At 32.1% G+C, this 288,358-nt stretch overlaps 2 protein-coding genes and 3 long non-coding RNA genes across 12 annotated transcripts; 3 read left to right on the top strand and 2 right to left on the bottom strand.

Annotated features, from left to right (window-relative positions):
• The first annotated feature begins 5,595 nt into the window (after window positions 1-5,595).
• On the top strand, window positions 5,596-70,077 carry LOC118204246 (uncharacterized). The gene is made up of 2 exons (XM_035376579.2): window positions 5,596-5,878; window positions 61,815-70,077. The coding sequence occupies exon 2, from the start codon at window positions 61,815-61,817 to the stop codon at window positions 62,904-62,906; it is 1,092 nt and encodes a 363-aa protein (XP_035232470.2). The 5' UTR covers window positions 5,596-5,878; the 3' UTR covers window positions 62,907-70,077.
• An 11,016-nt stretch (window positions 70,078-81,093) lies between these two features.
• On the bottom strand, window positions 81,094-214,622 carry LOC118204245 (uncharacterized). Of its 7 annotated transcripts, none has more exons than XM_085811506.1 (25): window positions 214,285-214,622; window positions 212,379-212,501; window positions 208,398-208,486; window positions 202,367-202,457; window positions 173,636-175,848; window positions 150,090-150,265; window positions 145,893-146,037; window positions 138,811-138,872; window positions 138,114-138,678; window positions 131,131-131,595; window positions 128,678-128,768; window positions 127,026-127,164; window positions 126,838-126,925; window positions 126,640-126,701; window positions 119,075-119,154; window positions 115,861-115,990; window positions 110,607-110,679; window positions 103,057-103,130; window positions 102,912-102,971; window positions 101,465-101,585; window positions 101,276-101,368; window positions 96,393-96,444; window positions 94,668-94,817; window positions 92,007-92,094; window positions 81,094-89,281 (listed from the first exon to the last, which is right to left on the bottom strand). In XM_085811506.1, the coding sequence occupies exons 5-25, from the start codon at window positions 175,233-175,235 to the stop codon at window positions 89,225-89,227; spliced, it is 4,371 nt and encodes a 1,456-aa protein (XP_085667632.1). In that variant the 5' UTR covers window positions 175,236-175,848; window positions 202,367-202,457; window positions 208,398-208,486; window positions 212,379-212,501; window positions 214,285-214,622; the 3' UTR covers window positions 81,094-89,224. The 7 variants fall into 7 exon arrangements, 5 of the variants coding, with proteins under 5 accessions (XP_085667632.1, XP_085667631.1, XP_035232468.2 ...); XM_085811505.1 differs by having other exon boundaries at window positions 208,398-208,508; window positions 214,285-214,602; XM_035376577.2 differs by lacking the exon at window positions 202,367-202,457 and having other exon boundaries at window positions 214,285-214,620.
• An 83-nt stretch (window positions 214,623-214,705) lies between these two features.
• On the top strand, window positions 214,706-226,083 carry LOC146998674 (uncharacterized). The gene is made up of 5 exons (XR_015039673.1): window positions 214,706-215,354; window positions 215,452-215,520; window positions 216,880-216,957; window positions 217,195-217,260; window positions 225,909-226,083. It is a non-coding gene; the product is annotated as an uncharacterized LOC146998674 (long non-coding RNA).
• Window positions 226,084-232,212: 6,129 nt separating this feature from the next.
• On the top strand, window positions 232,213-236,724 carry LOC146998673 (uncharacterized). The gene is made up of 2 exons (XR_015039672.1): window positions 232,213-232,378; window positions 234,557-236,724. It is a non-coding gene; the product is annotated as an uncharacterized LOC146998673 (long non-coding RNA).
• On the bottom strand, window positions 236,579-240,201 carry LOC118202830 (uncharacterized). 2 transcript variants are annotated; one of them, XR_015039670.1, is made up of 2 exons: window positions 239,927-240,201; window positions 236,579-238,509 (listed from the first exon to the last, which is right to left on the bottom strand). It is a non-coding gene; the product is annotated as an uncharacterized LOC118202830 (long non-coding RNA). The 2 variants fall into 2 exon arrangements; XR_015039671.1 differs by having other exon boundaries at window positions 239,991-240,201.
• Between the last annotated feature and the right edge of the window lie 48,157 nt (window positions 240,202-288,358).

Genomic DNA, 288,358 nt, shown 5'->3' with positions numbered 1-288,358 from the left:
TATAACATATAAAATATTAACTGTGTAGAGACATTAGATTATTTCGAAGCTGAGAGAGGTGAAAAATGAGCAATGTCTTCGCCTGGACTCGATCCACGGTCCTCTCGAATACGCGCCGAATGTGCTGACCAATAGCCGGAGAAATAGTATCTTATAAATGAAAGCTGATCTATTGGTCACATTTAAATGAGTGTGAAAGAATTAATGAAGTAAATAAATGAAGAAATCTACAGGACTCACATCGGAAGGTGCCCAGCGCTGCGTGGAGCCTCTGAGATGGAGAGGAATTGGAACACTAGAGGCCAGATAATACCTCATCTAGGGTAAAGAGAGATATTTAAACTAGATGAAATATTCGAAAGTATGTTTGATAAATGTAAAAATTTAGCTCAACAAAATTTGAACAGGGAAAAAAAAAGTTAATAAACCAGATTTTCAAGAATGAATTGAAAAAAAGCTAATTTTTCATAAAAGTGTTTTTTTTTCATATTCAAAAATTAAAGAACTGCTAGGTGTTTTAATCTTATAATTAAAATAGAACTTCTAAAGTCTAAGTGCAATTACTTCAGATTACCAGTCTCTAACGGGTGATAAATTAATGTTATTGAATTTATATAATTTAAAAACTGCATCTTAACATTTCAATATTCGAATGATATAAATACTTCAGAAATTCACTCAAAAATATGTACTTTCAAAAATACGCTGTTTTAAATAACTCCGGATACTAAAGCAACTACAAAATTAGATATTTAAAAATAACTAGCGGATATTGTTTAATTCAATCATATTTGAATTTTAAAGCAGCATTAAGCAGTTTTAACTTTGGCAGTTACAGTCGCAGGTAGCGAAAGAAACTGCAGGGAATATTAAATAATAAAAAATCTGATGTGTACACCACATGACTTCCTTGTAGGGAATATTAAATTATACGTATTTTTTCTTGCAATTCATTTAAACTTATTGGATTGAATAAAATCCACAACCACAATAGAATAAATGCATTCTTTAAAATTCACTCTAGTATTTGTTTACCATAGCGACACTCTGGCTCTAGATTCACTTAACAGTATTAATAATTATATAACAGTTAAATTTTATATTTCTTTCATATTATAACTCATAATGCACAAAATTTATATTATTTAAAGAATAGAATTATCTAATCGTTGCCACATGTTCTATAATAAAGCTAGAATGATGTATAAAAAAATTAAGCAAACAAAACAAAAAAGAAACAGTTTTTCACAGACGATTGAGTATTTCTCATTCAATTAATTCAGTTCTCACTTCGCGAGAAGGCAAAAATACATAAAAACTGAAAATATCTATATTAAAAATTACGAAGTAAATCTTAAACACTTATTTCCTCGAAAAAATTCCAGAAAGTATTAAGCATGATTTAAGTCGCAATAATAAATTAGGGCGTTATCTTTGTTGTTGCGAAGCTTAGTCTCTCTAGATTGGCAACAAATCTACAATTCTGCTGTTTCAAATGTAAACAAATGTGTCGACCATGTTATTTAAAACTTAACCGCACTTAAACAGCTTTTAAATTGTTGATAATTGTACAAATATTGCTTCCAGAATTACGAAAGGCATAAAAATCTTAACCGGAAGATAAGAACAACATAATTCAATCATTTTTAAAGCAAAAAATGTACAATTTACAAACATAATAAGAGTAAAGAAACTGAGATTACTGAGCCGGGTAACAGAGTGGATATACTATATATAAATATATTTATATACGTTTGGTGCGGCCGATTGCAACCAAACTACGAGGTGCACATCTACATGTTATAGCAGTCCTATATACAAAATTTCAACGTTCTCAGGCTACTCGTTTTTGGTATGTATGCACATAAAAATACATAAAAACTCAAAATATCTGTATTAAAAATTACTAACTATTAAAAATTAAATTACTAATTATTAAAAACTAAATTATTAAAAATTAAGTAAATCTTCAACACTTATTTCCTCGAAAAAATTCCAAAAAGGATTAAGCATGATTTAATTCGCAATAATAAATGAAGGCGTTAGCTTTGCTGTTGTGACTCTACGTTTCTATAGATTGGCAACAAATCCACCACTCTGCTGTTTCAAATGTAAACAAGCAATGGCCGCCATCAAAAAAATTATTAGGCTTAGCGGCACTTAAACAACTTTTAAATTGTTGATAATTCTAAAAATATTGCATACAGATTTACTAAAGGCATAAAAACCTTAACCGGAACATAAAAAACAACATAAGTCAATCATTTTTAAAGCAAAGAATGTACAATTTACAAACGTATAAGAGTAAAGACACTGAGATCACTGAGCCGATCACTGAGACACTGAGATCACTGAGCGTAACAGAGTGGATATATTTATAAATATATTTATATACGTTTGTGCGGCCGATTGCAACCAAAATACGAGGTGCACATCTACATGTTATAAGAGTCCTATATACAAAATTTCAACGTTCTGAGGCTACTCGTTTTTGAGTTATGCGAGATGCGTACATACATACATACATTCGTAAAGACGCCACGAAAAATTCTCTTCAGAATTCCTTTTAAAGCAGTTTTATAAATTTTTTGGAGGAAAAGAGTCTTTTATTCTGTCCTTACGTACAGATATCACGCAAAAACATCGCTAATTTGCATTCGAAAGCGGTCAAAATGGATATTTTCGTTGAAATAAGCTGCCTGAAACTTTTCGCGATTACAATACTTCCTTTTTACTTTACAAGGAAGTAAAAACATTATGAAAAGTGCTTGAGAAATTAGTGAAATAATATTTGTATTATTTATATTATACTTTATACTATAGCAACGTCAATTGCCCTTTATCAAAAAGGAATTATTAATGGTTTTAATTTTAAAAATTTTAAATCAATATATGAGTCATTTTTTGAATATATCACGCAATAGTTAAATATTATAGGAACTATATATATGCATTATAATTTGGAATAGTTATCTTTAATAAGTGTACAAAAAGGATTAAATTGCATTGTGTGTTGGTTTTAATATACATATATGTATTCTTTTTCCACTTCCTCTTTCAAATGGCCGTAGAATTGAGGTGCTATTTGCCTTATATGAAAAAAATATTCAGCCATGATACTGAAGAATTTAAAACACAGTACACACACACATATATATATACAGTGTTTTAAATTGCAATGAGAAAACATAAACGTAGATGAAACCCTGAATTTCCTGGAATCTGAAGCCGAAGCCTGAAACATTTTTTTTAATTCTTCGGCTATCAGAACTTCAAATAAAAATACGGAACAAAAGGGAGGAAATTCACTTAATAATAAAAGTTTTTAAATAAAAGAAAAATTTGAAATCTGCATCGAATGAATAATTTCTTTTTTAAATTCACCTGCATTTATTAAAAAGCGGCAACTGGAATTTAGTATATGAAGTACATAATTAAATTCTTGAATTTTGGTGTTCATTTTCTAAACATAGTTTAATAAACGTATCAGAGTAACAAATCAAATTTCATTTAAAAGTTTAAAATTCAGTAGCCGGGGTTGAAAGACAGCTGTAGTTACGCTCACTTCGCTGCGTTTATACTACGAGTTGTTAAAAATATCCAAAGTTGATTTATAGATAGTTATCCATGTCCAGAATTATCGAGACGATTAAGAATTTCGAGAAAGCGTAGTGCACTGATTATCGTACTTTCCGGCGAAAAACACGCATACAAACAATACATTTATTACAAAAAATAAGATTGAAATTTACGTATGCGCGTTATGCACGGATATAAAAATGATAGATTCAAAAAAAAAAAAGGAAAAGATAAGTATATAAAAATTAGATTTCTACATATATCCAAATGCTGTTCATTTAAAGAAAAGACATAGCGTATAAACTTAAATATTTTCATTATGAGATAACTTGAAAATTTCGTGACATTCGTATTACATATCTTCACGCACATCATCGAATTCTGTTTCATCTTCACCATCACTGTTACTCTGATGCATAATTAAATAAATAATCTTCCTTTCCATCATCTACTTCCTTTTTAAATAACTTTTGAATTATGTCGGGTTTAATTTCATTCCATGCTTTTATTATCCACTCGCACAGTATTTCTTGACTGGTGTTTTAAATTTTTAAGTGATTTATTGACACATACATCCAAAAGCTGAACTAATAGCCTGAAAGCAGCCTGGAATAATTGTGATGTTTATACTAGACTCCTTTAACAATTTCTTCGGATCATTCGTTAGATGGAATATGAACACTTCCCAATCAAAAAAAAAAAAAAAAAAAAAGACTGGAAACATTTCTTATCCACAGTTTCAAACCCTTTTCGTCTGTCCATCCTTTCTCGAGAATAGGAATGAAAATACCATTTGGGAAATTATATTTCGGGATCCTCCTTCTTTTAAAAATAGCCATGAGTTTTAATTTTGCACCGTCCGCTAAGCAGGAAAGCACTACTTTTTTTTTTACTTATTACGTGCTCCGCCCTTAGGCACTATACGGAAAGGGAGGAGCGTCAATAACGTGATATTTAATAAAAAAAGTAAATAAACAAAATGTTAAAGACCGGACTTAAACAGAAAAAATGTATTCCAACCTTTAACGCTGCATCGGGAATTCTAAATGTATACTGCTATGCTGCTTTTAAAATTTCTGCAATTTTGCTGTTAAATAGTGTATGGCATAAGTGCGAAGAAAATTATGCTTGAAAATTATGCTTTATTATTAATAATAAAGCTAAAAAGACAAAAAAAATGGGTTAGTAAGATTGAGTGTAACGGCATACTCAAAAACTGCGAAGTCAGCAAAGAACCTAAAGAACCATAACAAGCTCTTTTGTGAAACCATTAAAATCTGAAACCATTCAGATATTTTTTTACATTGTTAAATAAATGCACAAGTTTTCAGGTGACATTAATTTGTGATAAAATATCATAGCAGTTTGTTTTCCTACTGCTTTGTTTCCACTTTGTTACGAGATTAGATTCCCACCACTGACCGAGTGGTAAAGTCTCTGAACACTGCTATTTCGGTTCGAGGTTCGAATAGCGACGAATCTGGCTCTATGGGTGTTTTCGTGGTTCTTCTCGTGTATAATGTGTATATGAGCCAGTTTTCCTTAGAAAGTCCTCCATTAAGGCATTTTCCCCTTTAGGAAGATAGCCCTCGAGTGCTGTGCTGTAATTACAAAAACACTATGTTACTGGTTTTGCCAGTTTCAACAATTCATTTTAAATGTAAGATTTTGTGGCTTTAACTTCTAGAGAATTATTTTTTAAACTAATACGTATATTATTTGCTTAGATTAAAATTATTTCGGGATTTAAACTGAAGAAACTGAAGATCAGCTTGCAACTTTGCCTTATAATTTTTATTTCTAAAACGTTAATATTAAATTCTCCGATATTGTAATCTGAAAATTTTAAACTGGAAATTGTTTTTTTTTTTTCAGTTTCTATTTGTTTTTATTTTTTGTTTTGCCAAATTGGCGCTAAACTGCCAAACATGGCAGATTGGCCGCATTCCCTGGAGAATTCCACGGCGATTGAAACTTCTCGGATTTGTCATCTCTTAATCTTCTCCAAGACCGACTCGGCGACAGTCGGGATAGCCTCTGATTACTGAGGAAATTTTGACCTCATGTGCACATGACGGAGGATAACTTATCAAGCTCGAAATGTCTTTGTCTCACTTGTTGCTAGGTTAGAGTTGGAAACCTTATCAGCTTTTTTCTGTGCTAATGGAAAACGCAGGAAGGTGTCTTCTAGGAAGAAAAAAAAGATGAAAGTGCCGAATATTTCTCGATATGGATGCTTTTTGCGCATGGATTTTTGGAAATTTATTCTCATTATGGCGATTAAAGAGAATAATACAGCGTAAGTAACTCAAAATAACAATTTGTGACCCCGCGCCATTTATTTGCACATTAAATTACACATATTATGAGGCTTGAAAAAATATTTTGCTGTTGCCAAAATAATTTTGAAGTATTATAGTTCTTTTTAAAAAAAGTCTGCAAGTATGATTATAAATAATTCAGATATTCAGCTTCTCTTAAGGAAATATTATTTTAACCGAAGTTTTGATTGTAAAATACTTTTATTTCTGATGTGCTAAATGAAATTTCTGAAATAATTCTGCAGTTAAAACAAAATTCTCTCCAGTCAGATCTCCGAAATGGTTCAGATTCTAACGATCGCCTAAAAGGATTCAGCAAAAGTTTAACATTGTTTATTAATAAATATTATCGATAGAAATGGCTCACGTGAAATAAAGAATCATTTTATAAGCAAATGAATATGCATTTAGATTAACATGAAAACATTATGTATTTTCTGTATATTTAAAAAGTGAAAAAATATGTAATGCAATTCTATTAAAATATTTAATGTTAATTACATTTTTATTTAAATGAATCAAATTAAAAAGTAAAAAATTATTATTCTTAAGAATTGCATCTATTGTTTTTAAACAGTTTATTTTTTTAATGAATAACAAACAGATTAAATATGAATGAATAATATCTTTTTTTCCTAATGGCAACCTACACGAATGAAAAGAGAAATAACGCAAAATCATGTTTCGAGATTAATAGCTCTAAAATACCAAATGAATTGCAGCTAAAATTAATTTCGAATTTAATAAATTATTGTCAGAGAAACTATTAGTGTTGTTTTTCTAGATGAATGTTTCAGCAGGTTTGCTTAACGTTAAATAAAGACACGAATATTTGCCTAAAAATAAAATTCAGCATTCTTTCACTATTTTAAATTTCTTGTTATGATTGCTTACTGTGTGTCTTAACAAGTCAGTGCTAACAGGCTTTTAAAAATAAGCAGATATTTTAATCTCAAAAAAGTTTTATTCAAATATCGTGAGCTTAGATTTTGTGTACTATGAAACGTAAATGAAAATTTTATATGAAAGCTAATGAGTTGCTGTTGCATCAGATGAAATGCTATTATACCGGAGAGAGAACATTTTTGCAATTATTTAAAATTAAGGTAAAATTTCTGAGAAAATTATTCTGAAAATTCTGCAGTATTACTTGCTTCTCTTATGTTGGGGGTTATGAAAAAGAGGAACAGAATATTTTTTTATTCATGTAGCGCATCCAGGGTTTTAATTCCACCAGAAGAATGTCACCAAACAAAACTAGAATTCTATTAATTTTTTATCTTTTCGCATTAGTATGCTACTCTTTACATCTATTACCTTTAGTAAAGATGAAATGTTTACATGTTTTAACTTTCGATAGCTGAAATGAATTAAAACTACTTTTATCCAGAAATGATATATCGTATTGAAAACTGAAGAATTTATTCCTCAGTTTACTTTCGTTATTATGAGTATTACAATTTATTTTAATTCTAATTTGTAAAACAATTGACGTGAAAACGTTTTATGTATGGCAATATATCAATTATACACGTTTAAAACTGGCCTTGCTCTTAACCCATTGAAGAGTGCATATAAAACTAATGCAATAGTATTAATGAGAATAATACGGAAATACCGTAAGAAGAGTATGAGAATAATATATAAGTAGGTGTAATCTGTGTATATCATCATAAACGTAGTTAGACCTTTATGATGCCCACAAAGATTTGTTGGTAGAATGTTTGCTTTTTGCCTTGGTTATACAGGTGAATGATGCGGAAGACCGCAAAGCATTCCCTTTCCGAGATTCCAGAATATGATATTGTTAATTCGATTTGCCATTTCTGATCACACGAGAATAAAAACCCAAAGGTTAATTATTGAATTAAACGGTAAAAGAAGGCTCAAACAGTTTAAATGAAAGTGTAAAAAGATGTACAGTAGTTGTTCAATGATAACTTATCTCATTAGCTATGATAATCTTAAACAATAGCTAAAAGGTGATTACAGGCATGTAAGTGGAACTGTAGATCAGAAACACAGTTCTTTATCAATAAATATTGTATTATTTCAAAAATTGAGTGAAAGTTTTTATACTACTGCTTTTTACTGCAACAAACTCTTTTTAAGACAACCACACATAGATCGAGCCATATACCATCTTCTGCGGCTTTAAGAAAACATGATTATCGTTAATGCTCAGTATTTATTTGTATTTTTTAGAAATACTGAGCACTTTTACTTGGCAAAAGGGGGGGGGCGCCGTGTTAAAATTCATTGCGTTAAAAGAAAATATTTATTTTATGAATACACCGTTATGATTTATGTAAGATTTAAGTGGAAATGTAGGAAAATGTAGGAGTACTGAAGTGTACAGGATCATTGGAAGCATCCGAAATAAGAAATAAATTTTTTTGGAATAGAAAGCAAATTAAGCTAAATAAATCATTTAACAATCTCAATAATAGCGAAAATAATAGAAAAAATTATAAAAATTAGTTCCGTCACTGCATTATGAATTCTAACATAAGAAATATCTATTTCAGGAAAAATCTAATATCTTTTGAACAATTATCAACATAACTCAAAATGAGAAGTGTTGTTATTGCTATAGTGATTACGCGACTCTTCTTTTCGTTTAAAAATACATTTAGATTATTTCTCTTTGAAGTGTGTACTAATATAATGAATTCTGCCTTGCGTTCAATACATAGTATTTATTAAAAACTTTATGTGGTCACCACCTGACTTTCTTATACGTTCAATTAAATTGTTCACATTTTTTCTGCGCATTATTTAAACCTATTTCCTCGAATTATTCTGACTTAACGAATCGTACCTCAAAGCAAGTTGAAAATGACATAAAATATTGCAAATTTTGAAATTAAATATATTTGACACATTAAAATAGGATGAGTTTTTGTCATACGGGAGTTAAACATCTTACAGTTTTATTTTTTCATAACGAATATAAAACTTTCCCAAATATAAGTATAGGAATCGAGAGATCGCATTTAAATGTTAGATTTTGTTATTTAGCGAAAATTAATATATATATATATATATTAATTTTCGCTAAATAACGGGGGAGGGGAACCTTTTTATTTCCAGCCCGCGGAACTATGTATCGGAAATTCTAAAGTTATGCTCATTTTAAAATTATTTTGCGACATTGTTGTTGAACTGAATTTAATGTTTAAGTGCAAAGAACATGATATTTAATAAATAAAGGTAACACACAAAATGAAAAAAGATAATTAAACATGGACGTGTTTTGTGAATTTCTTGTATTTGAAAACTATGGCTTTTAAACTGTTATTAAACTTCCCGCTTTTTTTCGCCCGATTTTGAACTATTTATTTTAGTTCTAAGATTATGATTTTAAATCGTGTTTTTTAATGAATTAAGTTAAATCAACGTCAAATTAAAAATATATATATATTTTTAATTTGACGTTGCCAAAACAGAATGTTTTCGTTATTTAAAAAACTTTTGTAATTGGAAGTATTATGATTAAGAACAGCTCTTGAGAAAATAAAGGCCAGGTAAGGACTTTTAAGCCAGATAAAGGGAGTGGGTATACATATATATATGATATGTATATGCTCTCTCTCTCTATATATATATATCTATATATATGTTTAGTATTGCCGACTGCAATAAAAAAGGCAGGTGCACAACTAGATATTATAGCAGCGCCTTATACAAAATTTCAATGTTCTACAGCTAATCGTTTTTAGGTTAGGCGAATTATATGCATTCGTACGTACATACAGACGTCGCGAAAAAAATCTCTTTTGAATCCATTTTTTACAATCCATTTTGGAAAAAAAGAGACACCTTTATTATGTTCGTACCTGCAGACGTAACGAAAAAAGAAACCCCTTACAAATGAATTCGGGAGTGGATATTTCCGTTGAAATATGATACTCGAAAGTTTTCGCAATTACAATACTTCCTTTACTCTGTATAAGGAAGTACTTCTTTTTTACTTCTTTTAATTCGTACAAGGAAGGAAAAAAAAACAGTTTGGTAACACTAAAAGATGGATTTTAATTTTTAAGGGTTAATTTTAATAAAAAAATTAGACTTTTTACTTCTGGTTTATTTTATACATGGTTTGAAACAGACAGCGAAAACAGAAGACTGTGTGGTCATGCTATAAAAATGATTCTTTTGTGCGTTTGATTAATACTGGAATTTATTTTTATATTTTTGGCAATATCTTTTATCTGATATGTTCTTCTTTACGACGAAATTGAATTTTTTCGGAGGGAAATGTACTATTGGGATCGATAAAATGTAAAATTGTAAATTTTGAAGAAGCAACTGGCAATAAAATGGGATTTCTTATTTTACGAATCCCTCTTCGTAACGAAAAACATTTATTACTCCAATACGCATTGCATCTTAATGCAATACCTTATTCTAGTATACCAGCCGTGTTTAGACCATGACGTCGCATTTTGGTCTTTCACACGTAAGGCATTTTCTTTGCTTCTGCGAGTATTCGGGGTGAAAGTATAAAAAATTTTGCCTTTTGAGATTTAAAAAAAAAATTTCTCTCTTTATTAAAATTTTCACACAGATCTTTGTGGAGAAGAAAGAACAGTCGTTCAAAGATCGAGACTGTAGGAAATAATAATTCGTGCGTTATTATTTAAAATTTTCGGGTTTACTCTATTGGGTGTCAAATCCAAAAGTAATTATTGTTGCATCTGAACATAATCCAAATACGAAATCTTAATGTTGGAGCTTCACTGTGACGTCACTTCAAGTATACTTCGCAGGCGCTTCACAAGCACGCTTCATCGTGATTGCTGTTTAACGTAGATCTTGAATGGAAAGGCTGAAATGGAGATCCATCTTAATTACTGCTCAATGAGTTGAGGAAACAAGGAGATAAAAAAAACCTGATTTGGTAAAGTGTGAAGTGGGATAAACCGTTTACTGTGACAGCGCAGCGAAACAAACATGGAAAGTATAAAAAATTATCACTATGTATTAACGTATTAAATAATTTTTATATTTCCACTTTAAAGATTTCTGCGTTTAATTTTTAAATTGTTTCATTGTTGCAAACGTGTTCCTGTATTACTTAATAATAGTTATTTTCTCATTTTCTAATCAGATAGGGTCAAATAGATTAAACCCAAAATGTTATTTGCATATTTAACAAATATTTTTCGCATCAGTATTAAATATTTAAATTAGAATTGGGCTAATTTTAACACAAACTGTTACCTTATTTGTATGGAAAACTGATACTAGATCTTCTTGTATTGCTAAGTTTAAGCAGTAGATCAAATAAGCTCGCTGAAGATACAATTCAGCAAAACCGTTTTCAGTATAATTTCCTTTTAAATTGAGGCTAACACAAAGAATTCCTTTTTGTGATAAAAAAGAAAATATTTATTAAATTTTGTCTGCTTGTAGTTGGGTAGATAAGAACGAAAAATACAAATAGCTCGCTTTATGTTTATTTCCCGGCAAAAGCGTTGGCTGAAGGTAGTTTTCTCAAAACGTGTGACGTGAATGCACACCATTTTTTATTGAATTTTCCTCCATAGGATCGTTGCTCCTCTTAATTCTTTATCTTAATCAATTACCTAACCGACAAATCAAATATTAAATTTCAACGTAGGTGGGTATAATTGGTTTATGAAAACAGTATCGTCAGCATCTAAGATTAGCATTTTTAAATCTTTTCACTCAGATTCTTACGTACATGTTACATTAAGAAATTACATGTACATTAAGGAATTTTTACTATTTCGCATTTTGTTTACATTATAATTTATTTGATCTTAAAAATTTTCCCTTTTAAGCAAATTTCCTAGCTGGGTTGATAAATCTGCTGAATGCTAATAGTCTGTCGAGGGTTCAGTTTTTCGCGAAAGAGATAGGTTGTATAGGGTTTTCATGCTTTTACTCAAGTATAATGTGAACGAACACACTACAGTATTTCTTCGAACGGCGTTTTTCTTAAAAAGGTATGGACGAAAGCATATTTTCTTAGAAAGATACTTCACGCGTGGTTTACCAAAAATCGGTTAATCAACCAACTAATCTGCAAGCTTTATAGTAAAATACATTAGTAGTTCGAGAAAGTAAAAGTAAGAAAATTCACATTATAATTTTTATTGAAATATGGTGTCTGCATATTTATATTGAATACAAGAAACAAAATTATTTCAAGACTTTCTAACTTTCTTTTACTCAGAACAACAATTTATTAGCACAAAAGACACGTTATTCTCGAATGGGATTATAGTCTCGAAACGGCATTTTGAATTGAATCACTGTAAACGAGGTATCACTTTTCAAATTGTTTCCACCAAATTTTATCCTCCAGCATTATATCTAAAGAAACTAAATAATAGAAATCTGCATGAATGTATGCATGATGTATCTCGCATTGTGAAAAAACGACGGTACCTAGAGCCATCCAAATTTAAATAACGTAGCCCTCCACCCAAAAATGAGCACCTGGAAGTCTGAATTTTGAATTTCGAATTCGTTTTATAACCTATATGATATTTTGTAAAACTTTAAAGAATTTTTTATTAACAAACTCAACAATTTCAAAGCGAGCAGTGGCAGCACATTACGGAATTAAAAAATTTTATTCAAGCACCGAGACTGTCTATCGGAAATTCCAAAGATATGTTGTTTTTGATTTTGCTGTTGGATCGAATTTTATGTGGCGTAAGCGCCAAGAACGTGACATTTAATAAATAATGTAAATTTACAAAACGTTAATAATAAAAAACAAAATAAAAGTTCTGTAAAGTTATTTTAGTAAGAAAACGGATATACGGAAAATATACGGAAACGGATATATGATGAACTGAGAATGACTGAAAAGAACAGAAAAATGTATACCAACACTTAACGCTTCATCGGGAATTTTAAACTTATAATTTTGCTGTTGAATTGTAAATGGCGCAAGTGCAAAGAAAATTATGCTTAGTAATAAAGCAAAAAAGAAAAAAAAAAAAAAAAAAAGAGAGAGAGAGAGAGTGTAAAAGCAGATTGATAGCCTGCGAGCTCAGAGAAAGCATGATAAAAACTTAACAAGCCCTTTTGAGGGACCGTTAAAATCTGAAACCTTTCAGATTTTTATTTCCACCAGGATACGGATATATAACAGAATACCGAAAAATGTATTATAATTTTATGTTCTAAAATAGAAGAAAATAGAAGGAATGGGCGACTCCGACAGCAACAAAATGTCCGATTATTTTACAGTCATTATTTATTGTAATCGTTTATTTAAGATTTATATGCATTCTTTACTGCGAACAAGATCCTGTGATTTAAAAGGATTGGTATTAACTTTAGTAACTATTGGAAGGTGGGGCAATCTGTTGATGCAGGGGCGGATGATGATAATTTAACCGAATCGGGAAAATTCGTTGGTATTGAAAATATCTAAATTTGAAAATGCATATAAATGTAAACCTATGTTTAAAAAATAGCTAATTGAATTTAGATTTTCTTTTTACAATAATATTCAAGTGCAAAATAATTCGAACATATATTAAACAAAAATGAAAACTAAATTATATAACATATGAAACGAAGAAAATATGATCGCAATATGTTCTACATATTCATAGGGAAAAACATCGTCGAAACAAACAAAAAAAAATCGAAACCTGATGCTGAACATTCATTTAAATATCAAGTGTACAAACTATTTTATTTAAATGACGGCAATAAATGTTAAAATGATACATATGGAATTTTTAATGATGAAAATTACAATACACGACTTTAATTGGAGTTTTAAGAGTTGTTTATTAATACAAACGCATGACTCACTTGTTAAGTTTTAAATATTAACAGAGCGTAATAGAACATTAAATATATTATATTCTTATAACGAAATCATAATATTGAAACTTTTAAATACGTTTCAAATATAAAAAATTCATAAACATTATTAAAAATAAAGCAGAAAATAAAACTGCTGTGTTATAACAATTTTTAGATGAAGCCCACTTACTTGGACAAAGTAATTAACGGTGCCTCATTTTTATTAGGTTTAATTGGTTTTTACATGATCATCAACCCCTATAAATCTAAACGAGGCTGTAGCTATTTCTTACAACTGTTTATCGTGAAATATTTAAGCGAAATTTTAATGCAATTCGTAAAAAAAAATATAACATATAAATTGAACAAAAATGTAAAATTAATAAAATATTCTGCAAATAAAACTTTTTTAAAGCTATTTGTTTAATATGTTTGTTCACAATTTGAATGTTATCTGACTTTAGATATCTATATTATACTTTATGGAGGGCACTAGCCATTTTTAGGCTTTCGCTATTACTAAGGCATAAAGCGGTAGTCATTTTATTATGGAGACACCTAATAGGCGACCACCGTTACCTCCTAAGAAGGTAACGGTGGCTCCCGTAACCCTTATACTGTGTGAGCGGCATCTGTATTATATAAACTTACCGAAATACAAGCCACAAATATAAATTCCATGTTTTAAATACAGTCATTTTCCTTTTAATTTATTCTACTTTAATAAATAAAACAATGGCTGAATATAATGCATACTATTATTTTGATTTAAAATGTTATTGCAATGAATTATTACTACTTTGGTTGGCTTAATTGATTATCGCGAAGCAAATAAAAGCTATCTACCTGAAGGGAGAAAGGAATACATTGAGAATTTTTAAAAGGAAACTGCCTCTTATCAATGATACTCTTTTGGTAACGATGGATATCACACGCTCTGGAATTTTAGCTTGACGAAAACAACCTTCGTTGCAGCTGCTAGTGAAATTAATTTTTTATTCTGAAGAAAGCTACCTTCACAAAGTGTCCATAACTTTACGTTGAAATACTCTTATGAAGGTTTTTGTCTTGTTGAACAGTGGCTTATTTTCGTAAAGGTTTCGGCATTTTTATAATGGGATACAATTTTGAAAGCGGTGCGGGAGACAAAAAATGAAAATTGCTTGCTTTAACGCTGTGGAGTAAACAATTAGATGAAACAATGGTGAATCTGAGATGAGCTAACAAGGATGACATTAAATCAATGAGTTTAAGATGCTTACCTTTCGTTTAACTGTCGATTGATTATGCTCTTTCGTTTTGAGTGTCACGTATTTTTAGTTTAAACTACATGATTTCAATAGTTATAATTTTAACAGCTATAACAATTACAGTTCATCAGTTTCTTTTAAGCCGTTGGTACCAGGTCCCAAGGCAGCGTTACGGCCAAAAACGCTTCGAGTCCAGTTTCCGGAATTTCCAATGTCCCCAATCGATCTTCTGGAGATGTATTGGCGCGATAGCAAGATCCATTACAATATCTTGCTGTTAAAGACTTCGATTTTTGAACGATTGCGTAGCTTATGAGTCATAGGGGACTGTGTTAAACCTTTCAGGCTGCTGTTGTCACTATGATAGCATTTATTATATAAATTACAATGCATTGTTCAATCATAATTCTCAACCTGCTCTGACAAATTATACAGCAATTACATCCTGAGGAGAAATACATATAATAATCTTTTCTTCAAAAGCATGTAAAATAGGATTTATGAACGCCTCTATCAGAGTAACAGATAGTAGTAGTAATGTATTAACGTTAAAAAATTGTCTTAATTTTCAGGCATTTCTTTATTATTTATATTATTATTTTGCGTCTAAACAAAGCAAAATAGTCAATAATTTTCTCAAGAGCGACTTGATTCGTTAGTTCATACTTTATAGATATAACAGAGTTTTTTTTTATTTATTTATTTCATCGAGTGAAGATCTCGACTAATAATTTACATTTTAACTTCGCTGAAGTTTTTTTCACCTGTAGCTAAACCTACTAGAATTAAGGAAATCGTTAACACAACTTCCAAATTATGGTGCGATTGAATTAGGATGCATTCAAGAAATTACGTTTAAATGATCTCATTGACGAAAGTTACTGAAAATGCATGAATTTTAAAAAGCAGCATTTCTGATCAAATTTCTGTAGCATTTATATCATTTATATATTTAAATGCCTTGGTAGTGAATAATGTATATTTAAGTTACTACGTGGTTTTTCTAAATTTCAAAATACAAAGATATAAATTTTTTATTAATATAAGCCGGAAGATTACAGTAATGAATTTAGCTTTTCATGTGTCCATTTTAATTTTAGCATGGAACTACTGTGAAAACAGTATCTTTCTGAAAATTTTATTTTTCAGCAATTAATTCTTAATCGAATTTTTTTAACTTTATTTTTTGTTCTTCGTTTAATATTTGTATGCTTTTTGGGTTTTTCGGAGCATGAGAAGTAAAGTTCAATTATACCCGCTACAGATTCGAACCGCGGACCTTCTGATTATTAGCTGTATATGCTAACTACTTTTACCAAACGAGTATGCACGAAGGGAGGAGATAATTCCTTATATGGTCATCGTCATCTAATAAAACTAAATTTTAAAATGATCATTTTGAGATAATTCCTTATATGTTCATCTAACAATTTTAAAACTATAATTTTTTTCCATCTTAGAAGACGGAAAGATAGAAATTAATTGGTCTATTAAATATGCAGCGTTATTTACTATGTGTTCCTTGCAGCTAACTATCGATATTTTCTTGCGAAGTATTAAATTCTACACAGATAACAACTGATGAAAATCAGAAACTGCACCTTTATACTGTGATCAGGCTTATATTATTCAAAGAAAAGTCTTATTTTTGTAAAAATGTGACGTGAAGGAGGGTCATTGAAATTCATGGAACCTTCTCTTTTCTTCGTTCTTTACAGGAATTTCAAATAATTGTTCTTGCCTATTTGAATTTAAATTTTAAAACATCTGCTCTACTATCTGCTATATTTTCAGTTAATTATTTTGTGAAATTATTTATTTGTTAGGTGTGGAGTTGTATGAATTAGTATGCTTCCCAAATAATATAGAAAAACTATAAAACTTAATTTTTCTGAGCTTTATTAAATGTCTTTCCTTTCATTAATATCACATAAGTTTATTTGCTACCATCAATGGATATTCGACTGTTATGATGATTTAAAAAAGTACTTTAATTTGAGTATTTTTCATCATAAAATTAATAAAAAAAATGTATCTTGGTATAATGTTTTCTTATAAAATTAACGAAAAATTATTGTTAAATTAATTTTATAATGCAAATTGAAATACAGAAATTAAGAATGAAATTTTAAAACTTTGCATATTTATATATACAAGAGTTCACAAAATAGATCATTTTTAAGCTTTTATGCAGGTATAAATTGATTAAGTGAAATAAAACATTAAAAGTGTGCATTCAAGCATCACCCTGACAAATTTTTAGTTACTTTTAAATGATTACAGTTTTAATAAATTTTGAGGTTGTACAAAAAAGAATTCAATATTTTTATGTTACATAATTTTACGGTTCAAAATATTATTTCTTTACAGTTTTTTTTAAATGTTTTTTACAGTAGAAATCTAAATAACTTATGCTTAAAATACTAACTAAAATTTATTCCAATAATTCATCTCTTTAATTAAATTTCTGTTCCTTGCAGATGATATATTACTTTCTAATAATAAATTATATATATAGTGACTACAAAAGTCTTTGTCGGGTTCTTAATTTTGAAACGATTGTGCGAAGACATATACTTCCAGCAACAAAAATGTTGTAAATAATGCAAATATTCATGTTTGGACATTTAAATTTGGGTATAAAATTTAAAGAAATGAATATTATAAAGACTTTTAATGTATTTCTCTGTTTCCTATACTAATATTTAGTAAGATTTTGTCTCGTTATATAAAATGGAATATTAATATTTATATCACGACGTTTTATATCACAAAAACGTGTGAATTCAATATGACAAATATTGTCCAAGATATGATATAAAACACGGAGATACACAAGAGCCGTATATAAAATGAAGAGCGAAATATTTGTATTTGTACACAGCTAAATATAAAATATTAGTTTAGAAAATGTTTTCTGATTTTAAGAGATCAAGTAAAGTTCATTTCTGTGTAGATTAGTCTAAAAAAGTTGATCAATATAATCTTTTTCAAAATGGAGGTACTATAAAATTTTATAGAATTCGTGTTATAGAAAATACTGACAGGCATATGTTGGTGCTTCGTCAACTCATAATTTTATTTATATTACATAAAAATAAAAAAGTCTTCCTTTTGCTAATCTTTTTTATACTATATTTTTTTACTAAAATCTACTAATACGTCTTTATAGAAGAAGTCAGTTAAATAATGGTCTTTAATAGTTACCAATATAGATTTCAAATTCTGTGAATTGTTATATGTAGTATTCATTTTCATTACTTTTCAGAATTTGAATGCGTAAGTTCTTTTTTTACTTTTTCAGTAAAAAGTTAGTAATTAGTGCAAAAATATGAAATGTAACAGTAAAAATATTACTAACGTCTTGTGCTCATAAATCCTGATACAAAAATTCACCTAAATTTTTGTAGTAAAAAAAAACGCATGTCTGCGATCTCATTATAAAGCGACGATTTGTGTAGGCGTTTTATTTTTTACCGCGATATTTTTTACGACGACGGTTTAAAAAATTCCGAAATTTTTGCACCGTTTTTTTTTATCACGAAGTTTTATACACAGTATTTTAGAACTACAAATATTTCATCTTACTTTCTACTTTCTCACTCTATTTTGTACCAGAATATTTTCCTCTTGCGTTTTTTTCTCCACAACGTTTTCGTCTGCGATATTTTAGGCGGACATATTCTGAAGTACTTTAAGAATGTTTTGTCAACAAGAAATAAATCGTAAATTTGCCGCTATTGCTGCTACGTTTTTATGTACAAAGTTCCGTAAACATGCATCTGATATTTTACCTTTTAAAAATATAACCTAGCACCACTTCTACTTCTCCTATTGAAATTATTGCTCTCCATTGGAAGTTGATGCATAGTTGTTAACGATGACAGTTTAATCACGAAGAATTTGATACAATCGTGACACGTTAAAAAACGTTTTATTTCTCAGTAATAAAAAAAAACATTTTTATTATGGACAAACACTTTTGATGATATACAGATTAATTAGCGCAGTATGTGCGGCTGTTTTTGAAAAGTACATTAGCATTTTTAGTATCTGCAGGAACAAAATGCAAGTGATTTGACAACAGAGAAACGAAAGTATGAATGCGATGTGTCCAAGATGAAAATTTGATCAGAATGATTTAGTTTCAGTTAAACTTTCCTCCTACTGCTAATTTTAAATTTCTGTTCCAAAATTTTTTAATTATTATTAGCTCATGTTTATATTTGAATTTCGGATTTCAAAGGCTATTAACTCATTGAAATAATTTAGATGTCCTATTGAGGTGTTGATAGCATAATTAGTGATGGCAATCGTCACTTAAAAAGAAATCTTGAATTTAAGATCGCAAGAGACCTGTGAATTTTTAATATTCTTTTTGCAATGAATTAACATCAGTAAATTAATGCAATGATTTAATGTCTCCTCACAATAAATTAATGTAATATTCTCCTTTCAATGAATTAATTTTTTATCCTTATTGCAATGAATGTATCCTTCCAATGAATTACACATTGTAATGAACGCAATCTGTGTGCCCGTTCGGGATTACATTTGCAACTTTTTTACATCTTCGTAGCAACTAATTTTGACGTCGTAATATAATGAATGCAGCAGTAGCTAACGTCATGTTGACAACAGAGAATTAAGAAAGCGAATGAGACGTATAGGTAGAGAAGGAACATAGAAAGATACTGTGGGAAAGGTATAAAATGGTATTAGGATCAGCTGTTATTTACGCAACGATATAAATGTTAACAAAATAACTAATTTTCCAAGAAGTCAACTTGTTGTTTGGCAACAGCAATGAAACCAGTGCTTGGAAATAACGGCAAACGAAATGGTAAATATTCATATAATGACCCTATCCCCCTTGAATAACATGAAAACTGCTCTGAATTGGCCGTTCGAAAGTGGTATACCTCACGCCGGATGAAATGGTAAAAGCTATTTGATTTGGCCGAGACACTAATTTTCTTTGCAAAGTGAAATATTAGGGAAAGTTGTTCTGTTCCTGCTTTTTTAGTAATAAACAATTTTCAAAATTCAAATTTTATAATTTGCCTGGATTACAAATAGGAGAAATTGTTGAATTAAAAATAATCGTCGCTAAAACGCATTAAGTATTTTCATTTGAAATTAACCCCAAACTGAAGTTTTTGTTATTTTTGATGTGCAATTCTTGCATCTATTGCAGTTAGTTTCTCTAGATTTGAAAGAAACTAAGAGTTTTTAAATATGTTATTTTTCTTCTATATTTACTTAACACAAAATTAAGAAAAATGAAAATAAATGCTTTTATATAAATATTGTTTTTAAAGTAATGCAAACGCTTTGTGTTCTTGAAATATTCTGAAATATGATAATGGGGTAAAGTGTAAAGCATTCCTTTTTAAACTGTTAGAACTCATCATTCAGTTCTCAAATAAAGGAATTTTTGTTATATGCAAAGTATTTCAGCGTTATTAAAAACTAATAGTAAGTAATTAAATTTAAAACAAAAGAGGTTTCAGATTTTATGTTACGCCAAAGGGGCGTTATTTTTTTTAACATTTTGTATGTTACCTTTATTTAATATCATGCTCTGTGCACTTAAATCATTAAATTCAATTCAACAGAAACATCAAAAAAAAAAAAAAAAAAAAAAAACCTGGCGCATAAAATATCCGCGCTTAAAAGATGCACGCGATGTTAATGTTAATGGGACGCTTTTGAAATCGTTGAGTTTGTTAATCAAAATTCATTAAAGTATTATAAAATAGGAAACAGATAATACATTGAGAATATATTATCTGTCTATATTATAAAATAGGAAACAGATAAATTCCAAATTTGTTCGCAATGTTATTCAAAATCTGATGTCTTTAGGTGCCACTGTTTTTTCACATTGCGAGAAACATATTCGTCAAGATTCTTCATTACCTAACTTCTTTAAGTGTAATGCAGATCTGTAATATTTGGTGGTAACAATTTGAAAAGTAATGCAGACTTTTTATAGTGAATTAACGCAAAATGACAAAACGAAATTAATAGATCTGAGTTAACGCTGCTTTGGACTGAAAAGAGACATGTATTTATCTTCCTTTCTACTTGGCCCGTTTGACGAAATTTAACTTGCGTTTCTTATGCCTCGAAAGGGCGACTTAGGCTATATGTGAGATTTATATAGAACACTGTTTAATTTATCTGTAAGTTTTTCACCAAATTTTGCAAAATTTAATATTTGGACATAATTTAAATCTTAGAATTTAAATATGGAAAAACTTCGTTATATCATTTCAGAAAAAGTCCGATTTTGTCTCAACTACCGATGTTAAAACAGTGTTGTATATAAATCTAATTTCTATCCTAAGTCGTGCTTTCGAGACATGTAAAACACGAATTAAATTTCGTCAATCGGGCTAGTAGAACGAGTGATATGGAACTGTCCCATTTTTTCCTTGCGCAGAAAGTATTCGATTTCCATCTTGCTACTCGTTTTGTTACATTGCATCAGTTATTCTCAACAAGACTGCGGTGCATCACGAAATTTTTGAAATGAAATATATATGCGATTCAGAAAAGCTCTACAAAAATACCTGTCACATGCTACACTTTCACCTGAAAGGCACAATTTATCTCCTCTTTTTTTTTTAGCCCAAATGAGCGTGTCAGCCCAGAAGGGCTATTAGTCTCAAAATGGCATTTTGTGTGCAATCACTATAAACAGCTGTATGACTTTTCAAATTATTGCCACCAAATATTATCGTGCTGTATTATATTTAAACAAAATAAATTGTCAAGAATCTATATGAATGCATGTATGTTCCTTGCGTTGTGATAAAAAGACGGTACCTAGAGTCATAAAGTCTTCCACCTAAACTTGGGCACCTATATACCCGAATTTAGAATTTGTTTTATTCTCTGTTTTATATTTTATAACACTTTAACGAATTTTTTATAAAAAAACTCGGCAATATCAAAGTGAGCAGCGGCAACACTGTGGGGAATAAATAATTTTTACTTCCAGCGCGCTAGACTGTCTATCGGAAGTTTTAAAGATATGCTGTTTTTTTTAACATTTTTAGCTCAATGTGGCGTTAGCCTGAGTGCCTTCGAAACGTGCATGTGTCTGTGGATGAAACGTACGCCCATTTGAGTGTAATATAAAATCTGAAAGAGTTTTTTTAAATTTTGTCTTACTTTCTTTTTTATTGTGCCAAATTTTATAATTGTCAACTGTGTTTTAATTGTTTTCATAAAACGATTTATTTAGAGGCAAAATGGTGCAGTTTATCAACATTATGTGTAACGATGCTTAGTTTTTCGCTTTACAATAAATTGATTCCAGATGACTGAAAACTGTAAACTTATTTTTATTATCTTTTCCTGTGATATTTCTGAAACATAAACCATTAAAATATGCAAGAATGTAATGCGCTGCTTCAAGCGCTACTAAATGCATTTGTTAAGTTTTTAACATGCTTCAAAGAATTAGAAGCGTGATTCTGTTACGGTGACATACTGTGTGATACATAGTGAGCATTTCTTTTTCCACCATTTAAAAAGCAAACAAGAAAGTTGTTCGAAGTCATTATGAAATATGGAGATATATGATACGACTACTGTTTGAATCCTTGATGTCTTAACACAGATCTTTACGCCTTAAGTGAATGAGTGAAATTAATCAATGAGAATCAGTGCGATGTGAAAGAATTTCTCCCTCTTCTCGCGCTATAGTAAACCTTATGTTTTCAGAGTGACGACACTAATACTATTAAAGCAGAAATATTGTATTACAATTGTGTTTTCCTGCATTAAATTCTACAGTGTGTTGCCTTCAATTTTACAATGCGCTATGTATTTAGGTGTCTTAAAAGAGAACGGCGTTATAAAACTTTTCTTGGTCATTGATCCATGCTTGTATTTTAAGAATAAATTTATGCAAGGTTGGTCCGGAGATTTCAACAGTTGAGATCATACGACACATTTTAGTAAAAATATACGTAATTTACTTTTTTAAATGTTTTATAAAGAAATTTACAAAAATACCCGGCGTTTTAAGGAGAGTGAATAGGCTGCATTTAAAGGAATCTTCGGTAAATGCTGATTTTCCTCTTAATTTGGTTCAAGAAAACCTGCGCAAAATTTTACCGAGCTCGAATGAAACTCTGGACATCATCTGAAACTCTAGTGTAAAAACCAACAGGGCATCTTCTAATGGTTCAGTAAGAACTGATACTTACTTTGCTATCTATTTTTTTTTGTGTGTGTGGGGGGGGGAGGAATGAACTTTCAGAAAACTATCCGTTTGGGGGATTTCTTCACCCTTTTCAAAATATTCGCGAAATATTGTTAGGCAGAGCACTTAGATTTTGCTTTAGAGATTCTACTCTGCTGTACGAAGCTCCACACCGTTATAAAGCGTAAACGAACTCAGCGCCATCTAGCGGTTTTAGTGTGAACTGATAGCGGGAACGAAAAAACACTGACGTAAATTTATGATGGGTGACGTGTTTTCGAAATTAAAGCGTGAGCGCAACGCTCTGTTGTAAATGACCCGAGTGTAGATCCCGTTGGGTGGTTTTTCGAAATATTGTTGAGGCAGTAACCTTCTTCTTGTTTTGAAGGTCAGGTATGCAAAAGTTTTATCAAGAGTGGAATAAAACTGTAGGTATGTGTGAATTATATACAAACAAACAGACACTCTTCTTATATATATATATATATATATATATATATATATATACATATATATAGATAGATAGATGACTTAACTGAGCCCATCTAGTGTAAATTCATCGGCTCAGTTAATAATTTATAATGATGGAAATGATGCTTTTAAATTGCATAGTTTGTTCATTGATAAGAGAATAAATTTAAAAGAAAAATATCTTACGCTTTGTTGAACAACAAAACACTGTCGCGTGGCAGATAAAAATATTTTAATTCCGAAAGTTGCAACACTTTGCTCTTAAATCGTTGATTTGTTTATTAAAACCGAAAGTTGCTGAAGATTCTGCAATTTTTCAAACCGAAGTGCGTTTTCTTCTAATTTTGTTATTGCTGATAAGAAGTGACCTTAATCGAAGCAAATAATTAAATACGGCCTTTTCTGCTCACTGTAATTCTAGCATGTAATTGAATAATTTTTATTTCAGTGCAGTGCTAAGAATAGAGAACCCAGAAGTTCATTTTCATCATATTACGCTCTTTTTTAAAGAAGATAAAAAATTGCTAGACAGACTGCTTGTAAAATTTGTGAATAAAATGAATAATTAAAGTCAAACAAAATCCAAAGAAACAAATAAAAAATTAGTGAATTAAGTTGAATTAATAAGAACTAGTTTAATAATAAAGTAAAATATCAAAGGGTTCAACTGAAACTGCAATTTCAATGGAACCCCTATTGGTCCCATTTGAATTGAGTCCCCTAATGCCAATCGCCCTTTAATGGGGGGGGAATATATAAGGTATTTCTTCCCGCTTTCTTAGCATGCCTTCGTGGTGTAACGGTCAGCACACTTGGCGCGTATTCGAGAGGTCCCTGGTTCGAGCCCCATCGAAGGAATTGCTCATTTTTTATGTCTCCTGCTTCGAAATAACCTAATGCCTCAACATGCATACTTACCTGTATTTTCTTGCGTATAAAATACGAAGGCTGTTTACACAGTTTTAGAATGCTTTTGATGGAAAAAAATAAACACATCTGGAATGTTCGAAATAATTACAATTAATAATTAGTAAGAACTAACATTTTAAATATTAATCATCGTCTAATGTAGTTAAATGTGGTTTGGGCTAAAAATAGTGCATATAAAAACTTTTGGTTTGTTTACTTAATTAGTTATGTCAAGGCACGTGTGATCTACTTGGTTCAATGGAAGAGATGTCTTCAAAGATGATTTTCTAAGGCTTGATTCCTATTCATGTTATATGCGAGGAAAATCATAAAATAGTTAGTTTATAGTCAAATCATAAAACAGTAGCTAGATTGGCCGGGATTCATAAATGAATCGAATCATCAGTGTTCAGCCAAAGCAAGGTTAGGATCGAATGGATTATTTTAGCCATTTTGAAACAGAAATAATTTTAATCTGCACTAGGAAGTACTGTTTTAATATTTATATTTAAGGATCGAGACGAAATATTTTATATCGGGAAGTGGCAACACATTTTTTTTAATCATTGAGTTTGTGTCATAGATTTGAAAGCTAAATATCTTGCGCTTTATCGAGTGCCAACACGTTAATTTTAAATCTTCGTATTTCCTGATTAAATTTCAAATATAAATGTAGAATTGCAACATATATCTTCTTAATTGCCGCATTTGTAATTAAAAATGCATTTAATTCACACAAAATATGAAATAAATCGAAAGCAAATTCGAAATTATGCAACTGGCTTCGAAGTGCACATATTTGGGTGGAGCCCTACGTGCGTTCAAAATTTGGTGGCTCTAGGTGATACAGCATTTGAGCAATGCAAGAAACAGATTCTTCAACTCTATATTATTAAATGGTGAATAAATTTAACTTCCGTTTTCCATGTCCCAAAGCATGACTTAGAATATAAAAAATTGGCTCTCAGAATTTTAGAAGGTATTTTCTCCCTCCTTCCAATATGCTTTTGTGGTGTAACGATAGCACACTCGATGCGTATTCGAGAGGTCCAGGTTCGAGTCCCAGTAAGGGCATTGCTCCTTTTTCACGTCTCCTACTTCAAAATAATCTAATGACTGAATAATAGGAGCTCCTGAGTGTTAATTAATAAAAAAAGGAATATTAATGTATATGTATATATACATTAATATTCCTTTTTTTATTAAATTGACTTGATTCATTTTTTCACAATTCGAAATTTAAATTCAATCCAAACAAAATTCGCAGCTATTTTCTGATTTGTTTTTGAAATTTGCATTATTTAGTAATTTTTATAATTTTTTCGGAGAACGTTTTGAATTATAACCATAAAAGTTTTGAAATTTTGCATATTTGTTATAAGCGTTAATAACGCCAAATGTGCTTTACGTACTTTGTTAAAAATTAATTGAAATTAATTGACGATGAACCTTTTTACCACTCGTGCGCAATGAAAAAGAGAAAGTAAAATAGGCTTAATTAAGAATTTCGTTAAGTGAATTATTCTTGGCGCAAACTAGAAAAAGCGCGCCAAGATATATTTTTTAATTTCTCGGTAAGTTTCTCATCAAATTTTACAAAATTTAATATTTGGGCATAATCTGAATCGTACAATCGAAATATTTAATAAAAAGTAAACTATTTCAGAAGAGGTCCGATTTTTGTGTTAAAATACCTAAGTTAGAGCAATGGGAGATATATAATATATATCTAATATGTATCCTAAGTCGCGCTTTCGAGAAATGAAATTCGCAAGTTGAATGTCATCAGTCGGCCGAATAGAACGGGAGATACAGAAGTCCCCCCCTTTTATTTTATCCCAAAGGGGGCAGCCCAGAAGGGCTATTAACTTCGTTTTGGCATTTTCCGTTGATTCACTTTTCAAACTGCTGCCACCGAATACTAAAGCCCTGTGTTATATTTAAAGAAATTAAATAATGAAGAATATGTATAAATGTATGTATGTTTCTCGCATTGGGATAAAACAACGGTGACTAGAGCCATCTAATTTTGAATAAAGTACGTCTCTTTCCGAATATGGGCATCTGGAAGCCCAAATTTTGAATTTGTTTTATTATCAATTTTATATTTTGTAAAGCATTTATGAGCTTTTGATTAAGAGATTCAACACTATCAAAGAGAGCAATGGAAACGGGGAAAAAAAAAAGGTTTTTATCTCCAGCGCGAGAGACTGTGTATCGGAAATTCTAAAGATTGCTCTTTTAAATATTTTGCGATATTGCTGTTGAACTGGATTTTATGGTTTAAGTGAGAAGAACATGATATTTAATAAGTAAAGGTAACACACAAATCGTTAAAAAAACCCTGTGGACATTTTCAGATTTTATAATTTTTACTTTTTGTTTTTATTATTATTTTTTTATGCAAAGTGTACGTATGTAAGTCTCGTGTTTGTTTTCTTTCTCCCTGACTACTGTGAATCCGTGGGTGAGTATTAGGAGAACCCCCTGAAAAGTGACAGATATTGATTCCTGACGATGTCGTGGTTGATTTTTGAGTTTTTTCACTCGAGTACGGTATGATTTTTCATTGAGAACACATTTTTACGATATGATTTTTCACTGGAAACAGGCGGAAATCACTAAGAAAAATAATAACGTTTTCTCAAGTGTCAGTGAAATGGGAAAGTGCTCAAATGGTTGGATAGCTTTTTAATTTTCTCCTACATATATTTTTAGCAAAATAATAAAATGTGTGCTTAAATTTACATTATTTAAACCATTAGTGCCGTTTTAAAGTGTAGAACTTATGAAGGATGCGTTTGAGTGTTTCAGACATTTAGCCTTGTAGAGACAATAGGTTATTTCGAAGCCATGACGTGAAAAATGAGCAATGCCCTCGCCGGGACTCTATCCACGCACCTCTCGAATACGCGCTGAGCGTGCTGACCGTTACACTACGAAGGCATGTTAAGAAGGCGGAAGAAATACCTTATATACTTCCTCTTTTAAAGAGCGATTGGATATTAAAGGACCCAATCGCCAAATCCTACGATGGAGAATCATCATCCACCACCCTTTTAGTTCGGACGCCACTGTAGAGACATTAGGTTATTTCGAAGCAGCAGACATGAAAATGCCCTCGGCGGGACTCGAACCACAGACCTCTCGAATACGCGCTGAGTGTGCTGATCATTACACCACGAAGGCATGCTAAGAAGGCGTGAGAAATACCTTATAGCCTCTTTAATGAAACTTTGCTTGATGTAGTATATATGCAGAAATATCGTTTCCACAAATATTGTATCCGAAACTCCCAGTCAATGTTCCCTGAGATGCCGTGTGTTTGAAAATAAAACGGTACTATGTCTAAATGTAGGATAATTAAATTTTATTTCTGTTTTAATTAGTTATTTATAAGTAATTTATTACCTTTGTATTTTTTTAATTAATGGCGGTTTTAAAAGTGCACAAGGAAAAAAAATAGAGAGAAAAATTTTGTGGAGGAGGGTAAGGGGTCACGCTTATTTTTTTATTTACTTTTTATGAATGATTTGACTAAAACATTACTTAAAGCTTTCTTGAATGAAGATGACAATTTATTTATACACATTTTATCGATAATTAACTAAAAAGGAAACAAACTGTTTTATTACACACTTCATATTTCACTAATCTGTTCTTTGAGACTTAGCTTTTTTGAATAATGATGACAAACAAAGTTTGGAGGAGAAGCTAATTAAAAATCTGCGCTAATATCTTGAGGAATGTAGACACATCCGAGCAAATAAAACGCTTGTAAAAACAGCACTGGTTTCAGTCATAATTCCTAGACTGTGACCACGAAGAGAAAATCTGCTGATTAAAGAATTTCTTTTAATTACATCATCCTAGTGGAAACACGAAAAGTCCAAAAGCAGCACAGCTCACTCAAGATGACGACTGTTAACCATTTTAGAATTCGTCTTAGTCATACCGGAAAGTAGATTTTATTATTTCTAACAAAGCACACAAGTAAGAGTGGCCTACTTTTAATTATGACAAAATACAAAAGCATTAGCGAACTGCCTTTAATTATGACAAAGCACACGCGAGGCTTATCTGCATTCCACATCGCATGAAGCGTGTTGTGAGTTACACGAATATGGTCGGTTTTTTTACTTCCAAGTTATAATAACTAAAAATGTAGGAAATCTGACCATGTTACTAATTAAGAGAAACAAAATATTATTTGTAAGATATTTAGTGCTTTATTTTTTAGTCCGCTTTTCTGAGATGGGCCTTGAAATCGATAGCGTCGTAGAACCGAAGAAAGAGATTTTATGATGTTGGAAATGTAAAATAAATCTGCAGTTTTTCATAATTCTATTTTTAAATATTAAGATTGAGAATCAATCATAGTTAATATTGACTTGTGGTCACTGAAATATGTAATATACTTTTAAGATTTTATAGAATTCAGATTTCAGCAAAGTGCTGTATTATTTTGTTGTTTCCATCTGCGCATTATTTAGAGATTTATCGAATCTAATTGAATATTATTAATTTTTAATAAATCAGAAAATTTATTCCTTTCATTTCTGACTTACTAAAGATTCAAATCATCAATAATATACGTATCTGAGACGTATATCTATCTCGTATCTGAGAGATTTAACTATTTAGCTAATTTATTTAACGATTAGTATTTACAGCTAACCCACATATACATATATGAATTATTTTATACATATATGAATTATACTCTCCATCAAAATTGGGGTTAGAACTGAGCTAACTCACAGTGTCAAGTTGCTCATGGCTGTTGCCAACGGCAGGCGCAATTTAGCGCTCCTTGCCACGAGGAATTTCGCGGGCTTGGGCTGACTACGTCGGACAAGTAAGCATAGGCAACAACAACAACAATCAATCCAGGGAATATAAAAATCTAATATTTTTAACCAAATATGTTCGGCCGCTTTCTGACGTATTTTCTTCACCAAAAATAATTACTATGTCCATTAATAATCTTTGTGCCATAGACACGTATACTGCTATTAAAGTTTGCAATTTGTTTTACTGCTAAGCAATTTATAATTCTAATAATAAAGTTAAAATTCTCACAAGTTTTGGAATCATGGATTATAACAGCTCTTCCAAAAATTGCTTTGTTTTGAAATATCTTGTAATGATTATGTTAATTTTATTAACAGTTAAATTTTGAGTTAAACTTCCTTTCCGATCGCTTCTTAATTTCAACTTAACCACTTGCGTTCAGAACGTAGTTTTAGAATCACGTTTAGATGCAAATCGAGGAAGAACAGTATTTAACCGCGAAGTTCTATTGTCTTAGTCAGAGAGTACCTCTCTCTTAAGCCATTATTACGCTCGGCCGTAATTTAGGCCCTTCATAGCTTCGCAGTCAATTAGCGTTAAGGGGCCAACTCCGTTAGAATCTTGATAGCTTCGGCTGTACCGTTTTAGTTAAGATTAGTTAAGTTTAAATTCTTAGTTCCGTAAGTTCAAGCCCGAGTGTCGGCTTTATTGTAAACTCCAAGACAGAGTTCTGTTAAACTTTAGTTGGAATAATAAAGATTTATTTCACCCTTCTCACTTGTTGTTTTCTACCTCACGAACTCAAGTGATTATTCGCTTACTTGTTCTTAAGATTCTTCACATTCAACTGTAACTTAGAAGTACACAGTACAGAATCTTTACAACCTGCTTTGAAAATCGAAATGTCACTTCTGCGTCAAAACTATTTCAGATATGTTATGAGTTTACGTGACAGTCGACAGCGTTAACTTCTTTTATATTAATTTTTAATTTTGCTTAGATAATAGATTGCAAAGCTTCCACGTGGCAATATACACTCTGGGTTAGAAATATTGCTACGTGTTTAGTCGGCATTGTATGAAGATAGTACTATTATGACTACGGAAGTGACATATATCCTATGAACAGTCAAATCTTCAAATTGCAGGAAGCAGTATGCAGCAATAAAAGTCAGATATATATTATTGTATTCCCATAAACTGGTCACTGCTTCTAACACTCTCACAACCCTTGCCGATGTTACGGTAACAGTGCTACTACAAATTCGTTTGAGATTTTTCTTTTTCTGAATGTTTCATGTTATAAGCAATCGTTTTCACCAACAATGTTTCAAGACAATCACGTTTCTCTAGTATCTGTCCTCGCACTGGAATTTGCTGTTGCATATTCAGCCCTGACCTCGGACACGGTAATTTATTTGAAATGGAAAAACAAATTACTATACCAATTCACCATTTCCGTCTAAAATATACAGTAACAGTCTACATTTACTTCAGTCGATGTAGCCATGTTTTATTCGTCTATGATGTACACAGATTCTGTGTCTGGAAAGCTGTGATTTTTTCCGTTTAATAAGAATGAATAGTTACAACTTCGAGGGAAATTTTATCTTCCAATGTGATCTTTCAAATTATGCAGCAATGAGGAATTATATTACAGTAGTACTCCATAACTTAAGCTTATAATCCTGATTTCTTCAGACTGACGGTTGAATTTTGAGGAATGCCAAAAAGGACCAGGTTTAGCAGTTGATTTCTTTAATATAATCACATTATGTTGAAATATAATCATCCTCTGTTAAAAGTTTGCAAATAATCCTCCTTCTTGATTAACAACTGTTGGATACCTTATGACCCATCAATCTGTCTTATAGGTCGCGACTGCCTTTAAAAACAACTTTTTATACTTAGAGACACTACCAGTTTTACAGGCTTTCAGTCACATGGCTTATGATGATAATAATTTCAGGCTTGCCATCCAGACAGTATAGTGTTTAAGGGAGCCTATTGCGGTACCGAAGGGCCCGAGATAGAATCCGGGAGAAGATATGGATGTTTGTAAATGTATACTGTCTGTGCGACATGGGGGTGCTCTAAACATGCAGCGAGTCGAAAGGCCTCTCGAGAGGTTAATGGTATAGGCAGAGGGGTGCGAGAACCTCAGACCAAACCCCTGTGGTGCTCTCCATCAAAATTGGGGCCAGAACTGAGCTAAGTCGTACTGTCACCCCTATGGTGCTCAGCGACAGGAGCAATGGCTTATACGTATCCGAGCTTCACAAACCATGGAACTGTTTCTTTCTTAAAGTCTGTAACTTAGAAATATGAAATATGAAAAAAACATGAAATTTTTTTTTTTTTTTGATGACAGAGAAATAGTGATTAAGATTTACTTACTGCGATCATTTCCTGTTTATTAGAGGGTATGACAGAGAAGACGCCCGCGGTTGACTCAAAATCATTGTTAATCCGAAAGCTGTTGGAACAAACACGGGAAAGACGTACAATCCGTATTATAATTAACGGGATAATGCTATAACAATTTACTTGTATTTTCAAATAGCTTAGTTGGAAGAAATGTTCACTTGCTTTCATAAGTTCTTTAGTATTCAGAACAAAAAGAACGCGCTGTAAATAATAAGAATAAATAAATAATAAGAATAATATAATAAATATAATAATAATAATATAATAAATAAAAGAATAAAAGAATAAATAAATAATAAGAATAAAGAAGAATAAATATCATTAGAAATGGAGAAACTAAGTAATGATTATGATATCATCTGCTACCACATAAAGGTATTTAAGAAGATATTCACATATACAAAGAACATATTCTTTGATATTTACATATATAAAGAACATATTCGTTTTACATTTTTCATATACAGTTTTGTTTATGTTGATGTTTGTGATAATCAGTTTCACATTCTTCCTCAATAAACAATTTAACGTTTTTTCATACAGGGGACGGTTAATCCGCCTACGGTTAATCGAAAGATGATTGTAATATCAAAAACTGATATGTACCTATATTTTCATTTTCTTTTTTATATAATGTATTTTTCATTTGATATGGCCACAGGGCAGCCTTTTTGATACCATTTTGATACAAAAAAGAAACAAGAAACTAGAACGATCAAACCACAGTACTGCTTTCGTTATTTAGGAAATAAATCAAAACTTTCCTGTTATAACAATGATGTCCGTTATAATAAAATTACTTTGGCCTCACATTTAGAAAATACACAAGGAAACATCAAAGAAGGCATCTTTTCTTTTAGTCAAATAAATATCCTTCGTGTGCCTTGCCTCTTGCATTCATTAAACAAACTAGCAAAGTCTTTGATAAAATTGAAAACTTTGTTTAAGGAAAAAAAACTGCATCAAACTGATACGTCTCTATTGTTCCATTATGCACTACAGCTAGGACAGATTTCGGGGATAATTATGCTTATACGGAATTCCATAATTCATAGATTTCGTTGAAACATTGGATAGGTTAAGACACAATAACACGCCGAATAACGCTAATTTAAAATATAACGCTGGTTTTTGTTGTTTGACTTCTAAATTAGTATTGGATAGGTTATTTCTTAAGACTGCAGACAAATATCTTCGAGACGCAGAATAATATAATTGTTATAGAAATTTTGTAATGTATCTGATGATTTCAGTTAGGAACCTAAGGTCACTCTGGAATTTAAAAGGCCGCTAATTTCCTGTTTCTAGAATTACTGTAGGTAAGGAGTTTTTGTATCGCCTTACGATGCCATTCTTTATTTCCGCATTAAAAGCCTAAACGTTTGGAGCCTGCTGTATCAAAAGTGCAAGTTTTTTTTTAGTTTACACTTACAAGCTTTAGGAAGTTTTTTTTTTTTTAAATTATAACCTTTGCCTTTAGTTAAGTTTTATAGATTTTTGCTTACAGGTTTGATGTTTTCTAATGTGATTCCGCTTTTTACCTTCAGAGTTTTTTTCGTATTTCAAGCATTCACATTAATTTGTCCATTATCGTTTTTACTTGCAATTTTTTTTTCCCTCAAGAAAGGCGAAGCTTTGCTGGAAACGTAAGATCACAGGAACGAGTCTATTTAACATTGAGATAAAGGGTTATCTCGCTAAGTTGGCGAGATGTCACCAAGCTAGCTATAATTTTGGTGACAAATTTTGCCCTAAATTTAACGAGAAATCGCCAACTTTAGTGACCATTTGGCGACATTTTGGTCCGATCCCTGTATAACTGTAATTTGTACTGCAACTGAATAACTGTAATTGATTCCTGTATGTAATTGTAACCGCATCCGGCTCTTGTATGTATCTTAAACCGTATATGCCTTCCAGTAATATTGAGAAATGGAAGGTACAGAAAATTTCTCGGCGGCTGGAAAAAAGCTGTATGAGACCTGAAAGCGCATTAGTTCACAGCTTGCTTTTGTTCACAGTTGACTCAGCTTGTTTTAGTTCACAGGAGTACTGAGAGATCTCCGAGCGAGCTTTACTCTTTAGAAGTGCTTTGCACAGCTTCGTGTTTAACGTTCTTAGTAGTCTGAAGTGGTTGCTACTTATTGTACTCTGTGGTACTGAAAAGAGCTGTAGGAATACTTTTGTGAAAACTTTGAGAATTGTTAAGTATTTCTTTTGTGAAAATAAATTTTATCAAGCTGTTATCGATTCTGTGTGCATTCTATTCATTACGAACCCGTATGTACGTCACAATATGAAGGAAAGTATTAAAAATGGAAAAGTTGGCTACTCAGTTAAATTTCTAGATTATTTAAAAATCTTAACGCGTAGATTATCAAATGCGAAAAAAATTATAAATATAACAAGTAGAACTACTCGTAGCTTCTTGGGAAAATGTATTCTGAGATTCTTTACTAAAACATATAAGGTATTTCTTCCGCCTTCTTCGCGTGTCTTCGTGGTGTGGCGGTCTGCCCTTTGGGCGCGTATTCCAGAGGTCCGTGGTTCGATTCCCGGCGAAGGCGTTGTTAATTTTTCATCTCTCCGCCCTCAAAATTACCTAATGTCTCTACAAACAGTATTTCAGAATTTTATACTAAGCTTTCCTATTTTTTAAGCCATGATTACGAAATTGCATCGGTGGTGCAAGTTTTCTATTTTCATATACAGTAGATATAATAGAAATCAAAATAATAACTTATTTATTTATCACATGGAAACCTTATCGCTTATAGAATGCTCCGTGGAATTTTGCTCGATTTGTTGAATGTCATGGAGGTAGCTGAATTTTAAAATAAAAAGGATTTCAATTATGAACGAAATCCTGTACCGAAATGTATGAAACTTGGGTCAGCAAATGTGGAAAAAAGGTTTTAAAAATTAGTTTCTGCTATCTCTAGGGGTTTAACTGCAGAGGACTTAAGGTACTGCTAAAAGTTCTTTCGAACTAATAGATCTTTTCATTTTAGTGGACACACTGATAACGTTTAACGCCAAATAATGGAATGTGCTTTCGTTATTGCCGGGAACCGTGAAAATCAATAGAAAAGGGGACGAGAATATCAGTGTTCAATACAACCGGCCTCATTACATGCCCATCACTCGGAAATGTTTTCAACTAATCAAAACAAGATTAAAGATTAAAACAAGATTAAGCTTGAAAGAACGCCCCCCTCCCATATCGATAAAGGAAAATTTACTATGATTCGACATTTTGCTTTCAGGCAAGTTCTACGAGTATCTGTTATTTGCTATACAAAATTATTGGTATCTGGTATTGGAATTGTTCCCGCTTGCTCAGGAATTTCTTTCTTTTGAAAAATCTCCTTCCATTTTGTATAGTTCCATATCGAATTTGGCTCTTAATTTTATCGCTCACATCAGGAGCATTTACGAGTAACGTAAGAGCAATGAGCCTCTTTCTTTTTTTTTTTTTTTTTTTCATTTTGTAATCTCTTTCTCTGTCTACTTCCTTGTACGCAGTAAAGGGAGTATTGTAATCGCGAAAAATTTCGGGCATCACAGTTTAACGAAAATATCCATTTTGACCGCTCTCGAATCCATTTGAACGATATTTTTACTTGACATTTGTACGTAAAAATAGATTAAAGGACTGTTTTTTCCAAAATGGATTGTAAAATGGATTCAGAAGAGACATTTTCTTGGATATCTGTACGTACGTGCGTATGTATTTATCTCGCATAACTCAAGAACGAGCAGATGTAGAACGTTGACATTTTTGTACATGGGGCTGCTCTAACATGTAGTTATGCACCTCCCTGTTTCGTTGAAATCGGCTGCACGAATCGTATGTTTATATTCCAACTCTGTTGCCTGCCTCGGTGAACTTAGTTTTTTTTATTCTTATATATTGGTAAATTGTGCATTATTTGCTTTAAAGTGATTGAATTATGTGGCTTTTATGTTCTGGTTAAGGTTATTACACCTTTAGTTAATCTGCATGCAATAGCTGTAGAATTATGAACAATTTAAAAGTGCCTAACGAGGCCGCCATTTGTTTACATTTGGAACTCTTAGTATAACAGTAAATTAAGTTGGTGCATCGACTTCAGTGTCTTTTAGCTCAATATGACCAAAAGGTACCTTTTAGTTTTGTGCACCGATAATTTTGTTTTTCTCCCCGCTGGCCTATTGTTTGTTTTACCATAGAAAGCCGAATTTTAATTGTAAAAATTTTTTTAAACTGTTTTTAACTGCATTTGTTGTTTTAGGGTTTTCTGTATTTTAAAATTTTTAATGAAGTTGCTTTGAGTTTTTATGTATTTTTGCTTTGCCGCGAGTGAAACTGAATTTATTGAATTAGAAATATATTTCTATTGAAATTTGAGGAAATAAGTTTAAATGAAGTGCAGAAAAAAATGGGTATAATTTAATAGGATGTACAAAGAAGTCATGTTGCATCCACATTCAGCTTTTTTAGTTTTACATTTCATGAACTTTTTGCTGCCTGGTTCCTCTATGGAATTCTTTTAATTTTAAATGCAAACATGTTTCTGTGTAATTCTTGTATTTTCGCCAGCATTAAAGTATCACTTGAATGGGCGTTACATATAACGCCTTAAGTCGAGAACCTTTATGTATGACATGCAAAATAATTGGAAGATTATTATTATTATTTAAATTTATGAATTTCAGGTCTTACAACTTACAGCGAGCAAGTATCTTATCAGAGACTTAAAGTATTGGGAAGTATTTTCAAAATTACTTCTGTCGACAATATTCATTCTTTAGAAAAGAAAAGTGATAAGGTCTTAGGAAAAGAAATATTATTACTGGAATATGTATTCTTGGGAAACATAACTGAACAAATTATGATCAAAAGTCGGAAGATAAAGCACTAACATAAGGTGCATTCAAAACGTACAATGTATGTTAAGGTACTGAAAACAGTGTCTTGACTTGCAGTGCACTTTTTGAATGCACTTTATGTTAATATTTTGCCTTTTCCTTCCGAACCTTGTTTAAATTTCAAGAAGATTAAAAAATTGTAAAGGTTTGTAACAATTTATCAAAAACCAGGAAATGCACAGGATAATTTTTTATTTTTAATAACCGAAAAATGGCTTTCGTGTTAGGTTAGGATTTGGAATTTTTTCCATTTACTTTAAACAGAGATATCATTCTAGAATGTCAGTGATTTAAATTTTACGTTTTGGGAGCAGAGAGCAATACATCGACATATCGTAATCCGTTTTTACTTGAGTTTACTTTGGAACCCATGATTCTGTTTCCACTTTCCTTTGCTTTCTCAAGTAAGCATCATTTTGAACGATGATTTTGTGTAGTTTTACAGTAATATATACGTTTTTCTAGAGCAGGGACTCTCGACCTGGGGCGACCCTGCTAGAATGAATTTCATAGTTTCAATTCAAATGGGGTCAGCCTTTTATTTACCTATTAAGCATTTAATTTTATTTTATGAATATAAAATTTTCTGTTATTCAAGTTTTGGTATTTATTAACATTTTCTGTACTTTTTCTTGTTTAATTTACAGAACATATTAAAAATAATTTAAAATTAGATAAATGTAGTTTTCGAATTCTGGATGGAGAGCGGGGATGGAGAATGATCAGGTAGCAATAGTGAAAGTAGTGCGTGTGGCAGAAACCACTAAGCGTTTCATAAGAAATAAAGGATCTCACAACTGGCTGATCGGGTAAGGACGCTGGATACTGGTAATTCGACATACGCTTGAACCTAAGAGAACGGGCTGGCTACGTAGTAAGTTTTTGTGGCTTTTCTCATGTGTTACATAAATACGAATCAGTTTTCTTTAGAAACTCCTCCACGAAGGCATCTCTCTACTCTTTCAAGAAGTCGTCCTTCTCCATAGGCAGATAATCATTATGTACATCGCCATACACGAATAATCGAACCTAACCTACAAAATGTTGATGTTGAACTTTTAAAATCTTAACGTTTTTCAAATTTTGAGGTCTACCTTTCTGAATGCAAGCACTATCATTTACTAAATTAAAAATCATGTGAATGGACAAAACATGGTTTATAAGCAACACGAATCAAAGTTTGTGTAAAATGCAGAAGATAAGGTTCATGGTCGCAGTATCTTTATTTTGAATAAAAACTATACAATTATCCTGATTTATGTAATCCAAAGCACGCGAATCTTACAAAACGCGGTTATTTGTGACTAAATATGAGTAACAAACCCATTGAGTTACCGATGTCGATACACATGTAGAATGAATGAAAGTCTTATAGATGTCTGTAAGTCCAGACATATCATTTGTAAAAGATTATTTTATGTATAGACTATCAGCTTCGTCGCACGCTGTCTCAAGATTTAGACACGCCTCCAATTTTTCCTGAGACATTTTCATTCAAACGAAACTATTTCACATAATACAGCGTTGATGATTGTGAATGAATGCGAGAGCCTTCATCTCGATCGAAATCGTGGGCATCTACGTAAAAATTATGGTCTTAGAATTTTCATATCCTTACCGTGAACATTTGAATTTCATTGGGGACACCACCATGCGATCTGCATCTTATTTTTCAGTGATTCGTTAGAGGATCTGAATTCAAAGTCTTAGTTAAAATGTATACAAATGCTTTTTTGTAGCAATTTTCTCAAAGAAAAAATAATTTAAATATGTTTTAACATCTAAAGAAGTATGATGTAAGAAGAATTTTAAAAAATAAACCTTACAGTGTAAACATGCAATATTTTTGTGCTTGTCTTACTCAAACAAATGCACTTATAGGAGTATTTTTTATAAATGGAAAAGCAGATTGAAGAAATCAAGGGGGGAATTCTCCGAGGGAATGGCAACACGCAAGATCACTGGGGGACTCTTTCTAGACAATGCTAAGGCTTTTGACCGAGTCTGGCTAGATGCTCTCACCTACAAATTACACGCCGTTGGCTTCCCAGGCTTTTTCATTAAGATTATTAATTCCTACCTAACCGGTAGACACTTCATCGTTCATGTTTCTGGAACAAACTCCACAAGTCATGCCATCCAGGCTGGTGTTCCACAAGAGTCCTTACTTGGACCCACACGTTTTAATATTTACGTGAATGACATACCATTCACACGGGACACAACATTAGATATGTATGCAGACGACACTGCGATCCTAATACAAAGTGCATTCGTAGGTCCAGTCATTCAACGATTACAAAACTACATCCACACATTAGAGACTTGGCTTAAAAAATGGAAAATTCAAGTCAACGTGGATAAAACATTGGCTATTATGTTCATAAAAAAAAGCAAATTAAAGAAAAATATCATCTTCAGTGGCACCCCTATTCCTTGGGCCAAACAGGTCCCTTATCGTGGGGTGATCCTCAACAAAACTTTTACATGGCCCCACACATTACATCTATTATCCAAAAGTTTCGAGTTCGTAAAGCTAAACTATACCTTTAATTGCTTGAAACAGTGTTTTATCAATTGACAACAAGTTACTCATTTATAAGTATGTTCTCCCATTACTATATTAGGCTAGTCCAGTTTGGGCCTATACCAAAAAATGTAATAGGAAAAAATTACAGACTTGCCAAAATTCTGCCAAAATGGCAAAAAGTTAAAGCGGAGTGGTATATCTGCAACTATAAAATTCCTGAAGAATTGAGTATGGAGCAACTACGCTCACATTATTATAAACTTGCTAAAAGCTTTCATGAAAGACAAAGAACAATTAACAACCTGGCGATTAAGATTTGCAAATATGACTACAATGACCTAGAAAATATGGACAGGCCCATGCCCAACTGCATGTATATATTATGTAATATTTATTATAATGCCTTTACGGTTTATGTTAACCTTCTCTTATTGTATCTGCTATGGATTCTTTTTAGTCTTACGTTCAAAGTATTTATATCTTACTTATCGGATTCAAATTACCGGTGTTCGTCTAACCTTGCCATTATCCACACGCTCATCAGCTCGACGACTTCTGGCCTGCATTCATTTGACATTGCTTAACACTTTAATTAGCATTTCCTAACTTCTGGCTTAAATATGAATTCTAAATTATTAATTATTCACTTTAAAAACTTTACTATAAAAAACGAATTATTTTAGATATCTTTTAGGTTATTTCCTCATACCATTCGCAATTCGCAAACTGTTCTACAAGGGGTAGAGCCTTGTCGCTCAGGTACCCTGGTGTACCAAACACCGTTCCACGAAAGAGCGAGAGAAATCAAAACATCGATAAATAAAGTAAGCACAAAGGCAACTAAAATCTGTCAAGAAAATTGAATAAATTGTCAAAGAACAACATCCTTCACCGCATCTAATATAAAATAAAAATTCTTCTAAATAAACAAAAATTTTAAAAATATAATGATATCTAGAAACAGGGAAAAAAGGATTTATGAGGGAAAGCCATAATAAACAAGATAATATTAAGTTATTTAAAAATGGCAAACTCACGAATGCTATCTGCCTAAGAGAAGGGATGTCTTCATTGAGGTCTTTCTGTGTGTGTGGGTGTATGTGTGCGTGATTATGGTAAAGCCTAGAGGGCTATCTGCCTAAGGGGAGGGAGGCCTTCGTGGAGGTCTTTCTGAGGAAAACTGGCTCGTATACACGTTACACATGGGGAAAACCATGAAAACGCCCATACAGCCAGTCCGTTCGCGGGATTCGAACCTCGGACCGAACTACCTGTGTTCAGTGACTTTACTGCTCTGCCGCTGGTGGGCCTTCTGTGGGGAACTGGCTTGTAATCATATGGAAAACACACGAAAATCAACCATGCAAACAATCCGTTCACGGGGCATCGAAACAAACATTGTATAACTACTAGTGTTCATTGGTCTTTTAACCACTCAGCTACTGGTGGACGTATGAAAGGAAAGAGTTAAAATCAATATTTTAATCTGACTACGAAAGAGCTCCATCCTACTAGTAGCAGACAGCGTTTTTTTTTTTTTTTTTTTTTTTTGCTATTTAAATAGGAAACTCATTTGTTTCCCGTACCTTGATGCGAAGGCATTTTAGGAGTATAAATAATTGCAATACTAATATATTTAAATAACAATGAAACTGTCACATGGAATCCTAAAATAAAATGTATTATTTATTAACAACCTTCTTTTCATTGAGAAGCATCAGAATGCTATCAAGATGCATACTAGCTCAGTTTTATCGCATTAAATGTCAAATTGTTGTTTAAAAGCACAGTGCTCACTATCGCATTTATTCCCGCATTTCCCTCATTTTCTACTTATTTCGCATTTTAAAACCCGAAAAGGGAAAATTAAGTGATAACATATGTTACGGAAAACACCGAAATCTGGAGAATGCCGACTTTCACCGGTGAATGTCAACATTCACATGGTCTCTTCGTGTATGACCGAAATATTTTCCAAATACTCTTATTTCTGACTTACACCGGTCAATGTCGACATTCACTATGTACTAATGGTGAATTTTGCACATATAACAATATTATATTTTCTTCTCCGTAATTCAGTCGCGAATAAACGCATTTAAAACTTGAAATAAGAACTTAAGAACATGAGAACCTAAAACACACAATACATTCAAAATGAGAAAGGAAAATGATAGAAGTTAAAAACTTACTTAATTATACAGTACGTTCTAAATGAGAAAATAAAATAACAGTAATAAAAAACTTACTAAATTATGCGATTCAAATCTTATTTATTGCAACAACTTAAACTATTATGGCACTTTATAACCTCTCTTTTCGACTTTCACCAGAGCATATCTGTGATTGTCGACATATACCGGTGAGGGTCCGAATATACCAGAATGTAGTGAAATACTCGGTCTTTCACCGACGTATTTGGTGAATGTTGGTATTCTCCGGTGAAAGTCGACATTCTCTAATTTCGGTCTTTCACGGTAACATATGTAAGTATTAACGAAGGGAAGAACTTAGACGATTAAAATGGGTATATAAATGCATGCATTAAATAAGTTATTGTCTCATTTATTTTATTATATTGTCACTGTTATTCTATATTTTATGATGTCACATAATTTAACACTTCACGAGAAATCTCCAAATTGAGATCCTCAAAAGCTTCTCTTTTATAAAATCGTTGTTGTTGTTAGTAAATTTTACTTAACTTGTCTGATCAGATTTGGCTCTTCTCCAGACAAAATTTTCATGGCATTAATATCTTTATTCGGCACTTGCAATTTAAATTAGACAGTATGAGTCCTCTATGTAAAAACGTTTGAAACTAGATTGACTCACTTCAAATGTCAATAACGTTTTCACAAGCATTGCACTGACTAATATTGAACACCTCATATGAAAACTGCCCGAGGTTCTCGGTCATGAAATCGAAACAAAAAGGCGCAGTTATCGAGATAAGTAAGTGTAAAGTGCATGACCACTGCTCTTTGTAAATCTAATTGGCTTAGATAGGTTCCAGGAAGAGGTGTCCACTCCTTCTTTAAACATACCTCTTACATTAACGTCTTTCAAAATGCGTTCTAAGGACTGAATTTTCTGAAACTTGTCCTTTTTGTGCCCATTCTATTTTAATTTCCATCGAAAAGTTTACTAGTCTAACAATAGTACGGAGTACTGTACTATAATATTGTTCGTTTGCCATCTGACACGCTAGACTGGAACAGAACTACTACTGAATTTAGGTAGTATAAATCTTTTGTTTATGTCCCAGGTGTCCAGTTCGTGACATACTTCTTATCCCTTTCCTTCATCGGAGAAATAGGTAATAACTTTATCTTGGAATATGTGATTTGTATGAACGGACTCCCAGTACATTTGCAAATACCAATCTCAGAAGTATTCGAAAATGTTCATTCTTGTGAGACGTAAATTAAGTGAGCGTACCAAAAGTTTCTGCATCGTGCTAAATATGCTGGGAGTAAAAATATGCAATTAAGTCATGGCTAAAGGTCTCGTCCTTCAACTCGTCGTTACTGAAATTTGAAAAGCGAGTGATGAGGTAAGTGAATTTACACTGGAAGCGCGCAGTTGAAATCATAGGCAAACATACTTGTTACATTTTAGCACTAACTGTTCCTTATAGTATTCAGTTAGCGTAGTACTTAAAATAAAACTGATGTATAATTAAGTAACTGATATATAGATAATTTACTCAATTGTTATCGATTTTTATTTTGGAGATAATAATCTTAGAACATTCACTCTTAATCAAGAATTAAGTAAATTTCTACAGTTTCAAAATGTTTGTCAAATGAATTTTAAGCACCGGTTTTAGGTATTTGAGAACTTGCCTTTAATGCCCGAAAATAGTTACTTGAAAAACACACTAAAAACTTGTTATCTAAATCGGAGATGTCTTAACTGCGGATAATGAAAGTAGTATAATATCAGTTGGATTACTCTGAGTATAATATCAGTTGGATAATATCAGTAGTATAATATCAGTTGGAAACCTGGTAAATATTAAAAAATTAACCCCCGTTATAACTTATCAGTGAATTCATTTCTCTTAAGACAAATGAAAGCAATAATTTGCGTTAGAAGGGCTTGCGAATTTAAAGAGAAATGAACTGAGAAAGAAGTTCATTTTGCTTATTTAAATTATTTTGATAAATTTCATATCAGGAGCGATTTCAAAAAATTTGCTGCTACTTTCAGTATACCTGCAATCTCATGATTTGAAATGTCGTTACCAGATTGATTCAGATTTTTCAGTAATATTCTCATTTCTGTGTTTTAACTGCTAATAACTTCCTACTCATTTAAATCACTTTATTTCTTACAAAAGACTATCAATTTTTAAGATTTTGAACACAATGTTTCAATTACAGCAATTCGTAAAATTCCTGACATACAATCTTTTATTAAACTTTTTGCTTTTACTTATTAATTACTTCCTAACAAAATCTGAAGCATCTTTTTTACTTCCTTGTACGAAGTAAAAAGGAAGTATTGTAATCGCGAAAAATTTCGGTTGCTATCAGCCGCACTAAAAGTATATAAATATATGTATATATATATGTATATGCCCTCTGTTACTCGGCTGAGTGAGCTCAGTTTCTTTATTCTTTATTCTTATATGTTTGTAAATTGTGCATTTTTTACCTTAAAAATGATGGTTTATGATGGAATTATGTTGTTTATGAAAAATGATGGAATTATGTTATTTTTATCTTTCGGTTAAGGTTTTTATGCCTTTAGTTAACTTGCATGTTATAGCTGTAAAATTATCAACAATTTAAAAGTTGTTTAAGTGTAGCTAAGCCTAATCTTTTCCCCATTGTGGCCATGTTTGTTTACATTTGAAACAGCAAAATAGTGGATTTTTTGCCAATCTGGAGAAACTAAGCTTCGCAACAACAAAGTAACGTCTTTTTTATTATTGCGAATTAAATTGTGCTTAATCTATTATGGAATTATCATTTAAGTTATTAATTTATCCCATATATTGATTCAGCATAGCATCTACAACAAATTAAATCAGTTTCTATGCCTTCAGTGTCTTTTTGCCGACTGAGACCAAAAGTAAACTTTCAGTTTTGTGCACCGACCAATCTGTCTTCTTGCCCGCTGCCCGAATTGCTGGTTTTTGCGTAGAAACAGTAATTTTAATTGTAAAAAATTGCTTTTTTAAATTTTTTAACAGTATTTGGTGTTTTATATTTTTCTATGTCTTTAAATTTTTAATGAAGGTATTTTGTGTTTTTATTATTTTGCCTTGCCGCGAAGGGAGAACTGAATTAATTGAATGAGAAATACATCTCTAATTGAAATTCGAGGAAATAAGTGTTCCATATTAGCAGAAAATAATGTCGCCAGTCTGTTTCGGACAGAGGAGAATGTTTACGAGTAGCGAATGTGCATTAAGTAAGCAGCGCTGAATCGTATGCGAAAAACTGTTCATTTTTTATTTGTTTAATTTCTTTTATACATCGTTTTAGATTTTTTATAGTATTTTAATAGAACTTGCGGTAATTCTTCAGATGATATAATTTTGTGCACTCTGAGTTATAAAATGAATGAGATGTAACGCAGTTAAGTGAACCTAGCGCCAGAATATTGCTAATTTTTGAGAAAAGTAATTACTAATCCAGAATTGCAGAAGATTTAAACTTATTTTCAATACCAAATATCCTGAATGCATTCCTAGTTTAGAATACTGATCGAAAAAAATGACGAAAAACTAAAACGAATAGAAAAAAATATATAGTTTACGAGAAAGCTTACAAAATATCACAGAATGGTTAATTGCTTTCATTAACATTTTTAAATGAATCACTAGTTGGATCAAAATGGTTTCAGATTTTTATAATCAATTAAATTTTCGATGTCATAAACTAATAGACTGGAATTAACTTATTATAAACTTTGTTTATGTTATCGCAGAAAATTTGAATAATTTTGTAATAGACTGAGTCTAACGTGAGCTTTAAGTTTCTCCACGTGTGCCATTATTTTGAATGTATCATGATGCCTTTGCTGTCGATATTCTAACAGCGATTTCAAAAACACGCTTTTTGACTTTGTCAAATTAGTTTTGTGGCCTATTCTGCAAATAAGGTGCGAAGTTGAAGAGAAACAAAAGAGATAGAATAGCAAAATTATTAAAAGATACTAAGGTTTCACCAGCAGAAGAATTTCCTTGAAAATGCTAAAATTCTTACTGGCCATGTCGTGGGTTTGTGATCCATATATAGCAAACAAGTCAGTCTCAAAGTTAATTTCAGTCAGTCATTTATGCCGTGTAATTTTTTCCTAAGTCTCATTAAGGCAGCAATTTTCTTTTCAAGAGTGCAGCAGCATATAACTCTTCCATTCTTGTTTAAGCAGGAGCATGCATGTTTATTTTTGTATTAGGTTCAAAGGCTAATGCTTTTTACTATATAAAAATGTTTAATTATATAAAATGTATTTATTTAATGATGATATGCATGTAACACAATAGCTATCGATATTACTTTAATGATCTTATGCACAGAAGGGTATCAGTGAGATTTTCATTGCACCTTTCTGGAATGAAAGAAAGCACGTGAAGCATTGAGGAACTATGTTAAGGAATTTTCCCCTTCCTTACTACGTGCCATCGTGGTGTAATTGCATGCAGGCTTTTAATTTTTAATGTTTCCTGCTTCTATAAATACTTATTGACTTAACTGATGCAAAATCGATGTCTACGAACTTCCTTAAACATTGAAATGAACGTAAACTGTATTTGTTATTAAATATTTTTACGATAGCTTTTCCAGTTTTTTAGCCCAAAGGAGCGTTAACCCAGAAGGGCTATTAATATTGAAACGGCATTTTGCGTTAAATCACTCTTAAAAGTCTGAATCACTTTTCAAAATGTTGCCACCAAGGATTATCGCCCTGCATTATAGTTAAAGACATTAAATAATAAAGAATCTGCATGAATGTATGCATGTTTTTCGCAATGTGAAAAAATGACGGTACCTAGAGCCAGCCATCAAATTTTGAATTACATAATCCTCCACCTCGAACATGGGCACCTGAAAGCCTGAATATCGAATTTATTTTATTATCTATTTCAGATTTTGTAAACCTTTAACGGATTTTTTATTAATAAACTCAACGATTTCAAATCGAGCCATGGCAACACTGTACGGGGGAAAAATTATCTCCAGTTTACCTAGTTTTTAAATATTTTGTGATATTGTTGTTGAATTGAATTTTATGTGATTTAAGTGCGAAGAATATGATGTTTAATAAACAAAGGTAACAAACAAAACGTTAAAAAGTGCCCCTTTGGGCGTAAAAATAAAATCTGAAAGCTTTCAGATTTTTTATTCTATTTCTTACCTGTATATAGCAAAGCACGCGAGAGCTATTAGTAGATTAAACACGAGGGAAAATACTGAGACATCATGCGATTAGCTTGTTCACCGGGATTGGAATCAGGGTTAAACTACCTATATTCAACAGTCTAATTCCCTCATTCAGGTTGGACACTTTTATGATAAAGCTGAGCACTCCGTAATTTTTGTTTCACAATAGAAAGAAACAACAAAATAAAAGAATATCAATTTCTACAGTCAAAAATATTAAGACATTACATTTGGAAGAATTATGAACAAGGTATATGAAACAAAATGTAGAATATAAGGAGGAGGCAAGTATTAGATTTCAACATTTTTATGTATACAACTATATGATAGAAATATGTATACTATATTATATTCCACTTTCTTAGATTTTCGATCTTCTGTTAAAGTATAATATTACATTATCTTATTTTTAAAAGTAAAGTATTTATGCCATTTCCAACTGCAAATACAATTAAATTAATTATTATTTATTTCTTACAAGGAGCCAAATCACGTAAATACGCACAAGTTGTATGATATTTAAGGAATTTTAAATAATAATACTTAGAATAAAAATAATGATAAAATTTTTACATTCTACAGAAAGAATAGCACACAGTAAAACGAATTAATACATATCTTGATTTAAAATACTAATTAGTTTAGAAATCTTAAGTGTTAAGTCTTTTATTTATTAAAAGCTAAGTCCGATAGTGAAACTCATTTAATCCGAGTGTTTCGGAAGGTAAGGCGAATATCAAATCCAAAACCTTTCTTGAAGTTCATATGAAAAACGAAAATTTCATTTCGTGATCACTAATTTTTAAATGACTTGTGTCACCAAAAGAGACAGATGAATCATTTCTGTCACAGGAATAAATGATGAATCATTCCGCAAATATGTTGTTTTGAGTAAAATATATAAGCACTTCGTTTTTTAGTGTTTTGTAAAACATTTCAAGATAGTTCACAAGCAAAGCAGAACTCCATCTGTCCCATATCTTGAAATGCAAAAGCTAAATATTGACCTAGGACTTTTTCAAAAACATGCTTTTCAAATTTCACTTCAAAACGTCATAGGATATTTAGTACGCTAGTGATATTTTCCTATCATCTGAGTGATTCCATGCCTGTGAATATTGGTTAGTGTTTGAAACGCATACTTGTGAACCAAGACATAAAAGCTGTTGCATCTTGTAAGAAAGCGGGCCTCTTTCCTCCCCACCCTTCAACGTGGTTGAAGTTTTTGTCTTCTTACGTTCAGCGCAAAGCTCTTTATAGTTTTGAATGCTTAAATTTCGTGAGAATTTACTTTACTTAAGTTTTAAGAAATATTTATGTAGATTCTCGGGAAAAAAAAATTCGATTGTGGATTTATGTAAGTCTGACTTTTTCTCTTTCTTTTTTTTTTAATTTTAAAATTTGAATTGCATTGCTTTCCATGGTAACCTTTCTTTCTCTTTATTTCTCTGAATGATGATGGCTAGATTTATTGTGATTTTCCGAATTCATTGATAATATATTTGGCTGGATTTATTCATAACACATTTACCAACATTATTGATAATATATTTGGTTATATTTATTGACAATAAATTTACGTATGTCAGATGCAGTAGTAGCCGCGGACCACAGAAAAGAAGCTCACGTACCGCATAATGCTGACAAATAAGTGGTTGGCCGCGAATGATATAAATGTTTAATTTTATTAGATACAAAATTTAGAATTTTATCACTTCTGCAAATTAGAATTTACATTAGAAAAAGTAACATGGATAATTTTATTAAAAATATCTCTAAATGGTCCAATTTTTTTCCTTAAAAAAATTAAAGATATCACCTTTAATTTTTATCCTACGGATTTTTTCCCCTTTCATAAGTGGATTCTGAAAATCTTTTTCTCATTCACATTTTTCCCCCGTATAAATTCAGTATAAAAATATAAGTTTCATGTATTTTTAACAAAAGCATCAAATGATCTAATGTGAGAGGTCTGCCTTTGTTTCGTTTCTGAAATTAAAAAATGGGTCTACTACCAACCGTTCGAACGACATTTAATCGTAAACGCCGTGCATATTTACTTTTATGATGTTCTTAGAAAGTTAAAAAAAAGGAATGTTATTATGCAGATAAAATAATTCTCAGCTTTTTTGCGGGTTATATGATTTATTACGCTTTCCTTAACTGCTATAATATGCCATTTAGTTATTTTTGCCCCACTGGCGGGCACACGGTCTTAATGTTGAGGCCAAAAGCGGTGCGCCTTACTTATGGAGGCATCTAAACAGGTGGGCACCTTTGCCTTCTTTGAAGAGACGGAAAGCTACAACCATTCCTTCTCTGGGATTCGAACCCGGGACCTTTGGTATCGCAGTCGGCTTCCCCAACCACTAAATCGTCTGGGCGACGTATCCCATTTAATTATTAAGTAATATTGTTAATACCTGCTTTCATAGATGGAACGGCTTTCTCCATTTGCATGTAAAAAATAAAATGCTTTACTAAAATTGCTGTCATTATATACAAATATCTGTCCAAATATATCCTATCTAAACACAATGGAATCAGAGAACAAACCATTTTAATACCCTAACGCTTACTATTAAAAAGTGACATAAAAGTTAAGACTCATCATAACTGTTAAATGCTTGAGAAGTTAGAAGTTTCAAAATCAACAATTTTATCTCACTGAGGACGTCCTGTTAACTAAATGTTTCTTTGAAACTCAAGAAAATGAGCTTTTATTAGGTGCATAATATTTTATATCGGTACTGTTTTTCAAATGTATATGTATACTTGACATTCTGATTGATATACAGTGTTCTTAAAACACAGAAGCTATATCTTAGTCTCTTTTTCCAAAATATAGGTCATTATGAAAGTATGGTCATGATACTGAAATAAACAAGTTAAAATTTCACAATCAGCTTCAAAGAATCAATTTTAACAAGCATCGTTGTTTATGTGTTTAAACATAAAGATCAGAAATTTTTTCATTATTGGCAGAAAATAGAGTGAAAAAAAAAATAAAATGGAGAGAAGACAAAACTTCTGATGCAGTATTATAAAAATTATCATCTTTTGGCTCAAAGTTCTTTTCTATATCACTTGCATAACTACTGTGTTTATATAAAAAAAACTTATTCTTTTGAAGAAAACAGGAAATCGCTAAAGTTTTATTAATGTATAATTCAGTGGTAAATTTAATGCAATAAACTAGAATTAATTTGCAATTTAAAGGGAAAAAATTATTGAGAAAGAGAAAATATGTATGCTGGGGAAAATTGCTCTAGTTACCATCGCCAATTTAGCTGAATCTAAAAAAATGTCCAAACTATTATGTATAAGACATTTTCGGAGGGAGGGGGTTGAGGAACGCCATTTTGTAATTCACCGTATTTTTTGCGGCTTGTTACAATCGATTGTGCCTACGTCCTGACTGAGGAATGTGTTAGGAATGTGTTCTTCTAGAGTTCTCCAACAGATGTTTTAAAAGAAATTATCATCTTCCCATTATCGTGTCCTATCGTCGTGTGACTGGTAGCACGTCCGGCTACCAATCGGGAGTTCGAATACGAGCGAAGGTACAGATATCTCTCACATCCTTGCTTTGAAAATTTCAGAATGTCTCTCTACAACGGCATCCGACTAAAATATGGTGGATTATCCTTTTAAATTGGAAAAAATACCAGAACTTTTCGCCTTCCTCACTGCATGCTGTTGTAGTAGCACGTCCGGCAGCAATTGTAAGAACCGCAGTTTGAATACTGGCGAGTATATAGCTGATTTTCCATGCTTTCAAAATACTTAGCAATTCTGTAACTGTCTGAGCTTTATAAAGGGAAAAAAAAGGATTAAGAGAAATTGCAAGCTGATACTGAGGGCCCCCAAAATTTGTCTGAGCTTTGTAGTTCGAAGCAATGTATTATAATGCTAAATAAATTTTGAAGTATATCATTATATATATAATAACCACTAGCGAACACTTAGTACTGATGTTTAGGATTGTCATTCTGATAGAATTTTAATGTATTTTCCATTTCAAGTTTTTGTAGATGCTTTCAGACTTTTATTTGGAATATATATATAAAGGAGCAGGAATTTTGATGGCGTAGAAGTGCTGATCCATAATGACTAGGAATTTGGAGGCGAAGGCAGATTAAATCTTCAGTTTATTTTCATCAACATGTTGCGGCTACACACAAGTCGGCACATTAAATGTGCCTTTTCCAAAATCCTTACATTTTTGATAGATTTGCAGCAAAAAATAAGTAGCAGACAGATTACTCGAGCTAAGGCAAAGCGTAGAAAGCAAGTGCGTAATGTTCAGGATGAAATCTTAAGTCAAACTGAGTTTTGGTTCTTAAAGCATTTTGATTGGATAGTTAATACTGCTGTAAAATTATTATTGGCTGCTTGAGTTTTAGTTTAGTTTACATCACCAGAATTACGTAAGCGTCATATGACATAGATTTTTCTCGAAATGACGCAGTGCAAATAGATGTTGCTATTTTTAGAATAGAGAAGGGAAATTAATTTAAGCTGCTAATTTAATCTTTTACATATTCCTTATTTTTCTTACATATATATATATATATATATATATGTAATATGCTAAGTGCGCAGTCATGAATCCGATACTTTTAACTTCTGGCTGCAGACATGGCTGGGTGGATAAGGCAGGAATAAGACGCTGACAAAACTAATTTCCGCGAATCACCATTTTTATTTTTAGACACATCAAAAATTATTTCTGTGGCAGACAAATTACTTTTGAATCATAGTTGAATACAAATAATTTTTATATACACAGATAAAAAGCTACGACGTCATTTCAGGGAGGGAAGCATAAGCGGAGCAGAGATTTTGCATGGCAGAAATCAGGAAAAAAGGGAAGCATAGTCCAAGTGCCGCTGATATGCCGCGAATATCATACTATTTGTATGACGTGTTCCGGCTCTTTGAAATAATTGCCCTGTGGAGCGCCTTACAGTAGAGTTTTCCTGGTACGTGGTGCTGAGGGCAGCGTAGTGCTCGTGACTCAGTATTTATACTTCGTGGGGGGAGAGAGTATTATAAACTATGATTGGTCAATATCAGTTACTTTTTTCAAGCAAAGTTATGTAATTTGGAATGATCTCGAATTTGGGAGAACAGATGAATTTAGGGGGTGAGCGCCAAATTTAGAATGTTAATTTTGAGGTAGCGAATTATTTTTTTAAGCCGCCATCGTGTTTTGTTATATCTTACATATATATATATATATATATATATATAATATTTTGGCAGTCAGACATAGGAATGACGAAGCTTGGCACAGAATCCGGACATTGTTGTGACTGAGTGTAAAGCGGCATCCAATGACGACACAGAAGGACACATTTATAGCTCCATTTCTTTATTTAGTTCAAATGGCAAATCATTATTCTTTTAGATTAAATTCTCGAAAATTACATATTCATTAGAGATTTATAAATAAGATAAATAAGATTAATTAAATAAGATTAAATTTACTGCGTCCTACTATTCGAACAAAGGGAGACAGATGTGAAGAGCGGCAGCAAAGATCTATTAGAGCAGTCTTTGACGCAAGATGGCGCGAATTCTTCATTTATAGGAGCGGTTACGTAATATGCTCGAATGTTCTCAAAAGTAATAGCCTAGGGCGAAGATCCTGAAATTGCGGAAAGTTAATTAGAGGATGCCTGTTCGCGTAGAGCAAAGCCATCTTATTTTTTATATTTTACATATATACACTGATCCATATTGATTAATATAAAAAATAAATTAGCTTTAAAGAAAAATTAATATGTTAGGGAAAAAATTGGAAATCTGTGTTTCAAAATTTAGTACAAGATCTAAGAAAATCAATTTCGAAAATGCAAGTGTCTGAAAACAAATATGAGTCACTTTGTAGAGACATTAAGTATTCCTTTGGAAGCAGGAGTCATGAAAAATGAGCAACGCCTTTGCCGGGAATCGAACCACGCACCTGTGAAATCTCCGCCTAACGAAGGCATGCCAAGAAGGCGGGATAAGTACCTGATATACTCCTTCATTTAAAGGGCGACTGGGGTTTTTAGGGGACCCAATCACCAAATCCTGGGTGTGGAGAATCATCATCCACCACCCTTTTAGTTCGGGCGCCAGTGTAGAGACATTAGGTATTTTTTGGAAGCAGGAGCAATGAAAATGATCAATGCCATCGTCGGGAATCGAACCACGGACCTCTGTAATACGCACTCAGCGCGCAGCCCACCACACCACGAAGGCATGCCAAGAAGTCGAGAGAGATACCTGATAACTTTATATAGTTTATTTTTTGGGTCCTATTTTTATCTTTTCTTTTATTCAGTATGTAGTTCGGTAGATGCTTTATGATGCCTGCTGCACTTTTTTCTAATATAATTTGTAGAATAATTAATATCAAAACTGGTAGTAATTCAAGTGGTGCATTTATGTGTGATAGATGGTTACCAATATCATTCCATTTTTAGAAATGTCATTCGCTCTGAAAGAAGTTCATTACTACAAAAGTTGAAATTTGGAGGTAAATGATACCGATTACAATTGTTTAATATTTCTAAATAGGGTTAAATATGCAAAAACCGCTGATATATCATCTAGTGATAATGTAATGTCCAGTATATCAGATGCTGCTATAGCTGGATTATGTGCAAATTTCTCTTGCTCGCTTTCGATCTTTTTCTAGCGGCGTAGTTTTAAGAGCATTTCCTCTGATACGGATCTGCTTATTGCATGATGTTCTTAGCATGCAAGGTACCATATTTTAAATTCAAGTGGATAATTGGAAGTAATGTAAATGTATTATTTAGAAGAATATAGCAGAAGAAAAAAAAGAGTTATTAATTGATATACTATAATTACTTACTTGTACTCATTGCAGAAGCACAACAATTACACAATAGAAAAATGCTTTCGAGTGAAGATAGTTCACTCGAAAACATTTCCAATTTATTCAGCTCATTAATACACCTTCAGTGTACTTGTGTTGAATTTTAATCTTTATAAAGTTGGTTAATACAATATATATTTTTGATGTATTGATACAATATATATTTTTGAAGGTGTATTAATACAATATATATTTTTGAAGGTGTATTAATACAATATATATTTTTGGATTTATTTGCATAGGCCTTGTACTAAACACTGAAACACTGACTTCAAATTTTTTAAGTACTCGGTCGAGTAGTCACAACAAGCTATGTCATCTTAACAACGAAAATTAACATGCCATTACAGCATAAAACTTGAAAAAAAATGTGTTTGTGCATGACGGGAAACTAATATTTGGATTTGTACAATGTGAGATCATCTCGATTGGACTTTTGTATTCCATTGCCATGTTGACGGAGTAAATATGGCCTACACCTCTTCCTTTTCCTGTTCTAGGATACCGCAGTCGGTAAATAAACTGCGCCCGTGCATCCTTTACTAAAGCTACGTAGAGCCAAATCTTAAAAGAGAAAGATAGACTTTTGTCTCATTTGGATGCTTTATTTAATTCCCTTTGCCTTTTCGAAAAAATTCTAGCTAATGGTAAGAGAAAAACAAGCGTAATAATTGGATAGTTTTGAAAAAAAAAATCGAGGGAACATATTTGATCCATTGATCAACGTAAAAAATCATACACTAAAACAGTGCAGAAATTTTGGAATACCGTATACCTATGTCTTCCTATACTAAAACGCCTTTGTCTACCTAGGGCTACCTATACTAAGCCTATCATATACTAAAACAGTGCAAAAATCTTAGGATACAGTATACCTGTGGATACATATGTCTGAAAAGAAGAAACTTTAAAATGATAATTGACGTACTTTAAAAGAATGACGACTTATTATGCACACGTAAAGCCACTAATTTAAGTAATGCTCACCAATCTAAAATTCAGCTGTAAGATATGCTCCTCTGTTCGAAAAGTTCAACCAAAATTTTGTCATGTGGTTGCAGTTTTCAATAATTTGATTTGGTTGAACGCTAACGTATTCTTTACAGGTGATAGCAGATCCGGACACCCGGATGGCTTTCAAAAACTAATCGGGTATAGTCCGGGACCCGCTCCATCTAGAGTATAACATGTTTACAACATAAAATACCTAGCATTGCATTACCTGCACGACAGGTGGACATTGCATGGCGACATAGCATAGCTCAGCATAGACATGACACGGCATAGCATTTCGACATGACATAGTATAGAATATAGTCACTGCAGAGCGATAGAACATATTTGCAACATTAAATACACAACGTAAAGTAACTTACACGACAGGTGGACATAGTATAGCAACATAGTTAAGCATAGATAAGACATAGCGGCATAACATATTGAGGTTACAGATTTATAACATGCAATTCTCAGTGTGGCATGACCTATGCGACAGGTGAACATTGCATGGTGACATATCATACCGTAGCGTAGACATAACATGACACAGCATTGCAACACGATATTATATAGTACAGTATAAGGATTACTTATTTACAGCATTAAATACACAACGTAACTTAACTACATGAAAGGTGGATATAGCGTAGCGACATACCATAGTTTCTCATAGACATAACATACATAGTATTGCGACATAACATATTGACGTCACAGATTTACAACATAAAATACTCAGCGTCATATAGCCTATACAGCATACAGAACATAGCCTTGCATATGAAATAGCAAGGAGGCATATATATTGACAAAACATTTTTTATAACAAACAAATAAAAAATAAATAAATAAAAAAATAAACAACATAACATGACCTGTACAGCAGGTGGGCATAGCATAGCGTACACAAAAGTGATTGAACATAGCATAGCATATTGTCATAGCATATACATAATTTTGCATAGCAAAATGTTATATTAAGACATGCAAATCATGTTCAGGAATCAGGAAATTACTCATTCTCGAATTCAAAATATTTTTCGCCATTATTTTGTGCTGTAAAGACTTTCACTTGAGCTGGAGCCACTTATAAGCTGTTCGAAAATGAAACTGGAAGTGTATATGGGTCTACTATTGCTAATGTTATCGTCTTTGCTAAGTGAATAAAAGGGGAGGGGGGAAAGAAAAGAAAAGCAAAATATGGGAAAATTATAGTCTAATCATTGCAGATTTTATTCTAACATCTGAAACAAGCGAATACCTAAATATTTAAATAAATAAATGCATATAAAATAATTTTAAAATATAAAATTTCATAAAAATTGTTAAAAAATAAAAAGAAGAAGAAAAAGAAGCGATTCTGTTCCTGTTGTAAAATGTAGCACGTCAGAAACACCTTTTATCAATTACACTAAAACTGCAAATACGCATAAAAATTATCAGTTGGATATACTGTGAATTAAAAGTATTTAATTTTTATCAATTAGATATACTGTTAAAAACTAGAATAATAGCTTAAATTATTAAGAAGTGTGTTTATTGTTTTTATATCGTTCAGTTTTTTAAACAATAACAGACTGTTTACGTTTGAAAGATAAATTAAAGATCTCATCCTTTATTGATAATAATACGTTGATGAGAACCGGTTTCACGCGACTGCGCGTGAAAGGCATATTGAAGGTCTTAATTTTCGCGCCTTGACAACATTTGCCAGCGGCTGCTTCTAGATTTTTTCCCATTCTTCTGATCTTCAAAAATGCTTTTTGTTACACAGTTGGTCCATGAAGCTTGTGGGTTTGAACTCCATTTGACCGCCTATATACAGAATTACTTCAATAAATATAAACTAAAAATTATTATTATTATTATTATTATTATTTTGAGATTCACGGCAGATCGAAAGAAACTTGCAAAAAAAAAAAAAAAAAAAAAAAACTCACGGTACCACTGTTAATGTGAATACGTAAAACTTAGTTACTAGTCTAAAAGGTCAGCAGAGCAAATGCTAGCAGGCATCAGTGATGCCACTCGTGATGAGAGAAGATAACGTAAAGTAAGAGAAGTAACGTAAAGGTTATGGGGTTCTGACCTTAATATAACAGCTAAGTGTATGGGAACCTCGTGAACAAAAAATAAGAAAAAAACTTCATTATTGCTTAACTAAAGAGATATAGCTGGAGCTATCAAAATTCTAAGTAGTTGGCCCCTAAATATCACAGAGACTGGCGAACCTATCAAGTGGCTGAAATACGGCCGAGCGTAGTACTAGCTTAGAGGGAGCGTAGCCAAATGGCAAACGCGCGCTAGTCAAAATCTCTGGCTCTCTAACGAAGTCAGCGGAACTTCGACTTAAATACCGGTCTTACTCATTTGCATTAACTGCGATTCTAAAAATACATTCTGGTTGGAAATTGTAAGTTGAAATTAGGAGAGATAGGAAAGTAGCTTTAACTAAGGATATGTTAAAAACTTAGGATAAACCTTACAGGTTAACCATATTTGTTTGAAATTAACTGTAATGCACCTGGTGTAATTTGTAGTAATCTCCTGTTACTAATATTACTTGATTATCACAAATATTACGATTATCTGCCTGAAAGCCGTACAATACTGCCAGCTTCGCCCAAGCACTTTATCAATCGTTAAACTGAGTGTCGGCTGGCATATACTTTTATAATTTTTTCAATCTTTTCTCAGTTCATCATATCAGTATTAAATTTTCTTCGTAAGATGGCTAAGAAAAAAAATTTTTTTTTGTCTTTTTATTATTAACTTTTATGTGTTAACTTTATTTATAAAATAACATGCTCATCGCACTTAACGCCACGTAAAATTCAATTCTGCAGCAGAATCGTACAGGATTTAAAAACAGCATATCATTAGAACTCCAGAGACAGTGTAAGAATTGCAATTATTTTGATATTTGCTATAATATTCCATACATATTTTGATACATATACCATACATATTTTGATGTTTGCTAATTTTGATATGTACTTATTTCAATAAAAACTTACCGCCTACTCGCTCAGCCACCTAAAGTAGTTATCATAAAAAAGAAAATGTAATGAGTCCAGCTACTATTATTTCATAAAGTTATTGAATATTTCTAATAAGACATCTCATGATTATATACGTTTATTTAAATCAATCAGATTAAAAAGTAGAAAAAATATTCTTAAGAACTGTGTTGATACATCAGTAACATTCCAGATTATATTTGAAAGTATCTTAGGATTTACTGAATGGCAATACGCTGACGCGTGAAAGATAAAAGTATTTTATTTACCACCGTGGCTACACATTGCATTTATAGAGCCGAGTTTGTTAATTAAAATTGAAAGGTTAATCTTACATTCTTCCGAACGGCGACAGTCTCGCGCGCTGGAGATAAAATTGTTTTTCGAAGTGTTGCCACTGTTCGCTTTGAGTTTCTTAATCAAAAATTCATTAAAGTTTTACAAAATCTGAAATAAATAATAAAACATATTTAAAATTCGGGCTTCATTGGGCTACCATCGCTTTTTCAAAATTCGGGGTTTCATGTATTGCACATTAAATAATTTACAAATTATACGCTAAAACTTTTGCTTATGAACTTAATTTATTCCTGACGCTTATTTGTTATCGGAATTACTCGTAAACCGAAGCAATTTTTCCCGTAGGAATTAAATGTAAAATGAATTAATTCCTAAAATCCAAATGATTTCTTAGAAAAGGGTACTTTGTATATGACCTCTTAATGCAAAACCAGTGGAATTCATTAAATCTAACACATACAAAATATTAACGTATAATATGCAATATTTAACACAATGTTAAACGCATAAAAAATAAAGAAACTTGAATTAAATTTTACCGTATTTCAACGAAGGAGATTTGACAGCCTAAGCAACAAACTATAAAGAAGTCAAATATGCAAAATGCTGCTGCTGTTTAAATGGAAATCCTATTCCGTAAAATTATCAGACAGCTTCTACCTTTCTGGATTTTTTTCTTTACTTTTCTCTTAATACCGCTTTCTTCTAATTGAGAATCGCTGAAACATTAATCCTATTAAAAACTTGTACACTGTGTTTTTTGACTCTGTTTCTGTTTTAAAATGTTCTTAAAGGAAGGCATGGCATTCTCATTACAAATATTTATGACTTACCACCTGAGTGATAATGTTCTATAAACCTAAGCACATGGTTTAACCTAAGCTCAACAAATTTCATGGATCAAATAAATAATGGTCGTTTTCCCGTAGGTCTTATTTATCTGAAGATATTTCCTCCACAATTAACTGCATTTTGGACTAGCACTTGCTGCTGGCTTACTTACTCGTATCCCGAAATATCATTGTCATCCAATACATTTTTTGCTTGGAAAGTTTTTTCGTGACCCACGACGTTCGTTAGCCATGTACCTTTTCCATAAAAATGAATTTTCATATATTAGGATTAAAATAATGCATTTAATATTACTTTGTGTTCAGTGTATGAATCCTTGCATACACTTAACTAAAAAACATCATTATTCCACAGTAGCATGGGTTTCGTAAGAAGCACTCAACTGTACACCAGTTTTATAAGGTCACTGAGCTGATCTCACAAGGCCTCCAAGACTGTCAGACTACAGGTGCCATCTTCCTCGATGTAGATAAAGCCTTTGACCGTGTTTGGCTTGAAGGCCTCATGCACAAAATCATTACTCTGGGCTTCCCAGAGTACATCACAGCCATCACTTATTCCTATCTTAAGGATAGACACTTTATCGTTCGTGTAAACAATTCACTCTCTACTCCACGGGCTATCAAGGCTGGTGTCCCGCAAGGGAGCCTCCTTGGGCCCATTTACTATAATATTTACACGAACGATATCCTACGATCACCACACACCCTGGCTATGTACGCCGATGACACGGCAATTCTCTCAAAAAATGCATCTCCTGGTCCAATTATACAAGCATTCCAAAGAGTCCTGGCTAAACGCCTGGAAAGTAAAGATCAATGTGGATAAATCTGAGGTCGTTTGGTTCACTAAAAGAATTAACATCGATAATGAAGACTGCATCCACATGTATGACATCCCTATTCAGTGGACTAAGCAAGCCCTGTACCTTGGAATTATTTTGGATAGGCAACTCACCTGGACCTCACATATTACACAGATTATAGCCAAGTTCCGTGTCCGTAAACGAACACTTACCTCCTTAATTGACTGGAACTCAGTTCTTTCTATTGACAACAAATTACTTATTTACAAGAAACTTTTGCTTCCCATCCTCTCATATGCCTGTCCTGTTTGGGGATATGCTAGTCTTACTAATGTAAAGAAACTCCTAACACTACAGAATATCTTACTCAGGGCAAGCGGCGAATTGTCGATGGTTCGTTAGAAACTCGGCAATTCACCAAGAGCTTGAAGTACCAACTTTACATGTTTGCTTTGCTAGTCTCGCAGACAAATTTTTCAAAAATATACCAAATGTTAACAATAGCACAATACCAGTGCTAAATTATGATTATAATTCTGACAGCAATCGAAGGACACCAGACTGTATGATTATAATTCTGACAGCATCAAAAGTAAAAGTTATGCATATTCTCACAAAGAGAAGAAAATAAAAAAAATTAATTTTTCGCGGAATTAATTCCGGCCTGTTATATTAAGATTAAATTATAATTTTAGAGACTTGATAATTATATAAATCATGCATATCGTAACAGAATCAAGAATTAATGATCAAGATATCTGAGGACAGGCCGTTTGCTGTCCTCAAATATCTTGATCATTAACTGTCATTCTATTAATTCATATACCTAGTTGTCCCACCCTAATTATATCTATGCACAATCTCATACTGTATTGTTTTTCTGGTCAGCTGCTAATGTTGTATATATTTACCTGTATATAATGTATATATTTTCTTATATTTTCACTATGCATTTTTGTTTACAGTCATTTTATGTTATTTACTTCTAATATGTTAATGCAACACATGAGAGACTCTCAAATTCTGCGAGCTAAGGCATTTCTTTACCACGTCATTTGCTTATCTGCGCACTTACCTTCGCCAAGGCCTGAACCGCAGGTGTGTTTCTGTTGGACTCATTTACGTGCTCACCCGGACTGTGAACTATTCTGAACTTTCATTTTCTTCGATACGACTCATAAACTGTTCGAAGTTACAAAGAATCGAAAGTCGGAAATCATTATGCCGGGATAGCGTCTACGGGCACCCGTAACTGCGAACCGAGTTTGCCTGAGCCGAGGACTAAGAAGAGTGAATATTCCAGCTCAATCCCAAATCTGCTTATAACACTTCGATTTCTTAAAAGCTTAATAATTAATGGATTGCTGTTAACTGGAAGGTATCAGTAACACAAACAGCAGATTAGAATATATGGATATGCGTGCGTTTGTATGCATCATATGCTAAATTCATACAATAAAGTAAGTTAGAAAATTATTCTGAGAGAAATAACCACACGAGGAAGATAAAGTACATCAGTTTCTATAAGTACACAGAAATAGATGTACTTTATCTTCCTCGTGTGATAAAGTACATATGTAAGATAAAAGTACATCTATAAGCACGTAAGATAAAGTACATCTATCAGTACATCAATGCATTTATTTGTATCATGTATTAGATCGTTTGTTTACAAAAATGAAGTGTCTGTCTGTCAGTCAGCAATTTTCTAGTATATTTATTGAGAAAAATCTCTGTATATATACGAAACCACTCAGTACAAAGTCACTTAATATATATGATATAGTGTGTGCCCATATCGTTACAGAATTTCCAAGGATCTGAGTTTTCCATTTTCTTTTTTATGTTTAGGACAAACAAATTTTGGCAAAGAATTTCCGTAAGATTCTGTTACGATATGTTGTCTCTAAAATTAAGATTAAATTATAATTTGACAACAAGTGTCATCTTGTTGGCCGGAATTAATTCCGCGAAAAATTAATTTTTTTATTTTCTTCTCTTTGTGAGAATATGCATAACTTTTACTTGGGTTTAGAAACATATTAACTGATAAAATACATATAAATACTGTAATAATTCGTATTGTCAATAATATGATAAATAAATAATTCGAAGCAAAGCATCAGTTCTTATCTTAACATCAAATACCTTTTGTTATTAAACTAAAAATTCTGTTGTTTGCATCATTAGTATTTTATAATTTGAAGATTATGTTTAGAGTGCTAATGGTCCTCTCCGATATATATGTATATGTGTGTGTGTATCGTCATTTATTAATTTATAATGTTAGTTTACATTTAGTAATTTTAAAATTCTCTTATTCCTCAGATGTTGCCTTTTGAAATGAAGTTCGAGTCTGTCCTGAAAACAGAATGGAAAATTTTTATTTGTTTCCTGCTTATCACGTGGTTCCTTGGCTTAGGATTCTGCATGCCGCCGAACCCTGATGGCGAAAAGAATTTTCAAAACTCAGTCGAAAATTCCTCGACGCTTGAAATGTACAGCATGCCATCTCAAGGAAAGACTTATGTTCAGAATCTTGAAATTGATAATATAAAATTAGATGAGCAACCGTCTCATCTAAACCAGGACATCAATCAAAAGATAATATCTTTTCATTCTGTTAACGGAAATGCAAACAGTTCTACTGGTTGGATACTTCCCGATGGTTATAAAGAAGACTTTGATAGTGATGTGAGTGAGATTTTGTTGCAGAACAATGATATTGATGCTGCTGGAGTACCCAATTCCTTTTTTGTAGGCGACTTACTTATCGTCAAGGGTAAGGAGGTTCTTCTGAAAGATGACGACAGCACTCCTGAGGAGAGTGTGGTCCACATACGTCATCGGACGTCATCGTCAATGAATGGCGCTGAAGTACCATTCATTGATGAAGACTCCCGTAAGCTGGGAAACAGGAACTTAAGCCGGAAGCGACGTCAGAGACCGGATACACGGCAGGGTCATCGTCGCCATCGAAAACGCAAGCGTCGCCATAGGCTCGTTCTGAAGCCTCGCGAAAACAACCGGAACTACTTGACGGATTCCAAAGAGGACCCCAGAGAGCAGCATCGGCTATTGCTCAATTCGGACAGTCCGGGTTACGTAATCAGCAGCGCAAGCGAAGTGAAAAAGGACTGGTGCCGCACTATCCCTTTGAGACAGAAAGTGTCGGAAATGCATTGCCGCTCCAAGAACATCATGAACAATTTCTGCTACGGTCAGTGCAATTCTTTTTTCATCCCTCATGCGGGAAGGACAGGGAATAATAAGGTGGCTTTCCAGTCTTCTGCTTTCTGCAAACCTCATCGCAGGAAATGGGCCAACATTACGCTCAGTTGCCCGAGTAGGAATCCACCGAAAGTTTATAAGACTGTTTTGATAGTGGAATCTTGTCGATGTAGTGAAGAGAATCTTTAACACATTTCAAATTATTGAAAAAAAAAAAAAAAAAAAAAAACATTTCGCAGCATTTCATTAAAGATGACTTTTAAGGCGCATTCAAACATTACATTAAAAGCAACTATTTTATTTAAAATATTTTGAGAATTTTTTTATTTTTTTTATTTTAAAGAGCTTAAATACATTTATTTCTGAAGAATATAATACTTAAGATAACTGAAGAGTATATAACTTAAGATAAACTACAAGAAAATACTCTTAAAAAAAAGAATCATTAGCCTTCTTCGAATATTTCCTTCTACAGCGTATACTCAGTAGTTACTTTTCTTATTAAACACTGTGATTAATAGAAATTTAAAAGGGTCTAGTGTAAAATAAAATAAATGAAATAAATCAATGAAAGATTTTGTCAAGATAAGGCATTTTCTTGTCTGGTTTATACTGAAATTTCTTTGCGACACTTTTCTTAATACGCATTATTACATTTCGTCATCTTATTTCGGTATTCATTTCATATCATTATGGTTGTGGTGTTTCACTTCATATAAGAATAAATAAGATTCTGTTTTGCACCATTACTTTGAAATCATCCTGTATATTTTCATAGTTCTCTCCCTTTTTTTAAAAAATTCTTTGCTATATAAATATAAATAGCTACTTTCGTCAGCTATTTACACTTGAGGTCAGAAAGTAAGTGAAAGATTTTTGTGTTAGAAGTGAACTTGAAACAAACGATATTTCATCTTTTGAAAGAATGTTCATTAATTTGAATTCGAAAAATGGTTGCATGTTAAATTTGGAAAGAAGCAATAACGACATACCAAGGAAGGTGTTTTCTTCAGTGCATCAGAGTGAATGAAAATGATATTATATATGTATACACAGGAAAAAGCAGAGTTCCGCTGTCCCCACTAGACCCTTTTAAAGTACGAAATGATGACTAAGCAGTTTAGAACGTAATCTTTTATTAGCATTATTTTAATCATTTGACATATAAACTAATACATAAAAAATACACTAATGTTGGACTTAAATTTTATTTATTTATTTTTAACTGTTATTCTAGTCACTTTTAAATCCTCAAGTTTTCAAACATATAATACTTTTTTAAAATAATAATTCGAGAATCTAAATAGATGTGTAAACAAATGATGCGAAATGTTGTCTAAGTTTTAAATTTCTGAAGTTCCGATCTGAAATGTTCATTTAGATCTGAAGAATCTATGTTCACATCGGTTTTATAACACTTTGAGTCTTATATAGTTGTTCTGGTAATGTGAACAGCAAATAAGCCTTTTTACATCAACACGAACTTATGACAGATACATTTTTTCTTGTGAAGCTAATAATTTTATAAACTTTGAAGTAACTAATATTCTAAATTTTCCTTGCATTGTTTTGTTCAGTGCATGTTAGTAGTTTGCAAACTTCTATCAGAAATTTCTAAACAATAGCATGCAGAAAAGGAAAGCAAAGTTTTGTTGATGATGAAAAAAGGAAAAAGAACAACTGATTTATTTTTTGTTTGGTTACATGCCATTAAATGGAAGTACAAACTGTTGAATTCTTAAATGTGCTGTGAGTAATGAGATTTTGTAAAGTAATCATTAATTTCGTGCAACAGTTATAATTTTTCCAGTTGAGATATTTATGTAGCTATTATTTTTTAAGTTGTATTATAATCTGAGTAACAGATGCTTATTTAATATTCCAACTTGGGTATCGTCTGTATGCAAACGGAATTTAATGATGTCCACAGTAAATTATTTTACGTATCAGTCAAATTTTAGAAAACTATCTGAAGCGCTGGAAGATTTCAATAATAAAGTGAATTTCACAATTTCTTGCCAAATTAGACTAGATCACGGTAGAATTGCGATCTGATCCTTTAAGCTTAGATTTCAGTTCAGTACATGAAAGAGACTTTTATATTTGAAAGGAAAAGTGAGCTTAATATTATCCTCCTCTTTTTTTAAAAAAGAATTTAAAATTTTTGCAGTGTAAAGACCCACGGCAATTGTAAGCATTTTCGAAAATTTTACAAGAAATGAAGTTAAGCTCAGTGCAGTTTGTAGTTTAAACTTAAAACTTATGCTACACAAATTAAGAATTAATCGTCAGAAATTCAAGACATATGAAATAAAATCATTGATTTATTCGTAAAACGAGCTGAGCTCTAGAAAACAATAGTATCAAACAGTTAAAAAAAATTTGGTATTAATTCACAAAAATGAAAACAAATTAGAGGCATTAACACTTATTTGATAAAAACAAAACTCAGTTATTCAAGGTAGCTGATAATTTTTATAACAGAATTGAAAGAAGAAATTATAACAAGCATTTCCTATATGTGAAATGGCAGTAACTTTCCATTTTGCTATAGCTGGAAATTCTATCTTACACATAGTGAATAGAATATCATCTAATTTCAGTCCTTAATATTCTTTACTTTCCCAATTAATCTTTTTTAATTTATTTTAAAGTTAAAAGGTTCTTTTAGATTCGTGAATTTTTAGAAATAACAATATATGACACATAGCTAAGATTACTTTAGGAATGCAATGACTTTTGTATTTTATTTATAATCTGATTAATATCTACCATCTATTATAATCTTCATTTGTTTAGACGTTTATTCGTTCGTTCTATTCTTCATTTGTTCGTCTATTATAATCTTCATTTGGTATATAAATTGCTGAAATTTCAGTAATATTTTTCTTCATAGAAAACGACAACATGTATAATATTGTAGGGCCGGTACAACTCATGCGATCGGATCAAGCGGCAGAATTTAGATACAGCAAAAATTTATAGAATTTAAAAAATACTGGAAGGAAAAATTTAAGGGTGGTAATTTTTTTTTATTTAAGGGAGGCACTGGGCAACATAATTTAGGACCTGCAAAATTTTAAAAATTAAGAAGGCACTAATTTAGATACCTAGCGCCAAATATTATTTTACAATTAATAATCAGGTAGATATATTTTTAATGCTTATGTAACAATAAAAGCTATTATTATATCAAATAAAAATAACTTAATGCACGTTTTTATTGTAGAACTCTAATAGTTTTGAAGCTGAGTACTATTTCTATCACATGTAGAACAAAAATATCTGCAGTAGAAAGTCTCTATTATCGTAAAAAAATACTTTTTGCGCGTGATTATTATATTCATTTCTTAAGGTTACATGGTTATGTTTACTTGACTGTAATATGGAAAGAAAAGATGGTTATAGAAATCTTTGCAAAGTTCCAATAAAGAAAGTTTATAGTTGAAAACTAAATGCCAATGAGGTTGGTTTTTCATTTTCTCTCCCTAAACTGAGTACATGAGAAAGAAAAATGAAGAGTGCCAAACCAAATTAAATGCCTTAACATTCTTTCGGTTCAAAATCGGGATAATAAATGTAATGTCATACTTCAGATTATTTTGGATGAGTATTTTATCAAGTAGAGACGTGATAAAAATGTTGAAAGAAGAATGAATACTATTTAGTTTAATTATAATCTAGTTATACTAACATTTCTTTCCTTATTTATGACTAATTCTTCTTTTTATAATAAATTGTTCATCTTGTCATCCTCAGTTGATTTGAACATTTATTGTAGCATTGTTCAAATGAAACTGCACTCATGTTGAAGATATCTACCTCTTGGTTCTAGGTAAATATATTGAAAGAAATGGAACTTTTATCTTTGCCGTCATTGTTAAAAGAATTACTTATAATGGCTGTATAAATGGACGTTTCTTAGGAAAAAGAAATCGTGCTAACAATAATGGCTATATAAATGGACGTTTCTTAGGAAAAAGAAATCATGCTAACAAACTAGAAATTTCTCTTTTAAATACAGAAGAGCCGGGAGGACACTTTTAAAATGTAATTAATTTCTGTTTCACGAACATTTCTTGAGGAAATTTATTAGTACGAATGCTATCTTTTATTTTTTGCGAACTTAAGGAAAACAATATTATTTCATTTAGTCTTCTCGCGAAAAGTATTTTTACCATCAGGGACAAAATATTCATTATCTGATGGATTTTAACACATTGAATTGGATATTATTATTACATTTCTAAATTTCAATGAAGCAAAAATCTTCAGCTTCTAAAAAACGTAATATAAAAGTTCTTTTTCTCTTTTCCAATAAACTAATTACTTGGATACATACAAGTAGGTCAACTTGGCCATTGAATCTGGCTGCAAGAAAAGTTTTCCACTTTTCCCTTTGTGTGAAGAAAATGAGCAAGCCAGATTCCCTTAAAAATTCTCCATTAAATTACCTCTTCTTTGAGCATATGCCATAACTACGAGTATCAAACAGATCAACCTTTGTGTGGACGTTTTTACCAATCAGATTTTATAGCAGAAAATCGGTCTCTGAAGAACCGAGAACGGAATGCATGTTTTTACAGGAGATGTAAATACCTACCTACCTAACCTTTGATAAATTGGAAAAAAAAAAAAAAAAAAAATGAGGCCTTAATCTTAACCGAAGGAAATCGAACATCTTTTGGAAAATCAGGGAAGACTTGACAGAGAGTCATAATATATTTAATAATCCTATTATATAATAATTTATTGAAATTAACACTTCCAACCATAAAAAATAAAAGGTTTTTAAATCGTAATTTATTAAATGTCTTTTAGTGTTAAAAAATAAAATAAGATGCGGTTAAAAAACTATTTTCAGAGAGTAAGGAAGTCGCGTGTTCCATCTTATAAGAAGTTTTAGATTTGGACTGAAAACGTGATATATTTAATCTCCGTCTTGTAAAACTTTTTTACCTTTTGCATTCTCCGCCCCCTGTTTAGAGTCTAACCGCATTGATATAAACTATGGCGTGTGTCTTCTCGAAAGCAAAGTCAATAAGATAAAAAAGAAGATCTGTTTTCTTTGAATAGAGCGCTTTGTTCGCATCTACTGAACGTTGATATGGATTTAAGTGCTCAGATAAAGAAAATCGCTTCGGCATCCTTTACTCAGCAGCGTAAGGTTAGCAACAATCTAAAACTCCCAGAATTTTAATAAGGTTAGATAAGTGTTATCAAATTTACATTCTAGTTAAAAGAAGTTTAACGAAGAAACAACTTCATTTTTCGCCTGTGAGTATAGAGTAATGATGTTAATGTAAGAAAAAAAAAAAAAAAAAACACTTTATCTCAAATTTCTTTAGCTATTTCGTTAAACTAACGTTTTAGTTAGTTTACTTTTTTAGTTTAACGTTTTAATTGTAATAATTTTTTTATGAATTTTTATCGACATATAGAAGTGAATCACTTGCCCCACTTGGGAAATAGGTTTATTTGCAATGTACTTCCCAACAAACAATATCGTGAATGGGAAAACAAAAAGAATTGTATGTTTTCTTGGAAAAAAAAATCAAAATTACTCCTCTTTTTTAGTTCAAATTAAACTAAACGTTGTAAGAAAATCTTCATTAAAATTAAGCAGAATTTCATCTATATTAACACTGGAATACTGTTAGATACTGTATACATTTTGTGAGAATCTGATACGGATCTCAATTATTTCGAAGAAAAATATTGTTTATGCTGTAAAAAGCCCTGCTTTTAATGTAAAGATTCTTACATTTAAAATTTAACAAAATTCTGAGGTTAATGGTTTAGAGATATAACATAAATATCACTTTCATCATGAAATTTTTAGAAATTAAATTTAACTATTATAGTTTGATTAAAACAGATAAGTCCATATTTTTCTACACGGTGAAAAAATACTGACTGAAGAGCAAAAACGTTTGAAGCTACTTTAAAATTATTTAGTAAAAAGTACAGAAATAAATGCAACACTTATGCTTCTGAAAAAAGAAAAAATACATGTGGTAACTGTGGCATTAATGTATTCCATAGGCATACGTATGCAGCGAGCAAGGATCTAGTGTACTGAGTATAATTATATTGAAATTTACCCCTGTAAATTAAAAATTTACTATTTCATTATTTTGAACTAAAAGCAGAACCTAAAATATTTATTTCATAGTTTTATGCTAAAAAAATACAAAATATTTGTTTCATTATGATTAAGAGCTACCAAACTAGATAATAGCAGTTGTTGAAAAAATCGGAAAGTTCTGAACTCAGTTAAGAATAATTCAGCAACGGAATTTCAAAAGCAGAATATTTGGGATTTTTTTTCTCTCTTCTTGGTTAAGAAAAAAGTGCTTTTCATTCCCTTCAAATAATAAAAGCGTCTGTCCTTAATGATACAGTTGTTATCTCATCAGATTAGAAACACAATTCAACATACATTTCATTCTTTTCATAACCTTGGGTAAATAGAAATGGCATCAGATCTTTTATGTTCCGTCTGTTATCTGAAATAATGACGTATGATTTTTTGCCAAGTACGGAGGAAACACATGTATATTAAACATTTTTAGTCTGATTTATAGTATCTTTCGTTTTCCGTGCATTCATAAAACACACTGTCATAAAATATTTGCATAAGATGATTGTTTATTCTGTTATCTGAAAGTCAGCAGTATACATAATATTTTTATAAAACACTATAGTTTCAGAAAATGAAAAAAACGAAAGAATGTCTGTTGATGAAATCTTGAAAATTATTCTATCCATTTGAATTTATCATGTACAGTATTATCAGAAAATATCATCATGTATAAGCAAAAAGTATATTTTTGTTCTTTCTTTTAAATTTTAAACTTTCTTTAAAAATATGTGCCTTTTAAAACTAAACAAAACCATTTTTTCCATTCAAAACTGTTCATAATAATATGAATACAGTTGTTGTTTTATGATTAGCGAAAGGGTACTTAATTTGTTATAATATCTTATATGAATATCAATTTCTAATCTTTCAGTACTTAATTTTAATGATGCGTTACTTTATGTTAAGCTTAAGAATTACGTATGTACTTTTATCACATAAGAAAACCAGAATATATTGTGCTTATAAATAAATATCTTGGAAGAGTAAAATAAATGTAGCCAATATTTTTCTTGTTTGCATATTCAAATTGTACTTGTACATAACATTGCTGATTTTGAAGAAAAGTATGAGTTTGTAGAAAATGTTAAGCTGAATTAGAAATGCCTGAATTTATTCCGATTATGAGAATATTTTACATTTGATGTGTATGTAAATGCATTTTGTACATACTTGTATGATATTTTGAATCTAATAAAATATAAATCAAAGAATGTTTACATTAATTTAGAACGTTTTAATTCAAAGTTTTTTGGACTTCCACGCCACTCAGTGGCGCGCAGCACCGGGAAGGAAGGCAAACGTTTTAATTTTTAGAACGTTTTAATTTAAGATTCACATAATAACTTGCATGTTCTCTAAGCATCATTATCGTCAGTGATGCAATTTATATATTCTTGGAACATTTAACTTCGTGGAAAGGGGTGGGAACACAGCTTATAGGTTTTGGTTTTGGAATGATATGTTTCTATAACTTGTGGTCTATAAATTTTAAAACTGTAACGTGTGGATAACAGTGATACAAAGGCAGATTAAAGAAAAGAAAAAACTATGGGAAAAGAAATGCTCTTAGGTTCGCTAATAACTGCTACATTAATTCGCTCTTGTCAATTTCGGCTGTTTTTCCCTGTACTCCTCGCGTAATATTTCCTCCCCAATTTTATATTTTACTTGTTGTATGGGCGAATGTACTGGGATTTTGGATGGTGCACTAACTGGTAGTGATGACAATCAATAGTAGGGCACGCAACTGATTACGAGTGACTGAACTTGGGCCGCATTGACGTTCAGATATTTGACGATTACTAGGTATTGTTCTGCTTCAGCGGGTTCTAATGTTCTTGTGGAAACTATTGGACACAATACATTACATTACATTCTTTGGTCCATATATATCCAGCAGCGCATCCAGACGCCATGGTAATCAAGCCTGTTGGCCATCTGTGTGATGCATCTGGAATCTGATCTCATCTTCAAGCGACTTTATTTCCAGTCATACCTGGTCTGGTTTGATGTTCTTGACTAAATTTCACGCATGATCCTTAATCGACAGCAGTTAGTCCTGAACTTGAGATCCCATACTGTTATTAAGATTCAACCGGCTGTATGATTAAACCACCATATGCAGAGGACTTCGATATGCGCTGTGAAACATGACTGCAACTTGGGGAGTAATATGTTGGAATGAAATCATGTAGTTTCTATACATAATAGGTGAAATCTACACTGGATTTCAGCATGCATGAGCTATGATCGAACAAGTCTAGCTTTACGTACTACCGACGAAATGCATTGTTTCAGGAATACTGGTTCCAAAGTGTAAATCCATCCGCTTGTATTTTTTGTAAGACTGTAATAAATCGGAAACTTTTCTCTTCCTATTATCGGAAATACTGTTAATAGAAAGCTGGTTCTAAAGCTGTATACTGAGCGTTTTATGATTTTGATACATGTCTCTAAACGCGCTTATTTCTCTCAGCTGGTGGTGTTCATAACGTAATAGATCTCCGTTCGTTGTGCTGCAATTATTTAAGCCAGCGTTTCCCAAATGGTCTTAAGTGAAATAAAATTGAAAGCTTTATCCTTCCCTCTCCAAGAAAAAACTCATTTCTGGTACTTTTATAACTGATGGATGAAACAATATTTGGCTCAAAGATTCTGTATTGCAGAGCTTACAGTGTATGTATTAAACTGCTTTTGTAATCATAATACATAACTGTGCATTATATTGCGACTGTATTTAAGATAATAATAAAAGAATAGATACATAACTATTAGAGAAAAACGTGCAATGACTGGCTAATTGACACTCAAATAGTTACAAAATTGGCCGACTTGTTAGACTGAATAACGTTTCGGGCAACGCTACGGGAGCCGCAGCCTTTCATAAAAATGCTTTTGTTCTCGATCCAGTTTTAAGATTTTACTCCAGCAAAACATTTTTTCCATGAAGACCTAAAATATTTTTTCCAATGGCGAGGTGCTCATTGCTCAACTAACTCAAGAAAGAGGGATGATAATGGAATCATATGCAAATTATAATAGTTATATGTTTGATATCCGAATTTGAATCAGGATGACCACTGGTAGTACTTTCGTACTAGATCTAGTACTGTTCATAATTTTTAGTGTTCTAGGATGTTTAACAGTATTTTCTTCTATCCGAGTAACAATAATAAAAATTATATGAGAGAGCTGTGAATTTTTCTGTTTTTAACATTTATCATACCAAATGTAGTAAATTTAATTTATTAATTTATTAATTTTTGTTGAATATCATCTTCTAATTTCAGCGGCAGGAAATGAAATAAAAATGATCAATGGAAACATTTTTGAAATCTTAACATTACAAATAACACCAACGGAAAAAACAAATCCAACCGACAGTGTTCAGTTTTTAGACATAGAAAATGCATTATGTTCAGTTTTTCACCAAGGTTTCAAACAAATAAATTTCAAAGACTCTGCGGAAAAAAAAAAAAAAAAAAAAAAAAAAACTTAGTTTTGTCGAATTAAAACGAGTAAATTGGATAAACAAGAATCTTATTGAAAAAATAATTACGAAGATCTTGATAGAGACATATCTGTTGAGGACAGAGTCCGTCGAAAATAAAACATTGCGTCACAATCATCACAAAAGGAAATGTGGAGAAAATATCATGGTAGGAGAAAAAGCAAGGAAAAACTTCGCGACAAAATTAGCGTCACAGAAAATAACGGGAGACAAAATTTCGCAGTTTGAAAATATTATCACCCAAAATCTGTAAAATAAACCACTGAAGGAAAAAGTCCAAAATTCATAGATTTAAAAAAAAATGAAAAGTGTTGAAGAATTATATTTTTTTTTTTCTATTATACGCAATGCAACGTTAAAGAGTTTCAAAACGTATAATTTACGCGAACATTCTTTCAGCATTCTTAAATCATGAAAGAATATCACTGGCTGACATAAGGGAAAAATTAATTTAGAATTATAATAATTAATTTTCCAATCGATTTCTTAACGAAACCTGAAAAAGACTGGAAAAATCCCAAATTTTAAAACTAAAAAACTCACAGCAGTCAAACTTTTTTATGCTTTTTTTTAAATGACTTTTAAAAAATAAAGTTTCACTAAACATAACTAACTTATGTTTAGTGGAAACTTATGTTTTATTTAAACTTTCACTAAACATAACTTTAAAGATCGGAGAGCGGTATAAGTTTGTAACTTTAATTAAAAAGTGCCACAAAAATGAATAATTTTCTTATTTATTTTTGTAAGATCGTCTATGATCGACGATAACGAAAATAAAAGCAGCATAGGAACTTTTATGAATACGGTATACATAAATTGAATATTAAAAAATATCGGTATGTAAACATGGAAGTTAGATAACTAAAAGTATAAGTTTCATCTTTGAAATACGTTAGCTCAGCACTTTTACACCATCTATGATGTTCATCTATGATGATAAAATAGTAATATAGTAAAATGCACAAGAGAGTGAACAAAAGTAGATAAGTTTTTTTTTTTTAGACCTAGCACTTTTTTTTTTTTTCATAACTTAAGTGTGAAATATTTCTGCTGAATGGTCATTCTATTTAGGAAGACAGTTATTCAACTGTCAATGAGAAAACTAGAAAAACTTTTAACCTCTCCGATATTTTTATCAGTCAGAGAATTTCAATCATCCACTTTGCAAACTGTTTGTTAGAATCGAATTACGCATCCGAAGAATAGGAAATTTCCCAGACTATAACGTGCGAATTTCAAATGTTCGCAAAGGCTTACGCGGCAGCCGCTTTGACAATGATGTACCAAATCTTTTTTTGTTTCTGTGGTCCATTAATTTTTCAAATGTGTTAACCAGAGATAAAAATTGTGACGATGAGATAACTTTGTCTATCAAATTTCATTGGGCTTAGTTTGATTTAACTAGACTACAGCAAAGTATGGAAGGGCTATCTGCATAAGGAGATGAATTCATTCGTGGAGTATTTTCAAAGGGTAATTGGCTCTTATTCTTAAACTCTCATGCAGCCAGCCCATTTATCGACATTTGAACCTTTGTCGAACAATTAATGTTCAGCGATTTTACCGCTCAAGCGCTGGAGAATAATGTCTCGGTGACAGTATAAAATAACATCACAGCATGAATGTTAATAAATGAACTTTATTTTATCAAAAAAAGGTCAATTGCTATACAGGATATATCACAAACTTCAGCTAATGTAGCTCGAATAAAAACATAAATAGTTACTTTTGAGTACAGTATATATTAGACTCTAAGGATAAAAAGGAGGAGAAAATGAAACATTATACTGTTAAGTGGTCCCTGAGGTCGAGAGTAAGATATATCAGTACAACTAACACAAAAGATAAACCGAGTTACATATAAAGCGAGATTGCCCAATAAAAGTAAAAAGACATTTTTTATTTTTGAACATTAGATCCACACATTAAATGCATGCGATTGAAGTAAAATCTCTGCAAACAATTATGAACTAAAGATACAATTGTATTTACAGAATTAACCACTAAATGCAGTTTAATTTATGAAATTGGCAATATACTTTTATACAACACATATATCAGATTTACACACACATTTATAAGACAACTTTTACAATTCATAAAAATCAAATTACAAGATACATTCATTTTTTTTAAACAGCTAATGCATAAAATGCACATATTTTAATATTACAGATTCAATATGAAGTTATAAAAATATTAACTAATTAGGTTAAAAATTTGTGGGTGCATGCAATTTTTAAACTTTTCCTGAAGTTGCATAGACGTCAAAAGCACGATCAGAAATTTTCTCTCGAAACCGGAAGTTTCTTAAAATGGAACTTTGAAAAATAGGCACATATATGCTCGTTTATGAAACACGTTGCTTACAAGAAGTTTGTATCGATATGACGGAGCACATTAAGACAAAACTTGCCCTAACAATTCTTACAAATAATTTTAATAAAATGAAGGATCAATTTTAAGATTATAACATTTCGAAATAAAATAATAAACATAGAAACTTTCTAATTTAATCACTTGATAACAGATATGACAAAAAACATTTACTATTCATGAGGGTGATTTTGCCGACACAATTCATGTATTTTTGTTCACCAATTAAACTGAAAAATTTTAGTAATATCATTATGGTATTTTAAGCAAAGGAAAATTCTATAAATGACAGCAACATCCAGAAAAAAATCAGAACCCAAACTCATACTCTTTATATTATTATAATTAGCAAAACTATAACAGGCTTACTATCAGTTTTCCTTCGTTCATCATCATTATTTTTTTCCAGAATTGAATTACTTTTCATCAGTTCTTTTAAATTACCAAGCTGAAGGCTAAAAAAAAGGGGGGCGGAGTTCATAGATGTGTGTTTTTCCAAATATTTTGTGTTTTGAATAAGCTTCCTGTATATATATTTCAAGATTTATTAATGCACTTTCATTATTTAAATCTCGAGCCGACATAAATAACAACAACAATATAATAATAATTAAAGTAATAAAGGCACGGAAAAGGATGATTAAAAAGATAGACATGAAAAGAAAAAAGACTAATATTTTTAAAAAAGGCAAAATTCAATTTTAATCTGGATGCACTTCAAATGAAACAGCTCATCAAATTTCGAAAGCAGTCTGAAGCTTACCTCTCTTCGTGGAGTTGTTTTTTTATTTATACAAGCATTGCACTTCGATCGTCTTACAAGTATAACGGACATACTGAGCGACCTATTGGAAAAAATCGAATGGCGAAAGTAAAAGAGAAAGTAAAGAAACTATATACACGCATAATATGAAACAAGAAGTGAAAACATTCGTGGAAATGAAAATTACAATTAAAACCATTTAAAAAGTTTGTTGGTAAATATCGATGGCTTCAAGAATATTAGATTTACCAGCTGAACAATATATTTGGACAAATTCAGCACATGAAAAAGTGAAACAAATGAAATAGGTAAGGTTGAAAAATTTATCATTTGCACCTTCGGCCGACATAACATTTGAATTTTTTATAGCGAAATTTCACAGCTAGCTTAGTTTGTTTAATCATTTAAGGCCAAGCAAAAGAGGGCTATTTCTTAAATCGAAGGCTACACTTTGTTTCAGGATTTTTTGAGGAAAATTGTCTGTTATCTCTTTGAACATGGGGAAAACAACGAAAATGCCCCTGTAACCAGCCAGTTCGCTGGAACGAATTAACAGCTTTCAGCGGCTTTATCCCCTGTTTATTTGTCTGTTAGTATGACAATTGTGCGTTAAACTATGCTGATTAATGCTCAAGATTTTAGACATGGTAATAAGGCCTTAAAAGCCTGAGTTTAATTTACTATAAACAAATGGAGTGATAGTGCAGCAGCTTTATCACATCAGCTGAAACCGAAACGAACAGCAACACCAGAAATATTAGCAGGTGCAAAACAAGACCAGAAGTATTAGTGGGTGCAAAACAAGACATCTCTCTACTTTGTCCGTCTGTCTAGAATGTTGTTACTTTGCAATATGTGATTACAATAATGAAGCGGAATGTAGTTAACTATTTAACTACCATACCGTTCATTTAACTAAACCATATCCAATCAAACTTAATCTTTGTAACAACCTTATAGTAGTTAGCATTTTAACAAAAACACCTTATTTATTGAATTTGTCAGTTAATTTCATTTTTAAAGCACTGAATAGATTTGCATGAGCAATGTTAGAAACCAATTTGAATGTTAAGTATTTTACACTTGTTGAATATGATAAATTTGAGACTTTCGTATCAGTTTCGAGTTTCATTAAAAGCATGTATGTCACCAACAGGGAAAGATTCAGGGCCTTTTTACAATTACTTTCTGCCAAGAAATCAATATGAATTCATGCATTAAGAAAAGGAAAAACACAGGAAACTTTACTTAACAATAATATTCTTATAAAAAGGGTTATAATCAAAATACTATTAGTGACATAGGCATTAAAACAAAATGGAACAATATGGTCTTTCAGACATTAGCAGGAATTCTTGGAAAATATTTCTTTTAATTTATATTTTGTAAAGACCTGATGATCTAAAATAGATTTAAAATAGTTGAAGCTAAAATAGCTTATCCTAAAAGTCTTCAAACTAGACATTAGCACTTTTTTTACCACCAGAACAGATCCTTACAGACTCTCACCCTAAAACTTTGAAAATTTGATGTCAGAAATCTATACTTTTTAAAAATCAGCAGCAATCCTCTAAACTTTCAGCACAGTTTCACATTAAAAGATGCCATTTTTTGAAGGTCAAACATGATACTGAAGATCTACATTGTGATTGAAAAAATGGTTTTGAAGGATTTTACATTTAGCCAAAGGAACTGGAAGTTCAAAATTATTAAATTAGACTATTAAATTATCTGTGAAGAAAATCTTTTTGAATAAACTTAATACAAGCAGCTACACATTGCACACAATGTTGAAACTGAAGCAAATTTTTACCACAGAAAAAAAAAAAAAAAAAAAAAAAAAAAAAACTATTGAAAGTACTGTATGATAAACTGAGCTAGAAGATTCTTATTCAGAAATATTTGGTGAAGAGGTGACACAATTCAAGAAAAAGACACCTTGAGCCACACCAGAAGTCACTGACATAATTAAATTTATAACATAGTCTCATAACTTCAATCCTCAAACAACCATATGCACATACCAAGATGCATAACTATTCCATTATGGGAAAAATTACAGTGTCATAAATACGATGTTTCTAAAGTGCTTTGTAGTACAACTCAAATATAGTGGAAGGTGCACATATTTTATTTTATTTATTAGTTTTTTATACATAATTTTTTTCAAATATTTAATGTTAATTTCATTTTTCTTTAACACAACTCATTTTGATAAATAAAGCATGCTGTATTGGCTAATAAATAAACTGTTAAATTTAGTTTGACATTTCATCTTAAATTTGAATTGTAAAAGTATTGCCTCTCCATGGAAAGTAATGAAAAAATGATTGATTCAGCGTTTCAGTAGTATGGATTTTTGAATTACTAATGCACAAATAACATGAAAATCTTAAGTACTTTACTTCTATTTTTAAAAGTTCTATTTTATGTAAATACACTGATACTACTGAAAGCATGAGCAAAACTAGACTGATAGCCTGCTATATCCTATGCAAGGCAAAATATGGCAATAACATGACAAAAATTCCTTTTAGTGAAAGTACAGAAGTACTATTATTAAGATAAAAAGTAGATATTACAGACACTATGAATTTACTTTCTAGGGAGAAAGTTATAAAAATTCAGGGTACAAAATAGCTATGAAAATAAAAGTTCAAATACCCAAATAATTAAATATCATATATAAATTGCACTTTACATTGTGAGCATGCTAAATACTTTGATTGCAAATACATAAACTCTACAAATAAAACAAAAAATAATACAAAATTTCCCTAAGCTCCGTAATTTTACAAGGCAGGATGGTGCATGTTGTGTTTAAAACTAAAATAAAAAATAGCACTGTTTCATTTCTTAAATAAATATTCATCCAAAATAAAGAAGCTTGAGCGCAGTTTCATAAGCTAAAATATTCTATGAATAAATATGAAGAAAATTCGAAAATGGAATCTATTTAACAGTAGAATCTTAATTCAACCAACACTACATAAATTCCACACATATACATACAATGTTCACGAACAGCAGAAAACTTACCAAACGATCAATATAAGAAAAATGAAACTTAACAAAGATAAGGTAATTTATAATTTATTTCGAAACCACAGGAATCTAACAAAAATCAAATTTCATTTATATTACTGCACTTTGAGCCCAAGCTTTTTTTGCACAATTCTTTCAGGAAACATGAGTTTCTAATGGCCCATATGGCAGCACATACTGCAAGATTAAATTTGTCAAAATTAAGCCTTAGGTTAGCCCAAATTTTATAAAAACATTCCATGCATTTTGATAGGTTTTCATAACAGTTTTATTTCTTCTTGAATCAAAAGTTTTCTGTAGTATTTCGTCAAATTTTCAAGTTTAAAAATAACAAACAGCAAAATAGTGCTGCCATCTATTGAGCAAACGGAATATCAATCTAAGGCTAAAATTTGCCTATTTCTTAAATTGATATGCTTTTCTTAAATTTACTAAACTACAGCTTATTACAACACATGCTATAGAAGTGTTAAAAAATGCAAAAAATCAAGGCCATGACAACCCACAGAATTATTATGGTTCACCAATGGCCCATAGAATGTATAAAACATGCAGTCAAATATGCAAAGCACTGGATGCATCAGCAGAGAGTTCTAGATATTGTTCCTACGAAAATAATTTTTACAAATGATTTTTCCCCTCAAATTGCTTAAAAACTTAAACTATTTCATATATATTATGCCTTGAAAAATGAAAATGTATCTGTAATAATTTTAAATTAGAATGAGTTTTATTAAAATAAGCTAGATGAGAAGATTTAATCAAAGAATAGGTATGTAATAATTAATTACTGTGGACAGATGCAATACATTGTTGTGTTTTCAAACAGCATAGGAAAATAATGAATATAAATTAATAAAAAACACACTTTCATAAATTAAGAACATTAAAAACAACAACAGTTGGCTATGCCAACTTGCTAGACAAAAACATTTAACAACTAAAATAAAAAGAACAATATTCCAATAGGGAGAAAAAAAAGTTGGTAGAGCTCATCTGAAGTCTCAAAGAATATGACTACGGTTTAAAACTAATTACAAATCCCTATAAAGGGTGGGAGAATTCTTATAATATTAAATTTAAATATACCTAAATCAAAAATGTAGAGCAGACTTCAGCAAATGTAAAAGATTAATTTCACTGAATGCTCATGGATCAAATTTTTGATAAGATTTTAGATCATTTCTTTCACAAATATGTAAGACACATCAACTAAACCTTAAAACGAAAGCTTTTGTATTACCTATGCTGTCACAATGGACAAAGTTCTAACACTGGAGAAAAAAGTGATAGGAAATTAAATGAGCATATTTATCTACAGTCAAGTTTAAAATGCAGAGAATTAATGCACTTCAACGAAAAGTACTTCACAGTACTTTAACAAAGGTTGTTATGTGCAGCAGTATTGCCCAGCTGCAAGTGACAAAATTAATAAAATTTATTATTATTATTATTATTATTATTATTAACCACAGGTTTCTTGATGCATATATATGTAAGATATAGCAAAATATGATAGCTGTTTCAAAATATAATTGATGACCTCAAAATTTAACATTCTAAATTTGATGATCTACCCCTAAATTCATTTCTTCTCACAGTGTTCCGTTCTTTCCTTTGCTTTTATTATGACATGTATTTTCACATATTTTGAAAACAACATACAAATCCTGAGCTAAATTTTAATGGCATAGAGCTGAAAACCAAAAAAATGATTTTGGTAAATACTGGTCATTAATATTCATCCACACTATTCCCATTAACTTGTATTACATTTCCATTAATTTATTACTACCTGGAAATTTAGAAACATACATAATTTACAAAAAATATATCTAAAACGGCTTTTGAATTTCTTATATGTTTTGAACAAATTATAACTACCATTTTAAAATAACTAAAGTTTATTAGTCCAAAACGTATTCTAAAATATGTTGTGAAATCTGTGACAACAAGCACACATCTTAAATTCTCTCTCACGTTTACAAAAGTCATGAAACTTTAAATAATTTTATCTTTTCTAGTTTGCATGTAATTTACCTATTTTCATTATCATATCTCAATTTTAATTATTTTGTATGCATGCATATATATATATATATATGATATTTTAGATTAGTTCAAAAATTAAATTTTTTATATGTTTGCACATTATTTTAACTTTAAATTTGCTTTTTTATGTATATACGTTTGTTTAAATATATATACTATATATATATATATATAAATAAAGTAAGAAATTTATAACTAATTTTTCGCAAAGACCGAAAATTGAAATTTATAATCACTAATAAATTTCAAATAATCCTATCAATACAACAAAGAATTTCAATTTTTGATCTTTGTGAAAAATTAGTTCTAAATTTCTTACTTTATGTCTTTACTGATAATTTTTCAGCAGCTTAATGCGCAAAAATACTACACATGTTTATATTTTGTTTTTAAAAAATTGTTTTGTAATGATGAAATTACTATATATATATATATATATATATATATATATATATATATATATATATAATGTTGTATGAACTTAAATCCATTTAGTGCGAATACAAGTTATTATTACTTGTGCAATTGCTGCAAAGTTAGTTAATAATAATTTATTTCCTAAACAGTATTGATTAATTGATTATATTATCTCCTAAGTTTAATTAAAGTAGAATTATTTTAAAAGTGTGCATCCATACTGGTAAGTTATATTTTGAAAGATGTTTTGAAGTAATTTGAAAGCAAAACGTTAATAATGTTTTAACGGGGACTGGAGTTAAATCATCACGAAGAATAATATTTCAATTGTAAAAGGAAAATTAAAACATGTAATTATTGTCATTGATCGGAAATTAGTTGACTTTTCAAGGGGAACAAACCAACTCCCGTTCAATGAACAATAATTGATAAAAATGCGTAAATATGAAAGTGTTTCGTCTTTACTCGAGTTATAAGTTAAAGCCAAACCGGCAATTCTAGTCAGGCCAAATATTTCCGCGAATAGTTGCTACTCAAAGAACTTATTCTCATGAAGCATTTTAGTCAATTCAATTTGGAGTAAAAATCAATTACTGTAGAGAAATCCTGTAAAACTCGAGTAACCGTCCCCGACACTATCATCTTTAAGCATTTGAGTACTATATTATTTGTAGAAATTAAACATTGGAAATTGTCATTATGAAATCGAATTCAAAGTAAAGTTGAAATAAACATAGAAGATTATAAAAAAGATAAATAATGCAAACTCTGTAAAAACAAATCAAAGATAACATAAAAATAATATAAAAATAATATAGAAAATAATATAAATAAGATCAGTGAATGTACATGAAGATATAAAGGCCAGAAAGGTATTAAGTAACTTACATTCTTTCTAGTGGGGGAGTTGGCAAAGTGTTCTCTTCGTGTCTGACTCAGAAGTGTAGGGTGTCCGAAAATTCTTAGCGGCAGTAGGGGCTTTGAATAATATCAGTCGGTAAGACTTGTGTGAAGTAATTTATGGTAGTGGGTGGAACTTGGAATTCTTGAGGGATGTATTTTGTGGAGTTCTTATCTGAGAGAGACCGTCTGTTAAGATTTTTTTGAAAATACTAGTGAATGGAAATTAATTAATTTCTGGCTAATTGTCGTGTCGCAATGATTAAGAATTTAAGAAAGGAAAAAGGCATTTTCACTGTCTAAAGGCAGGAAATAGGCCCATTTTTTTAGTAACAGTATAGTAACAGTATATGTCTGAAGACAATTAGCTTTTTACAATATATACAATTGAGTAATTACACTATATACAAATCTTTCAACTGACAGTCATCCAACTTATACCGCCTTCTCAGGTTTAGGAATAAATTATCATATCCCTATCAGTTAAATGATTTAGAGTGAGTATTTAACGTCTGCTCTTTTAAGGCAATGGTTGATAAATTGAAAGGGAATTAGATTATTTTTGAGAATTTTGATAAGGATCAAAATTTCGCGTTGTAAATCTATTGTATCTGTGCATATAGTTTTAATTCGTTGTATTTGATTAATTATAGTATTGTTAATTACTTTTTTGGATATGTTGGAGTTCCAATTTATTAATTTGTTAGTATTGAAATTGAAGTTTCTTGTTTTGTCAAAAAGTAAAATTTTTTTGTAGTTAATGATTTCAAGATCTAGAAAGTCTATGCTATTTTGTGAATTATTAGTTTTATTAAGTTTAAGACAATTCGGATAAATGTCGGAGTTTTCAATTTTACCAAAATTATTAATTGTAATAAGGTCATCAATATATCTGTAGGTGTGTTTGTAGTAATTTAACTCTTGTGGTTGTAGATTTTTTTGGAAGTTAAATTCTTTGACAAATAAAAAGATATTACAGATTGAGGTGCTGGAATGTAAGCCCATTGGCAATCCTCTGACTTGTTTAAAAAGTTGATTTTGAAACTTGATGTAGTTATGAAAAAGTGTGCATTTTAGGTAAGTTTTATATATGATTATAATATAATAAAAATAATATTAAAATTTTAATAAGAATTTCTTGATTATATGTTTTTGCTGACATGTTCTCTTATGAAATCCTACCTACCATTTAAAAGCTTATAGATCACAATCTTGTCATCAGGAAACATGCTTATTTAATACTTTTTTATGGCAGCTCAAGGAAATTGCCTATAATACATCTGAATGTAAAAAATATTGCCTACACTTATATTAATTTAAAAAAAAAGAGCTCTTCTGACAACAGAAACAGCATAAGAAATTTAATATGTGCAACTGTGGTAAAACACCAGTTAGCGTATGAATGCCATTTAAATATAATTAATGTATTTATTTTTAAAATATGATTTCCCAAGAAAAGATGGTATGTAGTTTACACAACATTTTAAAAATCCAGAAATTTCAATCAAGGCAGATATAAAATTCTCAAAGTAAAAAATTTGATTGGGAAGCATCGATAGGGAATACACAACAACAGTTATACTGTTGTAAAATCCACTAGGGGAAAAAAAAAAAAAAAAAAAAAAAAACTATAAGAACTGAAAGTGAAGGAAAAGCTAACGTTTTAACGACTGGTTTCAGAATTCTATTTGTAACATTGAAGTAATTTATTTACTGTTAGGTGGAGAAGCAGCTTGGCAATGGGGCGGGGGTACTACTCACTGAAACAATTTCATGCCAAAGGTGTATTCTCTACCCATCTAATATGACAAACAAATAAGAGGCCTAAAAAAATTGTCGATATAAACAAAAATCTCTTCATATGGGGAAAAAGGAAAACTGGCAGAGTTCTTCCACAATCCTGGATATTTGGAGGGTTATGTCAAGAAACTGGTGAATTCTCTCTCCCTTGGGTTCTGAATTAAGAGGCTACTATACTCATGGCAAAAATCGCGAACCGTATACATGAAGGACTGACGATTATTCAGATTATTGGCAAGCTTATAAAACAGAGGAACCGGAAAAAGCAGGTTAAAGACATTTTTATAACCATAAATTTCATTTTGTGGATAGTAGCTCATAATGAGATATTAATAGCTGCTCATAATGAAATACTGAAAGACTGTGCTCCACTAATTAGCTCAATAAAAATCAACAACACTTTGTTGGTCATCATTAAGAGCTCTAGCTGGCGCTGATGCCATAGTAAAAAAGTTGCAGAAATATGGCAGCCACAAAGTGCACATGAGAAGTAATTATGAGCTTAGTGATTAACCTTGCATCAGTTTAGAGTTTAAAAAAAACGGTGGCTATAATAATAATAATAATAATAATAATAATAATAATAATAATTACCTTATTTTCTTAATTCTAGTCTTCACTTTGAGTTTAGGCAAATTTTAAAAATGCTTTAAATATATGAAACTCCACTCAGTTATACAATTTTAAATAGCAAACTCAGTTATACAATTTTACAAGTTCCTAAAGAAGTATGAATTCTTTCAAGGGCTACTCATAATAATATATGAGAATTTATGTGAGAAATATAATGTTTTCTAACATGATTAGAAATTACGTATGTAGATTAACTAAAAAAATATAAAATGATCACATCATGATTTGCCATTAAAATCTTTAAATATTCTCTTTTTCTCTTGAAATTGAAAATTTATTTAGTGCATACAGGAAATAAAATGAAAATTAAATTGAACAATATAATACAATAAGAAAATGATTAGCAACAATAAAAAATATATATTCATATTAATACCTAAGAAGACAACTTTAGGATCTTAAACATTTTCTATACTTGCCAAATTATCCATTTTTTTAAAGGGGGGGGGGACCATTTTGTAAATGTCAAACACCCTATTACTACCAATAACCAATATTTCATTTAAAAAACGACAACTCTTAAATTAATTCCTTCCCCCTAAATTTTAGAATATTAAGAATTACTGGAGAAAATTGATATAAAGTTATTGTTCTATTACTAAATGTGCAGCAACTTAAATGAAGTGCACTTCTTCATAAGATAATTACTCCTCAATTCGTTTACTTCGGAAAAATAACTTTAAAAAAATGTTTATATTATCAATTACATAACTCATAATGCTTTTAAGCAATATTACAGGATAACTAATTGTCTAACATTTTTTAACTAAATTTCTTAAAATAAAAAAGAAGTATCTAGAACCACTGATTGCTGAAGAGAAATAACATTTCTTAATAACAGCAAAATACCATCTCACATACACATATACACAATCAAATTTATAACCAAAACAGTAGCTATCCTAGTATTTATAAATTCATAAAAAATTCTCTATTATACAAACAGAGAATTGTATAACATAGCAGTTCCTTCAAGTGACTATGTACAATAAACTAAAATGTTCAGTGTAATTAACTCAAAAACATTAATAGTCCCATTAAATAATTTGAATAAAAATATTTTAAAATATTTTCCTTTTATACTAAGAATTTTAAATTAAGAATATCTTATAATAAGTAGTGGGGAAATATAATTTTCAACACACAAAATTTATAAAAACATACAAAATAACTTACATTCGAATAAAACAAAATAATTAAAAAAAGTATATGTTAGTTAAATATACTTATAAATAAAAAAAAAACACTTAAAATATGTACTAAAATAGAATAAATTAAAATGTATATATATTTCTTAAATGTGATAATTTATGCATCGTATAATGTTTTAATCCCGAGTTAATTGCACATGTTTTATATGTAACAGAAAAATGAAATCTGTATAATAATCCACTTCTTTACAACAATATGTGCAAAGATTTTTAGTATCTGACAAGCTTCTCTGTATAATCTCTGGTTCCTTAACTACAATTTTTAAGCTTTGAATTAGATAAAATAAACATTCACAATAAAGATGCATAAAATTATAACTGTGGCAACATATTAACATTAATTTTATATATGCCCTCATATTCATTCACATGATGTTAATATTTAACTGGAACATAAATGTATTCAAGAATTTACTTTACCAAACAAAAACTTTCATTTTCCCTTCTTTCCACTGGTATTAGAACTATGAATGAAATGAGACAAAATTATATATATTAAAAAGAAACCTCTATTTTAATGTTTAGAAAATCTATGTAGAATTAACGAGTCAATTTATTTAACAGTTTAGGTAAAATTTTCACAAATCTCAAATATGATAAAAACGTTTGCACTGAAAGCTTTTATCAACAATAAATTTTAATTTAATAACTATATTTTCACCATTTGTAATACACTGCTTTCCACTCTCTAAAGTTTAAATTGATCAAATCATTAGTGACATTTTCATCGCACAGTGCTTAAAGCACTTTATTTGCAATGCCTAAATATGCTCAGGTTAAACATTTAAAGAATTTAACTTACAATAAAATGAATTGAACAAGCTTGAAATTTCTCAGTTATTCCAAGTGCAAAATAGTGCAGTAGGCACTGCTTAATGTGATCACATTTGTTCACGGCTATTTTGACAACATTTAACTGAATGATAACATTAAACAGCGAGGAAAAATATTCTTCAAAACAGCAACAAAATTTATCTAATTTAATATAACTTGAAAAAAGTAAAGAGGTATTTTCATAGCATTTTACCTAGGATAAGGCAGAGATTCCTTATGAACAGTTCATAAATGTTTCTAAAAATTATTTGGGAGATCTGTATTTCTAAATCTTAATACTCGGAAGGGAATCCTTTACTGAATGAGAATATTGCCAATGTAAAATTTAAAATTAAGCAGAAATGCAACCTTAGTTTGGCATAGATATTTTCTGAGAAAAAAGTCTTCTGCTCCTGAAGAAGGGTACTTTGTGTCTGATTGCCCTTAAAACTTACAGAGTTATCAGAAATCTATGTCAAATTACAGTTTTTTTTCCCTTTATTCTAAATGGTTGATTAAAATCAAAATTAAAACTCTTTGGCAATTTTTCTGTCATTTGAGAGTTTTTATTGCTTATCTTAAAATTATTTAATGACTTTATCTCATGTTTGGTGCATATTCTTCAGTTTAAAAAAATTATTCTATGATATTTTTATCATATTAACTAAATTGATCACAGTAAGCAAGGCGTTTTCCATGTTTCCCATATACAAACGGGTGGGACTTTGGTAATTCAATGACAATATCCAAATGATAACATTAATTGCAATCGCATTAAATGGCATCTACTGCAGTGAATAATTACCTTTGCATTTTTAGTTAAATTAAACGAAACACAGTGGAATAAAACAAAAATGCAAAGTTCAATGTTGAATATTCCATAAGAAGAGAAAATCCCATTTCTGGAAATTATAATTATGGGCAATAATGAAATTATCAAGTGCTCAAGCTAAGAGCTGCTCATTCACAAAACAATGTATTTACGTACTATTAATTATTTCTAAACTAGATGAAGGAAAGAAGTTATTTAAAAGAACTTTTACTTCTCCCATTCTGGCCCAACTTTAGATAAGAGGAAAAAATTATTTCACTGATTTCCTATGTACCTTCAAGCTGCAGACTCTGATCAACTGACAGATATATATTTGGCACTACTACAGCTGCTGGTTATAGTAATTAAACAGAAACATTTTCATTTTTGCAGAACTTCATGACTTAATCATTAACCAAGAAATATTCTGAAATCTCATTTCTAGCATTTATTACTATTTAATTAATATGAAAGTAAGCTATAATATAATTTCATAATTATCAAATTTCATTGAAAATTCATTACAAAGTGTCAAGCTTATAATATTCTTCAACAAAGGAAGACGGGGAAAAATACCTTCTCATCATTTTGTCATAGGATTACTTTTGGAATTTGAAATTTCACATGATTTTGCACCGCAAATGGTATGGTCATTCTTATCAATAAGTATATAAAGCAAGCAGTAGCAGGAAAATAAAATTTTCCATCCAAATACAATAAACACACAAAATTTTAAATTATGGGCAAAATAAAACTTGATACTTCTTAAAGAATAAAGATTACTATAATTTTTAAACAATTTTCTTAACTTTCATTCCAACAACAATTTCAATTAGCTGCTTTAAAAATCAAATCAAATATTCAAAAGAAATCTGCACACATTAAAATTTAATTAAAGTTTTTAATTAAATCTTAAAGTTTTCAAAGAAGAAATACCTTTATATTTCTTAGAAGTGTAGATTTATGTATTCACAAATTTATTGAAATTTTTCTGCAGTTATCATCTAGACACTTGAAAAAAGTGATGAACAATGATAAATAAAAATACTGCATTAGAAAAGATACTTTAAAAAAATTAGAAATTTAAGTGTTTGGGATGCTATTCAATAAGAGCATAAAAAATATTTAAAAAATCATTCCAGAAGTTGTTTAATATTCAATAAAACAAATAATTTCATCAGACAATTTATAAAATTTTGCTTTATATATAAAAATTACTTCTTGCCTAATAAAATATTTTATAAATATTTATTAACAAATAAATTTTATACTTGATTTGAAGAGTAAACTTACAACAAGATTCAGTAAAGAACTGAAAAAATGTAATAACTTTTAAACCGAAAGAGTCAAAATTTCATGGCTTAAAATATATTTTAACTTGGGTGAGAAACTTTTATGTTCAATTAAAAAAAAAATCATTTAACACGATTGTTACTTTGCTACATAAATGTACACATACATATACATTTACAAAACAAACATACAAAAATACCATTATTTTAATGGCTATGCATGAATAAAAAATATTAGCATGATTACAAAAGCATATGCTTTAAAGCATAATGGTAAATACATTTTTGCTGAATTTATTAATTAAAACATTTTAATTGACAATGATTTGGAATCAATGTCATAACAATCAAATCGTTTATTAAATTTTGTATCACTCAATAATAATAATAATATATTCAAATGTAATTCAAGAAACTCAATAAAAGAAATTCATTTAAAATTCTCATTATTTCAATAAAGATATAAAACTTTTGAATTCCAAGAAACACAAAACTCATACAGTACCATATGCACATATACATATTTATATATATGAAAGAGTTTGCAGTCTGTACATTATGAAAGATACATGTTAAAAATTAAATATTTGGCTTAAGAGATTTTAGGAGTTTATAAAAAAAATACTAACGCTCTAGGACAAAGAAAAAGACTGACTTTTGGTTTTACAGAAAAGGATAATAAAAATACAGGCACTTCATGAGGAGATATCTACAGTATGATACAGGAAAAAAAATTCATGTATCTAAAGTTGAATCTTTTAGAATCATTCCTTTCTTAGCAAGCTTTGCTTTCTGTAAAATAAAATAAAAATAAATAATGTTGGATGAATTTATAAAAAAAAGTTCTAATGATCAATTTAATATGCAGATTTAAGTAACAGAAAATACACCTGCATATTGTCATATATTGTGCAATTTTAAACATAAAACATATTACTATTTGAATACTGATTCTACCATTCTTGAAAGCAGAAAAGGTCATATATACAAAAAATATGTTTAAACTTATACTAGAAAAAATAATGAATAAACTATTAATTAAAACATACATAAAAAATTATAATTATAAAATTAGCAACCACAATATTATAAGAAACAACAAGTGAGAAAGAAGAATAATTTTTTAATTGAAGACTACATAAAAAACTATTTCCCCATTACCTGCATCTCTAAGCATCATATTATTAATCATAGTTGATACATGTCACAAATGATAATGACAATACATCTCTAAATCAGTTTCAGCAACTATTAACAATTTTTTCCTTTCTCCATCCTTTAAAATAAAAATATTCAGTATAAAATTAATTACTGTAAATTTTCGCAAATAGGTTCAGCAAAGCATCAAACCAGCTACTGCACAGCACAGTTTTGGTTATTTCACTGAATTCATTAAGATGAACAAGATTTTTTACAAGGTATGATCTGGAGTTAAATTGCTAAATTTAGATTTCTCTTGATAAATTAAAGATATTGAAGAAAGAATATGAATGATATCCTGAATTAGCGAATGAAATGATAGAGGTTACTTTCAGTGCATATAAATTCAAAGGATTTAGACTAAAGTTGAAGAAAATACACAAGACAATAGTTTAGAAAGATTAGTTGTTATTGCTAATGCTCACTTCTTTAACCTATAGTCAGCCCAAGCCCACGAAATTGCTTATGGCAAGTAGCGCGAGTTTATGCCTGCCGTTGGCAACAGCCTTACAGATAACAGTGCGATTTAGCTCTGCTACGCCACCAGGGTCCGACAATCTCCAATTCCTCTTCCCCTTCCAGCAACCTTTTGAGAGGACTTTCGGCTCATCACATATTTAGAGTGCCCCTATGCTGCACGGCTACTACACATTTACAAACATCCATGCCATCTCCAGGATTTGAACCTGGTTCCTACGGCACAGCAGTCAGCGATCCTAGCCACTATACTGGTTGGGTGGCTGAATATGCATTGGCAAAATGTGAGGCTTTTCTTGGAAGTTACTGAAAAACATTTTAATTTTATGAAGAAAGAGGTGATTGATTTTATAATATGGCCACCAAAGTCACCAGACCTAAGACCTATACAACATGCTGAGAAGCTTTAGGTACAGCTACTGTAGTCAACATCCTCCCATGACTCTCAATGCAGTAAATGTTTCAAAGGAGACCGAGATTTTTTTTGTTTTTTTGTTTTTGTTTTTTTTGGCCATTAGTAATGGTATAAGGGCCTGTTATGAGAGATGTAAAGCTATGTAAGTTGGCCATACTTCTCATTAGACCCTTTCTAGTTTAATTTGCATATCTCAAAACATTTGCCCACTATTCATAATTGGATGTCTCCTAATAATGGTCAAATATTTCATTACTATACATCAATTATTTTTTCAGATATCATATGTTCTATGTTTGCAACCTTAATTTTGGACACCAGTGGAATTGTCAGCCCATAGTTAAACATTCCTTATATCAACACTGCAAGAGATGCACAGTTGGTGCAGGATGACATTACGAGGATGCCAGAGTTCATAATCTTACAAAAAAGGTTTCTAACCACATAGAATAACAGTTCTAGCATTAGTCTTATACACATGCTACCCATTTTGAGTAAGAATTTTAATTTGGTCATAACAGAAAATGAGTCAGATTGATTTATTCATTTGTCACTGCAGTTCCAAGGCCTACATCTACGAATTGACAAATTATTCTATTATGGTATTACAGATGGAAATATCACCTTGAGATATTCAGAATATTTATTACCTTAAAAGACTATTTTAAGAACAAAATATTTCTTAAAAAAAGAAGAAAAAATATATTTTTAAAACAAATTTTGGAATGGTCTTTATTATTTTAAGTTGCATTGTTAATTCTTCTGCACCCTGCTCATTGATTACCCCTATCAATTCAATAAATTGTTCATTTGTATTCCAACAGTATAAAAAAAGGCTTGGGGAAATCCATATGCCATATAAAGAATTGAGGCATAATTTCAGACTAATTTAGATAAATAGAATATGTGTAAAACAGAGAACTAATAAAGTTTATTTACGGCCTTTATGAAATTTATTATTAAATTATACATTTTGAATATGAGAGGGAAGGCAAAATAGACTTTTATTTGCAACAAAATAGAAAAGGCCATATGCAAACTTTAAACTCATAAATTCTTTATATGAACTAAGATGAAAGCTTTTTAAAAAAAATCAGTAAACTAAATTCTGTGTCTTTTTGATTTTTACAAGAAAATGAACGCAGCCTGTAGGAAATGCTCTTTAAACAATAATCTCAAATCAAAAGTCAGTTATCTGAGTAGCTAGTTTTCATAATGCAAATAGTTACAGAAATCAAAGTTACATTAATTTTAAATTCAGCAAGCAGCATTTATGCAAGACAAAAACTTCTTATTAGTTATTAGAAATGAAAATGTTATTGAAAATTGATATTAAAATTAAAAAATTTTAAACATGAATACCATGTAAATCAAACAAAAAGTAAAAAATAAGTCTAAACTAACAAATGAGAATGCATAACTTACTAAGCCAAATGGTTTTTCTTTCACTTTCACTATATTAGCTCGTCTTTCTTCTTGTTTTTCTTGAAGCTTTTTCCTTGCAATTTCAAGTCTAAAAAATGAAAGATTGTATATTATAACCTACAGCATAATAACTGCAAGAACTTTGACAACTAAATAATAATAAAGAAATATATATTAATTAATAATCATTGGAGCAACCAATTTGAACAATTCAAGCTCTATGATTCTGCTCAAATCAAAATATAATTTTTAAATTCCTATAATCCTGGCAAGGAAATGACAGAAGCTAATATCCAGGAAATTTTATCAATTATATTTAGAACTAAATAAAATTATTATATATAATATACTATTTTCAATAAATAAAAATGCATCACATACATTACAACTTTAAGTTGATGCTCAAAATTAAGAAGTACTTATTAGACTAAATACATAAAATGGAGAAACATGCTTGAATTAAGAGATGTATGTAACTCATTAAATTGAAACAATATCATAAACTGAAGACTTCCCACAAGGCTTGTAGCAAATAAGGGACAAGTTCATGAAGATGAATTAACAATTTGAATGCATAATAATCCCAATTTGTTCTACACTCATACAAATAAATAATTTAGAAGAATTAACTTTATGATGTCAGGAATATTTCTGGAATTTAAGTTCGAATAATTAATGATAAAAAAATTAACTATGATGGATGTGTACTATTTTTAAGGATATATGGACTAAATATACAGAAAGGGTCTAATAACTATAGGAAAGGAATATTTGGAGTTTCACTGCAATGCTATTCCATAAAAATCTATGGTGGTATAACTCTATGGGCTGCATTTAAATTTGTTAACTTATTCTTCAAACTGAGATTCAAAATACATGTTTATTTCAAACTAAGTTAATGAGTGGTTTTAGATTTTAGTTTAGCCTAATGAGCAAGTCCTTTAAAGACACTTTTTTTTTTTTTTTTTTTTTTTGAGAACCTGTAATTACTGAAAGACTCTGCTGCTTACTACACTCAAAAAGGACTGAGTGAATCTTCAGCTATATAAATTTAGTAAATTTTGGCAGAATATTTATTTGAAACCTATAATTAATAGAATGCAATAGGATAGCTTGCTACAGTACGAGATGAAGAGGAGAAAACTACCAAAGTTGTCTAAATTTCCCTTTTGATATCTGTGTGGCTGTACAGATTTCAAGGTTTCCACTGTTTCAAAATTTCATGCAGTAAAAACCTTAATTATACATTGTTTTACTGCATGACAGTCAAATCAGAATTCAAAGTATATTTAACCCCTTCCTTCTCACTCCCATCAAAATGACGGGGTGAGGTTTCGCCCTCTATTTCTCATGCCCGTAATTTTTCCGGGGTGGAGAGTTCGTATTTGTTATGTGAATCAAGTTCATGGTACATATGGTCACAAATCTTATATACTGGAAAAGGTACAGTTTTTGATGCAAAATATAAAGATCTGCCCCAATCAAGTTGTGATGTCACTTATCAAGTCTCTGCTAAAACAAGGATATTGTCTGATAACAGACAAATTTTATACCTCACCAGAATTGGCAGACATGCTTTTAAAACTTCAAACAAACACTTATGGAATTGCAAAACTAAGCTGAAAAGAAATGCCTCTGGAATCAGTAAAAAAGAGAATCGCAAAAGCTGAAAATGTTACTTTTTGGTGAGGTAAAGTTCTTGCCATGAAGTGGAAAGATAAGAAAGATGTTACCATGCTATCTACAGTTCACACAAATGACATGGTAGATGTACAGTGTCATAAAAAAGTTGTCTAAAAACCTACAATTTTCACAGATTACAATAAAAATATGAGAGCAGTAGATATTGTAGACCAGTATCTTGGAGATTACTCTATTGCTTGGATAAGAAAATATTTTTTCATTTGTTAGACCAAACTATTTTGAACTCGTATTGTATTTACAGAAAAATGGGTGGAAAAAATCCCATTTGATGTTCCATTTATCTTTAGTAGATGAACTTATTGAAATGTGTCAATCATCAGACACCATTTCAAAAAGAGGCTAGCCTAGCTTGGAGGATAATCCAAACCGTTTGATTGAAAGAAATTTTATTAGACAGATACCCCTAACTGATAAGAAATGGCAACCACCAAGAGAATGCAAAGTTTGTTGGTTCCAGAAGAGGTGAAAACAAAGGAAGGAAATACAGGATGTAGGAAGGAAATTCGGAACTACTGTCCAGATTGTGACATTGGCCTTTGCATCTCCTGCTTTGAAATTTATCACACAAGAAAAAATTACTAAGCTTTGTTTATATTATGCAGAAGTTTAATAAAATTCTCTTTTAATATTTAAAACACATATTTCTGAAATTTTCCTGGCTTACTGGAAAACCAACATTCAGTCAAAATAAACCTGGATGTTGGCTTTTCCTAAAAAATTATATTAAAAAAAAATTCAAGCTAAAAAAAATCCAGAAATTGAAAATGAATGCATATATTGTACATACATTTATTTCTATACAATTTTCTTCAATAAAAAATAGGCACTTTTATGACCGTTTTCTTGAAAATTATCTGATTGTTTAGGGGTTAATATGTATTGCAAAAACAATTATATAATGAATTTTACAAAATGAGCTTATTCTTGCACTAAGATAACATGCAGACTAATACTTACTCTTCTTTAGCTTTTCTGTGGATTTCCTTTTTCCAAATATCCTTAAAATCATTACAAAATGGTTTCCAATAGCTGAAAAATTCTTGAGGCCATTCTGATGAATTTGGAGATTTAGCTTTCCAGCTGAAGAACTCCATTGTTTCATTGAACCTGAGATACAGGGAAAAAGATAATTACAGATCATTAACAATTCATTAAAATAAGATTTCTTCCTGTACTGTGCTTATAATAAAATATAATACAAAGTCAAGGACCAGGCTCACCAGAACATCAGTGATTCTGGATTCTTCCGAATATTAGATCATCAGTTCAAATGCAGTAAGATGACATATAGAAATCATAAAATTAAAAATATGCAACAGTAGTTTATGAAATAATAAAGCATTTATGGCCTTAATGGAATCAAAATTTACAAAAGAAGCTTAATATTTTTGTTTGCTTTAAAAAACATTTCTTTCAATGTAAATTGGTTTAAGTTACTTCATTTTCTTTTCATTATATTTTCTCTTTAATTTTATAGATAGACATAATTCCTTATTCAGTTACAAAGCTCCACTACTGAAGTCTTATAATTGCTGTCTACAGAGCCAAATTATTGATCATATAGACAATTTGCAGCCTGGTGCAGTCTCTGCAGCCTAAATTCTGAAAGTTTTGAGTACCTTCTCTAAATTCTAAAGAATTTTCCATTCCTTAATTTTGTTGCTTGGTGCTTTTCTAAATTCTAATAATTTTGCCAAATAAATTCTGGTGCTGCTCTGGAGCTTGTCTGAATAATAAATGAGTTATTTTCAATTCAAATAGCACTAAATGTAATCTTTTCACCTATGAGTATCATTTACAAAACCTATTTTCTTGTATAAGAAAAGAAACTTCTGTCAAAATTCCCGTTATGAACATACACCACTTCACAGTGCAGTTAGCCGAAGTCTGTAACCATTGCTAAGCAAATAAAAGGTCATCAAACGCTTTGGTATTCAATTACTAATATTAAAAAAAAGTTCAGACATCTCTGTGAGAGTCATTTCTTAAATTGCCATGTGCTGATAGTCATGGGGTGATGAAAGCAAAAAATAATAAATTATGATTCCCTGGTTGGCATCAGGACAATTAAGTGTAAAATGATGTTTTGATGTAGAATGTTTCGCTTTGAAATGTGTGCTATGCAAAACGGCGAGAACCATGTTATTTAGATCATAGAAATTTATGCTAATAAATAATAGTTTATTTAATATGAAGGTATTTTATTCAGTGTCGAAGTGAAATTATTTGGATTTAAAATTGTGTAAAGCATACAAAAAAAAAAAAAAAAAAAAGGTGTTGTTGAATTTTGGAAATCCGGAGATCATTTTGGGTATTGGATGTCTCCGTTTTGGAATTTATACTGCATACAATAAAAAAGAAAAAGAAAAATTTTCATAAAAAGCTGATTTTTTTTCTAGAAAATACATGGCTTTATTTATTGTGGATATTAACAATACTAAGGGAAAGAGATAACGTATTGATTTTGAACTAATAATTCAGTATAACAACAACTAAATAGTGTGACTTTGGCCGTTAACTAAAGTCATCAACCAAGTTTTAAAAGTGAAAACCCAATGTTTCTAGTTGACCCATGAGATAAATACTACCTAAATCACACTGCATTAAAATAATATTGTACAAATGCATGTTAGGAAAAAAACAGTTGATAAGAGGATAAGAAGAAAAATTCACTTGGCTTACTTTGCTTTGCATTCATCTACATTCTCTTCTTGTTCTTTATGTTCAGCATAAGCTTTTTTTAAAAAAAAAAAAAAAAAAAAAAAAAAGAAAAGAATAGTTATAAAAATAGTTATAATGAAATCATAATATATTCTGAAATAGAAAATGAATCCGAAAGATACTTTCAAAGCAGCTAGTCTCCAAGAATATCGTCTAAACTGCAGAATCTCTTTGAATTTTCACTTCAATAAAAACATTGCATCTTTGACATTTTAAAAGTATTAATTATTATAATATATAAACTGTTAATAAATGAGTTAAACAAACGTTGTATAATCCTAATTTATTTTGTAAAGTCATAAAATGGGTTTAAATAAATAGGTAATTATCAAATAACTTTGAATATTACACATGCTTTGTGAGTTAAATAACAAACAAATGCATAATAATACAATATAAAATATTATTAATTATGTAAATATTTTGTTATGTAAAATATTTTGTGCAAACAATTTGTAGAAAAAATTCAAGCAGAGAGTCTCTTGACCCATAGAAAACTGCACAGCAATCTTCAGAATGAGAAATTAATGCTATAGGAGGGATGACCTCCTCCATTGAGGGAACGGAGGACTAGAAACAGCATTTTTGAACAAGTCTAGGGCATGCTGTTAGAAGTGCTTAGAACAAAAGGTAGAGGGAGGCTGAATTTTTACCAATCAATGTGGGAAGGAAATTTTGGGCGAAAAATCATGGACATGAAATGGGACTTCCATAGGGGTTTAAAGGTTTCTGTTAAATATAATTACATAGTTAACAAAAATTTATAATTAATATACATATCTTTTTGACCAGCCAGTACAATACAATATCAACACACATTTGCTGGACATGAGCTGATTTTGATTCATTGTTTTTAACCCCTATAAATGATATATATTAAATATGAATATTTTCACACATGCTCAGTATACACTGTGTCACATTTCTTTTTTTCAAAAACAATGTGTCACATTCATGGTAATTTATTATAGAAATGACCCCACATCAATCACAGCGAATAGCAGACAATTTCAATAAGCAAACATTTCATTTTTCAATTGCCTTTCTATTCAACTTGAGTAAAAATTCACTAGTTTCTTGGCATAATAGGTCAAATATCCAGTACTGTGGCAGAATGCTGCCAACTTTCTTTTTCTTCCCATAAAAACAGATTTTCTTTTATGTACACAGTTTCTTCAGAGACATATATTCACTTATTAGGATGTTGGACTAGACACAGAAAATACACCTCTCTCAGAAACCCTTCAGTCAATAGAAGTACTTTTGTAAAGGCTGTGTTGCTTCTCCCACAGCTTAACTGACATTAGTACTTCTGTCCAACCGTACATAAATAGTAACTGCATTCTTATAAACAACATTCTGAAGCCACTGAACCAGTTGTCAAAATGTATTGTTTTCTTTCACTTATAATTTTTCTCTTGTACCTCCAAATGCTTTCACTAATTTGTTGTTTTATATAATGGTCATCTTTGCATATTCAAATGCAACATAAAATAAATCTTTCTCGAAAAGAGATGTAGCATCTTTCTCACTTCTTGGTAAATCAAACTCTTTTTTAAATAAAATACATTTTCATGTGGAATATTGAGAGCCTTTCTTATGATAAGAAAATTATGAGTGATCAAAATTTGTTTACACTGATATGAAGAAAAGAAAATACAATAACACATCGTTTACTCAGAGCTCATCTCATCATCAGCAAACTAAAAATGGTTGTGATTAGGATTATTGGCCACTTGATGATGTTTGAGAAGGAGATTTATCAATATTCTTGGTACCTACAAAATGAAGGCTATATAATTAAAAGAAAGTACTCCATTTTCTGCCAAAGAATTATTAAAAGGAATCTTCTTGAAACTAAAAAATCCATTTTTTAATGATTTTAAGAATAAGCTTTTAATTATTGCTTCAATCAAAAATCAACAATTGTCTCAAAGTACTGTGAAGCGATGAATTGAGAAAATTAGTGAAAATGCAACAGAACATGATAATATAATGGTTACATAATGAGATTAACAGATGTTATAGTTTCCTTTTTTTTATTCAATGAATTGAAGTTGTAGAGACATTAAGTTACTTTTTGGAAGCAGAAATCATGAAAAATATGCAACGCCTTTACTGAGAATCGAACCGCGGACCTCTGGAATACTGGCCCAGTGTGCAAACCACTACACCACGAAGGCGGGAGAAATACCTTATAAAGTACCAAGAGCACAATTGCTAATTTTTATTTGTACGATATTAAGGGATTATACATCTAAAGAATTTTTTACTATGATTTCTTTGAAATAAAGGTCTAGAGGTGTAGACATATTTAACATTTTTAAAACTTTCTTCACTAATTTAAAAGTACCCATTTTTAAATTAGTTTTAACCGCAATAGGTGGAGGAAAAGCAAAGATTGGCCACATAAATAAATTTCTAACTTATAAAAACCATGAAAAATTCACAAGTTTTTTTTAGATATCACTACAGTGTTAGTCAATAGAGGATAAATAAAAAGAAATAATGGACATAGTTATTAAAACTGGTTATATAATTTCAAGGAAGTTCCCTTAAATGTTGTCTTTTCCAGCAACAACTTAATGATGGACAGCCAGAATTATCATTACATACCAATATAAGGTGCACAAATAGAATTAAATTTTGTCAACGATTTCATGATTTATTAACTGAGATAAAGATTTTCTCAATGAGCAAGATCAGAAATGCGAACATTTAAATCATGAAACTTGGCTCAGTGATTTAATTCTTTTAACATATTTTATACTGAAATGAAGTGATTTAATTTTAAAATTGCAAGCAAAAACCAAGACAAAAATTGGAATTATCATTAGCATTCATAGATACAAAACAAAATAATAGAATATGAAAAACAGCAGAATAAATAGAAGATGCTCAATAAAATTTGAATCACTTTCCAAATATGTCTGATCACCCATAAAGACACCAAAATTGCAACTATGATATTGATATTCATAATGATATTTAGTTCTCCTTATTCACTTTATGTTGGTATGTAATAATAATTCTGGATGTCTACAATCAATTTCTGTATGTTGCAGAAATAAAAAAAGTGATTGAAGACTTTGTGAAGAAGTCAGATTTCAGATTTTTCAAAAGGTACTGCACAGTGTCTGTCTTTTTCATTTAAAACACATTTAAATGTAAAACATATTGCTGCAAAAATTTCTGATGCATTGAATATTGGGGGGGGGGAGGTAACACATTAGAAAACAATATTATAACTTACAAGCTTGAGAAAATTTTTTTTAAATATGTCAATCGAGAAAAGTATCCAGGCATCACCAAATGCAGCAAATTTATCTACTTTTGTTTTGGATCTGCATACTTATGTCAATTGCCTTTTTCATATTTAAAGTCCACAAAGACTAAATAAAATTCCTTCCTTACAGATTTCCACACCGACGATTTAACACTACCTTCGGATACTTGACAAATTATGAACATTTGGTATGTAGACATCACATTAAAATGATACACAATACTATGGTGGGAGAATACTCAGTATAGAAAACATACAATGATTAGAAAATGTAGATCCAGACTTTCCATTAATGAGAAGATATTAAAATAACCTGTACTTCTTCTGTAGCTACTTTTTAATTAATAAATATTACTCATAAAATATCATGTTGGTTTAATACTCCCACCCCCAGTATTACTTATTAGTTATACCACATTTAATGTGTTAAATGTTAAGATTTTAGTAGCCAGATCATAACACATTTAAAAAAAAGTTGATCATACATACAGAAGTACTGGCCACCTGTGATTTACAACATAAAGTATAAGACTTTCTTAAAATATGACTTAAATTGGACTGTTACTTAACTGCATCATTCAGATGGGATAGTGATTAGTGATGCTGACAGCTATATCAAAGGGCCCATGTTTGAATCCTGGAGAAGGCATGGCTGTTTGTAAGTGTATAGTGTCTGCATGGCAAAGAGGCACTCAAAAGATACTGCAGGCCAAAGTTCTCTTAAGAGGGGCGGCAGACATCTGACTCTTCACCTACATACCTGTTGCTTTACTGGATATTATGTATTATGAAATGAATGCCATTTATATTCAGAAGCACTGATACTTTATTTGAATTACTAATTTAAAAAAGAAAATGAATCCAATATTGCTGTTTTTTAAAAAAGAAAAAGTCATCTTTTCATTAATACGAAGGTTTTATATCTCCACATAAATTAACAAATCATTTTAATCCATGTTACATTTTTTTTAAGATGAAAAATAGCTAATATTGTTTGATCCAGTGAGCTATAATATCAGTTTATGGTCTGAGTTTAGCATCAATCACAAAAACTATGATTATTTATATTATGACAAAACAGATGAGGTTTACTGCCTAAGAGAAAAGATGCTTTTGTTTAGGGAACTTTTTAAGGAAAACTAGCTCCTATTTATGTTACACATTTGGAAAACCATGAAAACTCTCTGCAGCCACCCTTTTACAAAGATTTGAATGTAGATTGAACAACAATGTTGAACAAATTCGCTGACTAGTCACTGATCGATTGACCTACAATGAAAACTGATTTGCGAACTCACAGAAAATATGCTTAATTTATACAGATATTCAAAGTGTTAAAGGTAAATTGGATAATGCATTAATTTTTTTCTAAATGGTTACAATGAAATTAAATGGGAGTAGCTAGCACTCCACTAGAAAGCAATTATGCCTATAAAGCTTTTTAATTTGTACATTTTTACATATAAATTATCTATGTTTTGTTAGATTCATTTAATTCTAAAAAACATTTTTTTCTAGTGAATATAATATTTTAGAAAAAATTTTGAATCATCTTTACCTTTCTTTAAAAAAGTACCCATTTTATCTTTAAAAGGTTGTTGATGCTCTTCATCAGATGAATTCAAAACTTTTTCAACTTTTGTTTCACAGCCTTCAAAAGACAGAAATATTGATTATTATAGTATACTAAATTTGATAATATACATGAAAAAATTAAAATTACAAAATGTGAATTAATGCAACTTACTTTTAATTTGAGAATATAATTTTTTTAGATCATTTTGAATGTCATCAAAATTTACTAAACTAGCTCGTTCAGCATCACTAGGCTCAGGAACTGGTAATTTACATTTATCTAAAGAACAATCCTGAAAAGTAATTATTTAATGTCTAAAATGCACAGAAGTAGCTCATACAAATTACATTCAAAACTCATATAAAAAATAACATACACAAAGAAGAAGGAATTATGAATTACAGAGTTTACATAACATTTTTAATGAATGATTTATGAATATTTGCAGTTGTGAATAAGTAAGAAAATTTTCCATCACACTACTGATAGCTACCAAGATGCCTATTTAATATGTCTAGTAATAAATATTATTCTAGCATTATAAAATAAGTCATACAGTGGATGGCAATATTTAAGAAAGACTATAAAGTCCTCGAACACAACATTAATTTCTTGTGATAAATTAATTCCAGTATGAAATTTAACGTGCTTCCAATGTAAGTAGTGCACATTTTAAACTTTTAATTTTTTTTCAATAAATGGCAGCATAGGATGCACTTAATAATTAGTGAATTCTATTTCATTCCTCTTTTCTGTTCTCTCAAAAGCATTCATATTATGAGGATTAGTTCCCAGAATGTAATTAGCATGGGCTAAGATACATAAAACCATTGCTTTAACTTTTGTATTATGTGTTAAATAAAGACACAATTAGAACTTTTGGATATATTCTTTTGAAAGTACAAGTGCAAGAAACAGAAAGAATGGAGAGAAAATAGTACATGAACTCTGCTTCAAACGAAAATTTATATCTGCTTATTACCTAACTAAACAAAGAATGATATGTTCATTTCAACTTCTGCTGGAATGATTGGCCACAGCTCTGCCAGCTTTGATGCTCAGAGGGATTTCATAATTTGGATGAAATGCATCAGCATTTATAACTGCATTTTCTTTTGAAATCTTAATTTTAAATTTAGACTTTTGATATTCCAGTTGACAACAAATAAGATGACTGTTTTTAAATTTTAGAGTGGAAATTTTTCCCACAATTTGTCTTTTCTAATCGAAATATACTTCCATATGTTAATTTTTAGCTTTAATTGCATCTCTGGACCAGTCAATTTCCAAAGAAATACAGCAATGACACATAAAAAGGGAAAAAAATCAGTAATTTTAATGTTTTCTTGTTGAATAATCAGCTAAATAAACGAAGAAAGCTATCAGTCCTCAGCACAATTAAAATTTTTGGACTTAAGACCTCAAATAATGATGCACTGTGATTTAAAATGTGTCAATATATCCCATTCATGAGCTGCATTAAGTGAGGTTTTGATATGCAGTCATACCATTGCCTTTAAATGTATATTCACAAATATATCTAGCTTAATATTAAGATATATTACAAACTAATAATATCATATAATATTAAGAAATGTTATATGAGAAAAATATTTACTTTCAGGTACAATTTTATGTAGTTCCTCACGATGTAATGAAGAAGGGTGAGAGAGCTATCCTGAAATAAAAGAAAAATTACAGATTTTAAAGAGATAAACAAGCAAACTAGAGGTTTTGACATAGGTAAAAAAAATTTAACTAACCTTGCTTTTTACATCTTTCAGCTTTGGTAATATTTCTAGTCCAAAGCCATCAGCTTGGCCTCTGTTTCTGTTGCCTGTAATATTTGCATACATAAATGAGAATATACATATATATGTAAGATAAAAATGTATGAATCAAAATTATAGATTAAACTATAAACATTAATTCTTCCTCTCTATTCAAAAATCGTAATAACTTATCTGCATTGTGTCATTCAGATTAATCATGTGATCTTACGTAACCGTTAATACCAGATGCCTCTTGACAACCAATCACTGAATTGTAAACCAAAACTTTTCTCTTCGCGTGCTTCCATCTTTCATAACTACGTACTTCAGCTTTTGCTCACTACTGTGCTAAGATGTAATTTCGCTGGCTTGCTGTCTATCCCAACAATATCAAAAATGTAAATCTTCTGTGGAAAGGCATGACTAGAGTGCCAAGTGATTGTGGCCACAAATATCAATTGGAAATAAAAATGGAATTAAAACTGCCTCGACTGCCAAGTTCTTTAAATACTACGCAATCAAAATTCTTCAATATGAATCTAAGCACAGATCGACACTGCTCCGTCTTTTTCTTTGTGCTCTTATTATGACATATGTATATATATATGTGTGTGTGTAAAATATTAAATATGAAACAAAATTATTAAACTTAATTGCAACCAATTGGAAACAGACCTTTAAATTCATAAATTTTAATTTAACACATCCCTGCTTCAAGGATATACTTTTCACTATTTTGCAGCATGTAATATCATTTTTTCCCTGCAATTTCTCTGCATGGTGAAATCTTTTGTTTTAATCCTGACCAATTGCTGGTCAGGATTAAAACAAAGATTTTTCATGCTCATAAATATGACTGCAGTTATTATGTATCACTTTTTCGCCTGTTTGCTCTGCCAAGGAAAGTCATGTCTGTTCATTTAACTCCTCTTCATATCTAAAATACAAATTGTGTGTAGAAAAATTGTGGGGCATGTTTAGCATCCCTAACGTTGTACCAGTTTAAGCAAAAATGCATCGATGAAGAATTTTTCCTGTTCAAAATAAAAATAATGTTTTCACAGTCAAGCAAACTGTGATTTTTGCTCCAGTCAGATCTATGCAGCAGTTTTTCTCGGCTATATCTAAAAAGTGATTGGTTTCATCTTCTCTAGTAAGCTCTTTGCTAAATTCTATCAATGTACTATGACACTGCAAACCTTTAGAACATTATATATATGTGAAAATCATCGATGACCAATACTGACTTAGAAACCTAGTGAGGTGATGCAATCCCAGCTTAGCACAGTGCACAGCAGTCGAGACAACGACAGATAGCGTCCAGACGTGGAGAAGAGCGAAGGCAAGCAGACGGCTTGTAAATCCTCCAAGAGTTGGTGGAAACAGATGGTTTTCTTCGATGTTTAAGTTCTTTGTAGCCAAACTGATCATATTACCTAAAGCTAGCTGTGGATGTTACGAGTGTGTGAGAAATGTTCATCATTACATGAATCCTGTGTGGACTGAGTATAACTATCATGACATCACCTGCAATATTAATTTTTACTTAACTTACCTTTTATTACTTTTATCTATTTCTTATTAGTAAAATAAAGCATTTAATAATGCAATAGACGTGCTCTATCGTGTGTGTTTTGAAAGTAAACTCTACAAATCTTGGCGACCAAATGTGGCGCGAACTCAACGAACTCCAAATCGAAAGCGTGCGAATAGTATTCTGAACAGTATTGACTGACTGTGAAATTAGTGGACTGTTCTTACAAGTTGTTGGATTTATTAGATTACTGTTTAAGCGTTTGGATTACCAATTGAAGATGATCATCTGTCGGGTGAGTAAAAAACTTTCTTTCCAATATGAAGTTAGTAGAAATTCCAGAATTGGAAGCAGCTTTAAAGAACAGTAAAAGTTCTGAAATCAAAAGTTTGCATAAGCTTATTTTTAATACTGATGGAGATCGAAATAACCGGAAAAGATTACGTGAATTTTCTGGCTTTACATTTAAACCAGATTCTGAAGAATTTAATAAGAAAATAGATACAGTGCAGAATAGTTTTTCTCTGAATGAGTTAATTAAAGTTTGTAATGTACTATGCATAAATTCAGAGGGTTCAAAAACAGAAGTAGTAACCTGAATTGTCCCTTTCCTATGTGATTTATCTGTATTATTTGAAAATATTTTGCATGAAGAAAATAGTGATATTGAAGATGAAACTGTCAACAAAATTTCTGAAGTAATGCTTGATGATAATCAAAGAGACAATCCTGGTTTTAATCAGTCTCAAGTAAATAACAATATGCAGCTTCCAATTCAAGATCATTTTAAACCTCATCTTAGTTTTTCGGATATTGAAAGTATTGTTATTCCTTTTTCTGGTAATGCATATGAAAATTTTGATAAATGGATTGATGAATTTGAAGATGTCATAAATTCTTTGAAATTGAGTGATTTGCATAAATTAGTTTTTGCTAAAAGATCATTAAAAGGTAAAGCAAAACTATTTATTCAGAGTGAACCTAAAGTTAATGACTGGTGTAAGTTAAAGAAGCTTTTGAAATCTGAATTTGGTAAAGCTTTTAATTCAGCTGAAATGCATGAAATGTTATGTAAGCGTAAATTAATGCCTAATGAATCTTTAGATGAGTATTTTTTGAAAATGAAAGAAATGTGTTCGCGAGGTAACATTGAAAATGCTTCACTAATTAAATATGTCATAGATGGTATTCCCAATTCTGTGATGAGGTAAACTATACTATATGGTTGCAAAACAGTATCTGAATTCAAACAAAGGCTAAAAATTTATGATAAAATGAGAATGGACAATGATAAGTGTAAAAATACGAAACTTAAAGTAGACACTCAAGTTAAAGATAGAAGTAAGCTTGCGTCATCAAACCGAAATCAATCTAACGTAAACAAACTCAAATGTTTTAGACGTGAGGAATTTGGGCATAAATCTTCTCAATGTATTAACAAATCAAATGGGATAAAATGTTTTAACTGTAAAAAGTTTGGGCACAAATCGACTGACTGTCAAAACCAGAACCCTGAGAAACAAGCTTCTTTAGCTCGAATTTCTGATAATAATTGAATTATGATGACTGTAGAAATAAATAATCATTTAGTTGATAGCCTTGTTGACACTGGTTCAGATGTTACAATATGCAGTGTAGAGTTACAGAAGCAGATTGGTTCTCCAAGTTTAAATTGTAGCGATATCACATTGTTCGGTATCGAGGCAAAGCAAACGTATCCCATTGGCTTTTTTATTTCTGATATTTTAATTGATGGTTTTTCACTTCATATGAAAATTTATGTGGTCAAATCATTATGTAATCAAATCGTAATAGGTTTGGATGTAATGAATCAGTTAACCTTCTCCTTTACCGAGAATGGCCTTCAAACAATTTCTCATCGGAATAAAAGTAATGTAACCTTGATAACTGTTGAGTCATCTCAAAATGCTAATGTTTGTTGCGTTATGGGAAATTTGAATATTGCTGTGTCATTGAAAAATGTTTACGATCTTTCGCAATCTTTTGGCGTCCCTGTTAATCTAAACAAAAGTCCTGAAAGCGGAAGTAGCTCGAAGTTTAATTACCTTTCACATCTGGTAAATGCTATTTCTGTCAACGAGATTGATTTATCGCATATTTCGAATGTGGAACATAAAGAAAGACTGTATAAATTAATTAATTTGTACCAACCTCGGAAAATTAAGCAATGTGATTTTACGATGCAAATAAATTTATGTGATGAAATTCCTGTCTATCAAAATAGAAGATACATGTTTTTCGCGGAACAAAAAATTGTTGATGAGAAAATTAAGGAATGGTTGAAAGAGGACATAATAAAGTCCAGCAATTCTAATTATTCAGCACCTATTATTCTAATTATTCAGTTTTGTGTAGCAAGCGAGATAATTCTAAAAGATTGTGCATAGACTGTTGGAAATTAAATAAGAAGATTATTAAAGACAAATTTCCACTGCCTTTAATTCCAGAAATACTTGATCATTTAGAACAATCAAAGGTCTTCACGACACTAGATTTGAAAAATGGCTTTTACCATGTAGACATAGATGAAAAGTGCACAAAATACACCACGTTCGTAATACATAATGGTATTTATGAATTTCTTAAAGCTCCTTTTGGTTTATGTATTAGTCCAAATGTTTTCCAAAGGTATATTTATTCACTATTTTGTGACTTGCTAAATGAAGGTGTACTAATTATTTATATGGATGATATAGTCGTACCGGCTAATGATGAAGTTGAATGTTTAGAGAAATTAGAAAGAGTATTCAAAACTGCTTTGGAATACAGATTACAAATAAATTTCAAAAAGTGCCAATTCTTAAAGCAAAAAATTGAATTTTTGGGACAAGTAATTGAAAGCGGAACTATTCGACCATCACCTTCCAAAACTGTTGCTGTTCAAAACTTTCCACAACTGCACTGTAAACAACTACAAAGCTTTTTAGGACTAACGGGATATTTTTGTAAATTCATTCCGCATTATGCTAAAATAGCTAAACCTCTTAGTGAAAAGGTATTGGTTTTAAGTTCGATTCCGAACAACAGGAAGCTTTTTGCAGATTAAAAGAAATTCTCTCTCAAGCACCTTTTCTACACATATTTAGGCACGGATATCAATTAGAACTTCATACTGATGCTAGTAGTCAAGGCTTTGGTGCAGTACTACTCCAATTGTCTGATGATGGTAATTATCACCCAATCCAGTATATGAGTAAGAAGACTTCACCGCAGCAAGAGAAACTCTGTAGTTATGAATTAAAAGCCCTTGCAGTTATAGAAGCTCTTAAGAAGTTTAGAAACCATTTGTTAGGGTCTAAATTCAAAATTGTCACTGATTGTAGTGATTTTTCAGAAAACTTTAGATAAGAAAGATTTAACTCCTAAGATTGCAAGATGGGCAATGTTTATTGAAGAATTCGATTACGAAATTGTACATAATTCAGGAAGCCAAATGAAACATGCTGATGCTCTAAGTAGAAATGCTTTAATTTTAACATCATACACATCCGATGTAACTGAGAAGATTCAGTTAGCACAACAACAGAATGAAGATGAACATGTGAAATTGATCAAGAATTTAGTAGAAAAAGGTGAAGAAAATGGATTCTTCCTGAGAAATAGCATTTTGTACAAATTAGAAGATGGTAAGATCTGCTAGTAGTGCCAGAGTCCTTACAGAATGAAATCATACAGAAGGTACATAAAAAAGGTTACTTTGCTGTAGAGAAAACTGTGAATGCTGTAGAGCAAGAGCTCTATATTCCCAGACTGAAATGCAAGGTTGAAAGAGTAATTGCTAACTGTAAAGAATGTATACTGTACAACAAGAAGCAAGGAAAAGCAGAAGGATTTCTTCATCCTCTACCGAAAGAAAACGTTCCCTTGAGTACGTACCATGTCGACTTTATTGGACCTCTTCCATCTACGAACAAGAGATACCAACACATTTTAACTGTGGTCAATGCTTTTACGAAATTTACTTGGTTCTATCCAGTGAAATCACCAACTACGCAAGAAGTTATTTCAAAATTGAGGCAACAACAGACTGTATTTGGGAATCCAGCCAGAATCATTTCAGATTGAGGTAGTGCCTTTACATTGAAAGAATTTTCAGCTTATTGTATGGAAGAAAGCATAGAACATGTTAAAATTATCAGTTTCTACATGCCAGAACAAGAAAGGGCTTATCTCACTAATTTAAATAAAAACAAAGACCCTACATCTATATGATATATATAAGGGTCTCAGACTTAACATTACTAGCATACATCCAAACATGGAACAGCTGTGCTAGAATCAGCAGGATCAAACAACTCATTATTTTGAGTATCACCATTTAATTTTTAGTTAATAAAATAAAGATTATTCAAATTCTACCCTTGTTATTAAAAACAAGTCTAACTTTTCTTTTATTAACTTAATTGATTAATATCAACATAAAATGAATTGCTTTTTCAAATATAAGCATACTGATAGGCATAAGTGCTAAAAAATTTGGTTATGAAGGGAACAAGAGGTGGTCCGAGAAACATTCTAATTTATGAAAGTGGTCCCCACTAGAAAAATGTTTGAGAAACACTGGTTTAGAGAATGCAGATAACAAAGAAAGAAAATACTGTCAATGAACACAGAAAAAATATTCATTCTTATTTAGCATAAGATACATTTAATTCATTTAAATTTACATCTGATTTAGAAATCTGATCTCATCAAGTATTAAAATCATGCAGCTGCTATTAATGAAAGATTCTGAAAACAAAATCTGAAATTAGATTTAAAATGCTGAAAATTATTAAAATCATGCAGCTGCTATTAATGAAAGATTTTGAAAAAAGTCTGAAATTAGATTAAAAATGCTGAAAAACTTTATTTAGGAAAGAGTTTTTGACCTATCTGATGGTGTAATGTTCACAGTTTTTGTGATGATTAGTTTGACTATTAAACAACAAATTGTGAGAAAAATTTAAAACTAAATAAAAAATATCTACAGCAATTTCTAAAAGATTTCTTGTGGAACATTACACTGTCATATGATTTACATACATGGACAAAATAAAAAAATAAAAATAAAAAAAAAATTGGGTTGATAAAAAGATCAATAATTAATTTCAAGATTTGACACATACTAACCAAACAACAGAGAAAAAACATTAAATAAAACTATGTAAAAATAACAGTTATTGGGGGAAAAGCTATCAGTAAAATTTATACAAATATAATGGTAAATACACAAATGTAATGGTTAAGTCGACATAGTTTTTTTTTTTTTGCTGGCTTTCACATGTTCATCTGACTTAACGCCATGTGATTTTTTCCCTTGGGGCTTTATAAATGATAGCTATATAAATTATGTTTCCGCCATTACCTAATGATTTGCCAGAGTTGAGACACAGAACTGAAGAGGCTATTGCTTCTATTATTTGTTAACCAAATTGTGGGAAGAATTGGACTATAGGTTGGACGTGTGCCATATAACTAAATGTGCACATTTGAACATTTGTATGAAAAACTATATTAGTTTGTTTCTAAATTAATCTGTTATAATATACCATTGCCAATGGGACATTCTTTTATGAACACCTTGTATTATCCTCACAAATAAGTAATTTAAATAGAAAGTGCTTAAAGAAGTTCACAGAAGCAGATTAAAATCAAAAGAGATATGAAATATTTTCTGCATTAGCAAATTAGTGTTAAAGGCTGAAATTTAATTGAAATTTTCAAATAAGCAAAAGTCTGAGATAACTGGATATGTGAATTCTTAGTATTTTTAAAGATGTGTTTTAAATTTATAAAAGATACATGAATTCCGAAACAAAATTATACGATTATCATAAAAGAAAATGTGACTTAACAAGAAGAAACAAAAATAAAATAATTCTGTACCAGTTTATCATTACCGAAACAGCAAATAGTAAAAAGTAATTTGGGAAAAAGCTACCCCACAAAAGACAATTTAATTACGTCATGAAATATCAAACAAAATAAGGAAATGATATCTCACCTCCATTCATATAATTTCCTAAAGCAAGAATAATTCCGAAAACTTTTTGTATTTCAGCATCTGTCATGAGAAACTAAAATTTTGATGACAATAAGTATATGAATATAAATCTTAAATACTGCAAGTAATAAAATGGATGAAAATACTATCTAATAAAATAGATGAAAATACTACAAAGATAACTATACTTTCAATTAAATAATCAAAGAAATAAAATTCAATTTCCTTTACATGTAGTGAAAATTCAAAGAGAAATATTTTAAATATAAAAAGATGTTTATTTAAAAAGAAAAAAGATTTTTTTTTTAGCGTAACATCTCATTAACATCTACCAAATATTCAATCCAACTTTAAAAAAAGGCCTTCCCCCATTTGCTAAAGAAATACAGCTGAATTTACAAAATTTGCAGCTATTACATTTTAAGAAATGCTATACAAAGCTGATAGAAAATGATTGCATATATATACACATAAAATGTAATACTATTTCTCTGATAAATAATTCCATTTATTAGTCATATTAAGATATGAGATTCCATTATAAGAATAATCTTGACATCTTTCACTAAAATAATTTTTTTTAAACTCTAGATGATGAAATTCTCAGTGATAATCTTTATTGGATGTTAAATTACTTTCTTTGCTAAAATTTATTAAATTTATAAATCATTTATTTAATCCCCAAACAATTTGCATTATACTAACAATAAATGGACAATAACTGTTGAGAAATATATCCTACTTTATGTCAGAAATCTATTGGTTTCCAGTAAATATTTAGCAGAATTTGGTCTAAAAAATTAAATTTATTATGCTTGAAAATTAAAATGATGTGACTGTGATTGTTGTATCAAGCACTTTTGCAAAGCCAAAACAAGAGGGGTAGCTATTATATAACCTCTTGCTAAAGCTCAATTTTAGAGTCTTTATGTTTTTCTTAAACACAGTTTTTTTCTTTACAACTGTATTCTATTTATTAAAGCAATGCTTTAGATTACCATTTAATAGTCATCTTAAAGAAATTGTTGTGTTCTCCTTTACTGTATCCAATATACTTAAATTGATAAAGAAACTAAGGTAAATGACAATAGGCTAGATGACTACAGAAGATGGTCAAATACTGTATTTTTTATTTATATTCAAAACAATATTCACAAAGATTGCTGCATTGTAATGAAGGATGAAATTCTAGTCTCACTCTTCTGCCTGTTTGTTGCAGTTTCTTACATGTGTACTATTACACTGAGGAATAATTTGTAACACAATTTCTCTTGAGTTCGATTTTTGAGCTGTTTTAGAGCTAAATAGGCATGCTGATTTCAAAACTGTAGTTAGTTTTCTTCTACCATATCAAGTTTTTTTTCTCTCTACACCTTATGTTAATGTGAACACTCTAGGAATATTTATATATATTTAATATACTGCTTTCCTACTGGCTGGCTAGAGAAAAAGCATTTCTGCAATATTTCTGAAGTGATGATGGATTTGTGTATTGGCATAATCTACATAGTTTAATGAAAGAGATGGTAATTTTAGTCTATAACACAACTCAATAGTGATTGTTCACTGACAGCTCAAAGAGGAGTTTGAAGTATGTACCTCTGCACAATGGAAATTTATTCGGTGCAGTTCGACTAGGCCATTCAGTTTATTTGCGTGAAAAATATGAAGGACATAAAAAGAGTTATTGTTACAATATCACATGTACCAATGGATCCTCTGTGTTGACCTTAAAATGGACTACTTCCTCCTTGGCCAGCAATGCAGATATACCAAGTATTCCTGTTTTTTTGTGTACATGGGACAATAGAACTTGAAAGATGCATTGGGTGCAGTCGAATTGGTTGTCAAGATCAGAGCTGAAAACCTAATGATCCAAATATTCTATATTAGTCATTTGTTGACAAGAAGTACATTATATTTCAACCCCTACATATGAAACAGGGTTTCAGGAAGCAAATTGATAAAGCTTTGCCAACTGAAGGCGACTGTTTCAAGTATCTCATTTTAGCATTTTTTAGTCAAATATAAAAGCCAGTGTGTTTGAAGGTCCACAAATTTGGCAGCTCTTTAAAGATGAACATTTCATCAGAACAATGGCAGAACTTTAAAAGAATGGTTGGTTGGCATTCAAAAACATTGTCAAAAACTTTCTTGGACATACATGGGCATAGAATTATAGCAAAATTGTCCAGCAACTTTTGGGAAGCTTCAAAATGCTTAGTTGCAACATGAGAATCAGACTGCATTTTTTATATAGTCGTCTTGAAAATTTACCCCCAAATCTTGATGCAATCAGTGATGAACAGGGTGAGTTATTCCACCAAGATTTGAAGCTTATGGAGACAGAGTACCAAGGTAGATGGGAAGCACATATGATAGCTGACTATGTTGGAGCATCAAACGAAAATGTCTACAGATAAAACACTCTAGAAAAAGGTATACGTGAAAATATTTACCTTAATATGTATGTCTACTGTTTGGTAAAAAAATTTTCTATTTGTACGAACAAAATTTAATTTGCAGTAACTATATGCAGCCTTTGTATGAATAAACCTGTTCTTTGTGAATAGTATGTTTGGTAAGTTTTCTATTTATTTTCCTTTAAAAAGATACTTTGAATGACCTTTGAGACAAAGAGAAGGTATCATGTAGATTAAAAAGATGAAGTGATAAATAAAACCTGAGGTTATTTTTGGATTCAGAGACCAAAAGTTAGTCAAAAAACAAATGACATATCTAAGACAGTGAAATGGCTAAAGTTATTTAGTATCACTAGCGTTATTCAGCATTGTTCCACATGGCAATTTTTCTAAAATCCCGGAAATTAATCTCCTAAAAATAAAAGACAATCAACTAACCTTGAATTTAGATTTGCTATTGATGGTGAACCCACAAATGGCCAAGCCACAAAACCACTAAACTGTAGTAATTTGACTTAAGCTCAAATTTCAGTGAAAGGGCCAAGTAGATGGCCAAGTGCATGGTCATTACCCATCTGTACAAATACCAGTTTTCCTTAGAAAGTCTTTCATGAAGGTATCCTTCCTCTTAGGCAAATAGCTTTTGAATGCTTTCCTGTTTTTAGTTAAACAAATCATTACTGGTGATGATGTTTTCCTATGAAGATTTCTGAAATGACTTTTCATCAAAAGCTCATGGGCTGGCTGCATGGGCATTTTCGCGGTTTTCTCCATGTGTAATGTGTATACGAGCCAGTTTCCCTTGGAAAGTCCTCCAAGAAGGCATCTCACCCCTTAGGCAGATAGCCCTTGAGGCTTTGTCATAATCACACACACACATCAAAAGCTCAAATATTTATTTGACCTTTAATTCCTAATTTTATTAATTACAAAATAGCAGTTCAAATTTTTTATTTCTCTTTAATATGTTAGAATTTTAAATATAATTTGGGCACAAATATTTGCTATATTTAGATAACCATGAGAAGTTTAATAGTCGTATCAATGCAGATAATGTTTTTCAGTCACTTTTGTTGCAAAGCCAGCAATAATTGCACATTATTTCTTTATCATCTTTATCAGATTTTCCTATGCAGAAGCATCAAGAATGCTTATTTTATTTTTCATCTTCTATACTTTACTAAATCTCAATTTTTAATGTTACATATTAATTTTATTTTAGTATTTTTGTATACAAAAATCTTAATATATAATTGAACGTTTTCCACATTCCAATATCATTAACCAATTTAAGATAGTACATAAAAAAATAAATAGCTACAGGTTCAAATGAGTGCAGATCATATATTTTAGCAGAAAAAAACAATAAGAAAGTTCCAGACTTATTATTCTGAGTCAGAATTGGGATACTTACTGAAGATATTATATTAATAACAAGCCTTTTCAACTTGACTTAATAGGATGTATTGATGAAAATTTAAAAGTTTTGGTTGAGGATCATTAAAAATATCATTCACAGAACATTTTACAAATGCGTACAGTAATACTATGCAAACTAACATACTGAAGAATATTAGAAGAGTGATATTGTCAAATCCACAATATACCCTTGCATCCTAAAGAAAATGGATAGTACAATGAAAGTAGATTTAATCTATTATCATCAGTTGGGGACTTATGGCATTAATCCCTGTAATGGAACAATTGCTGTAATGAGTGTTCATTATACTTATACATTAACTAAAGGGGAAAGGGGGGATGAGATAATTTTTAAGAATTTTATGATGGTATTTCCTAACTGTTAAAAAGGCTACCACATCTAGTCACTAAAACTAGAAACGTAATGGCCACACACACAAATTTTAAATGTTGCAAAAATTTATGTAGTGGCTTAGCAAAGAACACGAATACAATTAGATGTAAAGAAATAAAAGAACTTCAGTGAACTGAAGACAGGTAGACAAAGAACACAATCAGTATACCAAAATATTGATCAACCTGCAGCAAACTGTAATAGTGATATTACGTTTAATACATACCACTTAAAGTAACTTAATTTGTATGTACGTCACATGATAAATAATTTAAATAAGCCACTTAAGGATCTTCATTCTTAGCTGATCTATTGCAGTGAAAAATCTTTACTTAGCTTCATATTCCAATTTGGAATATATATATATAAATAAAAAAATCCCTGTACACATTGTCATTTCAATTTGTAATACATTCATCATTCAAAAATTGTTTATTATAAGTGAATATTTCTCAAGTTTCATAATAATGAAAAACTGTTTCAAAATCATTGTTTCTTCTTATGGAATAAATTCCTAGGAATATACCTTAATGCTAGGATAAAAAAAATTTCACGTGGAGAAATTAGGTAGAACTATCTTTTTATTATGGTTCCTGGCTTTAGTACTCTTTTTCAACAACTTCAAAACTCATTACATTTGCTCAGTATAAACATATAAAAATTTTTCATACTATCCAAAAACTTCTTCTTTAATGTAAATAAATGATGTGCTGAACTAATAAAAAGGTTTCAGGTTAATATATATCCGACAGGTTTGTCATGTCATATTATCCCATATAACATCGTAACTAGCAAATAAAACACAATAAAATTAAAATACAACTGCACTAAAAAGTAGAGGTGTTAAAACTTAAATATAATAGTGAATAGAAACAGCTTAGGCTTCCTCTGTGGTTACTTATGCTTTCATAACATATATACTTCATATAACATATAAGTAACTAACAAATAGCAAAAAAGTTTGAAGAATCAATTTGTATCAAAAATAAAAACATTAAAATAAATTTAAATTACTGACCTCACATGTCATTTTAAGATTATTAAGCCTGTTCTCTATTGACGAGATCGTTTCAGTAAAAGCAGCTTGGAACATAATGCAGGATACACGGTCAGCATATTCAGGAATTTGAGCTAAATCATAAAGAAATCTGTGAACAGAAAAAATAAATGTTTCAGATTTGTTAATTATTGCAAGGAAATTAGTCATCCATTAGATGCATTCATACTTGAGATTTTATTGTAAACACTCAATAAATCAGCAAAATGAAAGAAGTTTACATTGGCGAGAAACAATTTACAAAAATTTATGTAACTTGAATAATTTTGCAGCTAAATACATGCAATTTGCACAAGATCTTTATTTAGTCATGCTTGATGTATCTACAAAATGAAGTATTGCCTATTCCTGGTAATGTAACTAATATAAAAAGTATTACATTAATTTTTCAAGCACCTATAATAACCTCATTTTAATTGCTTTTAATGAAACAAAATCACCAGCAATTTTTTAAAATCTTCTTGATCACTTAATTCATGCTCTATGGACAGAATAGCCATGCTTGAAAGTTTGTCTTGACAAAATGATAAGCTTGTAGCTACTTTAGTGTCTGGAATCATTGAAATAGCATGGGCTTTAAAACTAGATATTTCTCACTGAATTTCTGCATCATTTATAACATTCAAGTATTTAAGTGTTAAGTTATAAGCTGTTGCTACTATATTACACTGGAACCTCAGATCCTGAATGTCTCACACTTCATGAACAAATTATCTGAACAAAATATGCTTCAGATGACGAATGGTGTCATGTGTTACAAACACTTAAGTCAATAAAATATTATTTTCAAAGGTAGTTTTCAGATATCCTCTGCCACATAATTAACACTCAGGGACTTCTGGAAACATCTTTTTAATATTTTTCATTGTTTAACTCCCATTAACAAATCTCGCTAGCAAATGGCTTAAAGAACCTTGAATTTTACCTGGAGAAAAATAATTGTCAGATTGGAGATTGGGTTGCAGAGATTGTAGCACTTTGCACACAGGACATTTCTTTTTTTAAAATGTATTATTATCTATTATCTATGTGTCTAGGCAAAACCATAGGCTAGAAAGTGAAATGAAATTCATGAAATTTAGAGTAAGATGCAAAGTTTTCATGGAAAGATTTCATCCTGATAAAACAGTAGCAAACTATGGTATAAGCATTTTCAATAACAATCACCTTATTATAGAAATATTTTAATGCATGAGCAACAACAAAACACTTTGGACAAATTTTGAGTGAAATAGAGGCCCAGTGAGTCTCAAGCAGAATTGAATGTTGCTTAGAAACAGAAATATGAATAAATTATCTGAACAAAATCAAAGAAAATTACCTGGTATTTGTATGGAAAGGAATTTCACATCCAAACTATAATATTGTTATGGATTTTGTATTTAGTTAGCTATTTTTGATAGAATTGTAATTAAAATTGTTTTATTTCCTGTGTAATGCAGGGCGAGACGAGTTTTAAGACAAAGCGACGCCAAAGAAGTAAAAATAACAGGAGCACGCACATTTAATGAATAGCTATATCATTTATATTTAAATTGAATAACTGTGTATTAGCTTAACAATAATTTTTCTCTTTTGCTTTCCAGAAACCTCGAGAAAATAAAAATTACCAGAATATTCTAGTGCATGATTAAAAACCTGGAGAAAAACATCTCAGTTCAGTTGTTTATTAGTAATTGTTTACTTAGCTGCAGTAAATTTTGTTGAACGGATTAGCTTTCTCTGCACTTTCAGTTGTGTTCTATTTAATCTTTTAGTAGTTTAAAATATAACTACTAATTATATTGTGTGATATTATACAAATATCTCTGAGGAAAAATTTCAGCATTTTGTTTTATTTCTTGTGATAAGAATGAATTTTATTAACTTTTTATTGGACTTGCACATTCAATCTATTACGAACTCATAAGCATGCAACAATATCTAATGCCGTGAGGGTTGATGACAGAATGATGGTTTTTCAATGCACTGATTAATTTGCTCAGGAAAAAGTGGATGTTGCTATTTGAAAATTATGAAATTTTTTTCACTGTAACCATAACTGTGAGAGCTCACTGTAATTGCTGTTTTAATCCATATAATCTTGAGCACGTACCTTCAAACAACAATATCTGAAATTGCATTTCGATTGGTTGAGCAGACAGGCTGCCAGGGGGTCATATATCTGGGAAGATTTTTTTTTAATTTCCAGAACTGTAAACATTCTGTAAAGAATCATTCTCAATTAAAAAAAAATTTTTTCTGAAGTTTTCATTCTTCTATGTATTTTGGGTATGTTTTGAATTTGGGAAAGTTCATTTTAATTTGAAGTAATTTTCATTAAAGATTTTACTTTGATTTTTTGTCATTTTTCTTGCTTTGAGGAGGGTAGGATTGTTTGGGTGAAATTTTAATATTTCAAAAATATATAGGAATAAGTTCATCAGTTAATTCTGGATACAGAAAAGCAAGAATTTTCTCATGGGAGAGGAACTGTACTTAATTTCAATGTACCTGTTCTTGACAATGTTATGTTGGAGTTCACTGAATTCCTCTTCTTTCATATTCTTTTTTACTTTTTTTGCTTTTGGTTTTTCTTGTGATGGTTCATTTCAATTTTATTTTTAAATTTACATCATTATATTCTACATTTGTAGGATCTTTTGAAATTCATTTATTTAAATTTCATTTTTTGGTTTTTGTGAAAAATTAGTTCTAAATTTCTTTATGTTTCTATTGATCAATTTTCTGCAGTACAAGGCACGAAAATTCTTGGGATAATTACATTTTTCATTTATAATAAATTCATATATGTGTGTGTATGTATGTATGTTACAAATTTAAAACTGTTGACAAATGAAGTTGTTATATAGTTAAAGATCTAACATAATACACATTTCTCTATATCTGGTCCATCTGCTCTCTCTCTCTTTTCTTTTTTTTCTTAAATTGATTACAGCAAATCACACAATGTTTGCCACCAAATAGAGAGATATCCTGTAGAAGACTTTATAAGGAAGAGTGGCTTGTATCACCAGTCTGTTCTACTGAATTTTATACTTTTGCTAGGTACAGAAGCTGATATACATAATTTTAACACTAATAATGGATACCTTAATTTTAGAAATAGAAATTCTTGATTAATTATTTTTAACTAATACAAATGTATAATTAATAAGTTAGTAATAAAACTTACTGTTCAGGCTTGTCCAAAGGAATATCATTGTTCTTGTCCAAGTGATCTTTTATTAATTGCAACTCTTCTGCAGTTGGCCTCTAAAAAAGAATGCACAGCACCTGGTAAATATATACAGCTCACATTAAGTCTCAAGAAAAGATCAACTATCTGAAGTCCTGAGAATTGAGCTTTTGACATTAACAAGCATGGGAAAATCAGGTTTTTATATGAAACTGTTACATTGTGCAGTGAAATAACACATGCAATAAATGAAAAACCTACCATAAATAATAAACAAAAAATATATGTTTACAACAATTTCACAGGAACTCCTAGCATGCAGTAAAATACAGTTTTTACAATTACCTGAAGTAATTTGAATACTGTCATTTTATCTATTAACACACTTTTGCTTAATTTTGAAAACAGACAAAATATAAGCATTTAATCATATAACCTGTCTAAACTTCTTGTCACTTTATGTGCATACTAAACATTACACACACACACACACACCAAATAATAAAAAAAAAAAAAAAAAAAAAAAAAAAAAAAAAAAAAAAAGATAAGCCTGTAACCTATCCCTTTACCTGTGAAAAATAATAAATACAGAAGCATTTAGTCATGTAACCTGCCTAAGCCTCTTAACACTGTGTTGCATTACAAAGATTATGAAAAAAGTAAGCCATTTCTATATGTCAATTTGAATTTGATGACACTGACAATATTTAAAATCTAATAAAATTAACTAGAAAGATTTAAAATTGTAATCATTTTAACCAATAAAAATTTAATGCTAATAAATGAATTCCCAATAATGTAATATACAAAATATATTTATATAGTTTTTTTGTTCCGTCCCATCCTATTTTTGTAACATTCATCTCAGAGCGTGCGGCTCCCCCTTAACCAGCAGAACCACTGTAGACCGGACCGTGAGAGCACAGTGGTTGTTCCTTTGGGCTCCTATGCCAACTCTTTGTAATAGTCATCAGCGCTAGCAAGAGCATACAGCTCTGATCCTTAAGGCCCCTGTGCCTTTCTATTGATGAATAAACCTTTATAATTGATTACAGTCCATTATTCTTTAGACGGATCTCACTCTCTAACATTTGGTCCTTAACGACCCGGAGAGCGGATTAAAATGATGTTAGCATATCTTAAAAGACAGAAAGCTTCTTTGAAAACGAAAATCACACAACTAGAAACTTTTGTCCGCAATATCACCTTGGATGCACCACCTTCAGCAGTGGAAATAAATATTAAATTGAATTCCATGAGGAAATCCGCTAAAGACTTAGAAGATCTGCGGAACCAATTTTATCGAGAAGCTAAAGATGAAGAGTTACAAGAAATAGATGAGGATCTTGCAAATATGGACTCAAGAATAGAAAAGAATGAGGTAAGTTTTTTAAACCTCATTTCTTCATTTTTAGAATTGTTAGATGGTACATTAAATGCAGAGAAAGAGGTTAATACGGCAAGGTCGAAATCTGCTGAAATCCCATTGCTGCAAATACCGTTATCAGAATTTTCCGGTTGTTATGAAGATTTTAATGCGTTTAAAATTGCATTTGAAAACCTTATTTCTTATAATCCTCATTTATCAAACTCTCAAAAGGTTTTTTATTATTTGCATGCATCTTTAAAAGACAAAGCAAAGCAAATCGAAACAACAGATGACACGAATCTTTGATGAAAGCACTGGAGGAAAGATACAAAAACAAAAGGATTTTTGTAGATACTCATATTGGTAACATTATGAGTTATCCGAAGTTAAAATGGGAATCAGCAAAAGAATTGCGTGACTTGTTACTGTTTAAAAAAGAATTTGCACGCATTGAAACTACTCAGCTATGAGCACAATAAATTATCAGACATTTTATTAATAAACATACCTCTCCAAAAATTAGACCTTGAATCACGTAAACAATTTGAGATCTCAGCTAATTCAACTGAAGTTCCAGAGTTAGATGACTTCATTTCCTTCTTTAAAAAAGAAGTCAGGTCTTAGAAAGTATCTCTAGAAATATACCGCAAACTAACAAGGTTTTGAACAATTCTCATAATTCCGCAAATTCTTCATTTAATCCTTCTAAAAGTCTTCTAATTAAATCTAACAACGGAAAGGAAGAATGCAGAATATGCTTTTCTAATCACACGATATAAACGTGAAGCATTCAAAAACGCTACTATTAATGAAAGAATTGATCTTGTTAAGAAGCATAAGCTTTGTTCTTATTGTTTACAACCCTTTCACAAGGTAATTGTCTGCAAATGTAAAACCAGCTGCCTCGCTTGCGAAGGTAGGCATCACTCATTACTTCATAATAGTGCCAAGAGAGAACTACCATTAGGACATAAGGCCTTGTCTCCTATGGCTGAACAATGGACCCAGCCGATGAAGACGGTTTCTTCCTCCCCTTCGGAGCGGATGTGGCAGGTGAAAAAAAGGGACAGAGATGCGAGTCTTCTCAGTTTCAAAGTTTCAAAGTTCTCCCAGCCAAAGCTCTTTGATCGTTTCTACTGAAACCAAAACTGTCTTACTAAGTACAGCTGTCATTTACATTCGTGAACGCATTAATCGCTGGAATAACAAAACAATCATAAAATAAAAAACATGCTAAAATATCAAATAAAGAACTCACATCTGAATAGAATTTGGATTTTTTCATTGTCCCCAAAAGTACGGATACCACTTCTTCAAAACCCCTAATGATTTCGAATGATGGTATTCCAAAAAACATACGATTGGCTAATCCTCAATTTTTTAAACCTAAAAAAATAGACCTATTAATAGGTGCTAAGCTATTTTTTGAAATTTTAAAGACGGGAAAAATTCGATCCGAAGCTAACGGATTGCTTTTCTATGAAACAGTTTTCGGATACATAGTTTCAGGTGCATTAGAAACTTAAGGTATCATATCACCAAAGCAATATTGTAGGTATCGTATCACCAAAGCAATATTGTTATCTGACAACAAGTCTAGAGTCATTAAATGAAACGATGAAACAATTTTGGGAGGTGGAAAGCATAGAAGGTAATAAACCCCCGTCTAGTAAGGAAATGCAATTCTGCGAATAACATTATGCAAAAACCCATAGCAGAAAACCGGATGGACGCTACGTAGTAAAGATGCCTGTAAAAGCTGATGATGAAGAAACTTAGAAATTCCTCTTGGAAGTTCTAAGGAAATCACGTCAAAATGCTTGGATCACTTATGGAATCGTTTGGAATATTTATGATTGGATCACTTATGGAATCGTTTGGAATGCCAACCACAAATGACGAAGCTGTATACTGAATTTATGAGCTAAATCACATGATGGAAATTGAAATTGAAACTGAGGCTGCCTATTACTTACCTCACCATGGGGTTTATAAAAAGGAAAAGAGTAGCACTAAACTTCGGGTGGTTTTTAATGCTAACTGTAAAACAACAAATGGATGTTCATTAAATGACATTTTACTAAAGGGTGGCACAATCTAAGATGATTTATTTTCAATTATGCTGCGTTTTAGAAAGCATCTATATGCATTTACTGCAGACATTGAGCATCTTCCTGAACTTTTAGCTAAGCAATGGACACATTTTGTTTCTACACTTACCGAAATCGAGAAGCTTCACATTCCTAGACGGACTATGAACCCAAATACTACAGTTGTGCTCCATGGGTTTGCTGACGCTTCTGAAACAGCATTTGGAGCGGTTCTGTACCTTCAATCAATATCTAGTGAGCAGTGCTCTACTCAACTGTTGTGTATTAAATCTAGAGTGTCACCATTAAAGAAAATCTCTGTACTGAGACTCGAACTGTGTGTGTCTCCTTCTAGCTCAACTGGTAAAGAAGGCTCTCTCTGCACTGAAATTAGATATCAGTGAAGCATTTCTGTGGTCAGACTCAGCAATCGCATTAGCCTGGATTGCCACATCTCCTGATTCACTCAAAACGTTTGCAGGTAATAGAGTAAACAAAATACAAGATCTCACGGAAAACTTAATTTGGAGACATGCTTCCTCAAAGGACAATCTGGTGGATTTAATTTCTAGAGGTCTGATTCCAGAAGAAATAGCATCAAATAACATGTGGTGGCATGGACCATCATTTCTACTTAAGGAAGTGTGTGTATCTATGACTAAGATATTTGTGAGCCCTGCAGATGACCAATATCTAACTGAACTGAAATCTCCTGTGACTACGACTTTAGCTATGTCCACAAGTAATGATATGTTAAATGAACTTATGAACAGGACTAATAACTATAGGAAACTCATTAGAATTTTAAGTTTTATTTTTAGATTTATTTACAATGCCAGAAATTCCAAACATAAACACCAGAGTCCCCTGGATTTAGAAGAACACGACGAGGCTTGAGATACCCTCATTTGAAACTCGCAGGTACAGTATTTTCCTGAAGAGCTCTCGGCTCTAAAAAGAAGTCTACCAGTCTCCAACAAGAGTAAATTAAAATCTTTTAATCCCTTCTTGGATAAGAAAGGTTTAATACGTGTAGGAGGCCGTTAAAGTAGCTCCAACTTGAATTACAATCAAAAATATCCCATCATCCTCCCACCAAATGGTAGATCTACGAAGCTCATAATGGAATACTTTCACAAAGGAGATTTACATGTAGGGCCGCAATCTCTTTTACATAGTGTACATCAACAATTTTGGCCTATCAATGTTCGCAACGTAGCCAGAAAGGTAGTTCATGAATGCCTAACTTACTTTAAAATGCATCCCACTGCAGTGACTCAATTAATGAGTAATCTTCCATCTGAAAGAGTATCACCAAAACTGCCATTTACCTTTGTGGTCCTTTTCAAATAAAATACAAGAGGTAGAGAAAGAGCATTTTGCAAAGGATTTATATTTGTATTTTTGTCCGTTTTGCTACTAAAGCTGTTCATTTCAAATTTCTGACAGACCTTACTTCTGAGTCTTTGACTGCTGGCTTAAAAAGATTTTTTGCCCAACAGGGTAAGAGTTCAGCCATTTTCTCAGACAATGCAATGAATTTTGTAAGTGTGCACTCAGAATTACAACGGTTGGAAAAGTTAGTAAAACAATCAGAATTTGGAGTAGATTATTCTATTTAGATTCAGAAGGCATTGTTTGGAAGTTTCTTCCACCTAGAGCCCCTAACTTTGGAGGGCTTTGGGAGGCAGACGTTAAATCATTTAAACACCCCCACAATATTTAGAAAGCAAGAAGAGTTTCTGACTGTTTCTATTCAAATAGAGGGAATTCTGAATTTACATCCTTTATCTCCATTATCCTCTGAAGTTACAGATTATGAAGTCCTCACTCCTGGGCCATTTTCTGATTGGACACCCATTAAATGCCATGGCAGAACCTGATGTATTGCATCTAAAAGAAAATAGGCTGTCTCATTGGCAAAAAACTACTAAGATGGTTCAGTCAATTTGGAAAAAGTAGCATCGAGACTATCTTTACCATTTGCAGCAGCGCAATAAATGGCAATCTGCCAAGACAAACGTAAACCCTGGTGCCCTTCTTTACTCAAATAATAATAATAGAAGATAATCTGCCTCCTTGAAAATGGGCTACATGTCATATGCAGGAAGTTATAACCGGACATGATGTAGTTATGGTTAGAACTCCTACCGGCACATTTAAAAGATGCACATCCAAAATATGTCTGCTACCTATTGAATAATAATACGTATGTTTATTTGATGAACCTCATTAATGTAGAATCAATTTATATTAGATATTATCAATTTTGTAACTGTATAAATGTTTATGCTACTTCATTCTATTATACCCCAGAATTTACTATGTCGTAATGGATATCCTAATGTTAATAGTATTATGTTATACTTTATTATGTTACAAGTCTTATTTTGCATTGAAATATAAATATTTTAATGTGGGGTGGGATGTTCCGTCCCATCCTATTGTTGTAACATTCATCTCACTAGAGGGCGCTGCCCCCCTTAACCAGCAGAACCTCTGTAGACTGCGAGCAGAGCAGTTATTCCTTTGGGCTCCTACGCCATCGCCTTGTAATAGCCATCAGCGCTAGCAAGAGCATACAGTTCTGAACCTTAAGGCACCTGTGCCTTTCTATTGATGAATAAAACTTTATAATTGATTACAATCCATTATTCTTTTGACAGATCTCACTTTCTAACAGTTTTTGTTAAATGAGATTTCAAAATTTTCAAGTTAAATATTCACCAAAGAATATAAGCATGAAGTAATAAAAGGTTAAAGCAGGGTTTTTAAACTTTTTCTAGTCACGACCCCCTTTTATCACTGAGATTTTTAAGTGACCCCCAGAACCCCATAACATTAACAAAAATTTTGTGGGACCCCCATAAGTATTGTGCAAATCCAATACATGCATGAGTGAAACTGTAAATTTTTTCACTTGTACTGTTATATACTATTGCAGTTTTAGGTCATTAGCTTTAATTTCTAATTTTAAGACATACAACAATGTGAAAATTTAAATTAAGTAACAGATGAAATGGCAACGTAATGTGCAAAGCAAGGAAAATGAATGTTTATATTATAAAAACAATGCATTGCAACGTTTTCGTTTTTTTCTTTGTCTGTATTGTCTTATCTTTATCTATTTTCAGATACATTGTGTAAAAATATTTAGTAATTGTAAAATTATTATGATAAGTTAACAAAATATCAAAACTGCTAAAAGTTTTGGCAAACCTCCTTGGGGGTTGAGACCCACAGTTTACGAAACCCTGGGTTAAAGGAATGTTTGCTGTCAAGTGACCACAGTGCAACATTTTTTTCCGATCTAAGATGCACCTGAGTAAAAAAATTCATGCAAATATCTATAGAGTGGTTGAGCTTTTTTCTTTTAGCTTTAGTGGGTAATAATAATCTATACAGTGTGATTATTATTACCCACTAAATAAGTGAAAATTGGGTGAACAAGGAAGCAGAAATTTCTGTAAGCAAAAATTTACCAAGGTAATGAGATAGACTAAAAAATTGTATGCCAAAGTTTCTGTGCTTATTTTTAGATCATAATGATACATTTTTTACTTGATTGCATTCACTAAATTTGTTGGAATTTTGAAATAAGTCAAGATTTTAATCCCCTTTATGTGCTTCAATAAGAGACAGAATTTTGCTTCTTACTGGAATCATTTGGTTTTTACTCCTAATTTTATAAATTTTGCTATGCAATGCTTAAGAACTTTTTGTTTTCCAAAAATGTTTTTCATATTTTAATGTTTTATTTAGTTATATTCTCACTTCTATAATTTAGGACTGCACTTGGAATTATACTTCATCCACTCAGTAATATTTATCAAACGTTAAGAGAAATAGACTTATATTACATGTTTGAAAGTTTAACCCTCTACTGACGCATAATAACAATCTAATTATTATAATAAATGCCATGTCCATAATTAACTTATATATAAGTTTTGATGCCAAACTAAAATTGTAGGAAGAATCATAATTTGCATTAAATAAACATAAACCCTTTATAAATGCAAACATAATTCAATTTCCATAGTATCAAAATAATCAAAACGTGTAAAATCATTAATTGAATAAGCATATGACACAAAACTTACAATTTCATAAATAGCTTGAAGAGCATCAAGATCTAATGTTGAAGTGTCAAAATTGTAGACAGCTGTTAAAAAAAATTACATTTAAAAGAAGAGCGAGAGAGAAAACGCATGGAAATTTTACAAAAATATTTCACATTTTATTAAAAACAGAAGAAATCCAAACAAATGAAACATTTAAAATTAAAAAAATTCAAATACCATTTTCAACATCAGCTATTTCAATTCTAAGGCTTGAAATTAATATTCCAACATTCTGAGATCTTTTTTGATCTAAAAGTTTAGCGACCTATTAAAGACAAAGATCACGACATGACTATTTTACATCTGAAGTTATTACAGTTTAAGAATGAATAAACTACAATGTAGATAAAATCTATAAACCATACCTGTTTACTTTTATCTTTAGCAGTTTTTAATTTTGATGTTAGTTTCTTTTCTGGAGTTTGACGAGAAAATAATTCAGCAAATTCATCCAAATCAGCAGGAACTGGTTCTTCAAGCTTCTGCCATAAACAATTTTTATTCCTGTGAGAGTCATTTACAAAATTTAAGATTCATATGCTTTAGCTCTCACTTAAAATACAAATTCTTAGCAATATAAAATAATACTGAATAACTGCTTTCTTTCCCAAAGGAAAAAGAATGAACTTTTAAATAAATGAGAAAGAAAAATGATGGAGAAGATGTGCAACAAATGGTAAAAAATACTCAAAAAGTTTATAATAAGTTCATTAATGACATCATAAGACATAAACTGCTCTTCTAAAGTTTTAAAATTTGAGCTGGAAACAATATGCGAATATCATAAGGTCTGCCCAAAAAAGAAATCATAAAGATTCAACTTAATGGAAGCCAACTGATTCCTATGTCTGCAAATCTTGTATAGTCAAAGCTAATACTACAATAGTTGATAAAGTACTCAATCAAAAATTAAAAGACATTACAGATTCAGTGAGGCCAAATCTCACCTTGAGTGAATCTGAAATCATTGACAGTATCCCATTCTTGGTAAAAGGGCAATTTTTATTATAGCAGTTCTTAATAGAATCCAATGAACATTCTTCTTAGAATAGGGAGTCTAAAAATCCTTTTAAAATTGAGAAAGAAAATGAATGCCAAATTGTTATTCAGTTAGGATAAAAATGAACTTTCTTGCCTATCTTAAACAGCAAAATGTCCAGATAATGGATTTATCACTCCAAGCCAATGATTGTTTATTGCAATGATTGTTTATTGCGTCACTATAGTCTAGAACAGCCACTCTGGACATGTGTTAAAAAATTCTTGAAACGAACAAGGGTAGTCATTTAATGTTTGGGTTTCGACAGTTTAGTTTTTCTTTTGGTTATATGGGAAACTATAAAAGCCTGTGTGGGCATGTTTATTCCTTATGCAAAGTTCCCGATGCCTCAAAGACAAAAATTTTATTTTAATCAGATCCGGTGATGTTGGCTGCATTAACAACAACAAAAAAAAAAAAAAAAAAAAAAAAAAAACCACTATTGTATTTGACGGCATATAAGACACACTTTTTTCCTAAATTTGGTCTAAAAAATGTTACTAGCGTCTTATATGTGAAGGACACAGTCTTATATGTGAAGGTAATTGCATTCAATGATTGTTTATTTGGCTTTTACGAAACGTGAGAACTAAAAGAAACCACGCTATTGAAACTTTTTTCCTTGTGTGTGGCCATCTAAATAAGGGTGCGTCTTATATGCCGTCAAATACGGTATTCAAGATAATTCAAAATTAAATTATCCTGTATGCTTTAATTATCAAAAATAAACAATAACAATATAATACCAAATCTATAAAAAGCTATTTTTTCAGGTTTATATAGAACTAAATAATAAAAAACTAACAAATGAAATGTAACAACAAAGCATTCAACAAGGCATAAGTAAATTACAAACTCTTAATAATTAAGTGAAAATTATGCTACTATTATAAGTGAGTGAATAACAGATATTAAACTCAAATGGGGAGATTAGTCATATACTAAAATGAAATAGCAACATAAAATTTTGATGCTTACTCAGAAGCAGCTACAGCTGGTTCCTGAACTTGAATGCGAGTCCAGTAAAGTGGTTTCATGGGCACCTTAGGGCTAACTGGAGGTTTCCGAGCTGCAAAATGAAGCAAATTATTTATGAGCATAAATATGACAGAAAATCACCCTTTTCTTTCTATATAGTTGTGTATTAATTAAAGTCAAATATCAAATCATAAATTATTGCATCCAATTCCTGAATTTGCACTTTGATTAATTATATAAATATATATGAAGTACAATACAACCAATAATAATCAATTATAATGAATTATTAGAACCTAGAAAAGAGGGAATTATTATAAAATTATTAAAAAAACTTGTAAGCAGTGTCCTATTATTATTTATCTGCTTAAAATATGCAGAATATGCTATAGGATTCAAAATCCAATATTCATTTAAAAAGTGTATTGTATTATGAATGCACAAAATTCCCATTTTTAAAACAGCTTACTTATAAGAGTTTAACTGATACAGTTACAATGTAATCCAGGATCAAGGGCCCTATTCCTTAATAAAGCTTCAGAAAGAAAACAATATGAAACATGCCAGTGGAAAATAAGGAAGCTATACTAGAAATCAATTCAGAAGCGCATTTTATGTCTATGAAATATTTAAATTTTATTTTGCTGAAGTGAAACGATTTTAGTCACAGAATATGTGTGGAAATTTCTATGAAATATTTAAGCTTTTTTTGTTAATGTAGAAATTATGCATATTTGCATGGAACTCGAGTTATGCTTCCTCACAGGGAACCTGCATTAACATAAACTACAGCAAACAATAAATTTGAAAGTACATCTAACAGTAGTAAAATTTATAAAGCACATCACTCAGTCATCACTCAGCTTAATTACAGAAGTTTCGATAAATAGGTCAATAGTTAAATTACAGAAAATTTTCAAAAAAATAATCATGCATGTGCTTTGAATACATTTTGCTCCCCCTCCCTTTTCTATGAAATATATAATACAGTTTTTATTGAATAATAGGCAATACAGTTCTTAATGCAAGGTAAATGCATTCAAGAGTACATTTTCTATTTAAATGATATTAAGTAGTACGAGTACACATGCAGCAAAAGCTGCATATTTGTATGTTGAAAGCATTTAGCCATTTTGCCAAATCAGGCTTTTCTTATGAGATTCCTTTTTACTCGCAAACAATGCAGCACTCGTGCACTTTAATATGACATTTTATACATGAGTGCATAAAATCTAGGAAATGGAAACAATAAATGAAGATGTATTGGATACAAAATAAAAACATATCAAGAAATTAACAAAATATTTCAAATACATTTTAAAGCACTTTAAAATGTATAAATTTAAATTTTAAAGCACTAAATTTAAAGAATATATCAGATTCTATTAACTGATATAAAAACTATTTACTTCAATGACATTGGGATAGGCGAACAGCATTCAGGGTGAAGAACTGGACAGTGAGTTGACACAATTTATTTTAATGGTACAAAATGAAGTTTGTGAAGTCAGAATAAACCAAAAGAATTGGAACCCCTACGTTAAGATTACGCTTACTGTAGAAAAATATACTTTAGAATAACTAAATTATGAAGATATTATTGATCAATTTTTTGCAATGAAAATCTAAAAACAAAAACATAAAAGTTAAATTTTTAAAAGCTATTAATAACTATAACTACATATATTTTTATGTATTTTTCACATTAGACCTTTCATTATGCAATTACTACTGTACTTACTAGTATGTATTCTGTATTATTAATAAAAATTTGAAGTGATAGTATTTAAGATTTCCTTTGAAACAACTTCCTTATACAGATAAGGCTCCAATTTAAATTTTGTCCAGGTCCCACTAAAGCTCAATCTAGCACTGGATAGACTTAAGTAATTTTTGAAGCAAAATATTACATATAGATAAGAACCAGTTAGAAAATTTCAAACAATTCCAACTGCTAAAAATGCACAGTTGCAGATGTACAAAAACTAAAATCGTATGTATTTAGTTTTCATAGCTTCCTGAAAAAAAAAAAAAAAAAAAAAAAAAAAAAAAAAACTTAGTACTGCTTTTTTATTCTTGCATTCTCCCCTCCCACAATTTCTCAAATTTCAAAATGAAGCTGACCAACTGTAATAAAAATTGTTTCTCATGTTGCATCCTGCAGATATTTGTAACACTTTCAAAAGACTTCAGGAAATTTCTTTATATTCTGAATTACTTTTTAAAGCTTTCAAGTAACACTTTAAAATTTTGCATTATTACACACTATTGAAATTTTTATAGTAGTAACTGCAAAACTTAAAATATGAAATACTACCACTAAAATATGAAAAAAAAAAAAAAAAGACAGAAATCCTTTCCAAGACTAGACAAATTATCAATTACCGTTATTCCATTTATATAGCAGGCATAATTATAAATTTCTCTGAAATTTAAAAATAAAATATACTTACCTGTTTTATATGCACCATACCATCCACCTGCAGGAGGGGGTGGTAAAGGAGATGGAGATACAGGAACACCACTTGTTGGTAAAGGCCCAGTTAAACCACTTAACGGTAGTCCTGGAGGAGGAGGCGGAGGAGGTGGCGGTGGTGGCTGTGTACCACCAGGAAGAGGTGGAGGAACTGGAATTTCAGTGCCAAAAGAAGGCAGTGGAGGAGGAGGTGGAGGTGGAATTCCTATACCTACAGGTGGTGGTGGTGGAGGAGGAGGCGGAGGAGGAGGGATTCCACTAGTAACAGAAGAGAGTAATGGAGGAGGAGGAGGTAGAGGTGGTATTCCACTCATAGGAGGTAGTGGTGGTGGAGGAGGTATTCCAGCTGTAGAGGAAATTTCACCCATTTGCAGAGGAGGAGGTGGAGGAGGGGGTGGAATTCCACACACTGGTAGTGGAACAAATGGCACAACAGTAGAATCTGAATGAAATAAAAAGCAAAAATATAAATGATTTTTATTTTTTAAATAATACATATTTTTAAACATCTATAAATTAAGCGTACTTATGCAAAATTTGATTATTTGCTTAAAATACAATAAAGATTTTGAGATGCGTTTTTTACATTTAAATTTAGTACTTAGCATTAAAGTGTTTAATAGTTTTGTTTTTAAGTTAATATACTACAGAAATATACAAGTAACTCCTCAAATTCAAAATGTTTTGCAAGTCATGTGTTCAGAAGGGGAAGCGTTAAGTAAACCAATGGATGGACTTATAACGCCATCTCTTGGTGCTATCAAGGAATATTCCTCAACTCACTCCCCACCTGAACTCTGAAAAGAGTTCATCTAACTGAGTTACATACATACAATTACGTACATAAATAAATATTCTATAAAGAAAAAAAAAAAAAAAAAAAAAATTCTAATTAGTCAAAAACTTCAATTACAAAACAGGTTATACACAACATGTATCAATTAATAAATGTTGTAACTAATAAATGAACTAAATTTGTTAAAATATTTTCATGTTAGACAGTACATTTTAAAGTCCCATTACCAGTTATTAATTTGAATGATCGGACTTTAGCATCACATCCAGGAATAGTTTTTATGATTCTGCCAAGTTTCCACAACAGTTTGCTTTTATTGTCTCCTTCACCCAAAACAACATCTCCTACTTTTAGTTCTGGTTGAAGTTTCGGATTCTTCAAGAAATCGTTTTGTTTCTATTGGTTTAGATGTAAAAGACAATAGGTTTCAAACATCAAAATACAGTAAATCGTTTGAATTATCCCATGCCCTACCTAAGACCTTAAATGGGAAATTTTCTCTATTAAAAGCATTAGGACTTTCATTTGGAACAATACCCTGTTTTACTCACAATGCATGTAGCTGTCTTGAGTTACTATGCCATTTGTGAGGCTGCATGCTTGCTTCCTTAAATATCTGGAATGATTCTAGACTCCTAGTTAATGCTTCATTGATCGTTAGTTGGCTACCAATCACATCATCTACATATACGTTCTCATTCAAGAAGTGAACTGTTGTAGGATAGAGTTTATTATATTTTTTCAGATGACGTTTAATGGTAGTGGTTAACAGAAATGGACTACTATTTATTCTGAATAAAACTCTAGTGAACTTATATATGTCAGGAGAAATGGTTTCATCATTAGGGAGTTCAAAGAACAGAAACCTGGTTGCGTTCCGATCCTTTCCATGCATGAGAATCTGTAAAAAGGCTTGTTTTATAACTGCGGTGAAAGCTATTGGATTATACCAAAATTTTAACAATATTTCGAATATTTCAGGGTATAAATTTGGCCCAACATGTAGACAGTTATTTAAAGAAATGGACCCTGGGGCAAGCGATGATGCACAATAACCAATACATAATTTACTTGCAGCTTGATCCTTGTGTAAAACTTTCCTATATGGTAAGTAAAACACAACATCCTTTCCATTTGAAATTTCTGTAATTGGTTTGATAAGATTTTGCTTTAACTTATCTCTTAATACATTCCTATTCCTATATTCGGAAAATAGATTAGGTTTTTTTTTTTTTTTTTTTAAATCGTTTTCGAAGTCGATTAAATCTTTGTTCTGCGATTTCCCTATTATTATTTAGATTTGATGTGTCATGTTTCCAAGGCAACCTAACTTTGTAGCAAGAATTTTCATATATTATATTTGATTCAAAATATTCAATGACTTCATTTTCAGTTGAATCGCAGTTTTCCCTCAATAAGTTTTAAGTTTTCCAAGTCCCAAAATTTTGCCATTTGTTCAGAAATCAAATCTTCCCCTACAACTACGAGGGCATTCCGAAAAGTAAAGATACACTGTACGCCAGAGGAAACGAAACGTTTTGGTGAGCAAGTTGGCAACACAGGTGTTAACCTTGAACCGCTAGCTTTCTCCTCGCGGTCGTTTGGTATTTCAACGTTGATTCTGGTTGGAGTAGGTCGTGTTTAAAATGGCTGCGCCGATTTAGAATCCCGCCAAATGCGAAGTGCGCTCCGTCATAATGTTTTCTTCATGCAAAAGGTCAGAGATCAGCAGATATTCACAAAGAAATTGTTTCTGTTTATGTGAACATTATGAATCGACAAAATGTAACGAAATGGTGTCGTCATTTCTCTGAAGGTAGGACCGATGTTCATGACGAACAAAGAACAGGTCGGCCATCTGTGATCTCTGATGCCCTTCTTCAGAGAACAGAGGAAGCAATTCGTGTGAATAGACATCTCAAATTGAAAGAATTGCATCAGATCATACCGGAAGTGTCAATGATAACTAATTGTAAAGTTGTGACTGTCAAGTTAGGGTACAGGAAATTGTGTGCGCACTGGGTTCAAACAGGTGGCAACCTTCTATGTCTGTGGGATACAAAAGCTTGTGCACCGACTTAACAAATGTTTGGATAACGGGGGTGATTATGTCGAAAAATAATAAATAATCCAGTTAATAAGATGTAACTGACGTTTTCTAAATAAATTTTTTAAGGAAGTTTTGTTAAGGAAATTTTTGTAAGGAATGCAATTTTTTTAAGAAATGCGAGCCATTGTATCTTTACTTTTCGAAATGCCCTCGTACACTGAAAGCTAAAGAGACATCATCATCACCTTTTCGTCCATGTAGGCACCAGCCGAAAATAGTTTTCAGTGCAACAAGGTTTTTGCTTATGTATTTAATGTTTTTGCTGTTTTAACTTTTATTGTGCAAGTCTTTAAACGAATTATGTTATTTACACTATGTGAAAAGGTCGAAACAATTCTTCTTTTTGTTCCTTAGTTTGTGTATCATTTCTCAAAATTGATATACTATCCTTTTTATCACTTGCTGTATTTTTAACTGCTGAACTGGATTTAAAACATATGAAATGTTTACCTTTGCAAATTTTACAAATTTTAGTTTGCTGTTGCCGGCATTCTGAAATTCTGTGTTTAGGTGCAAGGCACAGAAAACAATGCCCTTGCTTCTTCAAAATATCTTTCTTCTCATTAACTGTAAAGCATAAACAGGATTCTGAGTAATAGTTTTGAAAAAAAAAAAAAAAAAATGCAGTTTTGATTTGATGCTGTGTCTGCCATAAATTCATGCATGATGACAGTTTGTTTATGTTTTGGTGTCAGTGGATATCTGTTAATACTTTTCATTTCTGGTTTTGACTTGTGTGGAAAGGATAAGGAATAAATTTTTTCTCGTGATTCTATTTCTAATCGGAAAAAGTCTAGAAATTTGTTTAAATCATATGTTGAAGTATTTTCAGTATTTGTACGATGAAATTCTAAAATTACATCGTTCAGGACAATTTTTATCAAAATTGGAATAAACATGTTGGAATATGTTTCTGGTTTCACACCGAGTGCTAAAAAGTTCCTGATTTGAACATTAATTGTATCATACAGTTTTCGCAATTTTGTCACTTCTTAATAAGGTCATTTTGACTGAATCTATTTTTAAGAATGTCTATAGCAGAGTCATGTTTAGCCTCTGAGACTGAGAGACCTTCTATGGCGAGGCTTTGTTTCCACATAAATAAGTTTTCAAATAATTAAATTTTCCGATCTTCGAAAGTGTAACATTATCATTACCTTGAATGAATTCCAAAAATTCATCCAATCATTATAGTCTCTGGAAAATTTGTGAATTAACAGTTTGGGCAATTTCACATTACCTTCAATCTGTCTTTTGGGTTCAACTTCTATAGATGAATTATTTAAATTGGCGTTGATATTTTGAGTATTGTATTTCTTTAAATAACAGTTAACGTGTTCAGATGGGGAGATGTTAAGTAAACCAATAGATGGACTTCTAACACCATCTCTTGGTGATATCAAGGAATATTCCTCAACATTTTTGCATTCTTTAAAAATTTCCTGCAAGTACTTCATACAGTACTAACAAGCTAACTAAGCAAAACTTGCTAAAATTAATTTCAGATCTGGTTCTACACACAGCAACACACACAGCTGCCTAGAATGACAATTTACTGAAAGCATCAGAAGCATCATCTAAATCCTTCTCAAGTTCAAAAGTGAGATACAACAAATCAGTAATGGATTAAACTTGCCTGAATACAATTCTTATTACAGCCCTAAGTTAATCCAATTCATTCATAGGCAAAAAAATATTATTACTGGAAGAATATGTAGAGAGTACTCTTCTGCATTACTCAAATGAAACCTTCAGTCTATTAGATTTTCCAGTAATTGGTGTACTGTCTCAAATAAACCTGACCTCCTCTCCAAACTCTCATTTAAAATTTTCTCAAGGTAATGAAATATCCAATTAACTAATTGTACACATAACGTATTTGACGGCATATAAGACGCATCCTTATTTAGAAGGCCACACACAAGGAAAAAAGTTTTGATAGTGCAATACCACAATAACTTAAAATGTGGTTTCTTTTAGTTCTCACATTTCGTAAAAGCCAAATAAAACAATCATTGAATGCAATTAGCAAACATATTTTTATTAAGGAAAATTAACAAATGGGAAGGTATTTTGAACATGATATGTAAATTTCAATAATGACAAAATGAATGAACAGCAAACATAATACAAAATAAAGCAGAAACAACAAAAAACACAGATTTAAGGAAAACGTTGCCTATCATGAAATTAGACTTTAATCACTTTCAAAACCATAAAAATTCTTTTCACTATCATCATCATTGAAAACGAGAATATTGTCATCACTATTGTTTCCGTCATCGCTAGTATCACCTTCTTCGAATAATGCATCGTCTTCTGTTCCGTAAAGAGCATTACTGATTCTGCACTTCTTAAAGGACTTAACAATTACTTTAGCCTTTACATCCTCCCAAGATCTTTTTACCCACTTGCACACTTGTAAAATAGAGAGCCGTTTCATTCTACCTGAGGGTGTGAGGGCATGATGCGGTTCTCCGATCCACTTGTTCCATCGTTCTTGCACTTTTTCCTTAAATGGCTTATTCACCAATACATCTAAAGGCTGCAATTGGCTAGTCAGTCCACCAGGAATAACAGCTATCTGGGTTTTTAATTCTCTCGCCTTATTCTTTATGGTTTCAGTTCTATGGGCGCTAAACTGATCCTAAACCAAAAGAGAGGGTTTTCTTAAGAGTCCACCAGGTCGCCTTGGACATACGTTCTGTAACCACAGTTTCATTCCAGCTTCGTCCATCCAGCCTTTCGGATAATCATGAACAATTACACCCGTTGGAAGTTTTTCTTTTGAATATGAAAAACGGCGGTAGTTTTGTGCCATCAGCACAACATGTTAGAACTACTGTATATCTGTTTTTTTCATGACCTGTGGTTTTTATGGTTATTGATTTAGACCCTTTAATACTCACAGTCTTGTTGGATGGTACATCAAATGTGAGTGGAATTTCATCCATATTTCCTATTTGACCGAGCTCAAAAGAAGTTTTCTTGTGTGCATTTATAACAAACCTATGGAATGCTAGTATTTTTTCTTCATAATCTGCTGGCATTTTCTGTGCAATGGTTGTTTTTGTGCGCATTGATAAGCCTTGCCTTTTCATGAACCTGTAGCACCAGCCCTCAAATCCTGAAAAGTTCTGATTCCCGTGTTTTTCTGTTTGATTATCATTTTGGTTCAAACACTTATCCCAGATTTCCTCTTATCTATCACCCACATTTTTACGGCATTTTCAAGTTCAGGCCAAGATGGAGCTGGGCATCGAAGGTTATGTTTTTGTTTTTTTAGCAGTCTTCAGTTGATCTTCCTGCAGTCGCCAAGTACGTATCATTTTTTCTGTAGGTGGTGGACAGAAATGCCTTGCTGCTGCTCTGTTTCCATGCACTTTGGCATAGTTTAACACTCCTAGTTTATACTGAATTGTACAGCTTAATCTCTTGTTTCCTGTAGTCATAATTTCCAAAGTATTTTTTTAAACAAATAGTTTTAAGCACCCATACCGACACGTTTATACAGAGTAGCACCGATACCGATACATGTGTCGGCCGAGTCAAAGAATGAAAAGTGAAAGAATGAAAGGCTCCATAGACGTAATGTGACTGTCGAACCTGTTCGAACTTCGACATCAGCTTCGAGCTTTGGCGCTTTTTCGCGACAGATATTTCATGCATGTGCAAAATAATTATGGCAGATGTACAAAAAGTTATGTGTGTCTAGACCTTTAGCCAGGCTAGAAATAGCATTCAGTATTGAAAGTTAACCTATGTCCTTCATGTATAAGACACAGGTAACTTTTTTGAGACCAAATTTAGGAAAAAAAGTGCGTCTTATATGCTGTCAAATACGGTAATTTACGATAATTTGGCAATACCAATGAGCTATTTAAAAGAGAAAAATTACCAAAACATAAAGGTATATTATTAGTAACCTGTATAAATAACATAAAAACATTATAACTTTACAATTTGTATATCAGAGACAATTTTGCAATCTTCTTCAATTTTTATACATAATAGACTAGTTTTACTGGTAATATGCATAAAAATTTAAATTTACCATTCTGTGGCATTGGTGGAGGTGGTGGGATACCTGAAGAGATTTGCTGTAATCCAATAGTTGTCTGATCCATGGTTTTAGTAGTCACACTATGAGAACTCTGTTCCACCGATATTGGCCTACTTTGAACAGGAGAAGTGTTTGAGTCTTCAACAGACTGTTGAGGTAGGGGTGATACAGTTTGAACAAGAGGTTTCAGTGACTTCTGAGTCAAACCAGAGAGTAATTCTTTAACAGGAGAAGATGCAGTATCTTTCAGTATCCTTGAATCTGTTTGTATAGCAACAGAAGTCGTATAAAATTGATCGGTTTGGCAATAACGAGACTTAGGAATAAGTGATTCAGGAATCTGAGATGAGGATGATAGAAATGATTTAAGATCACAGGAGGGTGACATGGGGCTTGTATCTAGATCTCTTTTTGCTTTTCTGGTAAGTTCTTCAATTGCTGCAAGAGTCTGATATTTTTCAACTTCTCGCTCCAATCGTGCAACTTTCCTTTCATATTCATTCATTTTTGATGCCTGCTCTCCTCGTAGGTTGAAAAGAGCAATTTCCTTTTCCTTCTGCAAAAGATATAACTATATATATAATAATTTCAATATAAAAAATTAAAATTTTCCTCAACAGCATGAATAGAACATTTTAAGAAAACTGTCAAGTACCATTTTAATTTCAAGTAAAATGAAAAACTGTACCTGTATTCGGTCAACTGTATCTCTATGATCTTTTTTCATAGCCATAATCATATTCTGAAATTCTGAAAGGGGGAAAAAAAAAAAAAGAATTAGCAATATGTTAACACAGACTAAATTGTATAAATTGTTTATGCTAACAATTTTACATATTCTAAAATTTAAAGAACTCTGAGACATTAGTTTTTGTACATTTCAGTTAGCATGAATAACATTCAAGTATACAAAAATATAAAACTATAAACATGAATTCAATACAAAATTACAAAAACTGCAAAGAAATAGTAGAATTATAGAAACATTAGAAACATATATTTAAAACATTAAAGAAATCTAACTATACTTTCAAATTATATAGCACCTATTTAGATTAGATATGTTTCCTGATGGTTATATAGATAGTAGCACAAAAATTCATGTCTATTTGACAATGTGATTGCATTTTTAGTGACGTGTGAAAGTTTTAGTATTACGTAGCACATTCTTACATACCAGGTGCAATACAATTAAGTATGAAATACCTGTGCATGTTTTAATTTGTGAATTAACATAATTTGAAAATGTAAAGCATACAGATCAGAAGAACCTACAGCATCACGAATGCCATTTATGTTAAAAAGCAAAACATATTTTCTTTGAGTGAGATTAGATTATCAGATAAAAAATAATAAGATGCATATCATTTATATTCCGAACAAAGTTTTAGAAGGTTGAAATAACTTCATTTATTTATATGTACACAAGTATTAATCAGTTTTTCTTTATGACTTACTTTAGCACAACGGTTCCCAATGGGGTCAGTACTTCCCATCAGTCAGCACTGAAGAGATTTAAGGATGGGGGGTATTTCAATGCAAGGTAAATTTAGGAGGCAATGAGGACCAACTGCAATGCCCTGGTCAATACTTGCAAAAACACACTGAAAAGTTTGATTAACACTAGAACCATCAACTGTGTGTTTCAGATTTAAATGTCTTTTAACCCACAGAAAGGAGAGCCTCTGCAAGTCTGCATGATTAAAATATTGAAATACCTGAAATTCTATTTGAGATTAATAACAATATCCCCTTCCAAACAAAGAGGTTTGGAAGTTTCAAATAATATTTTTAGCTGCATTCTTATAGCATGTTTTAGGGGGAAGATAGAAAACAGACTATGGCAATCTAGGCCATTCAGCAACTAAGGTTGCAGCTTTGTTCCTAATGTCTTTTTGGCTAGGATATTAACAAGTCTCAACATGCACATTGCACCACACTGAGTATCAGTATGCATGGGTGTTTGTGTATTCTGGATTGATCAGAAAAGCTTATATTTACAAGCCAATAATATAACAATGGAACATGGCAGTTTAAAACTTGTGATGACAAATATGGCACCAAATACCAGAAAATCAGGGTTATTACATCAACCACAGCCCTTTCACTGATAACATTACATTTTCTAACCAAACTTTCAACAATACAATAATATGCTAACATCGTTTATTAAAGTAGTTTTTAAAACCTCTCTTTGTTTTTCAACATATACGGTCAAAAGTCGTTAATTCGGATACACATAATACAGAATGATCTATAATCCGGACCTCAAAGCAACTTTCTGCGCATGCGCATAACACTTCTAAGGCTGCGCAAATGCATGTACAGATGCGCATTTAATATATAACGGATGGTATAAGCTATAATTATCTAATTATCTATTTCAGTTAATGTTGCAGATTGCGTTGTTCCTTAATCTTCAAATTGGATCCGGCTTATTATTTTTGCAAACTGTTAAAGCAATTTTATAAAAGTAAGCTTGAATTTTCGATTATGTCAAATAAAATTTCTGATGCTGGAGCTCTCAAAGGATCTGCAAAGCGAAAGTATGTTCCGATGTCCATCAAACAAAAAGTGGAATTTCTACAAAAAATGGATAAAGGCATATCCTTTGTTTCTCTAACCATTCTGAAATCCGTTTATCACACTGTTCTGCGGCAAAGGAGGGGATGTCGCGGTGCGCAATGAATTAGAAGTTGATGTGTCAGCACTACCCTCATCTTCAGGGCAGATGTTTTTATTTTATTTGGCTTATAATTCCTTACTAAATGCAGTATTTCATCTCGATGTACTCCGTCTTTGATATGATTTAAATCAAATTCCTCGTCATTATAATTCGCTTCCGATAGTGAAGAAAGTAACAGAGAGGTTATTGAAAACGAAAAAATTTCGATTGAAAAATTAGTCGGTATTCTCAATACAGCAATTATAGGACTTGAACAGCGGAACTTTGTAACTGAACAAGAAATTATGTCTGTTTATAGAATTAAAGAGAAAGTATTATCACATAAAACGAAGCAACTTAAACACCTTACATTGAAAGAAATGTTTAATAAAGTAAAATAAATATTAAGCTTTTTTTTTTTTTTTTGTAAATTTTGATACCCTTTAGATCATAATTGTTCTTTATTTCATAAATTACGGTTTCATATTTTTAATTTTATAATTTCTGCATGCCATCTTACCAGATTTAAATTGATGACCTATAATCCGGAATCGCCAAAGTCCTGACGAGTCCAGATTAATGACTTTTGACTGTAGTACATTTCACCTATGAGGTGTGACCATCAAATGAATGAAAAAAAAAGGGGTATGATAAAAAGAAAACTATGAGTAATATTATTGATTTAAAGAATGCGAGTCCGTTTTTCTTTCTTTCTTTTTTTTTTTTCTTTCTTTCTTTCTTTCTTTTCTTTTTTTTTTTTTTTTTTTTTTTTTGTTGTTGTCAAAAAGGGTGCGGTTAAGTTTTTTTGGGGGGAAGGCTGGGAATTTTTTTTTATTCTAGGAAAAGAGTGGTAGGCCAAAAATGATTGGAAACCTATGCTTTAGCACATCACTATAATGTAAAAGTTTTGCTTTCAGTTTCGATAACAATTTCCTTTTCATAATAATCAAATTTTGAATGCATATAAGTTATGAATAAAAAAATAAGCACTATGCCAATTGTACACGTGGGCTATTAAAGTTGTACAGTACAAAGTCTGTAATATGGACGTCCATAATCCAGAATGATCTATAATCCGGACCTCGAAGCTACAAACTTTATGTGCATGCGTAAACGCATTATGCATTTACGCATGCATGTTTAATGTATATTTTAAACATAGGTTCTTCATGAAGCAGATCCAAAACATCATACCGTTCTGAGAATTAAATGTATTGCTTCATAAGTAACCTATTGCTTCCATTGACAGTTTCTAGGAGTGTTACTCTCTCAATGGTTCTTCTTCTGCCTGATTCTAAAGAATTGAAATGTCAAGAATTTGAACCAACCTCAACATCATTCATTTGTAAGTTTATATGATTCAAAAGTATCTGCATTCATGATGACTAATGACATAGCATATGCAAATGTATGTCTCCTCTTCATAAACATTGTGTTTAATTGCAGGAATCCTTTGGACTTAGCAGAATTATGGAGCATATCTTTAGTAAAAAAAAAAAAAGGAAAACAGAAATAAGTAATGGAAAAAAATTGTCAGCAGTTTGTTTTCTATAGGTCTGTACTGCACAAATAGAATAAAAAAATATTCCACATGGATATTTTATTCTCACCTAAAAATTTCTAACTACAGTACAAAGTCCGTAATCCGGACTCCTCGGGACTTCGGGGATTCCGGATTAGGGGTTTTCCAGATTATAGATCATCAGTTTAAATCTGGTAAGATGGTAAATTTATACAGTTAATAATATGAAAGCTTAATTTATGAAATAAAGAGCAATTATGATCTAAACGGTATCAAAATTTACAAAAAAAAAAAAAAAAAAAAGCTTAATATTTATTTGTTTACTTTATTAAACATTTTTTTCAATGTAAGTTGTTTAAGTTGCTTCATTTTTTTATGTGATAATACATTCTCTTTAATTCTATAAACAGACATAATTTCTTGTTCAGTTACAAAGTTCCGCTGTTCAAGTCCTATAATTGCTGTGTCGAGAATACCAACTAATTTGTCAATCGAAATTTTTTCATTTTCAATAACCTCTGTCACTTTCTTCTCTATCAGAAGCAAATTATAATGACGAGGCATTTGATTTAAATCATATCAAAGACAGAGTACATCGAGATGAAATACTACATTTAGTAAGCAATTATAAGCCAAATAAAATAAAAACATCTGTCCTGAAGATAAGAATAGTGCTGACAGATCAACTTCCAATTCATTGCGTGCCACAGCGTTATAGTTAAACAAAGTTTAGATAAACAAATGTTAAAGTTTAGATAAACAAAGGATATGCCTTTATCCATTTTTTTGCAGCAATTCCACTTTTTGTTTAATGGACTCTGAAACATACTTTCGCTTTGCAGATCCTTTACACATTAGAATTCTATTTGACATAATCAAAAGTTCAAGCTTACTTTTATAAAATTGCTCTAATAGTCTGCAAAAAATAATAAGCAGGATCCAATTCGAAGATTAAGGAACAACGCAATCTGCAACATTAACTGAAATAGATAGTTAGATAATTTTAGCTTAGCTTATACCGTCCGTTATACATTAAACGCGCATTCGTAAACGTATTTTGCACACGCGCACATGCAAATTTGCAGCCGTAAAGGTCTTAGAAAATTGCAACCAGAAAACTATTTGATTTGTATTCATGATATTTATAATGATGAGGAACTTTATTTAAATCATATCAAAGACAGAGTACATCGAGATGAAATGCTACATTTAGTAAGGAATTATAAGCCAAATAAAATAAAAACATCTGCCCTGAAGATAAGGATAATGCTGACAGATCAACTTCCAATTCATTGTGCGCCACGGCATGAAATTGATAAACAGATTTCGGATTTCGAAACATACTTTCGCTTTGTAGATCCTTTACATATTAGTAAATATATATCAGAAATTCTATTTGATATAATTGAAAGTTCAAGCTTACTTTTATAAAATTGCTCTAACAGTCTGCAAAAAATAATAAGCCAGATCCAATTCGAAGATTAAGGAACTATGCAATCTGCAACATGAACTGAATTAGATAATTTTAGCTTAGCTTATACCATCCGTTACACATTAAACGCGCATGCGCATACGCATATTCACAGCCGTAAAGGTCTTACGCACACTCGTAAACGCCTGTGCGCATACGTGGATGCCTGTGTGCATGCGTGAACGTGACGCATGCGCAGAAAGTTTGTAGCTTTGAGGTCCGGATTATAGATCATTCCGGATTATGGGTGTCTAAAGTAACGACTTTTGACTGTGTAAACATTAACCTAAGTAAGTATTTTAAGCAAGAAGCATGGTCAATAAAATGTTACAAAATTTTTATCTCATGGATGGTGGCATGAACTGCCTATTACAGAAGTCACAAATAATTTAAAGCTTTGCTTGTATTAAAAATTATCTTTTTTAAATTGTTTTTAATAACAAAATAAAATATATTTGCGAAACAAACCTTTCTCCACCAATGTTTGTATAAAAAGTATAATTCAGGAATAACAATCATTTTTATTGCATTATTTTCATGACAGAGAAAGCAAATTTCAGTAGAGGGAGAAGTGAAATGGTTTTATATGGGAAAGAATGCAATATGATATATTGAGTAAAATAGTAATGAAACATAAAGGCATTAGAAATTTGAAAGCATTAGGAAGAGCGAGATTGGAAAATTAATATCATTAAGTAAACAAGAAAAATTATTAATGATGCAAAAGTGTTCAAAGGAACCCAGTTGATTAAATGAAGAAACTTTACGGATAATTTTTGAAGATCCCATATTAAAATGTAATTAAGTGATCTTCATATTTAGCTAAAAAATTCTTTTTTCCTTTCGAAAATGAATTCATATTCCCTGATGAGAAATATCAATGCTTTTTCAATTTGGCCAATATACACAAAACAGCACGATACATATCAAATAATGCTAAATTACACAAGAATTAAAAAGCACATATGGAGATCTTTAAGAATCGAAAAATGAATTTTATTGAGAGGTGAAAAAAATGACTTAAATATGGAACTTATGGAGAAGCCGAGAAATTTTGTAATTGATAATAAGTTTAAATAATATTGTGTACGTGCCAGCTAAACGTCATTGTCGGCTTAGTGTCCTGTTGGCTAAATGTTTTGACAGTTAAGGGTCCCATAGCTAAATGTACTGACGGCTAACTCTCTGTGTTGGCTAAATGTCCTGTGGGCTAAGTGTCCTTGTTGGCTAAGTGTCCTTATCAGCTAAATGTCTTCTCACCTAACTGTCCGTGTCGGCTAAATGTCGGCAGCTAATTGGTGTCGGTTAAGTGGTCGTTGGCAAAGTGTCACGGACCCAGTACAACCTTTGTTTAATTGTGATAAATGCTGAACAGAACAAAGAATATTTTAGAATAAAGAAATACTCTATTTTACCAAAATTAAAAGTCATACTTCGAAACTTAAAACATTCAGACCACCCCAAGTCACAAGATAGAAGATAATGAGCAGAATTTTTGAAATAGAGGAGGCTTCCAAACAGTAAATAAATAAATAGTACATTAAGAATTCAGTTGTAGTAAAAGCTAATATAAGAATGAGATTTATTTTCAATAATGGTGTGTATTCAACTTTATTATTACATTTCAAATAATCTAAAAGAATTCATCCTAAAGAATACAACAAAAAATTATACAGCTATTTTCCTTATAATAAAGTAATATATCCTTACAATAAAGCACATAAAAATACTTATAGATGACAATATTACAAATCAATGGTACGATTGTTATTTTTATAATGATTATACAAATGTATTTTATTTTTTAAGAAAAAAATAAAATTTTATGTTTAGAATAGGACAAAAAATAAAATGCATAATTGTAAGTGGAGAAATTGAGTTTCATTACAACATAATTATATTTTCTTTTTATGGACCACTCTAAAATAAACTTATAAATCAAATAGTTATTTTGAATAGATAGATGAAAGGCATCAGAGCGAAATATTTTTTGACAATTTCAATCGAAGAAAATTATTAACTTTTATTTGGACTAATGAATAAACCTTTAATAAATAAACATCATGATTAACAGAGGCATGAAAAAAAGAAACTTCTTCCTGGATGACTTACCAGCTTCTGTATATAGCGTGCTTCCTCGATGTTCTGGTACTTCAGGTATCGAAGGAGTTGGCCATACAGACGGTGAAAGTTTACCAGGAGGTGGAGCACTAGATGGTTGAGGCTCAGAATGGGTCCAGTAATACATCAAATCAGGCTATCAGAAAAATAAATAAATAAATAAATTCAGTATACTGCGATTAGTTCTAAATATTTAATAGCTCACAAAGGAAGTACACAGCAATTTCATCTGAATTAAGATGATTTATGAAAGAATTTAATGCGTATTCTAACATCAAGTGAGCGCCTCTTAGAAAGAGAGAAAGAAAATAGAGTCTAAAATGCTTAATAGCTTATATACTGCTTGAGTTCACCTGTTTCTTGAAGCCTCCATGGCATAACGGATAATTTCCACTGATCACAGCAGCAAATGATTTTAAGGTTTGAAGTGCTAGGTCTGATGTGCACTAAAATCTCTCTTAAAAAAATCTCTACTTTGCTTCAAAAGAAAATTTATTGTAAATATATTATTTAAAAGGATATCACAAATAATAATGCAGCATGCAAATTTCAGGGAGAATTTTTTTATTCATTTTGTTCTAGTTTATTATATTTCTTATAAAAATTATTTCCCATTAATAATAAGGCATTTAACCTGAAAATATTTCAGAACATAAAATATTTTGGCAACATGAGCATTGAAAAAAGTGTCAATCATATGTTTAAACAATGAACAAACTGGTCATTGCCTAAGCATCTAGTATATTAAATGCTGAGGTTAAAACATAATCCTCTGCAGCTCTATTAATCTTCATTGCGTATAGTATAAACTGGAACTTAAATAACACAAAACAAGTCCCATGTGAAACGATTCTAATTATGCTGACGCTGCTCCCATGAAGAAAGAAATCAAACACTACTTGAAAAGCAATGGAGATTTTTTTAAAGCCAAAACATTTCTGAGATTGTATTATAAACATGCATATAATATTGTAACTCCATGAAATTTTCAGCAATAACTATAATGATATATTAAAGAAGGCTATCTGCTACTTCAATCACATTTCTACTGCTTTGTAATCAATGCATAAAAATTAATCCTATTTTATTATGCAAATATAGCATTATACATATATGCACACAAAATGTATGTTAATCTTCTGCTTAGTTATATTACCAGTAAGGCATTTTCTGAAGAAAGGTTAATGACAGTTAAATTCTTCAAAAGCAAAAATTATACCCTGATTTGCTATGAGCACAGTATTTAGGTGGTTCTAATCTCATGTAATTCAAGGGTGAAATGCATTATATATTTCTCCTTTTAAAGGACAACTTGGGGTTAGGGGACTCAATCGGCAAATCCTGATGGTGGAGAATCATCATCCATCACCTTTTTTTAGTTTGGGCGCCACTGTAGAGACATTAGTTTATTTCGAAGCAGGACACATGAAAAATGAGCAATGTCATTACCGGGACTCGGACCTCTCGAATACACGCCGAGTGTTCTGACCATTACACCACGAAGCCCTGCTAAGAAGGTGGGAGAAATACCTTATACAGTTAGTTCTGTAAAAGCATTTTTTAGGAATAATTTTTTTACTCAAAGTAAAATGGAGATAACAATATTAAGATAGAAGTTGCTCACAATGTGTTTTAAACCTTAAAAGTGATGGCTTTAATTCCTGCACATGATCACTTCTCTGCAATTTTTGAAAAAATTCGCACACTTAAAAAATACATCGATTACCCAAAACTTTAGACTTGATTCTCTTCCTATTCCTAAGCTGTTGATATTAAGATTTAGAAATATATTGCTTTTATTGTCTCCTATGACTCAGCAGAAACAATCAGAATTTCCAAGGTTGTTTTCTTTTCTTGCCAGTATATTTTTGCATTATAGCAATTAACTTCATTATAAAAAAAATTACCAACAATATAGTCTCTTTTTGGTGGGGAAGGGGCAGAGATTATTAAAAATTTTGTTGAAGAGCAAAGCTGGCTGCTTTTATTGATACTACTCAGAAAATGCATTAAAGCCAAGCTAAACAATATGGTGTATGTATAACTTTCAAGTAAATGATTTCTCAGATTATTAAATTACAAAGTAATCAAAAAGGTTCTTTTCATTTTTGACATTCCATTTAATAAAGTGTTACAAGAAAAGAAATGATTCACCTACTGCAAAAGTGATGCAGAGTTAGTTGCGACAATTGATCTGTTTCAATACAGGCAGTAATCACAGCTCGTCCATTGTTGAAGAGAAATGGAGGTATTGAAGCAGCCTGTTCATGGTTGTTTGCAACAGGACTTCGAACGAGGCATCAGCAGCTACATCAAGTTGTTGAACAGGTCAAGCATTTGGGGAGGATGCCGTGAATGAAAGCAATGATTTCCAGACATTCTGGTGAAGAGATCTGAGCCTTTGTGTTTAATCCCACAGGGAGCAAGATTACAGGTGTTGAATGACAAGGCCCTGAGGGCAACCATGGAAAAGTACAGAATTCAAACATGAGGTGAACTTGCCGAACATTTCCAAGTTTCTAAGAAAAATTCACACTTCACCTGGACTGCACAGGCGAGGTGTACAAATTGAGCACATAGGTATCCTACACACTGTCAGTAGCCAACAAGGATGAAGTGACAACTTGTTTATCACTGTTGTCTTGGCAGTGCAACACATAACACACTCAAATATACCAAATATTGATTGCCAATAATGTGACCTTGTGCCTCACATTTGGAAATCACTTCTGCACCCATGTAAGATCATGTTTTGAGTTTCCCAAGTCGTGCATTACAAGTGGTGGACTAGTTGCCAAGTGGTGCATTAGAAGTTACTGCAGACCTGTATTCATAGCAGGTGCAACATGCATTGCAGCAGGAGCCAATATTAGTTAATTGCAAGGGTATGCTGTACCTCCACAACAATAAGAGACCGAACCAGGCAAGGATGACTAGGGATGCCATTCAGCAGGTTGGCTGGTAGAAGTGTGCCATCTATTATACTTGCCAGATCTTGCACCCACAGGTTACCACACATTCCGCTCCCTAAACCACCTTCATGGGAAATCTATTGACAAAAACCTGTGCCATTGCATCCAAGTTTTATCGTCACAGTATTGCACAGCTGCTGTAGGAACACTGCCAAAGGGTGCTGGATGCTGATGCAGATTACTTTCAGATTTAAAGCTGTGAACAATGTGATGTCTGTTTGTTTTTAATGATGAAAAGTAAGAACCTTTTTGGTTATCTTGCAAAGTCTTAAACTGTATATGAGCCTAATGCATCATCTGAAAGTAACTGATGGGTCAGAACACTTTTTTTTAACAAAATTTTAAAACATTTTTAACAAAACAAAAAATGTTAACTAATATGATATTTTGAAATATAATATATAAATATTATACTAATATAATGTTTTGAAATTTCATTTCTGGAATATTTATCAAAACATACATAAATAATAACATAAAAGAAAAACTCAAATTTATATTTATTTTCTATTTGAGACTAAAGGTTGGACCTGGAAGCAATTTCTATTGGAACTTGTATTTCTATTTTACTCTATTCTATTGGTCTTAGCGACTCAAATGCAGTGACAGCTAAATATTAAATTTCAGATTGAAATATGTTTTAAATAATATCAATACGCTGAACTAATGTCTAAATAACTTACTTTAACCAGAAATTTCAGAATACTGAAACACCGCCAGCTGTTGGCTGGCAAATTAAATTTATTGACTGTACCAACATGAGAAGTTCTCCCATCTTATCTTAGTCACTTCATCTAGCGTACGAGCCTACAGTGGCAAAGGTAGAGCCTTGACTTATTCATTCTGTCTTTTTTCCTTCAACAGCAGTCGCACACATAAATTCAGTGGATAATTTTATGTCTCTAAAATTATAACCGTTGTATTTGCAACAAATACGTAATTGAAAAGCTGTCTCTCAGTTTAATACCACTTCTGTAAAATACATGAAAGAGTGAAATTTATTTGAATAAAAATTACAACTTTACCTTAAAGAAACCATATGAGACTGTTTTTAAAAGTTTATGTGGGAAACTATGAAATTTTGTGAAATTTATATTAACATACTGTTACAAAGTTAAAGCTTCCATCTAATAACACACGAAGAGTGTTAATTTTTAATAGTTACATGCATATAAGAAAAACATTTTATATAAAACAGATATAAATATGTACTTACTCGAAATAAATTGGCTAAAGGTGCATTTTCATCTTCAATCTGCCTTAGGACACCAGCAGCAAGAAGATTCGTGCAGAACTGAGCAGCCAGTATTTTTAGGTCTTGCTTAGAAAGGAGAAATCGAAGGTAATGATCGTCCGGAAAAGCAGCACATAGCCAATGAATGAGCATTTGACCTGCATTTTTGAATATCACATTATTTCACAAGATAATAAAAGATAAAAATAATTTTAATTAATTATTTTTGTCAAATATATAAAAAGAAAGATGGATTTCCGACTAAAAGGTTATTTATGAACACATATTAAAGAATCCTCTGATCAATAATCGACTTTCAAAATTATCTTTAATGCCAATATATGCAATTCAAATGACAAATTCCTAAAATTCTCTTCGACGAAGAGAACATGATATGAAATTTAAATGAAACTTTTATTGCTAAATAATTTTCAGAATGAACATAAAATTTTATTTAATCATTCTTTAGTTTTATTTTAAGTACTCAGGGGCGTTGCTAGAGCTTTTTGCCGCCCGGTGCAAACTCTGCAACTTCTAAATTCTGATACCCGATTTCTTCCAAAACTTAAAAAGATTTACCGCCCCTAAATTCTGCCGACCGGTGCCGACTGCGCCAGGTGCATCGGCTCTGGCGCCGACCCTGTACGTAAGTACTTTAAGATAATCTCTAATTTTCCGCTCATACGAGTTTTGAACCACCTTAATCGAGGATCGACTCTACTAGTATAATTTCAACTCAACGCTTAACCCATTTAAAGAAGAAAACATTTCCTTCTAGAAGAGAAAACTATCTGATTATCGAATATTGTTAAGACATGTAATTTAGTACGATCGACAAAGAAAAATATTAATACCTGAAATACAATGTATTAAAAACAAATAGACGGTAAGGCTTAAAATTAAAATCAATTATTGAAATTAGTACTTTTTAATCAATGGAGAAATCTAATAAAAAGGGAGGCGAAAAAGCGGTAAAATTTTAATTTACTAATGAAGAAATTTTAGGGGGGATTTTAGCTGAGAAAAATTAAATACGAGTAAATACTCGAAAGACGAGATAAAGCATGTGATGGAAGATACAGAAATTCTTTGTCCTTACATACTGGGTTGTGCTCTGAAAAGCAAACTTTTGAAAGTTCTCTCAGGCATTTTTGCCCTTCGGCGCAAATGCCTTGTGGTTCTTAATTTCTCTTACTCGTTTTCTCCTTAAGATATTAAAATGCTGACGCCCCTAAATTTTCCTGTTCGGATCAAGGTTAAAAGGCATTTTGTTTACAGAAAACTTTTGTAATAAAATTACAATTACCTCCCCATTATTGAAATGAAAAACTGAAATAAATAAGAGAAGTACTGGCTAAAAGAGTGCGGAGAAGACCGTTACAGGCTAAACAAAGAATTAGATAAGGGCTGTTTGGTGCTTCCCTAAATTCTAAAAATGTTGCCCGTTTAAATTATGCCGTGCGGTGCAGTCGCATCAGTTGTATCGGCTGTGAAAATTGCTTAGAACAGGGTTTGTAAGAGCTGAACGAAAGATCTTATTCATGCAATAAAAGAATTATATAATTGAATCTTAAGAACTATAGTTTGACGAAAGGAACAAGATAATTGAATTACTATCCTTTTCATTTTAAAGGAAGACTAATATCCATCATGCTTAGTTAAATCTAGATCAAAAACATTTAATAGAAGCAACCTTAAACTATTGAGGTTCTCAATGGCTAATTAATCACGGCAAAATATACTTAAGTTACTTTCCCAGAAGAAATGTCAAGTCTTCTCTAAAGACTGTTTCTAAGTCTTCTTGAAGTCTATGATGACTATTTTAAGTCGCCTGTTCTTCTTTCTAAGAGAAATGGCTCATATTTATGTTACAGACGGAGAAAGCTATTAAGCCACCTATTCTGTCCTTTCTGTACCAGACGCCAAATCCAGGGCGAAAATGACTATTCAGGAGTTTTAACCACTAATCTATACGTAAATTTGGGTCAATAATTCAATAATTATCACTGAAAACGTTCTGTGGGGAACAAATAGCAGTATATTAAAAACAGACTAGAAAAGTCGTCTTTTGTTTGGCATGGAGACAAAATTTTCCGTTACGCGCATAGGGAATTTAATATGGAAAAGCATATATTTTAGTGTTTAAAAAAAATCAGAAAATTTGCTTTGCATTACTAAAATGCCAAACAGAAGTAAGTGATACGAATTCAAAAGTCAAACGAATGATAAGATTAGTAGATTTTATAAGCCATTTGAAAACTATATATCGCTCCTTCAAAAAGGAAAAAGGTGTCAACAACACAGCAACTGTAAAAGGGGTAAAAGATTTATTTTGTTTAAACTAGGTATACAAATAATACAAACCATTTAAAATAACTATTATCCTGTTATCAATAAATTGCCTTTTCAAACTAAATTAATATAAATAAAAGTTGAAATCCCGGATTTATCAAAATTTATCTGCATTATCTTCATAATTCATTAGCAGTTTTCGTTACCCCCCCCCCCCGTATGCATCCATGGAGGTAGGAAGTAAGATGGAGTCGCCCTAAACAATTTTCTCCGTACCCTGCTCTGAAGCACCAGCGATCCCTACGTGGTGACCAAAACATTGGGTCATTTACCATTGAGTTCTATGGGATTTGACGCATTCGGGTGTAAATATTTTGTAATTACGTCGCAAATATACATATAAATGTATATATTTTGTTTTTCTACAACACTTCAGAGTCCTAAGTATGTGAAAACAACATATTTTTAAACAACATTTCATTCTGAACGGAATTAAATGCTATACTTTTCACAGGACAGTTTTCTCAGAATAGTTTAATTTGAATGAAATATTTTCACAAGTTTTCGTTAATTACATTAGAAAAAAAAATTAAGGTAATTCGATTTTATTCGGTTAAGGTACAAAAATTAAGATCAAAGTTTATTGTATTATTAATATTAAAATGATGCATTATTTCTTTTCTATTTATAGAGCTTCTTCCTAAAATACTTTCTTAAATATGACATGATTTTTTGGCTTCTTTTAAATCGAAAAATGTAAGTTAATTTATAATTAATGCTCTATTCGGTTCATTTTAAATTAGAGAATTATTAGGAATTAGCGAAATACTTTAAATAAGTATTTCGCTAATTCCTAATAATTAAATAGGTATTAAATAGTATTTGACTTTCTCTGAACATTTCTGAAAGGGAATAAAATAAGTTTTTTTTTTTTTTTTAAAGTATTATTTAAAACTTGTAACTGAGTTATTATAAAATGTAAAGGGAATAATTCTTTTAATTATACTTATCAGAATTTTTTTTACCCTTTATTTCAACAATACATATTCCAAAACTCTTTATTACGTCCTTAAGTGCGCATCTCATAGCATTTGCTTTACAATACCTTTTAACAGATTGCTTTCCAATACGAACAATTCTTGCTTAAATAGTTTTATAACGTATTTGTCAACAGGATTTCAATTTATGTTTACAATTCAATATTAAGGTTATTATATATTTAGATAACTTTTATAATCATTATAAATTAGATACATTTAATCATTAGATTTCTTCACAGTACTTTCACAGTTGTTTATAAGTGAATAAATTCTTCATTTCAAATACATTTATAAATAATTTAATGACTATTTAAGTATCTTGTCAAAGGCAGATACATGCTTTTTGCAAGCACATGCATAAATACCCATACATATTTCCTATTTATCATTTCCGGCACGTGCAAATCTTTAATTTCTGTGCATTCACTATATTTTTTGTGTAAAGTAATTTACACTAATTTAGCATACACCCGAAAATTTTACATAAAAAATATATATGAATATAATTTGAATGAAAATTATAAGTATTATTTTTAATACCCACTCAAAGGTCAGTTTTTCTTCAAAATTCCTCCACGATGGCATCTCTCTCTTTAGGCAGATAGCCCTTGTATGCGTTACTTCTATTTAATAAAAACTTAATCTGACCTATGTGCCTAATTACAAATATTTTAACATACATAATTTTATATTTACATTTAGCCATCAAGTTTTAAACTTTTCAAATCTTCTAGAAAATAGATTTTGGCAGATCTCTTTTAGCAATTTTCTTAAAATCTATATTTTTGAAGTGCAACAGCTTAGAATTTTATAAAACAAATTCATAATCAAAATCGCTATTGTTAGTTATCGCAAAATAACCAAGATGTGATTTTTGCGTAAATGTCAGTAAACTATACAAATTGCTATTATCCATCACACTATGAAGGCTTCTTTTATGCGAGAGTGTCCCTTTTTCGATTTCTATGGAACTGTCGTGTGTCGAAATACTATCAGAATTTTGTCAAGCGAGCTTCTGAATGTAAACAAAAAACACCCCGTCTGGTGACCCAAGCTTCAAAGCAGTGCTTCACTTCTAGCGCGGAATGGCCCCTCCTTTCTTTCCTACCTCCATGTATGCATTGTAAACACGAAATCAGCCTATATGCGGTCAGGTCGTAAATTTACAACCCCTTTTTTCACGGGGGGAGCTGAAAAGGAGGGACAATCTTGCTCGCGATCTTGAGAAAATGTGGGGGTCGTTTAAACATCTAACTTTTCTACATTCAGTTTTATACAGAGGAAAATACACATTGAATTCTTCGAATGAATGCAATTTTGTACAATAAAAATGTATTATTGAACGATAAACTGTAAGGTAAATAACATCTTTTTTTAAAGCCATAGAAGTAGAAAGACAAATATTTGTTACATCAATGAATTTGTAGTAAATATTGAGTTTTTCATTTCGAATGCTATGTTACATGTATGCGAAGTAGCTGAATATCTGAAAAAATAGTCATAACCCAAATGGCTTTCAACCTTTTCACGTCTAAGGACTGTTTTTCAATTACGTTGTGGTCGCTGCTTTTTGGTTAATTTTCTAATGACATATAAACAATAATTGTTTTTATTTGAGACTATAACGCAAACTAGACTGCAGAAAATTCTTCAGAATGAAGTTAAATAATACTGAAAAATACATTATTGATGCACTTTTGGGTTTTATATGTAGCAGTTAATACGGAACCCTTAAATTATATATATATCTATGTATAGGTAATACCTATGTATAGGTAATGTATAGGTATAAAATCTATGTATATCTATATAAACGGAACAAAATACAGAACAAGGTATAAAATACCAAAGGAAAAATATCTTTATTATACGATGTTCTTCACCATACGTATATTTACGTAATATCAATATAATCGGTTAGTTAGGTTTCGAACATATATAATTTATTTTTATATTTTGCATTTTTTGTATTATATTCAATACTGTATACGTATCTGAAGTTTAATTTTACTTGTTCTCCTTTTGGGTGACGACTTTAAGTGAGAAAGAATTGTTAGGGCCTTCATAGGAATTAAATTATATACAATCAATTAAAATCCGACTTTTCCTTTCCTTTAATAATTATATATATTTATATACTATTTTATAAGTACACGAAATATAGCATTTTTTTAAGCTACATATTTATATATCTATTTTCTGGACTGGTTTGTTTGATTATAGCAAAGCATTCGACGGCTAATTGCCTAAGGGTAAGGATGCCTCGTGGAGAACGTTCTAAGCAAAACTGACTCGTACGCACGTTACACATGGGCAAAACCACGAAAACGCCAATACAGCTATACCGTTCCCTGGGATTCGAACCTCGGATCGACCTACCAGGGTTCGACGACTTTACCGCTCAGCCGCTAGTAAGCCACACACACACATCCACACATATACATTAAATCATATTTACATGTCGTTTATAAAGTAAGCGTATTAATATATAAAGCGTATTAATCATAAAGAGTTAGAAAATATTCTACGGAATTACTTCATTTCGTAAATTTTTTGTAAGCCTCACCATATTTCTTAAAGAGAATCTCAATGCTAGTTCTATTTCCAAGCCGTTTATGTACCTTATTTTTTTTATGCTTTGAATTATATTTAGAGAATTATTTCACCTGATTATAGCTGAAAATGCAGATTTTTTAATGAAGAATTTAAGGATAAGATAAGTAAGCCCTTAAGCATTTACATTTTTTTTAAAAAAAGGGCACATTAATACGGATGACAGAACTAAGCTCTCGATAAAAGACAGATTAATTAGCTACTAAATTTTCATTTTCATTGAGTAAAAATGAATTCATCTGCATTCTATAAGAAAGCAAATATTCAAAAAATGTTTTTCTATTCTTGCAGTTATAATATTTTTCTTAAATATTCAGCTAATTCATATTCAAATATTCCAATCCATTATAATTAGTAATAAATTGATATAGTAAATAAATAATAAAATTAATTAAATGGAATTTTAACTTCAAAACTTTTCGCATCCTATATAATTTGTCTCCATTCTAGTACCATGCACATCTTTGTATACATATTTACAGTGAAGAATAGAGAACTCTGTAGCTCCATTCAAGTTTTTGTTCTTGATGTACTAATACTGAATGAGACCTTTTCTTTTACAATATATCTTTCCTTATGATCCCTAAAGCACCTGCTTATTTTCCCCTTCGCAATTAACGTCAAGGTCCCCCTCTTGACCGCATTCAGAACGCCACCCTAAACACGAGCCAGTTCCTTTAAAAAGTCTTTTACAAAGGTACCCTTTCCCTTTTAGCAGTTAGTCTTCGCGTACTTTACCGTAATCCAAATAATCCAATTAAATCCCCACGTTTCTAGCTTCTGATTACTCTGTATCTTATCATTTTTGCTGTCAACTAGATTCCTTCAGTCATTTTAATATAATAAAAATTTTGACAGCAAAACATGCATGGCTATCTGTCTCGGTAGGGTTGATGCGTGGTAAGACAAATTAATTCAGGTTTAAGTTCTACAATGGGAAAATAATGTAAAATTCTATGTAGCCTAAATATTCCACGGAAAATTGAACGTGGATTAAAACTAAAATTCTTCACTGGCTTTGTCTACTTAGTCAATAGTGATCTGATTAATGAATAAATACGGCTATATAAACAAATAAGATAAAACAATTAAGATAAAGAAATAAGGCAAACGAAGTTTAATTTACAGAAGTATTCATCAAATTCATTTATAAGGATCATCAAATTGTCATCAGCTAATTGTTATAAGGATGATCGGTAAAATTTAAGAATAATCATTATGAATTATTCTTAAATTTTACCGATCATCCTTATAACAATTAGCTGAAAGGGAAAATACTATTGAGAGGGATTTAATATATCACTTTTTAAAATAAAAATTTGTGTTGCTACATGAATTTTAATTAAAAAAAGTATGGTAACATAATTATTAAATTCTGCAAAAAATGTAGGCCATCAGTTCAGGAATCTTTCGTGATTTGCTAAAAGTTAAAGAATGATACATTTTTTCACAGAACCGGAAGTGGAGTATTTAGATAGATTTCACTTTATCTACAAAAGAAACACTAATCGAAATTAGTTAATATCAGAGAAGCATTATTGTTTTCAAATGCAAATTCTTAGTTCATATCAGTTTTCCATCTAGATTTGCTAAAAATGACAAATAGCGTCATGTCATCATTGTGAAAATTTTTTTTTATTTAAAATATTGCGGTCTATAAACAAAAGATTTCTTGATTTTTTTTTTTTTTTTTTGATATTATATTCTTACCGGTAAAAACGATTGAAATTATTATATTTTACTTTTTATCACTTGCGTTATTTCATTTTTAAAAGCTTTTTATTTAGTTCACTGATGGTGCTTCAGCATGGTCAGAATTTTTTTATGGCTGTTATGAAGTTTGTTATTATTTTGCTAGCATTAAATCGGGTTAAAAATACAATGCTCCAAAGGATCGTGAAAATCATTAGTATTACTACTACACTTTTTAATAAAACATATTAATTCTTTTACAGATTTTTTTAAAATGTGATTTTCAGGTAAAAGGTGAACATTAAGCCATATACAGAAAAATTGATTTAAATTTCGAAGTAACTTAAAATACGCAAAATTTACCTTACAATTTTAAACTTTACTCCTTCAATGTCTTCTCATAAACTATAATGAAATATTAAAAATAGAAAGGCTAAAATGGTGCGATTTTTGATGATCTCTTGTGTAACAACAGAAGAATGGGGAGGGGGGGGGAAGGCTGAAATGGCATGATTTTTATTGCCTCCTCCAAAAAACCCTGGCAAAGGCCGAAATGAGACTATAATTCCACACGTTTCATACATTATTTCCTTTACTAAGAAAGATACAAATTTTGTTTCATAGAAATTTTATTTTTCTTTACGTATTTTGAATAAAATTTTTTTAATGGCACTCTTTCATTACTTTTTTACTTCCTTGCACGAAGTAAAAAGGAAGTATCGTAATCGCGAAAAGTTTCAGGCAGCATATTTCAACGAAAATATCCATTTTGACCGCTATCGAATGCAATTTAACGATGTTTTTGCGTGATATCTGTACGTAAGGACAGAATAAAAGACTCGTTTCCTCAAAAAATTATAAAACTGCTTTAAAATTAATTCTGAAGAGAATTTTTCGTGGCGTCTGTACGAACGTACGTATCTCGCATAACTCAAAAACGAGTAGCCTCACAACGTTGAGATTTTGTATATAGGACTGCTAAAACATGTAGATGTGCACCTCGTATTTTGGTTGCAATCGGCCGCACCAAACGTATATAAATATATTTATATATATATCCACTCTGTTACCCGGCTCAGTGATCTCAGTTCCTTTACTCTTATATGTTTGTAAATTGAACATTTTTTGCTTTAAAAATGATTGAATTATGTTGTTCTTATCTTCCGGTTAAGGATTTTATGCCTTTTGTAAATCTGTATGCAATATTTTTAGAATTATCAGCAATTTTAAAGTTATTTCACTGCTGCAAAGCCTAATAATTTTTTTGATGGCGGCCATAGCTTGTTTACATTTGAAACAGCAGAGTAATGGATTTGTTGCCAATCTAGACAAACATAGCTTCGCAACAACAAAGATAACGCCTTCATTTATTATTGCGAATTAAATCATGCTTAATCTAGAATGTTTTCGAGGAAATAAGTGTTTAAGATTTACTTCGTAATTTTTAATATAAATATTTTGAGTTTTTATGTATTTTTGCCTTCTCGCGAAGTGAGAACTGAATTAATTAAATGAGAAATACTCAATCGTCTGTGAAAAACTTTTTTTTTTTGTTTTGTTTGCTTAATTTCTTTTATACATCGTTCTAGCTTTATTATAGTATTTGAATAGAACATGTGGCAACGATTAGATAATTCTTGAAATGATATAAATTTTGTGCATTCTGAGTTATAATATGAACGAAATATAATACCGTTAAGTGAACCTAGCGCCAGAGTGTCGCTATGGTAAACAAATACAGTGAATTTTAAAGAATGCATTTATCCTATTGTGGTTTATACGCTGTCGGCGAAGTAGATTTAATTCAATCCAATAAGTTTAAACGAAATGCAAGAAAAAATGCGTATAATTTAGTATTCCGTACAAGGAAGTCATGTGGTGTACACATCAGATTTTTTTAAAATAGCATTTGTATTTTTGAGGAATGCACGTCTTTTTAAATAATAGCCTTATCATGAGTTTTTTTTTTTTTTTTTTTTTTTTTTTTTAACACTTTGTCTAAATAGCATTTGTTATTCGATAGAATGCCTGGGTATTATGCATTATACATAGTGCCTAGGGTAAGTATATAATAATTTTCATATTTCATATGTCGCCTAAAAACGGCAGGCATTCTATAAAATGCACAGACATTCTACAAAATGCCGTCATTTCGTACATTGCTGGTAACCTATAATACATTAACAAATAAACAAGAAACATTCTGTAGCAATACGTTTTTTAGATAAACATAGCCATCAGAATGGCACTTACATATGTAACTGAAATAACTTTATCTTAACAATTTATCACATCATATTTGCATCATTGCCATCTGCATTCAATTATTTAAGCAAAAGAACAAGTTTTATTGTCATCTGAGCTCCTAACTGATTACCCAATTTCCTGTATGCAATTCCAAAAGTCCGGTATAATTCAGTGGTCCTCCTGGAGAAAATTTTTCGGGATGAGATGGTTAAATGATCAACCGCTGAGGGGGGGGGGATTCCGAAAGTAGAAAGCATTCTTGATGAAGCTGTTGCTGTGCTGAACATATCACTGCTATCCTTTTTCGCTTACACATTCTCTTACAACGGTTGTTGATTTTCGCGACTCAAAAGTGTGGTCACTGACTCGACTGTTTCATTTTCAGAAAGGATTCTCCAGAAAAGTGAAACACGAATTATAAATTTCAATGCAAATGCTGAATAAAACAGGGTCTGCATATTTCTCGTTTACTAATTCCAAAGCTTCTTCGTTTTCACATGCTAGTAAGGTAACAGTTTTATATATTGGACATAATATTTATGCTAAAACTGTCTGATGACCGTGCTTATTTTCCTCGTGTTTTAAACAATTCAATGCATTTTTATCCAGATTTTTAAGCTGTTTTCAAGACCTTTACTAACTTGAATAGCTTCAGCGGTGCTTGCTGCATATGCAGAATCTAAGCTGCAATCATGAAATTATTCTTCTGGATTTTATCCCTCCCCCCCAAAAAAAACTGAAACTTTCTTTAATGGAAGCACGAGATTCTCTACATTTAATATGACTACCATGTTAAGAACATTTTACCGAATATTCTTACTTATTGCATCTTGATTCTCTTCCACACTCTGCGTGAAAAGTAGGCAGTTCTTTACATAATTCTCAAAGGAGTCGCATATTGAACTCCAGCGTACTTCAAACCGTAAATTTAAACCAGTTCCATTAAATATGGCTCGGGCAAGTTGGTGATTTCGAAAATATTTGATGACTCAAACAACAAGTAATATTTAATATATTAAATCTTTAGTCAATAAATTAAGCATATGAACTGAACAACCTATTAAGATAACAACTGAAAACTGTTTTCCAATTCTTTTATTGTTTTTACCATATTACATTGTATTTACTTAGATGATGCACCAAGTATTTTGAATTTGTGCACTCATTACCAGATTTATGCTTGAGAGACTGGCATGGTAGTGACACACTTCCATGCAATGTGGCTTGTTTAAAAGGTTTTAAATAATCTTACTTCTTTAAAAAGTTCTATGTTTCGGATTCAATGATTAAAATCTCTGTTAAAGCGTTAAAGTTATTTTAATTTAACATATTTCCCACCATTTAAAAAAATGGGAGGTTATCTGATTTCTTATCATTTTTTTAAAAAATTCATTGAATAAAAACATGATTTTAATCTTCATTTAATTTTAATCATCAGTTTAAAATCATTCGCAACTTGATATTCTTTCTGATATATGGTTGTGGATTATAAAATAATTCACGACTAACCAATAAGTAAGTATATTATAGTTTTTGTTTAAAAACGAGACAAAACTGATGTATTTATCATAAAAAAGTTGCGGCAGAAAAATGTTTAAAAACTTACTGTTGAACCCCTTCTAAACAGCACGTAAGGTCGCCCTGCTTTATAATTATCTTTTTTGAATTAGAGAAAAGCTATAAAATTATCAGCTGGATATATTACAAAATATTACGTTTTAATTTGTATCATTTATATGCATTACTTAAAAAGTAAAACACAGATTAAAATTATTAGGAAATGCGTTTGTTACTTTTAAATTTCTCAATTTGTCAATGAAGAGATTGATTAAATTTGAAAAATAAATAAGCTATTGCATATTTCCATTTGTCATATGGTAACACTAAGAATTCACTGTGTATGAGGGCATGAGGAAGATAAATTAAAATTCTGCACATTGAAAACTGTCATTAATAGTCACTTCTGGGTATTTTTCGTTCCTTTTGCTCGTCAGTTTCCGATGCATATTGTGTTTACGGATTTTAGTTTGCAAGAACAGGATTTTATATGCTAAATGAAAATAATACACTACAATTTTTTCGCGGTGGTGAGGAGAAACTTGCATTCTGAAAACTTTAGACTACAGTTTAAGATTTCAAAAATTATTTTACTGTTAAATAAAACGAATATCTGCAACTGCAAATGGGTAAATTAAATTTGTACTTTTAAATAAACACTTTACTCTAAACAAGAATAACAACCATAAAAGTTACGGCGACATTTTAGCTTTTCTTTTTCCAACGTTAAATGCTGTAAATGGGAAAATTTCAAAATATTATAAAGTAATTACGAAGTGACAGGAAAGGAAGGAAATATATATTATTTCAGATTATTTATATTTGCAAAATTTCATCATTATAGTTAATTTTCTCAGTATGCAGACGATAGTGAACATAAGAGCTAGAATTAAGAACTTTGCTTTAAAATATTATAGCACTAGATATTTGTCTTACTTATTGCACTAATTGTATAAAATAACATATGTTTCAAATACAGATAACATTATTTTTAAATGCTTTATTTTATTATGCTGAAGAATAAAACATTTTTAAGACTTACTGATATTTACTCGTAATATACAAAAATCCTAAGTGACAACAATAACACTCATTTGAGGTATTTAAATATGGATAAACTACATATATATATATAATTTGGGTACTTTTCCGTTTCGCCGGCGCAAATCTCGCCAAGCAGACTTTATTGGCGACAACATACAGTATACACATAAAAAATATTAAAAAAATGTTAGTTCTAAGAATTCCTTTTTTGAAGGCATAAACATTTTAATATCGCTTAAAATTTTATAAAAAGCCAATAAATAAAGACAATAAATTTGTAAAAAGACATTAATTTAAGAATTTACTATGCTTTCATGGTTCAACATCCTGATTCGCCGGTTTATATCACGTGACACCAAGCGATCTCATCTCACGTAAACTACTCTACAAAAATCTAATGCTCTCAGTAATTATCTACATTAATTTCAAGTTAAATCTTAATTTGGAACACAAGTTTAAATGCAAGAAATATTTCAATTCGTACGAATAGCTTACTCAGAAATTATGTAAAACTGCAGTGCTTTACTTCGCTAATGCATTCTCGTTAGAATTGATGAATTTAACCCTTGACTTTACCTTTTCTGTATTTTCGGCTTCGGGTTAAGCGCTGTGATTGCATCCTGATTGACTTAATTACCGAAAATGGCCTTAGACATAAAACTGAACTATCTGATAAAAATTCTATGTAATTATATGCCAGTATTGAAAGAAATAATCAATCTGATAAGAAAAAGCTGCGACTTGTTTTGAAAATGAGGCTTAAAAGGTTACCAGCGAGAATATTCCGTTTGGCATCGGTTGTACCATTATTGGCGACTTTATCGCTTGCGCCGGCAAAACGGAAAAGTACCATAATTTGTTTTGTTGAGTATTTGGATTATAAAATTAAATGGCAACAACTTTTACAACTGGAAGGTTATAATTTCACAATTTCTGATGCAATCGGAGCGAAACTTTCTGCCGGAAAGATATATTATGATGCCACAGTTAACAGAAAAAATTCTACGTTAAATATTAAAGAGAAAAGGCACATTTTGAAGCAAATTTTACTCCTGAAATTTGCCCTGGGCTCAGAATTATTCATTACCTGAAATTAGTAACACCTTTAATAAAGATGCTGCTGAAGTATTTTCTCATGCATCTTAAAAAGACTGCAGTTCAAAAACAATATTTACCTTTAAAGCATCTGTGATTATTTAAGGATGCCATCTTTAATATGCACGAAGGTAAAAATATCAAAGCTATATAGCAAAGAGAGAAATATCTAATCATCAGGTGTTTTAACCTTCCTAAGCTTTTCTTGAATACTTAGGAACATTAAATATAGACAGAAGCACTTTAAAGAATATCTTGTAAAACGACCTTCAAAACAGAGCTCCAGTATCTTATGTTCCACTAATCAGTCATACAATAAACAGGAATGTAGCTCAAAGAATGACCAAAAACAAATACAGTTTTATCTGATTCCCAAAACATCGACAACTTGAAATCACGTATCTTATCAAATGAAAATAAGACGGTTACTGCATAATTCTTGTTGAATTTCTGAATAAAATTAAACAAAGTACAACTTTTTGGGGAAAAAAAAAAACTTATTTAATTAACAACATACTGGCCGTTATTATCTGCATGTTTTCTTAAGTGTTATTATTACCTACAGGTATATTTAAGGAACAGTTGTCAATTCTGAATACAGAATAATTGACATCTTCGAGACGGAAAAAAATTGTGGCTGCATTTAGTCATGATATGCATTTCTGCTTATATCGAAAATTCTTCGGCTGTTCCTTGAAAAAAGCCAAGGAATTTTCAACGACATTTTTTACATTAATTTTATAATGGTTCATTAATTATATTCAGCTATTTCACTGAACTGTTTTTGTTTCAGTTGCGTGTGTGCGTACTTCCGGTCTGGCCTTTTCTTTCAGTCCTTTGATTCAGTTTGGCCTCTTTCGTGTTTTAATTGCTATCTTTTGATTACATATCTATATCCATATCTGTCCATCTCTTTATAGATACAAAATATGTAAATCAAAATTACTAACTTTATTTCAGCAATAGTCCTTTTAATTCCTGATTTTAATTTGGTTACATACCTTTCCTAGAATCTAAACTGTATCACTTGAAAACTAATCCGCATTATGTCATCTGCAATACAGTAAGTTCTTGTCCAATCGCAGTGCAAAGTTTAAACAAAGAATTCAACTCAATAAATACATCAGCTACTGAAAAGGCACTTACTTTTTGTTCTATCTCTTTGTTTCTATCTCTTGCCCTGCTAGAGTGTAATTCCTTGCTTCGCTGTACCATCTTTTGTTTCGGAATATGATAAATTTTATATACAGTTGTGGGGTGCTAGTCGCACCAATAATAATGTGTAAAAGAGAATATGTGTCCTAAAAATTTATTCATCAAGAAATAAATTTATGTTGGTGAGTCTACAACTACTGCTGGTTTCCAAATTCCATCCGTCTATTACGCATATATCTGTCCGCCAGCAATATCTATAACCATCTCGGCCATAACTAAAAAGTAACCCCACACATCCTAAAATACTCCTATCTTCAAATCCTCCCATACATCCTAAAATATTGCTATCTTCAAATCTTCAAGTCACCATCTACAAAATTCACACGTATACACAAATAATTCATAGAAACAGCTGGTAATTTGAAGATTCAATATTTAAAGAATACGAGAGAATGTTGAAAACTTTTTTAGTCCCGCCTGAACTCAGGCTCTACACACTTTCAAGTGGAAAGGCATTATCAAGTGGAAAATCGAAGCTTTTACCGCAGGTTAAAAACAAAAATGTTTTTGTTTTGATTTTTGTATCAAATTATAAAACGTACTTGCTAAATATTTATTTAACTGACTATAGCGGAGGACGGGAAGATTATCTCTCTCTAGGGAAGGGATGCCTTATTGTAGAGTTTTTAAAGAAAACTGATTTATATTCATGTTACTCCTAGGGAAAAGCACGTAAACACTAATGAATGCAGCCCTTTTGCTCGAATTTGAACGTAGGTCAAAATACAGTGTTCAGCTGCCATATCATTTCGGCAATGCACCTGGTAGATAAAAAATGAATCGCAGAAAAGCGAAGCCTTTAGGATATCGTGAATGAAGTTCGAATGTGTCGATATGCAACTCATTTCAAGAATAAATATTTCAGAATCGAAATTCTGAGAATCATCTGTAAACTAATCTAAACATTCCCTATTAATGCACTGCAAAAATTGTTTTTAAGCTTTATTCGTAGTACTACATTTTAGAAAATCGTATCCAGGGAACAGAATCTCACATAATTCTATAAACTTCATTATTCAAGCACTGAATTTTTAAATAAACGTAAATTTTAAACGTAAGCATTGAGTGTTAGCTTAATTGCTTACGACCGTTAACTCTATCTGTAAGTACATGATCTTAGAGATAGAGTTACCGGTAGTAAGCAAATAAGCTAACAATACAATTAAAAAAAATCTAATAATTATCTACACTTCGGAGTTAAACATCCGAAACCGACAGAAATAATAGGGAAGAGAACGAGAGGTATTTGAAGCCTATAGCAGTTTTTAATGAAAATTACATTAAAATATAATCCAAAAATTTTCACCATTTAACATTTAAGACTTATCCATGAGAACAACGTATTAGATCTGGGCTAAAATTGATAAACCGGAAAAGATATTTACTTGAATCTCTGCACAGATTTTCGTGAATAAAATAATATAATACAAAAATTTTCAAATTTCCTAATCATCACTCAAATATGATTGAGAACAATATATTAGATTTTGAATAAATATGATAATTTGGAACTGGTAACTCTTAACACATTTACATGGAAAAATATAGAATAACTATAACAACAGTTTGACAGACAGTTTCGTCAAATTGTGCCGCCAATAAATAAATAAAGGGGCAAACATTTAACTATGCTGGTATTAATATAGACCAGGGTTTCTTAAACTTTTTTCAGTCGCGACCCCTTTTTATCACTGAGGTTTTTTCGCGACCCCCAGGACCACATAATATTTACGAAAATTTTGTGGGACCCATCCGACACATGCGTGAGTGAAACTGTCAATTTTTTCACTTGTACAGTAATATACTGTTGCATTTTTATGTCATTAATTTCTGATTTTAAGACATAGAACAATGTGAAAATTTTAAGTAAGTAACAGACGAAATGACAGCGTCACGTGCAAAGCCAGGAAAATGAACGTTTAATATTATAAAAAGAATGCGTCGAAATTCTTTTTTTTTTTTTTTTTTTTTTTTGCTTTGTCTGTATTGTCTTATCTTTATCTATTTTCAGACACATTGTGTAAAAATATTTGGTTATTGTAAAATTATTATAATAAGTTAAAGAAATATCAAAACTGCTTAAATTTTTGACGACCCACAGTTTAAGAAACTCTGATGTAGACAAACCAGTTAGTATACATGGCCAATTATACCTAATAAAATATAACCTAAAATTTCGAACTACAAATCTTCCATTTTTCGAAACAATAAATTAGATTTGGATAACTTATGATCAACCGGAAGTGATACATTATTCAAATCTCGTTGCTATTAAAACATGGAATTGGGAGGAGGTCATGTGCGGGCCATATCAGCTTTTTTCATTAGAAAATTAAATTCAAAATTTAACAAAGAAAACTGTTGTGTGGTAAAACTGAACACCAAAAATTGTGTTTTACTATTATACGGTATTTCTTCCGCCTTCTTAGCATGCTTTCGTGATGTAATGGTTAGCACGCTTAGTGCGTATTCAAGAGGTCCGAGGTTCGAGTCTCGGCGAGGGCACTGCTCATTTTTGTAGTCTCCTGCTCCGAAATAACAGAATGTCTCTACAGTGGCGCCCGAACTAAAAATGGCGGTATATGAAGTTTCTCCACCACTAGTATTTGGCGACTGGGTCTCCTAATCCCCAATCGCCCTTTATAAGGAGGTGTATATAACATATTTCTCCCGCCTTCTTAGCATACCTTTATGGTGTAATAGTTAGCACGCTCACCACGTATTTGAGAGGTTCGCGGTTGGAGTCTCAGCGAGGGCATTGAGCCAGTTTGAATAAAAATCCTTAATTTGGAAAGAATCACAATTTATATCAAGTTTAATAAAGGAAAATGAAATTCGTGGAATCGAAAACTTGAATTCTTGCGCCATTTCTATCCTTCGTATCTTTCAAATCCCAACCATATAAAAATTATTGAATGTTTTAGCTTAAAACTTTGAGAAAATTTATTTCATTCATGTCTATCGGCGTTCGTCAAAGAGAATAAAATAAAAAGAATACTACTTTATCAGTATCAGTGGATTGTATCACTACAATCACATCATTGCGCGCCCGAGAGTCTTACTCTTCATTTTCTGTGGATGGTTAGGTTATTTACACTCATGTCCATAAATTAAGGATAATTCCGAGTCACGCGGAAATCGAACTCTAAAATAAATATATCACCTGTAAAATCACTACACACATCTTCAAGAATCATATGCGAATTTCAGGAAGTAACCAGATGACACCGATGGTACGTCAATGACGAGAGTGTAAGAGAGTGATGAGTGATATATATAAGGAATACAGGCAAAGAAGTAAAATTGTTCGCAGGCGCTTTATAAGCATTTCAGTGCAATAACCGAATAGTTATGGCACAAAGGACGCATTTGGATGATTTTTTACGTGGTAGAATTATCGGCCGTCTGGAATGTGGGCGTACCCAACTGGAAGTATCAGAAGAACTTGGAATTGCCCAGAGTGTCTTCACCAGGCTTTGGCAACGATTCCAAGATGATGGTAATGTGAGTAGATGTTACTGCACAGGTCGCCCTAGAGTTACAACGCCGAATGAGGACCGGTATTTGGCAGTTACTGCCAAAAGAAACAGGCGAAGCACAGCCTCAGATCTGTCTCGTCAGCTCTCTTCAGCCACTGGTACGACAATTTCAAGGCAGACCGTGTACAGACCCTTAGAGCAGATTGGTCTATATGCTCGTAGACCTGTCAAATGCGTTCCACTTACTGCAACTCACTGTCGCCTGCGGTTAGCCTGGAGTAGAGAGCATGCATTGTGGACACCGCAACAGTGGGCTTGTGTGATGTTTTCCGACGAGTCCAGGTTTAGCTTGCAGCCTGATTCTCGCCGGACTTTCATATGGAGAGCTCCAGGTACCCGTTACCACCAAGAAAACATCATTGAACGACACCGTTACGGTGGTGCAGGAGTGCTCGTTTGGGGTGGAATTATTCTGGGTTCCAGAACTGACCTGACCTGCATGTTCAAATTGGAACCATGGCAAGCCAAATCTATCGGGTCGTCATTCTAGAACAACATGTACGTTTGTTTCTGGGCGCCATGGGCGCACAATTTGTGTTTATGGATGACAACGCTCGTCCTCACCGTGCACACATCGTAAGCGAATGCCTTCAATCGGAGGATATCACCCGTATGGACTGGCCAGCATTCTCACCGGACTTGAATCCAGTAGTGCACATGTGGGACATGCTTGGCCGACGAGTTGCAGTTGTCAACCTCCTCCTACATGTCTACCGGAACTTCGGAGAGCACTGCTTTTTGACTGGTGTAATATTCCCCAAGATCAGATCGATAATTTGATACTCAGCAGTTGTACGGACTGTATTGCATCGTCTGGGAGACATAGAATGTATTAACAATCATACCAACCATGTAATATTGGTTTTTTGTAAATAGGTTTTTTTTGTGATTTGCTCCAGAGAGAAAAAATCGCTAATTTTTTTAATAATATCAAACATATAGCATCTTTTTTTGCTCTTTACTTTTTGTTTAATAAATAAGCTTTACAAATAAGTCAAATTTGTTTTGCTTCTAACTCTTCCTTTGCCTGATTTTGTATTATCTTTAATTTATGGATAATTTTGTATTATCCTTAATTTATGTAATTCATGTCCATAAATTAAGGATTTTAATTTATGGAAAAGCCTCGAGGGCTATCTGCCTAAGGGGAGGGATGCCTTCGTGGAGGACTTTCGAAGGGAAACTGGCTCGTATACACGTTACACATAAGGAAAACCACAAAAACACCCATGCAGCCAGCCCGTTCGCGGAATTCGAACCTCAGACCGAACTACCAGTGTTCAGCGACTTTACCGCTCGGCCGCTGGTGGGCTCCATTTTCTGTGGACTTGTTTAGTGGCAATCTAACGCTTTAAACTATCTTTCTCTTTTGCAATGGCTTAAATTTAAAATGTTTTGCCAAAAAGGAAAATATTTAATACATAACATCAATACCCTCGCCAAATAAAATTATGTTTTATGTTATTACGGCAAAGCCTCGAGGCTAGCTGCATAAGAGGAGGAATGCCTTCGTGGAGGATTTTCTAAGAGAAACTGGTTAGTATACACGCTGCACATGGAAGAAAACTACGAAAACGACCATGCAGCCATCCCGTTCACGGGATTCGAATCTCAGACCGAACTACAAGAGTTCAGCGATTTTATCGCTCGGCAGCTGGCGAGCCTCAAATAAAATTATGAAAATGAATGCAAAAAGATTCAAGAAGTTTAATTTTGTGTTTCATTTATACAACTTCATTTGTGTCTTTTTAATAAATACACAAGCATTTTTAAAAAACGGTTTTAATCCATTTTTCCTTCAACGTATCTTTGAAATTCCACTTTAAACAAAACTATTATTATTATTATTATATGAAGGGTCTGAGATTCTTAATTCAAAAGATTCCAAAATCTACTAGGATTCGGATTCGAAGAAATTTAGGTTTCGTCTTCTGCACACATGACGGGATTAAACTATATGTATGCATATATCTTACACACTTTCACACATTTTATTACTTTGAATTTATTCATTTATGTATATAAATAAATAAATAATATATAATAAAATAAATAATAGATAAAAATTAGCTAAGGTAAAGTAATAACTTTAATTTGCAATAATCCCGTAACTCTCTATTTTAATTTTGATACTTCCCCTCGCTGTCCTAGAAATAATAACTGCTTATAAAGCGTTCTGACCTGCGTCTTCCATATAATAGGCCATGGCATATGGTTCTAGCATAACGCTAACGACGCTTAAGGCACCTACGTAACTTCTCAGCCAATAGTGATTTCTCATTCGGGAGCCGAAATTTATTATTAACCTAGAGGTATACATTAGAGAAGATTTTTCTATGTTGAGGTTTATATTGCACTATAGCTGCTGATATTTACGCTGTACTAGAGATAAGTGTCCACAAAGATTCTCACCCGACCTTTATTTTCGCAACCGTTGGTCGTAGACATATACGTTCCGTTACAGAAATGTTTCAAATGACGCAAACATTCATGTTGTGGCATTTTAAAATTAAAAAATACGAAATTTAACCATACTTTATTCTGTTTCCCATACTTATATTTAGGAAAATGTTTTACTTATTATAAAAAGCAAAACATAAAAAAGTTTAATTCCCATACGATATTGACCGAGATATTTAATTCTAAAATTTGCAAATTTTTGACGTCAAGGGTTAAGTTAATAAATAAATTAGAATAATTCGAGTCTGATTTTTCCAACTTAAATGCCATTCAAAGTATTATTCTTTTGTAATTTACTAGTGTCTTTAATTTATAGTTCTGTTATTGGTACGCTGAAAGAATATTCATACAAGTAATAAGTTTTCAAAGTCTATAAATACGTTACTAATATTTTCATGAAGATTTATTATTTAAGAATCATATTCTGGGGTTATCATAAAAACATTATTTAACTACAAATATTTTTATTAATGCCGAATATGCGCGGTTACTACTAAATATCACTGTTATTCACTGATAAAAAACTGATATTAAGCAGCATGCTCTTTATGGAAATTCATGATATGCCCCTGTAACAGACTAGTGTGTGTCAATAAACGATTTCAGACATTAAAAATTCAGAAAGTTGAATCCAAGACCACCATAGTAATATAATTATTTCGAATCGGAAGCAACAAATATAATGTCCACGAAATCAGTCACAAAATCAGCACATGTTCTATACTAAAGTTGAAAATGTGCTTTGCACATGGTGCATATTTCAAAATTTGAATTACATTGCTTCATCAGTGGATCAAACTAGATCATATTATTCGAAAGCTTACAATTCATAATCAGACGAGCTTTCATAACTTCTTCTGAAGCTGTTGCTAACTCAAGGCACTACATTTACATTATTTTTAGTAATATGATTATAAACGTAAAATAAATAACTGTAACTCTGACAGGTATCTAACCTCGATTATATGAACCACATTAGTTCAGATAACCGAGGTTCTACTATAGTATGGTTTAAGATATGAAACTGATATGTATTACAGTCTCTTTTTATTCGAAAATGTATATTATCTTGGTTGAATTGATAAATTTTAATTAATTAATGATGGCAAAGTTCTTCAAAGCAATCTGTGAAGAATAAGATGCCTACAGAGACGTCTTTTCAAATAAAACTGAGCCGTATAAGTATTCAGCATGAGGGGAAAAAATAAAACAAATTGTGTTATCAAATTTTACACAGCGAGCGTTGAACCAACTGCATAAGGCTCATTCTCAGCAGTTTAAGCCGCTTCTCTCGCATCTTAAAAAAAAAAGGTCTTTCTATATTTGCTATCCTGAAAGGAAGTATGTCGAAGAAATTTTCTACTCACAGTAAGTACGCTTTCTGCAGTACAACAAGATGCTTTCAATACGTTCACGAACAGATATTTCATAATGTATTTCCATGATGCACAGTTCCCAGACCTGCTTTGATGTTTAAGCTGTTGAATAAACGAGGTATCCAATTGTTTATCTTCTTAAGTTTTGAGAATTTCTACTAGAAGCACTTGATTTTAACTTCTGAAATTTACAAACTACGTTTACGGACAGCAGATTTTGGGACAAAATTCTAATCACTTTCGAAACTTTTAGTTTCAGGCACAATTGTTTTTTCAAGACACAAGATAAAATTTTAAATACAAATTTTAACTCTTTTAATACCTTGGGAAAAACAGAAAACTGATAGTTTCATAATTTTTATTTAATTAGCTAAATAATACGAAAATAGGTTTATTTTATTAACAAGTTTTACAGGTATGCAAACTCATTAATATTAAACTTTTAAGTATGCAAATTGATAGCTACCTTCCTGAGTTGTACACGAACTACAGAAATTTGTTTTAATAAAAAAAATGTCTAATAAAACTCTTAATAACAAATAAATAAATAAATAAATTAAAATAAATAAATAAAATAAAACTTTAATTCAAAGGATTCATAATGTTAAAATTCAAGAGCTGAAGATACTTCATCGAGAAATGGTGGCGCCATCTGAGAAGAAAATGATACAAAAATCCAAGAAGCTATTTATTTTTAACACGTTAATTATTCAATTAATTACGGGCATTGAGGTTTTTACTCTCATCTTACTATTTTCATATTATTCAAAATTACGGTTTTTCATTTTAAAGCAGAATAAGCTAAGCTTATGTACAGCATATTAAAAAAAATCATTTTTATTTATTCTAAGGACATAAAAGATTGAAGCACTTGAAACTTCAGTCCACACATTTCCATGTAAAAACAGTGACAGCATTATTATTACTACCTGTTAGTACTCCAGATACAAAAGCGAATCTACAGATGAATGTCAAACATGGGTTTTCAGGCAAACACTTAAAAATAAATTAATGTTTCTTAAAATAAATGCAGAAAGACTTTAAATTTTGACGAAAACGGAAGCAGATATGCATCCCCTCTTCGCGTAAAAATTTAGACGTGAAGATAAAAACGAAGTATTTTAAGAGCAAATTTTTGTATCAAATTAGCTTCATTCCTTTTTTTAAAAAGAATTGCTTTTGGAACCTCTAAGCATGTGTTTAAATAATTCGATGGCTTTCACTCTAACATACTTTACAGAAAACGAAAAGAAGCGAGTGCAATAGTGCTTTTAAAGATTCTCAATTGAAAATTGTCCTCAGTAACAACTAAATTCAAATAGTTTTATTTGGAAAAACAAATAAGATTTTCCACTCACCTTCAAATTTTTCATACAGACTGAAATCTAGCTTTTCTGGAACAAACTTGGGCCGATTCACTTTAGAATCGATTGTCGCCTTGTCCAACGTTAGGGAGGCAACTTTGCGTAGAACATTCCCGTCCAGCGGTGGGACATCTCCGTAAGAAGAGTGCCGACGGGAAGGAGATGACTGGTGTTCTACATTATTTCCATATAAATTTGCGGGCCTGAGGCACTCCTCAGAGCCAGAAATTGCTGCTTTACCATTCTGAGCACTCAACGGAGGAGGGGCAACAAACTTATGAGGAGGAAGAACCACCTTTCGATGCTGAGTGAGCGTAAATGGTAAGGTTGATGGTGGCACACTGGAATCAAACGAACCTCGTTGTTGCTTATGAGAAAAATCCTTTAGGGCTCCACAAAGATCGTGTATATCCACGCTGCTACTGGAAGAGCTAGTACTAAGGTCTCGCCCACCACTACTGTAAGAGGACGATTCCGTTTCTCCACCGTGAGTACGATAACGCGATTCATAAACTGTGGAAAAGCCCATGGTCGAAAAATTCGATTCTAGATGACTATCTCCTGGTGTTCCGGGCAAAGACTGGGAAGAAGATGGTTGCGGTCGTTTGAGGACATTGGACATCACCTCCTGTTTGCTTTCATCGCAAAAGACGGTAATGTCACTAAGACTACCCGGCGATGCATCCTGGAGCGTGGCTGTGCCATCGTCCAATATCTGGGAATCTCCTTCCAAAACTGAATCATCTTCACCACCTTCAATGGGTGTTGGCAAGTGGCTGTGAGTATCTACATACACAGAACTCGATAAGGAACTTCCAGGACTGGGGGTAGATTCGACAATTGCAATGTCTGTCGAAGATCTACGCTTCCTTTGTGTGGAGACACTGACATCACTTTGAGGCCTATTATCGCTTTTGGCAGCCGATAATTTCGGCTTGGATTCACCTTTCCCGAAACGAAACTTAGAAGTACTACTCTTGGCTTCTGTTCTCTCTGCATCTTTTGATGAAGTATTTTTACTTTTTTTTTCACCGGGTTGACTGCTCAGATTCCCCATGGTCGGTGAATGGCTCGACGCTTGGTCGAGACCTAAATTCACGTCGTGACATTCTCGCGGATGCTGTTGTTCATTTGAGAGAGAAATGTTCCATGCTTCCTCATCGTAATGATTATGGAGGGCGTGTTCTCCGCCATCGCTGCAAGCAGTGCGGCACCCGTACTCGTGCTCCCAATGATCGATTTTTGCGGGGTATGTTTGGTGGGGTCCATTCGTTGAGAGGGAGATGACGGAGGCTGCACGTGCTTCGGAGCCTTCCCCGTATTGCGCTGCATGGCGTTTGGAATTTCCGTTTCCAAGGGAACGCTGGGACGCGCAGGCGCTGAGGGATGATCCATTCGCAGACCTCATACCTCCAGCAGGTGAGTTCGAGATATGAAGGGCTGAGAACAATTCTTCGTCGCGGATGGCGGGGAGCTCGAAACGCCAGAACAGCCATCCGTTGAATCCTTCGTATGTTCCGTCGCTGGAAGAGTGAATTTGGTCGCTCGCTTCCATTGCGGGTCGTCTGCGGTGCAGTTGCGGGCTACCGATCATCCATGTCGCCGGTGTTGCGATTTTTCACCGACGAGGAAAAACAACTTCCGCGGGTTTTTAAAAATAAAACTTCTTTTTGTCACCTAAAACGAACGTTTAGTCACGTTCGAGGGCGAATAGTAACATTATTGCGGTCATTTGGATTATGTTAATTCTTAAAATTTATTTGAACCATAAAATGGAATAGGAATAGGCTAGTTTTACATGCATTCGAAATACCAAAGTCCATCAAAAAATGTCATTTCTTTCAAAATATTCGTGAATGTTAAAATTCCTTAAAAATGTTCTTGCGGGTAAAATATCACATTTGTCATAAAATTTTTTAAAATGTTTCCATATTGAAAACATTTAAATACTGCTTTATTGCCGGACGAAAATTCTCTTCGATATCATCAGCAACAATAAAGAATTCTGAATTCAGTCAAAAACAATTCAGACATCATATTGCATTTTAATTTTAGAATGTTGTTTTTTTTTTTTCATTGCGGAAGTAACAATAATATAAATTGGTTCATTATCACACAAAATGAGTTACAGTGCCTAGTAAATCTGCAACCACAATAGATATGCACAGAGGTATAAATTCTTCTAGAATTTACTGTATCTTTAATACCTGCAATGAAAGAAAATAAACATTTTTAACTTACAAGTTTTAAATAATTTTCACAAAACAGTTAACAAGAAGAGTCGTATTTGAAAAAAAAATTAATACTCTATAAAAAAGGAATAAACGTCACCCGTTTAATTATAAATATTATAATACAGTTTTCTAATATACTGTTATACTGAGAATATAAAATCCCCTTCCCGTCAGGGTTCGATTTAGAAAATTGAAAGTTCGGGAAAACGGAAATACCCTTAACTATTTCAGTGTCAACGATGCAAATTATATAATGCAGAGTGCACTTTATATAAAATATTTCGTGAAATAATCTTCCAATTCCACATTTTTCATTTGAACTCGTATTTATTTACTCGCATTTATGTATGTTTTGTTATCATGATTTCAGTTTAATATCAGTTGTATAAAATTTACACTTAGGCGTTTAAAGCGGAAATCTTATTTCTGATTTAAAAAAAAAAGGGGGTGAGAAAGAAAAGAAAAGAGCCTAAAGAATTCTTATTGACTTTTACAACAAACCTTGATTAAATTATAAAAATATGATCAAACTGCTGAAATTAAACTGATTATTAATTTAACAACTATGGATAAGACTAAAATGTAGAATTGAAAAGGTCAGTTACCTTCAAACGTGGGAGAAATCCCTTCTTTTAATGGATTATTCTTGATTTCTGACTTTCTTAAAAATTAATTTTAGACTTAATTATAAAAATTACATCAACTCGTTCATCATAAATCATAACTTAATAATCTGCAATTTAAATCGAATGACTGTAGATTTTTTTCATACTTCATTTTTCAGAAATTAAATAATAATTAAGGTAAACAGTGTCCTACAAAAGACTTATTGTACATGCCTTATTGAATATTCTAATAGAAAATGTTCAATTGAAAAAGGGAACTTAAATAAATTTTGCCGTTCCTTCTGCAGCCGTCTTTTATATTATAATAGATATTTTAATACTGATATTACTGGCTAATTTATATTATACTGGCTACAAAAAATACTTACTATTTTAATTACCTTATCCAACCTTAAATCGGCCCACTAGCTGCCGAGCAGTAAAGTCGCTGAACACTGGTAGTTCGGTCCGAGGTTCGAATCCCGCGAACTGGCTGGCTGCATGGGCGTTTTCGTAGTTTTCCCCATGTGTAACGTTTATACGAGCCAGTTTCTCTTAGAAAGTACTCCACGAAGACATCCTTCCCCTTACGCAGATAACCCTCCATGCTTTGCCGTAATTAACCGGAACAAAAGGACCAATTTCGAAGTGGTACTTTGGCAAGGACGTAAAAGACACGCTAAGAAACGTGGCTACATTCATGTAACACATGGAAATAATATGAAGCAGGCAGTCCGTTCGCCGAAAATCGAACCTAGGAGGGAGCGATGTCCTTAATTGCTACAAACCAAGCGCTGCTGAAATTCATTGCTGAAAGATCCCGAATTTCATAAATCGCGCACCGCTGAAATGTAAAACTAGCAGGCATTACGTCGTGCAATTTTATCAAGCAATTATTTTCTTTCACATTTTATCAAATAAAAATAATACCTGCTATTGTCACTTAAGAGAACAAATCTTTATCGTTCTTATTTACTTTACAAGTAGGGAAAACAAAAAAACACCCATGCAGCCAAATTGTTCGCTGGAATATGAATCCGGGTAGAATGGTTTTATTTCAAATCTATCAGTTTGTTGCACTGACAATGTAGCTAATTGATTTGCAGGAAGAAAGGATATATTTCCCGAAACTGCATGTTTTAAAAGACTTCAGCTTTTTAAATACATAGTGCTTTACTTACTACACTCCCAACTTCGCCAAATTACCTGTCATTATTTCATTAGGCAATTTTCCGATGCAAAATAAAAGATGCTTAATGTTTCACTGTAGGTTAGTAAAGTATTTCCTTCCTTCTTACTGCATGCGTTCGTAGTGTAATTGGAAAGCACGTCCGGTAAGCAATCGGAAGGTTCTCGGCGAAGAAATCGCTGATTTCTCATGTTCCCCGGTAAAAAAAAAAAAAAAAAAAAAAAAAAAAAAAAAAAAAAAAAAAAATCCGAATAACTTAACAAGTGGCCCCCAAGTTCAAATGTGATGGACGTTAATTCATCACCACTAGAATTTGGCGACTGATCTCCGCCTGCACAGTCGCCCTTTAACTGGGAGAGAATTAAACATAATTTCTCTCTCCTTATCGCCTCAGGCTTTTCTAGCTGAACTTAAGTATGTCCGGATAGAAATCGGGAGATCTGGAGCTCGAATCCCGACGAGGGCATCGGTGACATTTTATGTTTATTGCTTCGACTCTACAACCTAATGACTACAAGTTTTCCCTTTACTGTTATGGTGAAAATTCATTCCTTTTATTGTTATGGTGAAAATTCATTCATTCATATCTTATCATTGGGTTCTATGAATCCGTAAATAAAATGCTAATTTTTTAAATACTTTACTTGTTGATATTGTTAACAATAAAAAATCTTTTGAAAAGCCACATTTCTAACTGAAAATCAACTCAGGCGCCGAAAGCCGCTTGCCCTGATTTTCGATATTATGAAAGCGTAAATAAAATATGTTTTAATGTCTTAAGCAATAATTTCTAACGCTCTATGCCAGCGGTTCTCAACCTTTTGACTAACGCATACCATCTAAACAAAAATTCAAAAACTTTAGCACCACCACTACATTTTACTTACTTTTCAATTTCTCAATAGAAATATTAAAACCAAATATAGTTTGACATTTGCACAACCTATTGGCTATATTAAATGTGCGCACATAAAAAATATTAGATTAAAAATTGGTTACCATTTTAATTATCAAAATTTAGGTTATAATACTTTAATTCTAAAATTTAGTGTGCAATTTGGCCCTGTTTAAGAGAGATCAATTTCTTTATGCGTGGTCTCATTCCACGTAACTTTACCCGTAAATTAGGATCCAATTTAAATTTGTTCTGTACTTCTATTTCAAATAGAACGTGGAAGAAAATCCTTGTTCACACTAAAAGGTTATGTAAAAAGGCAATAAGAATTTAACAGCTTTGTTTGAAACGCTTTTAACTTTTTTCTTTTTTTTTTTTTTCTTTTAAGATTTAGATAAAAGTTTAACAAGTGTATTATTTTTGAAATCTTCAGTCAGAGTTCGATCATAGGAAATTTCTATCAATTGTTCTTTTCCTTCACGACATTTTTAAATTTAATAGTTAAAACTACTCTCTTTGGTTACCACTTATTTTTCTCTTGCGTACCACCGGTTGAGAACCGCTGTTGTATGCAGAAATCTTTATTTATCGATAGCAAAATTTCTAATTTTAATTCTTTATATACTAGCGTCTGCGTTCGAAATTACATTTAAGGCTAGTCATAAAATATACATACAATTTGCACATTTTTTTAATACTTTGATATTGCCAGTTCATTCTATTTTGCGCTTACAAAATAAATGCAGAAATAAAAGCGGAAGCTTTACAAGTGTAATTCTTTCTGAGATGAATTTGAATTTTATTGAACAATTAAAATTTAGTTTTATAAGTTTATAACTCTAAATACTGTTTTTATTTCAGAATTTCAACAGAATTTTTGTTGTTGTTTTTAAATTTTAAAGTTTAAAACATTTTTAATAACTTTCTAAAGAGTATCACGACTTTTTTGGCATGATATTCTGAAGTTTTTAGACCGGCAATTAATTTCTTTTTAACTCTTTTTCAAAAATACTGGTCACTTTTAGAAATAATTGTCTTAGGAAGATGATGGATGCGAGATAAATACACATCTCTGTCGGTTTTTATTGCGCATAGTATTGCATTGTTTTAAATGATACTTAATATACTGAAATGATAACTATTTACCAAAATTTGAAACGTAATTTCATACAAAAATTATATTCGATGAACAGTGACAGCTATTTTGCCTTCTTTAAAATATAGTTTCCACGCGTACTGATTTCCCCCCCCCGCTCACACTGATTCGATTATATAATATTATATAGGTCATATATTAAATCCAATTTTTAATCTTTGATATTGCAAATACGCACAGCAGGCGACGCTTATTGTAATCGCAATTAATGTTATCATTTGGATATTGCTATCGAACTGCCGAAGTCTCACGTATTTGCACACGTAAACATTAAAAATACATCGTTTATTGTGATCAAGAAGTCGAATAATGTTACCATAGTGTTATAGAGTGAATTTCTTAACCGAACTGAAATCGCGAAATAAAAGATAAAATTACGAAATAAGGTCAAAAGCGATTACAGAAATTAACAATCATAGAGATGGGTTATTAAGTAAGGGTTTAAGGTGTAAAGAGTTAACCAGTAGGTTACAACTGTAATTCAAAGACATGCATGACGTCATTAATTTTTGATGAACACCTTTTGAAATGGGATAACAAACTGTAGAATTAAAAAGCAAGGCCTTACGTCCCCAGTTTTGGAGGATCTAAACATTTTGCACCAGTTTATCAAAATACTGTTTTTATGCCATAAAAAAGGGGGAAATAAGTATTAGAAGTCATTGGATGAAAGCTGTAACTGCTTAATCAGGCTGTAACAAAAAGGCTGTAACCCAAATAATTGAAACGTCATAAATTGGGTCAATAAATATGTCTATCATTTCTATGGCGATCCTATGCCAGTGGCATTATGTGATAAATAAGTGAAACATTCAAGAACAGACAAAAACACTTATTTAAATTACATAGTATCATTTTATTGTGATTTTTGAATAAGGAAGTTATATTTTAATCGCGTGCTGGCGATGAGGCTCTGCATGCCGACTGTAGAACGCGTGGCATTGGTTCGCCATCACTGCTCTAGTGTAATATCTAATTTTTTACATCATTCGTAAATTTTTTTTGGCAACCGGAAGTGAGAATCTGGCATCAAAAATCAAAGTCGAAAACAGCTTCTTTTGGTGCCTTAAACTGCTATTACTTAATTAGCCAATACGCGAAGACATGGCTGCCGAGGCGAACTTTTTACTTTTGCCGCTGCTCTTAGTGCTCGCAAAAAAAAAAACAAAAAAAAAACAAAAAAAAAAAAAATTATAAAGTGTTAAAATAACATATGGATAAATGAATAATAACTATATTTTAAATAAAACTTGAATTTCAACGTTTTAAAGTGTTATTTTGTTTGTTTTTCTGTTAATGAAATTGTCGATAACATTCAAAAGTTTCAATAAAATCAAGAATGCTTGAAGATGGTAGAATCACATTGTGATTTCTTTGGATACTCTGTCTAACATAGAAAAATATCTCGCCTCAATTCAGATTTGTATGACAATTTAGTATCTCGGGATTTTTTACGTCATCGAAGACAAATCAAGGATTAAGTAGTAGAATCCTGGCATTTCAATCCAGTTTCAAATCCCAACGAACTTGTTGGCTGCGTGAGGTGATGCAAGCCACTTTTCGATTTCTAAGTCCTTGATTTCCTTCGTAAAAGACGAAAGCACCCCTTCCATTAAGTAGATAACCCTACTGTGCTTTGCCATAATTCAATAAATGCCAATCATTCTTTCAGCTCAGACAGTCCTCGAGACAAATATTTATGATACTGCGTTTTGTGTGGAAAATACCACTCCCGAAAATATGTCGCCCGGGACGATAAGTCCCCTCTCAAGCTACGCTGCTGCATGGCTGTATCTTAAGCATACTGCGAACATTGAAATCCCTATGCAAGGCAAGCAGTGCCTATGCGGGCCTTAAGCAATGGGTATAAAGGAGGGATCAAAGTATACCTTTGCATGTTTTGTAAACATTAATAATTCATGAAAAAACTTCATGCCATGATGAATGCTCCATTTCTGTTATACACCAGCTCCACAAAATTCTCTACCTGGCCTTCACTTTCGTAAGTCATTGACTTATACTTCCAAAAATATTTAAAATGACGCAAATATTTATGGTTTGGTATTTTTAAGTTTAAAGAAATCACTTTTGTAAAAAATGCGAATCTAACTCGTCACCAGATCTTCCAATGGGACCTACGGTTACAGAGGGCGGATTTTCGTAGTGGAACATCTAGTGATCGTACAGTTACAGTCAAATTTGGCACTATCCATACGGTCCCTGTCGCGCCTGAATTGACCACCGTAAAACGATGGCTCACGTATTCTCATCTTTGCATCGCTTCAAGCAACACAACTGATGATTACCGGCAGAAAACTTGATTTTTTTCTCAAGTTAAGTCTGGCTATAGTGGAACCTAGATGGCTCTAATATTCCTGTGAAAGGCAGCTAAATATCTCCGTTATCAAGCGAATGATCAGCTCGTGGGGACATATAAATACAAATATTTTTGTTTGTGTACGGCATCTGATTATGATTTCCAGTTTTAAACTAAATATCTGTGTCATGTTTTCTCGCACGGGGGTCACATTTTCTGCATTTCATTTTTTGTAAGGAGTGTAAAATTTTCATAAGTGTAAACACTGGAAAAACATATAAAAAATTAGACTTTGTAATTAAAAATGCAAATATCCGTGTTTTAACTTCTTAAAGAGTTCTAATACACGAATATCTGCATTGTTTAACACATCTTTTAGCTGGAAGATTGGTCTACGACCAACGGTTGACAAAATAAAGACCGGGTAAAGACTTATGTGGACACGGTGTATAATTTCAACTTATCGCTCGGCCATAAAATTCGAAAAACTTCCGAAATAAAAGTAGTAATCTTTATTTGTAGATTACAAGCATGTTTCTCTCTAGTTCTGCAGTCACTTGGAACAGATAATAGGTTGAAGGAAGCGATGTTTAGGGAAACCGACATAAATGTTTTATCGCAAAATTAGATTATCTTAGCGAAACTGAAGACTTTCTACCGTATTATCACACATCTATGTAGTTTCATTTCCATGACAATAATAATAGCTTTGCTTATAAATCATCTTTTGTGAAAAGCATTTCTTCGATTTTGTAAGATGTACCCTGGGTTGTATAATCATATGGAAATCATCAATCACTTTTTCTTTCTCTTATAGAAGCTTCCTTTTTTTCTATGCTTCCAATCGTCTCCTGAACTTCTCGTTTTCGTATTGCGTCATTGTAACGTCATTTGTTTCAAGCCTTTATTGTCCGTCGCTTTAAAAGATCTACCATTAACTTGTGGTACTGCTGCTGCTGATGACCCATATAAGACTGAAATCAGCCGAAATGGCTGGCATCACATTTTTTTTAATAATTTATATGCCACTGAACCATGTAGTGAAAAAGAAAACATTTATAATAATTTGCCTGTTTTAATCATTCTTTACTGATGTAATAGGGTTTAGTTTATAAACAGAACAGTTCAATTCTTTGAGTTCATATTTCTTTCTTTCGGAAAGTAAAAAGGAGCCTGCCAAGTGATTTAACTCTTTGAGTAGCAGGAAAAGGCAAAACTTTTTCAGCAAAATACTTGTTTTATTTACTATATCAGGTGTTACAATGAAATTATTTGCGACAATTACACATATTTTGTTCAAGACGCGTGAAAAAAACGACCACTTCTGGTGGTTAGTGCCAGTGACCACCGCCCACAGAGCACATCCCTACAGGTCATCAGTCTTTGTGGTAATCATGGAAACAGTTTTTTTCCTTTTTCAAGCAGAGGCCCACCAGCGGCCGAGCGGTAAAGTCGCTGAACACTGGTAGTTCGGTCCGAGGTTCGAATCCCGCGAACGGGCTGGCTGCATGGGTGTTTTCGTGGTTTTCCCCATGTGTAACGTGTATACGAGCCAGTTTCCCTTAGAAAGTCCTCCACGGAAGGCATCCCTCCTCTTAGGCAGATAGCCCTAGTGTGCTTTGCCATAATTAAATACACCAAATACACACCTTTTCAAGCAGAGTGCAACTTTGCTGCATTCTCACACTGTTCTTATAGGCTTTTCCTTGGTGCTGTAGAGAGACGTCGTAATGTTGTCTTTGATGGATGATACTTATTTTCTTGAAGACGAACTGCTGCATCAACTACTGGCTTATGTTTCTTGATTGGCTTATGTTTCGTGATTGCCATCTAGTGAGCTACAAGGGAACTTCAGAATTGAACGTCTTACTCACTCGAGTGAGTCTTGAAAACAACTCACTCGAGTGAGTAAGACGTTCAATAGAAAAGGTGGTTACTATAGGTAATCACCGCCTTGCAAAGAGTTAAATTAGTATACAATTACGAAACTACAATGAAAAAATGCACGAAATTATCCATTTAGACCGTTTTATCGCTGGCTATCGAATCCGTGAAGAAACCAAACAGTTTTAATCAGTCAGCAATCGATACGTTGACCATTCAGGTAGTAATAACATGGTGAAATAGCATATCATTGCACTTTGCAATACTTTTTAGAGAAGATACGACATGACACTATCAACCTCTGAAAATCAGTACTTTCTATAGTATCAAAAATTATTTTATAATAAAAAAGGTTACATTAACTTCAAACGTTGTCTATGTGCAGTGAAATTATCTACTAAATGGTAATTCCGTATATCATTAATCCTTCTTAGATTTGTGGATGTAATACGAAAGGAAATTTTCCAACAAGAAAATAATAAATCCGTTCTTATAAAAACGATTCCTATTGTTACTATTGAAACACTGTTTAAAACTAAAATACAAATGCAATGGAAGAAATGTGTACTGTACATAAATGAAGCATTGCACATAAGCGTTTTCCTGATCTGGGTACATAAGTGTAAACAGATCAAAAGCCATTTTTCAACGTGCTCTAACATACCTGATCTTTGTTTGGTAACCGATTTCATCCCCTTCGCTACATTAGCCGATTTAATAGGGTCTTTGTTTTCACAACCGTAGCCCTGATCGTACTCGGCGTACAGTATGCAGTGGCGAAGTCCCGGATATATATGCCATCTTCATATTTTTTAACGATCAGTTTTTTTCCCTAACAGGTTTCTTTGTTGCTTGACTTTTCTCGTTAACTTTCCTAAAACTCATTTTTAATAAATTTATAAAACTTTTACTCGAAAAAACACAAAATCGATTGAAAATTCAGAGTTATAGCGCGGGTTGTTTATTAAATAGTAGTAACAAGCATACTGACCCTTATTGTAGTTGTTAGCATTGTCTCGAAAGAGGTAAACAAGTGAAATCTTGACTCATCATACTGGGTCGCATTCCGAATAAATGTGATACAAAAATAAATTTTTTTTGCGTGTGCAAACAATACGTTTATATCAAGTTGGACGCATTTCAAAGAGGATCTATACTGAAGCTACAACTGCACTTTCGAAATATATATTAAAAGAAAATTATATAATAGCTAATAAGGATTCATATACTGCCTCTTCTTCATATCACACATGTTCGAAAAGATCAGAAAACGAATACTTCAGTGTTTTCAAGCAGGAATTATGTATCTCATAAGACATGATAGGATTATAATTTCAGTGGAAGTTCAAAAAATAAAAACTAGTGAAAAATTCCTACTCACAACTTTATTAATTAACGAAAAAGCTCCATAAGTCCAAGACAGAGAGTAAACTAATTATGTACATTATGTGGCTGCTTATAAATAAATCTGTCGTTTTAACATGACTTAAAATTTATCATTAAGGCTTTCTTAACTGAGCCAGTTCGAATCCATTAATATCGTACCATCGAGGAAACCTTATTAAGATTTGTTATTTTTAATTTAATTGAAGATTCTACAAGCATTTCAGAAAAAAAAAAAGGGGGGGAAGAAGAAGCGAATTTACGAGACAACCAATACATATAACTATTATTTTAAACATACGATAACAGAAAATTTTTAAATTCGGAAACTATTTTTAACCAACAGCATGCATTTCAAACTTGACAAGACTATTAAAACTCATAATTTTGAACAGCACAGCAGATATCACAGCGTTTCTGTCGAGAAAAGAATCTACCTTTTTCTTTAATTGCCATAAAAATAAAAAAATAAAAAAAATTCTGCTCTTTAAGAGGAAACAGGAAAAGTTGTATTGGAAAAGCGCATACGACCGATATCATTGTATTATGCAAGAGCCTTGCACACTCAACACGGCATCTTGAGCGACGGCTATGGTGTTAGCACGATTTTGGCATAGATGGTTAAATATATGGTGTAATAATGATAAAAAATTCATATATTGATTCCAGCAAATCAGTAGTGTCTTTGCAACAATATGCCAAGGACGAAATGTGAAGTGTAGTTCATACTTCCGTTAAATGAAGGAAAGAAACCCATACAGGTATATTGTCGGATGAAAATTTTTACAGTTGTAGGAATATAAGATTTATCCTACGCTTATAACAGTTATTTTTAAGTTAAAGCTCCTTTCCTATCTCTCCTAATTTCAGGAGAGAATTCAATTTCCTGAATAGCGCCCGTTTGCCTTTTGGCTAAGTCTCTCTAGCATTTACTAAGCTCGGCCGTATTATGTGCCCTTGATAGCTTCGTTAGCTAATTTAATATTAGAGGACCAACTAGTTAGATATTGTGTTAGCTTCGACTAAATATCTTAGTTAGTCATTAGTTAAGTTCTCATTTCTTACACTTTTGAGTTTAAGCTCAAATGAAGGCTTTGATGTATGTCCTGAGAAAGGGACCGTCTGTACACTTTGGGCAATTAACACTTCTTGAGTTTTACGTTTTTGTTTCTGGTCCTAAGCGATTATTCGCTGAGTAGTTCACTAGTTAATAAATAAAAGCGAGGACCACTACAGGGTTCCCCTTAGTTTTACTAACCAGTTATTTTAACTTTGGTATCTCTTCTGAATTATCTTATTTCCCCTCGCATTTCATCGTCAGGATGCAAATTAAGTATGTAAACGAGACGGTTGAAACGGGAAGGTTAGACCGAGCGTGATTTCGCTATTGAAGCGCACGTTTGCTATTTTGTCCTCAGCTGTTACTCTTAGTAGCGGCTACGCATTCTGACCGTCTAGTTAATACATAGCCTGTGTAGGTTTCTGAGTCAGCTGTTAGATTAAACTAAATTGTGTAGTCTAGTACTATACATTCTGAATTTATTGTTACATTATATTCAAGTTCTCACCGCAAGTAATCGGTGTTGTTATACGCACTGAGTTCGTGCCTTTCAGTTAAAAAGTTGCGATTAATAAAAGGGCTTTTACACCTTCTCGATATTGTGTTCATCTTCACGCCTGTGCGAGAAGTCCCCAGGTTTTTGACATTGAGTTCTACTCACATTGCATGATAGCAAAGAAGGTTAAATTTTATATAGAAACAGGTGTATTTGTAGAATATAAACGTATGAATGGAATGAAAAGATGATGAATGGTATCACTAGTGTAAAGAACTCTACTCACTAAGGCCCAGTAATTATGGAAAATTATATTGCAGCCGCCGAAAATGTGATACAGCGCGTGGGAAATGTGATACGAGAAAGTCGGCGTATAGTAATAAAGAAAACGGAAAACGGCATCACTATTGGACATTGATTTCATCCCCTAAACAAGTGATGGTGAACCTATGACATAAATGACACGCGAACCCATTTTGGATGACACATCACACGCATTTCAAAAGCCGACATTGTAAAAAAAAAAAAAAATATTTGTCTCTTGCAACGGTCTCGTAATTGTCAACATGTGTTGCACTTATCTCGGGTAAGTTCGAGTGCATTCTTGGCAGATACATGATACGGATAGCAGATGGGTAATTCTGTATTGTATGACACAGACGGCACCAGAGTTAAGCTAGGGTTTTTCTGAATTTTGATACGCCGAGCTCAAAAGGTTCGCCATCAATGCCTAAACCATTCATGACGAGCTGAAGTTCCGTAAAATGTACAAAAAATGAACAGTGGTTGTTTCACAAAGTGGGGTGGCCCACTCATTTGAATACTGGCCGTGCCGTGAAAAGACATAACATATATATATATATATATATATATATATTTTAAAAAAAAAAAAAAAAAAGATGTAGAAGGCAAGGTCATTTGCAAGTGTGACATCAGCGACCTCGAAAATCAGCCTCTGGCCCTTTGTCTCCCTCTCTCTCTCTTTTTTTTTTTTTTTTTTTTTATAAGCGATTTTAAGAAGAATGCGTGTCCCGCAATTGCAACATGCGTAATCCTATAAATTCGCCTCTGAAGGATGAGTACGAAAGAACTGACACTTAAAACTGAAGAAAAATATGTCAGTGCTTGCTAAGAGTTTCTCCATCATTGATAGCGAAACTCTAGCGTATCGTATGAAAGTTGCGTGCACTTTTGAGTGCATCGAAATTTTGAAATAATTATGAGGTTTCGAGATAATTGATGATGCACGATTGACTACACAGCCATTAGAAAGAACTCATTTGCCGCAATATTTTACGCGCTTGTCAACCGCAGAACTAGACCCACTGATTCTTCGATGGTCCGTTCAGGAGCGACAGGGACCGTTAACGGTACTGTCAAGTATGTCTCCGCCTGTGTGATAGCTAAATGGTTGTTATTATTAAGGTTGTCCTCGAGGGTTATTATCCGCTGATCATCCCAGAGGGAACTGACGTTGTTTAGTTTATTCGGTGACCAACTGGTGTCTAGTTGCCCTAGTCTTGTGCATAAACCTGACCTTATTCATTGTCACCCGGGGCTGACCACTGGGAATCAACTTTAGCGGTTTAGGTGTCGCTCCGTATTAAAAGCTTTTCTAAAGCTCAGGTCAGGAAGTTATACCTTCTAGTATACTGTGAAACGCTAGCGCAGGCGTATTGAACTAGACATTTTCCGCGTTGAATAGCGATATTATAATTACTTCAGCGTTCCCAATACATATTTTGTAAATAAAATAATTCCGATTTTCCACTGAACGCAGTAACATTTCGGAAATCTATCAATCTTTAACTTATGATACGATTCTCATTTTATAGATATACAGACGAATTCTGAATTGATGGCGCTAAATAAAAATATATGAACACAGAACATTTGCCTAGATATTTATTTTGCCGCCCGGCAGGGTTGGATTAACCACTACGCAAAACAAAAGCACGTGCTTAGGGCATAAAAGAAAAGGGGCACACAAAGAGGTATTTAAGGACTCAGGAAAGGGGACATCACAAAAATTTCTCATTGCCAGTATTCGTTCGATGCCTCATTCGATGTAAAATGCTTTCGGTTTAAGATGTACCGCGAGCAAAACGGCGGCCACAGAGCTAAATTATTGATCATATATATTTGTGCTAATAAATGTTTGCTGTTTATTCAACTTGGAAAGATGTTTATTTTAGTGCCAAAGCGAAATTAATTGCTGGTGCACCGGATTTTAGATCATCTCAGATATTGTGTGGAGCAGAGGTGGTGAACATTATTACCATGAGAGGCCACATTTAAATTAGGCAGTGATAAAGGAGGCCTCATAAACTGATATACCTATTAATACAACTTTTGTGAAATTATCACACTTTTTGTATAGTTTTATTTCTTTATTGCATTATACAGATATAACACAAAAGAACATTATGTCATTCACTAAAATAAAAATATGCAGTATAAAATACTTTTATATTCATATAACGCTAATCTTTGATAATTTTTTATAAACAACTACATATATTTATATACTGCTTCAAATAAAAATAAAAAAGTAGTTCAATAAATTTATTACATTAAAAGGAAAAATAATAGAAAAGTAATAATATTAAGTTATAAAAAACAAACATAGCAACGGTATGTAAAATAATGTTATAATCCGATGGAAACTTTAATATTTGTATTTTTTTTCCCTCCTTGAAAGTAATTCAATATTTGGATCAAGCTTCGTAACGCGCAGCCTTAATATATCCTCTATATGAGCATCTGTTATTTTCGTTCTTAAACTAGTTTTAATTTTGTCATGAGAGAAAACGTTGATTCGCTGCAATTTAAGTACTTCCAAAGCAGGAAAGTAAACGGCGTGCATGCTTTTCGTAGGCATGGATATTTAATAAAACGTCTCCAGATTTCTACGGGATTCTTTCTACCGTCAAAAAGAGATTTGAAGGTACTATCTTCCGGAAACTCAAATAACTTCATTTCTAGTTCCGCAGGAGCTTTGGATATACACTGCTCGACATTGAAAATGCAACACCAAGAAGGAGTGGTCAGAAATGTATGCACATTTTAGAGTAGACGCACGTCACTGAGTTATGCGACTGATGTGAAATGCGCAGCTCTCCGGCGCACATGAAGTAAGATATAAGGGAAGGAACGTGCAGAATGGGTAATATTCGTGTCGTTATTCCTGCCAGACGAATTATCGAAGAAAGTTGATTTTGTCCCGGAGGATACGTGTAATAGGAGAGAATGGTAGGCCGCCGTCAACGAAGGCACTTCCAGCCAGAAAGATGATTTCACGAGGGGTATGGTGATCGGACTGAGAAGGGCGGGTTGGTCCTTACGTCAAATCGCAGCTGATACCCACATGGATGCGAGCAGGGTGCATCGGCTATGACGAACATGGTTGGAACAACGAAATGTGGGAAGAAGGAGGGGTGCAGGTGCAGGCAGAGTGACGTCAGCACGCGTGAATCGACGAATCCGTCGACAAGCTGTGGCGGTCCTACAAGTCACACGTACTGCGATTCTGCAGCATGGGCAAGATACCCTGGATGTTCCCGTGTCGACCAGAACTATTTCCCGTCGATTGGTTGAACGTGGCCTGCACTCACGGCGTCCGTTAAGAAGACTGAAGACTGCCATTGACCCCACAGCATAAACGCCAACGTTTAGAATGGTGCCGGACTGGAGCGATGTGGATGACAGAATGGCAAAACGTTGTGTTCTCAGATGAGTTACGCTTACAGTCGCTGCATACGTGTGTGGCGTCGACGTGGAGACAGATCTAGTCCAGCAGTAACTGTGGACGCCCCACTGCGCGACAACGTGGCATAATGATTTGGAACGCTATTGCCTACGATTCCAGGTCACCTCTAGTTCGTATTCAGGGCACTGTGACGGCTCAACGATACTTCGATAATGTACTGCGGCCGGTGGCAATCCCCTACCTTCAGGCGCTGCCTAATGCAATTTTTCAGCAGGATAACGCCCGACCACACAACGCTTGCATCTGTCAACATGCTCTGCAAGGTATACAGATGCTTCCCTGGCCACCGTACTCTCCTGACCTGTCACCAATCGAACATGTGTGGGATGTGATTGGACGCCGTTTGCAGATTCTGCCCCTGCCTCGTTCAGAAAACGAACTGTGGCAAATGGTTGAAAGGGAATGGAGAGCCATCCCTCAGGACACCATCCGCACTCTTACTGACTCTATGCCTAGACGTGTTTCTTCGTGCATCGCTGTTCGCGGTGGTCCTACATCCTACTGAGCCGACGCCGTTCTCGCTGTATTCTGACTATCATTTTGAAATAAAGATCACTTATTGCTACTTGCTGTCTCTATCTTTTTCCAAATTTCATCCCTTTCTGTCCATTCCTTCTTGGTGTTGCATTTTCAATGTCAAGCAATGTATACGTATACTAAATGTGGTTCAAGTGCCAGTCTCAAAGCAGAAGTGTGTTTGTCAAAATCTGAAAGATTTTTCAGGATATCCCTCTATTAAAAAAATCCAAGGCACCTAGATATTCATTGAATGTTTTATTTTTTATGGTTTTCTTCATTCAACATTTTTGCTAACTCCAGGAAATGTTCTGCAGCTATATCTGGCCAAGAGAGCAAGCAGTGTTTTGAAAAATGTTAATTTTTTTCGAAACGCTTGGATCTTTTGCCACACTTTATATATATATGCTTCGTTTTATCTTGCAGGCAAATATTTAAATTGCTTTGTTTTGTCATAATATCAGACAAAAATGCAATGCTTCTGTAAAATGTTTCATCTGATAGATCCCATAGTTTTATCTGTTCTTGATAAGAGGTTAAAATTTGTCGTTGTAAAGTTAAAACTTTTATCAAAACTTGTCCTGTTGATAGCCAGCGAAACTTGCATTAGAATAACACTCTACGTTTCACCGTCTAAATTTAGCATCTGCCGAAATTCACGATGGCGCATTGCATTTACGCGAATATAGTTGACAATCGAAATAATGTCTTGCAAAATGGTTATTTTTGCGCAAAGATTTTCCTGATGCAAAATGCAGGGAAATGATATAAAATTTTTCAAGTTTTTCCTTTTTAATTAAAAGCAATGAATGCTTCTTTTGTACCTCTGATGGAAGGTGCGCTATCGGTGCAGACACTGACTAAATTACCAAGAATGAATTATAATCCACGGCATATTTCTATGAAGTTTTCGAAAATGTCAACTCTGCGAGTTTCTTTCAGTTAGAGTGCTCAGCGCAAGTTCCTCGCAGCACTGAAAATCTTTAGTTACAACTCGAATAAAATATAAAACTTGCGCCGAGTCAGTTTATCAATGTTTTTATCTAAAGCAATTGAAAAATAAATATCTGTATTTTGTATAAGTGTAAGGAGTTGTCTGCTACATTTCCGGGTAATTCGTGCTGCCGATCTATCATAGATTTTCTTGTAAGAAGCAATCGTTTGTATTTATCAACTTTTTCTGGATCTAATATACCTACTGCTTCAACAATACATTCTTTAATTATTTAGTGGTCTACCTCTTTTTCCAAGTATATATGCTATTTTGTAAGTAACAGTAACAGCAGTGGTATTTTTCTTTACAAAAACATTAAAACACGTTTGTTGATGAAGCTTTTCATTTTCAATTTTGAACTGCAGCTTGTCAAGATTCATTTTCTAAATTGAAATATTTATGTTTTATATGAGTCAAATAGTGTTTATTTGCGTTCGCTTTTTCAAAGTAGTCAAAACTGTATTGCACAATAAACACATCATTCTATCTTTCACAGAAGTAAAGAAATAATCTAACTCCCTCTCTACATTAAATTATATGTTTTCTTCATTTAATTTTCTTCTCTTAGAATTTGACATGATCGAGACAAAACGAATATCAAACAGCATCATTAAGAAAGCATATACTTACTAAAAATACAATAAAACCATGTATTAGTAAAACCTCAGAATAAGTAAAACAATAACTAGATTTTCACAATTGTCGATAGCAATACGAAATGAGATTGTTACAAGCATGCACAGATAACTAACTACAAATAACCAACTTCGCAATATACAGGGGAATGATGAGGGGTGCGGGGCAGAGGGACAAAAGTATGTACTGTCTGGCTCTCAGAGCAACTACCGTTACGGTGTTGGTGGATAGTGGCTGCTGTAGCAACAGTTTTAGTGTATTTCAAGTAGGGGTGAGCAATGGCAAAAAATAAGGGAAAAAACAGTAGGATTTCTATTGGTGTACATTGGCAAACTGAAAAATTCGCCAGAATAGCAATAATTTCAGACTATGAAAAATTGCTAGAACAGCAACATTCTAATTCATGTTATACTAAATAGATGACAGCACGTTATTTAATTCTATTAATTTTAAAATTGTCGTAATCTGTGTAAATAAATATTGATTAATACAAGAGCTAGAGACCGCACAAGAAACTCACGGAGGCCGCATGTTCCCAACCTCTGATGTAGAGCCATTAGGATTTTTGATGCTGGAGACGTAAAAAATATACAGTGCCCTCGCCGGGACTCAAACTCCGGACCTCCCGAATACGCGTCGAGTGTACTTTTAGTTCTCCACGAGCGCATGCGGAAAGAAGGGAGAAAATACCTTGTATACTCCCACTTTAAAAAGACGACAGGTGATGAGGGACCCAATCGTCAAATTCTCGTCCACCACTGGGCGCCAAAGTAAAGTCATTAGGATATTTGATGCTGGAGACGTGAAAAATATGCGATGGGACTCGAACTTCGGACCTCCCGAATACGTGTCGAGTGTGCTTCCAATTATACCACGAAGGTTAAGCAAAAGAATAATTTCTTACTTTTTTCCATTCTAAGATGTCTCTCCGAAAAATATTTCGCGGATGTTACGTTGCCATATTTAATGTTTTGAAATACACTTCCAAAGAGAAGTATGAAATTGATACTTCATTATATATAATCCTGTCGTCCTTCAGAATTAAAGCCTCTGCTTTCAGTTGTAGAGATAAGATAAGATTTCTTATCCGACCTCTCCCACATAAAATTTTCATTTCCAAGAAAAATACAATGGACTGCACTCATAGACATCATAATATTCCGTTTAGAAGCAGAGAAAAGTTAAATATAAGGGTTGCCCAAATGAAAAGTGGACACGTGCGATAACGTCAGAATGAATGCATCGATAGCAGCGCCAGTGCACAAGTATATAAAGGGCGGTATGATGTATGCATCTCAGACAGCGTTTAACCGTGAAACCTGTTTGTAGGAGATTAAATTGTGCGAAAGGAAAGTCGTGCTATCCATGGATGCGTCCAGATCAGAACAACGCGCGGTAGTACAGTTTCTGGTTGCGGAAGGTGAGCGTAATGCGGACATCTATTGAAGAATAGTGACAGTGTATGGCGACCACTGTTTAGGTCGTACGGCTGTAAACAAATGGTGTAAAAGTTTCCGTGAAGGGCGGCAAACGACATCGGATCTGCCGAGACCCGGCCAAGCAAACAAAGTGATCACCAATGATTTCACCGCCTCCGTTAATGAAATGATCCAAGCTAATCGAAGGGTTACGACCCGTGAAATCAGTCACGAACTCAACCTGAGTAAAGGAACGGTTAACACCATTATCCACAAACATCTGGAGTACAGCAAAGTGTGTGCGGCATGGATACCAAAACACCTGACCCGTGATTATCAGAAACGACGAATGGGCTTCTGTCTCCAGCACTTGATCCGTTATGAGGAGAATCCCGCATTTCTGGATCGTATCGTTGCGGGCGACGAGACCTGGTGCCACCACCCCACACCCGAATCCAAGAAAACGAGTATGCAATGGAAACACAGCTCATCTCCTCCAACACAGAAATCGAAAGCAACGATAACTGCACGGAAAGTGTTGCTTTCATTTTTCTTCGATTGTCTGGACCACTTTTAATAGAGTTCCTGCCCCAAGCGAGCATATCAATTCCCCATAATATTGCAGTACTCTGACGAAACCACGACAAGCAATAAAAAACAAACGGCCGGGCACACACAAGGAGTGATCCTTCTGCATGACAATGCCCGCCCACACGTCTCCCAGGAAATCCAGAGGACCTTAAACCCATTCCGTTAGGATGTTTTGGAGTACCCCCCGTACAGTCCGGACATGTCACCCTGTGACTTTCACATCTTTGGGCCACTTAAGAGAGCCTTACAGGGGGAAACGTTTCTATTCGGACGATGGAGTGAAGGAAAACGTGCAGGACTTCCTCAGAAATCAGCCCCAATCTTGCTACAGCAAAGGCATCGAGCTGCTGCCGCAACGCTGGGACCTGTGTTTCAACGCCCATGGCGATTTCTTTTGATTTACAATAAAGGTATTATTTTTCTTCAACTTGTCCACTTTTCATTTGGGCAATCCTTATGAAAGCACTGCTATATTAATAGTTAATATTAACCAATGAACTCGAACCATTTTGAAAGGGGATTTCATCTTGGACACGTCGTATTCTGTCTCTCGCTTCAGTTCTAGAAACACGTTTGCTCTCTGCTGCTGCCTTATTTTCAATGCATCGAAATTAATTGCTATGAAGATGCAGAAAAGGCATAAATGTGATAAAAAAATGGGCTCAGATTTGCCTACTGCAGTGTATTTCTCAATAGTTTAAAATAAACTAAATCAATACGACTGCTAACATCTGTAATACAACTCCCACTTTATGCATCTCTACGTTAACAACTGTTAAATTATTATTATACAGAAACGGATTAATTTTTTGTACAGCAGGCGCCGCTGACTGTTACGTTTATTCAAGACTATTTTGATAACATTAAACGATAAGAAAAATATTTTTCGAAATATCCCTGGAATGTAATTAATTTAATTAAAAGCCTATAAATACTTACTTACGCAGAATTTTATATAAAAAAAAAAGTCATTAATTAACAGTGTGTTTGGAATTCTTACCAAAAAGTACCTTTTTTGAAGTGTTCATAATGTTACTGAAAATTATTTGACCGATGCTTTACCCCTAATCTTAATACTCGGAGAATATCCCTCATCTCACCATTTGTAGGAAATTCGCAGGTTTCATCATCATTTTCAGAAAGTTTATCACATGATGTGTTTGGATTTGTTTCAGAAAACAACATGGCGGATACCTTCTTCTGTCAATGAATCCGCAACTTGAGGTTTATCACCAGTATACGTCCAATCGTTTTTCCTTGCAATTTATGCTGATTGGAGACGTTTCTAATTCTTCACCTTCTTCTGTTTCATCAATAAAAAAATTGGCATGCTTAAAACAATTCTTGATTTGAGATGCGGTTCAAGAGCTTTAATGTTGCCTTAAATAAAATTACGATACTTGGCGACTTGTCCCTTACCTGGCGATACTGTCAATTAGAAATCTCTTTGCTTTATTTTGGCCTTTATCTTTTATAAGGGCGACATTACCTCTGTTTAAAAAATTTATTCTATATTATTTTGATATCATTAACCGACTTGTTGATTACAATAAGCGACGTATTTCCCATGTTTTCGTATACAAATTGGGGAAAGGGGCTTCACTAATTCGATAACAATATCCCAGCTCTAAAAAACATTAACCGCGATCCCATTAAGCCACGTCTATTGTACATTAATTTGGTAGTCTATCAATAAACAACTAGCAAAATTTTACTTTTTGGGAATTGTTGTCAATCAATAGTTCGACATATTTTGAAAAACAGAAAAGCGGTTCTGCCCGTCATATTTTACTTTCCTGAGGTGCGAAAAGCTTTTTTAATTGCTTTTCACGCAACTCCCCTCTCTCTTTTAGTATGTTTAATTTCAAAGCTGGCTTACTGATCTTTTCAAGATGGCGTGCTGCTTTTTTCACCCGCTAATTTGCTAAACATTTTGCCTTGATCTGCACATTTTTCTAAGATAGCCCTCTTTTAAGTTCTTCATAAATACCGTATATACTTGACATGATACAGAGAAATTCTTGGTCAACGGAAGGGTACAATCTCATTTAAAGTCCATCAATTGAAAAACGCGCAAATGAGACTATAAAATAAAATTTCTAATACTAACGTAGATAAAACACACTAGTGATAATAATTTCTTTTGTTGCTTCAAATGCCATAACTTTCTAAAACAGATTATGTTCAAACGAATTTGATATTGAAAAATGAAGTACTCAAAACTTATAATTTTGATATTTCAGTTGCTGGTCATTTAAAACTCTTTCGCTTAGATTTATAGACTATAATTCCTCACTTATCCACATACAGTGTATTCTCGATTATACGGGTGCTGATTATCCGGTTTGAGAACTGTCCATGCGTGGCGCTGCCTACGCACGCACATTTAACGCTATGCGCGAGAGTGTGTAAAAAAATAAACACGCATAAGTTCGATCATGCAGAAAGATGCTTCCTAATACCGAAATCGGAGAAGGATTGTGAAGAATTCGACGTAATCTAATTTTGATAAACCGGCGCAATAACTGCAGATAGATGCCAAAAATGAATAAAAATTTAGTAAAATGTTTTGAAAATGTCGATCAGGAAAACATCAAGAATGTTTCGACGAACGAATGGTCTGAGCCGACCCTTCAATGCTTCAGTGATGCGCAGGGAAGCTATAGCTTAGGACCCCCACTTTGTTGGGGGCCTCCAAAAAATTAAAATATAGTATAAATAGTACTAAAATATATTATAACAGACTTATTAAGGGCCCCATATCTCAAATAGCTTAGGATCTTATCAAGTCTAAATCTGGCTCTGGTGATGCGTATCACAGTAACAGGTGTTGGTGTATTTAATTATGGCAAAGCACACTAGGGCTATCTGCCTAAGAGACGCCTTCGTGGAGGACTTTCTAAGGGAAATTGACTTGTATACACGTTACACATGGGGAAAACCACGAAAACACCCACGCTGCCAGTCCGTTTGCGGGATTCGAACCTCGGACAGAATTATCGGTGTTCAGCGACTTTACCGCTTGGCCGCTGGTGGGCCACAATATCAGAATAGGCAGAAAGCGAAACTAAAAATACAAATGAAGAAACTATAAATTACATTAATCCTGGATTAGGAATGACTTATGCTGAAACTCTATCGGACTTTGTGGGCCAAAAGGGATTCAAATACAATAAAATAGCACTTTGAAAAAAATATGCAGTGAAATTCGAAAAATATTTAAACGTTCTCGAAAACAAAACAACTGATTTTTTTAAAGAAATGAACACATATAATATGCCTGAAAACTAATAATTTGGATAACGTGAGTTTTTCAATTATCTATGACCTGCTTCCCCGGAAATTAGCCTGGCTAATCAACAATATATTATAGCTGTTAAATATTTACACAGTGAGTCAAGAAATTTGTGTTGCAATTAAGCTCTATGCATTTCCAAATAGAACTTTAGATAAAGTGACAAAACCTGATTCTTTTAATGGCTTTCTGACACTTTTCATAATAAAGCAGCTATGAGCAAACATAAACGATATGCAGAGGGGCCTCAAAAATATATCGCAAAAATGAAAAAGCAGGCAGAAGGAGCCGAAATAAGCAGATTTTGTAATAGAATATGTCTGCTGAAAAGGCGCAATGAGATGGAGCAGGGTGCTTTTGAGCGGTAGATAAAGGCGCTCTTCTGATGTAAACTGTTAATTGTCTGTGCGATTTTCAAGCAATATACATTGCTACAAGAACTCAAAACTCATCCATGTTTTATCATTTCCTTTGAGTAGCTGCGGCTAAAATGGAGACGCTACTCAAAGGAAGTACAGAGAACGATTCCCGAGTATCTCCTATGAGCAAATGCTCGGTTTACCTCTGCAGCCCCATGGCTAAAATGTATATCAATGAGTTTCTTCTGCGTTTGCGATGCACACCGCTCGAAATTCGAAAGGGAATGATGATTTACGACAGCATAGCGCTTTATAGGACCCTGTAACCACTTCAATATGCCACTTCCACATACATTCTATTACAAAATTTACTTACTTCGGTCCTCTCTGCCTTTATATTTTTGCCAGGTACTTTTGAATGCCCTTGAAGTTTTAGCTCTTGCAGTCATTTACATAAAAAATGGATCTTCTGAGATAATATACTGCATCTTTTAGTTGACAACTGTTCTTAAATAAGTGATATATCATATTTAGGGCACTACGCTGAAGACTGGTTCAGTACGTTCAAGTCTTAATACATCTGATTCATTTTTCCCAAGTTAGGTAAAAAGTAATCTATTGAAATGACATAAACAGTCAAAAGTTTTTTAACTATTCTCTTGTAAGTACACTACTGTCAGCAATTGTTCTGCTTAAAAATATTTTTACAATGTATCAAAAATACATTTTTATTTGATGGAAAATGTATTCCTAATAAAACCAGATAAATCAATCAGCTATATATACCTAAATATCGGATAATTTCTCTTTAAAATGCTCATCTATGAAAACTTTTCTTCTTATATTCATAACCAAAAATTTAAAAAATGAATTAAGATAATGTCTTTAATGCATTAAGATAATTAATCTCATTAATGACTTAAGATAATTAATTTATATACTAAAACAAGACATATTCACTTAATTTCACATCAAAATGCAATATTTAAACCATTTCATTATTTTCCTCACAGAACACTTTCAATATATAAAATTCATATATATGTAACCTTAAACAGGCTCTATCTTTTACTCTCAAATACTTTCAAGATTGCACAGCCATTTTATATGTGAGGCAATTTTATATTCAGGTCAATATGATATTAAACAGAAATGTAGATGTTTACATTTAGTTAGCTTTTGCATTTATCTGCTTAACTTTTCCTTTAAATGCAAAATAAAATATCAAAATAAATAGTAATAGATACTGCTGTTAAAAAACACACCACATTATAATTAATAATCATATGCTCCCTAAATGCCAGATAAGATCATCTATATGCCAATAACACATCATGAGCCTACAGAAAGAGAATGCTCAACAGAAATATTTATTTATTACAGCTGCTGAAATGGACATATGATGAGAACTAAACATATAAGCTGAAAGGTGCATGATCACAGAAGGCCATTAAATCAGTCATTTCATATCTTAGATTTCTCACTACATGACAAATATAACACTAAGTAATGCAATAGTACAATGGAAACATGAAGAAGTTATAGGCATCAACATTAACCATACAAGCTAAAAAAATTGACAGGTATAAATATGAACATTCCAACCTGTGTTGAAGTCAAACTAGTAAGCGTCACGATGATATGAGGCCATAGACTTCCAAATAGCATCTGGAAGTGATTTTAGACTTGCATAATATGTCGACAGGTGTTTGCACTTGGATTTCATGGGCAAGCTAAAGCACAAGAAAATGAGGTTAAACTGAACACTGCTCATTATAACCAATATTGCAAAACATGCTGCCAGTGGACTTTGAAAAACTCAAAGGAAGAGCATGAAGTAAAATTACAGATCAAGTTAACATGCTAAATAGCATTCTGATGGATGCATAATGGACCCAGTTGAGCATTAATTACCCAAGTATATTAAACTGTGAAATTTGGCAGAAGGGAAATTATGAAACAGATTTGATTCTCTGAACTTCAACTTGGTCCACTGATTTTTGTACCTCAAAATATGAATGTTGAACTCTATATGATAATACTGGACAAATCTGTGCTATCTACCACACCATAACAGTAATTTGAAAGTCTTTGCCATTTCCAGCATGACAATTTACACATTGAAAGTCATAATTGAGAGGATTTGAGGAAATTGGAGTAAATGAACTCAGCTGGCTTCCCTAAAAAATCGATCTCCAAAAAATTAAACATGTTTCAGTGCCAGTTAGCAAGCAGGCAAAACCATCCACAAACTGCCATGGAGCTGTTCATTGGGTATAGGAGAAACTGAATAAAGTACCTACAAATATCTATTGAAACTTAGCGGTTAGTCTTCCTTGATTAGCAGAGACTGTGATAGTGGTGAATGTAGACCTATGCCATAACAGTACATACTAGCTCCAGTTAAGGAATGGGATTCTTTTTTTTCCTTACTGCAAAAACATTCATAAAAATTCTGTTTGTAAAAAAAACACTCATAAAAATTGTTCTGTTTTAGAAAGGAGATTTCAAATTCATTTTTACTCATTAATTTTTATTTTAGCCAAGATCAGTTAGTTCTTTGAATCTCTAATCTTTAAACCACCTTTTCAAATATTATACATATGTGTAAGTAAATATATATTTCTCAATATTAGAAAAACTCAGTTTCAATATTTTTCCATTCATATATATAAAAGGGTACATATTTTTACTTCCTTGTACAAAAAAAAAAAAAAAAAAAAGGAAGTATTGTAATTGCGAAAAACTTCAGACACCATATTTCAAAGAAAATATCCATTTTGACTGCTTTCAACTGCAATTTAATGCTATTTTTGCATGACATCTGTAATTAAGGACTGAATAAAGGACTCTTTCAGGAAAAAAAATTATAAAACTGATTTAAAATGAATTCTGAAGAGAAATTTTTGTGACGTCTGTGCATCCGTACATATCTCGCATAACTCAAAACGAGTAGCCTCAGAATGTTGAAATTTTGCATATACGATTGCTATAACATAAAGATGTGCAACTCGTATTTTGGTTGCAATCGATGACAACAAAAGTATATAAATATATGCATATATATATATATATATCCACTCTGCTACTTGGCTCACTAATCTCAGTTTCTTTATTCTTATATGTTTGTAAATTGTGCACTTTTTACTTTAAAAATTATTGAATTATGTTGTTGTTATCTTCTGATTAAGGTTTTTATGCCTTTAGTAAATCTGCATGCAATATATTTAAAATTATTAACAATGTAAAAGTTGTTTAAGCTTAATTATTTTCGCCATGGCGTTCATGTTTGTTTACATTTGAAACAGCAGAACAGCAGAAGTAGATTTGTTGCCAATCTAGAGAAAGTAAGCTTTGCAACAACAAAGATAACACCTTCTTTTATTCCTGCTAATTAAATCATACTTAATCCATTCTGGAATTTGTTCGAGGAAATAAGTGTTTAAGATTTACTTCATTATTTTCAATACAGACATTTGGAGTTTTTATGTATTTCTGCCTTGTCGCGAAGTGAACACTGAGTTAATTGAATGAGAAATACTGAATCGTCTATGAAAACCTTTTTTTTTTTTGTTTTTTTTTTGTCGTTTGCTTATTTTCTTTTATACATCATTTTAGATTTACTATAGTATTTGAATAGAACATGTGGCAATGATTAGATGCTATAAATTTTGTGCATTCTGAGTTAAAAAATGAATGAAATGTAACGCTGTTAAGTGAACCTAGGACTAGAGTATCACTATGGTAAACAAATACAGTGAATTTTAAACAGTGCATTTATTCTATTGTGGTTTATGTGCTATCGACGAAGTAAATTTAATTCAATCCAATAAGTTTGAATTAAATGCAAGAAAAAATGCATATAATTTAATATTCTGTACAAGGAAGTCATGTGGGTAACACATTAGATTTTTCATTTAAAACTTACGTTGTCCTATTTGTTTTTGGGAAGAGAGGGAGGGCAAGCTTGCATCGCACTTCTGATTGGACCCATAGATGTTGTCACGAGCAAGCCTATGCTGAAACACCAAAGCATTGAGCAACTGCAAGTAATAAATCTACAGCCACCCTGTGGGCTGCCATATTTTTAACCATTGCAGATTATTATTAAAAACAAATGCAGTATATAATAACATTTCTTTACTCCAGTAGCCAAAAGTTTGCTTAAAAGTATTCACTGAGAACAGCTAAAGACATCAGTCATTTAGCTATCTCATCCCAAGAAACTGTCCACAACACACCATATGAGACACATCAATATTACATTTGTGAAAGGGAAGAGAACACACACATACACCCAAGTATTTCATGGGAATCAAATTCACACCCTTTATTTCATATTAATAATTAAACTCTGCTATACTATCCAATAATAATATATCTAGAATAAATTAGAAAAAATATCCTGCAGAATGTCTATGCAATAAAATATTGCTGCAATTGAATAAAAATATGCATGTTTTAAATACACTGTGAAAGATATACAGTCAAAAGTCGTTAATCCGGACTCGTCGGGACTTCGGTGATTCCGGATTATCGATTTTTCCGGATTATAGATTATCAGTTTAAATCTGCTAAGATGGCATGCAGAAATTATACAATGAAAAATATGAAACCATAATTTATGAAATAAAGAGCAATTATGATCTAAAGGGTATCAAAATTTACAAAAAAAAAAAAGCTTAATACTTATTTGTTTACTTTGTTAAACATTTCTAACATTTCTTTCAATGCAAGTTGTTTAAGTTGCTTCGTTTTTTATGTGATAATACATTCTCTTTAATTCTATAAACAGACATAATTTCTTGTTCAGTTACAAAGTTCCGCTGTTCAAGTCCTATAATTGCTGTGTCAAGAATACCGACTAATTTGTCAATCGAAATTTTTTCGTTTTCAATAACCTGTTACTTTCTTCGCTATCGGAAGCGAATTATAATGACAAGGCATTTGATTTAAATCATATCAAAGACGGAGTACATCGAGATGAAACACTACATTTAGTAAACAATTATAAGCCAAATAAAATAAAAACATCTACCCTGAAGATAAGGATAGTGCTGACAGATCAACTTCCAATTCATAGCGCGCGCCCGCAGCATTAAAGATAAACAAAGTTTAGATAAACAAACGTTAAAGTTTAGATAAACAAAGAATATGCCTTTATCCATTTTTTTGCAGCAATTCCACTTTTTGTTTAATGGACTCCGAAACATACTTTCGCTTTGTAGATCCTTTACATATTAGTAAATATATATCGGAAATTCTATTTGACATAATCGAAAGTTCAAGCTTACTTTTATAAAATTGCTCTAACAGTCTGCAAAAAATAATAAGCCGGATCCAATTCGAAGATTAAGGAACAACGCAATCTGCAACATTAACTGAAATAGATAATTTTAGCTTACCGTCTGTTATACATTAAACGCGCATTTGTAAACGTATTTTGCGCACGCGCACACGCAAATTCGCAGCCGTAAAGGTCTTACGCGCATGCGTCTTATGCAAGTTTGTAGCTTTGAGGTCCGGATTATGGTGGTCCGAATTAACGACTTTTGACTGTAGCCTTTTTCTTTTTTGCCAAACCAAAAATAAACTCTCTTATATTTACTCTAACTTTAGTCAGCTATAGAGAAGAAAAACTAGTCTGCAGATATAGGAAGAAGAATGGATGGTTTGATTCTTTAGACGGTAGAATGGCTGAATGTAGTAAGATTAATTTGAAGTTTCTGTATGATTTGGAGCGAAAGGAGAAAAGAGCTTTAATTGACTGGTGTGTAAATGAAGGTTTACTTAGTAGCCATTAAAAGTGTCCTGTATGTAGGAAGGATATGCGTTTAGTCGAACGTAAAAACCGTTTAGATGGATTTGAATGGCTTTGTAGGAAGAAAGGTTCAGATGGTCACCATGCGAAGCGTTCGATCAGAAAGAGTACCTGGTTTGAAAAAACTCATTTGAGTATGATTGATATTTTGATTTTTACGTGGCTCTGGGTGTATGAAGCGAACTCGAAAATCGTGGTAAGTGAATATTTGCTTTTGGTAGTGCTTAAATGTATAACATGTTTTTCCTTTTTTATGTTATTTTATTGTTTGGTTTAAAATGTATTTTATTGAGATTATGCATTTTTTTGTTTGCCTATATTGTAGAATTTGGTGCTTCTTTGACTTTTTAAGTGAAAATATATTGATGTGTACATGAACAAAGTAAAGGGAGTGCGCAATGCAAGTTTGTACAATTCTGGGATTTTTTTTAAGTGAAAATAGGTCGATGTATACATGGCTAAAGTTAAAAGAGTGCGCAAGGCCATTTTTGTGCAATTCGGAGATTTTTTTTAAGTGAAAATAGGTCGACGTGTACATGGATAAAGTCAAAGGAGTGCGCAATGCCATTTTTGAGCAATTCAGGGATTTTTTTTTTTTTTTTTTTGAAGTGAAAATAAGTCGATATGTACATGGATGCCGAGTTTGTGCAATTGTTTGTCTTGTTATTTTGGCTTTGTGTAGCGGCGATTTTTGCGCCAAAAATCGCCGCTTCACGAGCCAAAATAACGAGTCAAAGAATTGCACAAAATCGGTATACGTGTACCACCAAAAATTGCCAAGGGGTACCCTAAATTATACTTTTACCATTCTATGCACCGAAGGAATGTTCTGAGATATTAAATTTTATTTGACTCAAAGTTTAGACACAAAATGCTTTCTGAAGTGAATCTACACAAAGCATGTTTACATCTGGGCAGGTCTATATATGTATATGTGTTCTTTTCTTTAAATGAATATCAATATTGTTTTCAATTAGATAATTTACCTTCCAAACATCAAGCCACATTTAATCTTTGTCGCTCATTAAAATTTCTGAATTAATACAGATGATATATTGAATTGGAATCAGGGAGAAAAGACAAAATAAGATAACACTGTTGAGAATGCAGAGGGCAAAACAAGATACATAAGATAGAACAGTTCACTCTTTCAATCATTTAAACATCACAAATTCCCATTACAGCTGTACTGAAAAAAGCCATTCACTTTCATTAGAAATACCTTTTGCAACCAGTCTTAGTTTTCTACAAATGTAGACACACCGCTAATCAAAATTTTAAATAGTAAATCGATGAAAATGAAATTTTTAACAACATTTTTCTTAAATACATGGCTCAATCATACTAATATAAAATGACTGTATAATATTTTAACATGCTGTTTTAAATCTTATTACCTCACACTTTTTTTTGTCAATTTAAAACATTACACTCAAACTTATATCTTGTAAATGTATAAAAATTAAATTATCCTTGCTGCTTTTATAAACTACACTCATTTTACATTCAAAATAAATATTTGATACAATTTAAATATATGTTTTTAATGAAGTGGCACTTATGTAAACAAATGGATAAATAAAAGAAGCTTGGAGTGGTATAATTTATAACAAATTTAATTAAGGCAGCAAAAATGAACTTAATTATTCCAAAATCACACCATACACCTTGAGATATACATTCTAATCATTGAAAAAATCCTTGAATACAAGGAAAACGTTATTAAGATATACAATTTCTTTAAAACTTTACTAACATGTATCAAATATGTTTAAAACTATGTATTAGTACTGAAGATTAGGGTGCATTTAGAAGAAAGAAAGCAAAGATCTATGAAACCTGAAAAATAAAAAAGTAACATATTAGTGCAAACAATAAGAGCTTAGAATCAAAAGAAATCAGAATAATAGCATAATGAAATACAATGCCAAAGACATACTCTTATATATAAAGCTAAATTTTTAAAAATCTTTTGCCATAGAATTATCTTATATTGCTGTATTGATTCACTGAAGAGATATTGGAATCGAAGACAAGAAATGCATACTGAATCATAATATCAAATGACTGTGAATGTGCTGACCTCTACAGCCAATACTTGGACAGATTAACAAAACTGATATTAAAGACCAGCATTCAAGTCTCAAAGGCATTAGCTATCATCATGATAATGTTAGACACATATGCTGATTTAATCATTTAAGAAAAAATAGTGAACTTCGGTTAGTAAGTATTCTCTAAAGCCACACCTTTCTCCAATTTTGAACCACTGGACAAAAATCTTTGTTGATCAATATTCAGCACTTTTTCTTAAAACATCTTAATCATGCAACAGATATCAAAATGGAATTTTCAAGAAAACTGTTACTTTAAAATAGAAGAGTTTTATTAGTTTTGGATAATTCCATAACCAGACAGATGATAAGAGTTCAAAAGACAATGTCAGTTATGCCAAAAATGAAAAATCATTGTTACTTTACTTTCTGTGTTATATGCCTTTATTTTTCAATTAAAAAAATTGCAGAACTTTTTACATGATATTTCCAATACCTGTGATATCTTAATATACTATTTTAAACTCTTATAAAATCTGCATTGCACAACTGGAATCAATAATGTGAATTACAGTCTCTGCATTTTTACCAATTTTAATTTTCTTCTTTTCAATAAATTAATAATTAATTAGATTTAATGACTTAACTAAAAATTCGAAATCAATCCAGTTTCTAAGTGTTCCTTGTGACTGGTTTCTCAGAACATAGAGTTTTTTATTTTTTAAAGTTCACCACCCTGAAAAAAAATTCCAATCAAAGCCAAATTTTATTCATATTTTTTTGTTAACAGGGCAGCAATCACCCCCACACATAAATGTTGGCACCAAGGATGGCATAAGACTTTCTTCTTCCTGAAGTAAACTTTATGACTTCGAAATTCTGCTGCTCAGTTCATTCATAAACCCTAAAAATTTTTTCACACCTAAATTTTGCTGCCTGGTGCAATTACATCTGTTGCACCATCTCTGGAGGTGGTAATGTTTGGCAATAAAATTAATCTTAAACAAGCAATACTTTAATGATACATTCAAGAGAAACTGTTGCTTAAAAATACAATCATGTTCGAACACTTGAGAAAAGCATTAAGGAGTTTGATGAAGCAATTAATTCACAACTCTTTTTTTTTTTTTTGTCTTGGCACGATTGCTGCTACAGTGGCATTTTGGTGCTGTATTAACATTAAAACACAATCACAATAACAATTTCATCTTACAGTTATATAAACAAAGTCTTTCATAATAGATAATTCTCTTTTCCGAAAGAATTCAATATCCGATTTTTATCATTTAGAAAAGAACAAATTATAAAATACATCTTGGTTTTTTCCCTCTAAACATCAGCACTGAATCAAAATCTCACATAAAAAAACTCCTTTGAATCCCCCCCTCACATAAAAATCACATGTGTCTGACTTAATTCATAAAGTAAGGCTGCTATCACTGATGTGCACGAGCACATTTGGCTATTGTTTTATTAATGGAAAAATGCTATTTTATTGTATTTTGAATGAATTAATATACTAAATAAACTAACATGTTATAGCCATAACTACTACAATCAAATCTGCATGTCAAAAGCTCTGCACAATAGCCATATATTAATGTAGCAGTAATAATTTACTCATAAGCTCTGCTTTTTAAATGATTAATGAATCATATTTGCTTAATACCAATTCAAAGGCAAAGCTATCTAAGTGCTCTAGACTCTGTGTATCAAATGTATTCAAAATGGTCAGGAACAGAAAATTTCCATCCTTTTATGTTCTGGACATAATTTTTTTGATGAAATTATTTTCATTAAATCATTTTGTATGTAATTTCACTGAATATGATAGCTTCAAAAGCATGAATAATTGCAAATTAATTTTAATTTTAAAAAAAGTTTGTAAACGTGTTTAATTTGCCTTAAAAATAATATTTTCCTTCTGGCAAAGTATATATATAGAGAGAGAGGTAAGCAGGGCTGAAAAATACAGGCTGCAGCAGAATAGGATAGAATAGAATAAAATGTCAGATATTAATTATAGAAGTTACAGTCAAGCAGAGATAAATCAGCATTTACTGAGTAAATGAAAAATTTCTTACCTCCAGTTTCTAAGAAAATATTATTGCACATGTCTAGCAAGAATAAATGCAGGTTTACCAAGGCAAGCAACATCAAAAAACATAACCACCTAAGTAAAGAACGTATTTCAACTAAATATGGAAGAAAAAAGCAATTTGTAAGAAAATAACTTTCAAGAAGGAAAAATTATGAAAAAAAAAAAAAAAAGGTAAATAACAATAATGAACAATGAAAACAAAAAACAATGAATGAAAAGTAATAATTTTGAACAGCATAGGTTTTTAGAACACCATAAGTGAAATATTTATAGCATGTCCTAAAATATAAATTGCTTATCAGTCATAAACATAAAAACATGCACATTTAGACACAGAATATCAGAATCAGAATGACAGAAATTTGCCATTTGATAGAGATTAAATAATAGTTATATTGATTTTCAATAAAGGAAAAAAAACTACATATAAAGACAAATGATAGTACATTATTCTGCCCATAATAGTGCATAAAACAAAAGTGGATATTTAACGGTATAAAACAAGAGAAAGCGGAAAGTCCCCCCTGAAGTGGTTGAGGACAGAAGAAAAGAAACTTTCTTGGTACTATTCCATTTTGAGGACCATAAAAAATTTGCAGCAAAAATTTTTGCGCAAAAGCACCAAATCTACCGTACGCGCTGATTTCAAATTCCATAAGTTTAGATAGTTCTATATTTCTTAAGACGCTATTGAAATACTAGTTTAATTTTTAAATCCTTTTTTGATATCCTATGGATTTAACAATTTGAAAATTGCCCATGACAAAAAGTCTACAGTAGAATTTTTTCATAAAGGCATCATTCATTATAAAAAATTATATTAAAACAACCAACAAGATAAAATTAAGCTTTAGAACGATAACTCGGTAGTGAAATAGGAAGCAGGAATCCATTCAGTTATGTTTAGCCTTTTTTTATACAAATTATAATAATGATCTGAAACAGTTATTTGCTCTTATGCTTCCATTCAGTTATGTTTAGCCTTTTAAATATTAATTATAATAAAAAAGAAGTATTATATGAAATTAACCTTTCATATAAATTAAAACAATTCGATAGTTATTTACTATTAACTTCCTTCCTTGCGTTGGGGTTCCCACAATTATTTTTGGCAGCACTGGCATCAACAATAGTTTGGCGACTTTTTACGGTCCTCAAAACGGAATAGTACCCTTTCTTGGATGTAATTCAACGGAATTAAAAGTAGCCTGTTTGTACGAAGGAAATGTGCATGGTCAAACATCAAAGGATACCAGATTATCAGTTTAAATCTGCGGAGGATATTTTTTACTGTTATTTTTGTGAATTTATATGGGGATGCCAATGTGCAGATTCTAGTTCAGATAATTTTAGAAAGTTTTTGGATGCTGTTAAGGAATTTTGTTTAGCTGTAGACATGGAAATTTCTAAATAAGGCAAGTGGATATTTCCTTCGTGTAGTGCTAAGATAAATTTCCTTTTTATGTTATTTTATTGTTTGATTTAAAATGTAGTTTATTGAGATTATATATCTTTAGTTTGGCTCTAGCGTAGAACTGGCTACTCCTTTGGCTTTTTAAGTGAAAATAGATGTGTACGTGGAAAAAGTCAAAGGAGTGTGCAATGCCAAGTTTGTGCAATTCTATGATTTTTTTTTTTTAAGTGGCACAAAAATCGCCGCTACACAAAAGCCAAAGAATTGCACAAACTCGGTATCCATGTACTGCTAAAAATTGCCAATTTAAGTGAAGGGGCACCTGTAAATATATTCTTACATTCATATTTGCATAGCAGTATGCTTCTCCCAACTGTATCACATTCAAAATAAGAACAGACTTTACAAAAGTAATGGCATAAAATAATTTACACACAAAATTTATGTATATTGCTTTCAGACTCTCTCAGTGGAACATTAACGCATCCCCTGCCAAAAGAAAAATTGCAAAATGTACATAAAACATATTTTTAATTCTGCATCCAAGTTATACATTTCATCTTGTTATATAAATACACAAACAGAAATTTTTTAATTCAGGAATGTTTGCAAAAATTCAACATACACATAGTCTTGCACAACACCATAATTTTTAAAAGGTCTATTACAGTACAAAGTCCGTAATCCGGACTCGTCGGGACTTCAGAATTCCAGATTAAGGGTTTTTCCGGATTATAGATTATCAGTTTAAATCTGCTAAGATGGCATGCAGAAATTATACAATTAAAAATATGAAACCATAATTTATGAAGTAAAGAGCAATTATGATCTAATAGGTATCAAAATTTACAAAAAAAAAAAAAAAAAAAAAAAAAAAAAAAAAGAGCTTAATATTTATTTGTTTACTTTATTTACACATGAAAGCAGAGAAATAGCTATCATATATAGCAAATACAGTCTCACTGCATGCAAATAATAAGACACTACAAAGTCTGTAATCCAGACGTCCATTATCCAGAATGATCTATAATCCAGACCTCAAAGCCACAAACTTTTTTTTTTTTTTCTTGTATGCTTTACATTTCTTTCAATGTTAAGTTGCTTTTTTTTTTGTGTGTGTGCTAAACGCGCATGCATAAAGCATAAAAAAAAAGTTTGTGGCTTTGAGGTCCGGATAATGGACGTCCGGATTACAGACTTTGTACTATATTATTATTTGCATACAGTGAGACTGTATTTGCTATATATGATACCTATTTTTCTGCTTTCATGTGTCCAACTTTTTTTTAGTTGTCAGGACTCTCCTCAGTCATGTAATCTAATTTATCAGTTTTAGTAGCATTGACTGCTTAAATATTAAATTTTGTAAAATTTGATGAGAAACTAACAAAAATTTATGTTCATACATTTATGTTCAATTTGTGTCAAGAATTATTGGCTTGGCGAAATTCTTAATTTATAGTAATGTATTTCATTGTGCATGAGCAGGAAAAAAAAAAGTGCATCATTCATTCTTTCAAATAATTTTGTGTGTAAACCATTTAATTAACAAAGTGTGTAAAAACCCTTTTTGACATAATCATTGCTTATAATAAATACGCCAAATTTCAAAGTGCATCAATGTATAAATTCATGTAAATCTTGAGAAGTTCTGAACAAAAATCTCTAATTGTTTGCAGGTATGACAAGAAATACCTGTAATTTAAGGTAATCGTAAAAACTTTATAGATTTTTAATCCAAATTTTCTTTTCAAAAATGCATAAAAATTACTAAAAAATATAAATTTTAAAAATAAATCAGCAAATATCTACAAATATTATTTGGATTGAAGCTAAATTTTCAAAATGTTAAAAAAAAAAAAAAAAAAAAAAAAAAAAAAAAAAGACTATTAATAAATATATACTAAATTGTATTTACATTAAGGAGCCAAAATTTTGAAAGCTAATTTTTTAATAACTACTCATGCAATTTTTACAAAACTCGCCATTTGGGTATAATTTGAATCATAGAATCGAAATATGGAAAAAATTGAAAAAAGTCTCAATTTGTCTCATTCTAATGTGTGTCATTTCAGAAAAACTCTTTTTTTGTGTGTGTCAAAATACCTATGTTAGGACAATGCTACATAATTTAATATAGCTTAAGTTTGTTTTCGAGATATGAAAAACGCAAGTTAAATTTCATCAGTAGGCCTGGTAGAACAGGAGATATAGAATATCCCATTTCTTTTTGTGTGAAGTGTACATATTCACTTTTATGGCAGAAAGCTAAAATGTATGTAAATTTTTTTTCACAAACTTCTTTTGTAATGTGGCTGAGTCATGTAACACAGCTGTTGGCAAAATACCGTAATCTACCAGTTTTTGTTTTCTATTTGCCTGAAACCTTTTTTATTTTATGAATGGCAGGTACACCATGAATGGCAATTCAAACCAAATTATATACATTTAAATATCATAAATTAATTTTTGAAACTGCATACATTAAAAAAACAACTAATGGTTAATATAAATGAAATATGAAATTTAGAGATGGCAGAGAATTCTTACCTGAAAATAAGTGTACAGCATTTTGTCCAGTAAACTGACACTTGGTTGTTTCATTTGATCTTACTGCAAACTTTTAATATGACACATATTAAAGAACTAAGGATGAATGCCTAATACCAGAACCTAAAAAGCAAAAATAATCTTACTATACATTACAATTTTCTTTCATCTATATTAATTTGACAGATACATGTAACACACACTTTCATGATACAGGGATATTCTTAAGAGCTAACTTCTTAAGCAATAATTTATAAAATAAACAAATGTTTTTTTGCTTCTGCACATAATCAATCTCAAATAAATTGCACCTAATAATTTTAACTAATGGGAAAATAGACAGCTTTAAGTATAACTAGATAAACAAAATACAACTATATAACATATTTAGAGTTTCAATGCATATTTTTCAGAATATAGTAATATTCATGATGTTTTATTCTGAAAAAATTTATGTCTTGTGATAATCATATTATGGCCAAAATTTACATGTTTACTGCATTGAAAGCTTTGTAAAACAACCACCTACAGTATCTGATAATTTAAGCTTCCTGTGGAGGTCTTTTTTGGTTTACTTTACAATACATGACTTTCAGTGGTGTTGAATACTGCTCTCAGAAATACGGCTCACTTTCAGAGGCAGCAGCACGAAAAATTACACTACATTTTTTTATTAGATTAGAAATTTTAAGATTTAGAAATCATTCAAATTCTTAATTTTCACATTTCTGATTTGTATGATAACAAAGAAATGATAAGAGACAATTAAACGATATCTAAATACATTAAGATGCAAGAACAGACTAAATCATTCTTAGGATTTTTACAGTAATGTTTCTAAACTATGCAAGGTAATGAATGACAAATGCAATAGTGATATGATAAAAAATTATGTTAAATAACAAATAACTTTTTATCAAGGAAATAAAAGTATCCAAACCATGGAGAAAAATATTTTGCCTTTCAAGAAGGATTATATGTCAGTATGTTTTGAAATGCTTAGTTTACAAACTAATACTAATAAAAAAGTTAATTTTTGTAAAACTTTGAATAGCATAAAACTTCTATATTTATTTTAGGCACTATAAAAATAAGATGGTTCAATGGTTATGAATCCAGACAATCATTCTTAGGCCTTTGTCAAGAACATTCTAAAGAAAATTTGCATATGTTCATGAAACTAAACAAACTCCACTGAATGTAGTCCACTTACCACTAACTGAACTCAAGATTAGTTTTTAGTAGTCTTATTCACTCAGCCATTGGTATACATATAAAAATGAGGAATAACATTAAAACAGATTTTTTAATAGTAAAATAATCACGATTATAGTTTCTAAAACACACACACAAAAAAAAAAAAAAAAAAAAAATGAAAATGGATGTATATAAGGGTAAGAAAATTCCTGGGCTTGCTGATGGAATTAAATAAACAGTTTCATATTATGGATTAAAAATAATAATGAACTGCAACTGCGCAGAAACAATCTAATGATCAACAGTGTTACATTTTCGGCATAAATTTAAAATTTCAAGATTAAATGAGTAAAAGCAGATATTTAAGGACCAAAGAAATAACTTTTATAATTTATAGCAAAAATAAATAGGTAGTGTTCAAAGAAATCAGAACTTTTATATTTTAAAATATGAGAGTGTATAAAAATGACTTTCGTAATAAATTGAATACAAATTTCTCATACAGAAAACAAACTGATCTGAATATCAATTATTAACAATTCTTTCATTAATGCTATAATAAAATTAACAGATAAGAGGTTATAACTTCAAAAAGAAAACAATGAAATTCAGCCAGTTGCAATAACATTACATATTACGGTATCTAAATAAGAAAAAGGCACTTTTTTTAAACGTTCAAAGTTTAAAAATTAAATGAGAAAAATTTTACCCATTGGAGAAATAATATTCTCTTTTTGCTTCGTTACCAAATAAAAGTACAGATGCATCGTTATAATTACGAACATTGAGTTTAGACTGATAGACTCTTAAAAAAAAATTAATAAATAAATACAATATCCGAAACGCCTGCAAAACCGGTACCAAAACAACGAAAGGAGGGGAAAAGGTGTACATAAACAAATCATTAGATCACTTCAGTTCCTTCGATAAAAAAATACTTTGCGTTAGGGGCGAATTCAAGTGCAACGCTTGTCATGGTAATCGCACTTGCATTGCAAAACCGAATTCAAGTGCAACGCTTTTCGGACACGCCTACTGAAAATACGTCACTACCATAGAGGAATTTTGCGGCTACTCCTGACCTGCTGCAAACTCTTAACAGCGACTGTAAACAAGATGGCTGAAGTGATTTTGCTCAGACGTTTAAGGTGGTCTACTACAGCAGCATTACAATACTAAAAATTTTTTTACACGCAGAATCGCTAATTAAGAAACTATGTTGCGTGCAATTTGGCAGAAATATAAAGCAATAGGTCAGTTTTCGAATCACAATGTTAGAATCAGATTTGAAATGAAATTTACTTAAATATTATATTTTAAAAAAATTAGTTTGAAATACGTAATTTTAATGTGTAGTTTGGAAAGCCATCAATAGATGGCGCTACGAGTTAAAATTTAACATTGTAATCTTATTTCTGCAAAAATTCACGAAGTAATTGATTTTGATATCAGTTATAAATCATATTTTTTTTCTAAATAATATTTAGAAGCGTTTCATATATTCCTTTATACACAGTTTTCACTAAACATTGTCAGCTGTCAGCAGAATGACGTTTACGGCAACCCTATTGCATTGCTATTCCGCACTCGTTTTGTTTACATTTATTTGTACTGTGGTCAGTTTGCAAAAAATATGCGAAAATATCAAGGACGACCGAAAAAACATCCTGGTTTTAATAAAAGATCCAGAATTCAGCGTAAACGTCGAGCTCAAGAAAAAAATATGAAATTTAATTCCCGAGATGTGGAAGATTCCGAACAAGCGGATGTTTTCGAAAGGTGAGAAATAATTTATTCTTTATATCGACTACCCCGTGTTTATGATTTCGTAGTAAGTTAATTCCGAAGTAAAATATGCGTATTTTTTTTATTGAAGGTCAGAAATTATTGATACAACTGCATCTGTGTCAAAGGAGAATCATTGCCCGGATGATTTTTTTACAAAGTAAGTTTTTTTTTTTTTTTTTGTATGTGTGTGTATGAGGGGATGCTAATAATTGTTCAATTCTGTTATAATAATTTATTCCTCCATTCACACTAAATTGTTGGGAAATATTGAAAGGGTAAATTCCAATTCACAAGGAATTGCTGAAATAATTGAATCTTTTCAAAAGTATGAGGATGTTCTTGCGATCTAAATTGAATTCACCATCATTACATGTATTATTGGAAATTTTATAGTCATATGTTTGCTACGAAATGCTTTGTCAGTTACCTATGGTATATTTTAACAGGTGTATGCACATTTATTCATGTGCTCGCTGTTCAACTTGCTTTTTTTTATTATGTCATTTACTTGGATGTTAAAACTTTCTTTTAGCGTTGGAACATTTTATGATCATTTAGTAAAATTTATATATAAATATATATTATTGCTTGTTTATTTATGGTTCTGTGTATTTGTCATGTATGCATGTTGTGAAGTGTAGTTTTTGAAAAATATGTCACAAATGTTAAATTCCACCAAAAGCTGAATTGAATTGATATTGGGATGCAGGTAATTAGAAAATATCTGCTGTGTATTTTGAGCGTAAACCAAACTAGTGCCAAGAATGGGACCAATACGCTCAGGCTTGCTTAGCCTTTTTGCCATTGTCCAAATTGAATTATCTCCAGTATAAAGGGAGTGAATGCTTTCTCTGTATAACATTAAAATATCCGTCTGATCAAAAATCTACCAATAAGAAACTTTTCATATGTTATGTGACAGACTTTCTGCAAACAGAAGTCCTCAGCTCTGTTCTTGTACATGTTTTTTAATTGTGGTTCAGATGTGTACTTCTCAAAGGAATTCTTCTCATAGGAAGATTATCTGAACATTTAAAAACTATATTCTGCTTTTAGGGGCCTAATATTTTATGCCCCTAAAATTAATATTGAAATTTCTAAAATGTTGAAAAATATGTCATCTGGATTCTGTACAAAAAATATAATCCCCTTTTTCATTTCTGCATTTACAATTCCTGCATTTTCTTTATTCCTACATTTTTTAATTGGAAGGAATTTCATTCGCAGAGCCCTCTAATTTATTCTTACAAATCATGTAGTAATGTACCATTTTAGATAGATATAAATAACACATTTTGTAATTTTTCTAAACTGTGGTTATACAGCATGATATAATAGCTACACAGGGTATGGCGAAACAGTATACAGCAATATCTGTCGCACTGTCTGAGATGGGTGGTAGTCATACATAGCTTAATGCTTAAATTTGTTATGTGTTATTTATTTATTCATGTTTTTTTTTTTTTTTTTTTTTTTTTTTAATTATGTTATAGCAGTTTATTTCTTTCATTCTTAGGTCCGGAAGTTAAAAATTTGACTTTTCTACGCCAGAAGTTACAGCTAATGTTCCTAAGACAAACCAGGCTTTCCTGAGGTAAGTTGGTTTATTTTTAAAATAGATATTAGCTGTGCATGATATTACAGTTACTTAATTATGGTTAACTAATTATGTATTAATTTAGAAGTCAAGCAACCAAAATCAGCGTTATATTTTCAAATAGTGAATATTTCAAAATATGATGCTGATTTTTGTTGCTTGACTCTCAAATTAATACTTGGTCGGTGTGTTATTGTATCTTAATTAAACTAATTATGGTTCTTTTCTTCTCAGTTCTGATCTGGACATTTCAGTTATTGACTCTGACGTAGAAGGTAGAAATACAAGCTCTCTTTTGGGGTAAATATGTATTTCTCTATGCCAAAATTAAAATGTCATCATTTATGTTTTTCTTTTATGGTGTTACATTATGTTGTTTACATACTGATAGCTATTAAAACTGTTAAATATAATATTGTAGCTATCAAAAAGAGGGGGATGAATTTGATTTGTACCAAATTTGGACGTTTTGCATGAAAGAACTTGAAAATAAAAGATTTTTTTAAAAATATATTCATTGAAATCAGTGAAATTTTCAGTCGGGACACTGAAGCAAATGAAAATATTTTGGGGTTTGATTCTTTTGATGGGAGCCTCATCAATAAGCCTACTATCTTTTTTAAATATTGCTTCTTTTTCATTGTTTTCATGATGTTTTATGTTCCCTTCATGAAAGAGATTTTTAATAATTTAAATTTTGTTAATAAAATATAACAAAATGAAATCTGTGATTATGTGGCTGTTATTTTTTCCATATATATTTATTTGAGAAAAACCACAAATTTTATTATTTTACAGAATTTTTAAGAAAAATATAAGGATAAAATTTTTTAAATAATTCTGATTACTACCTTTGCTTTCCTCTCATAATGTGCCTCAAATTAGAGCAATTAGACAACAAATTTAAGTCGTGATCTTTTTTTTCCAAGTTTTTTTTTTAGGCTTAGGAGTATAAATTGCTTATCCCCACAAGACAGTGCATCTTCTTAGTATGCCATCCTAAGGCTCCGTTCACATGATGGTATAAATGTCATAGACGCATAATCATAAGGCACAAAATGTGGGAGTTCCATTCACACCTGCGAGAGAGGGTCTAAGCCATAGCCAATTAGAGAAGCTAAATTTGTGCATGCATGTATGTGTCTACAGCTTTCTCTCTCAATAGAACTGACTACAAAGCGTTGTTAGTTGGGAATTATGACATTTATACAATGGCTTGAATAGAGCCTTAGAAAGCCATTTGGTAACTGAGTTATCCACCATGAAAGAGTTATTCTTGCCCCTCTGAATTCAGTGTTTACTGGAACACGAACATTTTATACTCAGGTGTAGAGGCCCTTCATGTGAAACCTCCGGCACACAAAGTAGTGACTAATATTGCACGAGCAAATGACACTGCGAGCATGGAAGCAGCAGTTGTGAAGATGACTCATCTTCTTGTAGTAATATACTGGTAATCCAGTGTATTATTATTGTTAATTTATTTGCTATCTGTTGCCTAAATTTCCTAAACCTAATTGCGAATGGGCTGCCTGCATGGGCGTTTTCATGGTTTTCCCCGTGTATATGAGCCATTTCCCTTAGAAAGTCCTCCATGAAAGTATTCCTCCTCTTAGGAAGATCAAGTGCTTTGCTGTCATCAAATAAGCCAAATTTAAACCTAATTTGTAATATTTATATATATTAATTATATATATGTATATATATTGTATATATATATATTTTAGCTTGGAGTCTGAGCCTCTTCAGGAGAACCTTAATGATGAATTTCTGTGTCCTGATTCACCTTTAATTATCGAAAGGGAAGATCGACGAAAGGCAAATCCATTACCATCTGGCAGAACAATTTGCAATATGTCTTTTGTAATAGTGCAGGCTAGGACATTAGAGCAACATTCCCTAAATTGTAAATTTGGAGGATCATTTATTTTTAACAAAGTGATTCGACGTGGTCTTGTCACTACATATAACTATGTATGTGATAAAATTTTATGTGGGGAAATGGCAACAATTTGTTCTGATATGGAGAAAAGCAGCCTAAATCAGCTTGCAGTATTAGGTGCGTTATCTACTGGCAGTGGATTTTCACAAGAGGAGGAAAAGTTTAGCATCATGGAAATTCCGTATATGAGCAACTCGACCTTTGCTTCTTGTGAGCGAACTACTGGCAAAATAATACAGGGATGTGCACAGGAAACTATGTGTGCTGCTATAGAAGAGGAGAAAAGGCAGGCAGAACTTCGCAATGATAAAGATAATGATGGTTATCACTGTATAACTGTCATTGTTGATGGAGGTTGGTGTAAAAGAAGCTATGGGCATGGTTACAATGCTTCAAGTGGCATATCTGTTATTATAGGCATGGTCACCCAGAAAATTTTGTTTGTTGGAATTCGCAACAAAGTGTGCCTTATATGCAGTGCTATTGAAGATGGCAAGATGCCAAATAAAGTGCACCTTTGTTGGCGAAATTGGAATGGGCCTTCTACAGGTATGGAAAGCAGTGCCATTGTGGAAGGTCTGAATTATCTCCAGTGTGTTCACAAAATACGTTGTACTCGACTTGTTGGAGATGGAGATGCTAACACAATGGCCAAAGTGAAAGAAAGCGTTTCATATGGAGGACGGGTGATCAAAGTAGAATGTGCTAACCATGCTGTTCGAAGATATCGCAGAGCTCTTGAGAAACTTCAGCAAAATACTGCGCGCTTCCCCGGGGCTAAAGGAATTGCTGCCCGTAAATTGCTGAAAATTAAAATGCCACTGTTAGTCAGAGGTGCTAGAGTAGCTATAAAAGCTCATGCTTTACCTAGCCATTATCAGCACACACAAGAAGCTATTGATGCATTAGTATCTGACTTGAGAAATGGGCCACATCATATATTTGGCAAGCATGATGCTTGTAGTGCTTTTTGTGCAAAGAAAGGTGCAGAGTTGGACAGCACATACAATGAAATTTTTTCCTCGGGTATGTTGCAAGCTATTGAAGCAGAAGTGGGAAGAGTACTGATATCGTGTAGCAGTACTCTTATTTGGAATGCCACAAATAATCCTGCTGAAAGCTTCATGAGTCAACTGTGTAAAACATCTGGTGGAAAAAGAGTTGATTTTTCCAAAGCTGGTGGCATGAACAGGCGTGCGAGTATTGCTGTCATGGCCTATCAAAATCCAGCACAGCAGTGGCAAAAAAATGCACAAAAAGCTGTAACAGGAAGTAGCCCCAGGACTCCAACTTTGAAATTCTTAGCTTCCAGAAATAAGCGCCATGTAAAACGTCTTGAGAGACGTAGACTTTTTGACACTGAGAAGAAAAAGAGAAATATGAGGAAAGCAGGACATATTCAGCAAGGTGGGGATATTTCTTATGGTGATTTTCCTGAGAAACCAGACCTATCAGATGAAGCATATGAATTGGCAGCTAAAAATTTTTTTATATCAATTGAAGTTCCAAAAAAAGATTCTCTTGAGGCCGTAACACGTGGACAGTCATCATCTGAAAGATGGCGTCATGAAAGATCAAGAAGAATATCATCATCCTTTTTCAAAGATGTTGCTGATAGGCATCCAACAACACTCAGTGCTGCTTTAGTGAAACGTATCATATATAATGATAACGTTTCAACTAAAGCATTAAAGTATGGCTTGGCTAACGAAGCAGTAGCCTTAAATCAATACAAGGAAAAGCACATGGGAAAAAACATCAGACGTTGTGGCCTTTTTATTGATCCTAAATATCCCTTTCTTTGTACTTCGCCAGATGGATTGATAGACGAAGATGGATTACTTGAAATAAAATGTCCTTATACAGCCAGATTCTCAGCAGACTTGTCAGACTTTTTCAGCAAGCCTAATTCTGTTGGTCTTCGGATGGATGCTGATAATAATCTTTATTTACCGAAAAGCCACAAATATTATTTTCAAATTCAAGGGCAGTTAGCCATAACAGAGAGGAATTGGTGTGATTTATATATATGGTGCAGAGAAGATGCAATCACATTAAGAATACCCGAAGACAAAACTTTCTGGATCAGTTTAGTTCCAAAACTCGAAAAATTTTACGTGAATTGTATTCTTCCTGAGCTTGTTGATCCAAGAGCACCAAGAAAAATGTCTCTTAGAGAACCGAAGTATATTGTTGATGCTAGAGCACAGAATGAGAAACAAAAACAGGCCACTGCTTCTGTAAAACAAACACAAGAAAAAAGAGAAATTGAAATTTCAGAAGCAGATAAAATTATTTCATCTCCTAGAAAGAATGCAGGAGAGAAAAGAATCAGGAAACCAAAAATTATTTTTGATTTGTAATCAGTAACAAGCCAAGCCAGCACACCGTAACATTTTCTACGTCTGAATAAAAACTATGCCTGCAACAAAGCATTATGATTAAATCCATACCTAATTAGAATATTACCCCATTTCTCTAAAAAAAATATGTTCAAAAAGTCTCTGCTTTCAGTAATAGATACGTCTGATCAATTCTGCCATAATTCTGTAATCAATACTTGAAGCTAGAATCCCCTGTGCTGCACTGCCATTGCATCTCTTTTCTGAATGTTTCATCATCCACTTCTCATTCTAAATATTCCTGTGTGCTTTCATTTATAGCTGCTAACTTGTTGTGAACATTTTCTGCACCACATGTTATATTTTGCAGTGTAAATAATGCGTGCAATCATATATTTTGGTTTTAATCATCAGTAACTTTGGTAAAACTACATTTATGCAAAGAAGACTTCCATAAAGTCACAGTTTCTGTGAAAAAGAAAATAAGTTTGATGACCTCTGTCATAATTCAATAAATAATTTTTTAAAATAGCATCACCTGTGCTGCACTAACATTGGAAAAAATTAAAGTCATCTCTTTTCTGAATGTTTCCTCATGCACTTCTGTTTCTAAGTATTCTTGTGTGCTTTGATCCATAGCTGATAACTTGTTGAGAATATTTTCTGCACAACATGTTACACCTCTGAACTTAAATACTTGCGGTAAAGAAGTATTTTGGTTTGAATCATGTGTAACTCCAATATAAGTCCATTTCTCCAAGGAAAACCTCCACAAAGTCACTGCTCCTGATTCAGCTGGAAGGACATCCATACAATGATATTTGAGAAGAAGACATACAAAATTGAGTATTGTGGAAAGATGATTGCTTATATCTTGAACGTGGATGATCCACTTGTCTACAAAACTCATAACCATTCTAAAAAATAAGGACATCAAATTTCAGTGCATCCTGCTCTCACAAGAGAGAAAGGTGATCATTAGAAGCCTTCCCAGCTCCACATGTTAATGCTGCCTCATGTTGCATAATATAATAATACACACACTGGCCAATCAATAAGAAACCTTTCAGATTTTCATCTGAATGCATGCTAGGGATGAAATATCCAAATTTTTTCTATGATGTGGATTATACTTGGTTAAAATGCCAGTATAAGTAAGGTGTAAGAGTGCTTTTCATGATGAATGAAGTAAAATGGGGAAAAAAGGCGGCAGATCGTTCACCATTTGAAAAAGGGGCTTATTATTGGTGCACATTTAGTGGGGGCATCGATTTCGAATCCTTCTCTAAAAAATGTAACTGCAGTTCGAGCATAGTTTTCAAAGACAGTGATCGGCGGTATCTCCGATGAATTTACGGCAGAACACGGATTCAACTATCACAAATCGTCAACCAAGGCTCTTCCCAACAAATTTCAGCTAGAACTATGCGCAGCGAATTGCAGAGGGATAGGAATGCATAGTTTTGGTGCCTGTAAGAAAATCACTCAGTTCTGCCGACATGCAAGACTTCATTTTCAGTGGTGTCGAGAAAAGACACTGGACATCTGAGGATTGGAAATGGGTAATGTGGTGGGATATTACATTATGTATTACATATTAAACATAAGTTATGGGTTACCTCATAACTACAGAAGGTTCCTGTTCGCTGCCAGAAAAGGTTGAAGTAATCTGCAATGTAAATTACCGACAATACATGAGCTTTGTTCATTTATGGGCATGATAAAATTTTATTGATGCTTTTTGAAAAATGCTGCAGAAACTCAAGGAGTCATACACGAAATGTTAAAGGGTGATAAAAAAAGATCATTGTAAAGTTCCATGCACAGATGAAGGTGTTTAGTGTATTTAATTATGGCAAAGCACACTAGGGCTATCTGCCTAAGAGAAGGGATGCCTTCGTGGAGGACTTTCTAAGGGAAACTGGCTCATATACACGTTACACATGGGGAAAACCACGAAAACGCCCATGCAGCCAGTACGTTCGCGGGATTCGAACCTCGGACCGAACTACCAGTGTTCAGCGATTTTACCGCTCTGCCGCTGGTAGGCCTGCACAGATGAAGGAATTCACCAGTTTGAGAAGTGCAAATCTGATTTAGTCAATGGTGCCCTTTTGTGTTTCCCAATGGATTACCCTTTGTGTGCAGATACATCAGACTTTCCTATAGGATCAGTATTGCAGCAATTGGAAGAACAAGAACAAGACTGAAAACCTATTGTGTTCTACTCTAAAACATTAAATAATGCACAGAAGGTTTATAGTACCTATGACAGAGAATTCTTAGGAATATATCTTTCTGTCAAGCATTTTAAACATGTATCGGAAGGACGCAAATTCATCATACTTACTGATCACAAGCCACTGTCATATGCATAGAAGCAAAAGAATGGGAAGGCATAACCCAGACAACAACACCAACTTCAGTATATATCGGAATTTTCAACTGATATTCAGCATATTGATGCCAAAGAAAATTTAGTTGCAGTTGAAGTAGTCTCAGTTACTGGCTATGAAGCAGTAGCAGATGCTCAAGAATATAATGAAGAATTGCAACATTTAATGACAGGTAGTGCTTCACTGAAATTTAAATCATCTACATTAGCATTTTGGAAAACATTAAGATGTGACAGCTCAACAACCAGTATCAGGCCTTTTATTTCAAAGCAATTTAGACAACAAATGTTTCATCAAATTCATAATTTTGCTCCTCTGGTATCAGGACAACTGTCAACGAGATGACTGAAAAATTTATCTTTCCAAATATAAAGAAAGAAATTCACGAATAGACTTAAAGTCCTGTTAATTGTCAAAGGAGCAAAGTCAACAGGCATACAAAATCTAAAATAGCCGAGTTCCAAGCACCTCATGCTAGATTAAGTATTGTGCAAGTTGACCTGATTGGGCCATTACCACCATCTGCTGGTAGGACGTATTATCTGACATTTATTGACCATTTTTCCTGTTAGGGAGAAGTAGTTTCTTTACCAGATATCACAAGAGAAATGGTTGTCAAAGCATTTTACAATCATTGGATTAGCAGATTTGTTGTGCCTAGTTCCATAATCTCAGATCAAGGAAGACAGTTTGAGTCGCAGCCTTTCAAGAGCCTTGCAAAAGTATGTGGTGCTAAAGTTTTACATTCCACTCCATACCACCCACATTGCAGTGGGAAAATTGAGCAGTTTCTCAGAACTTAAAAAAATGCAATAAAGGCTCACAGCAACATCAGATGGACAGAAATCCTTCTAGGATTCAGAGTTGCAATATGTCCTGATACTAATCACTCTGTAGCTCAAATGGTATATTTTATGCAAATAAGGTTACCATGTGAGTTTTTCGACTACCTACCACTAAAACTAAACCTGAACCATTTGTAACAAATTTACTGTCTTTTATGGATCAGCACCAGTTTATCAACTGCTAACAAACATAAAATATTTATGCATAAAGACTTGAGATCATGTTCTCATGTGTTTGTGAGAACTGATCGTGTGAAAAAGGCACTTGAATTTGCTTATTGAGGGACCATTTTTTTGTGGTGAAAAAATATGATAAATATTTCCGAGTCTTAATTAAGGACAGACAAGTTAACATTTCATTGACAGACTGAAACCAGCTTATTTGTTACTTTCGAACAAATTACTAGAAACAGTGACTAAAAATAAAAAACCATTTCACATTTCATGTACCCAAAATTCTGATATTGTACCTAACGTCAAATCTATTATTCTAGATGGTATGGAAATCAGAAAATGTGTTGGATTTAAGGACTAATGTTTTGTATATTTTGCTATACTTCATCATCTTCTAAATATTAGTAAATATATATCTGCATTAGTGATAATCAGCTGTGAGCACATAGTGCACCATCTGCAACTCATTTGGGTATAAACTATGCTAGTGATTATAATGTCCTTGCTTTTTCCCATATGCCATATGTTGCATGAAATTTTGTTATATGAATCTAGCTTCCTGTGAGGAATTTCTGTGATCTTTCTAGTATGTATGGTCAAGAATTAGGCTTGTGATATACTGTCATGATTTTGCCCACATGTTCCCTGAATATACTACCATTTCCTTAGGAAGACTTCCAAGAAGAATACTGTTGTGAGTTCTAAGCCTAACTATGGTTTGGAACTGTTTATAATGAATTATTGGGATTCTGCACATGTAATGTGGATGCAATTCTATTTCCATTTAGAAGATTTTCTGCAAAGGCAATGCTTTAGCTGTGAGATAATTCTGTTTTGGAAATAAAACTGATATTTATTTAGATTTGTGGTATTTATAAGGCAGTTTATCAATAGCAGGTAGCATCTTGCCTCTTTGCTTTGATCAGGGCCTGTGCAGCCAGTGGTAGTCAAAATTTTATAATTTAGCAGAGGGCACTGAGCAGCAAAATTTAGAGGCAAAAAAATGTTCAGAACTTACGAAGACATCAGCCAGCAGAATTTAGGATATGCAGAGATTGCACTGAGTGGCAATAGTGCCATATGTTACATTTGCTATCTGCATTATTAATTTGTGAAACAATTTCAGCTGCTTGAAAATGCATTTTTCTGTTAGAAATTTGTATTTCTTGCAATTTCTTTTTTTTGGGGGGGGGGGTCGAGAATATGGTGTTAAAAATATTTTATCATTTTCTTTTTTTTTTCTTTTCAGGTGAAAATTTTGTGCATGATTTGGCTTTCATTGAGACGTCTCTGGGTCAGGAGTTACTAAGGAAGAGAAACTTACATGCAGGTTGAAGCATGCAGTGTCAAATGTATAAGGAATATAAAAGATGCTGTATATTAGTATAAGTTTGAATAACCATAATAAAAAAATTTCTTGAAAATTGTGTTTTTTCTGCGAGTTATTAAAATTGGAAATAATTAATTACAATATTTATGAAAATTTTCGAAAATAAAAATACAAGTAGTATTTAAAAAGTACTGCAAAACTCATTTTTAAGTAGAAAAATTATTCTCAGATGAAATTCTTTATGCAAAAGGATTCGATTATGCAAAAGGACTTTTTTAGTATTTGAAAGGTTCATTTGAACCCAACAACTGAAACTAACGTATCCCCAGTTTATTGATACCAACCATTTTGTTGGTATCAATGAACCCACTACTTTCTAAAAGCATTTCTGTCAATTACTAAGGGCTAATGAACAAGTGTTGAATTCTCAAGATGAATGTTGCCGAAACAGAAAAAAGTGTACTTCAGAACATTCTGCAGTAGCTCAAACAAAGTCACGGACCTCATCTATATTGTAGTCAGAGAGAAATTATTCCCCTTCCTTTTCTTTCAAAAGCTGAGTTTCCAAACGCACAACGGGAGGCCGTTGCTAAAAGCTGTGGAACCAGTTTTATAGCTATTTTTAGCAACTTGTGAGCTGTTTTTCAGATAACACAGTAAATCTCGGGGAGGGGGAATTTGAAATCATGATCACTGCCGGTACGGCAGAATTTACGTACAGCAAAATTGTAAAATTCAGCGAAGCATCAAGCAATAAAATTTTAGAATTTTGTGGGAAGGGCACTTGACAACAGAATTTATTGCGTACAAAGTCAGCAAAATGCATAGCGCCGTACCTGATTCATGATACAGCAGTATTCATTACCAATAGCAAACTTGTTTGAGGATAAGTTCGAAAAAATGTTTTCTAGTTGTTACCTAAAATCGGTAAACAATAATCTTTGAAAGATTATTCGATTATATCGTTACTAATATGGTAAAAATTTGAAAAGCAATCAGAAGCCGTATCTCTAGGGTCTTCAAGTCACGATTTGTTTTTATTTGTTCGAATATGATATTTATATCTCTCTTCCTACAAGTATGTATCTTCGTACGTATAAAGTATCAAAAATAATAAAAGTAATTAATAAATTTTCTCTAGTTGCCCTGAAAACTACATCTGAATATAAAGATAAGAAAGACATCAGTAAATTGCTGTTGTTATTTGCTGATCATAATGGTAATCAACCGAACATGATCACATATACCGTCTTCAAAACTTTGATTTTTATCAAGCTTCATATAAATACTAGGTTTTTGTTAGTCACGTAATTTGACATCCTAAATTTAAGATGACAGATGAAATAATGACTAGTTCTGAATTAGCTCACTCAGGAAGTAAAATTTTCTCCTTCCCGTCAATATAGCATATTTATAGCTCCCAATGATGGCGATCACTAACTAAATATGTTATGGATTAGAACCCTATTGCACTCCATAAGTTTTTCTTTATTCGCTTTATGTGCATGCATGCATGCTTGGTTGTGGAAGAAATTAAAAAGCACCCCCCCCTTTTTTTTTTTTTTACTTAGGTTATTCGAATGTATACGCCAGACATTTATTTGTTGAACTGTAGTTATAATTTGGAACGTGGTGCTAGAGCCGTTGGAGCCGAACCGAACGTCAGTTTGTTTAGAATTATAGAGTTTGATTACGCCAAAGCAGGTGAATTTGGAAAACACCAAAATCGGTCATGCATCCAACTCGTTATCGAGGCTTGAACTCCGGATGAACTACCAGTGTTCGGCGGCTCGCTTGCTAGAACTGCGTTAGGCTCTTTGAATGTAGCAAAGCCACGAGGGTTACCTTCTTAAGATGGCAGGCCTTCGTGGAGTCATTTTCTGAAGGCTTAGATTAGGTTATTATGGCAAAGCACAGTAGGATGCCTTCATGTTGAACTTTCTTAGAGAAATTGACAACCCATACACGTTACACATACAGAAAATTATGAAAACGTCCATGCAGCCGGCCCGTTAGCCTTTATTCGAATCCAGGTCGAAACTACCAGTGTTCAGCGATTTAATTCCTCTACCGCGGGAGGGCCTAATTGCTGAAGGGAACTGGCTTGTATTCATGTTACACACGGTGAAAACAAACAATGCAACCAGCTGATTCGTCTGGCATCGAACCCAAACCAGTTCGAACTTCCAGTATTCAGTAGTTTTAACCACTCGGCCATAGCAAAAATCCCTAATAGTGGCCCTGGTTACTAGTAGGATTGTAAGTATATTGGTAATCATCCAATCTACAGCAAGGAAATTTCGGAGCTTAATTGTAAAGTCAAATGCGACACTCCGATAAACGTGGTATATGTTCTGTAATATCTTTGCGTGTTATATACATAGTTTTTTTTTTTTTTCTTTCAAAGTTAGACAAGTTTACACAAACAATATAGGTCGAAAAGGGAGCTGGTCTGCGCCCGGTGAGCCTGTCGGCAGCGTCGCAAAGCGTAATTTGACTAACGAAAAGATCATGCTTTGGATCTGGTGATCTGGATAGTCACTTGTGTTGAAAAATAAATTTATTTCAACAACATAGGCCAAAAATTTAGTTGATCTGCGCCCGTGAGTCCGTCGGCAGCATCGTAAAGCGTAATTTGACTAACAAAAAGATCATTCTTTTGTATTTGGTGGGATTGCCGTGGTATTAATCACAAATAGTATATGGAAAAAGGTAAAACCCTTGACAGTAAAGGATACAACGAGATGCTAGTGCATGTTGACGCTGCTATCAAGGAAAAGAGTCGAATTGAGTTCCGGCGCAGAAAGGTAACGTTCCATCAAGATAATACCATACGTGTCTGCATTCACCGGCTAGCCTCTGTACGGACTCGAAAGGGATCTTTCACCACATCCACCATATAACCCCGACATCGCACGTTCGGACTTTCAGCTACATCTTGCTGGTCCTATCTTCACTTCTGCACAAGACGTCCGAAATGAGGTTGACCTGTGTTTGGACTCGGGCCACCAAGTTTCCGAGCCGAAGGTTTTGAAAAACTACCAAAAAATTGGCAGAAAAGCATAGATTTTTGGTAGTGATTACTATCCGCACTAAAGGTACTGACTGCTTTTTTTTCATAACTTTATGAAGAACGTTCGTGCTTAAAATTTTCGTTACAACCATTAAATTCTGTAATTTATGAATTCCTTCCCACTTCTCATGTATTTATCAACTGTTCTTTATGAACCTGATATTCCTACAATTATCAGCTGTACTTTATAAATCTGATATGTAGAAACGCAATTTGATTTTATGCATTTCAGTATCAAGTGAAATCTTTAAACTAATCGTTCATTATAACACTTTATGTTGTTTTCATTCAAAGCTGAACTCAGATAATGTGCCGAGGTTGAACTACCAGTAATAGGCGACTTTAGCGCTCGCCCGCTAGAATTTAGAGAGGAACTGAGTGCTAGAATTGGGTTAGGCTCTTTGAATATAGCAAAGCCACGAGGTGGCAGATAACAGATGCTTTCGTGGAGGAAGTTTCTGAAGGCTTAGTTTAGTTTATAGCAAAGCTCCCCATACACGTTACACACGGGGAAGATTATGAAAACGCCCATGTAGCCAGCCCGTTCGCCTTGATTCGAACCCAGGTCGGAACTACCAGTGTTCAGCGATTTAACCGCTCGGCCGCGGGTGAGCCTAATTGCTGAAGGAAACTGGGTCGTATTCATGTTGCACAACAGGAAAACAAACCATGCAGCCAGCTGGTTCGCCTGGGATCGAACCGAAACCAGGTCGAACTTCCAGTAATCAATATTCTTAACCACTCAGCCACTGGCGGCGCGTGGCAGAAGTAAGAGCCACAGATATTGTAGTGAGCAGCAAAAACCTCTAATACTGGCTCTGGTTACTAGTAGAATTATATATTGGTAATAATCCAATCTACAGCAATGAAATTTCGGAGCATAATTGTGAAGTTAAATACGACACTCCGATAAACGTGATAAAGATGAAAAATTTTTTAAAAAAGGAAACTTACTATGCAAATACATGTATTCATTAGTAAACATTTTATAAAATTTATTCTTAATTTAGCGTTTATGAATTCTCAGAGAATTATCTCATCGAATTATTTTTTTCTCCTCTGGTAATCCAATATAATTGATTAAATTTATGTGCTGTTAATATCTTTGCCTGTTATGTACATAGTTTTTTTTTTTTTTTTTTTTTTCCGTTCAAAGTTAGATAAAACTGAACGTACGTTATACTGAAATTACTTTGTCTAGAAAGTAAGCGCTTGAGTAGAAACAGATGTTGGGTTTTATTTTTAGAAGACATGAGATCGCTTTCTGTAAAGTAATGTTATAAAATTTTGAATTTGAAATAATCGTACTTCGTTTTTAGTAGCGCAGAATGATAAAGATTTAATGAGAATATAGCAAAGCATCTTTTTAGAGACGCTGTTATAATTTTGCTATTTTATTTTTTTATGGTAGGTCAAGGAAAAAGGCAGGCTGCTAAATACGGTAACAGCACATTACTCTGTTTCATATATAGCGAATCCGCTCTGAAATGAGGCACGAAGCGGTAAAGTAGCTGAACACCAGTATTTCGTTCCGAGTTTCGAATCCCGCGAAGGGACTGGTTGCGCTTTCGTGGTTTTACCCTGTGTAACGTGTCTAGGAGCCAATTTCCCTCAGAAAGTCTTCCACGAAGGCATCCTTTCCCTTAGGCAGATAGATCGTACCGGTGTTTATTTTATCAACAGTACTGGTTATTTTTAAAAATGATCATCCTAGAAAGGTGATTGCCAAAAAGTATTCACTTCGCATATTTATACGTTATGCATGAATATACTCTTTTTAATCAATCTAATATATATAAATTACTAATGCTTTAAAAAAATTCAATTTTCAATATTCTGTTTCCTATTTGTTCCTGTTCAATGAAACAGATTCATACACAGCAAATCCAAATGCATCGCTACAGGAAGATGATAAACCAGCACAGTACGTAATTACAGTTACATCCGGAAAAGAGTAGATATACATATAAATACATAATATATATATACGGTATACAACGATATACAATATATATATATATTATCGTTTTTTAGGATGTATCTATAATATGTATCATTTTACTTTATTAAAATATAATATTCAATTTTGTAATTTAGGAATTTCTTCTCCCTTATCATGTATTATCAGCTTGTACTTTATAAACCTGATACCCCTTCAATTATCAGCTGTATTTTATAAACCTGAAACATAGAAACGCAATTTGATTTTATGCATTTCAGTATCAAGTGAAATATTAAAACTGATTGTTCATTATAACACTTTATGTATTCATTCAAAGCGGATCTCAGATAATGTGCCGCAAATTATTTCCACACTAAGTTTTTTGTGCAAATAATACGTCCTGCTAGTGTTTTTGTAATAAAATGCATGTTATTAATTGATTTCGAATTTTCGTTGCATCTTGATATTGCTGCCAAAAGATATTCAATCAACAATAGTATCTTTTACTACGTTTATGTGTGTGGATACATAGACCATTTCTCCGTGTACTAGAAAAATTTGATAATGATTTATCCACTTTTGAAGTAAAAAAATAATAGTTAGGAGTGTTATACGATTTTATAATACAAGTAAAAAATATATATAAAGCTCTGGAAAGTGCTAACACATATTTATGGAATATTATGGATGGTAATTTATGAAATATTATGGATGGATGAGTAAATGGAATATTATGTGCGTGCTATATATGTATACACATATCATCAAGTATAAAATCATTTATATATAATTTTTATGTCGCGATGAAATTTTTCTTCCGCAAAATAACGGCAAATTATGAAACATTACGCAACATTGAAAAGCGTGATGAACAAATTTTGCGAAAAGAAATAGCGACTGCTGCACGTATCTCACAGATATCTTTCATTCAACACAAAGGTGAAAAAGTTCTATTCCTGTTCAAAACATACCCTGTAGTCTGAGTCACAGACGGAAGAAATGACAGCAGGTCTTTTGTTCAACTGAGGGGATGTGTTTTATGGCTTACTCACTTTCCCGCCAAACAAGTACAGAGGAAGGAAGCGTCGTTGCCATAGTAACCAGGCTGTAGGTAGTCTTACAGATTTGAGTCTTTATCGCTCAACGTTCGTAGCGCCATCTGTTATTAAAAATCGACATGAGAAAGGGGTATTAAACGCTCTTAAGAAATCGGAGAAATGCTGATCGAATCCCTTGGCATTTAAGAGACAGTTGTAATGCTTTTGAAATGGTGGAGCGTGAATTCATCAGTTGATTCAGATTAAATCGGTTTGCTTCAATGAATTGAAACCTTTTCTGAAGGCAACTGCCAATGGATATTCTCTGCAAAAGCAGGTTTGTTTTTACTTCAGATTATGAAAACTGAAATACTTCTGGAAATGTTACCGAATCAAAGACTATGCTTAAATGACCTATTTGAGAATATTATATATTTTTATACGTAAACACACAAATTTTTAATGTTATTGTATCAGGATTCTTTCTTTTTCATCCCGTTTTTTTTTTCGTAGTAATGATCGAAATCGTTAATTACTGCGAATTTTGGAATGCAGTAATAATATCACCATTAATTTATTGTTTTAATTACTCTAAAACGTAATCTCGGAGAAATTGTTTTTCTAACAGAAATTATGCATATGCCTGTCTTTGAGATATATATATATATATATGTATATATTTGGGATTAGTTTTTTGGAATATTATATATTTTTTCATGGTTTTAGATACGTGCATTTAATTTACATATGCTCTCAGAATTTCAGTGATATAGTAAATTAGTTTGCAGCAATAATTAATCTTTGATATGTATGCAATTAAAATTTCATAATTTAAATTAACTTTATATGAATAGAGAATATTTGTTAAATTCAAATTTCATTCTTTGCAGCAATGGCACATGAGAATTATTTAAATTTAACTTTACTTTTTATTCTTATGAAACAATATATATATATTTTGTAACTGTAGGGGGAAAAACCATGAATTTTTCTCAGCTGTTTAAACAGTTCCCATGTGTAAAATAGTATTTCATCCCCCAAAATATTAGTTAATTTTCTCCTAATGTATAATGTCTTGCCTGTTCGTACAGTGTGATTAATGTCATGGTAATTTTGGATACTTTCTATAGATCTTGCATAATAACTACACATGTAAGTTATATACACATTCATAAATCTCTTATGATATGAAAAGTTATTGCAGACTTTCACATAACTATTAATAACTTGATATTCTCGATAACAGGTGACTTACCTTACTTCCGTAGACCATGATCAGAATTAAATAAACTTATAAGGTTATCATATTAAATTACACGAAAAGCAGCATGACATAAATAAATACAAAGAAATTAAATGTATTTACTGTACTAATAGATTATTATATTACATGACATTGGTTTTGCCCATGTATAATAGTAATGAAAGCCAGTTTTCCATAGAAAGTCCTCTACAGAGGCATCTGTTTTCTTAAGCAGATTGCTTTTACCACATTTCAGTGACCTTGATTTAAGTATGAAACTGGATAATATTTTCTTTCTGCATGAAATGTGTTAACTGAGTTTTAGAAATATAAGCTATCTTGCAGTTACTGTGATAATACTAATTTTTGGTACCTCCATATTATACCATCAACCATGAAAGTTGTGCCAATTGCTGCTGTGGAATTCTGAGCCAGACATTTGTATACAGCAGTTACAACAAACCATACAACAGTCTCTCTGCAGAATACATGAAATAACCCTGCTGTGAAAGTATTGGACCCACTTCGTGAATAAACATTCGTTCATTACTACTGTTTTATTTGCGGTCAAATTTTACCAAAAGCTCATTTTAGAATGCTATGAATAGAAGTTGTTCACAGGTAATTGTTCCAATTTCTTACTGTTTTGTTCGCTATTTCCACATACAGTAGATGTTAATTCTTTCGACCAGCTGTAAAAGAACTGGAGTGCAATCACAAATGTGATTCTACCTAGCTTACCAAGAATTATTTTGGGTTACATACAAATGAAACCGCAGATGTTGCGAGTGTGGTGATATTAATTTTTGTTTTGTCTTCATTAACCGGAAAAATAAATTTTCCATTAATGGTGAAAAGGTAAGAAATATATGATAATAAGTATAATATTATAGTCATTTCAAATTACTGCAAGAATGTTTCATTATTATTCAAATAATAATAACAAAAAGCTATCTATACTATAATTATAGTGAAGTATAGATATTAAATAATACAAAATATTAAATAAATTTTAGAATCACCTATTTATTATAATTACTACAATTTAATAAAAAAAGGGTAGCTTTTTTTTTTTTTTTGTGTGTGTGTTTTAACGTTTTATTGCATATTTTTTAATAATGAAAAAACAGTGTCATATTTTTGTTAAAAATGGAAAGTAAACTCCTTAAAAAGACTGATTTATTAATATATCAACTATATTTAATGTTAAAAATCTGTATATTAAAATTTCAGATGAAACTTTCTTTTGACGTAGGATTTATGTTTTTCTAGGTATGGAATGCTGGTCTGAGGGTTCTCTATGCTATAGGACAATGGCCAGGCAATACTCATGATGCATTTATATGGAGTGGACTGAAACAAAATCTAGATAGTATTTTGTCGCATCGTGCATATCTTTGGGAGATAGTGGATTATATTCCCATTTTATCACGGGAATATCTGTATAATGAGAAGCACAGAAAAGTTCGTGCAGTTATAGAGATCAAATCAAGATTTAGGGTACTGCACGATACTGGTGGAACACTATTGTATTCACAAAGCAAAATATGTAAAATGGTCATATCTGGTGGCCATTTTACATAATATATGCTTAAGGTATTGTGTTGAAAATCCTGAGATTGATGTGTTTGAAGATGATGAGTTGGTACCTTCAGAAAGTTTTCAGTCAGTGCATGTTGAAATTGCATTGCACAATGAATTATCTTTAAATTTTGAAACTCAATAATAAAAACCCAAAGTGGGCAACAATGAACCTCTGGCAAAGGTGAAACCCCCTTCATGGATAATAAAGAATATATTATGAAAAAATTACTTTCATAATATATTCTTGGGGACCCACAAGCCATGGTTTATATTTAAACCTGTAACTAAATGCACAACCCTAAATGATTTTAATTTATAATAATAATCCTAAATAATTTTATTAGTCCTGGTTTCAAATGCATACTGACAACTTTTGTCATTATTGTTCTTCCCTCTAAATTTCTTGTTTCCATCATTTATGTTTAAAAACTCTTGACTACCAGAAATAACTTAATAGGCTTGATATATATATATTTTAGTGTTGAGTATGCCAGTCATGATTTACAATAGTAAGTCACTATAAATTAGCATTGCACTTAATTTATCTTAAACTTAGCAATAAGATTTACTGCACCGAAATTCAGTTTCTTCCAAAAAGTCAAATGTTTCCCTTTCGTCCCCTTCCGTGGGACAAGATAGAAAATTTCCATGTGACAATACACATTTAATAGCATAAGAACTTCATGCTTATTTATTATAGTATAAATTAAAACTGACATATTCTGTCAAAGATATTTAAATGTATTTCCTAAAAACAATTATTTCACTCTATACTGTTTATGTCTTCTTGGGGGTGGGCAAAACAAATATTGGACAGTTCAATTTTCTCCACCATTCCTGTGAGCGTATTCTTCGATTAAGCAGGGTTTTGCTCCAATTCCTGATTAGCATAATATGTAAAGAATAAAAAGCCTATGATTTATGTCTCCATATCCTCTTGTATTATTTTGAAGAACATACATTTTTCTTTTAATTCTAGATTTTAAAACATTAAAGTAAGGGAAAGATTGTTTGCTGAATTTAGATTTATATCATCATTACGCATTCACTATAATAACTTACTGCATACTTACCTCAGTGGGTTTGCCATTAAAAGAAATACATTTAAAAAAAAAAAAATTAAAAGAAATACATTTAAAAAGAGAAGGGGGAAAATAAATACAGTTTGATTCACTTAATTTTTAGTACGCGACTCAACATTGTTATTGTAAACTAGACATTAGCCATACTTTAATAGCTGTCATCTCTGTATTTTTAGAACTTCGAAATTAGAATGTCAATTTTATCTGCCATTGTTATGGAGCTGTAGGATATCGAATGTTATTTCTTCAATGATAAAAAGAAATGAAATTTTTAATACCACATCTCATTCATATAACTTATTAACATAATTGAAAAACGATTTAATTCATTTCGTGTTATATCTGAAAATTAAAATTTGTAATACATTGACTAAAGATTCTTACAGGTCTTATTCCCATTTTCCTCCAGGAAAAAGATAATTGCTGTGTAAAATGCATAAATATTTTCACGAGACTTATAATAGTGGTATTAGAATTATTATAAAGTTTATGTCATTTAATGGATCTGTGAATTTCTTTTAAATAATTTTTATAATCACAAAATTTTATAAAATTAAAGTAGTAAATTTTACAATTAAAATATGAATCCCACACTGCAGAAATACATACAAGAATGAAAACACTGTAATATTTGAAATGCATGATTTATTTTTTTAATAAATTAATAATTATATTTTGATTTTCTATGACAGCAGACTGATTTGCAACTGATTGCTTATACAAGTCACATATTTCACACAGTACATTAATATATTCTTCTGCGTTTTAATTATTTCCTTTTCTGCAGCTGTAATATCATCTCTCTTCCTTTCTTCTCTTCGGTCTCCTGCTTCGAATAGTGGAGCTTCTATCTGAGAGAAAATTTTAAAATATTCATTCAAATTCAAATATTCTTAATTTTTATATTTCATAATGTAAAACACTTTTTATAATTAATTAAACAATGAAACTTCTCTAAAAAAGGACAATTCATAATATTGATTTCTTTAACTTTCAATTTTTTTCCCTTTATAATTTTTAAGACTGTTTATAGATCAAGAGGATTTAATGATTATTATTTTAAATTCTTAAAATCGTGTTGTTAATAAAAGACATACTCTGTATATAATGTTCGCAATAAAGAATTGAAATAACTCTTTTGTATGAGAAATATTAATTTACATCTGTTATAATTAATTTATACCAGCGGTTCTCAGCCGGTGCTATGCAAAGAAACAAAATATTTTTAACTATGAAATTCAAAAATCTCATAAAGAAAAGAATAGTTAATAGAAATTTCCTTTGATCGAAAATGACTTGAAGATTTGGAAAATGACACACTTGTTAACTTTTGGCTGAACCGAAAAAAAGAATTTAAAGGCATTTAAAATAAAGCTATCAAATTTGTATTGTCTTTTCGCACAACCTGTTTGTGTGAAAAATGATTTTTTCCATGTTAAATTTGAAATATAAATACTCATCAAAATAAAAAGTGGATCCTAATTTACCATTAAATGAAATAAGAGCAGACATAAAGAAATTAAATATTAAAGTATTAGAACTGAAATTTTGATAATCAAGTGAATAATTAATTTAATTAAATTTAATTTTGATAATTAAGTAATCATCAGTTTTTAATCTAATAGTTCTTTATGTGTACATATTTAATACAAAGAGTGTGCAAATGGCAATATATATATATATTTTTAATATTTCTATTGAGGAATTGAAAAATAAATATTGAGGAATTGTAAAATTAGTGGTGGTATTAATGTTTTTCAGTTTTTGCTTAGATGGTACACTACAGTCAAAAGGTTGAAAACCGCTGATTTATACCATTAAAGTTTTTCTGTTGGGAGGAAAAAGAAAAGAAGAATCCAGAAAACATTAGATTTTATGTAATAGATACAAACTTGTCATTCCTAAATGCCATTGCAGATTTCCTCGTGATAAAGGTGTGGAATTTTCTAATGTAAAAAAGAAAAAAGCATAAAATAAGCACAATTTACTCAACAATCTTGACTGAAATATACATGCTTTCAGAGATAGCATAAAGCAAGAAAAGTTTACTCAACAATCTTGATTGAAATATACATGCTTTTAGAAATAATATACAAAGCATACTGCATAATCAAAGTTATGAGTTTATATACTATGAGATACTATACATGTTTATAATATACCACGTTCCTGTACACCTAACACCTCATCCACAATTTTCTATACAATTCATTAAAGATAGTTCCTGAAACATAACTGACTTAAGAGAAACATGCATACTTCTAATTTATGCATAATAATTTGACAAACGTTGATTTCAGGTAAAGAGCTACATGTATTATATCAAAGAAAGAATGAATAAATGTAATTTGCCTTTATCCTACAAATACTTAAAAACATTTAAATTAAAAAAATGAATTATACATAATGGTAGCAAATTTTTAATGAAAAACAAAACAAGAGTTGAAAACTTAATGCAGTTTTTGTCAATATTTTACTCTCTTAAAATTTATATAAATGTATAGAAACTTGAAATGCATACCGCATTTGGCTGCAAAACTTGTGGTATTGTGCTGCACTCTAGGGAAAGGGAAAAAGTATACAATGAAGCAATCATAAGAATAAAAGATATTTGCATATTATTGAAACCACCTTAATAAAAGTTACCAAATTTTCAAAAATGTGCCAAACTCTGGCAACGATTATGTATCAAAATTTTTCAGGTAACATGCTCATGACAATTTTTCATTCAAGCAATGTCACCATTTTCATATGTGTTTCTTATGTTGTATTTCAAGTTCCAATGGATTTTAGATACGAATAGTTGTTTTAGATTAATTTCAGATTTAAAATACTGCTTGTGGAGCTTACCATCAAAAGACGAAGCTGTGTTAAAAGTTCTGCAGGAATAGAACATTTTAGTACAAAAATTTCTAATGGAAACAACTATGAGATGAATTTGGTACATAGACAAGGCATGCAGTATCAAGTTTATGTAATTCTCTGATTTTTTTTTTTTTTTTAAGTGAAAACAGATCACTTGGCACAAGTGCTAAAAAATTAGACAAAAAATTTGTGGATAATTTTTTTTAAACTATCATATAATTTTTATTTAATAATTCAAATTAGTATTTTAAAATTTGTTAAATGTTTTTTCCTTTGATATGTTGATAACATTTTGCCAACTTAGATAAATATTGATAGTCTGGTTATGCTAAAAGCAAGCTGCAAAAACAACGTACTTCTCCTGATAAGTATTTTTCTCTTTTCATTTATAAAGACCACCAAACTGATCCAGGTGTTTGTGTTAATACGTAAGTACCAAAAAATATTGAAGAATGCACAATCAAAGATGGCAACCAGTATGGTAAAAGATATAATTAATATATGCAATGAAAGAAATCTTATTAAAAGACGACTTTCATTATCAGAAGAGAAGCATGACACAGTTACAGTAAAGAAATTAAGCTTTTGTTTCTGCACTTGTAGCTTTTAATAGCCAAAAATTGTTTTTTGAAATTTTATGAAATAAATAAATCTGAATATAACTGATATCAAATGAGAATGGGTCCAAACTTTCACTTCAGAAGCAGAAAGTGCACTGTAAATGCACAATATAATGAGCAGAACACAAAGCATAATACATTGAAAAAATGAAGAAAACACTCATGCAGCCAGCTTTTTCACCTGGATTAAAAAGAGACTGGGATAGCGGTGTTCAGCAGGCTTATCTGCTTGTAGATAGATGGGCTTATTAATTACTATATAATTCAAGAACTAGTTAATTTTCATATGGTAAACATGCCTACTGTCACTGAAGAATCATGCATCTGCATTAAACAATAAAAATATAACACAAATTTGAATTTTAAATTAAACTTACTATTAGAAGAATTAAAACCAAATGCTGTAATTTGAAAATGGGAAAAAAAAATGTGGTTTATATTTGAAAAAGCAAGTATTTTTGTCTGAAAAGTAAAATATATTTTACACACACCTGTTGCTCTAGATTACTTTGGAGGGAATCTATAAGATAAAGTAAATAAAGTTGTACACATTACATTACATGTCTGTATATTTCCTTCGTTTTCAAGTCTGGAACACTTCGTTACACCACACTACAACGCAGTAAACACTTGACCATAAGCTCAGAGGAATTATAGGAACTGATGTTTTTTGTTTACATCGACACGCAGTCTCATTGGATATTGATGTAGTTTATCGGACAAGCTCTCCTGGCACGAGAGCAAACCAGCTCCCCATTGCAATTTTGACGTCATCAGTTACCAGAGCGGTAAAGCGTTGCACTTGAATTCGACTTTAGCAGCCGATAGCAGGAACGCCTCTTGCGAGCTAACATTTGCAATTTATCAGAGCGTTGCACTTGAATTCGCCCCTTAGTTATTAAAATATGCCCTATGATAATTAGTATCTCGTAAACAAAATACAGGGTGTTTATAAAGTTTCGGACCCATTTTGATGTTTAATAACTCATAAAATAATAAATATAGAATAAAATTAATAACATAAATGGTTAAATAGACTCAAAAAGTTTCATGACCGTTGTCAATGAACTTCCACGTGTGCCCCCTTCGTCGCACGGAGAATATCAAGTCGATATTCAATTTCACGCCAGGTACCGGCAAGCATGTCGGCATCCACAGAGGCTATTGCGGTTGTAATTCTAGATTTTAGGTCATCAATGTTCGACACTCTTCTCCTGTAAACGTTATCCTTTACAAATACCCAAAGGAAAAAGTCCAGCGGCGTTATATCAGGTGATCTGGGTGGCCAAGAAATTGGTCCTCCTTGCCCAATCCATCTTCCTGTAAAATGGTCATTCAAAGAACTACGAACGATGGTACTCCAATGAGGTGGTGCACCATCTTGTTGCAAAAAGACATGTGGCTGAAGCTCTTCTAGTTGTGGAATTACGAAGTTTTCCAACATGTCTAAGTATACGACTGATGAGGCCGTCTTTTCTGTAAAAAAGAAATTTAAACTGGAAAATGAAATTATCTGAAATCAACCACACGCGCAGACGATATTTACAAAGGTAAAGCTATTCAAACATGAAAAGGAAAATATATAAGTTATTCCATCAATAAATGGCATAAGTTTCTTTATATCTTCATTATTTTATGAGTTATTAAACATTAAAATGGGTCCAGGACTTTATAAACACCCTGTACTTAACTGGTTTTGAATTATTTGCATTTTAACTTTGGTAAAAAAATCCTATATACTATAATTTAATCAGCTTATTACCCGTAAAATACGCGGTTCATTGCGAAAAATTACCAAAATGGTTCAATACATAAAGGAAACATACTTATGTAAATTGATGTGAATCACTAGGGCATACTTGATCAAGTAGGACCAACCCCTTATCGAAATGTTGGAAGCCCGTGAGTATCAATAATAAATGATGTAAAACACATTAAAATTCATATTAATACGAAGGTGAATTAAAATCGTCAACCTTATTTCAACTCCTCTAGAACGTGGGAATGCAAGTTGTTGTCAAGATATAAAATGTAACGGCATAAATTGTCGAGTGAATATGAAATTTTGTGTTATGTTGAGTGTAATATGTTTAAGCGATACATTTTAGTCTGAAGGTTTTAAGATAAAACTGTATGGATCAGTCGCATTTAAAGCATTTTTCATCAGTCATCATTGCTCCTGATCATTTGGAGTTGCGGACTGTTAAGGTGAGGTTGCGTTTTCAGAGCTGCGGTCCACTGGAAGCTGTTCTTCAAGTTTTGGGTAATCTATCTTTTTTCTTATACCCCGATGCCAGCACCTATTGAGTTGTAAATTCAAGGAGCGAGTTAGGTATAGAAACGATGGATGAAGCGGAATTTTAGGAAATAGATAGGTGATTATGATCTTAGTCTCTATTATCGAAGACTGATCTTGATACTATCGCTAATCTAGTTAAGGAACGCGAAAATTTAATGACTTCAGGATTAAAATCTAAAGTAGTAACTAAGAGAATTCAGGAATCAACTAACCAATTAAACGCTACAGGTACAAAATCAGGATAACTCCGAAATTAAACGAAAATCTAGCACAAAAATTGTATTATTTTTAAATGCTCAGTGACGATTACAAGTTGTACACAAACATCATTTATTCTACATTGCTGACAGACAGACAGAAAAAATAGACAGATGTCTTGTTTTGCACCCGCTAAGTCTTTTTGCACCGATGGGCGAAAAATCAAGCATAGGTGCGAAGGAAAGGTATATAGAAAGGGGGACAATTTCGTATTTGAGGAGAGTAAAAAGGAACTTCGTACATTTTGTACGAGTTCAAAAGGCCAGAAAGAAAAGATAGGACAAAATAAAATTTAAAATAAATGGCCCAAAAATAATAGAGGGGGGGAAAGGGCCTATAGAAATAAAAGGAAAAGAAGTAGAAAATATCCTAAAATACGATTGTGTCCATGAGTGTAGTTAAAAGGAGTTCATTTGCAAAAATTCCTGTCTTTAAGAAGCAAACTTTAGCTAAGTTAAAAAAAAAATAAATGAATTCCTACATGGTAATGTGTATGCCCTTATCTTGAGACTTAACTAGAAAAGACATATATCATCACAGAGATGTACATAATATTTTAACTAAAGTAACATTAACTATTACCGTTCCCTAAAAATTCATGTATATTTCAGAAAAACAGTAATTGACAAAATCATAAATCCATACACAGTGTGAGAGCATTTCAACAAAAATAAATTATACAGTTTATTTTTCTTAAATATTAGTTAAATATAAAATTAATTTATTAATTTAACCGTTGTAATTTATTATAGTACAAGTTTAACAAATTCTGTCACACTGGCCTGGAAGAAAAATTGAATAATAGATACAGTTACAGTTACATATATAACATTTCCCTTTTTTAACAGAAATAATGATAAAAATAAAATTATCTTTAAATAATGAGGCTTTTTAACAGCCCTACCAGATCAAGTAACGTAGTTATGTCCATCTGCAAAATTTGGTGATACAATACCTCTTTCAGTATTTTGTGACACAACACTTCTGTTAGGTTTTGAAGAACTTACAGGTACGTCTAAATTTGAAGTTCTGCTGCTATTCTCAGGTATCTCGAATTCATCTATAACTTCGTTCTCACGACTTTCATTTTCATAGTTGTTTTGCATTGCAAACTCTTTCTGATTAGTTCCTTTAAAAGAATGTCCCTTCTATTCCTTTGTACGATTCTTCCATCTGTTCTTATAATCCTGTATGTACGTGGTCTTTCTGCTTCTATAATTTTCTGACTTTAATTTAGTTTTTCTCTTTCTCTTTACGTACACATGATCTCCTACTTTCGGTGGTTTTAATGGTCTTATATTTCTATCATAATAGCTTTTTTTTGTAAAGTCTGTCTCTTCGGTAAATGTCATTTGTGGTCTTCATATCGTTTCGTTTGGATGAAATTCTCTTTTATAGGTATCAATCCATTTACTTTTCTTCCAATCATCAATTCTGAAGGTGACTTAATTTCATCTCAAATAGGAGAGTTATGATATTCCAGTAATACTAATTATGTATCCTTATTGTCAATTACGGCTTTTTCTACCGTTCGCTTGACAATTTCAGTATGTCTTTCAACCATTCCATTAGATTGTGAGTAATTTGGGCTTGAAAGATCTGGCTTCAAAATTTCATCTTAAAAATTCTTTAAATTTCCTGCAACTATATTGTGGACCATTATCCGCATATACTATTTTCGGAATATCATGGCTTGCAAAAATTGATTTCAATTGCTTTATCACTGCTACACTTGACAAATCTTCCGAATGCCAATTTTCAACATATATTTGGTAAAATAATCTATAACTATTAGATAATCCTTTCCTTGAAAGTAAAAGAGATCGGTTCCCAATACTTCCCATAGACCATTAGGTATTTCTTTAGATATCATTCGTTCTTTAGTATTAGCTTTTTGTAAACTTGAACATGTTGGACAATTCAGTACCAAATCTTCAATTTCTTTTGATATTCCTGGCCAATATAATATTTCTCTTACTTTAATCTTGCATTTTACTACTCCTAAATAACCATAATGAATTTTACTTAACATATCTTTTCGTAAACTTCTTGGTACAACACAATTTTTAAATATTTCCATTTGTTTCTGATAGTTTTTCTCTGAAGTTAAAATATAGTTTTGCCAGTTCTGGAACCATACATTTTTCATCTGGCCATCCAGTTTTAATTAATTTTCTTAAAACTTATAGTTCTTCATCTTTTTCTGTTTCCAGTTGAAAAACTTCCTTTAGGCATTGGTATAAATTCTACAACCGATCGAACATGGGCTTCTATGTCTCCTTCAAAGAAATCAGATCCTTTATCAGCGAATGATCTTTATAATGCATCCGCTATAAAAAGTTCCTCCCTGGTTTATATTTTATCTCAAACTGATTTGGCTGTAATCTTATACGCATTCTTTGTAATCTTACTGGGCATTTAATTAATGGCTTTTTGAAAATTGATTCCAATGGCTTACAGTCACTTTCCACTGTAATATATTTTCTAAATATATACTGGTGAAATTTCTCCCACGAAAATACAATAGCTAAAGTTTGTAGAGTCTTTAGGTTAATTAGAAGCAGAAAAGATGAAAAATATGCAACCGCCTTCGCCGGGAATCGAACCACGGAACTCTGAAATACCGGCTCAGTGTGCAGAACCATTACACCACGAAGGCACGCTAGGGAAGTGGGAGAAATACCTTATAAGTTTCCTTTTCAATTTGAGCACAATTCTTCTGTGTATCTGTTAATGCTTTAGATGCATATGCTACTGGCAAATTTTTCTGCAATAAGACTGCTCCTAGTCCTTCTTGAGATGCATCTACTAATAAAACTGCCGGCTTATTTATATCATAATACTGTAAAATTGGTTTATTTACTAAGACATTTTTTAGTCTTCTAAATGCTTTTTCGTGTGTCGCATTCCAGTTCCAGATAACTTGTTTTTTCAACAAATCTCTTAGACATGATGTCAATTCTGATATAATAGAAACATATATAATCATTCCTAGGAAATTTTCTAATTCTTTGACATTTTTTGGTAGTTTTTATATCTAGAATAACCTTTAATTTGTCTTCATCTGGTTTTAAACCATCTTTAGGAAATATATGTTCCATATATTTCACTTAATTGAGCCCAAATTTACATTTATTTAAATTAAATTTAACATTCTTTTCTCTGGTTCTGTCCAACAACTTCTTTAATCTTAAATCATGTTCTTTTTATCTTTACCCCAAACTAATAAGTCATCTACATATATTTTAACTCCTAAATCACTAAAAATGTCAAAATTTTAGTTGCGAATTTACTTTATTTAATACTCCTTTTGGTAAATATTGTTTGTTAAGGTTGCCATATGGACTGAGTTCATCATCAAAACTTCTGTGAAAAACTTCCGGTGATGAACTCAGTCCATATGGCAACCTTAAGAAACAATATCTACCAAACGGAGTATTAAATGCAGTAAATTCACAACTTGAATCTGACAGTTTAATTTGCCAAAATGCTTTATTTGCATCCAAAATACTAAACACCTTCGCATTTATCATTTGAGATGAAATTTCTTCAAAGGTTGGTATGTGATAATGTTCTCTCAGTATATTTTGGTTAAAGTGCTGAGGATCTAAACACACTCATAAATTACCATCCTTTTTTCCTTACTACAACTAATGATTCACAAATTCTGTAGGTTGATTAACTTTCTTTATAATACCATCTTTCTCCATTCTTGCCAGCCCACTAGCGGCCGAGCGTTAAAGACGCTGAACACTGGTAGTTCGGTCCGAGGTTCGAATCCCGCGAACGGGCTGGCTGCATGGGCGTTTTCGTGGTTTTCCCCATGTGTAATGTGTATACGAGCCAGTTTCCCTTAGAAAGTCCTCCACGAAAGGCATCCCTCCCCTTAGGCAGATAGCCCTAGTGTGCTTTGCCATAATTAAATACACCAATAATTAAATACACCATTCTTGCCAATTCCTTTTTTAATGAATTTAATAAGCTAAGTGGAATTTTCCTACAGGGCTCTATTTTACCAACAGTTCCTGGTTTTAATTTAATGTGATATGTATATCCAGTTAAATTCCCAGCTCCTTCAAATAAATCTTGATATCCTTTTAAAGATTCTGGTAACTTTTTATTAGAATCAGGATTTATTGTACAAATTCTTTGTACTAGATTTAATTTTTGCAATGTAGGTAAACCTAAAATAGCAGGAACAGTTTTATTATATGCTATAACTTGAAATTCTACTTCATCCTTGTCCCCTTTCAATGTTTCACATAATAATTTGCATTTTCCGACTACATGAATTGTAGTACCATTGTAATTATTTAAAGTGACTTTTGATTTAGTCAAACACGTATCTCTTAAATTTAGGCAATGGTAACACATTACACTGAGCACCAGTATCCAACTTAACAAAAAAATATTTAGATATGTTTACTGTTAGTCTTTCAAACCATTCTGTTCTATTTTCAGAAAACAGATTTGTATCTTCTACTGAACCTAAAATATATTTATTACCATTATTATGCAACTCATGCTCTAAATTATTTTGTACAGCATTAACATAAGTGCACATTTTAGAAAAGTGATTTTTCTTTTCACAGTACAAGCGAATCTTATTATAAGCAGGATAATTGTATATTTTACAAGTTCCACATTTCCTACATGGCTTTGGATTATTATACGCATTTCCTTTATAGTTTGAAGATGATTTAATACTTTGTTGCTTTTGTTTTACATGATATTTTTCTTACAATGCTGACATTTTCCTCTGAAAGATGGACATTTATTTCGTTTGATCACTTCCATTTTATTTTCTTCAGTTAAATGTTTCAGCTGATATTCTGCTAATTCAGAAGCTTCACACATTTTAATACATTTATCCATTGTTAATTGATCTTCCCTTAAAAACCTATCTCTAAGATTTTTATTTAGAATTCCAATTACTATTCTATCTCTTATTGAACTATCTTTTAATTCTGTAAATCCACATTTGCTACTTAATTTCTTTAAATTTGTTAAAAAATCATCAAACGATTCACCTACATGTTGTGTTCGACAGAAAAATATCAACATTTTCGTTTGCTTTCGGTATGCAAAAATTTTCGAACGCTTCAATTATTTTGTCAACATTCTTCTTCACTTAAATTAAATGTATTAAACTTTTCAAGTGCTTCTTCACCAATCATATGCAATAAAATAGCTACTTTAATTTCGGGTGATTTAGTAATACTACCAGACGCTAACATATAAATTTAGAATTTTTGTTTCCATTTCTTCCAATTTTCGCTTAAATTACCTTCGAAATTTAGATTATTTGGTTGCTTTAATCCATCCATATTTAATTTAAGACTTTAAATAGTTTATATATACGTATTTTTACCCACTTCAAATAAAAATAAACAACCCACTTACCAGCAATGGAAGTTTCGATTTCACTGTAAAACAACTTCCCATTGTGTTTTAGTTTAGAACAGTGATGGCGAACCTTTTGGGAGACGCGTGCCCAAAATTCAACCAAAACCCACTTATTAATAGCAAAGTGCCAACACTCCAATTAAACCTGAAAATGAGTGTTTGGCTTAGCAAAACAACACACACTTGTCTTAAGACTTAAAGAGAAAAAACAGGAAGAGAGTTTTCAACGATATAGAAACCTTTTTATTACAGGAAATAGATTGGTTTTGCGTAATTAATGAGATTTTTTTTCTGCTGTATACATACTGATAATCCGTCAAACCTTTTCTCATACTTCATTAATTTGACCGCAACACATGCAGCACTCAGATTATCTGTCAGTCTGTTTCTTGTGTCAAATTTGATATAGTTCAAAGCTGAAAACAGCTGTTCACACGCATAAGATGATCCAAATTAAGTAAGAATAGAACCCCCAAGCGTTTCAAACTTATTTGGCAGAGAATTCCACACTTTAAGAATTTCATTTTCAAAACTATCAATTGTGCTGTTCTGTGTGATCTCTTTACACTCCATTTCCTCAAGTATTGAACAGATCAGAGAATTTTCTTTTCCACGTAGAGCGTTCTTGAAATTATAACAGCTCCATTTTCAGATTTTCAAGATCTAACCATAGCTGCTACGGTACTCGAAAATGCCTTGTAGATTTCTTCATGACTTGAAGGATTGTGGGCAAATTGTGTAGAATTTTCTAGATGCATCTTTAGATTTGGAAAATGTTTCAGCTGCCCACTTGCAAGATCTCTTTCAAAAACATGCATTTTTCTTTCAAATGTTTTTATATCGCAAAACATCCTTTCTGCCGGTTTTTCCAAGCTTTGCAGTTGTTTGTTCAGTACATTGAAGTGTTGTGTACAATCTGTAAAAAATATAACGTTGTTAAGCCAGTAAACTGTGGATAATCCTGCCCTTTTTCATTCGAAAATAGCCTAATTTCATCTAAGCAGCTTAAAAACATCTCTAAAACCTGTCCTCTACTCAACCATAGGACATTATAGTACATAAGCAGCGTTTTATGCTGTGCTTGAACCTTATCAGGAAGTGAAACTATCGACAACTGAAGAGCTCCGGTCATGATATAATTCACGATTTTGGTGACGTCTTTGTGAACATCGTCTAATGTTTTGCAGCTGTCCTTGACACAAAGAGCTTCTTGGTGAATGAGACAAAGAAACTGAATAACTGGATGTTTTGCTTCTTTAACCTATATGAAACCAGATGTTTTGCTGTTTGAAACCAGATGTTGCTCCCAACATGCAAGGAGCACCATCACTTGTAATTGAAACACCTTTTTCTGGTCTTATGCCTTGTTGGAAAAAAGCTTCTATCACAGCATTGTAAATATCTATTCTTTTCGGATAAAGATGCCAATTTTACCAGCTCTTCTCTCATCATATCACCAACAGCATAACGCAAAATTATTGCTAACCTTGCATGGTTGTTTATATCTGTGCTTTCATCTGAGCATATTAAGTAACAGGCTGCCTTTTGTACGTCAGAGGTGAGCTGCTAACCAGTATCACTTGCCATCTGCAGGACTCGATCTTTAACAGTATTTCTGGTAAGCGGTATTTCAGCGATATGTTGTTTAATTTTGTCCTTTTGGAAAGTCATAAAAAGGGAATTACTCCCAGACCGCATGACCTCTTTGATTAAATCCCATTGGGAGAGCGGTTTACCATGTTTTGCAAGGCACAGTGAAATTTGAAAGATGGCCGTTGTTAGATGGTTTGTTTTAGAAGATAATTGAAAAACCTTTTCTCGTAATTATAATTTCTCAGTTTCCTTTCAATAAACACTTTCCGTTCAACTTCATCAAGTTTGGCAACAATCTTGTGGTTGGTGTTTATGTGCCGTCTGGCACTAGATGTGCGACACACAACCATTTTCGCGCACGTAATGCATAATGCTTTCCTATTGTGTTCAATAACTCCAAATGATTCTGTCCAGGTACCTTGAAATGATCTTCCACTAGCAATGTTTAATTTTGCCTTTTTTGCTGGAGTCATTTGTGAGGGTTCAAGACCTGGAGTCTAGAAACACACAAAAATTAAAAATGGAGCATTAAATCTAAATCTATCATATACTAAAAAGAAGTAACATTATTATATATGAAATATGATACATGAAAATCTTATATCTAGGCTTAGGCCCTATGCCAGTGGCATTATGCGATAAGTAAGTAAGCGAAACGTTCAAGAACAGACCAAAACACATATTTAGATTACATAGTATCATTTTACTGTGAGTATTGATTAAGGAAGTAATATTTTAGTAGCATTCCAGCTGATGAGGCTCAGCGTGCGAACTGTAGCAGGCATGCCATAGGTTTGCCATTACTGTTTAGAATGTCTTTACGGTTATTCATAAGTGACATTGCATGGTTCTGTAAAAAAGATTTTATTTTTTAAGCTATTGCCGACTACGCCATGTATTATTTTTACATGTTAGATAAGTGCTCAGTGATAAAAGATGTACACAAACATTGTTTATTCTACATTACTATTCTACTATTCTATATTACAGTTATGATTAATAATAATAGATACAGTTACTGTTACATATATAAGAAAAACCAAGAAAAAGAAAGGTCACCACTGACGAGGATGGTTTTGTTACACCCAGAAATACATTAAAGCGTTAATACATTAATACATTAAGCTCTAACACTGATATTTCAGAACCTGCTAAAAAAATTGCAGAACTGACTGATGATGACGAAATGGAAGGCGATGGATTCAAATGTTGAATTCCTTATAACAAGAAAACCGTCGGACATATACCCCCGATTATTTTCACTTATTTCAGCAGCGATTGGAACCAGCTCAAAGATAAAATCAAAAAGCAAGTATGTGTTATGTATTAATTGCTATTATTTTCAAGCTTAATTTTTGTTTACTATTTCAATTTTGTTCTGTACTTGGAGTTCTTAAATTTTTTGATTTAGTTGTCTAAAGTTGGTGTAAGTTTAAACTGTAACTTTTGTAAACTTTAAAATTTAGGTTTGGTTGCTTTAAAAGTTTCCTTAAGTTGAAGTTGTTTAGTTTTTATTTGAGTTTAGGGACTTAAGTTTACATGGTTTTTGACCCTTAAGGTTGTTTAACTTTTAAATTTAATTATTATTTTAAAGTTTTGTTTGCTGCACTTTTAGTGTGTTAATTTTTTTAACTTAACTGAAAATTTTTTACCCCTCTTTCTATTAAAGTTGTCGAATACATATTTTCTGACTGGCGGTAAGGTAAATCAATAGTAATTGATGAGTATGCATACTTAAAATGCTGCTGAAGAAACAATTTATATAGTGCTGACATTTTTAATGAATGATATTGTTATGTAATAGTTTAAATTTTAATGTCCCAAATTCATTTGTGTTGACTAAATATTCATTGGTTCTGAAAATTTTCACATCCCAACCGTCAGCTTAGAATTCATTCTCAGAATCCCTTATCAGAGGATTACTGCACCCCGAAATTCTTTCGCCCAAACGAAAAACCATATGTCGGATGACGTGCTGGATGTATACACCATCTGGAATTTCATTTAAAGAGGACCTCGGTTGCTGTGACAGGCTAGCAGGGAAAGGTTCTACAGCGAATTTGTGAGGAGGGAGAAATAATCGTTGGATAGGAAGCTCTACATGGTCGAGTTGAGCCTCGATGCGAGGCTAAATGTCCCCCCTTGTTTTCGTCTGCGGAGATTGTTGACACATCGGTAAGGCCTTGGAGGCGGAATAATTGAACTGCGCTAACTGGCTTTTATGGTAGTCGGGAAACCTTTTCCCGTGAAGATTTCTCTGTTTGGATTGCTGGACTTGGCTTGTTGCTGTTCACTTTCTACGCCAAATTAAAAAAAAAAAAATGCACCATCTATTAAAGTGGCTGCGCAGTGTTGTCTGAAGAGGAGAGACGGAGAAAAGATTTTCGATGACGCCTTTTTTTTTTCTGACGGAGCCAAGGAGACGGAGAAAGAAATTTACTCGAAGAAAAGGAATGATAGATGACTTCTAAGATACAGAGCGGAGACCAGCAGTCCGGAGTCCCTGGTGTGATGAACGATTAAACAACCTACACAGAAGAAAAGCGTATTGAATCAAGAATTCTTAACTTAATTACTGACTGAAGTATGGCCGGTGTTTTTGGGAAGACTGGAGTCCTACCAGTTGGAAGCGGGTGTGGGGTGGAAAGCCGGGCCTCCGAAAGAGTTGCCCATTAACCTTTCTCATATTGTCCTTTTTTTTTTCTCTTGCAGATTGCAGATGTATCTTCAGACGTTTAATTATTATTCCCTGCATCGTGGCAGTATCTTGTTTGAGTTTTAGCCTGCATCAAGTACCCAAAATTTTGTTCGATGCCTCCCAAACGGGAACGGTGAATTGTTAAATATGTAAAAGAGGTATGCAAAATTTCAGATATATAGATGATCGGTCACCACCAAATTAAAATGTAATTGTACTCTTACTATTATCTTCAAAAATAAACGTTAGTTTGATTTTACTTACCTTTTTGTAATTATTGTAATTAATTCTTTTACGCTGGACCTTAGTCATAAAATGGGTTTTGGCATTCACAACGTAACTTCCTGAAATTTAGAATTGTTTTATTGTTTATGTTTCACTATGATAATTACTCGAACTCTTATGTCATGTGATTGATACAGTATTAATTGAAAAGTTTTTGTTATGTTATACATATACACACCTTTACCTACTTCAAATTTGCTATGAACATTGATTATTGAAATTACACAGAAATGATGTTAAAAAGTAAATAATACATTTGAAATATATTATGTTATATATATAATGCAAAATAAAAGAGGTTATAGTGAATTTAATTTAGAAGTTCGATTTCATATTTTTTATCTTACACATATATATATTTATTCATATTTTTTGCAGTTTGACACTGTGCTTTTGTTTTTAGTTTTGTATGTGATTTAATGCGAATTGAGTATGGGATGAATTTTAACAGCAATTCTTATTTAATTTTAATTTCCATTATTACCATCACTTGTTGCAACTATCAGCTTGCAACGAAATTGTTTATTTTTTCTTTGTATATATATATATATATAATTAAAGATATAAAGTAAGAAATTTAGAAACTTTTGTCTCTTTATTTAAGATTATTCTAAGTTTATAATTAGAATTTATTTTTTCGTTGCTTTGGGGAAGGGCCAGAATTTTCGGATGAACTATTATAATTATAATTTAAATAAAAATTTGAAATGATTCAACGGATAATTCTGGATACAGAAAAGCAAGGATTTTTGTAGAAGAGAGATTTCAATTAATTTCAAAGTTCCTGCCCACTGATTAAGTGACATTGAGATTGATTGAATTCCTCTTCTGTTTTTGTTCATTTTTCTTTAAATTTCATAAATTTTGAAAAAGGGTTTTGCTAGTTTGAAATGTTTTGGTTAAAAAAAATTAAATTTATTGTTGTTGCATTTTTATGATTATTTGAAATTTTAATTTCTGGTCTTCGTGAAATATTAGTTCTAAGTTTCTTACTTTATGTCTTTAACGATAATTTTTCTGCAGCTTAATCGCGAAAATAACTAGGCATGTTTGTGTTTTGTTTTCAAAAGAATTGTTATATATATATATATATACACCTAACACACACACAAGCTGACATGAAAAATTTAAGACTCCTGCTTCATCCTGGACTTTGATAGCTTTCCATCGTCGGTTTTCCTCTGCAATGTAAAGCAGTCTTCATCCATTAGCTCTTTGGTTTCGCTAGTTTACATAGCCATTGTTCTACATGTTTCGTCACAAATGACCTATCACTCTATCGTCTTTTGCCATCTCAGCTTTAAATTATACAGAAGAAGCCAATTTGTTTTGAGCAACAGAATTACAGCCTTTCCTTTCGTGTTTCTAACTGTCATTTCTAATGCAATAAAATGATTAAACATTATCTCTTTATTTTCATCTATTGTCACTCGTGTTGAAAAATAAGCAAGCTCTTTTCTTTTGCATTCATGTTCTTTAGAACAGGATTTTGTACCATTAACCTCACGAGGTTAATCATTATTTAAATAAGTGCACATCGTTTTACTTAAAAAGGTTTTAGCATTCACGTCGTCAAGTACTATAATTATTAGAGAATACTCTCAGAGATACCCGACTTATAGACGAGTAGAATTTCATAAATACAATCCCTTGCTTAAGAGGATATTAAATATTTAAACAAGAAATTTCTTAAGAGAAATTTCTAAACTTATTAGGTTTGGTTAATTTTTATTATTAATTCTCAGTACTTCCCTGACTGTTGCGAAAAGTTAAGTTTCAGACAACTAAAAAAAATGACTAAACAAAACTTTTAAATATATGTACGCAAGGAAATCAACCAAACGCAAGATGAATACAAATTAAATTTTATGGAGGCTGTTCGCACATTTTCTAGACGATTATGCTTTGTTGTAAAAGAAAAAATGCTCCGCTTGGAATTTTTTTAAAAATGAAACTATATTTTTGAATGTATAAATTATCGTCTGCTGCTTGACAGTTTTGTTTTCATGCAAAATCTAGCCTTTAAAAAAACAACGGATCTTTGAATAAGCAACGGGCTATTTTTGTGTTCTTTACGAAGAAGCTTATTTGTATCTTGTTATTAAAAAATGCTGTAAAAACTATGGGTTTTCGATATCTAAAGCTACGATAGGCAATGTTGTCAACAACAAAGGAAACAAACGTCAAAGTTTAGCTTCAAGTGGAAAAATTATTTTAAATACGTATCCAAGGCAAAAACGGAATGTTTAGAACGTTGCAAAAGCAAGATATTTAATGCTAAAAATCCACGAAATCAAAGAACAGCTGCAAAATTATTCAAATGCTCAGTGTCAACTGCAGCTAAAGTGATTAATGCTGATTTTAATCTTAAAAAGGAAAAAAAATTAAAAATTAAAAAAAAAATTAAAAAATAAAAATAACTTGCATCGTCTTTCTTCACAACATATCGCCTAATACAGAACGCGCTGCAGAATTCTTTATGAGAAAGTTTTATCCTCACAAAAATGGAGAAATGCTGTCACATTAGACAAATCTGGGGTGTATACAAACGACTGCAATAAAAGAGATACTACACTTATTATCATCAAAGAGAAAAGAATATTAAAACATAGTTCAAGGAATCTAAATAAAGGTTTTCTAAAGGATTTACGATTGTTGCTGGTTTTTCACATAAAGGCAAATTAAAAGTAAGGAGAGTGGAGAAAAGTGTTGAGATCAACTCTATTACCAAAAAGGAATTTTATAACCAGTTTTCAAATATGAAATACCTTCTCTATACACACAGTGTGATCAAGCTGTAGAACTGCATCAAGACAAAGCAATCAGCGACATGACAAAAATATACTGTTAGTTTCCTTAAAAAAAAAAAAAAAAAAAAAAAAAAAAGGAACAAGAAACGTGTATCAAGGCCATACCTTTCACTTAAATCCTTAGAAAATCTTCTCATGTGTTACCCATGTAGTTTTGCGATATTGGGCTTTTAAAAAGTAGATTGTCCAAACGTTGACCTACAAACTGTTCAAGAGGAATGGGTAAAATACCTTTTCCGATACTATATAAAAGGCTTTATTGTCTTGAAAATTACGGCGGAGAAAGAGTAAGGGTTACCAAATAGAAAATTTTAAAAATAAACATTTAGGTAAAATATTTTTCTAATTACAATGAAAAGCGTGTATAAAATGCGCGAACGGTCTCTTTACTTTTACAATATGAAACTATGGCAACAATTACATACATTTTGCTGCTTTCAGTCTGATATAACACGACAGATATTAGCAAGCAATTATTTACCATAATCCAAAGCTTAAAGAGTAGCACAGTGTGCTTTAATATAATTTTGAATTCTCATTTCCCTCATGCCAATTTTGATTTAGCAGTTCTTTGACATGTTTTTCAAGTAAGTGGGTGAAATGAATTATAGAGAATAAGGCAGTGAAATTAAAAGGGTTGAACTTTTAGCAAAAACAAATATAACTTTACAATGCTATGCTAGCAGATAGTAATAAAATGGTAGTATATTACATGAGTAAAGTGAAGAACTTTATTTCTCGATTTTAAAAACCGTAAATTTATCCTATTAAAAATGTCCTTTATAATCTGAAAGAAACCTTAATGTTCTACTGATGTTTCATTTTTGAATATTTTATCTAAAACTCCTATGGAGGAAGAGATCATACAAATCGATGCATTGAACAAAGATGGTAAATTTTCTGATAAATATATGGATACTCGTATTTGCTATGTAATTTCTCAAGTTATTAAAATTGTAAATAGTCTTTTATAAATTCAGTTACTTAAAAGCACAGTGTTAAAAGTCAATTCTACTGTCTGCAATTTATAGGCATCTTCATCGAAAATGCAAGTAGATGAAAAAAACCGACAATTTAGGTAAACAAATTTTACACTGGTATTAAAACGTTTTTTAATTCTTTGGTCAGAGCTCAACTATCTGTGATTATGGGTGCATGTTTTACGTTCGCCTAACACAGCCAAGAATTGAAAACTTAATGAAATTTCACGGTCTTCTTTAAAAGAAAGGCAAGTTATGATAATGTCAGGATTATCTACACATTTTATAAAACTAATATTTTATGAGATAATAGCATAGCTGCAAAAATAATTAATTAAACATATACTTAAATTTTAATATTAATGTCAGTTGAAACTAAATGTATTTAGACAACTATAATTAATTTGAAAATTCATAATTAAAAAAGAAATTAGATTAATTAGCTCATATTTGACATATTTAAGTGTTCTTAGGAACACTTAAATATGAAATACAGAAAAGTTGGTTCTTCATGAGGAGCACAATACCAGCTACCCTAGCCTGATAACTCATACAAGGACAGTTTTAATCATAGTTTCTGCATCTGTTAACTTAGCCATAAGCACTAACCATACGCAAAGTCAATTTATTTCCTTCGCTTACATATTAGATAATAGTTTACTAAATATAAGATGATTAAGCATCAGATGAGTTAAATCGAGAATTATATTCTTCTCCTAAGGATATCTCACGATTTCCAAGTTTCAAAATAAAAGCTTAAATAATAAAAATAATGGACAAAATAAAATAACTAGGTCTCATAACTGACAAAATAATTATACTGGTCCGAGCACCTGAAGTACATATGGACTAAAACATGAAGCATAGCAAATAATTTTAAAAAGGTTCAGGAATTAACAGGGGACTTAAGACTTATATTTGAAAGATCAGAATCGTCCTATGCGGACCAGAAATTTGCTGCCATCCCATGACAGTTATGAAATAAAAGCAGCTCCAAACAGTTCATTGACCATTTTGCTACGTATCACTAAATACTATCTCATGACTGCTAATGCAACCTTATGCGTGGAGAACCTCCGCTCCATACAAAAGCTCAAGTTGACTTCGTAAAGAAAGAAAAATTGAAATTAGAGAAAAACTGAAAACTACAAGATTTTTACTTAAATCCAGGCAACTATGAGTCTTCCTCCCATCCATCCATAAGACACCTAGCAATGAATAACTACCTTAATTTCTCTTGCAACCAAATATTAGAGTATAACAAACTACTATGTATATATCAATGGATTGAAAATGGAAAAGAGAGTTGAGGGTGTCAGCATCATACTCATCGCTCACCAAAACAAACTGGTCCTTAAGAGCCGCCTAGTTGCAGAAAATAGCATTTTTCCTAGCAAACCTGCATGCCGTTAAAGAGGCATTCACTTCCTGCAGTGAAAATATTGTAAAAAACATACATATTCTCACTGATTCTCCATTTGCAATGCTCGTTCTAAAGAATAGAACATATGAAGAATTAATTCAAGCGATTCAAAACATTACAGCATCCCACCCTTATAAGGTATTTCTCCCACCTTCTTGGTGTGCATTCGTAATGTAGGGGTCTGCATGCTGGGCGCGTATTCCAGAGGTCCGTGGTTCGATTCCCGGCGAAGGCGTTGCTAATTTTTCATCTCTTCTGCTTCCGAAACAAACCTAATGACTCTACACCCTGAACTTGAGCTCTTATTTCTTAGGTGAAATTTCAGGTGGGCATTGAAGGGAATGAATGAGATCACGATGCGCTCAGTTCGGCAATCTCCAGTGAAGAAGCAACTTTCGTCAATATTCCTTGGGCAAAATTTCATTTAAAATGTAATCTGAAATGAATCCAAGAAGCACTGCGGCAGCTGAAATGGATCAGTGAAGGCGCGGGAAGACGCCTTTTTAACTTCCTCCAAAAAATCAATACCAAATCATCTAGCTCAATCATGTGAGGAATTGATTCGTAACAGACCATGGTCCCTTCCTACACACCCCTTTGAGAAAAACATCGACCCCTCAGATGACTGTATTATGTGGGTAGAGGGCAATGCAACCCATAATCTCACAAGCTGTCCATTGACAAACAAATGGCATATTAAACTCTCTGAAAACAATGTATGTTCTTACATAATATACACACTCAAGAAGAAACGGTTAAGAAGAAAAATCGAGGCAAAAATAACTTTTTTTTCATAGAAAGGAGTGAATCTCTGCAGAGTACTTTGAGTTAAGCAGAGAAATTGTATCACTCCTCGAAATACAAAAAAAGAAAAAAAGCTGAAATTATACAAAAAGTGTTAAATTTGACAGTTCTCTTCTTAATCAACAAATGGAGCTAATGTGTAAACATCGTAAGGTTTATCTTAATTTTCTAACAGTTAATTTTGAATTAAAGTTACTTTCCTGTCTTGCCTTAATTTCAGTTTACAATTTCCAGCCAGAACTTATTTTCAGAATCGCGTTTAAATGCAAATGAGGAGAAGAAGTACTTAACTGTGAACTTCTACTGGCTTCGTTAGAGAGCCTGAGATTCTAATCAGCGCGCGTTAGAGAGCCGAGCCTTTGGCGCTACTCTCTCACAAGCTATTATTACGCTCGGCGGTATTTTAGGCCCTTCATCAGCACCCCCTGGATTCTAAGAGTTAGTTCTAGGAGGTGTTGCCTTGATAGCTTTTCCGTTAGTTAGCGTAAAAGGGCCAACTCTGTTAGAATCTTGATAGCTTCAGCTATATCTTTTTAGTTAAGTTTTATTGATTATTATTCCTGAGTTCAAGCACAAGTGGAGGCTTCATTGTAACTCCAAAAAGGAGTCGTCTGTTAAATTTATTTTGAGTAATAAAGGGTAATTAACCCTTCGTACGTTTACGTGTCTATCTCTCTGAATTAAGCGATTATCCGTTTATCAGTTCTAAATGTTCCAGACACATTGCAGAAACATTCAAGGTTTGGAATCTTACAAAATTAACTAAGCTGTGAACTACTAGAAACTTCAAGCAGTTGCTAGTGTCTGTTCAAGCTTTATTCAGAAATTATATCTCCCTTGATAACAAGCTGTGGAACTTTTGCGCGCTGAGTAACTTGCATAAATATACAGAGTAAATAAGTGCAAAATGTAATGCACGTAGCTCAAGTTAATATCAATGATAGTGATGTTTATTTTAAGTGTAGTATCCTGTGACCTTAATTAACTACTAGTGGAGCGTCTGCGGGATTTATATTATTTAGCGAATGCTGAAATGGGAATTTAGTTCTATTAATAGGATTGACATAATACTTCAAGAGACTAACTGCATTAAGACTAGCACCAAGAAGAAATTATATGCACCTAGATATCTAGCTGTGGATAGATGCGAGTTTATTACCCCACCAAAAAATAGAGTAAATAAATTCAAAAAGTAGTGCACGTAGAGTGTTAGCAAATATAGTGCACATTGGAAATTAAGTGTAGTATTATATAGCTGCGTAATATGAAAGCGTTTATTTCCCAACAAACCAGATGCATTAAAAATACAAAAAGTTTACATAAACTATAGTTAAGTTTTAAGGAACATTAAAACTAAGTGTAGTACTTTGTAGCTGGGTAATCCCATTCCTCTTGAACAGTTTCCTAAAGTCCAAGGAAGGTTGCAGGTCGACGTTTGAACAATCTGCTTCTTAAAATACCAAAAGCGCAAAATTCCATGGATGATACATCAGAATATTGTAAGGATTAGAATGAAGGGTATGGCCTCGATACCCCTATCTTTTTCCATTTTTTCATGAAATCCTTAAAATTTACTGAAATGAACAGTAAATTTTAAGGTGCAGCTGCTTTGTCTTAATGCAGTTCTACGGATTGATGACATTGTGAGTAAACAGAAGGTATTTAATATTCGAAAATTGGGTATTAGTATGTTTCTGATAATATGTGGAGTTTATCTTAACAGTTTTTCGCTCTCTTTATTTATAAATTGTCGTTATATGAAAAACCAGCAACAGTCATAAATGCCTTTGAAAAACTTTCTTTAGATTAATTGACCCATGTTTTAAGGAATATTTTTTCTCTTTGATGATAATAAATGGATCTCTATTGTAGCCATTTAAATGCACCCAAGATTCATCTATTGTGACAGTTTTCCATTTTTGTCCGCATAAGTGTTTCTCATAAAATGCTCTGCAGTGCGCTCTTCGTTCGTTGATATGTCATTGTGAAAGGTAATGCACGTTATGCTCGTTTCGTCGTTTTCAGATTCAAATCAGAATTAATAACTTTGTTTATAGTTGACACGGAGCTTTTTAATGGTTTTGCAACTGTCCTTTAACTTGGCGGATTTTTTTTCGAATATTAAAGACCTTAATTAAGGTAAAGTAACACGCCGAACAAGTATTAATTTAAAATTCAAACAACAAAAATCAGCGTTATATTTGCAAATTTTCACAGAAAATTATTAAAGATCTTAGTATTACAACATTCGAAATATTCCGTTTTTCCTTCTATACGTATTTGGAATAATATTTCGATTTGATGTCAAGATTTTTCTGTTGACAATATTATCTAGTAGACGTAGCTTTAGATATGTAAAAACCATGGCTTTTATAGAGTTTTTCTTAACAACTGGATACGAATAATTTTCTTCGAAAAGAGCAGAAACATAGCCATTGCTTCTTTAAAGGCACGATTTTGAACGAAAACAAAAATAAGTAGCAGATGAATAATTTATACTTTCAAAAATATAGTTGCAAAAATAAAAAATTCCTAGCCGACTATGTTTTATAAAGAAAAGCAAAATCGTCTAAAAAATATGCGAAGAGCTGCTGTAAAATATAAATGCGTTCATTATCCTGCAAAAAAAAAAAAAAAAAAAAAAAAAAAAGCAAAATATGAGAAATGTACTGTACACAGAGTATAGCAATGCTAATTACAGTGAACATGCATGCATCAGATTAAGTAGTATTTTGTAAGCTGGAAAATATTAATGCTTTCATTATCCTGCCAAATAATTTAAAATGTATTGTACACAGTGTTTCACAGTACAAATTTAGAGCAAACATTGCAAATTAAGTGTAGTACATCTCTGTTCCAAACATAGACAACATTGTAATTTAAGTGTAATGTTCTGTGAATTGAATTAAATAAGTTTAGTAAAATCTTCAAATTCAGTATATCTACGCATAAATAGCTTTGTAAAATTATACTGAAGATGTTCTCCGTATCTGTAATCGTTTGCAACCACGACAACAGTGTCCAGATGCATCTCAACTGGAGATGTCCTCTAAAGCACGAAAGTGCGTAAGGCACCCGACTGTGAGGACATCATCAAAGTATTATTACTATACCAATCTTGTCTTGTACGGTTATTATAGAACCTGAACCTTGAATTTAACAGACAATAAAATTCAAACACGGATAACGTAGTCTAAGATTATTACATTCGATAAAATAAACTATATACTGGCTCAGGTTTTTACTCGCACATAGCCTTGAGCTTATACTCTTCAAGTCAAATTGAATTCTGCTGAGGAATAAGGAAAGAAGAAGTTATAGAAAAGATTAGAATCATAATAATTGGTTAATTAGCACAAGATACGTTAAGTTCCCCCAGCAGAATTTAAATAATCGCAAACTTAAATATTTAACGACCTTGTCTAAGAGTTTAAATTCTAAGATCTAACACCATGAAACCCCCTTTACAATCACTTAATTAAATCTTTAAATTTAAATCCACATTGTACAAAAACGTCGTTTTGGAAAACTTCATACCATCATCTTTCATGTCACAGCATGGGCGTTTTCGGGGTTTTCCCCATGTGTAACGTGTATACGAGCCAGTTTCCCTTAGAAAGTCCTCCACGAAGGCAACCCTCCCTTAAGGCATATATCCCGCGTGTGCTTTGCCATAATTGAACAACCATAACCCTCAAGTCACAGCTCTTTCCAGCAATCTGGAAAGGTAAAAATGTTTAGCTGTAGAAATATATGTTTATAAATTTTCAAGTTATCTTTGATGAAATCAAGTTATCTTTGATAACATTTAACATTGTGCGCTTTATCTCTGAATTCAGTTTTCTCACTCCCGCTCTCCAGCATTTGTAATAGATGAAAGAGTGCGTATAAGTGTCTAATTTTTCATCATTCCTATTCTTTCAGGGTTAACACATTAGTTTGCAAAAACACTGTAGTTCAAGAATCTACGCCTGCTTTCCTAAACTTAAATTCCATTTAACATTTGGAATGTTGGCTGGGAAGCCTAACATTTAAATAACATCATTTGCACTACTTTTACCTTAAATCAATTCATTATCATTTGCTAGCTTTAACTTTGCATTTACAATACACATCATCGGAACACATTTAACATTTACGACACAGTTAACGTAACGCATGCATATAAAACATTAAACTTCATTCACATACTAATATTCAAAATATTATTTAGTTTAAACTTTACATAATACATACAGTAGCTGCTATTGCAATCACGCCAAAATTTTCAGCTCATTGGAGACTTTTGGACTAATAGAATAAAAGAAGGACTAACTAAAGTAACAAAATCGTGTTTAACACTCGAAATAAAATACTTAACTGTAGATATATACACTAAACTGAAAAGCTTCTTTGTTTAATAAAACTAAGATATTCTAGCATGAGGCAAAAACTAAAGATATAATCGCAATGTTTGCACCAATACGTTAAATAAACTGAATATTTAAGGGAACGTACATACATACATAAGTACGCACGCACATTCATGCATACGTACGTACGCACGCACGCATAAGGAAAAAACTATCGTCTGATGCTCATTTTTAACCTGCACATTCAATCACTCATTCTACGGATTTGCAGTGTTTCGCTTGGGCCGCTATCGCCTTCGTTCTTACTAAAATTAACAATATGTGCCTCCTAAAATCTTTTCTGTCAAAAAATTGCTTTATACCCAGTGTCTAATAAGGCATCTCATGGTATGCTATTTAACACAATTTGAATCACTGGAAAAGATAAATTTTTAATTAGGAAGGCATTCATTTGAATGTGAGAGACTTTTGCACCTCTCTAGAGTGAATGTCCTCTGTGGACCGAAATACCCCCTACCTAAAGGTTTGTTATGATCCCTCACTTTCCTCTTTTTAGATCTGTTTTGGTGATGGCCTTTAGCGGACAAAACATTCTGCCTTGTGCCGTCAAACCGTCCTTTTGTTTTTGGCTAATGTCCTAATTTTTAGCTAAGATCTGCGAAAATGTTCGTTACTTCGCTGGTATCCCCGCGGACTTTGTGATACCGGCCGACTCAAAAACTTAAAAAACATCGTTCTAGCGTAACAGGGTTTCTCAGGTCTAAAATATCTTACGCCTGCAACAAACACCTGAGTGCTATTATTTGAATAATTTCGGCATCATTTTCCCCATGTAATAAATTTACTTCCTGAGTTTTATCAAAATAAAGTATGTCTTCTCTTCTGCGTTAATCGGATGTTTATTGTAAAGTTGGAGCTGTAACTTGGCCATATCTTCCACCAACAAGGGAGAGCTTTCAAAATGGTAGTTTTAACACTTGAAATTTATAATTTTCGCTACCTGGCTCACCTAATAATAATTTCTCAATGCTTTTATACCAGCACAGGGCCCGTCTTCGAAGTGCAACGTACCGAACCTCTACGATCAAACATAGGTTTCGTTTGATGATTGCATAATGTCTATCATGAAACGGAAGCCTTCTTGCTGTAGGAGCAATTTGGAGTCTTGTGCAGGTGGGCAGGCTAAATGTGAGTTACTGATTCGACTTATTTTGTAATCAATTCGGCCGCCAAATGTAAGGTTGCTGTAGTAGTTGGATAATGTAAAGTCCTGATGACCTTATGAGACAAAATAGCGAACCACCTCATGACTATTCGAATTAAGCCATAACAGGCTGAGAAATGCAAACACTGATAGCTTATTCTAAGACTACACATTCAATAAAATAAGCTACAAGCTGGCCCAATATTTTATCTGCGCGGACATTTAAAGTATTCGCTAGCGAGAAAATGCCAAAGTCGGAATATCACTTTTATAAGGTTACAGCTAGTAATCTTTTCAATATGTTGAATACTCTGTTTTAAATAGAGCTGGAGGGTAATTCTAACAACGAGACGCAATTGTTAGATACTCTTTCTCTCCAAGATTCAAACTCTCAGCTAATGTATTCCGAGCTAAATAGAATTCTGCAGAGGAATAAGGAAAGAAAGAAGATCGAAATCATAGTAACTTGTTAATTAACATAAGATATGTTACAATCTCAAGTCAGTTACTGCAAACGGACAATGGCCATATCATCGATGTTAAACTTTGAGTGTTTTGTAACTTCAGCCTGAAAGTAAAGCTGAGTAGGTTCTTTATGGTAAATGTAGTGATTTTATGGTTTTGCTCAATCCTAATGTCAGTTAACCATTTTTCCTTAAAGCATTCTAAGGCAGCAAAATTTTCCCATATTAAACAGCCTTCGAGTTCTTTACAGACATTTTATTATTCTTTTGTTTAAGTCCAGCTATTCTAATTACAACATTGAATTATATAGATAGCGTAAACGATTCAGACATGATTAATAAAAATTATTTATCATCTGCCATTACTATTTCTATAACTCACTGCCACAACAGCACGCAAATTTTAAATTATCCTACGTATCACAAATGATTGCTTTGTTTAACCAGGAACGATTGCACGCATCTTTAATATCAACCTCGCATGACTGATAAACTGAAGCTGTTTTAACGAAAAATCGCTTAAATACATAGGCTTCATGAACGGTTTCATGATTTACGAAATTAATGATAAAAATTCTGATAATAATATACTTCAAAAAATAAATTTTTAAAATTCATTTCCTAATGAATGATCTTTGTATTTCATGAAATTTATCCATAGAAAACAAAATGGAATTCAAGAAATTGCAACATTCAACTTTCGATGCTAGTAAAAAGATGTTAGAAGAGCTATACATCACAAGGCCACCATCAATAAATTGGTCATGAACTTAGGAATGCGTTTGTTTTACATTAGAACCTAGCTCATCGTTATTTGTAGCTTCAATGCGAAAAGAGATTTAAAGCTGGAATTTAATTATAAATTATTACAGGAGTTTCTAATGTCAAAATGCTTTTCCAATCAAAGCTGAGTCATGACTATGCAAGTACTTATTTTCTTGAAGCATGCATTTGAAAGTATCATTACAGATGTTCAATACCCAGATCATAAGCGCAGAAAGAAAGAGGCCCTGTCTGAAATTTGCAAGGCTTATATATTTCATAACAGTATTTTTTACAACGATTATGTGTTTCATAATGATGCTGGCTTATATTTTCGAGGGTAAATTGATTCATTCTCATAAAAGCTTTTTAAAAAATATTTTACGCACTTTTATGAAACACTTTTTTTATAAAAATGTAGTTTTGTTACGGCAAAAGTTATTACTGAAATGAAAAGCGAATTAATTTACAAGCTCTCATCAGATGAAGGCGCATTAGAAATCTGGACCTAAAATAAATTCTTTTTAAGAACAAGCAGTTACTGCAAATTCTATTCTCAGTATTACAAGTAAAATCGAAAGTAATCCCAAGCTGCATCTATTTTATGCAATAATTAATCAGTCGAAAAGAATTTATTTTTACAGATTGATGACCCTCTAAAAATTTGATGTTAGAGAATTTATTTTTAGAAGCATAATTTAAGAAAATAATATAACGCTTCAATACTCTTCAATACGCATACTCTTCTTTGAGAATAGGGTATAACACACACTCTTTTTATATATATATATGTGTGTGTGTGTGTGTGTGTGTACAAATACCTGACCTTACATTGATTGGCTACATTCACAGAGCTATGGTTTGAAAATCCCGGATTCAAGAATCGGAGCTACCAAAACATATTTTCTGAAATTAAATACTGTCAAGGAAAAACATTTTGAAGGAAGGGTTACAGCTAATTATCTTTTCAATGTGTTGTTGTTTTCCACTAATGTATATTTTTTAATAGGAGGAAAGTGTTCGATTTTAAGGGTCAATGAATAGACAAAAGTGTTATTTTACCTGAAAAACAATTTTAAAACTACACATTAAAAATTAACAGTAGTCCAGAGAAATAAAAATGATGTAGTTTTTATTAGCAACTTACTTATTGGAAGAATCATTCATCCGAAATATGAAACTGATAATGAGATTTATTGTAATACAAAACAAATGAGGAATCTGAAGCTGTAATTAAATGTTGTAGGCTTTATTTCCTAATTAAAATAAGACAGATATTTACCCTTCATATTTAAGCAAAGTTTGTTTGCTAGCTTTCATAAAAGACTTTACAAGGAAATATCTGTATCCTTATGTTATACATCGAAAATCGCGAAAAGAAAAAAAATATGTTAAGCCATCCAAACAGACAGCGCATAGCACTTTCGAAAAATTTCCTCATGCTAAAGTTTTTATGTTCATCAGTCTGTGAGTCATGAAAAATGTGCATTGCCCTCGCCGGGACTCGAACCTGGACCTCTCGTGCATGCATCGTGTATGCTTCCAATTACACGACGAAAGTATATGGATAGGAGGGAGAAAATACATTATATACTCTCCGTTTTAAAGGGCAACTGGGGATCAGGGGATCCAACCGAGAAAGCCTGGTGGCGACGAATTATCGTCCACTAACTTTTAGTACGGCTACCACTTGTAAAGTCATTAGATTTTTTTGAAGCAGGAGACATGAAATATGTGCAATGCATTCGCCAGGATTCAAACCATGATCTCTCGAATACGCTTAGAGTATGCTTCCTACCCACGAAAACATGCGGATTAGAGGGAGAAAACAGAAGACATCTTTTTGAAATCCAGATGAGCAGCCACTTGTATCATACTTCTGATTATCTTCGAAGAAACCTCGTACAAAAATTCAAAGTTGTTAATAATCAATGATGGGTTGAATAGCACATTAAGAAATCTTCATCTTCGTCTGTCATTTTGCAAAATGATGACGTCAAGTTCTAATTTCAGTTTTAAATTAAAAGGACACGAAAATCAGCTATTAAACTGGTATTAAGTGATAGAAAAACTTTGGTGAAAGAAGATGTCATCTTGCCAATTTATGTGTAGTAACATTAGGTTACTTTAAAATTTTAATTCCATAACATGGAGGACTTCTTCAGAGATTAAGTCATATTAGATTGGGGGGTGGGGGTGGGGGAAGAAAGAAACTTGCGAACTTAACGCAACTTGAATCCTTAGATGACTAAGGCTAAACTCAAATTGCTTAAATTGGCTTTTCCAACGGAATAACTTCAAAGAAAAATTATCTTCCTATCTTTCACTATAGTCTCAGTATTCTGAATTGAACACAGTAGTGGACTAAAATAAACAACTTAATACAAATTTATTTCCGCTTCTTTGGAGGATAACAGACAACACTGTATCTTAATTGTGTATAACTGAAGCTTTAAATCATGTCTTAGCACCTGGCTCTGTAAATTTTCACGAAATGGTTACTTGATATGCAACAGCAAAAGGAAAATTCACCAGTTCAAAACATTACTTCGCCCGTCAGTTACAACCAGAGGAGTTGCTTTAAGGTCACTGGCGATGGCCTCTCAGTTTAGATTCTTAACCATATTTAAATTATTTTCCTACATTTAGCTTATTCGCCTATTGTGGAGAAAGCAGACAAAAGCGTAGGAATTTAGGATACAATGTAACGTAAGCAAAGCATGTTAACTAAAATAAAATTTGAACTGTCGGTATTAAATGATTTTAATTGCTTCCTTAACGGTTATCGTAATTAAGAAGCTAATATGTGATATAAAGAACCCGGTTCCAGATGAATCTGAAGTGATATGTTTTCAATAGTTTAACACGCAAAGAAAATGAAGTTATAGTATTATAGTATTAATATTAGGTTTTAAAGAAAACTGTGTTCAGGCAAAAAGATGTTGCTTGAGGTGTACTTCTCTAGGTAGCCCAACGGGTTCATCCTCGATATTCTCTAACATAATTCAATTCCTAAATTGTAAGTGTTAATTGATTTTTAAGTATTGTTAAGGCGCAAATTTATCTTCAAAAATGCAAATAAAAAGAGGATTTCTGATTGAAAATTGTGACGAATGCTCAGTAAATAAAGATCTGGGAATTGATAATTTTAATTGTTTTAGAACAAGAAGCTCGCTTCGAAGAGACTACCAAAGAGAAGTAGATTATAGTTCTGCAATATGTACATTGACGTTGCCTAAAGAAATGCCTAAGGAAAGCATTGCCTTTCTGGATGAATTCCTAAGGAAAACTGGCTAGTATTCATGAGGGAAACTAATCATGCAACCAACCTGCTCCTCTGAATTCGAATCCAGGTCAAACTATCAGTATTTAGTCTTCAAAGTATTTACTATAGAGAAGAATTTTCTAAAGAGAAGGAACTGAAGTTTTTCTTTATTTCTATGAAAGACAAAAATAGCACGTTTTTTTGTTTAATACGGTATTAACAAGCCTGAAAAAATCTCATATTAAACTAGAAGGGGAATCTTCACAAGCAGCGCTTCAAAAATTGAAAAAGGAAACTTCACCAAGAGGCAGCTTTTAGTACTTTAATAAAGAAGATTACTACAATTGATGTTACATACAGAATAGCATATATACTGGGAAATAAAGAAATGCATTTGCAAGCAGTTGGCTGTTGAAATCAAAGGAAAAAGGTTGGCAAATATGGACAATTACGTCTTTCGAAAAGAACTGTAACTGACAGACAGCATAAATAGGCTTAAAATGTAACAGAACAACTTCATTCAGTAAATAAAAATGGAGATCTATATTTTTCAATAACTTTAGATGAAAGCAGAGATAAAACGCACTTGGCTCAGATACTATATTGTTGCGAATTTTGTACATGTACGTAATTTTAGTGAAATTATATGTGAAATTGTAGTATTTTTTGCATAATGTAGCATGAAATGTTTGAAAGAAACGATGTTCTGCTGGAAAAATAAGATTACGGGGATCAAGTCTATTTAACGTCTCCCTCTAGGAGATATCTACCCATTACTTTAGACAGATATAGTGAAATGCAGCCAAGTCGTCGATGGTTTTGGCGACTAATTTTTGACTCCAAATTTGGCCAGAAATAACCCTGGTCAAAAGTCACCTAATAAGTCACCAAATTTTGCAACCATTGGGAGAGACATTTGGGTCCGTTCCTTGTAAACTGTAATTGTGATTGAATGAATTCAATTTATTCTATATGTAACTGTAACCTCATCCGACCCTCATATGCCTTCCAGTAATTTCAAGAAGTGGAAAGTACTAGAGATTTTTCGGTGGCCGGGAGAAAACTATACAAGACCAGAGAGAGAGTATCACCTTCTAAGTAGCTGTTTAGTTCATCGTTGAATATGGAGTATAGAGCTACCTCTGTGGGATCTTCGCCTTTTAGATTCGCTCTGCATTACGGCTGTGCTTAAAGTTCTTGGCAGTTTGAAGTGTAACTACTGATTGTACTCTACGATGCTGAGAGGAGTAGTACGTGTATTTTTGTGGAAAGTTTCAGAAGTGTGAACTGTTTCCTAAGATAAAATTAATTTCATCAAACTATCATCGGTTCTGTGGACATTCAGTCCATTACGAATCTGTATGCACGGAGCGATATTTTTATCATGCCAGCATTAAAGATTTTCATTGTAATGAGGAACTCCTTACATTGGATACAGTTAGTGATAGAACTCGTACAACTGACATTTTTGAAAGCAATATGTTGCCAGTCAGAGCTAGTATTTGCAGCGAGGGTGCTCCTTCAGTGAAAAGCAAGAAAGAAGGATTCGTTTCTGTTAAGAAAGGAGAAGATAAATTTACAAATATCATTATCGTTTCTTTGTATATTGCACCAGCATAATCTTTGCTCTAAAACAACTATTTTACAAGATACAATGGATAAAGTTACTATATTACAAGATACTATATATAAAGTTAGTTACTTTATTCGAGTGAATGCAATACGCTATCGTGAATTCTGAAATATGCAAATATTAGACGATGAAATATGCAAGGATTTTCTGCCTTATTATTGTCAAACTTGTTACTAATCAAATGGGAAAAATTCTCAGTAAAGTTTTAACTTTATGAACTTATTCAAAAATGTGAAATATAGATGTAAAAATATTCCTAAATTTTTTTCCGCTCATATTATTATGCAAATGCATACTATTTACAGCATTTAAAGCCCGAAAAGCACATGTCTACGGTGTTATCGTCATGCGATGATTTATAGGTGCTTTATATTTTACCACGATATTTTTTATGACGATGTTGTAAAACTGCGATGTTTATGAGTCGCTCTATTTTTAACGACGATGTTTTAGAATTGCAATGTTTTCTTCTTGCTTTCTTTCCTCCCATGATGTTTTCGCCTTGTGTTGTTTTCTCCGCGATGTTTTCGTCCGCGATATTTTTGCCTGTAACTGTCAACTCATGCGGCCTTTTGGCCTGCTGTCGAAGTTCAATGTGACCTGTCAGGAACATACCCTTTATGTAGGCTGCTAAACATCTCAATTTTCTTTTCAAATTTGAAGTGATTAATGATTAACAGATAATTAATTATTATTAACAACCAGATTAACAGCAAGCTGTCATGAGATCTCTTAATACTCCGAACTCAACGCTAAACTAAACAATTCCGGTCTAAAAAACTGAGAGCTGACACTCTCTCCGGTTTTATATACTTTCGATACATTTCTAGTATTTTCCACTTCTCAAAATTACTGGAAGTATACGTTTACAGTTATATAAGCATTAAGGCCAATTACAGTTAAACACGGACCGGACCAAAATATCTCCAAATAGCCGCCAAGTTTGGCGATTTCTGGGCAAATTTGGGGACAAAAATTAGTTCCTAAAACTATAAGCAGCTTAGCGATATCTCGTCAATTTAGCCAGATAGCCATGTACCTCAATGCTAAATAGACTTTCCCTTTTAATCTTATTTTTCCGGAATTTTTCTTTTCTTCGCTTTTCTCGAAGTCGTTTATGTTTCGTTATTCAAAATTCGTAACAATATTATTGCACATTTAGTTAAAATAAAATAAACATTAATTAAACTAAGAAAAACTCTACTAAATATATAATCTGACATATTTTATGCTATCCGCTTAGAAAATATATTCGAGATAAATAATTTCGGATAAAATGGGTGAATCAATTTTATTTAATTATTTAGGTACCTTTTTAAGTACTCAAACAAAATTATTACGGCATAAAAATATTTAAAGATAAGAGTTTCTGGGTAACGACTATTTTCGCCCGAAACATTGTGTACGGTTAATTTTTGATTAATGGCAAGAGTTGTTTTAATTTGTTAATTTTATTGCTCATTGTTGCTCAAAGTTTCAATTATGTTGTAAAATAAAACAATAAAATAACTGATCTACCTTTCGTTTAATATTTGTATAATATTATTTACTATCAGAATTTTTTTAGTCTTATTTTAATGTTATCGCCAATTCTCAAAATGCATATTCAACTTAAAATGTTGAATTTATTCTCTACTTTTTAGTTCTCCCATTTTCATTCCAGTGCAATTTATACCTTAAAACGAAACTTCTCATTCCATGCAATTCAAGACATTCTCAACATTATGTGATTTAAACCTTTCTTACCAGATATAATTAAAGGAAATTATTTTAGAGGCCGTGCAAAAATATATTTATCCTAAATGAAACTTTTCGAAATTTGCCATTTCTATAAAAAAGAAATTGAAACCTATATTTCTATATTGATACTAATCTGAATTTAGAAATTATATTTTAGAAACTTGCCTGGAAAAATTTACATTGTCTTTAGATTATACTCTCCCTAAAAATTTTAATTAATATCTCAGGTATTTTGACTCTATGATGAACGAGATTTTCTTTTTCTTACTAACTCGGCTGTGAATAGTCTTTTCTTTGTTATTTTGTTCTCATACAAAGCCTGAATAAAAGCTGTAAAATGTAGGACGCGAAGAAAATTATATTATAGTTTAATAGCTTATGTTATTTAAAACTCACACTTCTTAAATTAGAACTATAGTTTTTTTGCTCAGCATTTAAAAAAAATAGTGCTTAGTCATGCAAGATTTTTGAGATCCCTTGAATATATTCTTTTCTCCTTGCATAAACGTTTTTAGATTGTTAGCATTATAAAGCAATTTGAGAAGCAAAATTATTTTTAGGTAATAATGCTACAGAAGTAAAACGCTATCTATGAGGGAATAATCTAATTCTGTCATATAGGATAAATTGAATCTAAAAGAATAGTTCCTTGTAAAAGCATCTTTAATTAATTAAATAAATCCTTAATTCATTTAATTAATTAGATCCTTTCTCAATCAAAACTTTTGAAGTTTACATAATGAATGATATTTTGTAATCTATAGCTTTTTTGTTTAAGAGGGTAGCAGCGTTGGTTCTCAGCTATTATGGTTCAGCAGTTTTGACTGACAGATGGCATTTAAATTGCTTACTTAAATATTACAGTTTCAAACTGGAATGAAAATTTGTTAATAACTTATAGTGATTATACATGATATATTAAGCAGAATTAAAAGAGACGTTGAAAACTTTTATACAAGTAAAGTTAACAAAACTCTTTCGAATTCACAAATTTACTTCATACGACACAGTCTTATCTGAAAGTTACGATAATCAAATCATATTCTTAAAACAAGCAAGATTATAATTTTTACTGAAAAGAAATTTACAAACATTAATTCAAGATTTTCTATAATATTTTCTGTAGATAAAATAACTTTTTAAAAATTAATTATTCATGAAACAGGTAAAGTTGTAAGACCCGTCTTTGGATTTAGTATAATGCCGGATATTGGTTTTAATTTTTTAATCAGTTTTATTCTGAGAAATATACAAATGACGTTTTAACAATAATTCTCGACGTAACACAATGTACCAATACATATTTACAAAATCTTTGTTTATGAAATTGCTCAATATATCAAACACTATATTTCATCAAAGAAGACGAGCGGGGAATTACATCTATGACAAGTTATACCACGTATACTTGAGGAAGGCACTTCACATATTCTGACATTTTCAGTTCTGTAAATAAAGGTTTATTTACATATTTGTTTTAAGCTATTGGTAGAGCTAAAATTGTAAATTATAAATCTAGAGAAGGTAAAATTGTAAATTATAAATCTAGAGAAAGAGAGCTGTAAGTTTCTATTATTAAATAATCCTTACTAAATGTTGATAGACGAAAATCTGTCATGAGTCTTGCAACTTAAGTAGCTGCATGCATATAGCTTCAAATCTGATAATAGATTACAGCAGGGGTTCCGAACCCTATGGTGTCCTTTGATCACGGATTTTTTTTATGGGAATGTATTATTAATTATATTCAACTATATATTTCTTTGAAAACGTAAATGATGCCCTCCGTCCAACAGATATTCTAGCATATGCTCTTAGGGACAAAACATTTTGGAACCTCTGGATTACAGTATGTTACTTTTTTGCGATTTCAAGACCATTTCATTTTCGGGTAGATCAACCTTGCTCAATGGTGACTGTGGCAGTTTTAAAATCACGTCGCTCGAGAATGGACCAACGATGCTATATCGCTACACCAAGCATAAGCTTCCAGAAAAACAGGGGAGTTTCAATTTAAAAGTTTCTCTTTCGCCTGTATCAGCATTTGAGAACTTTTCCTGTAACTCTGTTTTGAAGGAGCAGTACTTTCACTTCAGACTAGCGCCAAATGGACAAACAGGGAAGAAATTTAGCTGTTGCGAAGTAGGAATTTAGCTGACGCGAGTAAGGTTAACGAATGAATAGACAAGTTATTGAACCCACGGAAGACTTTAAGCCATCAATAAATTGCTCCACTATTTCAATTTTCGCAATTTGACTTTGTAATTTAATTTCTAACCTTCTCTTTCTTCCTATCTATTTACTGGCCCACCAGCGGCCGAGCGGTAAAGTCGCTGAACACTGGTAGTTCGGTTCAAAGCTCAAATCCCGCGAACGGGCAGGCTGCATAGGCGTTTTCGTGGTTTTCCTCATGCGTAACGTGTATACGAGCCAGTTTCCCTCAGAAAGTCGTTCTCGAAGGCATCCCTCCCTTTAGGCAGATAACTCTCGAGTGCTTTCTCATAATCAAATAAATCAATACAAAATAAATGCAAATTTTAATGCACTTAAGTAATATAATTTAATGTCCATCTAAATTCATCATGTATGTTTTCATTATATAGCCTTGATGTACCCAAAACGAGCAACAACTGAACATTTCTGATGAAACGAAAACAAGATTATTAATGAACTAGGGTAGGCATAAGAGGGGAGACTGAGAGGAATGGAACGGGATAACACTGAATTATAATGAGTCATTGTATTATCCTGTGCAGGAAACTGAGAAACATACAAGGACAAAGTATCAGTTAAAAATAGAGCTGTCATAAAATATGTAATCTATATGAATAATGACCCACTTTTACGCTTAATTTCCCTGCACGAGGAAAAACATTTCTTTCGGAAGATTTTTATCAGCAGTCGAAAATCAATTTAATTTTCCTGCTGTTTATGATTATTGTAAAGTTCCCATATATTAAAGTTTATTTTAAAGTTTAGTTGCTCGAGAAAAATAGAAAACAAGTCAATGAAATAGGAAAACAATGCATCCATTTTATATGCCTTAAACTAAATAAAACTAATCAAACTGAAGCAGATTATTCAGACCTACAAATCTATAACTCTAACAAACTAAAAAAAAACTTTGAGAAAAGGAAACGTTTTAATTTCTGTACCATAAACTAATTAATTGGCAGTCTAAAATTTCCAGAAAAACCATAGTCAAAATTATAATTCATCAAATCAACAGAATGAGGAAATTCAATAGTGACAACAAAGAATTATCAAATTATTAGTTAAAATACCTTGAAAAATCAAAATTGTACATAAATTTATTAAAAAACAACTAGATGATTACAGGTGCCAATCTAAAATTCGCTTTTAAACTGCTGATTTTTATGAAAGGCTACACCCAAACGTGGGCATACTCAGGATGTGAGACAAGGGAATGTAAGCGATTTTAAAACGATAAAACTAAATTAGATTTTGACTCGAATATCTTCTCACTGATGGAATGAAAAGAGAGCAGTAATCTGGTCCAAGAGTTCGAACCCTTATAAAATAGCTGGCTGTGAGAGCGTTCTCATATGTTTCCTCATGTGTAACGTAAATACCAGCAAATTTTCCTTAGAAGATTTACTTCACCTAGAAAAATAGTTCTCGCATGCTTTCCTGTGCCAGAAATACATGAATAAGCAGACTTTGAGATTATTAGACTGTAAATCTGAGAAATATGAAAAGACTCCATTTTTTCTTCCTTGCACAAAGTAAAGGAAGTGTTGTAATCCCGAAAAATTTTTGATACCATATTTCAACGGAAATATCAATTTTGACTGTTCTCGAATCAATTTGGAGAATTTCTCTGCGTGATATCTTTACGTACGGACAGAATAAAAGCGTCTTTTTTACAAGACATATTTTAAAATAGATTTAAAAGTTAATTTTTTTTCTACCGTCTTCACTTATGTGTGTATGTTTGTATTTAACATAATCCAAAAACGATTAGCCGTAGAAAGAGTGAAATTTTGTTTATGCGATTACCATAACCTCTAGTTGCGCACCTCCTTTTTTTATTGCAGTCGGTAGTACCAAACTTATACATGCATACGTACACACACACACACACACACACATATATATATATATATATATATAATTTATTTAGTAATGCGTTATTGAGTATACTATCTCCTTTGTCGAACTTTAGTTGAATAAAGTAACTTATAAACATTTAAAAATGCATCTCGTAAATATTTTTAAAATAAACATCAAATATGAATCATGAAAAATTGAAAATGGAAACTTCTAAAAAATGAAAAGTAATCAACAAATAAAATAATTATCGTCATTGATAAGAAATTGTTTGGCTGTTTTATGGGGAAAAAACCAACTCCCGGTGTAACAATAATTAATAAATGCGAAGGTGCTTTGTCTTTTACTCAAGTAAGAATTATCACGAGAAACTGGTATTATACGAGTTAAGCCAAGGAGGTAGATGAATCTAAGTAAATGTCCTATACAGAATTCATTATGAAAGTGACAGTTTCGTTAAGTTTAATTTTTTTTAAATCGTGAGATAATAGTGTTAGAGGGAGTAATAGTATTGTTACGTTTTTTTTATTCTTATGACACCAGTTGTTACGTTATTTTCTTCCTTCACTTCACGTTTGTACGGGGTTCGTGCAGATTTGCAGTGAATAACGAGGACACTTGATGAAATATCCAAACACACTTTATTGGCAGGTATTGTCAGGACATCTCCAAAACACGTTTTACAGTTGTCGATGAACTACTATAAACACGCTGACAATATCAACGACACAGCCTTCAGGTTATCAGGCTATCACGATGGAGACAGCTTCACTGCAAAGTACCAGAGTACAACCTCCCGACTCTGCTTGGTCGTTCTCGGAACTCCACGTACTCTTTAGACTCTCCACGCTACAACTCGCGATGCACTCGACGACACACAGAGCACGGCTACCGACTCTTCGGTTCAGTCGTTCCCAGAGCTCAACACGCTCTCTCGACGATGCACTAACCACGATGCACTAAGAGACTCCTTCGGTGCATTCGACGACCCACTCGGCACTCGCTGGCCGGCTGTCAACTCGATCGTCTCCACACGGATTAACTAGATGAGACACTCGCACTCTAGACAAGACACACTCACTCGCCCTCTCGACGAGGCACACTCCTGACTGCGGACCAGCAGGGTTTATATAGTTTTCTGCTTGTGATCGAGAACATTCTGGGCTAAACCGGTAAGAATTCGTTCCAGAAGGTTCTCCACCCGTCCATGGCATATATTATTATCGATAAATTATACTATTATTATCGACATTCCTAATTTACATTATAATATTAATTTTGAAATTTCTTGTGGTTTTGTAACTTAATTAATGGATATATTTATAATTTTTATATTTGAAAAGTTTTAAAAGCTTTCCCTGAACAGATATAATTCTGAAATTTATTTTCTTATTTTATATTGACAACATTATATGGTTCAAATTATATTGTAAGGCAATGTAGAATTTTATATAGATTACAATTTAATATTTGTATATGTTTTCTGTTTCATTAACTGGTATGAAGATTTTTATGGTCATTAGTTATAAATATAAACTTTGTTACTAGAAGCAGTTACCTTTATTGAGGAACAGAAGCTTCTACATGTAATTGTATTTAAGCATCCCACAGCCATCAGCAAGTTGTCACGCTGATCTGCATTGTAAAGGACTCCTCCCTTTCTATCAAAGTTTATTTAATTATTGTACTGAATTTTGTTGCTTTTCTATGTATTAAATTCTAAATCCCATTTTATATTGATTTATAAATAAGAAAATATGGATTATTTTATGAGTGTTAAATAATTAATACAAATTTCATGAATCTGCAAAACAAAATTTTGGTTTTATATTGACAGCATTAATTTTTACAAAAGACTTTCAAGCTAAGAACTATAAAATATTATGTTTTTTTTTTAAATTGCATTTCCTTTTTTTTTTCCTACTGCTTTAATGATTTCTTCTAAAAAGGCTTTTCTGTCGCCAAAACTTTTTCTCCTTGAAGGGGGGGATATGTAAGATTAAAAAAACACATAAATCAGGTTTATAATTTAGTAATAGCTTTTAATTCCTCTTTTTTAATTTGGTTATTTCCTCTTTATTCTAAAAAAATAATAACATTTCTAGATCAGTCTATGTTTTATGACTTGCGTAACGCTGATGAAATAGCTAATTGGTAACCTAAACTTTAAGAACTTAAACCAAAACTTTTCTCTTAGCAGCCTGCCATATTGGATAAATGCGCCACTTTCCGCTTGAACTTCTGTGGTGCTTATTCGTTGTTTCGTTGTGTTCGTATCCTATCGAAATAATATGAAAAATGTAAATATTCTTGGATAGGCACGATTGGAGTGCCAAGTGAACTGTGGCCACAAATGTAAATTGGAAATAAAATCATCTCGACTGCTAAGATTCTTAAATGTAACAGATTCAACATATTAGCATACTACGCAATCAGATTTCTTCCTCTTTAATATGGATCATGTATCTCCGCTAAACAACATTGCTATACCTTCTACAACTCAGTGTTCTTACATCAGTGCTTCCAAAATTATTCTTTCATTACATACACAGGGTTATTCTAAATTGATTTTAAAAATTATAAGGGGTGATAGCACTCATCCAGATGAGCAATAATTACCATAAAATATAAGAGCGCATTCCAGTTTGAGAGGCAGAAAAGAGGAATATTCGAATTCCAACTTGAACTTACAACACTGTTGGGAGAGCGAATGAAAGAGACCAAAAGTTGGACAATCAGTTTAGAGAAAAACTCAGTGCACAAAACGGATATAACCGAAAACTTGGCATTCGAGTGTTAATTTGAGCTCAGACTTTTGTATGCTCATCTTTGGTTTCAGTCTCGCAAACGATTGCAACAAGCAAACGAACCAACTATACGTGAAGGTTCACAGTTACACTGCTCCCAAGTAAAAAAATGACCATGAATCCGTTCACGGACCTTGTCTAGAAGCTCATTACCGAACTTGTTATTTTGAAAAAAACGTAAGACAAAAGTCTTTGCTTTGTAATCTCGGATCCTGGAAATGTGATATTTCCTGGTTAGATTGCATTGTCTAACGGACATAGTGCTGGAAATTATTGTTGTCTTTTGATCGCGCATTCAAGTTATGGAATATGCGTGACTATGATACCGCAATTCAAGCTCTGTCTCTTATAGACGAGGCCTTTAACTGCTTTGAAAATACACTGAAGCACGTTAATGGATTTCCTTCTTATATTACGAAACACTTGCTAAATCACCTTGCTATATGGAAAAGATCAAGGTCAAATTAAAGACTGATGAAGGTACAATAAGAAGTCTATGTGAAACTTTTTTGGCTAGTATTAAATACCCTGAATTATTTTATTCCGCAAGGGTACTAAAGCCTTCCCTGTTTTACTCATCTAAATCACCTACTCCTTTACATACGATAAAATTAGTAATATTAATACTAAGTGTCCTACTATAGAATTTAATATACGCCTTGCACACACAAAAGAGTGGGACAGTTATACATCTATCATTCCATTGGGACGATTGAAAACGCGACTTAGGATATGTAAAGCACGTTTAACATTATTATAACTTATGCCAAATTTTGTATAAAACCCTAATTTTTTTTGCACGTATGCCTAGAAATACATCTACTTTAAGGTGATGGCAAAAGTTCTTTAGGTTATAAATCAAAAATATTTTCGAAACATTTATAAAAATTACCGAAAAATACAAATTAAAAAAAATCAGAAAATATCTGAGAATTTTATTTGGATTGAACCTAAATTTCGAACTGTGAGAGAAGGAATTAAGTAAATATAATAGAGGTATTAATAAATATATACCAAATTCAATTAATATGGAGGAGCTAAAATTCTAAGAGCTAATGTTTTAAAACTACTCTTGCGAATTTTACAAAACTTTGTCAGAATTCGAGTCGTAGAATGAAAATATGAGAAAAAATCGTTATGTTTTTTTCAGAAAAAAATCCTATTTTGTGTCAAAATACCCACGCTAGAACACTATCATATATAAAACTAACACAGATCCTAAGTCTCGCGTTCAAGACATGAAAAACACCAGTTAAATTTCTTCAATCGAGTATAATGGGAGATATATAGAACTGTCCAGTTTTTTTTTGCAAGGTGTACAAGAAACCCGTACTTCAGACGAATTTAGATCAACAAGAAAAATTGCTAAGCGGCTTAAGACTAATTCGCTTACAGAAGTAACTACCAGTAATACATTTACTAGGTTAAGAAATGCAGAACACTTAGACATTGATCCCGATGACACGGAAATACAGAAATTAATAGCCTTACCTCCACTGAAATTACTACTACTCATGTATTCTTATCCAAATCCAGTTATAAATCATTAACTATGCTCTTCGAAATCGAAAATATTTTAATAAAGCTAGATTTATACGTAAATTAAACTCAAGGGTTAAACCTCAAATAATGGATCATTATTATGTAATCAATAGTTACGTAAACTGCAACTCATTTTAATGCTACATTGTTAAACATAAATATGAGATGCCGTTCCGTAGATATTCGAGAAAACAAATTTGACACGTAGCCAAATCCCTCTAATAGGGAAAACCCAAGAAAGAAAGTGGAAAATGTATGGAAAACATAGGGGAAAATTAGTTTTTTAATTAATATCTTGGCTAATTAAAGTCCCAAGAAGACGCAAATGGTAAAAATGGCGTGCAACGGACCTGCGGAATCCAACGGTGTGCTTCGCTAAGCCCGAGAGCCAGCCGTTTCGGAGGAGGTTATGTTAATTCACCCTATGTATATATATATATATATATACATATATGCGGCTTAAGTGTCTGTTTGTCGCCGATAGTTTATTGATTGCTTGCGTAACTGTACTAGCTAATGGGGTGAAATTGCCACGGCACAGGGTTGCCGTTTCAATTGAGACGTAGACAATTTCCTGTAAAACTTGCCATTGCTATGACCATCAATAAGTCTCAGGGTCAAACGCTTAAGCGTGTTGGCATTTTTTTTTACCTGAGCTTGCATTTGGACAAGGTCAACTTTATGTTGCTTGTTCAAGAGTTTGTGAAAGAACGGGCGTAAAATTAAAAATAATGGATGGTCCTCTGCAAGGCGATCTTAAAAATGATGGAAAGATCTACACAAGACATATTGTATACAAAGAGATCTTTGACATGTGAATTAACATTTTATTATTTAAATCACCTTTATTAAGCTAGCGGTGGATCTTAAGAAATGTACCGCCAGTGGTTTCCTTCATTGCACTCTACTTTAAGCTATTAAGCAAGTAGAAGGGGGAAACCCCGAGGGGCAGTAAACAAAGGGGCGTTCTCGCCGCCTGCCCTAGGTAATTCAGTTTAAATTAGCAGACACCTTTACGCAAATCATTTTAATTACAATTTTTAATATCTAGAATTGCGGTCAATTCGTATGACCGCCGGGCTTTCTAGTAATAACATAACGAAGAACATAACGATTTTTCCCATATTTGATCAAATGTTTTGTCTATAAAATTGCCACTGAACTCTCTTCACTAAGTCTTAAAATCATTGAAGTTGTATAGTCATGAAATTTCAAAATTAGCTCTCCCTTCCCCATCTATCAAGATGAGTTGGTAACCACGAGAATGTTAGTAAAGTCTGTAAAATTAATACTACGCTGCCTTTTATTGTCAAAATTTAAAAGTTTAAAACTAAAAACTTTATACTACAGTGCTATGGACAACCGCACTTTCTAGCAAAGTTATTCTTTCGCGAAATTCTTTATGGATATATGGTCTGTTAAAATTAGTGGATGCATCACAATGCTATCAATGGATATGAATATTAAGAATATGAAGGATATGAATGTGTACTATTTTGAAGCTGAAGTTAGATATAAGAATCTTGCGGACTTAATTCTCCTGGCAACCTGCGGTAGCTTTATTGGGAACAGGAGTAGAGATAGTTTCAGGTTTCGATAGTGTGTCTGCTACAATGTTTTCTTCTCCAGAAAGCTACCGTATGTGTGTAGTGAATTCAGTAATGTAGTTCAACTACTGAGGCTGTATCTAAATTCTTATGGAAGCAAAAGGTGATGGGTTTATGATCAATGAGGATAGTAAACGATTGAATGGACATCCAGAATGTGTTTAAAATGCTTTATGGCTAGGTAGATTGCAAGTACTTTCTTTATCTTAAGCGCATTAGCTCCCCTGCGTTGATGATAGAGATCGAGATAAAAAAGCTTAGCAGTTGTTTCTGACCATTGTATAGTTGATGAGTCACAGCGTCCAGGGCGGAATCAGATGCATCTATTGTGAGAGTGATCTGCAGAGTCTGATTAAGGTGAACTAACATTGCTGAGCTGCGGAATGCGCTTTTGATATTAGTAAAAGCATTCTGCGCATCTTCGGTCAAAATTAAAGTGTCGCTCTTTTTCTTTACTCCTTTAAGCAAGATTGTCAACAGTTTTGGTGCAGTCTGGCATATGAAGCGATGGTAAAAGAAAATCGTTCCCAAAAATCTGGGTAAATTTGTGAAATTCTAGTTTAGGATGTTGTTTAATTGTACGAACTTTCGATGGAGGAGGTTTATTTCCTTGAGTTGATATTTCATAACCTGCAAAGCGAAGTTTCGCCAGAAAAAGAAGATTATAGGGGCAAGTCTATTTAACATTAAGGTAAATGTTAGTCGCTAAATTGGCGGGATATCGCCAAGCTGGCGATAATTTTGTGTAATTTTTGTCGCCAGTTTTTTGGTGAGAGCATCGGTTCTCAACTGGAGAGAGCATCGGTTCTCAGTTTTTAGTTTAGCGTTAAATTCGGAGTACTGAGTGCGACCTTCGTTTTTTAAAAGTGCTTTTCACTGCGTTGTGTTTAACATTCTTAGTAGTTCGAAGTGGTAAATACTGATTCTGCTCTGTCGTACTGACAAGAGCTATACGAATACTTTATGGAAAATTTTAGAACTGTAATGTGTTTCTTTTAGGAAAATAAATTTTATCTAGCTTGATCTGTTCTGTGTGCATTCAATGCATTACAAACTCGTAACCTCACTTCAGTATCTATATTTAGTGTATCAAAGGGATGGGGGTGCTCGAACGGCAGGAGTAATAGGAGCTTTAGCCAACTGTCTTGCAGGATGTTTTAACTGACATTTTTCACATATTCTACAATAATTTTCTACATCTTGGATATCAACCAGTTAAATGAAAGTTTTATTCTTAGTTTTCCGCATCTCGAAATGATTTTCGCATATGCAGTCCTGAGTTAACTGAAGGTGTTTATTTTGATAATTTTTCAGGAAAACTGACTGTACACCACAAAGTTTCACCAAAAGAAATTATTCTTTCCTAATTCGGCGTCTTCAAAAGAATTCATTAATATTAAACATTCCCTTTGCGCTACCTTAAATTTATTCGATTATGAATAATCCTATGCTTTGTTTACGGTACTGCATCCCTACGTGCATACTACTACATATGGGTTGTAATAAAATTATCTTCGATCGAAGGCTATAGAAAATAGCATTTAAACAGTGAAGAGTAAGCTACAAATTACAACTCGAAAAGGGAATCAGTTTATTAAATATGAATATTATGATTTAGTCATACAAAACTGGCGGAAAACGCTGTAATTGGACAAGTTCAAGATAGAGATCAAGCTTTAGAAGCATTTTATTTACTTCGTTCAGTTTTTCTAAAAATAGCACAGCATCTGTAATATGGTATTAATGCGTCAGCCACAGACTTGCGGAAGAGTGTCCTGACGTAATTGAAGAATTACTATTCATGTTATTCAGTTTCGGATAATATCGCATTGAGTTATGTTCTGACGATGAGAAAGTCCTTTTATAGATAGAGATGATAAAGTTGATTGGGATGCATTAAGACTTTTGTAATGGTAAAACAATCAATTTCCTCCGTTGAAAAGTTGTGTTTTGAAGTATCATCCAGCGTTTTGTTATTGGTTGACTTTAGAAAATATGGTCTCTAAAATTAGAATAGGCTAAAATTTTACCGATTTACATATGCAGTGAATTTAAAAAAATGGATGCAACAATTCAACTGCATAGAATAATGTAAGATGCCTCATCGTGTAATCATCAACACTTTGTGATGCTAGTTAAGTTGCATTTTTCGGTTGTATATTCTCAAGGACATAATATGAAAAAACTGTTTATGTTAGACTGTTTATGTTAAAAATCTTCATTATGGGAGGGTCCAGAGAGATTGTACGATGTTCATTAAAACTGCGCTATTAGTATTTCTGTTTCTAAATTAAAAGAAATCGGAAAGAAAAGCGAAAAACTAATCTTTATGCGAAAAATAATGAAAGGGAAATATTAATGATTTATTTGACTAACAGAATTTCAAGTTATCCTAAAATTGTAAGAATAATTTCACGGATGCTCAGTGCAAACGAGAAACCTCAAGGTAAACTGCACACAAAAAGTGGGACATCTATCTATCTCCTGTTCTACTGGGACGATTGACGAAATTCAAATTGCGTTTTTTATGTCCCGAAAGCGCGATTTAGGATATGTATTACATTTGCATATAGCATTGTTCTACATAATATAGGTCTTTTGACACATAATCGGACTTTTTCTGAAATGACATGACAATTTTTTTCCATACTTCGATTGATTCTACGACTCAAATTAAGCCGCACTGCATAATTTGAGTTTGAAAGCAAAGAGCATAATTTTGAAAGCGAAGTTTTTAAAAACTTCGCTTTCAAAATTTTATCTCCTCAATGTTAAATGAAGTTGGTATATATTTGTTACTATCACTTTTTTTTATTAAACTTGTAGAGAAATTAGGTTATTTGGAAGCATGAGAGATGAAAAATGCACAACGCCTTCTCCGGGAATCGAACCATGGACCTCTGGAATACGCGCCCAGCGTGCAGACCATCACGCAACAAACGCATGCTAAGAAGGCGGGAGAAATACCTTATGAACTTATTTGATTCTTCCTTTCACATTTCGAAATTTAGGTTCATTCCAAATAAAATTTGGCCGTCTTTTAGTTTGTTTGAAAGTATGAACGATGACTTTTTTCCGAACAATGAAAAAAAATCTGATGTGTACACCACATGACTTACTTGTACGGAATATTAAATTATACGCATTTTATTTAAACTCATTTGATTGAATTAAATCTACTTCTTCGATGGCGCATAAACCACAGTAGAATAAATGCACTGTTTAAAATTCACTGTATTTGTTTACCATAGTGAGACTCTGGCGCTAAGTTCAATTAACAGCGTTATATTTCGTTCATATTATAACTCAGAATGCACAAAATTTTTATCACTTGAAGAATTATCTAATCGTTGCCACATGTTCTATTCAAATACTATAATAAGTCTAAAACGATTTATAAAAGAAATTAAGAAAATAAAACAAAAAAGAAACAGTTTTCCCAGACGATTTATTATTCTCATTCAATTAATTCAGTACTCACTTCGCGACAAGGCAAAAATACATAAACACTCAAAATAACTCTATTAAAAATTACGAAGTAAATCTTAAATACTTGTTTCCTCGAAAAAATTCTAGAAAGGATTAAGCATGGTTTAATTCGCAATAATAAATGACGGCGTTATCTTTGCTGTTGCGAAGCTGGTTACAGCCGAAAACATCGCGGCGAAAATATCGCGGACGAAAACGTCGCGGAGAAAACAACGCAAGGAGAATACGTCGTGCTACAAAACATCGCAGTTCTAAAACATCGTGGTACAAAACATCGTCGTCGAAAATAAAGCGGTTCAAAAACTTCGCAGTTTAAAAACATCGTCGTCGAAAATATTGTAATACAAAATAAAGTATCTACAAATCATCGCATGACGATAACATCGCAGACATGCTTGTTTCAGGCTTTAATAAATGGATATTCCCATAATGATTTGTAAGCGCAAGGTGGAAAGAAGGATAATTTTTACTTTCATATTTTTTATTAACTAATAAATTTTTGCTGAGAAAATCAGAAGGAAACTTAAGCATAGAAAATTAATGCAACATATAGCAAGCTCTTAATATAATTTTAAACCGACATATTTAACTAACAAAGGCCATTAATAAATCATTTTTATAAAGTTTTTACTGGTAATTTTTCATGAAATGTATAATCTATAAGTTGCATTTAATTTTCCATGCTGAAGTTTCCTTCTTACTTTTTCAGCAAAAATTTATAATAAAAAAAAAACGTGAAAGTAAAAATTATCCTTCTTTTCATCTTGCGCTCACAAATCATTATGGGAATATCCATTTACAGTTATTAAAACCTGAAAAAAGCATGTCTGCGATGTTATCGTCATGCGATGATTTGTAGATACTTTATTTTTTACCACGATATTTTCGACGACGATGTTTTTAAATTGCGAATTTGAACCGCTTTATTTTCGACGATGTTTTGTACCACGATGTTTTAGAACTGCGATGTTTTTTCTTTGCGATGTTTTCTTCCACGACATTTTGTAGCACGACTTTTTCGCCTTGCATTGTTATCTCAGCGACGTTTTTATCCACGATGTTTTTGCCGCGATGTTATCGGCTGACACCGCGAAGCTTAGTCTCTCTAGATTGGCAGCAAAACTATTCTGCTGTTTCAAATGTAAACAAACATGTCCGCCATGTTATTTAAATATTAGGCTTAAGCGCACTTAAACAACTTTTAAATAGCTGATAATTCTACAAATATTGCTTGCAGTTTTCTTAAAGGCATAAAAATCTTAACCGGAGGATAGGAACAACATAATTCAATCATTTTTAAAGCAAAAATGCACAATTTACAAACATGTAAGAGTAAAGAAATTGAGATCACTGAGCCGGGTAACAGAGTGAATACGTATATAAATGTATTTATATACGTTTGGTGCGGCCGATTGCAACCAAAATACGAGGTGCACATCTACATTTTATAGCAGTCCTATATACAAAATTTCAACGTTCTGAGGCTACTTGTTTTTGAGTTATGCGAGATACATACATATGTACAGACACCAAGAAAAATTCTCTTCAGAATTAATTTTACAGCAGTTTTATAATTTTTTGGAGGAAAGGAGTCTTTTATTCTGTCCTTACGTATAGATGTCTCGCAAAATCATCGTTAAATTGCGTTCGATAGCCGTCAAAATGGATATTTTCTTTGAAATATGCTGCCTAAAACTTTTCGCGATTACAATACTTCCTTTTTACTTCGTGCAGGGAAGTAAAAAGGAAAGGAAAACAGGTTGCCATAAATTTAAGAAGTTCGCCAAGTGAATTATTCTTTGCGCGAACTGAAAAAAAAAATGCGCCAAAATAATTTTTGAATTTCTTCGTAAATTTCGCATCAAATTTTACAAAACGTAATGTTTAGGCATAATTTGAGTCATATAATCAAAATATGGAAAAAATTGGCATGTCATTTCAGAAAAAGTCCGATTTTGTGTCAAAATACCTATATAAGAACAATACTATATTCTAAGTCGCGCTTTCGGGACATGAAAAACGCAGTCTGAAATTCATCAATCGGCCTAGTAGAACGGGCGATATTATAAAACTGTCGCTTTATTTCCCCGCAGTGTACGTCTCAAGTCTTTCTTAATCATAAATATCCTTCACTGGAAAGAATGATAGAAAACAAAATCCTATTTCATAAGCATGCTGAAACTCTCACTTTTTACTATTCTTCGAAAAGATTTGTGTTTTAAGGCGTAGAAAAGATGTAGGTTTCTGTGATGATTGATTTTGAAAGGTTCTATAGTTTGCTGTCATCCGTGGTGTTAATCCAATAATGGGACTTCTTTCTTCTCACACATTATTTTATATATATATATATATATATAAGAGGTATTAATTAGGTTACAAAATATTTACATAAGATTAACATTAATTAAAGATTGGATTAACATTAATCAATTGGAGAGTACATGCCTGCATATTATCGTGTAGTCCTATTAAGATATACGGTGAGTGCACGCCTGCGATAATCGTGCAGTCACCTCCGACGCTGTCCAAACCCTAACTGACTCTCCCCTGCGGCAATCAATCGCCAGATTGAGTTGTACAAACGTTTCTCTCGAATACCAGGGGAAAGGAGGTATCAGACATTACAGTTTCATGAAAATGCTTTGTTTGAAGCAGAAAACAGTCAGAAGCTCTTAGAAGTTCCTATCCCACCTCTTTCACAGTACTGACTTCAAAGGATTTTGAAAGAATCGATAGATGACTTCTACTTTTCAAGAATCGACTTAGCTGTGCCACTTTTTCCAGTTCACGAAAAAACTGCTGGATTGCTATTTTTGCCTGTGCAGTATACAGAGCGTTTCACTAGAAATATCATTTCTGAGACTATATTCATTCAGATTTAGAATCTGGCATTAGAAACTGTGCTTAATAATATGTAATTCTGTTTCAGCTTTGCATATTTTAGATCATAACTGGCTATTTTTATACCTTGACTTTCTGATGTTAAATCTCTTTTACAAGCTGTAAAATGCTTATGTTTTAATTTTGTTCAATTCGAAGTTTGAGTTTACAGCGCCATTTGCCATAGAATATGTACAAAGCTCTGAACTAAAAGATTACTAGACTGAAAGACTGCGAGGCATAAAATAAAGAATCAACTTAAATCTTTAATAAAACTTAAATAAGATGTCACGATATAACCTCTTTGAAGGAGTTGCGTTATCCCATCAATTTAGACAAGCAAATTAAATTTACTCAAAGCGTCAATTCCGCTTCGGTTTATCTTTACCACTTGCTTCTTTTTTACTACTACTTTTACTATTGTTTATTTTATAAAGTGAACTGAAATTCGGAAAATGTGTGTATATTCAAATTAAAACACGAATATAAGTATTACGTGAAAACAATTTATAATTTGAAATCAAATTCTAACACTTCCATTTCAGTATTAG

This window comes from Stegodyphus dumicola, chromosome 2 (genome assembly GCF_044657685.1).
Source record: "Stegodyphus dumicola isolate Sdum_Otavi_A_Nest chromosome 2, ASM4465768v1".
Taxonomy (NCBI): Eukaryota; Metazoa; Arthropoda; class Arachnida; order Araneae; family Eresidae; genus Stegodyphus; species Stegodyphus dumicola.
This window is presented reverse-complemented; position numbering and strand designations above follow the sequence as displayed.

What these genes read in the sequence shown, in the direction of transcription:
- LOC118204246 (XM_035376579.2), top strand. Translation starts at nt 61,815, where the DNA reads ATGTTGCCTTTTGAAATGAAGTTCGAGTCTGTCCTGAAAACAGAATGG.
- LOC118204245 (XM_085811506.1), bottom strand. Translation starts at nt 175,235, where the DNA reads ATGATCGGTAGCCCGCAACTGCACCGCAGACGACCCGCAATGGAAGCG. An exon ending in CTAAAGATAAAAGTAAACAG is followed by an intron (nt 126,926 to 127,025) that starts GTATGGTTTATA and finishes TGTCTTTAATAG; the next exon opens with GTCGCTAAACTTTTAGATCA. An exon ending in AATAGCTGATGTTGAAAATG is followed by an intron (nt 126,702 to 126,837) that starts GTATTTGAATTT and finishes TTTTTTTAACAG; the next exon opens with CTGTCTACAATTTTGACACT.